A 288,358-nucleotide genomic window follows, 5' to 3' on the forward strand; every position below is an offset into this window, starting at 1 on the left:
GCTCTAAGTACTCTACAGTAGGCACCATGAGAGGATTATTGACATGTGCAACGTCGTGACAGCCCCCGAGTGTCTTGCAATAGATTTATTCCTGCCGTTTATGTATCATTTATCCACAGCAAAGGGAATGTGAGTGTGTGCCAAATTTAAAGGGACAAATGAGGCTGGGATAGGTGGAGTGGTGGTGCAACGCGGCGGGACGAGGATGTGTCAGTTGTCAAGTGGCCGTCGGGTTATGTAAATGCATGGACAAGGCGGCTAAAGCACCACACTCAGGCAACTGGAACCGAGGGGGGGGGGGGGGTGTCAAGGTTCCAAATCAGTCTGCATCGATCCACTGCAGCAATGCGATCTTCCGATCGCCATACAATGTCAAAGGTGGGGTATTTTCTATAGCCTGTGTCCTCACTGGGGTCGCTAAACAATCATTTGGAGTTTGAAATTTGATCGTATCAACAATGCTGAATGAAATCTTCAATGCGATCTTGATAAGCTAAAAAAGGAGAAAATCTCAACAAAATATGATGCTATTACTATGATAAAATAAGAATATGTTATATTGTGCATTTGTCATGTAATGTCTTCATCAAACATGGAGGTTTTTTTGTTTGTTTTAGAATACGGCTAGAAATTCGAAAAACACAAAAGAAACCAGAGAACACACAAAAATACAGGAGCCAAGATTCAAACCCAGAAGCTCAGTCATGCTAACCGCTGAATATCATTTCACAGAACACAGATGCAAAAAAAAAAAAGAGAGCCATACATATTTATTTTTTACAAGGGCACACCATCTATATATAGCTTTGTACAAACCGTATACTAAATACAGTAAGACGTTCGAGTATAATCTTTGACATCACTTTTATGAAAGGACACCAGAAACAGGTAAATAAATATATAAATAGTCAGCAACCGCCTGCATCTTGAGTACAAACAATGGAGAAGAAAAAGACAAACAACATTTGCTATACACGCAAGTTTTCTTTTCGGTTAAAAAGCACTTGTGCTTGTCACATAAAAGACATTTCTTAAACATTATCGTACAATAAATAATCCCCGTATAGCTCACATTTAAATACTGCCATTGAAGCTGTTAGGTTTCTTTTTTTTTTACACGGGCTGACGCAACACAATTCTTCTATTTTACCTTTGGCCCTTACACTGCAGGAGTGAGTATGATGCTGGGGAGCGGAAGTCAGCATTGTCGTTTTGCTTAAGTCGTCAAACGTCAGGTCTGATTGGGAGACGTTGTTCTGGCACTAACTCCTAACCGGAGGAGATGCGGGCCGATGAAAAAGACCGTTACTCGAGGGGGCCGCGGCCTGACGTCGGCCGTCTTCCAAATCGGGGCGGTGACGCGAGCGCCCGTGACTCACCATGTTAGCAAGGTGAGGCCTCCGGGGGGGCTTTAACATGGAGCCAAAATACAGCGGGGACACACTTGCACCTTTACATGCATTTATGGAAATGCAAACAAACAAATTTCAAGCGGTACAACTCACATGCGGCGTTACCCAAAAGCGTAAGATCTTGATTGGAAACGCGAGATGGAATCATACGCAAAGTCATAGTTATTAAAAAAATTAAAAAATCTTACATCCAAGAAACAAGGAAGTCAGAAATTTCTGGAAAAGTGTAAAGAGGTCGAGGTTAATTGACGTATCCTGACTTGAGTGAATTCAAGTAGTCAGGCATCATATAAAAATGGAACAAAAGCATGCCAAGAGACAATTACTGCATACCATAAAACTAGGATGTTGGTGGTTTTGGACCTCCAGAATAGAATGAATAGGAAAGAATGCCATTTGAGTTACATCACTGTGACGTTGTGTAACAATGGATTCAAACTAATTCAAAAAGTTTATGGACGCATTACTCACAATCATTTCTGATCTCCAAAGTATGATGACTGGAATTGAATGCCACCTGAAGCCAGAGTTCCTGTTTGATCGTAAAGCAAATAGATTTGGAATAGAATGGGACAAAACTATGCAAAAATCTCCTGACAGCTCCTCCTAACTTTCAGAATACATAGGTGTCAAACTCCAGTCCTCGAGGGCCGGTATCCTGGACGCTTTCCGGTTTTCTCTCCCCCGCACACTCGATTCAAACAATTAGCTTATTAGCAAGCTCTGCAGGAGCTTGAAAATGATCCTAACCATTTGAATCAGGTGTATTAGAGGGAGAGAAGGTTCGAAAACATGCGTGATACCGGCCCTCAAGGACTGGCATTGGACACCTGTAGAACATGAGGAAAAGAGTACAACTGGAATTCAGAGATTCAATTTGTGAAATTTGGAATGACGGGAGATTTTGAGGAATAAAAACAATTTTGTAAAGCCAATTTTAAAAGCCCGTATTCGGCCGCAGTGATTTAGAGCGTCAACAGTTCTATCGGAAATATCCACAAGCTCGGATTCAGCGACTCCAAGTACAGCAGGGAAACAGTAGGCCCTGTCTTGTTTAATATTAAATTGGATCGTGTTAACATCTGGAATGCTCATCAGGGCGACAGAGGCAGCCAAGAGAAAAGCGAGCGAATGAGTGCGAGTCGGAGGAGGAGGAGGGAATGTTCTCCGAGGCGCTTTCCCATGCATCCTTGTCCACGCTGACATACTAACTGCAGACATTTGTAGTTCCTGATCTGTTTTTGGGGGAAGCATCAGATCTTCTAAAAAAAAAAAAAAAAGCAGGGAAGATACATGAAGTAGTGGCACTTGAAAGATAATTAGGGCTGTTTGAAATTGAAATGAGCTGACAGCAAATGCCTGCTAATCCATGTTCAGCCAACAGAGCAGCGTGAGAGGAGGACAAGGCAGAGAGGACAATGAGCTGCTTGTGTGCCACATATTGAGCTGCAAGGTCCCCACGTTGCCCATATGGACAGCATTGGATTTTCCAGCACAGGAAAATCAAATGGCGCGTTCAAGAACAATTGCGTTCCATCGGCTCGTCTTTCTCTTCTCCTGATCCGCGCAACAGCTTCAATGTATTTGCACTTGACTGCATAAACTCTCGCCGTTCTATATAACTTAACTTTGGTTTACATAACGCACAGCTTTCTCCTTCTTTCTGCATTTGTTTGAACTCCTCTGATTTCCCCACAAAATATGCTATTTGGTCAAAAGCTGGTGCTCCCACAGGTTCTAGTGCACAGGTGTCAAACTCCAGTCCTCGAGGGCCGGTATCCCGCATGTTTTCACTTCTCAAATGCACCAGATTAAACGATTAGGTAAGCTCACTAATAAACTAATTTAAATCAGGCGAGAAAAACAGAAACCATGCAAGAAACCGACCCTTGAGGACTGGAATTCGACACCCATGCTCCAGTGAGTCACAAACTATGTATCATTTCAAGTGTGTTGGTGTCAACGTAAATAAAAGTCAACTGATAGAAGTGCATTTGAAAAATTGAAAGGCTGAACAGTGCGTGCCAAATTAACAGGTGGCACTGGAAACCCAAACTGGAAAGACATTTCAACCAATCAGAAACACTCGTGCAATAAGCCTACATAATATCGGCGAATGTGAGAACAGATTCGGGGACTAAAAACAATTAGCAATTTAGTAATAGTTATTCTAATAAAAATTAAAAAAACAAATTTGATAGATGGCCCCTAAAACCTGCTTTTCTCTCAGTTACACTTTAAAAATAAATGTTTTTTGTTCACTGTTAGTTTGGCAGCATAAATCAACCGTTAATACCATAAAAAAATGAATTTACAGGCTGTCTATCCAATGACAAATCAACAGGTGCCAACATTACATCAATTACAATTAAGGTTACTCCATATGACACTTGAACGTGACAAAAAAGGACATAAATTCATTTTGTGTCCTCCTTCATAAAGTGCGTGTTTGTTTTGTTGCTGGAATCAGAACAAATCCAGATGCTCAAAGTGACCAAAATAAAGCAAAGAGGAGAAGAAACGAAATCGGACATAGAGTCTTAAGATATTTTTACTAAAATGAGAGTACTGGAGAGGGAGGACGAGGCTTGTAGAAAACATGAGGACTGAACATACGTAAGTTGGGGCCTTGACGCTCGCTGGTCTACATGAAAAAGCAAGATGGTGGAACCCAGAAATACTTAGAAATCCCAACCCAAAACAGAGTACACACATGTTGAGATAAAAGGAGCGTATAGAATGTTTCCCTCAAGTTTATTAGCAAAATAAAAATGTAACTGCAATGCACGCAGGCACCGGATAAGCTAACAGTTAGCATAGCGTCTTCAAAGACTGCTGCTTGTGCATGGTATTTTTGAGTATTTTTTGCCGCTCACGGGAAAAATGTCGACATGTGTGCACCCGGTTTTAGAAAACTACCTTGAGACTTCTGCCTCGTCCACTTTGAACTGCAACTTTGATGACAAAAAATGGGTCTGGTTAAAGAGAGCCAAAGGTAAAAACGTTCGTAGAACTTTAATCTTTTGGCTGCCTGTAACGGGTGGCTCTCGGAAAAAAACCTCCTCCGGGTTTGTACTGCAATTTAAATGTAATCAGATATCAACTGCATTAAGCAACACATTTTGCTAATGATTCTACATCTTCCTCTGCGCTATAAACTGTTAAAATTCAGTCTGTACATAATGCTAACATACGCGATCGGGCGTCAGAATTTTGCAGTGTGTTTACCCAGGATAAAGTGCCTTGAACATAGAAACATTCAGAAGGTTGTTTTCCCTTGCGGATGAATGTCGACAGGCCAAACGTCCTGCAGGATGTAACACACTCACTACGTCGCTGTCAGGCAAGATGTCCGTCCGAGTCTTCAGCAGGACATGGCGTTGTGCTGTCCGTTCTGCGTTATGGGGTTGATCTTTTCCAGCGTGATCTCCGTGTCGCTGTCTAAATTCCCCGAGATGGCCGGGCACAGTTTGTCCAAGGCGTCGTTCACAACACCTACCTCCATCTCGTTCATGATGCCTCCATCCAGCTTGTGTAGCTCCTCCTCCTGACACAGGATGCTGTGGGGCATCACGCAGCCCGCCGAATGGTTTCCTTCCTTTGGGATGTGACTTTTAGGGTGGTACTGGCAACCGGCGTTTGGTAGGGGCGCCCCGGCGTTGTTGTTTATGCTGAGGATCTCGATGGTATTGCTCCCTGGGCAGAGGCGGTGGCAGCCCAGCAGAATGGAGAAGGCCTTGCGGAAGTCGGCGTTGAAGGCGTAGATGATGGGGTTGAGCGAGGAGTTGGCCCAGCCGAACCACACGAACACGTCGAAGGTGGTCGGGCTGATGCAGTGGAAGTCGTTGGCGTCGTTGGGCAGGGCGGCCTCGCAGAAGGGTACCATGCAGTTGAGGATGAAGAAGGGCAACCAGCAGCACACAAAGACCCCCATGATGACCGAGAGGGTCTTCAACACTTTGGTTTCTCGCTTGAAGGACATTTTGAATGAACTCTCGCTCTCCATGTTGGACGAGTTCCCCATGCTGCTGTGACGGTTTTTGGCACTCTCCGCTGCCCTCTCCAAGGCGGATATCCTTCGGATCTGTTTTTGGGCGATGCGGTAGATGCGAGTGTACGTGACGATCATGATCGCCACGGGGATGTAGAAACTGATGAGGGACGAGGAGATGGCATAAGACCGGTTAAGGCTGGAGTCACAGTTGTCGGGGGGCAACTCACCCTGGTACGTTCCGTTGAGCTCAGCGTAGCTGCCAGTCTGAGCTTTGTGCCAGTTCAGTTGAACGGGAATGAAAGAGATGAGAACGGATAGCGTCCATGCCACGCTGATCATCAGGCACGCCACTCTGGGGGTCATTTTGCGTTCGTAGCGGAAAGGACTGGAGATGGCCCAGTAGCGGTCCACGCTGATCACGCAAAGATTCAAGATCGAGGCGGTGGAGCACATGATGTCGAACGCCACCCAGACGTTGCAGAAGGCTCCGAAGGGCCAGAAACCGACAATCTCGGTGGCGGCCTTCCAAGGCATCACCAGGATAGCCACCAGCAGGTCGGAGATGGCCAGGGAGATGACGAAGAAGTTGGTGACCTTGGAGCGCAGGTGGCGGAACTTGGTGACGGCCACGCACACCAGCGTGTTGCCCAGCAGCGTGGTAAAGATGAGAAGGGAGAGGAAGCATCCCGTCAGGACCCGTTTGGACGAGTCACGCTCGGGCAGCGCCTGTCTGCCGTCGCGAACCATTGAGAAATTCTGATCCATTGTTTCAGCGAGACCGTATCCAGGGCGGGTGGGATTTTAGGGATCGGGGTAGGAGGGGGGCTTGAGCCGTCACCCCATCACATCCCCCGGCCCGCCGCAGCTGCGCCGCTCCACAGATGGGTCTCAGGACTGGAAGCTCAGCCGTCTCTGCGCTGCTTCTCCCGTCACCTGGGTCACCCGTAGGCGCCGGGTCAGAAGCGCCATCCTGGCCTCAGAATCTCATCAACTATCACAGCATCAGCACCCGCCACACATTCCGCACGTAATATTCGGTCCGATTATCAGTCTGCTCATAACGTGGTGCGTTCAAAGACTACAGAAAAAGGCTGATGTTACTCCAGCGTGGATCTTCTGGGAAAGTTTCCCACCCACGTTTGCTGCCGAGCTGCGTTGTGCGCTGGGTGTCAGGTCTAGTCATTAGCTTTATATAGCTGCTTGTCAATAACGACTATCGACGGCTTTCACAGTGCGTTTATCTGATTTGTTTAATGGTACTCCAGGCGTTTCCACTTGACTATATCGGCCACCTGAATCGAAACCAACCACTGCCGTCCGTTATACTTCTGCAATGTATTTTAATACAGATTGGTAAAAGCTTGCGAATGTTTCCACGTGGGTGGCTGGTTTAAAAAAAAAGTTATATACTTGTAATAAAAAAAGAGGAAAAAAAGAGGTTGAAAGCATCATTCTCAAAGTGTCAGAATCACATAATCCTCCATCAAGGTCACTCTCCAATATAACAGATTTGCCTTTTAAATTTTTCTTGTGCCATCCGTGGGTGTTTAGAAAATCCATTAAGAAAAAGTCCATTAAATAAATAAAATTGTTTAAAGCACTCGCGACGTCCTGTCTCGAATTCTTCAGCGTGCGCACAAGTCACTCCTTGCGATGCTTCCCTTTATTCCCTCGTCGATTTTTTTTTGTTTGCTTGTTTGCTTTTTTTTCAATTATTATTATTGTTTTTTGTATTCGGCGAGGAGGTCCTCTCCTGCCGTCTCGACCTTCGCGTGGAGCAGGAGGAGTGTAATGTAACTGTGGGGGCTCGCCGAGAGGTGCGCGCATCTCTCTCTCCACGCACTGCCGCGCCATTCCGCCGTCCACGAGGGGGGGGGCTTGCCACAAATACCCAATTTTGATGCCCAGTTTTGATTTTCTCCAATGCTTAGCCACCTCAAGTTTGCTCAATTAAAGAGAAAAAAACGGTCCCACAATTCTTTCATTCATGCCTTAAAGACTCTTCTAATAAAAGACATGCCCTTTATGAACCCCATGCGTTTTTTAATCATCCACACAGTGTGGCTATTTTATCGCTAAATACGTCTTACAGGGAGCGGAGATGCTGCGAAACACACCGTCTCGGTGGCCTGATATGAACTTGGAAAGCCCGTGGCTCAATGGCGCCATCGAGTGGACAAAATAAATAATATGAGCTCGATAAAACAAGATCTTTTTTGAGCCCTTTTTTCAGGTCACCTCGAATTGAAGGAAACGTGTATTGTTTTGACATTTAAACATACCCATTGTCAAAGGATCAACAATTAGTATAGTATAGTATAGTATAGTATAGTATAGTATAGTATAGTATAGTATAGTATAGTATAGTATAGTATACTGACAATGGCCATTCTAAAATGTCAAAAAAATACACGTACTATACGAAACTATTCTATACTATACTCTACTAGTACCATGCTATACTCGTAATGATTTTGTATAGTATAATATAGTATCGTAAACTGCCTGCTTACTGAAATCAGAAAATCACCAAAACATAATCAAAATCTGTTATATGAATGAAAACAGCGACATTAACCGGTACCGTGAATTGTAACTGCTGCCACCCAGTGGAAGAGTATTTAATAATTCTGCCTGTCACAATTTATCACTGGCATAGATACGGATACACAACCAACTGCCCCCCCCCCCCCCCCCCCCCCCCCCCCCAAACTCCCCAATCCCTACCAATAATGTGAGTTATGCTGCCAGCCATCCCCTGTGCAGCTCTGCTTACCTTGCACAAAGCTGCCACTGACGCTTTTTACAAATTAATGTGTGTGTGCGTGTGTTTGCAAGAGAGAGAGAAACATAAGAAGAAAGCAAGATAGGGACAATCAAGGCGTATCTTATTTTAAAACAGTCTCCCTTCCCAAGCCTTTGCTTGTGTGTTTCTATGACGTGTCATGACTAGGCACGTGTCGTGAGAAGCGTGTTTGTGTGTGTGCGTGTGTGCGTGGTTGTGTATGTGTTGTGAGAGTGTAATGCATGTAGACAAGCCAAGTGTAAGAGGCCTGGCAGACACAACGCCCACATTTCCCCGCAGCTCTGAGCCAGGCTATGCGTGCAGCCGCCCAAGTTCAAACCAAGACCACGTTAACACAAACACACGCACGCACACACACATCCCAGCTCACACACACACACACACACTCACAAGCAGCCATGCAGGGTAATTTATGTCTGCTCCAAAAAGCAAACAAAAAAGGAGTAAAAAAGAATAGCGATGCGGATATGTCTTTTTGGGGCGTTTCATTCACTGCATGTTGACCTTTTAACAATGAATTTGGCGTGACAATTAACTTCTGGCACTAATGAATCAAATTTGTTCGGCAAATTGTTGCTTTTCTAGTTGACCATTGAAGCACGTTCTCAGAGTGCACATTGATCACTGTGGGAGGAATGCCCCCTTTCATTTGGGCCCTTGCACATCATAGTCCAATTTCTTTCTACTTTTTTAAGCATGCAATATGCCGACATGTGAATGTCAACTTGTGTCATAGATGCAACTGTCAATCAAAGGCAAAAGATAAACTATATATTTGCTGCTATTTAAGTATTTACTTGGCACAATGAGGAGTTTGAGTTATTGTTTTCACAATACAAAAATGCCCCCTAAAATAACGTTCCCGGGAATGTTTAAGGCTGAAAGGGGCGGAGCTATGTGATGGCCAACCTTGGGGATTTTTTTGTGGATTATTTGATAAATAGCGCACAAATCACTGAGGTATTGTGTTGATCTGACCACCCCACCGAAAGATTTCTGCATATGCTCCATGCAGCTACGGGGATCAAACTTTTAAAGCCAAAGATCATTGGCATTCTTTTGTAGTTTCATTTTTTTATGCAGTTTGTCTTGTGGTGAGCGGTTTGCATACTAATATATCACGGGAAAAAAAAAAAAAGACAAACGATCCTGAAACGGGCAACCACTGACGCTTCTGTGATAATAATTTCTTTTCAAATCGTCTGTCTGAGCTAAGCTCACTTGGCGTCTTCACCTTTGGTAATTTCACGCGCCAGCTCATTGTTGTTGCCAAGGAATTGAGCTGTCGAGCTGGCAGTCTGAGATAAGGTTAAAAGAACCAACAATATACAAAAGGGTTCCCAAAATGAAACGTAAAGCCATCACAAAGCCTTCTTAAACTGTACTTTTTTCTGTGTTGTGTTTGAGGAATACACCTTCCGAGCATCAGCAGTCCTTTTTTGTGTGAGTTTTTAAACCCGATTACATAAAAGTGGCAGAATTTTACACGGTGGAAGGATGAATTTCCTCCGCTATGCATTGATCTATTTCTCGGCATGTTGCAAGACTTCATTCACTCATTCGAACAATTCGTGCAGAATCGCATGGATCTTGATCGAGGGTAGTATTATAATAACAATTCAATTAAATAATTTTGTCATCCAATTTTGAAAGAATCTTGTATTTCATTAAACGAATATGAGTGTATATTTGAAAAGTTTTACACCCGGAAGTTACGTCATGCGCAATGACGTACTAGCCCTGCGTAGCAGCGGGAACGCTTGGAGGGGAGTGAAAACTTCGTGAGAACACGTTTCCGTGTTAGGAAGTGTGTTTTCGTGCCACGGTGCGACTTTAGAAAAAAAATTGTGAATATAGACCATTTTCGTTATCCCGTTAAACGTGTTAACATTCAGATAGCTGGAAACTGGCATTTGTTTTTGTTAGTGGAGCTGTTCGTACGTTGTCCGCTAGCTTACAGCCTAGATAAGACTAGCTCCGTGAGAGTCAGGTTAGTATGTTATAAAAGTATTTCATACTCAAATAGACACGTATTTGGTGCCCAAAAGGTCTACTTAGCCGTCCAGAGTATCGAAGAAAATAATTCTGCAACGCTCCTTATACTATTCAGATGTATACACTATCAAGGCTTGATCAAATGCAAATGTGTGAACAAAAAATGTACCTATTCTCTGAGACTTTGAAAACAAGATTTTTTTTTTTGTGGTTTGCAGTGTACCAACATGTCCAAAATAGACAAGATGAGCATCCTTGGGGTGCGAAGCTTTGGGATTGAGCATGACGACCAACAAATCATCTCGTTTTTCACTCCTCTGACGGTTCTGGTTGGGCCAAACGGTGCTGGTAAAACGGTACGAAGATCTCCATCTGCTTCGTTCACCACAGAGACATAATGGAGCTGCATTATATATTTTTTTTGTTTTTCAGACCATTATTGAGTGTCTTAAGTATGCAACTGCAGGAGAACTTCCACCAGGTTCTAAAGGTGGTGCTTTTGTCCATGATCCAAAGGTGAATTGATATTTAACCTTCAGTCACTGTTTTAAAGTGTGTGGGTAAACGTTTGACCTGCGTAGGTTGAATGTTTGTACACCTTTAAGAGGGTTCCCCTCCGAGCGAACACAATATCTTGGCACAGGTGCATTGAACACATCACACCAAGACGTAAGATGCTGCGTTCAGGTTCCGCATTAGTATGGCATCCGCCAGTTATTTGTTAGTACTTGCCGATGCTACTTCCGATAGTACTATCAATATCGTAACACAACCATTAATTATCATGGAAAATGTACTCTAATCCCCCAAATATAAGATGCACTTTTTTTCCCAAAAATGAAAGCCAAACGTATGGGTGCGTCCTATACATGGTAACATTCAAATTTTGATTTTTTTTTTAGTGCCATTCCAAGAAGATTGATCTGTTAGCCGCATAAGCCAGGTTTTGACACACAGAGCTGTGTTCTAACCTCCAATAATTATCATAACTGGATGACCTAGAGGGCGTATGTGTGGTGGCTGCTAGCAGCAAGCACAGCTAACAGCAGCTAGTGTTATCTGAGGTTGTTACGGTATTATTTTAAAAAAAAAGTCCATGCTTGTTCACGCACAGGAATATTACTAAAACGGTTAGGATCATGTATAAGTTATGATGGCTCCACGCAAGAAAATATGAGTTTAGGAAGATTTATTCTGTTTGCCATCGTTTTTACATGTGAGCTCTCATCAACATGTACTGTAATTCCAGGATGCCAACGAGACAGAAGTGCGGGCGCAGATTCGGCTTCTGTTCTCTGATGTCAACGGAGAGAAAGTCTCCATCCAACGTTCCATGTCCTGCACGCAGACGGCGAAGAAGTACACCTTCAAAACCTTAGAGCAGGTTATTACTCGGATGAAGTAAGTCAGGAGTTTTTCAACCAAATCTCCGTACTCTTTTAGTTGTGCATTGAAGTACGAACCCTTTTTTTCTGTGACTGGTCGACGTTCAAGACAGAATTTCCCCTCAAAATCAGTGTAATTAGCATTAATTTGTTGTCAATCTTATTTTGTGGCATTTAGATTCATTTGGGTCACGTGTAAACTGCAGCCTACTCCAGCAATTGAGACACTGCGATAACCTGTCTTCATGTCTTCCCCCAGAGACAATGAAAAGGTGAGCTTGTCATCCAAGTGTGGCGAACTGGACCGCGAGATGATTTCGGCGCTTGGCGTCTCCAAGCCGGTGTTGAATCACGTCATATTTTGCCATCAAGAGGATTCCAACTGGCCACTTAGTGAGGGCAAGGCGCTCAAAGACAAATTTGATTCCATCTTTGCTACAACCAAGTAAAGTAAACTCATTCCCACTATTCTCTCCTTCCTCTCACTGCCACCAAATGCTTATCTGACATTCTTGTCTCCTTCAAGGTATATCAAAGCTCTGGACACGATTCGTCAGTTGCGTACCAAGCAGAGTAACACTGTGAAAGAGTGCCAGGTGGAGTTGCGCTTCTTGAAGCAGAACAAGGAGAAGGCCCAGCAGATAAGAGATCTTGTCGCGGACAAGGAGGCTGAGCTAATGGCCTCCAAGGAGAGCATCCAGCTGCTTGAAAGCCAAATTGATCCACTGGAAGTGTGTGCTGTCGCACAGTTTGATATCCAGATGATACAGTGTTGATAAACTAAATTACTTTTTTTTTAATTTTTTATTTTTTGGTTAGAATCTGCTGGCAGACATCGACTTGAAACTGAGCAGGGTGATGAAGCTGGATAATGATATTAAGGCTTTGGACAGCAGGAAGAAACAGATGGAGGAGGACAACAAGGAGCTGGAGGAAACAATGGAACAGGTGCTAGATACAAATTGTTCTGATAACCATTAATGCAGGGTTCTACATTAAGCCCTTTTGAGTGGGGGCCCAAATTTTGAAGGTGGAGACAAATTGTGGTGGCCCAAATTAATATTAAAAAAAAGTAATGATTCTAAGTTTTCCAGAGCCGCTTAGAGCATTTACTTTGTGTTGGCTTGCAGGTCTTCCAGGGTTCAAATGAACAGCTGCAGGAGGTTTACCATAACCACCGGAAAACTGTGAGAGAGAAAGAACGCCGGCTGATTGAGTGCCAGAAGGACGTGGAGCGAGCCGACAGGGAGTGTCAGAGACTCAACAGGGACAAGTCTGAGCTTCTGGTGGATCAAGGTACTCAGTCACATTGATACATACATATGTTTAATTTTAGTGCACAGAAATAAAACCACTATAATATGGTTTGCAAATAAAAGTGTGGATACCAATATATAATGTCATTACATTTGAAAATCCATGTCTTCTGATCTTCCCAGGACGTCTTCAACAAGAGTCTGACATCCACACACAAAACATCAAGAACCGTGACACTCAGGTGAGACCAAACCAGTCCTGCTAACCCCAGCTGAACCATAGTCAAACACATCGGACCTCAATGTTTGCTGGTAGCAACTTTGAAAGGAAAAGCACACACTAGTGGTTTCTCCAAGTACCTGCTAAAATGGCTTGTGGGGCTTTGGACACTGTAAGGCCTTTAACTATTGAGTTTTGAGAAAGGCTAACATTATTTTGCTGTCATAGGTCCGTTTATTGTCATCCCAGCTGGAAATAGAAGGCTATGACCGGCCACCCTTCTCCACTGTTCAGCTCAAGAGTTTTCATCGTCATGTTGCTCAGAGACTGGAGGAGGAAAAAGATATGGTGGCTCAGGTTCTGGTAAGTCACACCACTTAGTCTAGTTGATTGAAGAGTTTTGTTAAATTAAGTATCTCGCCACCATTTTGCCTTAAATCAGGCGGACCTACAGGAGAAGGAGCAGCAGAAACAACAGTCAATTGATGACATCCGGGATAAAAAGACAGGTCTGGAGAGAACAGTGGAGCTGAAAAAAGACCTGCAGGAAAAGAAGAACTCGGAGCTCCGGAATGTCCGCGCTAATCTGCAGAGGCTGGAAGGTTCGTCCGGCAGAATGCAGGAGCTGGAAAATGAGCTTGCCAAAGCGGTGAGTTATGTTCCACGGTTCGCATGGAAGGTATAATAAAAACCAAAACAAAAGTTGCATCAAGTATTCAAGCTACTTTCTTGTCTTTTCAGGAGCGTGAGCTGCAAAGCGCCCTCCAGATGTCCAACGTAGAGCAATTGAAGCACGAGCTCGTGGAGCTCCAGAGAGAAAAGGCCGAGCTTGACCATTCACAGAGGCAGCTGGACCAAGAGATGGGACTGCTTAACGTGCACAACACTGCTCGCACACAGATGGACATGTTGACGAAAGACAAGGTGCCATTTGTCATGTGTGTTTGTTATCTATTGTTTCCCCTGATACCAATCTTCTTTGTGTTTGTGTGGTGGCGGGGTTGCTGTAGAAAGAGAAAGAGGAGCAGGTACGCAAAATCAAGTCACGTCATAGTGATGATCTGGTGTCACTGCTGGGCCACTTCCCCAACAAAAGGGAGCTGGAGGACTGGCTTTACGCTAAGTCAAAGGATATAAACAGCACCAGAGACAAACTCGCCAAACTCAAGTATGTCATCTCATTATAGAAGCTTGCACGTGTATTGGAACCTTCAAATTTGAGGAGGATAACATCAAATTTGGGGACCATATTATACACAAGTATATCGAAAACTATAAGAGTGATTTTGCGTGATTTTGTGAATTTTAAAATTTGAAATGCTTGGAAGTCAGCCAGCAAGTAGTTCCACTTTGAAGGTTCCATCTTTATTGCTTGATTTTTGCCTTGGTATTAAACCTTAATTTCCGTAACGAGCCTGTTGGGATTTCACAACTCACAGTAAGGACCTGGCTTCGAGCGAGCAAAATAAGAGCCACATCGCTGCCGAGCTACGTAAAAAAGAGCAGCAGTTGACAAATGATGAAGAAAAGTTTTTCAACGTGTGCGGCAGTCAAGATCTTGAGCAGGACCTCAGCAAAGTGCAGGAGGACCTAGAAAAAATGTCCAAACAAAGAGGTTGGCATACTCACCAATTGCCATATTTATACAGAGAAATCGCATATCTTTTAGATTTAGGGATGTTCTTTACCAGTAGTGATATTTGGTATCTGTACTTGCCCATCGACTGGATTAGTTATATCATTTTTTGCTTTTTCCTTAGCCATGCTCGCTGGAGCCACAGCCGTTTACACCCAGTTCATCAGCCAGCTGACCGATGAAAAGGAGCCCTGCTGCCCCGTCTGCCAGCGGACGTTCCCATCGGAACCTGAGCTCCAGGAGGTCATCAGCGACATGCAGTCCAAACTGCGTCTGGTTCCAGACAAGTTGAAAAACACAGAGCAGGACCTGAAAAGGAAAGAGAAGAAGCGAGATGAAATGATGACCTTAAGACCAGTCAGGTATAAAATCTCAATTGTAATGGACATTCTTGAATTAAGTTCTTTTGCTACAGATGCAACCCAGATTCATTTGTGTTGTAGTTCATCACTAACCTTTGAATAACCTGAAAAGACATAAAAAACTGAACTTTCCCTAAAATCTAAACATTTAGACAGAGGATAAGAACATACACTATTTTGTGAATGTGATTACAAAACCCTGGCGGCTTGGTGGTAGAGTGGTTAGCACGTTTGCCTCTCAGTTAAATGTCCCAAACTCGAATCCACCTCGCTCCAGCGCCTTCCTGTGTGGAGTTTGCATGTTCTCTCCAAGCCTGCATGGGTTTTCTCTGGGCACGATGGCTTTCCTCCCACACTCCAAAAACATGCATGGCAGGTTTATGGAAAGCTCTAAATTGTTCTTAGGTGTGTTGGGTGCATGGTTTTTCATGCCTTTGTGTTCTGAGATTGTCTTGCAACCAGTTCATTGTCCCCTGCCTACTGCCCAGAAAGCTGGGATAAACACTAGCAAGCCAGCGACCCTCGTTGCTGTAGTAATATACAGTATACTAGATTGTATATCACTTGATGAAATGTTGAAGCCAGTGAGCAACCTCCATCTCCTACTTAACTGAAAATGAAGAATGATTTAGTCCACTAGATGGCATGAGATTATCATGAAACGACTTGTTAAAATAAATAATTTACAGTGGAAGCTCTGAATCCAGAAGCCTTTTTTTTTTTTAAATTAAAAAAAAAACCTTAGGAAATCCTGTCAAATGAATTCATTGTTTCCAGAGTCATGTTTAACTACATACACAATACTATAAGTAATATTTTGATATTAATGCGATGCAGTAATGCTAAAACCCAATAGTAAAATTAAGAATTCAATCCGATGTTTAATTGATATTTATTATGTAACAAAATCACACTGTAAAATGTTTTGCTCATTCCCACAGGCAGTCAATTGTGCAGTTACAGGAGAAGGAGTTACCTGATCTCAGAAATCGATTGCAGAATGTAAACAGAGACATTGAGAGGCTGAAAAGTGATGCAGAGGAGCAGGAGACTGTGCTTGCGATGCTGATGTCAGAAGAGTCAACCGCCAAGGCCTGTCAGCAGGACATCGCTCTCATGGACAGATTCCTGGTACTATTCTCCTATTTGCCTCCAGAATTATTTTAAATGACTTCACCGTGGTTATCCAGAATTCTTGTTTTCTGTAGATGGATCTTAAAGAAGTGGAGAGGAAAATTGCTCAGAATGCCGCCAAACTCCAGGGAATAGACTTGAGCAGAACGGTACAACAAGTCAGTCAGGAGAAGCAAGAGACTCAGCTCAAGATAGACACCAGTAAGATGATGTCAGGCCACATATATTAAAATCGCACGGCACACCAACAAACACAAAATTATACGTGAAAAAAATTACCTCATCTCAATTTACTTGCAAATAAACACCTGTTTGGAATTCTGAATTCAAAAAGACGCACAAAAACCACCAAAAATGTCAAGCCAATATAAAGAAACTGGAGGATTTCTTGCAGTGAACTCATGGCACACAAATGTGCTACAGCAAAGTGGTCAGGAATCACTTTGCTCCCTATTAAACGTATCCCTGAATTGATTCAGTCCATTGTACACATTGCAGCATGACCCGTTGGTTCGCAAGACAAATGGGCTGCACTATTAAATAGTTTCTTTAATCTCCTTGACATTTTTCTATGTGCAGCGTCCAGCAAGATGGAGCTGAAACGTAAACTGATCCAAGACCAGCAAGATCAGATTCAGGTGCTGAAGAGCTCTGTGAACGACACCAAAGCGGAGAAACTCCAGCTGAGCAGCGACATGCAGAAGCAGCAGCAGCTGGAGGAGCAGTGTGTGAATGCCACTGCTGAGATTCAGACTTTAACCAGGGACATCCAGGTTCTTTCATTATTATTCCACAAATGCTGTCTTTGGATTTAGAATTGAATGCCAGGCTTCGCAGAAAAACAACAAAATGCTATGTTGTCACCACAACCAGGAGGCAAGGGAGCAGCTGTCTCCGCTGTGCTCCACCTTGAACAAAATGCAGCTGGAGAAGCAGGAGCTGATGGAACGTAAACGGCAGAAGCAGGAGGAAGGACAGGAGAAGGTTGATGCATGGGGACTCAAAAGTCCAAACCAACAGGTTTTCTTTGTGCAGTTTTGTGTATTTACTTGATGCTTTGTCAAGGGCAGATCAACACTATCAAAGAGAAAGTAAAGACCATCACCATCTTGGAAGGGGATATCAGCAAGTATCTTGAAGAGGGAAAACATGCACAAAAGGAGGTAAAACACTCTGACACTTGGATATCTGACCCATCATTTGTTACATCTGGAATCCAGTTAAAAGTGACGCATGCTCAATAAACCTATAAGACACTTAGAGCTAGCGTATAAGGAAAAAATGAACCTAGAGTGTTTTTGCAGCAAAAAGAAAGTGAGCTACAAGAAACCAACACAATGCTCCATGAGGCTGAACGAAACAAAGACAAGATCAGCAAAGAGATAGGAAACATCCGTCAGGACATCGACACTCAGAAGGTAACGTAATCGCCGATGGTCATGGTTATACAAGAGTGCAGTGTTTTCCAACATTCATTGACCATGGACACATATTTACACTATCATTTATGACACACCAAGAAAAAATGGCACAAAATTAATAATTAATATTTATTTTACTTTAGGTATGGCCGTAACATTCAGCTGAAAGCACCAGTTAACAGATTTTTTAGAGGGATCTTAAAATAGTGTTAAGGTTTTTGACAACGGAGCATTTTGTATAATTATCATCCAAAAAACATAAACGAAATGACAGCGTGAATAACAAAGAACTCTTAAATCGTGTCACTTGGATTTCGAGGCACCACAATAGAATAAAGTATTGAGGGTCTTACACGTTCAATGTCAAATCTATGTCATTGTTCTGCCTGTTGCCATATGCTGCTTTCACAAATTCGTGATGTAATGAATAATTTCTTTTTGTCCTTCACTTCACAGGTGCAGGAGCGCTGGTTACAGGACAACCTGACCTTAAGAAAGCGTGTGGAAGAACTTAAAGAGGTTGTAGCTAAGCGGGAGGCCCTTTGCAAAGATATAGGCAACATGCAGGTTATGCAGCTACGCCAGTAAGATCCCTCACGTGTTCTTCACTGAAACCTTTGAATGAATTGCTACTAGGCGATTTTACGATTTTCGCTTTGTTTTGCGCCCACGCAGAGAACGTCGCGAAGCCGAACGTAAGCTAGAGGACCTGAAGAAAAACCGTAGCATTGCACTCGGTCGCCAGAAAGGCTTCGAGGATCAGTTGCTGCATCACAAGTGAGCTCCATTAGGTTACTGAGCTAGCGTAGCGTCGATCACCATCGCCTCTGCTGGTAGGCCCTTGCTTTTTGCTGTGCGAAACCTTGACCTATCCGGGTGGTTCCCTTTCAGAAAAGAGCTGAGAGAAGAACAATACGACAAAGCGGATGAGCTCTACAAAAGCAAGATGGTGATAAAGCGCACGACAGAGCTGGCCATCAAAGATCTGGATCTCTACTACAAAGCCCTCGATCAGTGAGTGTCGTATCCAGCAGTGTTGACGCCAGTCAGAGCTTTTAAATCAGTGGTCCCCAAGCTACGGCCTGCCTCTACATTTTGTCAGGCCCCCTGAACAATACTGGGGATGCGTTGTGATTTTTTTATTTTAATCTAGCAATGTGGTTAAGACATACACATGCAATAATGCATTTATCATGAATATATAATAGATATGCTTACGTTTCTGACTTGAATGGCTCGTAAACATCGGTGTCCAGAAGAATGTTTTTTTTTCATAGTCTTTTTTTTTTTTAAGGAAAAAACTGTTTGGCTTTCTGGAAAACAATGTCTATATTTAGACACTTCTGCAATGGTTCTTCTGCCCCCATCAAAGAAGGAAAATGTTATTTTGCCTTCACTAGGAATTGTTCTGGGGACCCATGTTTTAAATGATAATTTGAACAAACATAATCACACTATGTGCAAGTAAGTGGTCAATAAACAAATCAAAAATAACTGAGAAAGTGGATTATGGAAGCCTAATTGGGGCTTTATGTGGCAGTGTGTCACTGTCAGACAGTCATAGTGACACGGCGGGAGTTTGATTTCCTTCACGTCTGCATTAGTTGAGTCAGCCGTTTCGTCAGCGTTATCATGATCGAACGCAAGTAGGCCTCGGCCACCTTCCAGCGGATGAGGGGTGTGTGGCCCACTTATTTTCATACTGCTCAAAAAATGTACTCATCCTTCGACAACAAACGTCAAATTTACAATTACGTTATTCATATGGATTTTGCTCCAAAGCTTACTATTCAACATTAAAAATACTCCGAAAGTCCATTTTTTCGTTGGTCAGTTGTGTGCAAGTTTTCAAAAATATCTACCAAACCCTTTGGCACTTTGTTCTTTATTTGAATGAGTTATTTTCTTTGTATTCATTAAAAAAGTTAAAGAAAAAAATGGCTTTGAAAATGGCTATGAAATCAAATATCCTTACTTTGTGTATAGTAAGCAAATCAGACGGATTGATAAGAACGGCTTCCTATTTGGTGGCGACGCTCCTCTTCAGCTGCCATATATGGGCGTTGGAAGAAAGCGGTTGATTTCCACTTCGTATTTTGACGACATTAGACCCGTTCATCCGTTTATTGACCCAACGTTTCTAGTAAGACAGGAAGTGAACATCCACTTACCTACAATTTTATCGCCTTCATCAACTTACTTGTTTACCGTATGTTAATATGACACAGATTAAAATAGCTTACATTTTGGAATACTATGACCCACATTTAAACGGAGATCACGTTTCACTGTGTAGTAGCAGCTTTGTGTAATATTTGCTTATTTTAAATCCCACAGAAGATTTTTCATTTCCCCCTGTGAACAATCACTTCTTTTTTTGGGTCCTTTTAGAAGCATCATGAAGTTCCACTGTATGAAGATGGATGAAATCAACAAAATCATCAGGGACCTCTGGCGCACCACCTACCGAGGACAAGGTTCATTTGTCCCTCATTTAAGCTAAGATGTCCACAAAATGTCCACATCAGAAGACACGCAGCATTTGTCTGCCTCTGACTTTGAGTTCCAACCCAGCAAAGCAAAATATTGATGGAAAATAAAAAAAAAATTCAAATGTCCAGCACCGGATTGGGTTCAGTAATTGATGTATTTGTATGTGAAAAGGTTCCCTCTGAAGTATCTACATCTGGGTTGTCCTCCCTTCCTCTCTCCAGACATTGAATATGTGGAAATTCGCTCAGACGTGGATGAGAATGCATCCGCTGGAACGAAACGGCGGGTTTACAACTATCGAGTAGTTATGGTGAAGGGAGACACCGCTTTGGATATGAGAGGACGCTGTAGTGCTGGCCAGAAGGTACCCACTTGACTTGTTTTTCCTAAATGCCTTTGTGTTCCAAATGCAATCGTTTGCGTGCAGGTGCTGGCATCTCTCATTATTCGTCTCGCCTTGGCGGAGACCTTCTGTCTGAATTGTGGGATCCTGGCGCTGGATGAGCCCACCACCAACCTGGATAGAGAAAACATTGAGTCGTTGGCACACGCCCTTGTTGAGTGAGTACTCACCCGATTATTACGGGGGTTCCGTTTTTATAAAGCTTCACTACCAGATGACATACTTTTTGTGAACAACGCTTGACAATTTCATCATCGATGGAATATATAGCGCGAGCCGTCTTTTCCACAAACACGAGACACAGGTTCTTTGCACCGATGTTGACAGTGAGTAGTCTTGTAGTGAGTAGTCTTTTCTTCTCACGTTTTCTTTTCTTCTTCGAACTAACAAATAGAAAATTGGCATTAGCTACGGCTAACGTTGTACATAACATACATACCACTTTGGACTGTCAATTAATATATCACAAGCGGCTCTACTTAAAATAACGTTACGAAATGACTTCCGGAACGAATGAATTTCTTAAGTTGAGGTACCACTGTATTATATTTTTATGCTCAGCGCAAGTCTAAGTCTTAACTATTGACGTAGGTAGGGTTTTCTTTTTCGGTATTTTGATAGAAAAAGGTACGTTTTACTGACGCTAATCAAAGTGATTGCAATTAGCAGCGATCGGGTGTGAGTTTTCAGACTGCAACTCACTTCCCTTTTCCTCTTTTGTGACCGGTACAGAATTATCAAGAGTCGCTCCTGCCAACGTAACTTCCAGCTGCTGATCATCACACACGACGAGGACTTTGTGGAGCTTCTGGGCCGCTCCAGTTACATCCAACACTTCTATCGCATACGAAAGAACCAGGACCAGAATTCCGAGATCACAAAGTGCAGCATCCGCTCCCTTGCCTCCTATCTGCACTGAGAATGCCGCCACAGTTTACAGTAACGTCCCTTTGGTTTTGTCGTTGCACGGTTTGTGTTCGGTTTCTGTTTGTTTATAACAGAAGAACACCTGATTAGACACTAAAGTTTATTCAATGAATAAAAATTCAATGTTTCTGTGAATTTGGTTTGGTTCATATATATATATATATATATATATATATATATATATATATATATTTTTTTTTTTTTTATTCCTCAAAAACATCCTTAACAAGGTGCTTGCAGATCCTTAAGCATTTTGATTTTCCCCAATTAATATAATTTTACAGTTTTCTTTACAATGATTTTAAAAGCTGCATTGTTGTCAGAACCATCTGACAAAAATAGCTTATACATTTGTCATGTATTTGATTATAAATAAGGTTGATATTAATTTACTTCATTGACTTTTTGCAAGTTGTAATCTATGGAAATTATTTCAGAATATTCATACTGTTGAAAAAAAGTGAGCAAGATACTATTCTTTAACGTCAACTCTTATTATAATAACCTGATTGCAATTCTAATTGTAGGAGGAGCTGAAAAATTGCTCTGGTGCTCATTTACTAATATTCTGACCTAATGTGACACAAATTCAAAGAAACGTATCTCATTTTGTTGGAGGCATAATCAAACAGATCTCATTTCCTGCATGCTGCAGTAATTCTCAGTTTTTTTTAAGGGGGGGATAAGTATAAATTCCCGTGCCGAAGACTGAGCAGTCAGAACGAGCTTGTAGCTGAAAATCGAAGCAATTCCTCGACTCCAAATCACATCGTCGACCGATTTTAAGAAGGAAAAATGATGACCATGATGACAGCGGTGCTGCTGCTGATGTCCTCCGAGATCTTGCTGGGCCATCCTGCTGCCACCAAGCCAACCCACCAAGTACCTGAGCTTAAACTCATTCCTATTATCGACCTGCTGGATCGCAACACATCGTTACCTGCGGTAAGTAAAACCGACTTCAGTTCTCTCATTTTTAATTACTAAATACTGACATACTGTATATTGCTTGTGCATCAAAATTCAAATAGTGCTTTTTTTTTTCCACAGCAGGGATTCTTTGATAGTTTGAGAGATCTGGCAGAAGGCATCGGCAGATGTGAGGTGAGAATAGGAAGATTTCGGTGTATTTTCTTGGACGTTTACGCACGTGGAAACAACAAAAACGTCTTCAAGCGTGCTCAAAATGTTGTTTGTCCTCATAGGCCCGCTTCTTCTGCAAAGCTCACGAGCAGCTGGACAAGCACCATACCAGAGAGATTGCCAAACATTTAAAATTGTACAACGATCTGAAAGAAGTAAGGACAATTTTGCTTGTCAAGTTTGACTCGTCGTCATTTTTATGCCTCACTTATTGTTCTCTCATGTTGCAGTTTAAATGCCAAGACGTGAAACAACAAAATCAGTCAACAGGCGTCAAATACCAAATACACCTCCTTAAAAAGGATCTCATCAATTGCATCCGATACAAAATCTCTCACAGCTCAGCAAACACCACCGCAAGTTCCGCAAATGCAACCCAGCCATCAGAATAGGCATGAAGGTGGTTTACATCAATGTTTTCATCTGTATTATGTTAACGTGCCATCTCCAAACCGCTTCTGTACTGAATTAACTTGCAATGTGAATCAGTGGAATTCATCTATTTATTAGTGTGTACTTACTGTGTATTTAAGTGGCAGATAGAATGTATTCCCACCAAATTAAGAGAAAATAAAATGTTATTGGCCCCACCTGAAATGTGTTTGTAACTTTTTTCCGCCCCGCGGTAAAGCCAATACCAGAGAGTCACAAAATTTTGGTCATGGGTCACTGTTTTATTTTTATTTTTATCGTGTCAAGTCTTAGCCCACACACACGTTATTCCTTTATTACTACGCTCTTTTTTGACACGTTTCAACTCAATTCCAATTCATCCCATTCATGCCATTCCAATTTCAACACGTTCCAAATATTCATATGAAGGATGCTTGTATTTTTGGTGTTTCAAATTTATAACGTTTTCCCACAATTCCTCATTTTACACCCCAAAACGTGCCATTCAATCCCAATGGAAGATTTGACATTTCAGATTTAAAGCTTTCCCATTTCACATTCACAACATTTAGCTCATTCATTGCACCTTAGGGATCATTCACAACATCCAACATCATTCCACGTCTATACCATTCCAATTCATACGACGGATCTACTGTACATTCATCACTACGCCTTTTGCACGCAATTTCTTCAGGAATTGCATTCATCTAGTTTATTTCATAGCAGACAATATATGTTTGTATTGATGACCACTGTAGAAATGTGTACTTTAGTAGGATTTTACATGTAGTTTACATTACATACTGTTCTATGTATCCTCGGTACTGCATTATACAGGATGAATCATTTTGGCCTCAACACTGACCTCTGGAGGACACCACATGCAACGTCAAAACATTCAGCCTTGATATCTCCTGGCTTCGCAAACGTCCGCATTTTTGCTCATTACTCAGACGGATTAACTCAGTCGATCCCGAAGACGTAATTTTATGTTTTCTAAGAATTCAGACAATGCAATCCCAGGTACACACACACTTTCTCCCAAATGTCCCATGCAACACAAGACCATTATCATCAAATAAAGAAAACATTATTACCAGAAATCCCTTCAAAATTATTGAAAAGATGTTTTGTTTTTTTTTTGCTGGCAAAAGAGTCAATAATGGTGGAGGTATCAATGGAGACTTTATTTTTTTTATGACATGTTACATGTATGATTCACTTTAGCGATATTAAGCTTTCGCGTGAGTTTTGCTCAATTGGATGATTGGTATCTGAAAAATAAGTCTGACGGCGTATCCATTTTGACACACGACACATTTGTTGACCAAATCAGTTGCACCTTAAAAGTTACAAAGCACTGGGGATAGCTGGACTCTTATTTCTTTTAACAATTTGATCCCAGCAGAGGTTAAATTTGGACTGTATTTATCTTTTTTTTTTTTTTTTTTTTTTTAATCCTTTATAATAATCTCAACTGGAAATCTCCACCTTACAGGAACATAAACCACCAAAGTCCCACAGTCTAGATTGTATCTGAACACAGCGATCACCGATTAGGTGAGATAGACTGTGAACTGAAAACACATCTTGAGTATAATTATACTGTATTCTAATTAATTATTTTAAATAACTTATTTTCTTTTTAATTCAACAAGCAAAAGTAATGCATGAAAGAATCATGTATTTGAGCAGGGAAGTTTACCAGGATCATGGAAAATCTGAGATTAAAATGTATTTATTAATACTTAATAGTATTACAAAATAGAATACTGTACACTGAAAAAAAGTTAAGTTGAGCACAATTTTGAAATATTGATACACTAGTAACTAGAAGAATAACATCTTAATCACAACGCAAATATGAACAAAAATCACACTATAGTAGATCATAACAAATCATAGGGAAAAACGAACAGAACAAAATTAAATGTTTAAAAATAGATATACAAGTGAATGAAATAGAGATACTGGGAGTACGAGAGTGTGTTTAAATTTGTTCTAGAACACATTAAAACACAATTTTCTTCCAATAAATTTGCAGCAATGCATGAGACATTTTAACCTTAAGCTGATTGAATTTTTTGTTGCTTTCTATATTTTCAACAGAGCAAAATTATACATTCTTCGAATGGTTACACCCTTTTCAACGTTATTGTGAATCAAATCACATCCTTTCTGCCATAGTAACATTATAGAAGGACACAAATAAATGTTCTACATTTTCTGAGCACTTATCACAAAGCTACCGTTCACATCTACTGTATATCTTTTTCAAATCTTTTGCTTTTCTAACTTTGAGGCCAACCCCTCAAACGACATCACAGACGGTGGAATATTCTTTTTTATAGAGCAGCTCATCCGGTTATTAGCTGCTTGGCGCTAATCAAATATGAATAAGCTCCAGAAAGGAAGTCTTAAAGAAACGGTTGTGTTGCGCGGCTGCACTAAAGCACTCGGCTCGCATTCCCAGGAATACACGGGTGTGGATGCACCCACGTTGGAGACGAACACGTTTCAGCACTCTTCTCCTGCTTGCAGCCGTCACTTGCTGATGTGATGCAATGTGAGCGCAGGACACATATTCTGTGTGTGAGAGAGAGTGTGTGTGCGCCCTTGCTTTTGTGGGAACACAATCCAGGGTTGACTGTTTTCAGGGGACCATTTTGGTACGCGCCACAAGTTCTGACTTCTTTTTGAGTTTAGGGTAAGAGTTAGGGTAAGAGTTAGGTCATCTGTTCTGATGGTTAAGGTTAGGAACTAGGTTAATTTATTATGTCAATGGGATGTCCCCGCGATGATAGAACCTCCATGTCTGTGTGTGTGTGTATGACATAGTTTTACAAAAAGTCCAGCCACAGGTTCTCCTTTATTTATATTTTTTCAAATATTTGACAAACGGCTATAAAAATTACTGGTACTGAATGTATCAAGTATTCAAGTAATTAATTACCCAAGGTATTTAACTACTAAAGAAATTGTTTACATTAGGACTAAATTGGTCCATTACTTTAACAGTGAAGCTCCTAACAAGTAATTAAGTAATCGATACTTGGTCCATCGGTGCAAAATGAAACATCAAGTAATACTTTAGGTAGTAAAGTAATTTATTACTTTAGGTACAAAAGTACTTTAGTACTTTGTTTATTATTAAGTGTTTATTTTAGCGCCACCTTAAAGAATATAAGAAGAATATAATTAAGTACTTAGAGTTGATTGTCTGGACTAAAAAAATAAAACATGTCTTTTGAGATTGAATGAATAATTAGTTCAAAAGAAACTTTATTTTTTTGGGGGGCTACTTATCATTGCTTATTTTTTACAATCATTTCTGCCTATTCATTTTACATGTACATTTTTTCAACTGTCTAAACATGGTATCCTGATGAAGTTTGCATTTGTGGGAAATTAAATTAAAGCCTCTTGTTTTTGTCAATCTAGGGGGCAGCCATCTTGCCAAATGACATCACTGTTGCTCAGGTCTAAATTACAACCAATCACGGCTCACCTGCTTTCTGAGTTTGGTCACGTGACGTTTGTACGCCGACCCTTGAAAAAAGGTATGTCTGTCTTTTCCAGCAACTGTCTTCCTTGCTGCATCTGATTGGTTAAAATGGGCTGGCTTTTCAGTGACTTAGCGCCACCTGCTGCTGTGGCATGCACCTTACGGCTTCGGCATATTTGACCTTTTTTTTTTTTGAACATTTGAAATATATCTCACGCACATCAGTCGTTGCAAGACTTTTTTCTCTCTCTTGATGTTTTCTTGCCACCCTTCTTTCTCTCTTTTTGCGGGAAGTCAGCTGCTTTCGGTCCAGTAGCCTCAGGGCTAACTTGAGGGCCCGAGGCCTCTGGGATCAGACGGCGGGGCTGGCGGAGGGGCGGTGTTGCCGCAACCGCCAGGGGCCGTCCTCCAGGGGCCGCGGCTTTCCGTTTCATGTGAGTGTTCAAAGCCAGAGAGGAGGGAGGCGCTCGTCGCCATTGTTGTGTTGTCCGTTCGCCATCTCCCATCTTTTTTATTTCCGTCTTTGAGCTCAACTAAATGATCCTTCAAGAAGTATGGTTACTACAGTTATAGAAGGCGTTACTATACTCTGCTATATTGAGTGTTTTTCTCCTCATTATTATTATTGTTTTTTAATTTTATGGGAATGATCTTTTTTTTTCATGTCGTTCAAAAGACTGATATGCTTTAAGGTCACACTGGTTATGTTTTATTATCATTTTATGATGTATTATTAGTTATATTATTTATTGTAAGCTAATTTTCGTTTTTGAATATTTTTGCTTCCGATATAGCAGTACATGTTGCTGCTGTACATCGTTTTTTTATTGAGTTATTTTCTTGAAAATTATTATTTTTTAATTTCATTTAAATTTATTTGCTTTAAATTATTTTTTTCATTATCATTTTAGATTTTTAGACAGAAGAGATTCCCTAATAAAGGTAAACATGAACAAAACGGATGTATGGAATGCGCCCAAACTTTGACCTAAATTCCTAACTTTAAGCAAGATTTCAAGCAATGTTCCCCTCCTGAATCTTTTGAGTGTTTTTGACGATGTCAACCTGGCTCCCCCTTTGCATGCAAGGCACGGGGGCTTCCTTGTCTTGCGGCGGGGCGTCCCACTGGGACTCCCCGTTGTCACACCGATTCAGCGTCAGCTTTGTTTCAAACTGCGGAGACGTACGCTTACCTTCACGCCGTGATCGGTTTGGACAGTCCAGATGACGTCATGTCAGGCTTGTCCCGTTTGGTTTTCCTCTGTACACTTTCTTTCCATTTCCCCCTTCTGATTTACATCCCGATTTCCTCCATTTTCCTTGACAGGATCATTAACTGCATTGACTTCCTGTTCAGTTTATCACCCGATTGGAAAAAAAAAAAGAAAATCACACCACTGTGAATCCTTTCTGACTGGCTAATCGTATTCCTCAAGGCACTTTGATAATGGAGAACACTTTAAATTATGAATAGGGTGGATTGTGGTGTTCTGCAGTAGAATTAAGCAAGAGCGCCTAATACTATATCCTCCCCCCCCCCCCCCCCCCCTCCTTCGTTTGTCTGCAGCATTCCACAGTCTTCCTAGATTTTTTTTTTTCATGTACATTATGCTTATGAAACAAAATAGCATTCATAAAAAGAACATTTAGCTTCTGTGTGGGTATATATATATATATATATATATATATATATATATATATATATATATATATATATATATATATATATATATATATATATATATATATATATAATTTATTATAAGTATTATTTACATTTATATATCCTATTTAATCAAAGAGTATTATAAGAATATGTTCATTAGATTGGTAATGTTGTGCCCATCGTAAGAAATCATCATAAAATTAAGGAAAGCTTAAAAACATATAAAAATACATGTTAAATAAAAGCATAATTTAATATACTACATATAAGGCAATTTCCTTACTTTTTTTCATTCAAACAGTTTATTTATTACTGATCAAATTTTTGTCCCCTCAAAAAAAAAAAAAATGTAAACGTGGGGGAAAAAGTATTTTGAACTTTGGAACAGCGACAACATACATGCGCTGCAGATTAACTACCGGAATATTAGGAACACCTCTCTTGTTCTGCATTCACATGATGGAGCCAATCAAATACTTAGTTTTGTTTTGTAGACGCTGTTGATGCACAAGGGTCCCACTACAGAAAAGCACATCATCAGAAAAGGACATCATCTTCATCTCAAAGACATCAGTCATCCGATTCTCAGGTTCCCCCTGTGTGTGTGTGTGTGTGTGTGTGTGTGTGTATGTTGTCATGATGGTGATAGAAGATGACTAATAGAGTAGTGAGGATAGCTGTCTTCTTCATTTTCATTTGTTGCTACTGGCTATGAATGAATTATTGATTTCCGGGGGGGTGCCTCCCACACCCTCTCCTTTCCCCTCTTGCATTCCCTTAGCGTATTTTCCGCACTTTAAGGCGCACCTAAAAGCCTTAAATTTTCTCAAAAGCTGACAGTGCGCTTTATAATCTGATAATCTGAGTGTTTTGTTGACAATCCCTTTAGCGCAGCTCCACCTAGTGGCTGCATAATGCATAGCTTCTATTCTATGCGCCTTATAATGCACTGTGCCCTATGTACGAAAACACTTTTAAAACAGATCTTTCATTTAAATATAATTTGGGATCAGCCATTTTGTGTGGGGAGTGCAATTGCGCAGTACTGTATAAGATTATTCTATTTGAGGGCTATCGTACATGGGCAAAAATATCATTCAATGATCTGCCGAATATTTATTAGTATGCTTTGAGATCATCCGTGCGTTCAATATTTTGGGGGTTTGTGTCATTGTAACTTTATATCCCAATTCATTTGAGAAAAAAAAAAACCCAAACATTTTAATGCAAGCTTGTTGCATGACAATATGCCCTGTAAATAATTCACGTGTGCCTCCGTCGCCACATAATACACACACACACACACACACACACAGCTTCAGCTCCACTTACCAGCACAGTCTCTTCTCATATCAAGCAGCCCATCCATTATTTACACAACCCAGGCCCTGTTTAACCTCCTATTGAAAACCCCCCTCCCCGTAAATCTATTTGCGAATGGCTTTCCAACACACTCAACAAACATTTCATTACACTCACATCAACTGTAAATGAGATCCAATATAAATATGGTTTCCAAATGACCTGAGCCTAGCAAAAATGGAACTTTGCTGTCAATGGCAGTGAATGTTCATATTAAATGATGCTGGAATAATAAATGAAAAAAAAAAAAAAATATATATATATATATATATATATATATATATATATATATATATATATATATATATATATATATATATATATATATATATAATTCCGCTGTAAAAATAAGTCACACAAATGACTTTTAGAAAATAAGTCATTTATTCCATTTAAAAAGTGACATTTAAAAGTGCATCAACTCTTTCAATGCCGTGCCATCGTGCCAATGTATGAATCACGCTTTCAATATCCATCAACAATATTAAAACTACCCCCCCCCCTCACACACACACACACACAAATGAGAAAAATCAAAAAAATATTATTTGAATGAAATGGAGCATTGTTTTTGCATTGTGCACGTCATAAACAGTTGTCTAAATCTGCTGGCTTTTAGAAATGCATAAACTCCTGTTTGAATGCTCCAAAAAAGTTCATAAAATATAGAGCGTTATAAATAATTCGACATCAATAATCCATACTGCAATCATTCATGCTTGCGGGGGGCGGGACCACATTCAATATCATTTGCACATAGACGTGATGAAGTGACAATAAACAATTTGTTTTGAATGGTTTCTAAAGTGACATAATATCCCTGAATGTGACATAAAGTGTCTAGTGTATTTATAATATCGTACAGCAAGATGGTGTGTTCAACAAGTTCTGTTTTAATGCTTTAAAAACTGGGGTTCTAGGGGGTTTGGGAAATCATTTCCGATGAATTATAAAGTGGCATTATTTTTTAATTGCATGTCTGTGCTCGTGAGGAGCGGGCGGCGCGCCAGTGAAATTGATAAAATAAGCCAGTTAAAAGCCCCGATAAGGATTTTCATGATTAAATTTGATCAACTTTATCAAGTAGTAGTACGTGGCGAACCACAGGGGTCGTACTTAAGGTCACTTTACTTCTTGTGGCCCACTAAGTAAACTTGGATTTTTTTTCTCTTTTTTTACTTTTGTTTTCCTCACCGATTCGTTAAACAGAAACAGAAATCTTATATATGTTGTTGTCGCAATTAAAAATCGATCTAATATAAAGAACAGTTGCCTCCGAATTTCATTATATATTTGAACGAATCAGATGGTTTCGGTTGAAATTAGGTTACTTAATCTGTTAAATTGTTTTGTTTTTTGTTTTGTTTTTGTTTTTTGGATGAAGCAAATTGTAAAATTCCATTCCTTAATGCAAAAATATGAGATTATTGATAAATTGATCGTCTGTCAGTTACTGTTTGAAACGTATGTTAAAAAAATCAGCATTTTTTTTTTTTTAATCCAACACAAAGTCTATTACCAAATGACAGGATATTATTTCCTAATAGACTGAAATTTCAAAGATTTGGACAAGGTAAAGCTTTACACAATCCACTCCAAACGATGAATTGATTATCATAGAAGTAGTTGTTTATAGCACTGGTTCTAAATATGAACCCCTGGGGTTCGATGAGGCAGTCGACAGGACAAGCCACACGCAATGTGTGTGTGTGTGTGTGCGCGCGCATATTCGCAGAAGCTTTTCTTGACACCGCATTTAGCGTTGTGAAAAATTTCCCTAATCCAAAAGCTTCGGCGCTGAGAAATCTGCGGCGTTCACTGCATTTTACAAGGATAAGAAGCATTGAGCTTTAGCTGAAACGTTTTTAAAATGATTTCGATCGAATCGACGGTACGCATGCCGGATATGAATGATTGATAGGAATATTCTGTGGTGCTCCTCGGAAAAATTCCCCCGAAGTTTGGGAAACCTCAGGAAAGTGCAGTAAAACGAAGGAAATAATCCCAAATATCAGAGGCGTTCATTTGATCCCAGGGGATCATCGGCGCGGACCATCATCGTTTTACGGACGACGCGTTCAAAGTCAGTGCACGGCCGAGTACTTCATGCGCTTCTGCTTCTGCCTCTGGTTGCAGAACCACACGCGCACCACGTTCTTTTTCAGGTCCAGCTTCTCGGCGATGGCGGCGATCTTCTCCGAGGACGGCCTGGGCTGGATGGCGAAGTAGGCCTCCAGGGAGCGCTTCTCCGGGGCGGCGATGGACGTGCGCCTCCGCCGCCGGGCGTCGTCCGCCCCGCCGCCCCCGAGCGGCTCCTGCGCGCCGGCGCTCCTCTCCCGGCTCGCCGCCTCCGCCTCCTCCAACCAGGCGTGCAGCACGGGCTTGAGCGCGATCATGTTGTTGTGCGACAGGGTGAGCGACTCGAACCTGCAGATGGTGCTCTGGCTCAAGGAGCCCACGCCGGGGATCTTGAGGTCGGCCAGGGCCGAGCCCACGTCGGCCTGGGTCACGCCCAGTTTGATGCGCCGTTGCTTGAAGCGCTCGGCGAAGGCTTCCAGCTCGCGCGGGTCCGACTCCACCTCGCCGTGCGCCGGCGCGGCCGGGTGCGGCTGTCCCATGGCCGCCATGGCCTGGTGCAGCTGCCCCATGGTCTGGAGGTGATGGTGGTGATGATGGTGCTGGTGGTGGTGCGCGGCGCCCGCTTCCGCCACCCCCAGGCTGCTGGAGAGATGCTCCAGGAGGTCCCCGGCCTCCAGGAGCTGGTGGCTCTGGAAGTTGTGCTGGTGATGCGAGGCGACGACGGCGGCGGAGGAGGACGCGGAGGCCGCGCCGCTCATGGTATGGAAGCTGGCGTCTCGCCTCGCCTGGGAGACCAGGATGCTGTCAGCCGCCGCCTGCAGAGCCAGCAGGCTCTCCTCCACGCCGCCTCCCAATATATTGGCCTGGAGCTGCGAGCAGGAACGCGCATAGTCGGGGAGTCAGTGGGGAATCGTGTCAGAGAGGAGGCTCATAAAAATTCAAGAGGAGGGAGGAGTGGCTGGAACAAAGTCACGTCAAATCACATTTACACACTTTTCTCCCCGTGATTGCCCCCCGCCCCCCGATTCCACCCTACCTGGGGCCCCTGCGCGCACATCCTGCGCATGCCTTCGTGAAGGCCCAAGTGCTGCTTGCCGTCCACGGTCATCATCATCATCTCCGCTCTCGTCCTCGCGGCGTTCTCTCGGCAGGTTGTCCCGCTCTGGACTGAGCGTGTCTGTTTTGGCCCCCGCCCCGCGATACCGCCCTCATCCCTCCTCATCCCCCACTCTTATTTCACCAGCCTCCTCTTTAGTCAGCTACGGTTACAACAGGTGGAGCTCTGCGCATGCGTGAGGTTTCGCTTGGGTTGCAAAATAATGCAAACATCATAAAATAATGTACCGCTGTGTTAAGAAATCAGCACCACGGACAGCTCAGTGTCTTGGACAAATGCTGTGTATTGTGCTGATTTTTTTTCTGGTACGTTATTATTCTTGCGAAAAAGGATGAATTGTTTGGATGTAACGAAGGAAAAAAATATTCATAAATAACTTTGTTACGCCTTTCCAAGCATTTACAAAATTATGAAAAAAATGTAAATGTGTATCGTTTGTAAAGTATGTGCACAAGGGTTAATACATCCTGTAATTATTTTCTGCTTTTCCAGATCAAACCCAAATACATGGTCTTTCCTGGGCAATCTTCAAAGTGGCGCCCTCTTGTGGTACGTAGAAGAAACTGCTCTCTAACACCACCTACTGTCTTGAGGTGAAACACAAGTCGACGAAGATTTTTTTGTTTGCTGACATAGTTTGACCGCCGCTCAACGGAATGTTGCAAAAATCGCAGGACAATCAGTGTAATAAATCCGATTCAAATGCATCTAAAAAATTGGAATAATAATGGTTGTAGACGGTCTAAAATTTGGACAATGGTTATTTTTGTACACAAAATCTCCCACGTCCAAATGCAATCACATAGAAATGTCAGAATGCTCCCATGTTTAAATTTTACGTTTTAATCGTCTGCTGGAAATTTCAGCTTCCTAGTGTGTTTTTCCCATTGATTATTTTATATCATTAAAAAAAAAAATCAAAGGAATTTCCATTATTGTAACATAATGCCACAAGGAACTGTGCGAATCCCTGAAGTCAGAAGCGAGTGGCCTTTTTGTGCGCATCTGATCTCGCTGCTCGCATGTCTGCCTCTTCCAACTTGTCAATAATGCAACGAGCATCCATTACCATGCTAGGGCTAATATTCATTACACTGGTGGTGACAGGGGGCGGGGTTTCGGCTATTACGCTCGTCCTGGCTTTGTCAATGGTCTATGACTTGGAAGAATTTTCATTTGATGGGGTGGCCCCTGCATCCCCCTTTTGCACGCCACCGGGGCTTACTGAGGAAAAGTGGTGTAGAAAACGGATCAAAAAAAAAAATCTCAACGGCCATTTTTGCCTGAATAAAGCATGAAATCCCTTTTCTCACTCTCCCCTCTCTAATAGGCACCGGGGTCATTCATTATTGACAGGTGATTGTTTTGGGAGTGTCATTGTGTGTGTGACAATGATGCTGAAGATGCCGTTGTGTATATTTTTTTTATGTGGGGGGGGGGGGGGGGGGGGGCATGACTACTGCAACACCTGAATAAATACTGGTTCAAATATTTACAGGAAACAAAAAATATATCAAAGGCAGTATGGTGGTTGAGCGGTTAGCAGTTCTGCCTCACAGTTGTTTTGGTTTAAATCTTTTTAAAAAAAAATATACATATATGTGACTTAAAAATTTGAGTTGTTGCACCTGCATGTGTTGTATGTGTCTAAGATGCGAAATGACAAGGCAACACAAGTCTTAAGATGATATTTCCTGGAATGCTTTTGCTTTTTTTTTTTTCTCCACCACAAACTTTCCAATTTTCTTTTTTAAATTCATTTCTTTGCTTTTTTTTTCTTTTTTTGCCCAATATCAAATTGTATCTTTTTTTTTCCCCCTTTTGTTTTCCTTGAAGCAGCCCATTCCTTCGTCTTTATTGGCAAAAGCAAACATGCTCGTACATTAGAAAAACCATCTTTTTACAAACAAAATGACATTAACATACATCATCATCATCGACATTCTGCAAATATAAACAGTAACAAATCCAAAACTATTATCCGATAAACTTACTTTTTACACTACGGTGTATTATTAGCGCACGTACAGGTACAAAAAAAAAATGGGGGATAGATATTCAACTTCTCTGAATATACAAGAACCCGGTTCCTTTGTTCTTTTTAAAACCCAAGGAACTTATTACGGATGCGAGAGAGAATATTAATCAAGGTGCGAGGATGATTCCAAAGGACACAGTGATTGTATTTACATGCAGGAGTTCAATAAATATTCTTTTGGTTTTAGTTTTGAACTTCTGAAGAAAAATAAATGCGAGCATGTTCACCCACACCAAGGCGCATGGGAACATTTTTTATCTGGATTACAATTGAATTTGGATAAAGTAGGAAACTAGAAATTATATATTTTGTTTTTTTTTTTTGGGAGGGGGGTGCGAATGAAATGGACCAAATTGTTTTTCCCGTTTAAAATAGATAAACAAACCACCCTTGAAAACACAATTTTAAAGCAAATATACAAAATCTACACACACAAAGTAAATCACATTCTATTTAAAAAATTAAAAAAAATCCTCCGAGCGTTTGACAAGTGTAAGGCAAAGAAAGAATTTGGATTATTTCTGTATCTAATCTCTATATATACACACGTATGTATAGTACATACATTTACATAGTGTATACGTATGGAAACATACATACATGTATGTGTGTGTGTATGTATATATATATATATATATATATATATATATATATATATATATATATATATATATATGCACGCAAAAATGCAGTTTTTTGTTTACATTCAAACATGTGGGTTGCCTTGTTTGTTTGATAAGCAGAGGTTAGAAATCAAAGGTGATATTTACAGCAAAGGATTACAATGTGTGCAATTAGTTTTGAGAAAATCCTCCACGGGCCATACTAAAATGATAGAATAGAGAAAATATATCTTATGAGTATTTGTGGGTTTTATACACGTTTGTTGAATAGAAGGTCCGAATCCGATTTCTAGCACGCCATCTGCGCTATACACCTTGGAAGAACGCTCGAGCGAGGGTGTCAGAGCCGTTTAATTTACTGGTGTTCTTTGCCCGCCCTTCCCCGAGAAAAAAAGCAAATCTTAAATACAGTAACGTATAAAAATATCTTTTCACAGTAGACTCAAATGTTGTGCATTACAAACAGTTAAAGTAAGCACTCCTAAACTCCAAAAGCGAAGCTTTGGCCTTTCTCAGCAAAATGGAGAGCGTTTTGTTGAGTGGCGGGAACCCTTGAAAAGCAAACATCCTACTTCTGTTAGCCTTAAAATGACTTTGTTTAAAACACTGGCAAAAGGGCTCGGGGGTCCTTTCGAGTGATCCGCACTGGCGATGCTGTCGCCTTCATCGTCTCCACGATCTGCTTTCGTACTTGTCGTCTTCGTCGTCGTCCTCTTCCTCTTCCTCCTCCTCGCCGGGCAGATAAGAGCGACTTTCCTTTTGCTGAAAAGAAAAACGCACCGACGCACGTTTTGAATTGACTTCCGATTTCTATGCTTTTCCCGTCAAACTGTATATACTGTAAAAACTAACAAGTTATGGGTCCCAATAGAACTGTCTGGAGTCCCGAAAATTGCGCAGTAAAAAGGACAAATTATGCATTTACAAGAAGTGAGCAAAAAGCAACAAAAGATACAAATAAATGTCAGGGTAAAATTGAATGAACTTACATGTGGCATGAGTCATCATCTTCTTCATATTGCAACCGCTAGTATAACTTAGTCCATATTGGAGGAAAAGTCCGCTTTTTACTTTGAGTGTAGTGTTTGTTTGGTTTCAACGTGTCTGTTGTGTTCCTCTTCTCGATCTTCCCAAGCCTTTTGTTTTTGCTTTTGCATGTTTTACTTTCTGGCTCATTATTACCTGATTGCGTAATACTTGACTAATCGTAAAAATACTGATGAGTTGATGTTGTTTCCGGCCTAAAGATTGAGCTTTTGCACCCCCCCCTACCAAGTGGTCTCCTCCTGTTGGCTCACACCCAACTATTGGCAATTATATCACTTTGACTGTGTATGTACGTGGTGAAACTCGTAGAACAAAACAATGAGGTCGTAGGACATGCGGTACCGTGTTGTCGTCGTCTTTGGACTCCTCCTCCTCGGGCTCTGTGGTGACTGAGGGTGTCTTGGGCTTGTACCAGGAAATCTGCAACACGCGACCTTTGAACTTGGCGCCCTGGTTGGCTGCCTACACAGTGTGAGTGGAAAAATGGAGGTTTAGATCAGGGATTCTCAAACCGGCGTCCACAATAACTTAGGTCATAAAAATCAAAAATTGAGAAAAGGGCCTAACGCGACTTACGTTCTCGGCTTCACTCCGAGTCTTGAAGGTCATGACGACACTGGTGGCGTCCTGGTCACGGAGCTCCTCCAGATCACCGAATTTCTAACCGTCAAAAAAAAACCAAAAAACGTTTCAATGTAGTCTAACTATGACCATTTTAAGACAAGCCTTGCATTGCATTCTCACCACAAAGTGTGACGTGAGCTCCTCTTTCTCCTCCTGGGTGACCCCCACAATATACAGGGCCCTGGGTCGGTGGTCCACCACCATGCGGTTCACTGAAGCGCCGCGCCCCCTTGCGCGTACGGCGCCCGTTTCAGCCGGCGCCTTCAGCCGGCCGCGACCTCGACACGTTGGGGATCGGAGGATGCCCAGTTGCGTGGCCTGGAAGGAGGGCGGCATGACAAAAGAAAAGACTTGAAAAAGGATTCAAAGCGAAGACCTGGGACCACTTCGAAGCAATTCCAAATTCCCAAAAGGTGTGACGATGCTGCCTTCTTGTCAAATCCAAAGGTAAGCAGAGCTGCATTAAGCTTTGTTCATGTCTTGCAGTGGATGGGGTTCAAACTTTTCTGGCGTCTTTTCAAATGTGAAGTTTTGGGGGTTTTGTTAATCCTGCCTTGTCAAAGGCCATAAGACAAAGGAGTGCAATTCGAGCTAGCAAAAAAAGTCCAACAAGTGGGGTGTGTGAATTGTAAAACTAGGTCTACTAAAATTCCCTGTCTCGATGGCTTAGTTTTCAGGGTTCAAGTGTTCAAGAAGAAGAACAGGAAGTAATTGACCTCATAGTAGTTCACTCGTCGAATAATATAGAAGCATCATCTGTAAGTAATTTCAACCTTTTACTGGGCACACCGGCCGGTGGCCGATATCGAAACAGGCAAAATTGCAGAAAGCGTCCGTAACCGCCATTGCTTAAAATTCTCTAAAAATTATTGCCTGTTTAGGACTTGAAAATAGAAAAACGTGTGCCTAATAAAGGCCGTTTTGAATCGCGACAGTCCTAGTTCAACTGTATTATATTTTTCATAAATGCAGCCCTCGGAGAACCTTCCCCTCACTTTTCAATTAGACGCCCCGTCTCACGTCTCTCAAGTTTACTTCCTCACCTCTCAGGAACCTTTCCTTCCATTTGGTCCTGCACTCGTTTCCTTCTCTCATCGCTCCCGCCCGTGATTTTTGTACCCGCCGGCTTAAACTTTAATGAGGTGGCCTCCATCGGCGCGAGAGCGCGTTGAGTGTCGGATTGGGCTTCGTTAGCATTTAGCCCTTCCTCTGGGCTTGCTAAAGTGGCTGCGCTTTTAATGTGCACGGGGAGGATAGGCTCGGGCTAAAAGGAGGGGGCTATGCATTTTTTAACCACTAGCTAAATTAGAGCCCACAGGCAAGGAGGGGGGTCGGGGAGACATGTTGGAAAGGGTGTTGTACTATCAAAAGCTGTGTTCCTATTCGGGGGCTGTTGTAACATAGCAAGCCCCGTCTGTGTTGTGTTTCAGTGGGACGGCACAAGTGGGGCCAGTGTGAAGTTCAGATGACTTAGTGCTTCTTTAAGAAACCGGGGGCAGTTTTAGCTTGTTTAGGAGTGCTTAAATGTGGCTTATTACCAGCATTCAACAGTAAAACGGGACTTCAAACAATTAAAAACAATAAAACAGAACAACAGTTCCCGGGCCTGAAATGCAAGGATGGTAAAAAAAGAAAAGAAAAAAGATTTACCTCCTTCTGTAGCTGGCCCAGTTTTCTCTTGAGATCGGTCGTGTCTTCCCCAGAGCTCATTTTCTTGTGGAAGTCCAACTCAGCATCCAGCAGTTCCTTCTGGGCCTGTATGGAAGAAATGAACCAAAATACAGTTAGTGATGAAAAAGCTGAGTTAACTCGAACCTGTGCTATGTTTGCATTTTCCCGCTTGCTACGTGAGGAACACCTCGCAGGCATTTCAAACTTACGTCGGTCTTGGTCTTGGGCTGATTGTGATTGGCTTTAGACACTTGGGAGGCTAAATTCATTTCGTTTTGGAGCTGGGCAATCTTTTCAGTCAGCTCCTTCAGTGTCTTCATGACATTGGCTCGTTCCTCTGGTTTCATACCCCGGTTCTTCTCCAGACGATTAATCAGCGCCTGGTTTAAAAAAAAAAGAAAACATGTCAATGCGTCCCTCTATTTCTTATTGTGTAGTTATTCCAGCATATGTTGATCATATGTGATATATAAAATGTATGCATGAACTAAATGGTAATTGCTACCATGCTAAAGCTAATCGTGATTGCTAACCAGTTTTGTTGGTGTGTAAAATCTCATATGTATTGGAGGTAATAATGAGTAGTTATATTAACCTCTCACTTCAACTAGCGTTAAACTTTGCGAGAATATTTAAAAACAAAATTGCAGTTCTTAATTAGCGTATTTAATGGAATAATCGACAGGATAATCGACATGAAAAAGCTTTGAGTGACATCCCCACCATCAGTAGTTGATATAATTATTGGAAAGGTAAACAGACAAGCAACAGAACTGATAATTCCTACCTTCTGACACTCAATCTGCGTCTTTAGCATTTCTTGCTTCTTCTTGCGCAAGTCATGCTGTAGTTTTAACGCCTCCTGATGAAAAACATCACATCGTACAAGACATTAAACTGGTGAGGCGATGTACGGCAAAACTACGGGCAGATCCAAACTGCCTCTTTGCCATCACGTCACCATCATAATGCGTATTAAAAAATTAAGCAACATGCCTGTTTCTTCTTCAGGGCTTCCTGTGCTTCCAGTGCTTTCGCCGTTTTCCCAAGGCACTTGGAGGACGACTTGAGCGGGGTGGAAGTGTAGGGGCCCTTCTGGGTGTTTGCCGGCACCGGTGCCACCTAAGTGCCGTGCACAACGAAACGGGAAAGCAACACATTTAGGTCATCGCATGGAGTCGGGAGATGTCGGGCGAACAAGACTTCACTTTCAAACGCTACTTGCTGCAAACTTTTCCGAATGCATACACAAGATTATTATTGGCTTTCATGTTTTGTTTCGGTGCTTTTAATTAACGGTTCTGTATGAAACACAAGTTTAACCGAATTCTCCCGACAAAGGGGATTGAAAAACAAAAAGTACGCACATTGGCGGCTTCTGCATTGGGATTTAGGTTATCAGGTGTGCTTGTGGTGCCAACTGCCGACCGATGCTTGTTCAGCACATAAGCAGCGGGATTGTGCTGCTTGATCCCCTGCAAAACAAATATGTAAAACGCTCAAAAGACTGCAGGTCAAAGTGTTGACTAAATTTAGTAGAAGTGGGAAATGCATGGGAAGAAAAAATATCATTTTTCCGGGCTTTCCATACCTGCGATATGAGGCTGGGAACGGAGCCGGCCACTTGGCTGCCGGCGCCCTGCTCCAGCTGGTGAATCCCTGGCATGTTGGACTTGCGATGCCAGCGCATGTTGATGAAGCGGTTATTGAGAACCGCCTCCACGCAGTACATGGCCCGACGAGCTTCTTCGTTGGATGTGAACTGGATCAACGCCACCTCTGGGTCGCCACCGAACACCACCTGGATGGGTGAAATTTATTCCCAAAACGGGGTTTCACAGTCTTGTAGGACATCTGTTTTGTATTTTACTGTTTCCGTTTCTTTTAATTTCTTTTAATGCGCTTCCTTGTGTTAATGCTCCAATTTCTCCTTCTCCAGATGATACCTGAATGTTGACGATGGTCCCAAACTTGCTGAAGTGCTCATTGAGCTTGGTGATGGTGTTGAGCTCCGGCGGGATGTTGCGCACCTCCAGCTTGGTGTTCACGTGGAAGTTCCTCTTCGGGAAGCCGCCTTTGTTGTTGAAATTTGGCCTGAAACCAAGAGAGGTACGTGAGGACGCAATTGGTATGATGAGCATGTTCTTACTCACCTGTGTGAATTGTGGAAAAAAGTATGTTTGTGGTTTGTTGGAGTAAATTAGGTGACAATTTCACTTTGTGGTTTTGACATATCACAATCAATACAAGATTAACGTTCAAACCTCTAGCTAGACTACGCAATCAGGAATTTTGGGGCCGAACAGCGAGTTCAACAAAACTGGTCACCAATCTGGGGCAAACTCATTCATAGTGTACTATAGTAATAGTGGATGCGTTAAATAATCACATCTAGTATATATAGTGCGTCTGGGAATTCACTACAACAAAACTGGAACAGTTGGAGGTTAAAATACACTAAAGTCCCAAGTTCCAGGAACTTCAATACAATATATTACTTAACTATCATGACTAGAAATAAACATAACCAGTGGACAAAATACACAGCTATAGAGCTAAAAAAGCTGTGCCCAACTGCTGAAAAATATTCATTTGGTTCATTTGAATTGAGCCTCAAACACATGCACTTTGCGGAAAGCTTGGTCACCCAATGCAAAACGCTTCAATTCTTACTTCTGCATCCAGGGTTTTTTAGCCGTGGGTCCATCTGCCGTCATACATCCCATGGGTCTCTTCCTGTTGTGATGCTCTGAGTTGAAACAGGACATGTTACTTCCTGGTGTGCTAGCCGGAGCGGCGGGCTCCGTTTGGATCACTATATTAGCAGCTAAGGGTGCGACAAGAAATAGTATCTCATTATCAAATCTTTTCCGTCTGGCGCTTTCTATTGTGAAGGTTAATACTCGATACCTCTGGAGCCTTGTCCCTCCCCGGATGTGAGCCCGATAAGGTTGGGGCGCTGCGTCTGTACTCGGGGAATAAATTGGCGATACTGGTTCCGACCTGCTCCAGTCAGCCCTGGCGATTCTGGGTTGTAGCCCTCTGCATCGTAGTTATCTGAAAACACAAGGAGGTGATTTTTCAAAGGGGACCCAGGTGCGATTAAACAAATTCACCCAGAATGCCACACGAGACAGACGCAACAGCATTTCAAACCTCAAAACTATGAAGTGAACATGGGCATACATTTATAATTTGATCATTATCAGTGAAATTAAACTACATAATGAATAGGACACAGACAAACAATCATGTCATCGCTGTCCAATGAAAAGTACTCTACATTATGCGACAAAAAAATTCTGAAACTCAAATTGTTAAAGAAAATAAAAACTCAAATGGAGGCTTTTCATTGGACGGTAACAGTGTGTATGCATGATGAAAAATAAAATACATTCAACAAGATGAAAGTGAGTTTTACATCAGTTTTGTTTTTGAGCAGTCAAGTTGTATTATGGTTTTTGAGCTCTAAAAAAGTATCAATTCAAGCTCGAAACAAGGCACTGCATTAAAGTTATTTTACTTATTTATGAAAAGACACATGAGGGCGAACAAGTTGGCGGGACCAAAAACAATGTCAGAAAATAAAGTAGCACTGCCACATTCAGGTCAACGGGCGACATTGCAGCCCGCGGACAACGACAAACAAAAATCACGTGGGAATGAAAACAGGGTAGAATTATGAAATAAATCAAACTCAAATAGAGTAGGCAAAACGAGTGACGAATAGTGAATGAATACTGAACTCCCACGACAGCCTCCAATCAGCTTACATTCAGACTGGACATATCGGGGACGAAGCGACACCGACGTAGAGGAGGGAGGAGGCGGAGGCGGGAGTGGAAGAGGAGGCGGCAGCCTCACGCCGGGCGGCCCGATGGGAGGCGACGACGTGATCGCTGACTGATGGTTGGGGGTTTCCATTCCACTGGTTGGGATCAGTGGAGGTGGTCCTGATGGAGACACAAGCCCAAGCTAATGTCTCATGCCAGCCAGTCCTTCACTCGCGGAGGCTGAGTCCTTAGTTCACATACTTAATGCTTGTATTTAAGTGACAACGGACATGGCAATATCGAGAAAAGCTCCTTGTTCTGCTATTGTGAGCGGCATTAACACATTTATTGACACTGAAATGCTAGTCATTAAATAACAGCTTATAAAACAAAATCTTGAATTGCAAAATTGACCACCACACTAAGTGCCTCCAAACCAAACTTTACATAGGCGTATGGATACATTTTTCTCATTGGCATTTAAGATTGAAATGCACCATATAGCAAGAGCATTAAAGAGTTTTTTATAGAAATATTTATTTATTAAATACATATGTTATGCAACTGTATAACAAATAAACAAAGGGAGATCTTTAATGGTCTCATTTGCATAACATACCAGGTGACAAGTGAGGCAGGTTGCTCATTATATGGACAGCCATTTAGAGGAAATATGAAAGGTATCATTTGGACCAGGGGAGACCAGTGTGGTGGTCCCCGGGACCAAGTAGCCCTGCTAGGACCAGGTAGGCCTGTTCTAAAAGTAGCTCACCAGTGATGGGACCTAAAAGTGATCATTTTTTTCCCTAAAAAGTATTTCATATTTATATAGATCTGTTTCTGAATTATATGGAGATATCTTTATAGCATGATCAGTGTCTCTCCCACAAAAAATATCAGTAATTAAAGTGCTAACCATTTTCTTTTATCACAACACCTGAAAAACATATATCGAGCAAAAAAGTTGGTGCGCCTTGATATATAAGATAGATACTCACCAGTCAATGAGAAGACGCCAGGTGGCGGCGGCTGGCCGTAAGTCGGCATCGGCGGCGGTGGTATCCTGAGTGAGGGGGGCGGCTCTGTAATGGGCGGCGGCATGGGCAGGCCGCCGGGGGGTATTACGGGCGGTGGCGGGAAAGGGATGATGTTGGGGAGATTGACGTCATCCACGATGAGGGGGTCGTTGCCGTGGTCAAATGGGCACAGGTCGCCGCGGACGCAAAATCCCTTTTCTGCATTTGTGGCAGAGGGTGGAGGGAATAATGTCAGAGAGGGCTTGGATGACAAAATTCTACAAATAGTCAAATACTTTTGTGGACTGCTTGTGTGACCTGTTAAGGTCTATCTGGCGCCATCCTGGTGTTTGCTAACTACTGTACAATATGTTGAGGTAAGTTGGAGAGTGGCTTGATGATATTAATTTAAGAATAGTGCTTTGTTGTCATCTTGGTGTAAGGAACTAGGTGGAAGTGCAATGAGGGGTTTAAGATACGTAAAATTAATGCTTGGAAAACATCTTGTGGCATTTATAGACTAAATTAAACCTTTTTTGGGGGAGGTAATTAATTACTTTGAATTATTGGTGACAAGTCTCAATTCTCCGTTAAATCAGAGGTTCACCTGCACTCGGTATTAATTGTGAAACAAGCTTTGACCTCACTGCGGTCGGCTTGATCTAAATGTAACGCAAAGACTTAATGTCTCTGGGAGCCTAAGACAGACAGTATTTACTTCACGGCCTCATTAAGGGAACCAATCCCTTGTGACTGACTACTGTGATGGTGATAGAAGGCGCCGCCTTCAGGGGCAGTGGATATGTTAACTCTGCTTACCTCGGGAGATGTGTGTTTGAGCCTTTCCCCATTGGGGATGATGGCCTGAGTGATCAACATTAGTTGTCATTAACCATGAAAACAGCCATCAATAAGCCCTATGGGCAAACTACATTTGTTTTACTTGCGCGCATATTGAATACACAAAAAGTGCAAGTAAACCCAACCTTTTAACCGTTTTGTTTTTTACGCCCAAATTTTGTGTATTTACTTAGCAGCAGACTCTCAGTCACACACACACACACACATACAAAAATAAATAAACATTCTGATACTGTGTCACATGGTAGTATCAGTCATAGTACATCAGTACATTGCCAACTGTTATTTTAAGTGGAGAGAAAGTGAGCGCTATTTGATGTGTAGCAGTTGTCTGGATTGGGCATACCGATCTGGGATTAATTTAGCCGTCCATTCGAGCAGAGGTCACAATAAAAAACAATATTTGTATGCTTCAGTTTCACTGCATCCCTGATATTAACTATCAACTATAAGAGGAGTAAGTGTGTGCTTACCATCGTAATCCCTGCACCGCTGCTTGCGTGAAGGGTTCTTATTGCTGAACAGCTTTCCGTCTTGCCTCGCTTTGCCATAGTAGCCCGACCAGCTGTCTGTGGTGCCATCAGGCATGTGCGCGTGGGTCGCCAAGGGGACGCCGCCATGACCCGGGCCGCCGGCGGTGGATGAGAAGGGATGCAGAGGAGTGGGTAAGAGGGGCGATGCAAGCTGGGGAGGCTGCTGGGGCCTGCCCGGGTTAGAGGAATTGTAGCCATCTGCGTCCTTTCTCTCCACCTCGAACTTTGACTTGAAGTCTATATGAAAGACAAAAAAGGTATCACAAGAGCTCAGACAATCTTGCTGTCACGTTACACAAACCAACCATGATAGTAAGGCACATTCCAGCCTCCGTGGTTAAATCCCATATGAGGTAAATGCAAAGCGGTCCACATTTTAAACTGATTTGAACTTCCAACGACTGCAAACCAGCCCAGTCTTCTTCTCAGCTGTGAGTTGTTGATTCTCACCTCGTCCTCTGCTCTTTCCCCGGCTGCCACTCCTGCTTCGGCTGCGGCTGTTGCTCCTCCCGCGGGAGCTCCCCCTGCGCCGCTCGTGGCGCTCCCGCTCGCGATGCAAATCGCCGCCGCCGCTCTTGCCGTGACGATCAAAGTCCCGCCTCTTGCGCTCATCCCGCCTTCTGTCATCACGACTCCTGCGAGGTCAGGAAAAGAGACGACCACCTTTAAATTCAGCCATTACAAGTGTAGGTTCACATACATATGTCCCAGTTATAACTATGCACGTGATTCTCCACAATTTTAAATGTCGTGGAAAAGTTCACTTATTTAAATAGTTATGTACGTTATTAAATACAGCATCAAACATTCATTAAATGTATATATTAAACGCCTGAAGTAAATAATGCTCTACCAGCACAAGTTCTATCAGCGCTTAGATTTAACTGAAGCCAAAATAAAACCTGGACTCGTTGAAGTCAGAGCGGTTCCTCAGAGGACTCCTCCTGCGCCTGTTTTCTCTCTCCTCCTCTGGAGCTTCAATCTTTTAACGACGAAAAAAGTTATCACTTTTATATGTTCATAAATTAAAAATACAGAAAATCAATTCATTCTTACTTCCACTGCATCTGATTTGGGTGGAGGAAGGTTAACCACTTCTTTTTGAGTTTCTTTGGCAATGGAGTTCCCCTGGTAGTTCTTGCTTGTCAGACATTCAAAAAGTTTATCCACAAAGCCGACAGTCTCTGAAATGGCACAATTAATAAATAATGGTTAATCAATCATTCTCAAAGTAACAATTTTTCCATGTATAGTAGATAACTAATCATAAATAATAAATGCTTTCCAAATATTTCAGCCATGACAAAACAGCATTTGTAATATAGGAAGGCTGCTAGATGTCTGATAACAAATACAAGCACACAATTTGTTGAGGTAAAGAAGTGAGCATGAAAGCAAAACCTTTTTGCAGGAAGACATCGAGCTGATCGGCACACAGCGCTTTGAGCTCCTTCTCTGGTTTGTCCTTCTTCACCAGAGCCACAACGTAATTGGCTAACGCAGCGGGGTCTGCATCACATCTGCAAACAAAGAAAGAAATCAACAAAATCTCATATCAGATTTCATTTTTCTTTTATCTCTGCCAGTGTGGCAGGTCAAACAACGGAACAGACTTTCACTGAAAGGCGGAAGGTAACATTTAGTGCCATTACTACAGCAGAATCATCGCTGTGTTCAACTATCCCCCGCATATTAAGATGAGCTCATCTTTATTGCAATGTGCTGTAAACACGCTTTGTGACATTTACAATACATTTGGTGGTGTGTTGATATTTTAATAATGCAAATTGTTCAAGTACTATTTTTAGCCATTGTCTCTGACCGAATAAAGTTTTTGGAACCATTTTAATGTTACAGGCCGCTGGTTAAACGTTAAAAGCACGTTTTCTAGATTGTTGCAGGTGGGGTGATATCACAATAGAAGCCCATATTAAAACACCAGAAGCTTTCAGCAGTTTGTAGCAGCTACTCAACGTGTAAAATTGCAATAAACAGGGTAATCTATGTCATCAATTTCACGGGAGAGTAATGGTAACTATGGTAACAGTCGTGGAAAGCGTCCACTCTTAAACATGTTAACCCATTTTGGATTTATGAAATTCCAAGGAGCCTCTAGGATAGCAAACAGTAGGGCGCATGCTGTACTGCAGTTGAGAGGCGTGCTCCAAGAGTAAAAGTTGTTTTTTCATATGCTATATTAATAAATCGTCCAATCATTGTGGGGAACACAGTCAGCGTGTTAATTACCAGCAAACGGAAAGTCAAACAGTTTCTTAATTGCAGGCGATCGGCTACCGTGGCCAGTTTCTAGCAATCCCCCCTCATTGATGCTAGCACACTAGCTAACTACGTAGCATGCGAGCTAAACGACATTTCAACTATAACACTCACATCGGCTCCAGAAGTTTTGCCAGCCATGACTTCAGAGCGTCCACATTCTCTATAATCATCGTGAGGAAGACGATACAAATGTCTATACAATGAAACGGAACCCCAATATGTCTGCTTTCATCGTCTACAAATATATATATGCTTTAGGGGCCTTCACTCTCCACTGGCAGGTCGCACTAAAGCACTTTACGATACGTTCACTCACTTCGGTGTCGTAAAAGCACGATTGACACGCATGCGTTGTTTGTATTTAGATTTTTTTCTTTAGCCAACTATAAGTCATTGAAATATTTTCAGAGACCTAAAAATTGCGTATAACATCTTTTCTACCCCTTTTTGTTGATAAAATTAAGCTAGATATGAAACGTTGAGCTATGTGCGCAATGGACTTCATTTCCCAGAAGCCATTGTAAGTGGCTTGGTGTCATCAGCCGGGCAGTGGTGGCGTGGGTTTCCCTTGCCTTTGCTATACTCTAGCGCTTGAGTTTATTTTTCTCCAAGTGACGGACAACGTCGTACTTTGTTTTGTGCCAAAATGACGGTAAGTAAATGTTATGGCGAATACAACAAAAAAAAAAAATGACGGACGTGGGCGTTTTACACTACTGTACATTGACATACCGCAGCTGCTAGCCCCTTTAGCTAGCAAACAGCATGTCAGTCGAAGTGCTATAACTACAGAAATTTACACTAAAAAGACGCTAAATTTATTTATTCCGATTGACAAATTTAATTCGAACTGTTGACGTACCGAAACGCATTTTTTATTTTTTAACTGTCACTGCTTTTATGGACACTTTGCTTACCCTGCCTTTCCAGGAACGCAAGGGAACTGCAAAGTTGGACTTTTTGAGAAAAATTGAGCTCGAAATCCAGGCTAAATGGGAGAAAAACAAAACGTTTGAGAATGATGCGCCGACAACAATTGGGGAAAGTGCAAAGTAAGTAGCGCCTTAATCTTTAATGTCTCAAAAGTATGGACTAATGAAGTATTTATGCACGTTAAGTTACATAATTGCATTTGAGTTTGGAAATTTTCTTGGGGCGTGTTTAAACACAGTTGATGGAGAAAATGAACAGAAGATGCACATTGCCACTTTGAAATGTTACAGTAGCAATGCAATTCAATTGCTTAATACTGTTCCTTCACAGCAAAAACAAGTATTTTGTCACCTTCCCCTATCCTTACATGAATGGGAGGTTGCATCTTGGTCACACATTCAGCCTGTCAAAATGTGAGGTAAGCTAAACTTATAAAGTGAAAGGAGGAAAAACACAGAACTGCGTCTCACTTGTTTTTTATGGCGTCTTAGTTTGCGGTTGGCTACCAGTCTCTGAAAGGGAAGAAATGTCTTTTCCCATTTGGTCTTCACTGCACAGGCATGCCAATAAAAGTGAGTGTTTTGTGTATTTCTTAAAATTGCCTCATGCGTGCAGTTTTTTTCAAGATTGCAAAAATATTTATACTTGTCTTCACCAAGGCCTGCGCAGATAAGCTCAAGCGTGAGATGGAACTGTATGGAAACCCGCCACAGTTTCCAGATGAGGAGGAAGAGGAGAAGGAGAAGCCAAAGACGTGTGATGAAATCATCATCAAGGACAAAGCTAAAGGCAAGAAGGTCTGAATTTGAGATTGCTTTATTTGTAATTTGTCTTTGAGAGGAGGGTTCATCCAATTTAGATAACCAGATGCCTCGCATTTCCCTTTAGGGAAAAAAATGGTTGTAACAATCGTTGTTTCTGTTGGTAAAACAGACATGAAATAGCTAACTGCTGATCGTTTTTTACTAAGCAGAACAGTAGCACCTACTGCTTAACTGACTTTCTTTCCACACTACTGCAAATTACAGTACCACAGTGAACGTGCCACGAGATGGTGCCAAAGTAATTCATATTAATATTATTATTATTAAGTCTTTCTCCTTTATGCCATTTATGCCTCCTGTTAGAGTAAAGCTGTGGCCAAATCTGGTTCCGCCACCTTCCAATGGAACATCATGAGGTCTCTAGGCCTGACTGACATCGACATTTCCAAGTTCGCTAATGCTGATCACTGGCTGGAATATTTCCCCCCTCTGGCTGTTAAAGATCTTAAAATGATGGGTGTCAAGGTACAAATTTATCTTTATTAAACTAAACACACACACACACGCACACACAATTGAAAGATGAAATGTGCCCTGTGATCCCCCAGGTGGATTGGCGACGATCGTTTCTCACCACAGACGTCAACCCTTTCTATGACTCCTTTGTCCGCTGGCAGTTTGTCACCCTGAAGGAGAGAAAAAAGATTAATTTTGGGAAAAGGTGAGATGGAAAATATCTGCATTTGTTGGATGTTAGTGTATTGTGATTGTTTTTTTGTTTTGTTTTTCAGGTATACCATCTACTCCCCCAAGGATGGACAACCATGTATGGACCATGACAGGCAGACAGGAGAGGTATGCTTACTCAGCATGATTTAAAAAAAAAAAAAAAAAAAAAGGTACGATCCTGTTTAGTCGCTACTATTCAGGATTGAATTTAATTTGGGAAAAGGGATATGGAAACGTGGATTAAATGTTAAAATTTATTTGTTATATGCAGATATTTGGTATTTTCACCTCATTTGTAGGGTGTCGGACCTCAGGAGTACACACTCATCAAGATGAAGATTGTTGAGCCCTACACGGCCAAATTCAAGTCAAAGGTTTTTTATAGCAGGTAACAAACTTTACCGCTGCTCTTTTGGGTGAATTTAAGAGACATTAAGCTTTGTTAAAAGCAAAGTATACAACATTGACGCAATCCTTCCTGCAGCTCCATGAAAGGTAAGAACATCTACCTGGTGGCTGCAACCTTGAGGCCAGAGACCATGTTTGGTCAAACCAACTGCTGGGTGAGGCCCGACATGAACTACGTTGCCTTTGAGACCGCTGGTGGGGATGTTTTCATCTGTACCAGAAGGTCTGCCAGGAACATGTCCTTCCAGGGCTTCACCAAGGAAAATGGTGTAGTCCCCGTGGTCATGGAATTATCAGGACAGGTATGCATGAACTATATTTAATTATAGGTGCGTAAGACCAGGACACGGTCATTTTAAAACCATTGCCTTTTACGGCAGTTCTTCCAACAGTTCACAAAACATTTTTATTGGCAGGACATCCTTGGCTGTGCTCTGAGTGCTCCTCTGACATCATATAAGATTATCTATGCTCTGCCCATGCTCACCATCAAGGAAGACAAAGGTACGGGAAAATTAGTACCCAAAAAAATATTAATCACACTGGTGTTTTTCATCCTGGAAGAAAAGTTAAATGCCAGAATCAAAATTCTAATTATCCTCATGTCCACCTAAAGGTTAGGGAAGGCAATGAGATGTGTTAAACACGAGATAGATTTCCTGCCCTGGCATTTCATCAGCCTCCCAAGCAGCTTTACTTACCTTTTTCCTTTCAGGAAACATACATCCCAGTGCTCATCATGTACAGTTAGACACCAACTCACACCTTTCCCCTCTTGTCTTTTCTTTCAGGGACCGGGGTAGTTACCAGCGTGCCTTCTGACGCCCCCGATGACATTGCTGCTCTCAGGGACATCAAGAAAAAGCAAGTAAGTTGCAGATTTTTGTACAAGGCCTCAAACTAAATAACAAAAATTCTTGGGTTCATTGGACCAAATGACACATTTATTTTGACAATGATTGGTAAGCTAAAACTGGATATGTGTGTTTGGAAGGCCCTGAGGGAGAAGTACGGAATTGAGGACAAGATGGTACTGCCTTTTGAGCCGGTAAGCTCCTCTCTTCAGACCTGTCCCCTTAAAGCCATCAGTTGTGTGGTTTTAAAGCTAGTATGTGTATTCCTGTATTTCAGATTCCCATTATAGACATTCCAGGTTATGGGAACTTGTCTGCTCCGCTGATCTGCGATGAACTCAAGATTCAAAGCCAGAATGACAAGGAAAAACTGGCTGAGGCTAAGGAGAAAGTCTACCTGAAGGGATTCTATGATGGGGTTAGTCCACTTTGAATGACTCTACTACTTTTCTGTAATAGAGCATATATTAGGTACTGTATGTCTGACAAGGCACATATCCAAAGAAAATGTCTGTGGACTCAATGATGCAAATACAGCATGCACGTGAGATTCATTGTCATACATTGTGCAACCGAAACTATTTTACAATATTGTTTAACCACTTGTAGATCATTATTATCTGATATGTATTGAGCACCATATGTTCAAATAGGAACACAAATTTGCTGTATTTTACTGATGAATTATTCTCCTCAGATCATGTTGGTTGATGGCTACAAGGGGAAGAAGGTCCAGGATGTTAAGAAGCCTATCCAGAAAGTGATGGTAGAAAAGGTAGAACCGCCTTTGTCTCCAGTTTGTAATGGACATTATTTAAGTCAAGTCATTGATTTATTGATATCTAAAAATGTTGACGCCTCCTCACTGATTCTTTCCAGGGTGAGGCCTGCATTTACATGGAGCCAGAAAAACAGGTCATGTCGCGTTCGGCTGACGAGTGCGTGGTGGCGCTCTGTGATCAATGGTGAATGATGCAAAGTCGCAAACTGAGCACAATTATGGAACGGAACGTGAGTGTATTCAAATGAGCTCATTTGTATCTCAGGTATTTGGACTACGGCGACGCTGAATGGAAGCAGCAGGCCAATGAAGTTCTTAAGTCTTTGGAGACGTAAGATGACCATTTTCTTGTCATTTTGGAACATACATTTTATGCTTTTTGCAGTTGTTGAATAAGCAATGAAACAAATAGCAAATTGTTTGAATGTATGTATTTATTTTTTGCTATCTAAGCATTATTCCATTCTGCACAGATTTTGTGATGAGACCAGGAGAAACTTTGAGGCTACTTTGGCATGGCTGCAAGAGCATGCCTGCTCCCGTACTTACGGGCTTGGTAAGTGTTCATTTCAAATGTAATGCTTGTAAATTATTCTTAACATTTTTACTGGTCATAAAGAATTTGTCCATCTGGGGGGAAAGAAATGAATAATTTACTGTAGAGTTCCACCAAAATGAAACTGATTGGCCAAAACTGAGTTCCGAAAATGAAAAACGCTTGGCCAAAAAAAAAATACTGTACAGTCCATCCCTAGAATAAATCCAAATGCTTTTTTGTTCTTTGATTGTCATGACCTGTTCAACTACACAATTTTTAGCCATTGGTTTCTGTCTTTTTTTGATAGCTTTCGTCTATTTTTCAGTGACTGCCTACACATTTAAACAAGCAAAGCCATCTCAAGATGGTCTCTTTCTCACTGAAAGTGTCTTAAAGGCTGTCGACAAGCTTGACACTGCAGCTGGCATGTTTTTATACACCTGAAAGAGAGCAAATGCTTTCTTGTATTTTAACGCTCTACAAACTGACAGCAGCTTATCCTCCTTTGCCAGGAATACTTTTTTTTTTTTTTTTGCTTCTTTTTAAAATTATTTCGGTTCCCTGTTTTTACATAAGCCTGCTGTCTTTTTAATGCTTTTTTGTTGTGTGTGTGCATATAGGTGTCATGCGTGTTTGTGCTTTGTTGCCATAGGAACACGGCTGCCATGGGACGAGCAGTGGCTGATTGAGTCGCTCTCGGACTCCACAATCTACATGGCCTACTACACTGTGGCCCACCTCCTCCAGGGAGGCGTGCTCAATGGACAGGGGGCCTCACCGCTTGGCATCAAGTAAGGGTACAAATACCAAGGAGCCAAAACACCACATCATACACACAGAAATCATAATGTAACCGTTTTTTTTTGTTGTTGTTGTTTTTTTTAATTCTGTGTATGTGTCTCTCAGACCACATCAAATGACCAAGGAGGTGTGGGACTTTATCTTTTTCAAAACATCCCCATTCCCAAAGACTGACATCCCAAAAGAACATCTTCAGAGGCTCAGAAGGGAGTTTGAGTATTGGTACCCAGTGGACGTGCGTGTGTCTGGTAAAGACCTAGTGCCCAACCACTTGTCTTACTACCTCTACAACCACGTGGCCATGTGGCCCAATGACAGGTGAGCTTGTGATCATTATACATGTCTATGTGACTCTGTATACGCCATAGAGCTTTAAGTACAGTGTTATCCAACTCTAGACATCTCAAAATGACTTCAAAATGTGTTTTCAATGAAGTTTTGAGCAAGCATGTCGCAAGGGTTAGGGTTGGGTCAAATTGTGCCTCTGTTATCAAATCAATAATATGCATCCCACCGACACATTTGACCACCGTATAGAATACATGTGTAGAAAAAAGCTAATGTATTTTCAGAATCAGCAGCCCTAGGGAGCATTTGAAAGTCTTAAAATATTGCCAAAATCAACGAGGCATCTTCTGATGCACCGTGTCATGTGTCCACCTAATTCCAGAATCTGTAAATGTTGCTGTGACATTGATAAGTGCTTCGCTTGATTGACAGTTTTTTTGGAAGGATCGGCTGACTTCTTTACACATTGTCTTGTATGTCTGTAGCACATATAACCAAATAAACAGATGGCGTCTCAAAGACATAAAAGTCATAAACCATGTTCGTTCCACCACCAACGTCCCCTTCTGTTGTCCACAGTGGGAAGTGGCCGCAGGCTGTTCGAGCCAACGGACATCTGCTTCTCAACTCTGAGAAGGTGAGTAAAATTTGAAAGGTATTATTTGTCATATTGAATCAAACAAACTAGTCACAGATAAATGATGCCCCAGCCCCTCGCATTTGATGAAACTCTCTGTGGGCTTTTCTGTTACCATCTGCTTTTCTTGTCCATCCAGATGTCCAAATCAACTGGAAACTTCCTCACTTTAAGCCAAGCCATCAAAAAATTCTCTGCAGACGGTATGCTGATTCCATCTTGTGCTGTCATTTTTCCATTCTCCTAAATTAGACACTTGACAAATCACATTTGGGGATGATAATGAATGAACATTCAAAACTTGTTCATGAGGCAACTGTTTTTTTCTCGTGCGTTATCTGCGGTGAAACTCTTCAACGTAAAACCAGTATGAAAACATCTCAAAAGTTAGCAGATGTTTAACAAGGGCAACATCAAGCTCTCCCAGTCCTCTAAGGTATTTATTTAACTTGAGTGAAAAGTTACATTAAAGCTATATTCTTATTTTTATTTTACTGCTATTTTCATTGAATTCACATTGAAACTAAAGTGAAACATCTGCTGAGCGCATGAGTCATTACACATTATTATCCAATAAACATTTTGTTAGAAAATAAACAACATCATTTGTATTCCTGATGAGATGCAGGTCTGTGCCAGATATAATTTATTGCCCAATTAGAATTGACTTCCTGAATGATCATTCACTTGGTTTTAACTTGTTTTCATCACAATTTAGCTATTGAAATGACTCTCGCTATATAGGGAAGTACATCACAAAAGCAATATAGAGGAGAGTTAATTGCCAGTTTTAATGTTTCTATCAGTCCCGGCCTTTCTCGCTATAATTTTTTTCACCTTTGTGCCTGAAAGAGCATATTGCATCAATTTTCTCTCTTGCCGACACCCTGTTTTCTCCCACCTCCTCTTGGGTTGAGTGAGTTGAATAATAGATTCCATGAACAGGTCGGGTTGTCTGTTTGTAAGTCTCCGGTTGCCAGTAAAGAAGTTTACGTTCTGACATCAAGAGTCGCGAATCAGGTTCACGACCCCTTTTGAATCTCTCGCCGGTGCCTGTCGGGCGTTGACTGACGGCTTCTTGCCTGTTCTTGGAGACAGAGGGCCCGGAAGGCAGGTTTCTGTTCGCTGTTGCGTTGCAGTTCACTTGTTTGACAGCTGTGGGATCAGCAGTCTGTGTGAGCGAAAACTTATCCTGGTGGCATCGCTTATATCGCCGTGATGTCTAATTAAGGCATCTCTTGATGAAGTTGTCTCCTAGCTGGAGGTAATGTCTGCTGGGTATTTGCAGGAGTCTCAAGTTGACAGTCGTTTTGCTGATTAAGAGATAAAGTCATTTGTGCACGTGTTTGTCTATGCATGAATTAGTGCCTTTCCTCAAATAGTGGCCCCCGCTCTGATCGACGCTAGCCTTGTCTCGTTGCCGGGTTTGTCTGCCACATGAGCAATGTAGAACTGTGTTCTCAACCTTTCTTCTGTCTGTACTTTAGGTATGCGTCTGGCTCTGGCCGATGCAGGTGACACGGTGGAGGATGCCAACTTTGTGGAGACCATGGCGGATGCAGGCATCTTGCGCCTGTACACCTGGCTGGAATGGGTGAAAGAGATGATAGCCAACCAGAACAACTTGAGGACCGGACCTGCTGACACTTTCAATGACCGCGTTTTCGCCAGGTAGACATAGACTTTCATTTACAGTACATGTAATATGGGCACATGTATTGGGACATTTACAGTAATGGTTACTCAGAGTGTTTGAGTCTGATTTACTAAAAGTTTGCATATAGTGAACACCAAATTTTGCTCCCCTATCCCCAATATTAAAAAGCAGTACACTCTCACCGACCATATCGGTTTGACGCTTGTGCGTATCCATTTGAAATTTCATGCAAAAGCTGAAGTAAAATAAATGGTGAGGCACTCAATCCAGTAGCAAGCCTGCCTGGAAGCATTTCAGAGGGTGCATTCAAAGCAACTTGACACCTCAAGCCCGAATGTTTTGTTTCTTTGCAAGCGAGATGAATTCTGGAATTTTGAAAACGGAGCAACACTATGAGAGGATGATGTTCAAAGAGGCTTTGAAGTGCGGCTTTTTTGAGTTTCAGGTAAATAAAATTTTCATCTTCCCAAGCAATTGTTTTTTTTTTTTCCCTAAGAAGCTCCCGAGTCCATCCACAACCAATATTAATATAATGAATGGTGGTTCCTACAGGCTGCCAAAGATAAGTACAGGGAGTTGGCCATTGAAGGCATGCACAGAGAGCTGGTGTTTCAGTTCATAGAAAGACAAACACTGCTGCTGGCCCCCATCTGTCCACACCTGTGCGAGTACACCTGGGGCCTGCTGGGCAAGGTAAGAAATATGCAAATTTGCCCATTTTGTGATTAGCCATACTGGCCGGTAGTTCAAACTTAACTTTCATCCTTTCCACCCGCCTCGGTGTTCAATTCTTTTTGTACACTTGAAAGGAGGACGGGGCACCAAAGCGGCGTTTTAAAAGACCGGTGCTAATATATATTCATGAGTATACCCGCCTTCATCCCGGCTTATTTAATCCTCTTCTAACACTCTTCCTCACTGTGACCACCAGGAGCTTGTCTTCACACACAAACGCACTCACACACTTATACACCTTCTCTTGTAGCCATTTTTAAATTGAGGCACACACTTATTGTGCATGTCCCTAACAACTCAGAGGGCCAATTTTTTTTTCAACGCTCTAATGTACGAGTTCAAAAGAAAGCTGCTGCGCTTGTGATGTGTATTTTTGGTGGTCACCTAGCAACAACCGAAGCCTGACAAGTTTGATTCCTTGCACTGGCTCAAAAGCTAATAGGCGCCAACTTCTTCACCCTGCTGCGTTTTGTTATTATAATGATGCAGTTTTCTAAAGTCCCATTAAAGCTGACTTCCCTCTTCCATCTCTCTCTCTATCCCTTGACAGCCTCTTTCTGTGACAAAGGCGTCATGGCCCATCGCCGGTCCAGTAGATGAGATTCTCATCCGCTCCTCTCAGTACCTGATGGAGACGGCACACGACCTCCGACTGAGACTCAAAGCATACATGCTTCCCCCCAAAAATAAGGTACCATGCTGGCATACCATTGAGTTCAATTTATCTGATGGCTATCCAAATTTACAGGTGGGCCCTGATGTATGCTCCACACAGTGCCACCCCCGTTTTATAGTTCAATGTAGGCTGGATTTATTATAATATTTTCATATTAGATGGATGTTGGACTTCTTTTTTTTTCCTTGTATTTAATGAATTGATGGAATACAATTTTCACGATTTGCACATACACTCTGTAAATGTTTCTTTTTGGAACCAGTTGTAAGTGGAATTGCTATTGTTAGATCTTTTTTTTTTCCGCTTGAACAGAAAGATAACTCAAAACCCCCCGGCAAACCTTCCCACTGCACCATCTATGTGGCCAAGAGCTACCCTGCATGGCAACACAGTGCCTTATCCCTACTGGGCAAGCACTACAAGGTCAGCGACATGCACACGCATGGTATACATGTTTGCTTAGGTGGTTGCCGAATGTCGACATTTTGCCGGTGTTTATCCTCTGTGTAGAGCAACAATGGCGTTCTTCCTGACAACAAGGTGATTGCAACAGAGCTGGGAGCGCTGCCTGAGCTAAAGAAGTACATGAAAAGAGTCATGCCCTTTGTGGCCATGATCAAGGTACACCAGTAATGCTGTAGCAGTCCATTTGTTGTTATTGTTTTTCTTGTTAATATTCATGTTTTTGTTGTTTGTTTTTAATTCCTTTCAAAAACTGCTCTGCAACTTTTGCGGCTGTCCGTAGGAGAATCTAGAAAAAAACGGGCCCAGGGTTTTGGATCTTGAGCTGGAGTTTGACGAGAGGGCAGTTCTGATGGAGAACCTGGTGTACTTAACCAATTCCCTGGAGGTATGTTGACGCCTCGCAAGACTGATTGGACTCTCAAAGACGCCTGGCATACTGCCGCTCAGCAGTCAGCCAGCATGATGTACAATGTCCATTGTGTTAGTTTATTTTTCATGCTTAATGCAGCTGGAGCGGATCGACATCTTGTTTGCGTCCGAGGCAGACGACAAAGTGAAGGAAGATTGTTGCCCGGGGCAACCGTACTGCGTGTTCAGATCCGAGGTGACAGTTCACGTGAAGGATGACTTTGTGCTTCTCAATATTCCATGCGGTCAGCCTAAATTTGAAATGGACAATTTGTCTTTCGACAGCCGGCCGTTTGTGTGAACCTGGTCAACCCTCAGCCGTGCAACGGCCTCTTCTCGACCAAGCTTGACATCAGGCAGGGGGACACCAGGGATAACATCATCCGCAGACTCGCTAAGGTCAACAGACTCATCAAAGGTTGGTTATTCGCTATGTTGATTTTGGGGCTATTTAAACCGAAAGCATATTTGGACTCTGTTTTGCCACTCCCGGACAATTTGTCACAAACATTTTAATAATCCTTGCCCCTGACGTCCTAGTGCCGTGCTTCTCCCATCAGATCTCTCTAAAGTGAAGCTGATGAGGTACGAGGACCCACTGCTGGGTCCTCGTCGGGTGCCTGTGCTGGGACAGGAAGAGCTGGGAAAGGTCGTCATCTCCCCTCAGTCCACGTTCAGCATCAACCTGGACAAGAAGAAGGTCACGTTGGCTGACAACGGCCTCACTGTGGACATCGGTGACACTTTGGTCTACCTGGTTTAATGTAAAACACACACACACAGTCATCATGAAATATTGTGACACAAGAGGACATCATGATTTGACTTCTGGATTTTTTTTAATTAAAAAAAAAAAGTTTAAAAAAACTGGAGAAAACTTTATCATTAAAATAAGAGACAGCTCCTGTTGTTTTCATACTGATGCAATCATTTGCTGGCTTGTTCGGTTCTACTAAAGTGAAGTTTCATTATCCCTCCTGTTGTGTCTCTATAGATGCTGTTTGTACAACATGTTTTTTTTTTTTTGTTTCCCAAAGAAATAATAAACCCTGTGAAATGAAATGTTTAGCATCTTCAGATTTGTTTTCCTCCTTCACACACACCCTTCTTATATTTCATTTCTTTCCAGGACACATTTTGTACACTTTGGTAATAAATTGATATTTGCGTAGCGCAATAATCACCTCCTGTAGCAGTGGACATCCGGATATCGATTGGAACGAGGTACTAAATTAAGCTAACTTGATGGTCACATGCACACTTAATGTCTTTTAATAAACTGAGAATTCTTCAAAGTAACCCAAATACCAAGAATTATAGGACACTTTGCCCCTTATCTCTTTCCTTTCTGAATTCAGCTTTTGAGAGGGCGGCCCTCATCCTGCTGGGTCAATGGTGAGTATGTGTTTTGTTATCACAATTAGGGTGTTTGTTACTGGTTTGGTAAAATGAGCACAACATTACAAACAAAAAACTAAACTGAAAAAGCACATAAAGATTGCATGGAGGAATTATGTCATTATTTACTGTCAGTGTCGGCAATAAAGCATTAAATAAAAAATCAATAAATTGTTGACAAGATGATGGCACCAGAAGATGTTTAAAAGTGATATTACATTGTCTGGTATTTATTTCTATGCATTTCACTGTAAGTTTGTTTTTTTAGTACGAGGGTGTCAACAAAAAAGTTAACTTGTCACAGCTAACATAAGAAATAAATCCCCTTTTGCTTGTGAATTGTAGGTACTGTACTTTCTCCCAGAATCAATTTTCCCCTTGCCTGCACCTCATTTGTTGGAAACAGTTTTTGTTTTCATGCCCAAGGGCGAAATTTACCTGATTTGTGTTTATAAGGAACATGTACATCAGGGATGCGTCATCCTGCCATGATTCAAAGCTATGAGAACTGTTTTACTCCTACATACTGTTAATTTTCAAGCACACATATGTTTCCTGTCAGTTTTGGATAGCTATGGCAAATGATGAGCTACAGAGCTTTGCATTTGTAATTTAAGCCTGCTTGATAGTCACACGGACAGAACCCCGTGATTAATTAAACATTGGTTTGTATTTTGAAGAGAATAGCTGTAAACAGGATATTGCATCAGCAAGCATGCTTTAAAGTGACTTTGAACAAAAGGTCAAAACAACTTAAAAGTACTTTCAACTCATGATTTGACTCACGCTAGTACACTTTCCATGGCAGGTAGTACAACGATTATATAACTAAAACGTTATTTCATCTTCAAAATATTTTTTTTAATCATATTTAGTATGTTTTTCTCAAGTGTGTTTTCTTGTCTATACGTAACCCTGATATGTATCTTTTTGTAGAGTTAAGTGCAGAGGACAGCTAGCAGACTTATCTCTACCGGACGGGGCTTTAAAAAATAGAGAATTCTGCCAAGCCTTGCTTGGGACCGCTTTATCAGCCCCTGACACACTCCCGCACACTGGGTGCGTGTCACTTCTTGCCGAATCTCCCAGGCCTCACTGCCTCTCTGGATGCCAGCAGCTTCTAGTGATGGAGCAGACCACTGTCACACACCAGTAAGTGTTTGGCTTGTCGGACGCTTTTCCTCACTGCTGAGTGTTATGGCAAAGAGTGTTTGGCTAAGCTTCTGTGTGCTTTCCAGCTTTGTGTTAAATCACAGACCACAATATTAGGTACGCACACAAAAATGTAACCACTGCCTCATATACCTGGCAACAGTCGAGTAAGGGGGGTAGAGGAAATTATGTTTTCCTCCTCAAGGCACTGAAAAAGAGGACTGAAAATCAATAGTTTTGAGTTACCAGTGTGGTCACAGAATAAACATTTGATGGAGGTATACCTATGAATTATCTGTTTGATTTGTGACATCCAACTGTGCTAAATAATAAAATGAGCTGGTACGAGTGGCTGTTTGGTTCATGTTCATATCCATGCGATGATATCAATGTGCTTCATGCATGGATTATCTGCTGCATCTAGACCCTTGGCTACAAGGTCCACATTTCAGGAGAGAGGGGATGGAAGTTTTTCCACAACAAGTGACCCAAATTGGAGGTCGGACAAAGTGCCTTACGTGAGCGCAGTCCCGCTTACTCAGCCCGGCCTGGGGGTCACCACCACGACGTTTACCACCATCACGCAGACGGGCGGCGACTGGAGCAGCGGCCTGTTTGACATTTTCGGAGACAAGTCCACATGTAACTTTTTTTTTTTTTTTTTTTAATGATTCCAGAGCTTGAAACTATATTCTTCCCGCGCAGGTGTCGTCGGTGCCTTTGCGCCGTGCTGTTTGGACCTGATTCTTGCCACCATGTACAACGAGAGTCTTTGTTTGCCTCTTCTGCCTGGGTCCACCTTCGCCATGAGGGTCGCGCTCAGAGAGCGGTACAAGATACAAGTGAGCGTTATGTACTCGACCGATCTGATCGGGGAATATATGTAAACCACAAACATTGTCTCAGAGAACGCTTATCATCGATACTACAAAATTAACAGGATTTATGCATTCCTGCGTGTATTGTTTCATAGGGGAACATGTGCAATGACTGGAGCACCGTGTTTTGCTGTTACTCCCTGGCCGTGTGTCAGATGATGAGAGAGATGAAGCGACGCATGCTGAATCGAACGTACCACGTGTCCACCGCGCTGGAATCCTCTTGACTGGACCGCCAGACCCGAACCCCAAACAAACTCTGAGCGGCGCCGTTTCCGAGTGCCCCTGAAGGAAGCCTTCATTGGCCACTTCATTAGGTACACTTGCACAATCAAATTTAATGAAACAATTGTGTCAGCGTAAAATATATCAATGTGCACTTATTTACTTTGTAGTTTTATCACAATTAGCTGAAATATTACATTTATTGATCTCGTTTGCTTGTCATTTTTCTGGGTTACATTATTGTCCACACCTGAGGAAGAACTTCAAATTTCTGCAACCGCAATAACAAATACACTTTATCGTTAAATGAATGCAGTCAGCATCTATGACAACAGCCCGCAATGTGCATGTAAACAACAAAATATGTGAGCTGTCTGACGGGGAGGAAATGACAAAGTAGACATTTTGGGCTAATTTTAACATTTAGCAAGCAGTCTCTCTGATAGTCTTCTTGCTAAATGTAAAAAATTTAACTTTTAAGTCTAAAAAGATTAAAAATGTATTTCTTCCAAGACGTGATGTAGTTGGGTTGACACGTAAAATGCATCCTTTGCTGCCATAATCTGCTTTATCTGGTTCCTATCAAAGCACGTTTCAGTTTAAAAAAAAAAAAAAAAAGAAAGTCTTCTGTATTATTTTACTGCACGTCCGGAGATATGAGCCTCATAATCTTTGCAGCCGCTGCGTTGTAATACTTTATGGATTTGGCAGGTCTGAGCTTTTTGATTTTTGTCTTGCACACTAAAGGTCAGCTGACGCATTAAATGTAATCCCTCTCTGGTACATAACAGTGAGATAAAATATGGAAGCAATGCGGCCACAAAGTTGAGAACCTGTACCATGGATATAAAAAGTCATTGTTCAAATGGAGTCTGTGATATTTAAAAAACGAAATCATTTCAAAACTTTTTCGCACATTAGTGACCTAAAGCATGTTCATTAGGAAAAAAAAAAGTTGTAGGAAAAGTGTGCACACCCTTTTATAACAGAATTAAACCATCTGTGAAAAATAGTTCAGACGTCCCTTTTATATTGTGCTCGTCTTAATGAAGTGTCCAATGTTCCCCAAAAAGGCCTTGGGCGACCCCAGACATGTCACGTTTAGAGCCACAACAACATCAACTGTAGTTAAAAGCTGTATTGATAATAAATTGAACTTTCATACTTGCTGTTGTGCCTTAATGCATCCCCGCCTGCATTTCCACCCTGCAGGCATTCAATCAAGCCATTAATCTTGATTGCCGCTCTTCCCTCATTTTCAAATGCCAGCCAGCAAGCGTTCACCGCGAGAGTGCGAAAACATCATTATACACAAAGCAGATGGGTGCTCAAAGGGCAAACACGCCATTTATTCCCATCACAGGTTGGCTGATTACCTGGCTGCAAATTCATAGCAATTCAAGAAAAGCTACATTTTTTTATATTAAGGAGAAGAAAATCCTAAAACTCAACGAATCATGTTCCACTTTTGCAGTCTCGCTGTACCGCAGATTTTTGTCGTGCACGCGTAATTTTATATTGTGAATTGTTTTGCTATAAGAAAGTCCAAAGTTGTGTATCATCGCACGCTAAAAACGAAATGTATCTACAGCCTAACACAATTATTTTAAATGTTATCTACCATGCATTTACTCTCAATGGGGGCGGGGGAGCCTGCTCGACCACCAGGGGGCAGTCCTGCTGTAGGCGTGAGTTGAGTGCTGTTTTCTAATAATAATCACAAGGCGTGAAGCCGCCCAGAGGGAGAAGTAGTCAGTCCAGTTTGCTGATCTGAGGTCAGATTGGAATTCACCCAGCGGGAGTAGAGGTCAAGTTTTGAAGCCGTCTCGGGCGCATCTGAAGTCAGCAGGCGGGCCATAAAACGTGTGCGCTCATATTACTTCCTGCACTTTCAGCATCAAAACGCACAGATGCATGGGAGGTGGAGTACACGCGCTTATAGAAAACAACCCTTTGGGGAAATGTGTGGATGAGTAATTTAGACTATCTCTATGATGCGATTGCACTCTTTTGCCGCTTGCAAACAGATGAAATCAAAACACAGCTCAAGGGGGAGCACATCAGAGTCTCAAGTTGCTCACCCACTAACACTGGAAAGATGATGAGGCGACAAAGAAGTGTTATGTACACCGAGCTGCCACTCATTTTTTTCCCCCTCCCTGTTCACCTTCCATTGCTTTTTCTTGACAAGACACACATGCTTAAAACCGCACCACCTTCGACAAAATCCATGCCGTCAAGGAACCCGCAAATTGTATAATAGTGTTTTAAGAAGTTGTAGAAATGTGATGTACAGGCTAAGGAGCATATACATTTCCTGGGCATGTGCTTCTGAATATCTAACAGACACAGCCACATATTGATATTTGCATATGGATATTTGTGGAAAATGCATAATTCCTTAAACATTTTTTTTTTTTAACCGAGGTCGTCAGGCAATGTTAATTTGTACCAAATACTTGTACATGTGAAAACGTAGATGTCGAACTCCAGTCCTCGAGGGCCGGTATCCTGCAAGCTTTTGAACCCTCTCCCTCCAACACACTTGATTCAAATGATTATCTTATTAGCAGGCATTGAATCATCATTTGGGAGAGAGGGTTAAAGGAGAGAAGGTTAAAAGACATGCAAGATACCGGCCCTCAAGGACTGGAGTTGGACAACTGTGTGTTATATGTATGTAACTCCATGCAACCCTGTAGAATGGATAGTTTTGATTTTTTTTTTTTTTTTTTCAAAGTCAAGCCTACACAGAGAAAGTAGACCAGGAAAAATATGAAAAAGAGAAAAGTAGGGTGAAATCTGCAAAGCTGGAACACTTGCTCCCCTGGTGATACAACATGCAGCACCTGGGTTTTACACACACACGCACACACACCTCCACTCTGTTCGTATCACATCCTCCGTGACAGTCTGTAGTTGCAAACTGCCTTTCGTATGTCTCCTGCTTGCCATCTTGTCCTTCTCTGTGCACACACACTCATGCCCAAACACACATATATATATATATATATATATATATATATATATATATATATATATATATATATATATATATATATATATATATATATATATATATATATATATATATATATATATATATATATATATATGGTTAAGTTATGCGTCTCAGGAAAAAAAGAAACAGTAGTTTCAGAGGAAGTGTCAGAATATAGTAGAAAGAAATGGAGTCGGACAGCACAGAAATAACCAAGGCGAGGTGCACATTTATCACTTTGATCACTGGGGTGACACACTATTCAGTGGAGTATATAGACACTATGCACTCTCATACACACACACCTGTATTCACTTGTGCAGTGCAAATGAAAGTTTGAGACACCCAGCTGAAACTGAGAAGCGAGGCGTTCGGGTGGAGGAGGAAAAAGGCGTGATTAGATGGAATTTTCACAGCAAGGACAGTATCATTGATTTATCAATAAGCTACACACCATATATTATATTTTTTCGCTTGGGGGGGGTCTTGGAGTATTAATATCCAATTTTTAGCTTGCACTAATACACATTATGCCATTTCAGATGATCTCAATAGGGAACATTTATTTGGTTTGAATGAACTGAGTCGGCCGGTGACAGCTAAGCGCTAACAAACGTCTTTTCTCTCTGCAGGCTAGCTGGAGCTATATTGGCGGGTGAAGCAAACCAGAGAGGGTGATTGTCTCCTTTGAAGGTACCATCGCAGCTCCGTTCATGTGACAGCTTCAAAGTGAATGTTTAGGCACATTCCACAAGGGCTATTTGTTCTTCTTTGATGGCTTGAGGACCCTGTGATGCCGAGGGGGCCCTTGTTTCTCCGGATCCTGAAGCTCCGCAATTCCATAGTTGGGTGAGTCATCTTTTTATAACCAAGCCAGTTGCATGACTTTTCCGGTGTCATTGTATCTTCTGTATCTTAAGTATTACTGTAAATGAACACGAACACATGCAGTATGTACAGTTTCAATTTCGTCATCATCGGCAGCAACAAAGTTCCTTTCTTGCTTGGCACTAAACGTGATCAGATTTCTAATTGTAGTGATGAGATATTGGGAGCTCTTATCAAAGTTGTAGGCAGCGCAAGGAGCGTTCCAATTGCATCTCAGTGATGCGCAGTGTCCCTTACGACCTATGCAGGTCCAAATTGAATTGGAATTTTTTTTTTTTTTCCCGTGCAAACAAAGCTTCTTCCACCAGCAAGCCTTCAGGACACAAAGGCGAAAAAGCAAACGATCCCACATGCCCAAATGGAAAACATGGTGTTAAGTCAGTGACAGAGGGCCTCCGGGCAAAAGCAAACACAACCTTTTTTACATTTTCTTCCATTTCATTTCCTCTTCTGTCACTTTGCAAAAATACACTTTAAAGGAATATTTTGCCCCAGCAAAGAACTTTTTTTTTTTTTTAACTGAACTAATTCAAAGCAAGATGATGGAAGTATTGCTTAAATGTGACACTTGATCATTCTTTTGTGTGTGTGTGTGTGTGTGTGTGTGTGTGTGTGTATATACATAGCCTATATCTATCTATCTATATATATATATTTGCAGTTAACATAGCCGTTCCTATATTATGCTCTTATTTTGAAAAGTAACTATTTACCTCTTTCAATTAACTGAATAGATTGCTGCTGCATGATTGCACCAACCTTTCACCCTGTCATAATTGTTTAGTGTGAAAAATAACGCCCGCAGGCCATTTGCTGTATGTCACGCCGCATCAAATGTCCTTGTCACCAGTAGCATATGACCCATGTGTGTATGTTTCTTGGTATAGTAGATGTTGGTTAGTGTTGCGTAATGCTTTCATGTCCACTTCACACACGCGGAGTCGCCTAGACCTACCACTGATGAAGGTGCTCTTTCGTTGAAGTGCGTCAGCTGGGGAACCTGTTCGTGTGTGTGTGTGTATTATTACTATAGCGCATGTCAAAGGCTTCAGCGCATTGTATGTGTGTAAAACGTGTAGGTGGCTCACGGGGTGATGGCGTGAGAGCGCAAGAAGTGGTGATGAAAAATTCTCAGGAATGATTTTTCCAGCCCCCGCTGAGGCCTCCTCAAGCTGTCTTCACCTTGGTCTTCTGTCCGGTCCTTTTCGCGGTAGACTGGTTTTGCAGCTTAGGTGGTAGAATAACCCATATGGGCTGGATGAAACAAACTTGGCTATAGCTGATTGGCTGACAGAAGTCGAGCAGGGAGTTTTGCGAGACTGTTTCGTTGACACTACTTGCACATTACAGGATCTACTCTGCAACAAGTGAATAGAAACAGAAGAACTACAGCTACATCATACTTAATGAGGCAGAGCTGGGTAGGACACAAGGGGACGTAAGAGTCTGATTGTGGAGACACGAGAGGTTTGGCTAAGCCAATATGTTACTTAATCTGTCCATCCATATGTCGACCGCCCGATGCATCTGTCCACGTACTGTCTGTACGTCATTTTATCCATCTGTTTCCTTGTTCCTGTCCATCTTTCTGTCTCCTGATCGAGCCGTCCTTCCAATGGTTCCTAAATCAATCGATCCACCTTTCCGTCTTTCCATCTGCCCGTACCTCCATCCTTCCACTTAACCCATACGATGAGCGAGTTTAATACCTCAATACGTTCATTCAGACGTCCACATCTTTCAATGATCTATTCATACATACATGGATTTCAATGAGTCTGTTTGTCTATCATTCAATTGATCAGCACTTACAATACAAGAATCTTCAAATGAACTCTGTAGTGAACTGGAGACTAGAATTGGAGTTATATGCTCCCTCTTTTGAGCACCAGTTTGTAGTTGGGCAGCGACATTTTGACAGCGGCAAAAAAGTGCATTCCAGGAATCCAAAACCAGGTTTCTATCAGTGCTGTTGTGATTGAAGAGGCTTTCTACTTTCACCAACTGTCCTAGAAAAAAAACCTTTGCCTGTACGTCCATCATTCCATTGATCCATTAAGCAATTAATGTCAATCCATCTGTCTAATGATCTCTCCGACCTCCGTTTATAAATCCAAGTTATCAATCTGTCTGTCTATCTAATGGTCTGTGTGTCCTTTCATCCTTTTTGTTCCCTTGACCGTAAGGTAGCCTGATGAACAAATAAACAATACAAATTTTACTAGAGACGTCAAAACTTCGGCGTAACCTTTTCTACAAATCCCGAAGACCACGTGTAACCACAAAGGTCGTATCTCTTCAAACAATGCATGTGGGACGTTAGCAAGAATCGGAAATCTAAAAATACACAAAGAAGCGAGCGGCCTTTTCTTCCTTCAAAAACGAACACCGGCTGCGATCATGCAAGCGTGTCCAATCTAGCGAGCTTCTTCGGAGGATGGCGCGTCAGTCAGAAGCAGACACAAACAATGAAGCGCGATGAGGCGTTGCGCGAGCCGACGGGCGGAGGTGTCATTCAGCACATGGAGGACATGCATGATGTGGAAATTTGTGCTACGCCGACACGAGCGGCCTACGCCGTCGTCTGGGTGGAAAAGGTCATTTCATTCAAGTACGGGATTAAGACGGAGAACACTTGACTTGCGCGCCAACCGACGGGACAGAATCAAAGCAAGCGAATGCGACGAGGCGGCAAAGCGCTCTCCAAAATAGAGACTGACAGTTTGTTGTGTTCACCATTTGTGGGAAAATAGATCCAATTACAGAGTCTTGTCCACATTGCGAGCAAACATCGTTACGTCAAAATAGGATCGGAGCGGCGCCTGTATGTCTTTGCGCGAACGACAATTTCGAGTAAGATGGCAATTTAGTAGTCAATTGGGCAAAAATATCAGCTCTATGCCTATGTTACATGATCTGTTTATTCATCCATCCAGACATCCACATCTACCGATTCATTTCATTGTTCATCGTTCAGTCCGAACTGCCGATGAATTTATCTTTATCTCAATCCGTTCTGTCCGTGCATGCACCTTTAAGGCACTTTGCATTTTCGACACCGGCCAAAATCATCAAAAATGGCTCCTGGTCCAATAAAGGGCGGACATACATAAATGGCCTTGCGATTCCGGGCTGATCTGAGAATTTATGGTGCGATAAAAGTCTTAGACAGGGCCCTATTTTGTTAAAGGCCCGCTAAAAAAACCAAAACCAAAACGAAAGTGGGACAACGGGAAGCAGAGAGAAAATCCCTGGAAAGAATCTAGACAGAAGCGTGTCGAGACAGACGGGTATCTTTGAAAGAGACAAACGACAGAGCACAAAGACGGGTTAGACCACAAGTAAACAAATGGTCACGGGCGTACGGTGTTAAAAGCGAGAAGCCATCAAACTGGCGGACAAGGAGAGCGACAGAGTGAGGAATAGGAATCAAACCGACTGAAAAACGAGCAAGATCCAAAGAATCCGCCGCAGCTCATATCCCACATGACAGACGGGTAGGCGTGCGAGGCCAGTTATTTAAAGCTCTGACATCTTCTCATTGTTGCCAACAACAACAGCGGTGCTAAAAAGCTACAAAGAAAACATCATTTCCGGATATGAAAAGTGGTTTAAAACTCGATCAGATCTTTTTCCTAAAACCATCGTGTGCTATGAATGAATTTATAACTTCCAAGCTTTTTGTGTGTGCAAAAATTTAAAAAAAGCTCCCCGAAGATTTAGTTTAACAATAATTTGTTTGTGTGTGTGTGATTATTGTCTGCTCCATTCGCTCATTGAGATCGGCCAAAGTTAAAATTTCCCACAGTGGTCGTTTCCACGTTGACTGAACAATCATTGAAAAACAAAGCGTACTAGAGGGGAAAACTACATAATAATGATTGGAGTAGGCAAAGATATCAATTTTACACGTTTTGGCTCACGCAGAAGGATTTTTCTGGTTAATAGCTTCATCCATCAATTTTGTTCTTTTACTTATCTGGGGAATAATAGTGTGGTTGAAATGAGCACAGTGGTGGTTATTATGGCCAGTCACTTTTTTGAAAAATTACAGAAAAAATGACATGCTGGTTGACTTTTAATGTCAAATTGTTTCCAATAAGAAGTTGTCATATGCATTGAGTTATAAATTTAGTCCATTCCCCCGGCAAATTTAATTCATGTTAGTTAAATTTATTTATGTATTTAATAAATGTTGTTTATCTTTTTTGACACACACTCAAGTCGTATTAATCTCTTTTTTTCTGGTTGTCTTGTTATCATGACACATTTTCCTCAAATATTAAATAGTTTAAGAAAGAATACAATATCCAACCTTTTTCCGGAGGCTAATTCATGAAAAAATGATTATCTGTGCTGCTTTATGAGAAAACTACTCAAACCCCGTGAAGCAATTATATACATTTCTGATTAAGTACAAATTTAAGCACCGGAGGCCCTTTCTACTGTAACAAAATTGATTTCTAAGCTAATGTCATTTGAAAAATAAAAAGCTATAATAGAGCGCTAAAGTTGGGTGTCTCGGGGTTGCCATGGCAACGCCACAGGCACTCATTACAACTGCAATACATCTATTTAGGGGGGTCCTGAGATGAAACAGAAGTTGGAGTGGAGAAGATAGAAGAATACTCGGCAGAAGATTTTTATTTGCATGCATTGAAAGACATGAATAGCAGCCTTCAGATAATTGAGCCATCATCGCACCCCCCAGCAAAATCTTTTTGCGATCCTTGCTTTTGATTGACACGCTAATTAAAATAATGATGCTAAAATGCTCTAGTTAAAAAAAATTGCTGCCGTGGCGCACGTTTCACTTCAACAGTTGTCTAATTTTATCCATAGCTTCTGAATGGTCTTTTTCTTTTTTTTTTTTCTTTTGTTATCATACTGTTGGTGCAGAATGTACATTTACAACACAAAATGCAAGGGGTGGGAATCTTTGACTGTCTCACGATTCGATTCCGATTTTGGGGTCTCCGATTCGATTCAGAATCGATTTTCAATTCAAAACGATATGATTCAATTCAAAATGATTACACTTCAGCGTGCGTGTGAAATTGAGAGTTTCTGGAAGTATCAGCAAATTGAATTCAGTGCTACAACAAGAACAGCACAGTTTTCTTTTCAAACTGAGAGCAAATTAATCGGAACGTGAAACACCTTCATGCCAAATCATAAGATAGTGCATGGCTGTCCAGACACATTTGCACATGAGGGTCACATACAGAAAAATGTAAAAAATTCTTTGACTTTACATTTAAATCAAGTAAGCAAGCAATTATTGTTTACATTATCAGTTCTTTATGAAAACTGTTATATAACAGCTTTCTGTTCAAAATGATTTGTTTTAGGATGTTGAAGATTTTGCGGTGACCCTGGCTAGTGTAATTGTCCGCCACTGTAAATTAAATTTTCTCATACTGCACGTTGCGGGCCAATGAAAAATGGATAGCGGGCCACAAATGGCCCCTGAGCCGCAGTTTGGACACATGACGTGAAGCACTCCTTGAGATGTCATTTCCCTAGAATTCCATCTTAGAATGCTTGAAATCAGATATGCAAATGTGTGGTGTGTTTACAATATTTTCTTCCTCCTGTTTTGCCCAAGAATCTTGCCCACAATTTAGAGGTTACAATCTGAATTCCAGAGCCTTGTTTTTTTGGGTCGCAGTCTAGCCCCGCCTTCAACCTTCAGTGTCAGCGCCATGATTTGGGGCACATTTGGTCTTTCACGTCAATCTGCGCTCCATCATCACCTCCCCTGCCTCTCCTTGGTTGCCCTCCTAGTCTCATCTGTCTCTCCTTCCATGAGGCTTTTAAACTCCCCCTTCTTCCTCTCTCATATTCCTCCTCGCTGTCACAGAGCCGCCCGAAGGCACAGGCAGCATCGGAAAGAAATTTAGGTGCAGGGGGGGAGGCCACTTCATTAGTTACACCTGCAAAATCTAATGATATCCAATACAAATGTATTTGAGAGTGACGTAGGATGGGATTCTATTTATATTTAAGAAGATAAGACCAAGCGGCTCGGTGGAGCAGTGGTTAGCACATCCGCCTCATTGTTCAGGGACCCGAGTTCAAATCCACCTCACCTGGCTCCTGCCTTTCCGTGTGTTGTTGTTTGCATGTTGTCCCCGAGCCCGCCCGCGTGTGTTCTCCGGCTTCCTCCCACACTCCAAAAACATGCGTGGACATAATAAATTGTTCTTAGGTGTGATTGGGTGCATGAACTATGGTCAATCCCAGGTGCCTTGTGATTGGTTAAGGGTGTCCCCTGCCCACTGAAGACAACTGGGATAGGCACCAGCAAGCCTGTGACCCGCGTGAGGTTAAGTGGCTCTAGAAAATGAATGGATGAAGATAAGACCAGGGATTACAGTTATGTAACACATATTTAGATAAAAGAATTATTTGGTTACTTCACACTCGCTGGGTGAGCATCTCGTCAATTTTCTCATATCCACTTTTAAATCTCGCCTTTGTAAAGCGAACAGTGTCGGGTTCGTGTCAGAGATATTTTCTTTTCACAATCGCTTTCTTCGTAGTACGACCGCACTGCGGTTTCGCTTTCCTCTTGAGAATACATTCAAAATAGCACAGCGGGGGCTATTTTTTCCTTTTGCTTTTTTTTTTTTTATACAATGAAAAGTATACAGACCGAGCTCAGTCAAAACCAGTCATAAAAAAAAAAAAAAAAAGTGCAAGTTGTTATGGAAACGCCTGACAAAAATACTTACAAGATGAACGGTCACAAGTCAGTTTTTTGGCTGACACTTTATTACACTTCTTGAAAATATCCACCTTAATTCGACGCAACCCTCACCTGATATTTTCAGCTATTCCTGCCACGTTTCACTTGCGAGCTCCCCAGAAGGGCGTTTGACATTTTGCAAGCATCCCACACACATGCACAATATGCCCCAAAGAATGGGAAATAATGCTCCAGTGATGATGTAGAACGTGTGACGGCTTTTGTATTGAGGCATAAACAACATGATGCGAGACGCTGATGCAGACCGCAACTCGGCACGCGTGCACCTGCTGAACCTGTGATGCACACAACATGACGAATAGATGAAGCTCATGTCGAATAATGATATTGTTGATGGAACGGACGCATACTGTTAAACGTAAAAACAATTGTGTTTAAATCAAATTCATAGATTTGCTGGGAGGATATTTTAACTAGCCTGATGTTGAAAAGCATCTATGGTTGTGGTGTTATTATTTAAAGGTCAACGAGTGACGATTGAACATGTTCTTGGGACCTCCAGGACCCCTTTATGAAGTATGAACGTTAGTGATGGGACTTAGGGCTCCTCAAACAGAAATGTTTAGAGATGTTAGAAGACATTCGCTAAAAAGGGACATTCAAAAGACTGGCACTTCTATTTTATTTATTATTATTTTATTTGTTTCATTTTGACATATGGAAATGTTAAAAATGGATATTTAATACTTTTCTAGAACCACGCAAATGCAACGTCTCTCTATCTGTCTTCTATCATTGGATTATAATGCAAACCTTCAACCAATGGCCGATTTTAAAACTGTTCTCATATGTAAGGAGCACCGCATTATATGGGGCAAAGAATAGAAGCTACAGTAGTGGCTGGAGTCAATGCCAACAGAACAATCGGATAAGTCAATCAGAAATTAAGAATAAAGATACTTTGTCCCCATAAAAATTGCTTCAAAATTGAAGCCTACATAGCATATTAAAATTTCAAACAGGGTGGTATCAAAAATGTAACTGTATAAAAAATATATTTATAAATTAAATGCCAAGGTAAAAATGGAAGAATTTACATTTTTTAAGTTTGTTTTTTTGTCTTCCAAAAATGAAAACGTGTCTTATGCGCCGTATATGTGCACCGGATTATAAGGCGCACTGTTAGCTTTTGAGAAAATTGAAGGATTTTAGGTACGCTTTATAGTGCGGAAAATACGCTAATTATTTTTCCTAATATTGCACCTGCTGGCATATTTACAACGCCGACACCCTACCCCATTGACAAGCTGTCTTCTGTTGTGTAACGACTCCCACAATCACACATGCACACTTGCACGCAGGCTTCTATTCTTGCAGTCATAACTATTTGATGACATAGCTTCTGGTTTCTTTACTGCCCTTTGGTACACATGATCCAGGTGTGAATTATTAAACGTACTTACCAATAAAGTTGGGCCAATGGTGGCTTATTGTTTAGCGGCGTAGGCACGCCACACAAACACTCCCGCGCAGGAGAAAAATAAGGGTTCCGTCCACCCACCTTCATACTCACGGCTCTTGAGCAGGTCTCTCATCCCTGCTTGTCTATTACCGTCCATCACAGAAGGAAGCGCGGCGACCGTTTTGTGCTGACGTTCTCCCCTTATGGAGTGACCCGCCTGCTTCCCGCATCCCATCAGCCGTCATGGAGGAACACCAGAGAAAAAAGAGTCAGCGACATGAAGGCACCAAGCCCAGGAAGGTGAGATATCTGGGGAGAGCTTGCCAAAATGTTGCTTGTCGGGCGGTCAAAGGTGAAAAAAAAATCTCATATCTTGGAACTGTAACTTTTTGGAGCGTTTAATCCTTGTGTGGTATTTTGATCATTTTTGGGTTACTTCTTTCCCCGCATCATTCTCGCAGTATTTTACACAATGGATGACACACTCCTGGTAGTGTGCTAATTAAGTGGTTGTGCTCTCTCGAACTTGGCATGTTTTCACCATCCGGGTGAAATTTCAGCTCCCTAGTGTCTTCTTTTGATGTAGAATTTACAGGATTGGACAAAATACTACACAAGCCATTCACAGCTACAATACAGGTGACTTTACTGGGGATTTCTTTGTTTGTGCTCCCTTTCTGAGTCATGGTTTCATGAACCAAAAATAACCCTCCTATTTAATAAGAAATCAAATAGCCGATGTGACAAACCTAAGATTTCTTCATTCGTATGCATATATTTAGTGGTGGAAAGTTTAAAATACCATGATATATGTCCTTTAATGTTTTTACAGTTTTGCTCATTTTTATTTACTGCCGTTAAGTGCTTATTTCAACTTATTTTTTAATTGGTGAGAGTCACATGACCAAACTCAGAAAGGAGATGATTTGACTTTACCTGAGCCGTGAGCAACTCTGATCTCATTTTCGCTTGCCAGCAAGTGGCAAAAACCATAAAGAAAACCAGGGGGAGGTTTATCTGCTTAATTCATATTTTACCGCTTGGCACTTTGAAAACTCTGAATTTTGTTTACAGGGATCTTGGTGCAAAAAGATTGAGAAGCACTGTCTCACAGGATTGCCATTTCTCACATTTCCATCCCCACTGTCTTGTATGCACTTAAAAAGAATCAACATGAAAGGTTGCTTCGACTTTAACATGCCCTGATTATCCGTGCTCATCTCCCATAATAGATCAAACCGTTCCGCTTCCACTGATCGTCTTTTCGGCTACCAAGCAACCGCCTTAACGCATCTCCATGAATCCTTGCGCTGTATGTACCGTAAAAACGACCGCTTCCAAACCACCAGGTCAGGTTCAAACTGGCGTCGTCCTACAGCGGCCGGGTCCTGAAGCACGTGTACGAGGACGGGCAGGAGCTGGACAGCCCCGAGGAGCAATACCCTCACAGCTTCCTCCCGCACGGCAAGCTATCGCCCAGCCACCTTGGAATGGAGCAGCTGTGCGGCTTCGAGGAGCCTCCGTCAGAGCGTCAGGGTGGGTTGATATGATTAAGTCGACACGATTGCGCAGGCTGATGTAAAATGAAAAGCGGTGCTGTGGTTTGCTTGTGAGGGCCTCTGTCAAGGAAGGTGGAAGCGTCAGAGAACTGAAAGGTGGGCTTTTATCTAAGCTCCTGCAGGGTACCTGCTGGAGGTTTGCATGGATTAAACCGAGCGCGTCGTCTCAATCGTAATGGAAATCTGCATAGGCCGTGTATCTGCTTTGTGAGGAAGATGAAATGAGATTCCTAGTACACGCCTACTTTATTTATATAAGGGATTCAGTGGAAAAAAAAAGGGATCAGAACTTATTGAAGCGAGCGGAGTTTATCACGATGAGGTACCCTTGGCTCGAAGTAAGTGGTTTTGCCTCGCTGTTTGCGACGTAAACTCTGGACTTCGCATCTCTTGTAAACACATGAAAGCGTTAAAATGAGAATGAAACAAATATCAAACAGTTTTTGAACATCAGTTCATTTGGGTTGTTCCTTAACCGTTTTATCACCAGACAACGCTAGAGATTTTCATCGTGGACCAGGGGGTGGATTAAGCAACGATTGACAATAGTCATCAAGAATTTAGATCGTATTACTCTGCTCGGATTCTCTACCTCCGTTATAGAGTAGTGTTGTTTATATGCTGTACACTCCATTTACTGCCACCTATAGTATGGGAGAATATCGACTGACCGACAAGGGAAAACTGCACCGAGCATGTCTCCTTTACGCGTGGAGCTTTCACGGGCATATTTATGGGCATATCTAATACTTGAAGTGCATTTTACTTATTTTTCTTTATTTCACTTGATTTTGCTTTTGTAGAATGATGCTTCCTTGTCAAGTATAACATGACAACACTTTGTTATTGTGCATTCGTCCAGGTGCCAAGCCTCCAACGGGGCTCATTGCCCAGAGAATCAACGTATACAGAGGAATAGGAAGCTACAAGGCTGCTGCGGGCCGAACAAACCAAACAGATGGAGACTCTCAAGTAAGCGGAGGTTGCAGTACTGATGTGAATTGAAACTTAGTCATAGTTTTCTCATTTACCGCTGTTAACATTTTGAATTATTGTCAGGTATGGACATTTTGTTTTATCATGCATTTTCCAATTTTTGCATTTATCTTTTCAACAGCATCCCTCAAACAGCAGGCAATGGATTTTTCTTTTTTTTTTGTGTTGAGACCCCATAACCACCAAGAGGCGCTAGCGGACAACTTCAGACATTTGCAAGCTTTTCAATGACTTCATTGAGTGGCTTAGCCTAACCTCGCCGTCATGCAAAATTCTTGCTATGCAATTTGGGACTTGTAGTTGACGAATTGATTCGATCCAAGAACTAAACGTTGCAGGGAAACTTTTATTTTGCTGCAGGGAAGCATTTTACTTCATGCAGCGCAAAGCATTATATCTGCATATTCACATCTGAGAAGCATTGAATAGCTGTTAATGAAACATCTAGGGCTAATGCCACTGAGCAGTTGAGGTCTTGAAAGTAAATATATATTTATATTTGATGATGTTATGACCCTTTCAACGTCAGCCCAAATTGGGTGATGTTAAGGTCAGGTTAGTGAAAAATCCCCATACATCCAGGGGTTATGAATACCTAAATACATTGATTTCATTTTCTTTAATGTTTTTTAAAGGTCTCACAGTAGCTGTTGTGCACAATTTCATTGGCCTTACTGCATGTAAATGGCACAAAAGGTAATACAGTATAATAGGATTGTCACATTGCTGGAATTTATATTTTTGCATCCCACAAAGAATGACTTACACAACAATAAACGGCTGACATGTTTTATAAAGACGCTTAGCGAACAGGAAAAATAAACAAACCTTGAATAGAAAACAGGACAAATCCCTGTGCAATTAAAGTCACGTTCAGTGAGAAGGGAGTGTGGGGGGGGGACGTAAAACAATTAACAGGCGAACACCAAGGCGACACTTTAGCGACAATATCAGCAAAGCCTGCTGGCTTAGTGTCAGCTTCACCCGCCACACAAAAAGCCACACGCAGTCTCACGTGCCGTAATCTTATCACATTTATCAGCCCGGGACAGCAATGTGAATTTTATACAGAGACGGTATTTCTTTTTGGGGGGCATTTAGGGTGCACAGACTTGACGGCTCCCCTCTTTAAAACCCCCTCCCCTCCCTTCTTTTTTTTTTTTCTTCTTCCAAAAGACAGACTCTGCTGCTGGAGCACAATGCACCTTATCAGATTGTCATTTCCCCATGTTTGAAAAATGCAAATGCCTACAGATATCTGCGCCCCAAGAGATACAGTACAAAGGAAGGAAGTGTGAGTGATAAGTAATAGGAAGTAATATACGAGAATTTTCGGCATTGTTTTTAACCTCTGCTTGACTCATGCTAACACGCCATATGTACAAATATTAGTGCAACAATCATAATGTAAATTATATTATTAAACAAAACTTCACATAAAATTTCATGTTACTGTATATTATTATGTAACGTCAGCAATATTATGCCATGTAGCATTAGAATAGTAATAATAGCATTTAATATTAAGTCAAAACAACAACAAAAGTAATTCATGTAATTCATGTTATTCAAACTATTTTGATTTCAATTCACAAACGATATGAACTGGCGCTATCACATAATTTGCCTGACAACCTGTTGCTTGGTAGAGTTCACAGGTCTCAATCATATTTGCCAAATAATTGCTGTGCAATCGTATACCTCCAAGAAGACACCAACGAGTGATTTTCAAAAAAATATGAGGTAAAAATGATTCAGCGTGTTCATTACTCTGTATTATATACATACCATATGTACCAGTTAATAGTTTAAAAACAACCTTCAAATTCAAAAGACCTCAAACACATGAAGACATCATGAAATTTGAAAAGTCATTTCAGGTCATAAAGCATCATCCACATCATAAAGTTAACTGAAAAAAAATGCGCAAAGCTATTATCCGGTCAAAAGTTGCCTATTTTAAATAAACTGCTCCACCTGAAATTGACATCTTAAAGCTACAAAACCGCTGATTATTTCTGTTCCGTTTGCTCAGTCGTCCGTGCTGGACTTTGGGAAGATCATCATTTACACCAGCAACCTGCGTATCGTACGATCGCCCGCCAGGAAGGCCGACGCCTTTCGCCACGGTACGGCGCCCTCTGCGTCCCCGGAGGGATACCCGCAGGCCCGCGAGCGCGCTAACAGGAGACGAGCGAAGGGTCTCGGCGCACAGGAGGGCGAGCGCAAAGCCAGCGCACACGCGCAGGTAATGATCCTCGACCAAAGTATTCTGGCAGGTGTATTTATTACCTCCATTTGTGTTTCTCGCTATTCTCATCACTCCATATTTGCCACTTTGTCTCTCTGCGCTGCATGAGCTCGCTGTGGAGATTACGTGGGTGCTCATATGACTGTCATTCTCATCCCTTCCCATGTTGCGCCGCCAAAGCATTGTTCACGCACTGATGATCGTAAGAAAAGGCTAACTCCCAACACAGGATTGTCATTCATGATTATCGTTAAAGGACTTCTAGATCATGATATTATTACGCTATCCACAGATAAATATTTGCATAAAAATCAGTATTGCCACATTGGCGATTTGATTTCTTATTAAATATGAGTTTTATGGTACGGACATTGCTAACCAGGAAGTGAAACGTCTTGTTTACTGAAGCCGCGCCTGTCACATTGACATTGACTGTCATATTGACTGTGTATCCTCCCGAGCGAATGAAGGAGGGAAAAACAGGCGTTTTTCAGACATTAAAATGCAAAGCAGAGTCGATAAATGACATGCGTTCCTCCTATCATTTCGGTCCTCGTAGGAATACTGTATCTATAACAAAGGTTCTACCCAGAGGTTACACATTGAAAAACCTCAACAGTAAAACTTTGTAACTGTAACAAAGTCAACTTTGCTATTCACTTGGCCAACCCGGTGCAAAATCGTTCTTTCTCAAAAAACAAAAACAAAACTAAAACACGTGGCTCAGGTTCTCTTCCATGGACGGTGTAAGGGATGTTCATTCTTCTTTTGCCCTCATGAGTTAGTCATGTTCACCTGTTGGGTGGGGCCGGTGTGAGAGCACATAATAAGCAAGGAATCATGCATCAATGAAGGAAAATTAACACTTTGGTAGTGTTTAGGGTGAGAAATCCCAAAAGTTGACTTCATGATACGGTCCCTTAAAGAGCCATTTCTGAATATGATTGCAAGGGAAGGAAAATGCACATATTAGCCCTGCTTGTTGGTGTGTGTGTACCCCACTTTAGTTCTTTCCTACTCCTTGAAGGATTGCCCTCCTCTTTGCCTTTTTTCCCTTTTCTCCTCACCTTGTTACTTTCCCATTTTTCTCAGAAAAGTTGGTTTCGCTTGTTTTTTTTTTTCTTCAAGGTGCCAATTTTCTCTTCGTCCCAGCTGCACCAAGTCCAATAGTTAATCTTCTTTCGCGATTCCCCATTCCCTGCCTCGAGGTTCAATAGGTTTGTAGACATTTTGCATTTGTTAAACCGATCTGGAGATACATTTCTCGACAGTCACTACAGATCAGGTCTTCTTCTTAACGTGTATTTATAGTATATACAATTGTAATGGACTGCTTGGCTTGCACAATGTTGCTGGAAATTGGACCTGGTGCAAAAAGAGTGGTAAAACTACAGCGCTGTACCTGCAGGGTCAAAATATAATTACAAAGGCTAAGTTCACAATGCAGAGTTTAACGCTCAATTCCGGCTTTTTATGCAAAATCTGATTTTCAAGATTCGATATTCAAGAATCTTGAATCGGATTTTTTTCATGATGTCGTTTACATCTCCAAATAAACCTGTTTGTTACCTGTGTGTCAACGCCAAATGGCCGAAAACTGTCCCTCATGCGCTGAGGTCACTGACATCTCACTTTTTGCCGTGAAAAATGAGGTACGGTAAAAACAGTAATCCTTTTTATCTCGAGCTGAGATTTGACTGCAATCCCCCCGTCCATGAATTGAGACGGACATGGCGACCGGTAGGCCATGGTGCAACTTCTCATCCTGGTTTTCATCCCTCATCAATTTGCTTCTCGCTCCCGTCCCACACTTCTCCTTCCCCCCCTAACTCCACACACGTCCCCTCAACGTTGTCCAGGAGCCGGGCGTGTGCCAGCTCTGCGGCGGCTCGGGCTGCGCGCCGTGCTCGCTGTGTCACGGCAGCAAGCTGTCCATGCTGGCCAACCGCTTCAACGAGTCCATCAACGAGCTGCGCTGCCAGGCCTGCTACCCTCACGGCCTAGAGAGATGCCAGGCTTGCGCCGGCAGCTCGCCATTTTTGCCCGCTCCTCGTGCCCGGCGTGGTGGGGGTGGGGGGGCCAACAGCCAGTGAACGCAAGTGTGTTTGACGCTCAAGTGTGTGTCCAGCCGACACGTTGCCTAATCCCAAATGTTGATGGCGGGGTTTCAAGCCGAGGCTGAATAGGAGAATTACAACTGCGCAGCACTCCCGTAAAACACATTTTACTGTGTGCTGCGGTCATAATCCTCCCTCCCCACTCTTTTTTTTTTTTTTTCCCTTGCCCACCACATTATTTTGCATCTCTGGTCTCCTTAATTAAAATCACACAATTATGAATAAACCTGTTATGAATTTACCTGTTAGGAATTTACAGATGTATTGCATTAGGCACCAAATATTATTTACACATTAACAGTCTGTTTAAGGAGTTACATTGGTGCAGTTTTAAAATCATTTTGAAAATATATTCATGCAAAAGATGAAAATGTGTGTGCGTACTGGAACGGAGGGTCGTTTTGTGAACTTTTTGAAATGAAAAGAGTTCACATTGAATTCTCAGGATATTGCCAACTCAGATGGTTTGTTTCTCACATGTATTTATTTATTTATTTTTTTAGATGTGTTGCATTATGAATAAAGATTGTTGTAGATTGTTGTTCTTTGCCTCACTGATGATAGAGTATCTTCATAGAAAATGCATAAAAATTCCTCGGATGATGTCATTATTCTTTTGTAATTTGCCTCCCAAGGTGCAAAAACTTTGGAATAATTCCACCAACTGTGCATTGCATGACTATTGTTTTTGTCTAAAAAATAAATAAATAAAATATATAATCAAACCGAAGTACTTGATACATTAAAACACTGGTGTCAAAGTCAAGGCATATGCTCAATAAAATACCGTAATGTGTCTAAACTTGCTAGCAAAAAAAATAAAATAAATCACCTTGAATGATTGAGACAATTTGTTCAGATTTTATTCATTTTATAATGTAATGAGGTTCACCATTTGGCTCATTTTTTTTAATTGACTTGATTTGCTAATGTTTGTCATATTCACAAATCTGAAACGTTTTCCTTGTACATCTGTCACCAGCCATCTGCTCACCTTGCGAGAAAATCTGGCAGCGTTGACATGACAAATATTTAGTGAAACTGATTTGAAATGAGCACGATATTTGGATTCAGACACCATCGCAATTTAAACAGCTGCATTTCATGTCTTTAACCCTCGAGGAAACATATTTCGACTTAAAATTTGATCATATTGCAGTTTGGGCACAAACAACATAAGTTAACATAAGTTTTTTCATATTTACTCTTGCTGTGTTACAAAACATTTATTCAGCAATATGAACTTGCTCGAAACATAAAAACGCACCGGAAGGCACATGACACATGCAACTTCAGGAAAAGGGGGGGCATCGTGACCTAACTACAGAACAGAACACCCTTTTAAGTATCGCAAGTCTCGGGTACCCAACAGTTGAAACGCATTTTAAAATTTCAGAACCATTGGCCTAGTGTAAGTACGCCCTCAAACAAAACGCAACAAATATGAACGTCATATTTTGCTACCGCTTCTGAACAAATTGAAAAACAAGGTTAAAAAACGATTGCCTCAGGAAATGCACACCTTTATTGCCTGGCTCTAAGTGACGCCACTCGACATCAGCATCTTCCCGCAATCGGATAGCGTGCTTCCCCAGGTGTCGGGTCGGAGCGCTCGCCATTTTTCCTTTCTGAAAACAATTTAGCTCGCGCAATCTTCTATTATATGCCCATCTGCTCTCTAAGCAGATAGCAGACGCTGTGAGCCGTGGGATATTTTGCGGAGGCTGCTGAAATGGCGCTTTTAACGCCCGCGAGGAGAGACGATCGATCAAAGTCGGGAGTCTGCGCTGACCGTATCCCCAAATGTTGAGCTAGCCTAAAGTCATGGCTGAGAAATCTCCCCCCTAGATTATTACAGTCGCCCATCCGGAAGCCCGTTAATGGCTCGGTTCTTGTTTTTGTTGGACTTTCACACAAAATTACATAATGGTTAAAAAAGTGCCAAATCCTACACCCGGCATGCGCATTTTCTTTCTCGAGCACAGGTGTCAAACTCCAGTCCTTGAGGGCCGGTATCCATGTTTTCGAACCGTCTCTCTCATACACACCCGATTCAAATAATTAGGAGCATTTTCATCCTCCTGCAGAGCTTGTTGATAAGCTAATCATTTGAATCAGCTGTGCAAGGGGAGAGAAAACCGGAAAACAGGCAGTATACCGGCTCTTGAGGACTGGAGTTTGAAACCTATGATATAGAGGAAGAACATAGACAAAAGAATAATATTGAGGCATTGCTCATTCCGTTCAATGACATTCAATCAAATCGATTAAGGATCTCTTATGGCACAGGTGTGGAACTCCAGTCCTCGAGGGCCGGTATCCTTCATGTTTTCGAACCTTCTGTCAAACACACCTGATTCAAAAGATTAGGATCGTTTTGAAGCTCCTGCAGAGCTTGCTAATAAGCCAAATCCGGTGTGATGGGGAACGGAAAACCGGAAAACATGCAGGATACCGGCCCTTCAGGATTGAATTTCCACACCTATGACATAAAAGCAAGAATGACATCAACAGTGTAAAAAGTGCAGTTGCCATAGGGACGCTGTCAATGGTGATGACTGTGCAAGGCTGTAGCGTATGTCAACAAATTAAGAAGTGAAGGTGCTTAATTAAGGAGCACCTCAAGTGAAAGATCCTCGGCGAGAGCTCATTTGTACACCATTGTCGACCATCTACTGTGTCAACAGGAAACTAATTGCTGTTTGCTTTCTCTTCTCTATCGGTGGCAATGCAAACGCTTCTCGCCAGCAGGGTGTCGCTGATGGCGGCGGCGGTGATGATGATGATGATGATGAGGGGGCGCTGGGTTGGGGAGGGGTCCCCAAACCGACAGAGAGGGATAAAAGAAAGATTGCAAGCAAGATGGCGTAATCGGCATTGTGTACACTAATGAGAAATTAATTGCGCCACATCTGGCTGGGATGATTGTAGTACTGGAGGGCGATCACAGGGGGCGACGTGCACCAGAACTAAAGCCTGCTGGGGGTTGGAAAGAATTTCAACTGTAAAAACACTTTTGAAGCATCATTTTAATTAGTGTGAAAATGTTGGGCATATTAAGACACTCCTGTAAACGTCATGTTTTTTTTTTTTTTGCTGTTCATTTTTTTATCCATTATATAGTGCATGTATCTGTTTTTTTTTTTTTTGCCATTATAAAGCTATATATTTAGATCTATCTGTACATGCACACACTACGTTGTCATGTCACGTGATTGCGTCCACCTGTGCTCGTCAATCTGCTCCCATGTGCTAACCAATCAGCTCCTCCCTTTGCGTCTTGTCCAGGTGTTTCTCATCACGTCACTTGTTTGTTTTTCAGGCATTGTCTGCGTGTAGCCGAACCTGCAGAATTCCTTTAACACCTACGTGTTTAAAAAAAAAAAAAAATCCCTCCAGACAGCTTTGTTTATTGAAACAAATTGCCCGTGCTCACAAATGTATAATTGCGTCTTAATTCATTTGCAAGCTTATCAGGCCACTAGGTGGCTATATTTGTTTTACAGCTTTATTTGAACGTGAGCTATCTTCACATCCTGCAAAAACAAGCACGGCATAAAAAAAAAACCAAGAAGCCTGGCAGTGGATAAAGGAAACGGGAGCCGCATTTTTTTTTTTTTTTACTACGACCACAATCTCGTCCAATGTGGAGCTGCGTGATTTTTGCATCATTTTGAGGTAAGCGTGAGTCACGGACCTCGGCAGAACCATGACGTAAAATTCGCTTCTGATTCTCGTGCGAAGAATTTGGCAACTCTTCACTTTGGGTGGACTTTTTAGACACCTCCGTTTTTATTGAGAAAAAAAAAACCGGGCAGAACATGGCCGTTTTTCATTAAGTTGACCCAGACTTATTTTCAGTCTTTTTTTTCTGTTTGTTTCGTACTGTAAACATATGCATTTTTGTACTTCTCCCAATTATGTCAATCTGTGTTATTGATTTTAAAAATGTATCATTTTATTAAAAAACAAAATTCTAAACGATGTTCATCCTAAAAATAGCCACGAATCATACACTTTACTGATCTAACTAACTAACTAACTAACTAACTAACTAACTAACTACACACACACACAACTCATTTACTGCCGGCTCAGTAATAATGGAACTTTGACGTCTCTGGCCGTCTTTGGCATGTAATGAGTTAAATGTTCTTTTATGAACTTATTCGGTCAATTACTGTAAATAATGTTTTAAGGTCCTAAATATATGCCAGCAACTTATGGCGACAAGTATAAAAATGAAGTAATTTACTGCCAGCCCAGTAAAAACGGAGCTTTGACTTCTATTTAAAGAACTTGAGGGTGATCTTTGACACCGGTGAAGACTGTCTGGTCCGCCTTGTCCCAGATTCCAGCTGGGCTAAAGGGCAGCAGAGCATGGAGATTAAATATGTATGCACATTCTGCATGCTAGTAGAAATACTTCAACATGCCCCATTGTGACCTTTCAAGTGATATTTTTTTTTGTTTGTTTCTCCGTCAGCTTTCGCCCGTTGAGCAATCGAACGAAACCGTCCGAAGAACATTTTGTACCCTCGAGCGTCGTCTCACCTCAAATTAATCGTGTTGTTTTTGCTGTCACTTCATTAGCGGCGTCGTGAGCGGCGTAGCGAGAATGACCCGCCTCTTTTGGCGTCAGAGTGTGTGAAGCCCCCGAGGCCGCGCAGCGGACCTCCCACCCTCCAAAATGGCCGTCGCCGCGTGTGCGCGTGGGGTCAGCTCGGGGATGTTTAATTATAATGGAGTATTTTGCTCGATGAGGGTGTGAGAAGTGTTGCGCTCTGAAGGCTCGTGTCATGCTTAATTTGTGTTTCACACTAAGATGGCGCAGGGAGGGGCGCCATTTAGGAACGAGAGAAGCAATGTGATCATGTGATGAGGAGGAACAACCATTTTTAAGGCTTTTTGTTTCGGAGCTAAAAATCTTGTTTTCTTTGCAAACCTACGAGATGAGGTCGAAATTTGTTTTAAAAAAAAAAAGAATGATCTTGCCAGCAGAAGTTAACATGAAAGCCAGGCTAATTTATCAGCTGAAGTTGAGATATTTGTAATTAGATGTATCAATTTAAAAATAGATGCAGTTCATGTATATATTGAATCGTTTTAAAAATAGACGCAGTTCATGTTAGTTTCAATGTGTGACATATTTTTTGCAGTCTAGTCAAAGGCTAATTTATGCTAGGCGCTGCGTCAATCGCTAACAATGGGCGTATTACAATAAAATGCCAGCATAATAATGAATTTTTTTGCACTCTAAATTGATTATTGAATGTGATTTCAGATTATCGTTCTGATGGAAAAACAAGTCAGCCACACTGCCAGGCACAACTTCAAAGTAAAAGCATAGCAAGTCATTTCAAATGATGTATTTGGTAGAATAAGGCTTATTTTTCAGTTGGCATGACATCACAATGTTTGGAACAATAACAAGCAATATGAATTTTGAAAAGCTTGGTGAAAAAGGTGATGGGAGGGGGGAAGTTCGCAACTTAAAACTGCATTTTGAGGTGCTCCACACACAATTCTTTGAACTGTTTAGTTTTTTTTTTACTGAATTACAAAAACATGGTGCCATTGTCATTGATGACACAGATTGCCCAAAATAGAGTTAAAAAGCAAGGAGCTTCAGTCAGAGACTCTCCCTACTTTGCTTTCTACCCAAGCGGCTCAAGTGCGAAATTACCCAGCGATTTGAATGCGCAGGAAGTTGGCCACTCCATCCATCATGGTGGCTTAGCCAGGTGTGTGAAATCAATTAGCCTAATTACATAGCTTGTTTACCAAACTCATGTTGTGCACTGGCTCACTGCAAGTTTTTTTTTTTTTTTTGTAGGGTACAGCACTCAGATGGGAGCTATGCAGGACTGCATCATTTTTCTTTCTAAATGTTGAACACAGCCAGAAAGGGAGCAGAAATTCCACCAATTACACTCACAGTAATTAGGCCAAAAAATCCTTTACGAGAAGTAATGTAGAAGTCACGTACAGTTACAGGCATAAATTTTAAATGATGCATTTAACGTGTATTACAGAAGAATAAAGGCTTTGTGTATAAGTAAGCAGGCACATTTTTTAATAGAGTGATTGCGTTTGTGAGTACATTGATTGAGATGACTAAATATACAAATATACACAACAATGTGAAGTATATACAACATGAATAGCTTGGGGCCTAAAACAGACCCTTGAGGTACACCATAAGAGAGCTTCAATAAATTTGTGCAGTGTAGAGTCATGACATCAAACAAAAGGATACAACACTGTTAAGTAATTTTGAGATGTGTAGTTTAGGGCCCAGCACAGACCCTTGAGGAATCCCTTAAGACACAGGTGTCAAACTTCAGCCCTCGAGGGCCGGTATCCTGCATTCTTTCAAACCTGCTCTCTCAAACACTCCCGATTCAAATGATTTGGATCATTTTCAAGCTTCTACAGAGCTTGCTAATAAGCTCATCAAAGACATCAGGTGTATTGGGGAGAGAAAATCGTAAAACATGCAGGATACCAAATGGCCCTTGAGGACTGGAGTTTCACACTTACGCCGCAAGAGATCGTCAAAATATTTGATTGCATGTCATTGAACAAAATGAGCCTCTATTTTATTCTCTGCTATTCCTCTATTTTATACGTATCACATGCCAGTCTTCGAAGGCCGGTATCCAGCATGGTTTCTCACACCAAGCTCACCTGATTCAAATGATTAGCTTATTAGCAAGTTCTGCAGGAGCTCGAAAATGATCCTAATCGTTTGAATCCGGTGTGTTTGAGAGACTGTTCGCAAACGTGCAGGATACCGGCCCTCGTTGACTGGAATTTGACACCTGTGCTCTATTTTATTCATTAGGATGCAATGATTAGGTGTATCAAATGTTTTTTTTTTTTTTTTTTTCTAGTGGTGGTAAATGGTAGTCGCTGTAGCTTTTACTTTGAGATGGTCCATTTTACTCACGTGTAAACAGTTCGTCTAATGAAAATAAAAAAGGACAAACAACGTGAACTTGCCAAAGTCTCATTGGGTGCCTCAGAGAAAAAAAAAAAAAAAAGACCAGAAAGCCTTGGTCTTCATGTTTAAGCATGGCTATGCTTTGTGGACCTTCTCCCCCATTACCGGTTAAGCATGGTAGACAATCGTCTGATTAAATCAGAAAGGTTGGCGGGTCTGTTAATTCCCTTGGCCGTGAACAAAGGTTTCCATCATGGGGAAATTGGAAGCAACACAGGTGATGTCTAATGTATAGTGCTGGGTGTGTGTGTGAAAGAGTCAGGAGATGAACGTTCCGCTCGACCAGGCAGACATTGCGTAGGTCGAGTTGGAGAGCACATTTAGTTTCATTCTTGCCGTCTCTCTCCATTTCTTGGATCGTCGTACATCAACCCACCACTCCGTTGCTTTCATCTAAAACTGTTACTAAGAAAAAAAAAGCAAAGGGGCCAAAATGATTAAAAAAAAAAAAAAAAATCATTGTATTCTTATTTTTTGGTCGATATTGAGCCTCACAGCAAAGTCCTTTCATACTGGCTCCTATCACCCTCAGAAATATGTCCAAAGATTCATAGCCTTTCTTTTTATGACCATACCACTCGTATATCAAAGAGATTTAGTTCTTCAGTTCCTGATCCTTCAACCATTCAGCGGTCCTGACGCAGCCATGACATATTATTCGTTCATCAGGTACCTCATTCCATCAGGCGGTTCCTCTGCTGAACTTTGAAAGTAATACCCAAGTAGGAGCATGTAAATGAAATCCATTTAACAACTTTATGTATGTGTGGGGCTTGTTGTAGACGCCATGAAGAAAGCGGTTCATCTGAAGAGAACCCTAATGAATGAGCTGTCGCGTCGGCGGCTCGTTTGAGCCAGGTAACGGATCGTATGATTGCTACTGAGATTAATCTTTGGACTCCGCGCAGGCCTGGGAACCTCACGAGCGGGAACACTCAACGCTGGATGGAGGACTACTACGTGCATTAAGTGGCCGTGGATTCCATGCGCTCATCAATTGGCCACAAATTCCAAGTAAGTAATTAGCATTCGTTGGAAATTGAAAATTCCAAACCGTAATGACATTTTTCTAATGTCTGAATAACATAGTTAGCCTCAACGATTTGTACTTGATAAAAGCTATTCCCCCCCCCCCAAAGAAAAAAAAAACCTGTCGCTTAATGGAGTTTCAAAAACATGATTTCCTTAAGTCCCTCATCCCTAGCTGTTGATCGTCACTCTTCCACAGCTTAGTGTTTTAATTAACTTTCTGTGTTTAATTAATTCCTTCGAAGCATTGTCACGAAACATTAGGTGGTTTAATTGTATAATAGATGTTGAAAAAAAAAAATTGCAAATGTAAACACTGAGACATTGTTGAGCGTAGACTTCCTAGAAGCGGTATTTACCAAGAAAGTCAGTGCTATGAAAAAAAGTGTTTGAAATTTGCTTGTTCTTCCAAATTTAATGTACCTTAATGCCGTACATAAAAGATGCACTTTGGACGAGTCCTATAAAAAAATTTGATTTTTTTTTTTCCCCCCTTCATCACCATTAGTGGCATTTAAATTGGCATGAAGACTTTTTAAATACAGAAGTTTGTCGGGACAAAACAGGGTTCAAACACACAAATCTTGCAGTACAAAACTCCCCTAGCTTAATGCTATCGCAGAATGTAAAATATCATATGTAGGCTAACGAAACTAGCATCGCACACAAACAGCGCAACAACACAGGTGACACCAAGCTAAAACACAAAATGAAGACCCTGGATCGTTCACAGCTTTGCCTTCGCTGATTATGTGGTGAAAACTGTAATAAAAAAAAAACGTAAAGTGCATCCATATTGTTACAAGAACAATTAGATGAAAATATGCCTCAACCTTAATACCGCACTCATGTTCAGTGAGCGCGGACATCGCAAATCCGGAAATGGAAATACTTTTAACGGTAAATACGCAAATAAACAAATAATCATCCATTCCAAACAACGAGTAATTGTTCCTTAATTTAGAAAACATTTTCACGGGCATGTATTCTTCAATCTCTGTGGGAAATTTGACATAGTTACGATAATCTTCCTTGTGTATGTCTGGTGGCCAATTTGCACACAACGGCGTTTAAAATGAGTTTAATAGGAAAGCTGATGGGTCATTTTCCGACGCCCATCAGATCATACAGCAAAATTTGTTGTGCCCTTCAAATCGCTCCCATTCATCTCTCTCTTGGATATAATTGTGCATGAAAGTGTTTTTTGAGTGCGTTCACACGCACCTGAAAGCTATACCTGCGTACGCGTTCTTGGCGTCTTTGCGCTCCGATGGTGACGGGCCGCGCACTTAAAACGAATTGTTCGACTCGGGTTTTGCATACATCCCGGGATCATTTACATATCTGTCACGCGTATTTATACAGCAAATTAGAGCGCGGGCGGGACGGAGCCTCCGCCAAACACATGCATGCATAATCGCATCTTTTTCTCTCGTTCTCTCCGTTTGATGCGTTCGCTGTCTTTTCATCCCGGCCGCTCGCCGTTTGTTAATACAGCTGCTCGGCTCTCGCCTGATTTAAGAAGTCCGACCCGGAGTAAGCAACGGCGAAGAGCATGTGCAAGGCGTTTGTCATTCTGGCGTAAAGGGCAGCATCGGGAGTAATTATATTTGGTGACAGGCCATGACATGTTGCTTTGCAGGCAAAATCATTTGGGGAGCTAATGCAGTATTTGGGGCTGCGAGTTTTACAAGCGTTGAAAAGATTGGCATGTTGTTGGATGAGGATCAGTGCTCAACTGCAGATGGAGGAGGCATCTACTGGACTTAGGCCTTCATTTGTACAAATGCCTTTTGTAAAAATCTCCTTCGATTTTCATGAAATCATGTGCAGCGTAGGTGTGGAACTCCGGTCCTTGAGGGCCGGTATCCTGCATGTTTTTCAGTTTTCTTTCCCCGACACGGTTGATTCAAATGATTAGCATAGTAGCAAGCGCTGCAGGATCTTGAAAATGATCCTGATCATTTGAATCGGGTGTGTTTGAGAGAAGGTTAAAAACATGCAGGATACCGGGCCTCTAGGACTGGAGTTTCACAACTGTGACGTACAGCATTTGAATGCAGCAATTGTTATGAAGTGGTATTCGAAAAAAGTTACGTTGAGAGGAGTATGCATTAGGTTGTATAAACTGTTTACCTTTTAAAAGTATGCTTTTCTCTTTATAAAGACATTTTTAACAGACTCAAGGTTTTTCCTGTTTGCTTAGCTTCGCCGATTTGCCCTGTGTAAAATATAATGATATATGAAAACTTTGACCCTTGTTCCAGATTTCTGCGTCAACCTTGTCAGTGCCACTCTGACCTAGCATGTCGCTAAATTAGCTGTCTAACATTACGTCATCTCAAACATCCAGAGAAATACGCATTCAATTCTCAAAAACGACAGCTGCATGAGCACACTGCAAGGGGGGAAATATTCAGTCATATTTCCGGGTTCCCCAAGCTCTTATCACCACAGGCCGCTCAATGATAGAGATTTATATTGTGTGTGTGTGTGTGTGTGTGTGGGAGGGGGGTTGTTTGAAAGAAACAAAACATCAACATAAGCCATGCTTTCACAGGCAAAAACAGAAAGCCATACAGAATATGACAAAAGAAAGGCATTGAACGGATTGCAAAGGATGACACGACATAGCAGTAACGTCATGTTCCAATTACTTTGCTCTTAATTTGAAAGTAAACTTATACTCATCCACCTTTAATTTTGGGATCGGTTTATCTTTCATTTTTGCTTTGCTATACTGAGAACTTATTTTGCATACAGGCCCAATTTAGTTTGTGAGATTCACTCCACATGATGATGCTGACGTATATTTCAGATTAATATGACTTACAGAGTTATTGGCTAGACGCTTATTGCAATGAAAAGATAAAACAAGGTTTAAAGCATACCCCATCATTAAAAATCCCGACATGGCCGGAGGAGTCTGCCAGACGGATGCGTGTTGACAGGCAAATCAACAAACCAGTAGATATGTGGAGAGTGTCAGAAGTATCCAATGCAATTAGGTCATTCCCAATAATTGGCTGCCAGACGTTCTCATTAAAACCATCTCAAGTTTGAGGCCTTTGATGAGCCCGCAGACCGAATGGAAAGGGCTCAGTGAGTCAGCACGTACACACACACAAGTGATGGTAGTCATAGTTTTCATCTTGTGGGCATGAGCTGTATCACTTTTGACTAAATGATCTGTCTTACAGCAAGTTTCCAAAAAAAATGGAAAGAATGCAGCACTAGTAGGTCTTGCGTCACTCTTACCATGGAATATTTTGACAGTCTGATGATAAACATGCTGCCGGCTGTCAAACTGACCCCAGTGCTTGTGTAATGCTTTTTATTTATTTATTTTTTAGCTATATATATATATATATATATATATATATATATATATTAGTGTATGTGTGTGTGTTTGGTTCATTGTTTTGATTTTGGTGTTTGTTCGGCACAAAAGCGCAGGAAAATATTTCTGTACAGTTATATTTGAATAGAACCAAGCTAACAAGAGTTCACTGGAGGCAATTATCAGCTTGCCCTCTCAAGTTAATAGCCTGCCTGTGCCCCAGTGAGGCGATAGGCCGTTTTCTTTCATTTAGTTATCTTTCTACTTAATTGCAGAACTTTGCTTACATTGCTTTCCCTCCCCAAAACAAACGCTGGACACATAAAATGACCCCATTGATTCTTTAAGAATCGACCGTACGCCATCAGTGAATTCAAAGCGTCAGAAAAACAACGCGGAAAAGATCGTTTCCAATTAGCTTGTAAACCAACAAAGACGCTAAATGTTTGCATTGTTGTGTAATGGCCGCGCAATTAACGGCGAGTAAAATAAGCATATTTAAGGCCGACGCTTATGGTACAGCGAGAGTAATGCTATCTCGCTAATGGATGGCATGATGATTTTGAAGGTGCAATACGCACATAAAAGCCTTGCCATTAAAGGCTGACAAGCAGCGGCAGTTTTAACAGCCGCTTTAACGGCTCGTAGAAACACGATTACGCCTTTTAATGCTGTGAAAAATCTCACTATTTCAAGTGATTCTTCTCATTTTGTCTTCATAATGGTGAAGACACCGACTATTTACTATGTAGTTGGGGAAGCTAAAGTTAAAAAACATAAGAGTCCCAAAGCCTGATGGGGTATGGTGTGCGATATGGGTGGGCAAGTTCAGGGGCAAAAAGAAGGCGTCAAAATCGAAGATCGTGTGAGAGTTGTCTGTCCAATAAATGGTAAATTTACCTTTAAAAATAAGCCAACTGCGTGTTTTGATAAATTGATCATGGAAATTGTAAGAAGAAGCTTGCGTAGCACAGAAGCAGGTGACGTTTAGCTTACCACATAAATGTAAAGCATCAAACAGTGACTGCAGCCACAGCTAACAATAGCAATAAAGACGTTGCCACTGCAAAGCAAACTGAAATCGAAAACCCTTACATTATTAGTAAACAACAGCATTTCTCATGATGGTTGAAATTAAAGGTTGCAGCCAGTTCACTTGTAGTCTCATATACGGCAGGAACTGCTTCCGTTAAAGAAAATAAATCACTGAAGCCACTTTTTCAAGGTTTTTCTCTGAATATTTTAGGCGTGATTAATCTCTATTCATTGCAAATATAATATTGTCTTAAATATAGGAAAATGTTCTATGGCGGTGTTAAATTAATGATAGCTTTAATTCCAGCACTGAATAAAATGCCCCAGGCAGGGAAACCCCATTAAAAGAAAATACTACTTTAGCCTACGCATAAAGTATGGAAAGTGCGTAGCATGATTTATTTTATTTAAAAAAAAAAAAAAGTCCCTAAGAGAAGAGATTAGCCCTTGGGATGTTGTAACAGCGTTGGACTGCTAACAAGACAAAGAAGGATCAATCTGCTCCTTTGTCAATAAATCCGCCGTGTATAAATAAACACCTGCACTGTGGAGTCTCCTTTGGGAGTCAATCCAACAACAATCGATAGTTCCCAAGGAGACGCAGTTTGCTCCAGCGCAAATACAAACAAGGTTCATCTTGGAGTGGCTTTAGAGACCCCAGAAGTTAATGAGATTGAGACTTGTCTCTCACTGTATGGTCATGTTCCATTCATTTGCGAAACAGTAAGAGAAATAGGAACAGGATTAAGGACGTTTAACACACACAAACAACACAAAAACACTGATTGATCAGCGACTAGTTTAGGGCGGATTGCATTTTCTGCAATATAAGGCAAACCTTCAATGAATGGTCTTTTTTTAAAACTGTTTTCATATAAAGCAGGCACCGCATCATAAGGCGCATAGAATAGAAGCTGCAGTAGTGACTGGGTTTGGGTTCTGCATCCACTACATGGACCGCGCTAAAGAGAATGGCAACAAAACAATCAGATAATTTTGATTTTAAATCAAATTGCAACATTAAACCATATTGTTTTGTTGATTTAACAGTTTTTGGATTCATTTTTTTAAATTGCGCTTTCTTTAAAACAAAATATATACAACTCTCGTTTCTGTGTGTGTATTCCTTGCCCCTATATAAATAGTTTCAAAATTAAAGCATATATAGGATATCAAAATTTATATCAGGGCGTGATAAAAATCTGAACTGTAGGAAATACATTTATAGCAGGCAAAAGATGATTTTATTTTTAGTTACCCAGAAATAAAAACGTCGGCCTGTCTGCTGGGATTGCCTGAATCTCCTCGCAACCTTGTACGGAAAATCGATAAATGGATGTACTCAAATATTAATACATGCTGTCCCAAAAGTCATTCCACACTAGCTTTGTTTCATCTTAGGCCTCATTTGGAGCTGTCAAATGTAATAGTGAGTTTTGGCAGATTTTTTTTTTCTCTGAAAACTCCGGAAAAAATAATCAAGTAGATATGGTACAGTGTGTATGGTGCTTATGGTCGGGCCGCACCAATGAGCTCAACCATTTTCGTAAGACCTCATCTCACGTTTGAGTGGCACTTCTTTCACTCGCTGGTCCGTCGCGTTCCACCTGATACCGTAGGAAGATTACGCCGGCGTGATCCTGACATATTTCAACCTGAGAGCGCTCATCTCCTTCAATCCATCCGCATTTTTGGGCTTTTTATTTGTTGAAAATAGCCAGCTGACACGATCTTATGCTAAGTAATTGGCATGTCCCACTCTTAACTGCATAATGTAAAACGTGGGTGTCAAACATACGACCGCGGAGGTTAAATCTGTCCCTCGAGATGTTTCCGTGAAACATTGAAAAAAAAAATGAATCGAACTGAACCCATTAGTCCGCTTTCTATAATACTGTAATTTCCGTTAGATTCACTCAGTCGCGGATCTGTCCCATCTCGTAGCGCCATTGTATTTGACATGACATCATGACTTCTTCTTTTTGCCTTTTTTAAATCTGTATGACTATGAGGGCAACACCCAGTGTCCAGAATGAGATGCTACAACACCATTTTGTAGTGTTTATAAAAAAAGAAAACCCCAAAACATACCACACAGGCACGGGGAGATCATGCAAACACCACACAGGAAGGCCGGAACCAGAATCAAACCCTCAACCTTCACGCAGGTAGAATTGTTAACTAGTCTGCTACCGAATCTAGAGATTATACACACAAAACTTCTAATTAAGTCTAATTTGACTATCCTTCAACATGCTCATTATCATTAGGGACTTGCCATTTTTTCCAAATGTGTCTGAGCCAAAGATGCCAAACGCCATCGAAAAAAAAACAAAACAGCAATTTGCAGAGAATCACGATGACACAATTAGTGTCATTGATCTGCGCGGCGGCAGGTGTCGTTTTCATACAGAAGCAATTTCAAGAGGAACCCGTTGATGCCCCCAGCACGCCTGCTCGACCATTAGCGTGACATCAATCTCAATTTCATTGGCCCATCAGGAATACGCTTCCATAATAACTCTGGAAATTGCTATTTTTCACTGCATGTGCACGCTAGACGACTAATACACAACAGTGCACTTAATTCCAATTAAAACAAATCTTTGGCGAGTCTGAGGAAGTTAAATCACCAAAAAAGTCAGGTCAAGGTGCCAGAACAGAATAGACGGGAAGATGAATAAACTTGATAAATATACGATTTAGAAAAAAAAGCTAACTGATTGAGTCCAATCAGTGGAAAAATTCCATTGTACAATCAAATTAAAAAGACTTCTCATAAGCGCTCGGATATCCAAATGAATTTGAAAGCAAAGTCAATAGCGTATACCTTGCTCAAGCAAGAAATGTGTCCAATTGGTTTACTTTTGGCTAAAATGTAACACGGACTGAAGACGTCTTGTGGAACAATCCTGTTATGAACATTCTCATTTGGAAATTATGCAAATTAAAATCTGCGTGTCGCTGATAGCATTTGTGTGGAGTTTCAAAAGAAGGATTTTGTTACTGGTCTTTCCGTGTTACATGCATTCTTTGAGGCCGTATAATGCGCACGGTGCGAGCGTATTTTATGGAAGACGAGCTCTGACTGGACATTTCTCGCGAGCCTCCGTTTATTTCACCACTTTGCTTTTGTTCCCACCTCACGCGGAGTCAGGTGTTGATGGCGCGCATACAAAACGGGACCTCTGTCTCTAGTCTACCGATGAAGTAAAAATACTTGAAGGTTTTTAAACCAAAATCAACATTATGGACTTTCTGTCTCCATTAGTTTTCTGACTTGCAGTGACCTTGAGAAGGGGGCCCCCACCCCAGCTGAGAAAACTAGAAAGAAGCCTAGTTTGTTACATCACTATAACTTTGTGGGGACATTAAACATTTATGTTTACCACAGTCATCGTTCTCCATAAACCGCTATGAAAACCATGCTTTTCACTTCAAAACTGAGTATTAGGAACTCCCCGCCTGAATATAATTATGAATTATACCATATTTTCCGCACTATAAGGCGCACCCTCAATTAATGACATATTTTAAAACGTTTTCCATTTATAAGGCGCACCGGATTATAAGGCGCACCTTCAATAAATGACATTTTAAAACTTTTTCAATCACAATATAGTAATACTCAAAGTAATAACTCAAATAAATTCTCAATAGCATAACTCAATGTCTATATGGGCAACCTTGTTCAACTATAAACGCACAAAATAAACAGGTAAAGCTTACCTTATCAGTTCATTCCCAATCTTCGAATCCCAATCTCAATATTGATCCATATATAAGGCGCGCCTGATTATAAGGCGCACCATCAGCATTTAAAAAAAAAATAAGGCTTTTAGTTGTGCCTTATAGTGCGGAAAAAATGTTATCTATATATACAAATGAATGATAATAAATTCAGACAGGAAGCCAAATGCCGATTATCTCAAACATGAAGTTCCTCTTGGGATTTCAATTGGCAGTCCAGTAGTCTATGGGTCAAACTGCCCTATTGTTCAATACCTTCAGAGTGACTTTGAAGACTCCAAACGATGCAAGAGGACATTTGATCCCGGGTCACAAACCGGATCCAAAAGCGCTCACCCGCTCGGAGACAAGCTGGGGAATCAGAGGACACATGAAAGCCCTGCTTGCCTTTGAACCCGAGTCATTAACGGGAGCCACCTCGGGGATTCCGTCACTACAATCCAATAGGACTGAAATCAACACGCACACAGTGTGACTTTTCAGTGTTCAATCCGCAACTCGATTTAGTTGGTTTGCAGCCGTCACCAGCTTCTTGTTTGCCTCCAAAGCTCTTCAATTTCTTTTGCTATTTGGACAGTAGTGCCCTTTGAGACGGATGCAAAAAAAAAAAAAAAAAAGTCTGCTTTGTTTGGCAAATTGCTTGTCATGATGACATCACACTATTTACAACAGACAAAATGAAAAATGTCCTTCGTGGGGACTGTAATTAAAGAGCCCCTATCGTGGAAATTCAACTTTTTGGAGCTTTTACCCGTGTTACTTTTCATTTCTCATAGTCTTGAAGGGGGCGCGGCAGCCACGCAGTCAATGAGACGTTTACCAAAAAACTTCATGTTTTATAAGCAATGAAATGTCCAATCTTCCAAAGGTAAGATTTCATCTCCTATTTGCAAATTTTAAACGTCAAAAGTTTGACATGTCACGTTAGGGGGTCCTTGAGTGACTTCTCCACAAACTTATGTAGTTGTTTGGCCCAAGAATAACACTGACAAAGAAAGTAAACTATTTCCAGGGCGTTTTTCCAGCCAACACACACAAACAAAAGCATTACCGCCCCGGCAAAGTAATAAAGATTGAGGGATAGAGATAGACACCAAGTAGCCAAAAGAGAGAGAACAAAGCTGGGCGTTCTAATGGATTTTTCCGTCTTAACGGAACACGTCACATGTGTTGCCTCTCCATGGGCAAAAATCTATCAGCTCAATAATCCATCATCAGCTGTGGACATTCCAATCGATGCTCCGGCGGCCGGCGGCTGGTGGCCCAATTACAGGTGGACTTTAGCAATTTGTGCCTTTATGTGAGCGAGACCAAGTACTTGAGGCTGAAAAGACCACTTGTACCTGAGGAACTGATTGTGAGCAATTTGTCGTCTTTAAACGAAGAAAAAAAAATGCTAATACTAAAAAATACTTGAATGTGTCACTTGGTTTAAAAAAAACAAACAAAAAAACCGTTGACGCATCCCATATCGATCCATGCATGAGTTCCGTTCATTTAATTGTCTTTAAATCGGAAACTGTGTAAGAATAAAATCGAAATGTCTGTCATGTCCAAATTTCATATTTGGCGCACAGCTGGAGCTTTTTTTTTTTTTTTTTCACGTGTTAGTGCTTGGCTGGAGACTCTGTTATTTGTGTCTGGGAGGGAAGCCGACTGGCCAAGCGAGCTTCTAAAAGCGGCTAATTAGCGCTAAAATGAATGCCCAGTGGGAAGTGCGCTGAGGTTGGGTCCCATCTGGCCCCTGCCTGGCACAGATAACAACCGCAAGAAGCCCTCGGCCTCTATACGAAAATATGCATGACCTATGCATACGAGCAAGTCGGGCCCACTTTTTTTGCCGGGGCGCCTACTTTAATATTTCTCAGAGTGCGGCGAGCAAAACGGAGTATTATCATCTTCGAAAAGGCCAAATTTGTGGGAGTGAATCACTGAGCCGGCGCATCAAGTCGCCGTGACGACTGCACAGTCTCTGAAGCAAGAAATGCTCGAGCTTTTCACGGTGGGCGTTTGAACGTGCGAAAGCGATTGCATTCCTGCCAGTCGACACTTGAATATTTACTCCAACAGATGGCCGCTGCTGTCTTAATCCGCCGATCTGGAGTCGCAAAAATAGATAATTGCGCCTCACCTTGTTGCCAAACATTGACTGCTCCGCAGCACTTTTAAGTGAGTCACTGGGACTTGGCGGCCAACTCTATGGCTCATTATTAAACCGAAATGTCAGCGACCGCAAACAGAAGTTCAGCTTCTACGGCAGTATCGTCCAAATTCACTTTCTGGGGCATATTTAAACCCGCCCTATTTGATAAGACTTTTAGTTGAGGCTTGTTTTGGATGATTTCGTTCCATACCGTATTATCCGCATTTTAAGGTGCACCTGCAATGAATGGCCTATTTTTAAAGCTGTTTTCATATATAAAACGCATTGCATTATAAGGCGCATGGAATAGAAGCAACAGTTGGCTGGTAATGTACGCTAGTATGCGGATGAGATGGTGCTTCACTAAAGGGAATGTCAACATATGCAGTTAAATTAAACTTGCACATGCTTTATACAGAGATTCTTTGTAAACCAGACCAGGCAGTTTTTGTTCAGACCAGAGTATTCTAAGATCGCCCAAAACTTTATGCAGTAGTGAAGCTAGTTTGGGTTTGACATATAAATATAAGGATCTGACCTTAATTTCCACCTGCACCAGTTGAAGATCTCGAAGATAGCATTCTTTGTACAGAATCATACATTTTTCTGGAAAGTCCCTGTTTTGGGGCGTAATCACTTTGGTTGAAAATTGCATTCTCTATAGGGTTTAAGTCCGGAGATTGATTGACAAGTCAAAAACCCTCCATTTTTGGTTTACGAGTGTGACGGTTAATGATACAATTGAGATGCGAGATTGGAACAGGAAGCTCCGCTGTCCCATGCCGAACCTGATCAGGATAACTAATATCCAAATTATAACGCGCAGTAGCCGTCCAAATTGAACTGGTCCGCTTTAAGGAAAGGGAGTGACATACAACATTAATGGAGTCTTGACATGACTTCAATTTATGTAGGAATATGGCCATCGCTATATATAAAACATCCCGACCTCTGAGCAGTGTGATGACGCCTTGACACAAAGTGCCGTAATGCGTAATGGACCTTTTGACGAAATGAGAAATAACGACATTAGGGTAAAATACAGGTAAAAAAATCCCCCTCATCTATTTGGCATGCAGACCAAAGAAGAAAGCAGGTCAGTAAGGCCTCTCCAAATCTTTCTGTCCTGACAGAGTAAGCAGTCAAATTAATTGGCATCAAGCAGAGCCCGCCATCTTCATTAGGACTCGTCCGGGGTTGCTTTTTAGAGGCAAAATGCGCAGAATCGGGTCAGGAGGTGTCTGCTTCTTTCGCCCGGGGAGTAGTTTTCTTTCATTTCTTCCACTTTTATGCTTGTAAATGTTCCACTGCATATCATTTGCTGTGTTTGCCAGCGGTGATTCATGGAACAAACAGAAAGTAGAAAAAAACTATCAACTTAGGAGGAAAAGCCCCCGGAAAATGTTTTTCTTTTCGTGTGTGTGTGCATCAACAGTATGTTAAAGAATTTTGCCCCAAAACACAATTTACTTTAGAGTGTCCAATTCACCTGTTATGCATGTTCTGGAGTGTGGGAGGAAGCTGGAGAGAACTCACGCAGGCACGGGGAGACATGCAAACTCCACAGAGGTAGGCCGGAGAAAGGTGGAATTGAATTGGGGACTCTTAACTGTGAGGCAGACATACAAACCATTTTTCACCGTGCCGCCCATATTTTTATATTGTTTCCATTAAATAAATAATTGCATTGCATCCATCCAAGATCAATAATTTCCCCAAATAACCTGGAACGTCCCCAAAAATGCACTTAAATTATAATTACTGACATATAAATGTAATATTTGGCGCCTTTTTAGTGTGAATTTTGCATAACATACCATAATATGAATTAGCATGCAATATGCCAATGTGCAGACATTCAAATTGACAAAACAAGTATCAAGCTGAAAAGATAATGGAAAAAAAAACCACAAACATCTGTTAATTATAATTGCGTGGCCTTGGCGGAGGTCTTCAGCGTGGCGATATCATCTGTTTGTGTTTTGACTTGAAGGCATGTTCAGATGAGCTGCGTTGGGCTGTGATGACAAACCTCCAAATGTCATTTTCGACACCCCGCCCCCCCATGACCACCCCCCCCCCCCCCCATCTCGACATCTGCCTCGCCAGGTGTGGCTCGTATAACCCCTTCACACTTGTCCTGCAGGAAAATAACAAAGCTAATTGATATGGCCCCAGAGTTCAAACCCCTCAGCGCGTTCTGTTGATTTCCTTTCTAGAATCTGTTGAAAGAAAACACTGCTTTGCTATGTTCATCCTGAAACCACTGGCTGACATTTGTTTTTGCAAAACAAGCTAACATCAACTTTGTGAAAATGCAAAATTAATTAGGAAGTGAGAAACTCAACCCTGAATAAAAAGATCTGAACAGCGGCAAAAATCGCAGAATTCGACGTTGCATAAACACTATCGACGTATCGATAACTAAAAACGATATTTGATCATTTTCCACATGGTTAGCCAGTTGTCTTTGTGACGACTGACAGGAGTGCGCAGTCCATCATTGGACCTCATCTCCCTCAAGGTAAACATTTATTTTGTCGCGAGAATGAGCCGTGCCTCTTTTTCCGTATTGGTGATGTTTCTAATTCATGTACCTGACTGCGCTCTCCCCGAGGACATCTCGCCTTCCCTCTTTTATTGATATTTATAGCGCGACGCCGGCCGGGGTGCGGGCTTCTGTGACAGCTCACTCTCCCGAGCAAGTTTGCTAGCGCACCAAGCAATAATGTATTTGTCACCCGCTGCCAAATGTCATACGTGGCGTCGTTCGTCTTTTCCTCCTCCGTTTTTTTTTTTTTTTTTCCCGGGCGACGCGGCAAACGCGCGGCCTACTTTCGGAAATACATTGAAGTGCGTCGCGGGTACGTTATCGCGGAAATAATTGGCGCCGTGTTTTCGTTCATTAGTATTCAGGCGAGAAGGTGTCGGAATGTTTGGAACGGTGTAGCGAAAAATAAGGTGCACCCATGCGGAAAGGTCTCCATTCAATATGAAACGCGGTGATGAGGACAACAAAATCCAAATTCATTTTATTCCACCTTAAGCCCTGTTTTTAATCTTTTGATATTGCTTGGCATTTGGTCTTAGTGGGCAGCCTAATGAGATCAATTTCTTAAGATTTATCCAAAACCTGCCCTTTACAAACTCTGTTTTAGTTGCAATACATACAGATTTAGAATCAAACCCCTTCCTTTTGAGAGGTCTATTTTTGTTATATAATCAACTGCCTCACAGTTCTGGGCTTCAGTATTTTGAACCTTGGCTATAATTTTCCGGTGCGGAACGTTTTAAAGCCTGATTGGACAGATGGTGTACATGGCTTCTTTTCAAGCAAATCCTGTACACTATATCAACAAAAATCCCACTTGGAGGTCCAGAGTCTTGCGGGGTTTCCACCCTGCAGAAAGACCTCCCTGAGAGTAATTTTACCAACGGGTCGAAAACAATTGAGTCTTTCACCGGTGACCCAGATGGGCATCAATTAGTGATCAGTTCTTCAAGCGAGCTGGCTGACTGCCGGCGTCACTCTAATCGCCGCTTTTGGCGTCACTGGGGTAATCGGAATCGCTATCCATCTCAACTAAATCTGTGACATCTTGAATAGATTAAGAGGGAGACTATTTATAGGGAGTTGGATGAGAGCAGGCCATTCTCGGGGTGCCACGGTGCATTAGTCTCTAACAATAGTTGAAAAGAGTGGATTTGCCGGGGCAGATCCATGAGGGACTTCCTCCGTAATGACTCCCAATGGAGGCGGAACCGTGACAATGATGGCACATCGGTCGCCCAAGCATTGACATGGAGATCGTGGGGTTGGCTCTCAGAGTATTTCAGAGGCAAAATAGAAAAAAAAAGTCAAATGCGAGGCATCCTTTCGGTTATGCGTAAGTCCCTGAATATAAGACGCACCTTTGTATAAGACACATCCTTAATTTTGGGGTCAAATTCTGTCGCACTCCGTATAAGACGCACCAACAGTTTGGCAACAAAATCAAAACTTAGAGTAAAACAGAACAAATCTCACCTTCCTAAACTCTTTGTATTTTCTTTAGTTCAACTTAAGTGTTTCAGATTTTGGGTTTATAGGGTTAGGTTAGTTTTAGGGGGTTAGGGTTAACCCTCATAATCTGTTGTGGTTTATGCAGAAACCGGAAGGGGAAAAGGGGTTAACTCCATTAACCTGCCAAAATGTTGCATAAATACTCTTATCCTTGCCAAGAAGGCATTTAGAGGAACCAGTTGAACATGTTAAACAAATAGTGCCAATAATAAGCAACACAACTCTCACACAATCACATCTCAAAGAGTTTACCTTGCCTAATATTTGTGTAATATTGCTCCCAACATCTTACAGTAAGAGTGATGCCATGCATGGGTCTGAGATGTATCTACAGCAATTAAGGCCTATGGCAATCATTATAAACACCATCCAATATAATCACATAATAGCTTTTTGGAGCCCCCCACGCTAGAATAATCATGCAAGAATAATGATGTGATACAAGGTCACTGAAAAGCATTAATAGCATGAGTTGAGTTGATTATTGTTGTTTATCCGCCTGCAGTGAAAGAGACACTATGCTGCCAACTAAATGTCTACAACTAAGGCGAGGCAAAAATAGATGGCCCACTTTTATGAACAGCGAGCGCATCACACTTCCAAGCACCACTTAGAAAGGTGTATTAACTAAAATGACAGACGTATAGTTGCTATAATCGGCCGTCAATTTGCAAATAAACATACAAATTAATACAGAAACAGCCATTACTTAAAAGTTAATGTTTGCATTATCTTTTAAAAAGAAGCAATGTTTTTGGTTGTTTGGCTAGTTTAATGTTGTCTGTACTGATTTCTAGGCTATGAAATTAATTTGCATGAAGGTATTAGGTATTAGATGAAGGTATCTTAAACTTATGTTTTCATTGTATGATATGGCACAAGTCTCCAGCGTTAGCACTAGCCACAGACTAGATGGTCAAGAAAACAATCAGATATGTGGCCCACGATAAAAATGAGTTTGACTCCCCTGACCTGATTAAATAACTAGACTTCAGTCTTCCGTTCTAGCCACGGGTGTGAATTAAAAATAAAGAGTAGAATAGTAATTCAACAGTTCTAAATATAATGAATAAAAACCAAAAGAAAATTGTAGAGAAAATATGACATTTAAAAAACTGACATAGGAGTTTTCAGTCCAACCCTAGCACTATATTATTTGACCTTGAATTTTTCTGCTGCTTTCAGGACAAAAATGGAACAATATTTGCCTCCGATTACCTTTTTAGCACGCTGATTGTTGGATATTATAACGACATTCTCTCGCTTTATCTGAGGCTTTCACTGTGACAGTGGATTATTTCTTTCTCAAAGAACGCGATGATACATCCTAAAAATAAAACCAGTGTCACTTTGCATAAAGGAATTCATTGTTCAATTTTTTTTTTTTTTTTTTTACACTTTTCACATCAAATTCAGCATAAATCCATCCAATAGCCTTCTTCCCCATAATTGCTGGGAGCCCTTGTGTGACTTGCCCACACAGTAAGTTGGCACGCCGGCTGCGTGTCTATTGTGCGACTGCCATGGCGCAGCAAGTACCGTTTGGCTGGTTTCACTTCGCAGCGAGATAGAGCATTAAATGTTCTTCTAATCGTGTGAATGCAACGGTGGCTCCTGGACAACTGCAGAGGCTTTTGGATCATCCTCCTATTGTGTTGCCGGCTGTTTGTTCCGCACAATGCCTGGCATTCAGCGTCATTCGCCATCGCTTCCTCCAGCCAGCCAGTGGCGACAATGGCCGTGCGAGTGGTGTGCGCGATTGCTGCGCAGGGGCGCACTCCTTCATGTTTGTGATGCTAGCAAATATAGCGCTTATCTCTTATTTGGAGACGAATGCGCCTGACGCAGGTGACACAAGCTACTGTATTTTCCGGCGTAAAAGTAGCACCAGCCATAAAATGTATCAAAAAGAAAACAATACATATATAAGTCACACTGGAGTATAAGTCGCATTTTTTTTAGATTTATTTGATAACTACGAACAGCCAGAAAGGCAATTTAAAAGAAAAATAGAGGCAACAACGGGCTGAATAGCGTAATTTTGCAGTATGCTAACGTTTAATGACGTGAACAACTTAGAACGTGCCTGTCATGTTGACACACCGTTTTAAGAGTTATTCAGATAGCATACTCTTTACGATATAGCTAACAAGATTAGCAAATCATCCGTGTCACTCCAAATCACTAGATCCAATGAAATCTTCATCCTCTGTCTCAATTCTAAACAACTCCGCTAACTCTGGAGGTAGAAGATGCGGCGCTTCCTTTTCAACGTCGCTTACGTCAGACTCATCGTAGGTTGCAGTTCCAATCATTCCAGCCTTTCGTTTCCTTTCGTCAAAATTGTTTTTTTCACCTGCACTGATTGAATCCAACCTGCGCTGGGTGAAGCAAAGCAGCCCCAGAACATTTTCCCTCAAATGCTTTCGGGGAAAATTGTGATTTTTGTTTCCTAAACAGCAGAGTACCGACAAATTTCATCAAATTTCATGCAAATTTCAATCAAAATACTTTACCGTGTAAAGGTATTGAACATAAATGAACGTTAAACACACATTTTCTAATTTTGAATGGTGCGTTTCAGTCCGTCTCTGCATTCTCGTCATTCATGACTTTGTCTTCTCTTCAAACATTCCTTCACTTGTTTCATCCTTCTTTTCACACCTCCCACCCTCATTTAATACCTACTTCCTTCGCACCTCTCCTTCTCACTCCCGTCCACACGCCCCCTCCCCGCCATTACTCGTTTTTATCCGTGTTTTCATCACCGTCTGCAGCGCGAAGCGGTCGGCGTCGCCTCACGTTGATGACGGCTAATCCCTCTGAAGCTATTTTTATGTCGCTTCTTTTTCTTTCTTTCCTGCCCAGTGAGTGAGCCACCCGCCCACACAGTGACATGAAACATTTACTCTGCCTTCACGTTCACTCATTGCGACTTTGAAATGGGGGTAATTGACTGGATCGTCCGACCGAGCCGGCGGAACAGAAACGCCGGCTTTCCTTCCATATGTTTGCCGCTAACTAGAGGAATCGGTTGCCTTTGTGGAGGGGGAAGCATCGTTATTTTTGCCTCAATCGGTTTGGTCTTAAATCACAATCTTCTCCCAAAAGGTGTCATTCGGGACACGCACAAATGTCTTGTCGCGTCTTTTGCATTGCAGTCATGAACCATGACGCCACGTCCCCTGGTGGACGCTTTTCCTTTCAATCAAGCGTAAATGTGTCCTTATCAAAAAGCGTTCGATTTGTGACATTCATAGCATTAGCTTTCATTAGCTATTTCATTATTTATTACCATATTTCTCCCGAGTATGAGCAAATGTTGAAACTAATCTTGCGACTATAAAATGATTTGAAGTTTGAACGCTTTATTTTTTGACAATTTGTCAAAGTCATCATCACTAGCTGCCACGCCAAATAGCACCTCCCATTTAGGTCCTAGACGTTCTCTCTGATTTTATCGTCAAATGTTCAAAAATACTCGTTAGCCTCCCACGGTTGGTCATCTTCCGACCCGTCCAATTTGCTTGAAATGGTGGTTTTCGGAATTGATTTGCTGATCATCTTACTTGGGATATTATGACAAGCTTCCTTGTCTTATCTAGAGGCAAATAGGAGGGGGATTTTTGAATCCTTTTTTTTTTTCCCCTGATGAAATCCACCTACATAAATGACAATGGGGAATATCTTCAAGTGTTCCAGTAATCAAATAGATAATAAATACAACTTGGTCACTGTACAGGCTGTGTGTTTATTAGAATTAATTCGATGTGACTAATATATTCTCTGTAGTGTCTTTAAATGGGGGGATGGGGGGATATCACCAACATTCACGTTCAAAACTTGAGGTACATTTAGGGATCACAACAAAAATAACTCATGAAAAAAAAAACATATTCAGTGTAGTTCAATGTTGTTTTAGCGTGTGATAAAAGAATATAGCAATCAATCCATTCCAGAATTGGAATTTTATTGGATAATTGAATACATCTGTAGAGGAACATTAGACACAATCAACATATTTGTGCTTTTTTTTTTTTTTTTTGTAATGTTAATAGCAGTTTGGACAAAAATATTTTTTCACAACAACAGACTAATCTGTCAGAGTTTTGAATACCAACATGCTCACGACAATTCAGAACCATTTTTTTTCTGTGTTTGTGTGTATCAGAACAAACATATGACCCCAAATCACGCCCTTTTAGTTTCAAACAGTATGTGCCGCATGTGATTTTACTCATACTTTACAGGAGAGTCAAAGGCAGGAGATAACCGGAACCGAGGCCCTTGTGTCCAAACTTGTGTACAGAGAATCCACAAAAACGTTTTCATACTTCACATTTGACTTCATACGAGACGTTACGGGTTCTAGTCGAGAAAATCCTTCCGTCTGCGGACCAATGTTGCCAGAGAGTGTGACCCATGTCACAAGGAAGACGTATCACTCGTGGCCCAATGCAAAAATGATTATGCCCTGTTTGTGAAATACCATGTTCGTTTTAGGACACCATACATTGTGCAAAAGATCTGTAGTTGTGTCTACAAGGCCTCCGGGTGTCACACTGTGAGGTTTCAGACTTTAACAATGCATTTCAGACTTGTCAAATGAGTCCAAGGAACATTTGAACCCAAAGCAGCTCAAAAAAAACAAATGTCAGAAAAGCTACCCGACCATCTTTGAACTGGACTATAACTACAGAACATACGATTTGGAATGTAATGATGATATTCATGACAAATTGGTGTCTTTCTTAGCTAATTTGTGGTACAAATTCTGAAGAAAGAAAAATATAATTGTGCTTTCTCTCTATTTAAAATAGTCTATGGCTTCAAAACCCGATGGGAGGTGTTTCTATCAATACACTGTATCGAATTGCTAATAATGCCAGATTGATTGATACAGAAATGTTGATACTCAGATACCACCTGAGACATAATATCTATTTGCGAACTCATTTTAAACAGTCATTTAAACTAATGATTCACATCTTAATTTAAAGTCTGTTGACTCAACTTTCTGATGTATACATTACAAACCTGAAAGGGGAGGTCTATTGTTAATCTTTCATATGCATATGTTATGTATATTTCTGTATGTATGTGTGTCAAATATATATGTATATGTATGTGTGTGTGTATATATATATATATATATATATAATTATGTATGTGTATATATATATATATATATATATATATATATATATATATATATATATATATATATATATATATATATGTATAATTATGTATATATATAATTATGTATATATATATATATGTATAATTATGTACTGTATTTACTTTGTATATATAAATGTATGTGTGTATATGTATATATTTTATATTTATGTAGTTATGTTATTTAGCTATGTATATAGATATAAAGAAACAAATGTGTGTGTATAATATATTATATATATATATATATATATATATATATATATATATATATATAATGCACATACACAATTTATACTTAGGTATACACACATATAGATGTGCATATGTGTAATATATAATATAAAATAACATTAAAGTTGGCAGGTGGGATCTATTACGCTTTCCTAAATTTCTTACTGACTCACAGTTTCAAGGTGTGGAATTGGGATTCTTCAGTCAGCTTTAAACTCAATTAAATTGCACTAAAAGGCCCGCAGTCAATAAGATGAGTCGCACCCAGCGATTTGTTGTTTACGCCCACACTGGATGGTTCCTTAGTGTTATTGGAAGCCATTCGTCATAGATTGTGCAGCTTCCCCCCGGAGCCACAAATGGCCTTTCTTTAACCTCTATCACTACACCGGCTAATACCTGTAAAACGACTATTTGTGCTTACTTCCATAGAATAAGTCTGTATATCATTATTCACGAATATATGCTACAAATTACATAAAATCTGAATGAAATGAGGGCTGAATTTGTTTAACGTACTGCACTGCAAACAACATATGCAAGTAAAGCATTGGCCTTGGCCAAACAAACACTTGAATATGTAGTTTTAACATTTACGGCGCAAATATAATTCAGGAGTGGAATTTGAGGCTTTCTTGTTACTACTCTAGGCATGTTTTCTTAAAGATTAGGTGCAGCATTTTTCTCTCACTTTTTCTTCCTCTTTTGACGCCGTTTGATATCCTTTTGGGACTTGAAGGCCTCTGGGCATGGGAATATGTCATTTGGGGACACTTTTATGAATAATTGATCAGTTTTTGTTGCAGGATTCCCATAAATGGCAGGAAAAAAAGGATGTGATACTTCCCTCTCACTAGACAGTATGCACGGCAATCCGGTCAAATGCTTTTTAATGAATCCCATGACAAGAACGCTAATTTTATCAATTCAGCATTCACGTCAATTTGGATGGAAATAAAGTATTTATGCGTTGGGTTATAGGATTCGGTGTTTTCCAGCATCACTTGATGGCTACACAGAAATCTAATAGATTTGGATGTACAGTACAAGGAGCATAATACTTAGTGTGTAGATTTATGGTATTTATTTACATATGATACATTCCTTTTTCAAATGAAGATATATTAAAAAAAAAATATATGCCTGAATTTGTGTTTGATATGACACATCAAATCACAAAACAAACAAAAAAACAATGTGATAGGTCTTTAAAAATATTCAGAACATTTTAAAATTTACTATTTAGCTATTTACTGTGGTCCCCCACTATAACACGGTTCACTTTTCGCTGCCTCGCTGTTTCGTGTTTTTTTTTTTTTTTTTTTTATTCCGTATGTGTATTCCCAGATAGCAAAATTTGTGAATTCAATGTTGAATTATGGTCAAAACGGTTGATATTTGGTTAAGGTTGATGATCTGTGAAGTACATGTAAGTTACTACAATTTATTAACTATTACTGTTATTAATTTTTGATGTGTCCAATTTATGACGGTTTTAACTTCGGGAGTGTTTAAATGAGACAAACATAGGAAAAATGTTCATTGTTGCCTGACAAAAGTAAAGTGTATTGTGAGGGTTTTTATAGCCTTAAAACATGTATAATAATTGTAAAAAAATAAAGATGGCTGCTTATTTTTAGGGCGTAACCCCTGCGATAAACAAGGGACCACTCTCGCCCTATTTATGTGGTTTAAAACGCATTCTGTTTTATATATAAACAATTTACAACAAGATTTGATTGTACAGATTTCTTTTTTATTGTTTGTATGGAACTCCAAAAATATCGTCTGCTACGAATAAATTCTCAAAAGTGCTTATCTCGGGCTTTGTTGGATAAATTACTTCAGCTAAATGTTTAGATTACCATCCTAGCAAATAAATGATAATAATCTTTATGTGGGTTCTTAACGACGGTGCTCGGAAACATTTGGCCTCTCAGCTCCAAGATCAAACTAAAGCCTTCATTTTCTTTAAATTTCTTTCAACTTCGTCTGCTGGGGGCATCAAGGAAATAAAATATTTTATTTGGCCAACTTATTGGAAAACACGTGGAATACTTGTTCTGTCAATAGTGTTTTCGTCAGGCTTCATTCATAACTGTAAACAAGAACCACAAATCAGCGCTGTCACCAGAGCCCTTCATCAATAACTATTGACTAGCTTGTCAACAGTCGGGAAAGACGCGAAAAAACCATCAGGGGAAATTAGCAAATGTCCTATTCTTGCTATGTGCTTGTTGAATGATTTCTCCTGCATGTGCTTTGAGAATTCCATAAATATTCATTTTGACATTTTTTTTTTTGAATAGAATGTAACTTGTGATAAACAGAAGGAAACATTTGTGCGGGCGGATGCGCGCTCCATCAGGACTTTTATCGCGCCCGTGTATTTCTCTATGATTTGACCATCAAAAGCTTCGCTTTATTGCCCATCTCGGAAATTGCTCTGCAGGAGCCAAAGCAATTCACGCGGCTGCGATTCACTCGGGGGTGCGCCTTTGCAATACAACTCATATTAGAACAGGAAAATTAATTTGGGCCGCTGATGAAATCGTAACGTTTCCCGCCTCTGAAGTGCACCAAAAATAATAATAATATAAAAAAAAAATGGAGTTTGTGTTCAACAGAGCGCCGCTACTAGACCGAAAGGACTATCTGGAGAGTTTATCAGTCACTGATGTAGATAGCAGTGGCCTCGGGGTCTCGCTAAATGTGATCACACGCGGGTTCCTCGGTTTATAACGGAACAAAGATTCAAAGGTAAGAACATCATCCGCTGAACTTGTCAGCATAACTAAATGGATGGAAGGCTTCTTGTGCCATAGACCTCCGCTTTTTCTGTGATCGGGTCGTGGGGGCAGGGATGCCCAGACCTTCTTCTCCCGTGGGGGGGGGGGTGATTGCGTTGCATCCTAACCAGATGCCCCAACCACCTCCACTGGCTCCTCGACTCGGAGGAGCGGCGGCTAAACTCTGAGCTCCTCCCGGATGACCTCACTTCTCACCCTGTCTCTAAGGGAGAATCTGGACACCCCGTGGAGGAAACTCATTTCGTCAGCTTGTACCAGGGATCTCGTTGTTTTGGTCACAGGTGATAGGTGAGACCTAGCTTGACTGTTAAAAAGCTCTCTCTTCACTCCAGCGTCTGTCGATTTCCCGTTTCACTCCGCCCTGACTTTTGAACAAGAACCCAAGATACTTCAACTCCACTTGGGGCAGGGTCTCATCCCACCTCACCTTTTTCCAGAAAAGGGGCACAAGAACGCATTTGCCATTGTTGGTTCTGTGCCATTGCCCTTTTTTGATTCATTGAAAAAATCGTATTGATGTTCCATTAAATATAGGATGACCGGATACCCTGGTTTAATCGCACATTCCCGATTTTAGGCCAGCGCCGCTTTTGCGTTGGTCGGAGGCAAAGTCCTTTTGTTGTTGTCAATTTCACATTCGCGGCAGACTGGAGCAAGCTTCATGCTTTCATTTTATGTGTAATGTAGTCAAACGATGCAATCTCGGGGTTTCCGGTGTGGGACTGCAAGGAATGTTGCGTCAATTAATTTTCAGGTTTATAAGCAAGGTTTTGCAAGTTGATCAATAGTTGTGTGGGTTAGGCATTTAGCATTAGCAAAAGTAATATCACAATCCCTGGTTGCCAGATTGACTAGCGATTTAAATCTGTTATAGAATTGCTTCTGTTGAGAATTTTTTGTTTTTTTTTTTGCATGTTTGAGTTTCATTGTGGTATCTTAAAAATCTGTTTACCATAATTAATCGTATCTTGTATATATGGCCAACAATTTTGTTTAAATTTTTCTCCTTTTCAGGTTTGTTGCGTTACAAAATTTACAGCCAGTTATGTTAAAAGGGCTCCCTTCCTCCGAATTTTTTTTTTTTTTTTTTACCCCACTTGTGGACATTTTCAGTTTCATGGTAAAACAGAGTTTATGTGATGTTTAGTTTACACCTCCCAGTACCCACCATCCCCCGTTTGTCACCTCTTGGTTTGTCTGTCTTCCAGCTCGCTTTGGTCCTCTCTTAAATTATTCAAAGTTGTGAATGATTGAGCAAGATAACAGCACATACTTGGAGTGGGCAGGGAACTAAACACACACACACACACACACACACACACACATACATACTACATACGTTACGTCAAGAAGAGAACAGTCTGGTTTTGTAAGCTCCTTTTGAGCTTCGGCGTTTGGCCGTTCAAACCAACTGGCATAACGGTGAATGATTGAGTTTCATTATCTTTGTCGCAAAAGTTTCACTGGACAAAACGTGTAAACAGATCCTTGGCCTCAGAAGTGTGTTCGCCGCGTGCTCAGAGGCGGTATTTTCTCAACAAGTCCGCCTGCCACATGTACTTCCGCTCAGGAAACCTCTCGGGGATCTTGATCTTGCGAAAGTCCTGAATGCACCTATCCAACTCTTCCTCTACCGTTAGCTTCTCTTTGGGCGGCCTCTTTTTGCACGCGTTGTCACGGGAGCCCGAGGTGAGCGTACGCAGAAGGTCGCTTTTCCGTCGTTGTTCCGACTGCTGGAGCCTGGCGACCGGGCCCTTTTTCAGAGGCCTGTCCAAAGTTTGGACGTTCACGTGCGGCTGGCGGCTGACCGGGCCGCAGATGACCGTCCCCTGCGGGGAGCCGGCCTCGGACTGGCTCTCCGAGCTGGAGGTGGAGAGCTCGTTGAAGGAGGTGCCGCTCTCGCCCTCGCCGTCGCCCTTGTGGTTCTTGCAGCAGCAGTCGCAAGGGGCTGACGACCAACGGGACGCGCCGCCTGCCAAAGACAACAAAAGGAGACCTTAAAATACCTTCCCGACAAGTCCGTTTTAGTTACGCGTTCGCCAAGGTTGTCGTAGTTACCAAAAAACAATGTCAAACCCGAATTAGAAATAAGGTTGGGCAATGTGTTTCAAGCATAACTAACACAGCATCTATTAGCTCCCGTTGTGTGCGGTTATGAAGTAAGGAAACGACAGCAGTCAGCAGGAGAAAACCAAAGTCGGTCCTAAAAACCCTCACAATGAAAAGTCAGTCTGCGAATGCTCTCTAACAAAGCGAGCCAACGCTGAAGACAACTGGCTTTCTTCCAGTTTAATCATAGAGCGGAGCTGGCTGACTAGCTTGCATTGTGGAGAAAATTGCAATCATGCATCCACGCCGTCGATGGGAATGGACGTCAAACACAGAATGGACGGGCTGTAAATGTATTAGAAGACACCAGAGGCTATTGTGCACCAGTGTTTGTATAGTACAAGTGGCAGCAATTTTAACGCTCCGGTCTGTCATTATTCACCTTAAAATACCAGCTTTGACATCACGGCTTGTGTCACGGCTATTAGAGCACCAGATTGCCGACTTTAACATATCGGCGAGCCAGCCAGGGCGTTTTGTCAATGCGGTACTTTTGCAAACTTTGCCCCATCCAAATGAATCTGTCTTCAATTCAACACAATGCAACACAAGGATTTGTTAGTGTTTTTCATGTTTATTCATTAGCTTGGAACCTTCAGTGCGGAAACAGTTTTGCCGATTGATCGTTGCACCTCCGATGGTGACTGTTTGAGAAAACACGGTTCGTTACACTGATTGAATTTGGAAGCCCCGGAGTTGTTAAAAGTATATAAGATGCTTGGTTGTGTGAAATGTCACACAAATCCGCGCTTTGTGAGATAAAACCAGTTGAAGAGCTCAGCGCAATCTCTTTGTGTGTCAAACAAGAAATAAAGCACACCGAACTCCCGGAAACAGCCATTTATTTTTCATACCGACCTCCTGCATAATTAAAGGGGTATCTGTTGCCGATGGACTTCTGCGTTTAGCGAGGAAGCGGATTAAACTCAAGAGCCCAACCCCACCCCACACACACACTACAATACCATCTGTACAAGCTTTTAAAGCATCCCGCAATTCATAAATGTTCAATGCTTTTTTTTCATGTACTGACAAGCATTTACTTCAGTCAGAGTGACGTTATAAATAAAACTGCCTAAAATAAACACATCACACACACCTGACCACCAGCACCCTGTTTGTAGCGCTGGAGATATGTCATAGCCAAGACAATACGGAGTAGAGGCATTAAATGGAGAAAAGGGATGAGATCATAATCGAGTTCGATTTATGGCCGACTTCTGTTGCTACGGGGCGACAGTCTTACATAAATCTGTACTGTTTATTTTGCAATGTGATAAAGTAAAAAATGAAACTAAATATTTAACCGAACTGTAATTATATTTTTAAAATCTTGATTGGTCTTGGCATTGATTTCAACACTTTTAATGTAATCAGGAGGTATTTTTTCCCCATTCTTTGTCTTGTACTATACACAAGTTATTTTTATTCATAATTTCTGATTAAAAAACCTGACAGACCTAACAGACGTTCACTTTAGCACAGCTCCATCAAGTAGATGCGTAACGCAACCCCAACCACTACTGTAGCTTCTATTCTATGCGCCTTCTAATGCGGTGTGCTCTATATATGCTACCAGTTTGATAACAAATTGAAAACGGTGCTCCTTATAGTGCCGAAATTCCGGTATATCTACCATATTTATATGTTACCAATCAAATCTTTTCGATTGACATCAGGCTCAAATTGCCTATAATATCAGAACCGTCCGAGCGTAAGACATCGGATTCATATCGGAAACTTCAGATCCGAGGGTATCCATTTCCATTTTTCCGCTTTTCCCCTGCCTTGAGCCATCTATGAATTGTCACTTGAACCAAGTCAAGTGGATCCATTTGGACAATTGTGCACTTCCAACTCTGCGGGCACAGTTTAGGGGAGGCCCTTTTGTGTTCCGGCATGACTGCCCCGATGCGCATGGTCCATGAAAGGCATGCCTGAATGGTTTGGAAGGGCCTTCTTCTGAATGGATGGACACAATTTCCCCTGCGCAATCCAAATTCTTTTGGAAAATCTCCCCAGAAGTCTCAAAGCTGCGTCTTTTTTTTCCCTATTGATGAGATAGTTTGCCATCCTTGTGTACAAACATCACTTTCCATGTTAATGAAGCAACACCAATCAGCGCGAGTTAAACCAACGCCACTGACAGACTCGCTTTAATTACCGCCGACACGTACAAACCACCGGGAAGCACGTCTGTGTATATTCTGCTGTTGGAACCCACACAATTAAAAACACATCAGTTCCTAGGTAAACATCGCATTCATCATACATATTGCAAGGCAAAGTATCATTAGTTAGCCGAAGCTAACATGAGTTCATTATGTCAGCGTCGGTTGAAAAAGAGGCCCTCTGCTCCCTGTGCCGCAGCCTCGTAATTGGGCTTTTGAAAAATGGCCGCCGCCTCCTGTGAATTGTTAAAACCGCCGGCGGCCAATTTGCTCGTCCGGACCAAATTAATAGGACGAGATCTGCCAAAGTCGGCTAACAAACTTGACGAACGCGGGTCCGATTAATCCTTAGCGTCACCTGATCACGCTGGCTTTAACGTTTCGCATCGCGAGTCAAGAACGCGCGACGCCGTTTGGATCGAAAAGGGACGTACGGCTTGTGGGGATCCGCTCATTTACCTTCTGGATTTTCCATCAAAGCTGTAGCGGAGTCCTGACAAATTGACTGGAAATAAATTCAATCAAAGACATTTGCGGCTGTATTAAATCCAATCAGTACTAACTTGGATAGGATTAAAAAAAAAAAAAAAGGGTGCACTTGCTGCTGGGGTGTAATTAGGCTGTGGAAAAGGACGCATGATCAGTATGCAGCGTTGATGCATCATCATAGCACATCACGTCAGCGGGAAAAACAATTTACACTACTAATTGAAGTGAATGTGTGCAGGCTTCTCATTGCTATTTACACTGTACATTCATAATGCCGAGCTAATTGAAGTGCAAATTAGGTTACAGCGTTCGCTTTCATTATTGAACGTTTGCTTTCGTACTTTTCCTTTGCTCTCAACCTATCAGCCGCACTTGATACCTTGTGAAATGACTTTGGCCAATTTTGCGTCCGTCTACGTATTTGCTCGGCTTTCGCTCCATTTGTTCAGCCCCCGGGGGAAATGAAGTCTTGTAGAAAAAGAGGTTTACGGGTTGAGAAAGTTGCAAGCTTATTTACAAGAAATCAAATAAAGAGGTCCGTAACATTTACAAAGTGATTGATGGTTACAGCCAATGAAAAGCTTCCTTGATCGTCTGCCGAAATGCAAAAAAAAAAAACCAAAGACATGTTTTATATTCTTATGTTACTTCAAAATTATTATACATTTGGTATTACTAGTTAAATGGGATACAAAGGAAATTAGTCCTAAAAAACATTTGTACAAAATACCATTTTTGTAATGTGATTTTTGATGAACTGGGGGAAAAAAATACAAAAACAACTAGATTAAGTTTCAAAATCGTTTCAGGCCTGAGAGTGGGAGTTTCCTCAGTGTGTGTTTGTGTTTGTGTGCGCACGTGCCCACGGCCGCCCCTCCGTGTGCATGTGACATTATGCGTCCCACCTACGGGCGCAGGTGCGGGCCTGCCCGATGCCGCCATCTTTCTTAGCACGTGCGTGTGCGGGCACGTCACCGTATGTGCGGCAGTGATTGGTGATCCACACAGTGTGTTGGGCAAGGGGCCCGATTGAAGCCTAATGACTGTCAAATGTTATCTCACACCCACACCCATACACACACTTTGGAAAAAAAAAAAAAAAAAAAAAAACACCACCACTGAGGCTTCCTGACAGATTCTGTGATGTATTGATCCCAGCTGTAAAATCTGCTATGTGCACTCCATCTTTTCCGCGCTGAAAAGCAATCTGTGCATCATCAAGCATTTTTGTTTTTTTATGGGTGAAGAAATCACTCATCCATTTATCAGTTTTATTCACACAAGTCAAGAGCTTGTAAACGGGCTCAAATAAGAAGTAAAACGTCTCCCGTGACGTTAATGTTGTTCGTATATGAGAGTCATGCAAATACACCAGCGCGCACGTTTCCCTGTTCTAGCTTTCTTCTCTCGGGCTAGTATCGATCGCTCGGGTGCATCGGTAGAAGCATATGGCCGATTGGCTTCCTGATTGATTTCTGTCATGCAGTCTGGCTCTGTTCAGCGGAGATAAATGACGCCGCAACAGCGAAAGCAAATAAATCCTCAGCCCATCCATCAGCGCTTTGAGCATCCATTTTCTTCAGCGTCTTCCTCGCCCCTCATCGCTCTCCTCGTCACTCTTCGCATCATCTTCCCGCATCTTTTGTCGGCGGCCCCTTTCGGATCGAGTTAGCTCGTTTGCCTCGTTTTGAGATGGATGCACAGAAGTGAAGCGCAGCAAAGTTGGTGTTGGCTTGTTTATGTTTTCAGTTTATTTTAAAACATCCATGTTGTCAACCGTATCATAATTTAGGAGTTTGAGTGATGAAATATGTCATATTGAGGCCTTTTCAGAATTGTATTTTATTTCTCAAAGTACATTTTGAGATGATTTGTTTGTCCTTTCCAAACTATTTATCTTCAACGTGTTTTAGTTAACCCTCTCTATTTTTAATCATCTATAAAGTCTCATTTTCAATCCGCGTGTCTTTACGCAGGTGATGGGACAGCCTGGTTTTGTCGACGCCTCTCCAATCAGGGGCTGTAACTTACAAACTTAAGCCCTCAATGGATAAAAAATGTAAGCCCCAAGCTGTCTGCATAAGCCTCATTGTCAACACCGCATAAGCCCGGGATCATTCACACTATGTCAACTGTGTGTTGCAATCAGACGAGTGGAAAATTTTCACTGGGGAGCCTAGAAAAGGTGAAAATTGAGTCTCATGATGGCCGAAGTGTTGGTGTGACTTTGGATGGCAAGGCTTCCCATTGCGGATTTTTAATACATATATCTGTTGGAATAATTGTGCGTAGGTTATCCCATATTTTTTTCAAAATACATATATTGATAGATTATTAGACATGAATATTTTCTGTTGGAGTTGTTTGTGAAGAAAAATGTGAGGCGATGACACCTCTCCTGCAGCTGTAAGAAGAAAGCACGCGCCGCGACCTAACCACATAGCGAGACGGTATGGGGTCGGTCGTCAAGGTCCTGGAAAAGAAGGATGCGGAGATTGCATCGACAATGTAAGGACTCGCACTTGAATCCCCTACTACCTCAAGTTGATTGTTACATTGCTGCCTTATGTCTCCTCTAACTCTTCAGAGCAGCAAATGGCTTTGGAACTAGGACCGATCCTAAGGAATAAAAAGGGGCTTGAACAGGATGTGTAGCAGACTTCTAGGAGATCTGTGCACATTTCTGTCTATTCTCCTCACGTGTCAAAAGAGTCCAATTCTCTTGCCTTCCTTCCTTATGTTTTGTTTATTAAGTGCTCTGGGTTGACCAAACCTGGCAATATCCTCATGTTGTGTGGACTTTTTGGAGCTAGTCTGATTGTTGTTCAAGGTTCAGGAGCAAAAACCGGATGCCATGAGAGGTTCAATGCATTGACAAAGCGCTAATGTGTTTATCCTTACAAGGGCACAGCCCACTCGTTCATCGGAGGTTAACGGAACCAAAATGGAAGTCGGCAGTGATATGAGTTGCTGGCCAAGGGCACCGAAGCGCAACAATCATCGCCTTTGTCTTGTCTCCCAGCTGTCAATGGTCAGAAATCGATTTGGCACTCCCTGGCCCAGGAAATGAGTTCTGGACAAAGATGTCAGCTGTCCGATAAAAAATTCCAAATGCGGTCCGCGTGATTGATGGTTTGGAGATATCATGCAAGGGTGGCGTAATTGATATTAAGAAGGAGGCATTTAGCGCAGCCCTCCCAGCTCTTATTCCTCTAGCGACCGCATAATTACACCGTTGCGAGATAGCGTGAAATGATGTGTTTAACAGTTGAGAGACTAAAAGCTGACACGTTTAATACGGCGGCCAAGAACTGCAGGATCCTTTGCCGTATAAGTACCGGTATTTGCTCTGCTACCTCCTCAAACATTTTTAGTTTTGCACATGTGTAAAGTAAAATCTACTTTTTAATTAACCTTCTACTTCAGGATGTATTGGGTGAGATTGATCAATGGTTCGCTGTCAATGAAAGGCAAGCATTTTATGAAACCGCCAAATAAAATAAAAAAACGTTTTGTGTTGACTTCAGTGTACCATTTTGGTAAATTCAACTTTAGATATATAGTGTACTGTATTGTTGTGACAGTTATGTTTTTTGTGACATTTAAGATGAGGACTCTATCATTCCTTTACACTAAGACTAGTCCCAATGTTACGATCTCTTTTTAAATCAGAACAACCAGCGTCATGGATGGACCTTCCACTTTATGGAGACAAAAAATGTTAGCGACCGTTTAAAGAAGACAACATAAACAATCTCAATTGCATCCTCACGAGAGTGATACCAACTGCCATTCCGAGTCGCATAAGTAAACAGATATCCTCAGAATAAGAAGACATGGGACATGCATGCGGCGGGGAGGAAACTATGCATGTGGATTCAACATAGTACGTTGCGTTTCCGCTGCGCACGGCGGATGAATGAGAGTGGTTCTACGTCCTGCATATTGGCTGTGCTGCGCCGCGTCGTGGCTGCACCGTTGCGCCGCGATCTGCCGGCTTTATGCAGGACTTAAAAGATCTGCTCTGCTGCAGTGCGACATGGTCAATTCCACAGTTCAGAAAGCACCAAACAGGAAAAGGAACGTGAGCTACATCCGAATTTACAGGAAAAAAAAAAAAGACTCCACGTGGACAAGATCGTCTTCTCCTTTGCTGATTGATTGGATGAACCCAAAAGTGACTTGTTGTCCTTCTCTGTCTTCATGTTAATTGGCACTGTAACATGCGTGCATTAATATATATATAAATATATATATTACTCTTTGAGTCACAATTCTCACAATTCAACTCTGTTCTCACCAATCGTAAATTTAGCGCGCAAACTTTTCATTTCCATTTTCCCTGCCCATTTGATTGATTTCGTTTCTCCTCACGAGCGTACGTTTGCAATGCAAGTTTTGTTTTGTTTGAAGCAGCAGGGACCTAACCATTGTCAGTGTATATATAGGACGACGCTGCCAGGGCTTATCCGCTGAGACTGGGGTACAAGCTAAATGCAAATGTAGAACTACTGTTATTCCCTTTCACGTTTGTAAGATAGTATAAGAAAAAGAGAGCAGTCAATGAGGAGTTTGTGGGAGTGGTAAAACTAAGACGCATGACGATGGGATAAATAACTATGAAAAAGCTCATTTGAAAGAGTCTCTCACGTATGCAGAAATTGAGAATAGATTGGAGTGAACCCAACGTGCCCATTGAAAAAACTCTTAAATCTCTGCGGGTATCGGAGGCACTTAAAAGCATTTCATGTTAAATTCCGCTGATTGTTAATCAAGCTTCTTTGTATAAGTGTTTTTTTTTATTTGCTTTGATTTTCTTTAACTAGAAAATCAAAGAAAATTAAAATCAGAACTTTAACTAGTTCTAATTCATCATCTTTGTGGCTGACAGCTCATCTGTTTCCATTCTGTTTTTTATTACAAAAAATAACTTGGATCTCATTCATCAGTCAGTCCAATATCATTAGTAAAATGTCACTCAGCGGAGGCCGAATCTCCACCGAGCGAAACTATTTTGACCGAAAATGGCAGAGACATTTTGTGAAGTCAATTATTCAAGGGAATTATATTGAGAAAATAATAACAGAAATCATACAAATAATAAAGTCTGCTTGGGGCGGCACAGTGTTGGAGTAGCACATTCAGAGGTCATGGGTTTGTTTCTGGCTCTGGCCTTACTGAGTGGTTTGCATGTTCTCCCCGTGCCTGTGTAGGTTTTCTACAGGCCCTCTGGTTTACAAAAACAGGCATGTTAGGTACAGCGGAAACTCTAAATTGTCCATAGGTGTGTTTTTGAGTCTGAATGATTCTTCGTTTTTGCGGGCCCTGTGATTGGCCGGCAACCAGTTGAGGGTGCACCCTACTGCTCTAAGACAGCTGGGTTAGGCTCCAGTGCACCCGTAATCCTCATAATGGATGGATGGAAGTCTACGTAAACAAAAGTTTTAAAGAATTCACTTCTTGATCTGTACCAGCCTTTAAATGCACTTTTTCCCATATTCCTACGGACTGTCACAACTTTACCGATTTGAATAGAAAGTAATTCGATCAAAAAGTTACTACAGTCTATAGTACAAACTGATTCATCCCCATCTGATGGCGGCTGCCTTGTGCTTGCTGATTCATCAGCACGCGCTGCATACTCACGGACAAGCACAAAGGCGATTGGCTGCGCAGCGGCGACGGATGACTTATCTGCAGTGAGCGCAAATAAACGCCGAGTAATGGGCAAACAACCACATGGCCATTATCACTCACCAGCAGAGTGCTCGCCAACCGCTATCTCGCCGCTTTCTGTCACACTCGTCCGCTGGTTATTCGCTTCTCGCTCGCAGCATCACTTCCAGATTGGAATTAAGCTAAAAGGATAGCGAAGTTGTCCCAATGCCTGCTGTGACTGCAATGGTCTGCTGACGATGGGATTTTTTCAGCGAGTCAATTCTTTAGTACCCCCCCCTCGCAAAAAAAAAAAGCTCTTAGCTTTTGCTTTGAATTGCTCATCAAAATTCCAAGGCTTCGCCTAAGATTTAAGTGTAATGAGTTTTTTTTTTTCAGCTCAATGATTCTCACAAAGCATCTTTTCTCTATTTCATTGATGACTCAATCAATAAAGCAACTTGATTTACATCAGCCACCTTGAAGAAGCGTTGCGGTTTTGAAGTGGCGGCGGAAGTACCTTCTTCAGTTAATTAAGATGCTCATCTTGCGGCAATATGCGTCATTTAAATGAGTCTCTCAGAAGCGTGTTCGTCGAGCATTTCTTGACGAAGCTGACGGCCGTGACGAATAGGAACGATGTGGCCGCTTGCAGTTGATCGAAGCTCAAAAAATGATTTCAAACTGTTGCCATCTGCTCGGCAGTACAGGGCTCAAAAAAGCTGGACAAACAGACTGAGACAGATTTTTCCCCCGCAGCTATTAATGCTCTGAATAACAACAGAACAAGAACACACTGAAAATAACAATTGCACTCCTGCGGAATTATGATTTCTATTCTATTTGGCTCATTGCAGAATTCGAGGACATTTTACGTCCCAACCATCAAATTTTAATGAATCTACATCTGTAACTCTAAAACATTCAGTTTCTGACTACATTTACTTGTCCTGATACCAAATCTAAAAAACTAAGAAATAAAATAGTTAATGTACCAAAAAGGTCCGAAGTACCCAGTTTTCCAAAAGAATAGCTAGAGAAACGCTTTGTCTTCTATCTGTCTAATTTTTTAAAATAAAATACTTACTTGAATGTCTCACTCTACGTCACGCAACCCTGTTATGCAAATACTCAGAATGAGAGGGATTTTTTTTCTTATTTACATCAGTAAATTTGTCGCATTGGTCAGCAGTAATAGCTGGATAAACAGCGCTAACATTAGCGCACGTTTGCAACCCTCTTTTCAACAATTTTGAAACAAAAATGTCCTCCAGTTGTGGATTGACGTAGATATAGTTTATTTCTTTATATGTTATTCTATTTATTCTTCATAATATAATTGGCTCTATTCGGAGCAGCGCTTTTTTGTATACCTGTATAAAATGACAATAAAGACATTTTACTCTATTCTATTCTATTCTGAGTAACCCCCATGCTTGCGATTTGTTTTGGTAGCCGAACCCTCGCTAATCAATACGGTATAACCACACAGGGAGTGGATTTAAAAATAAAAAAGATATTTATGTTGATTATGTCACGCATCATGATGGCCGATGCATCGCACCCAGAAATCACGAACGGATATTACAGTTCAGGGTACTGCTCCTGATTTCCCCAGTGGGATGTACCTGATTCATGGTATCAGCCTCTCAGAAAGTGGATGCAGCTCTGCCAGTGGAAGGACTGCCTTGTCTAATCATTTTCGACGCTATCAGACGCTCTTTGGAAAACAAACATGAACGGGGGCGGGGATGCCGGGTGGGCTGATGAAATGATTTCATGACAAGCGGAGGAATCGGATGATGCCGGTGTTGAAGCGTCTGATCAATGGCGCCTTATATCGCCGTTAAATTTACTCCTGACGTGGCCTCTTTATCACTCGCTCAATCTTGCTGTCTTTTTAGTCAATATCTGTGTAGTCTCTGTGGGTGGCTCACTTTTTATTTCATTACAGCGTGGGGGGGGGGCAGCGGGTTCATTGGGAGGTTTGAGCAATGCTCATGCTAGTGGTTTACGGTATACAACGAACATTGCTTAATATGATTCCCAAAATGCATATCACCCTTCTCCCTATCGCCTTTTGTTGATGTTTCCGGGAGAAAAAGTTAGCGTCTTTAGTAGATGCTCCAATATTGTCAATTTTACGGTTTTTAATCAGTACCAATCACCGGGGGAACAGAGCCAGTGGGAGGACGAGGCAAAAACCACAAAGTAGACAGAGAAAGAACCAAAAACACTAGGAGACATTAGGAGAAGCCAAGGTAATGAGGGACGTGGAATGACAGAAAAATAATAATTGTCCACCTGCTTCGGAGACTCCGCCCCCCCGTATTTGCCGACAGGACAGAACATTAGGATCACAGAAGGTGATAATGTGCAAACTTGCCAAAACGAAGAAGAGCGCAAGGAAAAGTCTCAGGAATGGCGAACGACTCCGAGGAGTCATCGTCACGTCAAACAGGACGGCGAGGAGAGCGGACATCTGGCGGTTCAAAGGTGGCGCAGCCTTGACGGCAACAGCTTTGGTTGCCTGAGCAGTGGAAGATGTGGAGAAGCACTGGGAGGCCTCCCTTGGGCCTCATTAAGGACTTTGCATGATGGGCTGGATAAAGGAAGTGGGCCACAGCTACATGCAACACAATCACTCAAACACTTTCACACACACATGCACATTTGTCTACAGTGCATAGTGGATGCTCTCCTCTGTACATGTTCGCATGCATGATATCAAAATTTCTAAGATCATTTAGGCCTAATGAATTTGCGATGGGAAATTTTTTGTCACACAGCAGATTCTGTCAGTAATGTTAACAAGTCAAACGTGATTCTGGCAGTTTGATATTTTAGTCGTTTTATTATGTGTGCATTTTCAACTTGATCCGTGTTTTTGTTGTTAGATTTTTGTTTTATGTTTTCCTTGTCTACTCATTACATTTTTTATATATCCCCCATATTCGTCAGCACTTTTCCTTCTCGACCAATTGGTATGCAGCTCCCTTCAGCCATTCATGTTTTGTCCAGGAGTACCTCGTTGCCTCGTCAGTTTACTTACATTTGGTTTAGGTCTGGGTGGCGCAGTGTTTAGCACGTCCGCCTCACAGTTGAGTGACCCGAAATCAAATCCACCTCACTCCCACCTTCCTTTGTGGAGTTTGCATGTTCTCCCCGGGCCTGCTTGAGTTCTCTCCGGGCACTCCGGCTCCCTCACACATTCCAAAAACATGCATGGCAAGTGTATTGGACACACTAAATTGTCCTTAGGTGTGATTGGCTGCGTGAATGGTCGTGCGTCTTTGTGTGCCCTGCAACCAATTGTGCCCTAAGTCAGCTGGGATAGGCACCAGCAAGCCTGTGACCCTTATGAAGGTAAGCGGCTATAGACGATGAAAGGATGGATCGACGGGTTTGATTCTGTTCTGTCTTGGTCAGTTTGTTCCTGCTGCCATGTGGTGTTTTGGGTTTGAGTTCATTCCTTTGGTTTCTTTGCAGATTTCACTGTAGTTTGAATGGACATGGAAAAATACAGGGCTAATGTGTTGTAGGTGTTTGACGCTGCTATCACGTCAGTTTAGTTAATGACTACTTTCCCGTTTTCTTCTTTGCCTCGGGTCGTTTGTCGTAACAAATTCTGTTCGCCGTGACTTTTCGAGGATCTCGTGACTTGCAAGCTGTGTCATCTAGTCTTTTCGTACAGCTTGTGGGGAAAACCAACTTATGTGAGTGGAGATGGAGGCTGATGCTGTGACACCATTAATCATCTTTTCTTTTGTTGTTTTTTCCCCCCTAACTCACTGACAGAGCGCCATATGGCATCTCTCATTTCCCTACCTCAAACACCCATCCCATAATGTGATGGATGCCTATTTGATTACAGGCTACCTCTCATCCGTCCACATTGTTATCATCCAGGAGCAGGCACTTATGAATGATGCAGTGAGAGAACTAAATGTTGCCATTTTCCCGTAACGTGTGGGTGCCTTAACAAAACATCATATAAATGCATATGGCCACGCCAGCGGCGGAAAAGTCATTGTAATGCCACGAAAGCGACGCGGAAAGGGGATTATGTTACAGGCCTCAAGTAGCTCCAATCAACGTCAAATCAGACCCCAAAAAAGCCCATGCATGTCAATGTGTTGGTAAGCCCCAACAAGCAGTTATTTCTCGAGACTCCCTGCAACGTCCGCTAATCAGCCACAAGATGATAAGCATGTTTGCAGACTACACCTGGCAGCTGGAACACAGACCGAGTCTGCATTTTTAAGTCCGAAAAGAGATTGCATAGACAGCAGCAACCTTGTGTTGACCCTTTTCTACGATTTTCTATTTCTAAGTTACAGAGTAAAATAATGGTTTGCGGTTGTGTTTGCATGACCGCTTGAAGGATTTCACATGCCAGATGCCAGCTTCCTTAAGGACGCGCGACTCAAAACGTTTGCTCGATCCTCCCTTGTCGCTTTTTTTTAATTATTAACCATATGTTGTTGTCACTGTTGGATTCCTAATGTTTCAGACTTGTATGGGGATTAATCCCAAACACAATTCTGCTCCACGCTCAATGCGTACAGCTGCCTGAGTGAGATAGACCTGGTCGCTAATCTTCTATTGGCTAGCTAGTGTACGCCGTTACCTCTGCGACCATTGGCGGGAATCAATAATAAGCACAATGATAAACTGCGCGCCCCACAGTTTCTGTCTCTATTATCTGTTTTAAATCCAGCGTATCCAAGGTAACAGCGGTGCAGTTAAACCGCCGCGGTGAAATAAACAATCTTTTCATTTGTCTTGAATATTTCCCAGGTGCTCTTTCTACATAGGTGAAGTGTCGCAAACGATCCGTCAGATTAGAGGTAATCAATAATAACTTGTTTTCCGATTAATATCGCTCATTTTCCCCGTTCTACGTGTAACATGTAAGACCTCTTTGAGATGTGACATGAACCTTTCTGCCTTTTGAGTAAAATGCTCCATGTATATGGAGAATAAATTACCCCCCTTTGGGCCACCTCTGGAAAATTTGCATGTGACACAAAAGCAGAAAATGACTAGACTGGCTGTGGAGAATTAAGTGCCTGCTTTGAAAATCCCATTTGATGCCCACAGTGAGTGGTCTCGGCAGATTATTTTCCTTAAGCGGAGTCACAAAACGGTAACAATCAGTGATTTGGAGCAAGGGTACTTTATAAAGAGTCGTCGCGCCCCGCAGCAGCAAAATAAGACGACGGATGCCCTTTTGCGCGGCATTGAAATAAAACGCGTACATGTGAGACGAACATTGTACTCTTTTTGCTGTATGTCTTTGGATCTGTCAGTTTAAAACGAGATATTAACAGATTGTCGGAAGGGTCATTTTCATCCGTCATTGTAATCGTCGGGTGACGTCAGCTGTCTGTCAGATGTCCATCAGTCTGCCATGCCCCTCGTGCTGTCTGAAAAGTAAGCAAACTGGAATGTAAATTTGTTTGCTGTATTGCGTAAAAACTGCAATCACTTTTAGGTCAATGTGATGACGGTCCCTTTTTTTTGGCACCAAGCAGGGGAGAAATCTGCTCAGTTGAGCGAATGAAGTGGGTTAGTTCAATTCACGACTTGTCATTCACAGTTTTAATACAGCTGACTTTGTTTGCGCTGACTTTCTGAGTCATGGTTTTCATGAGCGAATATGCGTACCGTACACAATCCCTTTCGGGTGGTTTATCTTGCCTACCAAAGTTTAAAAGTTAAACAAAGGAACGTTTATACAACATGAGATACTCTACGAAACAGGCATGTCGCATGAAAGAAAATTAAAAAAAACTCACACGGACACAAAGGGCAAAACACAGTAACTAAAGTGTTGATTAGTTGACGTCGTCACTGCCCCATGAGCCGGAGGTATTGTGATTAACACAGCCTATGTAAGAAAGCTTGGTAGAAACTGAAATTACATCGACTACTCAAAAACACCTGAAGAGGGAGGCAAACCAACACAAACACCAGCCATCTCTTGCAGACCATGACAAGTTCACTATTTCAGTGAGGCCCATGCTCGCCGGGACCAGTTAATCCACGGACCGGTACTAGGCCGCGGACCGGCGGTTGAGGACCTCTGCTCTATAGCATGAACATAGGAGAGCTTTTATCAGCAGAAAGTACAATATAAAAATGAGAATTTTCAGTATCACGACGGTATCAGTAAACAGGTGAGGATTGGAAAGCTCATAGAGGCAAGCTTTTTTCCCAGGCTGATGGATAAAACGGTCTGCAGAGGACACGAGTCCTGTGACATTGATGGACACTCTGATATTGCCTCACTAATCTTTTCTCACCCCCACACAAACACATGCATACATACGCACACACACACGCCTCCATTTTACTCTCTCAGCTCTGACTCATCCTTTTTGTCTCGGCTCGATTTCCTTTGCCTTGCGTGGTCATATCCCGCTCCTTTTCCATTCCAACTCTCTTCTTGGTGACCGTGCTTTTTTTTTTTTCTTATTTTTTTAGCCCTCTTTCCCTTCAACGCCGCTGATGCTGCACTCTGTGTCCTTGTTTGCACACTGAACATATCCCCAGCACACACAGACCCTTCTGGTCATTCCAAAGATAAACAGATAACCAAGACGTGTTAAATAAACCCCATTCACAAATTGTATTTGAACTTTATAACTTTACGCAAAATGAAAAAGAGAGACGAGCTGTCACAGTGATTGATAGATGCATGTTGCGCAAGATGCTCTTGAAAAAAATCAAATAAACGTCTTTGGTAGCGATAAATATGAACAACAAGGGTATGCTACAACGCAGTTGAAAATGATGGCGTTTGATTGCAGGTCTACTCTCACATATCTTTTCATGTTCCTCTTTTCCAGTAAGTTGTTGTGGATTCTGGAGCTGAGTAGTGATTGCAGTACCTGCTGTATAATTGCGTGAAAGGGTCCTGCTTGAAATTATCTGAAGCCGGTAGGGCTTTCCAAAAAAAAAAACAACATGAAAGCCTCATTTATAATTATGTTATTATAGTAATTTACCAACTACAGAGCCAAGGCTTATTAATACAGCAGCCGGAGTGACTCATCCAACGATATAACTCCGTACTTGATATTGTTTGTCTATTTCGACTCCCTGTTGAAATACACGACCTAGTCCAAGCATCTTTTGAGTCCAAAACGGCTCAAATGCAGCATCCAAAAATCTGCATTAACACTATTGTCTGCCTTCACTATTCTGCCTAATTATCAATCTCTGCTTTTATGTGTTTTTTTTTTTTTTTTTCCCAACCACAACTCTCTTGGCAGACAGGGATGTCCATATTTATAATTCATGAGTGCCATGAATAATGAATGCACACTCTCGTTTCTCCTCTCACATGGCCAAAATGAGCTCACCAAAATATTAGGAACGTATCTCTGTACATTGCACTACATAACATCAGAAATCATGTTAAAAACCGCAATAATAATTTTGATAGTGATACGCAACATGAAAATCGAATGTCTACTATACCACCAAAATGGCGTTGCTATTCGTTTGAACTATATTTTATGCAGGGGGGTCTCAAACTTTCTGGAGTCAAGGACTCCTTTCAGAAAAGACATTTTTCAAGGACCCCATTTGCAAATGTTTGCGGAAACGAAACGAAAATAATTTAAAGTGAACATGTGCCCTTTTTATTTACCGACAAATTCAATTTGACAAGTTCAGTACATTGGTTACTTTTCAGCCATATTATCGTTTACAAAATAAAAATTGCAAAATTGAAGAGGCGTGATTACTTTGAGAATTCGAAATGACAAATATGAAATTTTTACGGATGTGTAACTTTTCTGACACACCTGTGATAATGGAAAGTGATGAGCTTCTTTCTCACAGAACCATTTTGGAAAACATGCAGATAAAAGATTTACTTGGCTGTTTAATTTCACACATGATTGGTGGGCAGACACCCCAGTGAACCAACGATGTGTTTACAAGCTATTAAAAAGCCAATTTTCCAAATATGTACCCTATAAAGGATTGTGCGTGTACTCTATATCAGCATATTTACAGATGATTAGTTGGGATGGGCTATATAAATCAACAGATGTACCACAATCTATTAGATACGTTAGATGACTAGGGGTCGTGCATTTCATTCATATGCCGAATTTCTCCCAGTACAAGTCGACACCCACTTTTTTTTTTACGCTTGCGATGTTCTGTGCAAACACTCTAAAACGGATGCATGCTGTGTCGAATTAGCTGTATATATAATCATTTTAAATCTTGTAAATGACATATTTTACATTCAAATGAACATTATTCAAAATATGGTGAAAAAATGGTTCTGTTTTGAGTTACGCGGTTATGACTCGACCCGCCCTGATACGGGGATTGAAAATGAAGATAAAACTCGACTTGTAGTCTGAAAATTTCGGTTCCTCGTTTAAAAGTTTCTTAGCGATGACATTTTTGCAGCGAGAACTGTTAGGCAAGCAGTGTGGAGCCCCGACGCAACATCAGCGCGGCGTGTGTGTGACCTGTGCTTGAATGGAGTTTTGTCACCGCCGTGAAGCATGGCCTGCTCTCTGACTTCCTGCGGCCTGACCTGCGGCTCTTTGACAAGCCATTAACCTGCCACCGCTCCCTTTTCCTCTCTCTCGCTTGTTCTTTTCAAAACGCTCCGGCTCGATAGGAAAAATCAACTCCGCGCGCTTTAATTTCAGCATCGCGTACGGATACGGAGTTGATGTATTCGCGTGTGGCTCTTTCAAAGCTAAACAATCACAAGGACCCTCCAACACACTCTCCACTCCACTCGTGTGCTTTGCTGAAGATCTCGTGGGAAGAGAATTCGAATCCCACCGAGGACATTTGATTTAGTGCAAACATAGCCTGGTCCTTTCATCAGAATACATTTTGATATATAGTCTAGTAGAACAGTGGGTCTCAAAGTAGGGTCCGAGGATCTGGCTGCAAGGGGTCGGTGAAATAATTTGGCTTCTTAATAAAAAATATATATATATATATATATATTTATATGTTGTGTTGCTTTCATCTTATTTTATATTGTGAAAGTATTCACGACCCTTCAATGAAGCAACCAATTCAACCAGTTTAATATATATTTTAAAAATGTAATAATTTTGAAGCTTGTCGATATATTTCGTGTTTACGAAGCCAGCAAAGTGCCATTTTATTTTACATTGCTGTTTTTGACTATATCTTTGGCAGCAACCTGTTTGGGGGAAATCGTTACGCGAAGGCATATGCAATTTGCGCTCTTTACTTTCTAAACGTCACGATAGCTGAAAAGTAACAAAATATACTTGTCATGTCAATGGGGTTCCTTGGAAAACTCACTTTCTAAAAGGGGTCCCTGACTCCAGAAAGTTTGAGAACCCCTGGTCTAGATTAGAACAGTGGCTCACAACCATTTTTCAATGACGTACCATTCGTGATGTATTTTCGTGCCCTCTTCTAACCATCGCAAAGCATTTTTAGATGGAAAATCCACGTCCGATTGATTAAACATTGGAACTACATTTGCGGTGGTGTCTCATTCTTAGATCGTGTAACATCACTTGTTGTATTTCTGGCTCCTTTGCCAAAGAATGGCATGGCGACCGAACACATTTCCACAGTCTCATAATACCGCGGATCAAGAAATACGTGCTACCTTTGAACCCGCTAAATGCTCACAGGCGTCCTCATTTGCATAAATGCTTTGCAAAAACACTCGTAAACTAAATAATTGATGCCCGAACCGCTGCGGCTTTCAATGGAAGCAATTTGTTATATATTAATATGAATAATATATGCGCGTGACTGCGACGAGACGGCCGTACGTGCGGCGCTTAAGATATTTTTGTGCACCGAGGCGAGACCAAAAATGGAAAATTCAACTTGTGTGCTGACTTTGCATTTAGAAAGTGAACAAACAAGTGCATAACCTTCACGCTTACTTCCCGCTTCCTCCTCCGCCTATATTATTTGCAATTACTACCATCTACCTTTCCGTACTAAACTTAATAAATCACAACAAACTGGCCTGCTTATGTTAGCTGCCGAAGGATTGGAAATAATTTACGCTTGCGCTCCCTCGGGAACGCGGTGCCAAGTGGACTTTTTACACCCAACGTCCCCCCTCTTAGCGGGAGAGAACTTACATGTGTGGAAGGCCAAACATGAAAGTTTGATGGCCCAGCATCGGGATGAGAAAAAGTACAAGTGGCTTTACAGTGCACATGTATTATTAAAAGAAGGCAATAAATGAACAGATCTGGTGGGATGTTGAACAGCGTAAAATGTTGCATTTTTAAATGTGCTTTTTCTTTAAAGACGAGCAGATGGATTTACAAGTTTTTTCTGGGGTGGCTTTTGAGGGTTGCATCAGTAATGTTCGTGAATATACTGAAAAATTAAAGAGGTGGTAGAATTTCTCCTTGAAACACTACTTTTTTTTATCTTTGTTGATTGCGAAAACAACTAACAGAATGAAAAACAGAATAAAATGTCGAATTTGCTAAGGCAGGAGCAGTCAGGATTTGCTGAATGAGAAGTCAACATTTCTTTCATCAGTCAATTTTGAACTGAAGACTGTAATTAAAAGTGTGACGTAAATTGCATTTAAAAGGAACCTCACACTGATTATCAGTCCAGATAAAAATCTAATTGCTGACTGCTCATAAATCAAGTCATCTGTTGAGATTTTGAACAGCATAAACAGTTTTTTTTTTCGTTTTTGTTTTGAAGGTATTGCTACTTTTAATCACGGATTAGGCTTGAATTGAACAACAACAACAAAAAGGTTTAGTTGCTAGATGCTGGCTGAAATGGAAAAAGAAATCCTGAATTTTCTTCAATCCTCCTCAGGTTTATGCATATCATTAAAAAAAGAAAAAAAAGTTGCTGGCTCAGTCAAAACTTTACAGAAACTTGACAATGAGGAAATGTTCATGCCTGAGGAGAAAATTTGGAAATTACCATAGCAAAGATGTCAATCAGCAATCCTTGTGACGGACGGCACAGCTCCATCTGAGTGTTGTCATGCTTGCTGTGATTTTTTTTTTTTTTTTTTTTAGTCATAGCGACAGAAGCGTCTCCGTGACAACCGATAGCCTGTAGGGAGAGCTGGAGCTTTGAGGGCTGTATGCCGACACACACACCGAAACGGATGTTGAAAATATGGATGGAGGTTTGGGATGATGAGCAAAGAGGAGGAGATTTAAAGGAGGGGGACAGACAGGGATATATATATATATATATATATATATATATATATATCTATATATATATATATATATATATCTTGTATCTAATCCGTTTGTCTTATGCTTCTGCCAGCCTTCACAAAATCCCCAAAATAGCCTCCTGCTTAATTATGCACAAGATAGGAATAGATGGCATTGGGACAATTCTTCCTCTAGAGCTGAATCATGGAAGTTTTTTTTTTTTCTTCAGTATCAATTAAAAATAAAAATGTGTCATGCTTACATAAAATATATCTCCCACAGATCTTAGATAAGGTTAAAGCTTGATTAATGAAGGGCCTTGGGGAAAATAACAATGGATTAATTTGGTCCTGTATTTATATATTTATTAATTTACCGTATTTTCCGCACTATAAGGCGCACCGGATTGTAAGGCGCACCCTCAATTAATGACATATTTTAAAACTTTTTCAATCACAATCTAGTAATAATCAAAGTAATAACAATAATAACTCAAATAATAACTCTAAACACTCAATAACATTACTCAATGTTAATATGACTAACCCTGTTCAACTGTAAACACACAAAAGAAAGAGGTAAAGCTTACTTTATCACTTCATTCCTATCTATGAATCCCAATCTCAATATTGATCCATATACTGTATAAGGCGCACCTGATTATAAGACGCACCATCAGCTTTTAAAAAAAAAAATAAGGCTTTTACGTGTGCCTTATAGTGAGGAAAATACGGTACTTATTTATTTTGAACATGCGCCTTATAGTGCGGAAAATACGGTACTTATTTATTTTGAACAATGTAGCACCTAAACATCTCCTGAATGTTGGATTCTGGGCTAAATCTGGTCTGTCTAGACCACATTCAGTCCTGAAAAGGGTTGTTTTTAGTATGGGATCTAATTTAGGTCCAAAAATAGTCATTCATAATTGGGTTGGGTCTAGTTTAGGGGTGTCTAGCCAGTGGTTTAATACCGACCGCAAAATGATTCCGTGAAGCATTGAAAAACCAAAATTCTGAAGCCATTAGTCCTCCTTCTATAATACTGCAAAGCCCTTGCTTGTGTCAAAGGATTCTCTGTTGTGGTTCTGTCTGATCACTTCTTTTTTAAAGCAAAAACATTGAACAATTACATCACCCCAAGCTGCTGTCAGCCACAACTTACCTTGTGCTTGATAACAACTAACTCAGTACTCATCCACGGGCTTCCTCGTGCTTAGCAACGAATGTAACAATCTGCAAAAAAATCTTATTTTCACAAGCGAAAAAGATATCTTAAGAGCTTAAAGATAATTCATTTTTTTGTCACCCCCAAAAATGAAAACTCTCTGTCTATGCACTGTATAAGGCACGTCGGACTATAAGCCGCACTGTCAGCATATCTGATAAGGATGACAAATATTCTCGGCAATTAGACGGAAGTCTTCTCACATTCGTCTTCCTGCCCTTGAAAGAGCAAGAGTTGCGACCTTGTGCGGCTGACGCTGCTATGAATACATGTCACTGAGAGTCTTTAAGCGCAGCTAGCAAACTGGCGCTGGCACAGAAAAGCTGCCGAGATGCTGAGCGGGATCATGCTACCAAAACTGTAAAGGATCGACCTTGGATGATAGTTTCCTCACTTATCTCTCTCTCTTTCCTTCTTTTGATAATCAGTATTCACCGCAGCTGAAAACAAACCCCCTGACGGCTGTGTGTCATAGAGTGTACCAAGTGTGTGTGTGTGTGAGTGAGTGAGTCGTTCTTGACTAATATACACAAAAATAAGTATTAATTTCACTTATTTGACTAAAAACTGTCTTTTTTTTTTGTATTACTGTATTTTGGGGGAAAGGGGCGTGGTTTGGATAAGGCAAATAAATCTCAAAGTTTTAAATGAATAAATAGATGGTATGTTTTTGGTGAAGAGGAAGAAGGTTTTATTCTTCATACAGTTCAAAGTTGACACATTTTGCCAACATTGTTATTTTCTCAGTCAGCTTTATGATGTGGATAATGACTTGGGAATTAGCGTGAACGCCTTGTGATTTTGAAGGTGTTTCCAAACTTTTGATCTTCCAATAAGAAATAGGCTGAATATGAAGTGATATTTTGAACATTGAGAGATGATCTAATTAATCCCCTTTTAATTTCACTTAAGGTTTTAAGCAAAAACCCATCAACCAATTATTTTTTAAATACGATACCAAAAGATTGATATGTATCACCAAAAACGTAGCTTCAGTTATTTATTTTCGCTGCGGACTTGCTCAAACATGGGGTGTTCTCAAGTTTTATTTTGACAAAAAGCTTTGTTAGGACCGTGGCTGGAGCCACAGTTTGGTGCTTTGCATTTATGCGGTAGGCTAAACAAGCTCTTTTTGTAATAATCAAGATCTTTCTTCAAAAAAATAAATAAATAAATGAATAAACACTCTACATTTATCCAAAAATTCCATTAGGGCATTTTTTGGAAAGTTTAATGGACCATTCATTGGACAGACAGCTCTTACATATGCTCTTCCATTTTCATGTCTTTCTTCTGCCCCTGAACTTGTCCCCAACCCACAACAGGATACTATGGGGTTATGTCAAACACAATGACAGCATATCAGTGTCCACTTGAAGGGGTAATTGATCTTTGTTTTCCAACACCACAAGCATCTAATGATCATACAAAGCAGACATTACATAATCGTTTTGACAATTTTGACACCACTAGTGATTTTATTATGATTTGTTTATTTTAATCAAGAGAGATAGTGAAAATGTTTGATCTTTGACAGTTTGACTTGAACATGTGAGGGCATATTAGCAACATAATGTAGTTGCAGGACATGGAAAAACTCTCCTGAGTTTTGAAATTTGATGGGTGAATCAAAGAGGAATGTCTCAAATTGATTTTGGACTTTGTATAAACCTTCCTTTTATGACCTTAAATCAAGAGTGACAATCAATCTTAAGCCTTGACCTGGGAAAATACAGAATGGTGATTTAGTGTGGATTTGAGTTTTTCATCGAAGGTTTGTAACAGTGTCAGAAAAAAGCGAGAGTTTTCGGGGAGCTATTCAATTATTAGATGAGAACATATTGGCAGAAATCATTATGTGAAAATCCCTCACAAAAGGTCTTTCATAGAAGGTATTACTTGATTGGACTTGCCACCAAAACATTTTTCATTTCATTTTTACTCAATTGAACTTTTATCCCTTTAATCTCCATTAATTCAACCATAATTAAAAGTTGGTGACAACCTGATTAGAAGTGCAAAGCAATTTGAGTTTTGTGTGTGTTCAAAATCTTGTTTTTACCTTGATGTTTGACCTTAAAGGGGCTGTAACATAATTTGTAAATACTTTCCACAGAGTAATATGTGCATGTAAATTATGTTCGGCACTCTCACTAACACACGTTCCTTTTGTCAAATCAGTCCCTGTGGGAACCCAATATTTATACGAAATTTAAACGTTTTAAACGTTAAACGTTGTAGCTAATAAATGAAACGTGTGCAAAATCTCTCCTCAGCCCCGGAACGGAAACCAAACTAAAAGACATGGATAAAGTGGGCTGTCGGTGCGGGGAGTTGCCACCTGCTCCTGTCTCGCTCCTGTCATAATATGCAAACTTCAAGCCATTTTTATCTGCACGGGTAGGGCCGGTGCGAGAGCGCAGGGTAAGCAAGGAATGCTTAGAAATGCATCAATGAAGGAAAATAATACTTTGGAGTTATTTAGGGTGAGACATCAACATTGGAACATAGTGAAAAGCTCCAAAAAGTTGACTTCCTATGTCACAGCCCCTTTAAGTGTAAAAGCCTTTTAAAGTTCTGCTCCCAATCTGTTTCTGTGCTCGTTTGTAACCAGGAGAGGGTGAAAAGCAAAGATTGCCCACAGACAAACAGCCTGCGGACAGACAAAGTCTGTGGGCAAACCAAGAAAGCAACATTAACAGTAGCTAACACGGCTAAGCTTTTTGTCTGAATGCAGAATCAAGACTAATTATGAGGACAATTGAGAAGTCGTTTCTTCATCAGTCATTGATTCTTGTGAAGCGCTCGAAGTGTGCCGGTTTGTGTGTGTGTGTGTGTGTGTGTGTGTGTGTGTGTCAGTCATCGTGACAGATGACTTGGTGAGGGCCAATCGACCGGCTTCATAAAAGTGAATAAACCTGCCGCTGTGATCTTGTCTCCTCTGAATCATTTCTTCCCCTTCTCTCTTCACAGTCCTGGCCTGAATTCTCCAAAGTCGGATACGGCACACCTGCGCTCCAACAGCTGGCACCGCATCCTCGTTGGAGCACAGAGGGTAACATCCTGTATATACTGTAGCCAGAAAAGTCTCGAAAAAGTCTCTGATTCAATTATATTCAAGACTATTTATAGTAAAAATACTGAAGGCTTGAATGACAAAGATACTTTGAAGGCTGCAGAGGGTATTTGTAGAAACACAATAAAGGCGTTCGTATGACAGACTAGCGAATTCAAAGTGCCAACAACAACATTAAAAGTGTTATGGTACAAGTCAAAGCGAAGCAAAAACATCAAGCTTTGCTAGATGTTAAAACACTCAGAATACGTAAATAAAACCTCAATTTCAATCAAACTGCAGTTGAGACATGTAAGTAATACAAAACATCCTGAAAATATGACTGTTAACAAACTCAAAATCGAAATCCAGGTTAGAAAGTAAACCCTGCCACAGTTCCATTTTATCCACAGGCCTTTCTATTCAACCGTCGAGAGAAAGTTGGTATGAAAGAAAATTCAACAGCGCTTGTGGACAAACACATTGAAACGCATACAAACACAAACGTAGTCTCAGAGGCACCTTTCACATTTAATGCTGCGTAAGCACTTCAGGGAACAAATATTCAATCTGGATCAAATCTGTCCAAGGTGTACCCCCTTGGGTCTAGACCCTAAGTTTACATCTAGTCGCTTTAGGTAAACTCCATTTGCAAATATTACATACTGTGCTCCGCTACCTCCATAAGAAGACAAAAAAAAAAAATCATGACGTGTTCCTCCAGAGACCAGTTTTCCACTGCTCCAGAGTTGAGTGGCAGAATAATTTACACAAGCCTTTTTGCTCACGGCATTTGAAGCGCATGCAAATAAGCTTATTCAACCAAGTTCCTCAAAGGTTTCTGGCTTCCATTAAAAGCCAACGTACAACATCATTACCTGGAGGCATTTGTGATGCATCATGCTCGCCGCCCTTATTAATGCTGTTGTCTTAGTATTATTATTATTCAAACAATGTGCTAACTGATGAATAGCCACAGCGTGAAATCGCCCAGGCCGTTGATCTCATATTTTTTCAATTTCAACCCACCCCCGTTTTTCCTTGTTTAGTGTTGCCTCAGCAGTTAAATAATCTTCTGGAGTCTGAGAGTTGAAAGGTCATCTACGAACTTTGGAGAAATATGCTTCATGTTGCGAGGGAGGTGGGTTAAATGCGGGTTGCTAAATGCCATGCGTTAGCTGGATGGTGTTCCAACGCATAGCCAGAGGTGAGGTCACTAGACGCCATGAAAAAAAATCCATCGCTTCTACCGAACTGGTAAAAGGCCAGAAAGCCGAACGGGATGAGGGACAAGGATGGACGGGAATGAAAGGGGACGGGGTATGCGATGGTGTTTTTATACTGGGGGAGTGATGGTGAAACATGTCGGAGATGATTGGGAGAGGCAGCGCGGTGAGGGATGTTGGTGATCACAGCCTCTAATGTCTGCTATCAGAGCTCTCTATCAACCTGAGCAGGAAGAATGCATTTTCAGGAAGCTTGCACACAATGCTGCCAAAGAAAGATGATTTTCTTTGAGAAGCCTCTGATTATCTCGCAATCACAAACACTAAACCAGTGTAAATATTAGGAATGCACCTGAATGAAAATGTTTGGCCAACAAAGATGAACAACCAATCACGGTCACAATCACACCCAAGGGCAACTTGGAATGTCTAATATAGCTACCAAGCATGTTTATACAATATGGGAGGAGTACCTGGATAAAACTCACACAGGCATGGGGAGACGATGAAAACTCCACATAGGAAAGCCAGAGCCGTAAACAAGTCATTTTTATTCAAAAATTCAGTGCGTCCCTAGTAAATACCTCATTTGAATATTTGTGACACATTCTAATACATTTTCAAGTGCTGGACCGGAATACCCGAATAGTGGCTGCGTTCTTTTGGCTAATTTGAGAGCTAAGGTCAACTCTGCAGCTCCATTTCATCACAAAAAGTCGCCTAGGTTGCTTAATGACCATTTACTCCATAGGTGTAGACTCCAGTCCTCGAGAGCCGGTATACTGCATATTTTCCGGTTTTAAATGATGTTTGAAAATGATCCTAATTATTAGTCAATCAATTGACTGTTTTTTAATAAATAATCTTCATTTACAGCCCTAATTGATACCATATTCCTTTTTTTTTTTTAATCTTGCCATCGCATTTAATCTCCGGTTAGGGTTCTGATTGATCAGCTACAGTACTTACCGTGACACTTTTATCACTGACGTCCAATTCACACATTCAGACTACTCCTATTTCAAGCCATTTACAAGGTTTCCCGGATTGCCCTGCAAATGACATGGAAGGGCCATCAGGGACCACTCAGGCTTCTGCAACCCGCACGTACACGCGTGTGACATCATGATGAGATGTCATTACTCTCCCTCAACAAGGCGTATGTATGCCCATTATAGTGTTCTCCTTTGCTCCATCCATTTACGATGTCCATAATAATCCACATTTCATTGTGTTGCATCATCGCGAGACGGCAGCGGCGTGGTAAAGAGCTCAACTCGAGTAAAATGGAATGGAGACAAGGGTGGAAAGAGTTGAAAATAGAATTTTAAAGAGGAAAAACAAAAGTGAATTGTCATATATTGTTGTAGTAGTATGAGGAATGAGGAAGAAAAATCGGAGCGACAGATAGCCAGGGCGTAATTATAATTCTGGAAAAGCCAGCGAGGCAGATAGAGAGCGTGGCGATGAAAGGAGCGAAGATAGGCTGTCGCGGGACCAGAGCAACCGCCAAAGCGCTAAGAGGCTGAGCAGAAAAAGCAATTTGGAGCTCTGATCAGATTGCTATTGAATGTGCACGAATTAGACCTTGGCCCTCGAGTCGTCCGAGCTACATACTCAGCATCTGACACCCGGGCGCAGATCGGTTTTGGTCAGCCCACACGGGAGGACGGCCAAAACCCAGAATGCGTGGGAATTTGTGCACCGTAGTTTTTGGACTGTAAACTGTACCCGCATCAAAATTTAACAGAACATGGATTTTCCAATGTTTGCCGGACTGCGGTTTGTAACATCAGATATTTACGCCGAAAGATGGTACATGGATGTTTTTAGAGTGTTTGTTTCTATTCCAAACTTTTTTTGCCTGGTTACCTGCCTGCATGTTGACAAATAAGAGCAGCGCCGACATATTTTCAACCTAACAGCTACACACTCGGATCATTAGAATACTGCACCAACGCAACTGTCACGTGACTGATTGTGTTTACAATTGGGGAATGCCTCCCGACAGATAAAGTAGCAATTCAAACTCAAAATCAATACTTTGTCTTCTTCTGTTTCACTTTGTTTACCGAGTAATTGCTCTCCGGTGGTTATTAAAACAACTGCAATAGGTCTCTTTGGACCATAAGCCGCTGGGTTCAAAACGTGATAAAAAAGGGCCATGTTTCCATACTATAAGACGCACCTGATTATAAGCCGCACCTTCAATGAATGCCTTATTTTAAAACTGATTTCAAATTTGACCCAAAAACCTTAAAATATATTGTTTTGTTAATGTGATTAAAAAAAAACACAAGAAGTTTCTGGATTAATTTATAGCTTATATATATCAAAATTCCTACCAGGGTGTCATGCAGACGTCAAAATTGAAGAATTTACATGGCGATTATTTTATTTTTTTGCCCCCTCAAACACTCATGGTTTATGCACTGTATAAGGCGCGCTGTTGGCTTTTTTGAAAATTGAAGGCTTTTAGGTGCGCCTTATAGTGTGGAAAATACGCAGTTCATACGCTAAAGTTTACCACATTATTGTCATTTGTGTGCATGTCAGTATTTTACAAAGCCTGATTCCATTCATTAATTCCCATTACAACGATGAAGTCAATTTCAGCCCCCCTTTTTTTTTTCTTGGATCAGCACCATTTATTCGAATTGTGCAGTTACTCATCTGGAAATAGTAAGAAATGAGCGTGCTTCTATGTGCGCCTGCTGGGGGAGATTATTGCGGATTATATTAATGAGGTTCGCCTATTTGTAATGCTGGTGTATAAGAGCAGATAAGACGCTTGTTGTGGAGTACCGCGTCTATTGTTAGCAATATTACAAAAGGATCCGAGTACAATGTGCTAGTCAGAGAAAACAAATGTACATCATCGTAGCTAGTTATCAAAAAGCGTATTGTACATGACTGACACTGAACCGGCGCTCTGGAGCTGAACCGGAGCATCATGGGAAATGGCGGAGGGAAGACACAGCGGGGGTAAACAAACCAATACAAAGAAAAATCCCTCACTCCCCCACGCCCGTCGGGGACGGATGAAACATGGGAAGTGTGCCGTATAGTGGGCTACATGCCAGAATAGCGAGTTTGAAGACAACACCTGTATATTTCGGGAAGGAGGTGCCTGTGAATCTCTCCGGGGCGGGAGCTTCATTAAATTCAAGAGGTTCGGTCAAGATCGCGCCTCGCGGAGCCGAGTTGGTATAATTAGGCGTTTTACGACAAGTCATCAAATTTCACTGCAACGCTCTGCCCACGCACAATGAAGACAAACACTTTTTTTTTTCTAATTTATTGTCACCCATCTGCCATTTTCTGGAGCGCGTATCCGGAGCGTTACCCCAGGTGACCCCAGGCGAAAGGCAGATCGCACCCTGGACTGGCCAGTCAATCACAAGGCACGTATAAAGACTGACAACTTTTCACACCCAACTTCACAGCTTCGCTAATTGGGAATCGAACCCAAGCTTGCTGCATACAAGTCAGGCGAGTGATCTATGATCGCCATTAACTCACTCTTGGGAAACAATAAATTCTAGGAGTAGTTAATTTCTGGATAAAGTGCATTGGGCCGATCGCTGATATAGATTGGTTGAAAATGCTACCATCAAACAGGGTGTTGTAAACATTTTAACTGTAAAAAAATACATTTATATCTGAAATGCAGAGGTAAAAATTGCAGAATTTAAACGGCCAAAACTCGTCGTTTATTGGTTTGCTGTCACATTCAAAAAACATGGAAGACAGGTAAAATAAGCAGTCTACATGGCTACAATACAGTCCGGTGATTTTCTTTTGGGGGAGGGGATAATTTTGATGAATATTTTGGTCAAAATGACATTTGTATTGATCGGCCCTTCGTCACTGCTGTAGATTGGTTGAAAATTGCCATCACCGATTCGCTCTAACAGCACACTATTCATTTAAAAACAATTTGGACCACTTTACGTCATAGAAAATAAATTATGAAACAAAGTAAGCACTTTGTTTCATAATTTATATTGATGTTTGAGACGTAAATTATGCAGGTTTAATGTTGACCAAATTTCCAAATTTGACCTTAAAAATTTGAATTGGATGGTGCATTTGCTTCGATATCAGCTTGTAAATTCAATCGGATTCTTAATATATTCCCAACAACATCTGCTTGTGATAAACCCAAAATGATTTTACAGGTAGGGGAGGCGCCTCAAGATTTCAAATGCAGTTGACAGCTTGCAAATGTGTTTTCATGTGGATAAGTGAATCGAAAAACAATTTGGACTCGCGTGTGGGAAAAACTGTTTTGAAAGCAAAGCGTACCAGTCTAGCTTTCTTAAAAGAGACGCTTTAATATTTCAGCTCCAGCGAAGCAGGGATGTGCGAGTGCTTGGGGAAGCTTGTAAACTGCGGTGGTGGTTGTCATAACTGTCACACAAAAGCCAGTGGTGGTAACTTTCCGGTTTAATGCCAAAGCGCTCATGTCAAAGTGCATTACACCTGAGTTTGGAGCTAAAGGTGCTTGTCCTTTAAGGGGAATTACACCAAGTCACCTTGCATCTGTTGGGGACAGCTTTGCTATATGCCACTGTCCTGTCCCGCTTGATTTAGTGCACATCCTGACAACGGCAAGAAGGGCTGTCAGCGCATAATGTGCATCCCTGTCAATCCTCGTGAGGCTTCGGGCGCTCGGGAATCACGAGTCAGCTTGCCGACTCGGCGCCAACTTTGCGGTTCGTAAAGCTCAGAGGCCAACTTCAAATGTATATATATCTACCGTAATTCCCTGAATATAAGACGCACCTGTTTATAGGACGCACCTGTAGTTTTGGGGTCAAATTCTGGTATTTTCTTCAGTTTGTTACCGTGTATAAGATGCATACAAGTAAACTTGACTTGATTTGATCTTAACTTTTACATGATCCTCTACGTTTTATATTTATTTGCGTGAACAAGGATGGACTCGGACGTTGGTTCAGTTGGCTCGCTTCTTTTATCGGAATGAACAACGTCGGCGAACACACCCTCTAGCTCGTAGCATTAGGGTAATTATTGTAAATAAGAATACGGCCGATATTTAATGCACAAAATGTGACTTATGTGGCCTACAGAGCAATCTTAATTTTACATTAAAAGACGACAAATTCAACGCACCATTCCAAACGAAACCATGTTTTTCAGCAGGCCACGAGCAAGAATGTGAACAGTGAGTAGATAACAAACGTAGGAATAACACGTAAAAGCTGCTTTTCAAACTTGGCAGGCAAAAAATGTTCCGAAACGCCTTTTTAATAGCCAAATAATTATGAATAATCATGATGTGATGAAGCAGATTAAAGAAAATCAATAAACGGTTTGACAGCTCCGAAGTGAAACATTTTGTTGAATTCTCTGAGTTTTAGGGTAATTCTATTCCAGATTCAGCACACCTAACTTATCACCAGCCAATAGCAGTCTACAAATTTTTTTCAGCTATGTCAAGACTCGCAAAAAAGGCAATTAATGATAAACAGTGAAGTTAAGATGGCCTTGTGATCGTCGACTTTAATAATCCTAATCCCTAACATGGAAAATTAAAAGCAGGCGTAAAGGTTGAACATCCGTCTTACTGATTGGTTCAACGGTGTAATTACCCCTTCACCTCCAGAAATGTTATCGAACTTTGTTTGAGAAAGTCTGTTAACTATCCTGTGCCCATAACAGTTGCTGTATATGCAAAAGGCAATGCTGTAAATATTGGACATTGTCAAAAGAACATCTGTCTGTATACATCTTAAAAAACAGCAACATATTAGGACTACAGATTGATTAATAATTCCGTGACCATGTATTTTTGCAAAAGAGACCCACAATGAACGGTACCTGACAGTCAGTCAAAAAATTTGGATGGATATATGTTACGATTGGAGGAGTGCAGGTGGTCATAAAATAGAGCACGGGGTGGTAAATATTTCCATTTTTACCGAATGCACCGGGGAGACACTTTTAAAGCCTCACGTCTAAATGAAGTCGACATTTTTAATAATGGCCGGCCCATTTGGCTTCCTCTGGCAAATTACGATCCATTCCGTCGGCGAGGTTACCATAATGAAGTCAAATTGCACAAATATAGGAAAACAACACACAAGGCGGAAAAGAAAAGAATAAGTGAACAAAGTTCCTAATGGGATTGGCAGCGGTTGTGTGCGGCGCCTTGCTATTTTGTGTTAGCATTCATGGCGAGTAAGCCGGCGGCGCAGCCCGAAGGTGAGCGGTGGGGCTGCGTGCGCACTCCACGTGCCCTTGAGCAAACAACAGCCTATAATTACGCCGATGAAGCGGCTGGCTTGATGCGACGGTACCCAAGAAGTCCCCCGAGGTGACTAGAGGACTCCAAACAGGAGCAACATTAGAATTAATTTCCTGGATAAATGACGGGATAACAGCCTCACTGCTCCTTAGAGACGATTCGCCCCAACCAAGAACAACAAGATATAATTAAAATACATAAACAAGTCTCTCTAGCAGCGATTTGACGCGTCTGCTTATCTTCCGCTGCATTTGAAATCGGGTCCCTGTGCTCGAGATGAAGCCCATACATCGCCGTTCGCCTTTTATACGGTGCGCTATAAAGTTTGCGGACGCGCGCTCACAAATTGAATTCAATGAAGAATTCTGTCTGGACGCAGACAGTTCCTGCCAGTCCCTGATTTTCATTTGTGACTATATGTTTTCAATTGTGAGTTTACGTCACTGTTGGTTTGCTTGATTTTTTTTCCTTTTTAAATTAAACTGGTCAAGAAATAGCAATGTTGTTAATTAAAACATAAATTCAACCTCTACTGCATGGATTTCCATCCATAACTTTCTAGAGTCGCTTATCCTCACTAGAGATGGGGGCCAGCTGACTATGGGCAGTAGGCGGGAGACACTCTGAACTGGTTGCCAGCCAATCGCAAGGCACAGAGTCACAAACAACCACTCACGCACCCAATCACACCTAAGGACAATTTAGTATGTCCGATACACCGGCCATGCATGTATTGGGAGTGTGTGAGGAAGCCGGAGTACGCAGAGAGAACCCGTTCGGGCTCGGGGAGAACATGCAAACTACACATAGGAAGGCCAGGGTGAACATTGGTGCGGACATGCTAACCACTGCAGACTGCAGAGACTGAGAACTGTATTCTATTTTTTTAATGTGTTTGGCTGTACTTGCCCAAAGTACAGAATGGATCGTAAACTAAACAAATCTTATCTTGAGTAAGTTTTCAAAATATTTCTCCCAACTCCACACGAAAGGTTTCTCATTTCTCAACAAATGGCCACATTTGCATGTGTGTTTCTCTCCCAGCAAGATAAAGTTCTTCAGCTCAACCCTTGGTGTACATAAATTGAAATCGTTGAGCATATTCGAAATGACCCAGCACTCAAATTCAATAAATCCACCAAATAAAAATACATTTCCTGAAAAAGATTAAAACAGCACCACATTCTCAGCAGTAAAAGAACAGAATGAAGTAAAGTACAACTTGTGAAAATGTTGCAGTGACAGGATGATAAACACTTGATGTCCGCTTTGTCTTTGGAAAAAAAAAAAAAAAAGGCACTTTGAGAGGTGAAAAACATCCACTGAGCTTGTACACTCTCAGTGCTTAATGGACCTCGCAGTAGAGCTCAGTCAGGTCAAGGCGATTGTCCACTTTATGGCCCGTGCGCCGCATCCTTGCTCTTTGCTGAGCCGGCGCTTCTATCAGCTAGTTTGCCGCTAGAAAAAAAAAAAAAAGAAAAAAGCCAAACTTTCGATTTAACAGGCAAATGAACAGTCAAGGTCGCTGATGTTTTAGGGATTGAAGAAATGCGACGTGAAGTCGCTGCTGCGCAATCTGCAGAAATGCTTTCAAGTTGAAAGATGCTGACGCGACAAGATTTCTCAGCACAACCAACAGTTACCAATCTTTTAACTTTTTTCTTTTTTTTTTTTTTTTTTTTTACATCCACCTGGAAATGTTACCTTTAGGAACGGCAGTAAAACTTGATGACATGATGATTTTGTCGATTGTGGAGAACAGGGGTCCCTAACCTTTTTGTTGTGAACCGGGGGGTTAATCAAGGCAATTTGATAGTCGATGGAAGATGGGGGTCGTGTATGAAGTACTCATTAAATATGAGCTAAATATGAAACGGAAATAGTTCATTATTTCAGATGCGTCCTAGTACGAGTTGAACCCTGTATCACTGATTAATCGTCTTGAAACCATCGAGGCCAAATCCAGCTAGAGCTTAGTTGCTGTAAAAAAAAAAAATAAAAAAATGATGTCAGCTAGGGGAATGTAAGGCATTGTGCATCCACGTAGTGTCATGTTCCCCCCGAGAAGCATTATTTTGGTCGATATGATGCTGTCCTTGAAAACGGAGTTCAGATATTTCTGAGATTAAGCTATAAATCAATAGTAGGGCTGATCTTATTGCATCACAATCTTAACTCAAAAAGATGGGTCAAATCCTCAACTCAATTTGCTGATAACTAGATCAATTTGTTCATTGTTTTGTTGATTAATGAATGAATCATTATGATCAAAGTTCAACCCTTTCTTCAGGCAGGACTTTCAAATGGAAAATGTTAAAAGTTGTTCAATAAACATATGGTCCAACACAATTATTTTACACCAATATTTTTCCCTTTTACGGCAAAAGAACTTCAAATATCGATTATCGTCTTCCTTGACTAATAATAATTGGTGTTACCCTGGGGGAAAAAAAAAAATGTTGCCAAACAAAAACATTTGGGAATGTAAACTTAAAAACTATCTAGAAAAAAAGAAGAGACTAGGGAGCTGAAATTTCACCCAGATAGTGACAACATGTCATAGTTCAATATGACTCCTAAATTAGCATATTACCAGGAGTGTCGTCTAAATACTACAAGAACAATGTGGAGGAACATGACCCAAAAATGGTCAAAATACCGCAAAAGGGGTGTTAAAGCACAGAGCAGATGATGGGGCTGCCAGTTGGACGTCCGCTCTGAAGATATTCTGGGCACATCCAACTGATTTCAAACCCCAGGGCCCACCCAGAAGCATCCAGAAGGGATTACAAATCCCATCCTGAAAAATGTTTCATGATCACCCCCCGGGAAGCTTCTGGGGCCGGAGGACAGGAGAAGGATGTCAGGATGCATAATTTGTTTCGGCTCATTTTACACAAGGAGAATGATGCATGTGTGTGCGTGAGAGACGTTTCTCCCGGCATGCGCTGTTTATGTCAAAGGAGAACTGACCATGTCAAGTTCAGGGGTCGCACGCACTTGGAGGTGTTAGGATGAACTGGACAATGCAGTCTGATTTGTGTCTACCGGAACAATAGCTACTCAGAAAGGATTTGATGCTTTTGCTGAGTAATTTGCCCTCAGGGGGCAACAAGGCTACTTTGAGACAATGAAGAACAAGACAGGCCATTAGATTGAGACAGGCAAGGAGATAAAGATGGGAATGATTAGCACAATGCAAAGAGACAAACAATAATTTCATTGTATAGCTCTTTATTGCCGCGGGGTAACAGGAGGATGAGCGCTAATGATAATGGGTAGGTGGATGGAAAGTATCTTTGCAGAACTGTGATTGGCTGGAAACCGGTCCAGAGCGTATGGCGTCAAACTACGACCCAGTTAAGCTTTTTAATCCGGCCTGCCGAACTTGAAGAAGCAATCATCGGGAGGCGGATGTGTTTTATTTTTTTTAATTCATGAGATTTCATATTAAGTTTGAATCATGGTATATTTTTTTCTGATTTTTTTTTTTTTTTTTTTTTTGCCACACATTTCGTTTGCATTCTCTTGGGTGTGGTGTTGCATTAGCATATAAAATAAAATGACTATGCTGTGCTGACGTTAAAGGTGTTAATCTGTGGAATAATTATGCAATAGACCTAAAAAAATGTGCATCATATACTGTTTTGAAAGAAAGGTTTAAAAACGTGTTACTGATACTTACATATATGAATCGTGTATAAAACTTGATATTTTGTAGAAAATAGTGAATTAAAAGGTGTATACTTCTGTTTTTTTTATTTGAAATATTACATTATTTCACAAAGTATAGTTTGCCTATATATATATATATATATATATATATATATATATATATATATATATATATGGGTAGGACTACTGAACTGCTCTATATAATGTATCTTTTCTCTTTTCTCTTCTTTAATTTTATTTTTTAAATTTTTGTTTTGTTTCCATATGTATTGTTTTTATATTTTCAGCACATTAAAAAAAAAAAAAAACATTTATGGCAGATTATTTCCCTTCCACAGCTAAATAATGAGATTTTTTTTTTTTTTTTTTTCCAATGCTTAACCAACCTGATTTTTCTCCGGTTTGTCTCCTGGGCAATGGCGCCTAACCAGGCAGCCAATCTCCCTCAAACATGGCTCACATCCTTCCCGTGCGCCCCATTTTCCAGTCTTTTGGGTGAGCTGTATCTACACTCGCTATGGCTGCATATTTATCTTATGCATGTTTAATAGAGCAGCAGAACAGCTGAGAGGATTTTCCCTGTGCAAAATGGAAATACAGCAAATGTGACGACAACGTACAGGAAGAAAAGGACATTGTTTTCAGCCAGTTGTCAGAAAAAAAAGAAGACAAAGACGGAACATTGAAAGGAAACAATAATACGAGAGGGCAACGACGAAGCAGCTTTTGCCGCAGGAGGGGAAAAAAAGGCAAATGGGAAGATAGAAAAAGTATGGACTGAAATAGACGGAGGCCTGGAGCGGTGGAAATAGCATGGTCCACTCTAGCTGTTGTTGAAAGGGAGACAAAAGCGAGTCATGGATGAGAGTTCATAAAAGACATGGCCGAAGGGTATATGACAAACTGTATGTAGTAAGAACAGGAGGATGGAAAGCAACTTTATTCGCTGGCGACCTTGGAACTGTTTTCACTTCCTCCCGTTGGTAGTTGAGGCGCACAAACGTCTCCAGGAAAACATGGACCCAACGAGTGTCCAACGTATCACGGTTGAGACAGGATGACCCTGAAAAAGTCCCTCGAAAACACTCTTTTTTTTTTTTCCGACCACACATAAAATTCTTCAATTTTCTCTAAAATTGACAGTGTGTCTTATAATCAAGTGTCGCTGGCCGGTATTTGTAATGATGTTTTCACCTTTAGAGAAGGCCTTGACGGCAGATCACGTCAAAGGTCCAAATGGAAGGTTAAAGTAGAAGAAAGTTTGACTCATTTGCTGCACTGATTTGCTTTCCTTAAGTGTTTTAATTTTTACCTTTGAGGACCCATAAAAAGACAGCTTTTTTCCCGACTCAAAAAAATCTGATTTCTTGAAATATACTTTTATGATAGTGAAAAGACCATGTGTCTTTCTTGGCTTTAGATTGTGCCTCTTCTCCAAGGCCAATCATGTGCAAGCACTTGAAATGAATTGCACAAAAGCAATAGCGGATTGTATCACTAAAGCTACAATGATGTACTACTACTTTTCCCCCCTGAGAGCATTTGATGGAGGAAGGAAACTTTATGATATATTCCACTTCACGTGCGTGGAGATGGGCTTGACTTGGAAGCTCTGATTTACGACTGATTCGAATTTAAAGTGGTCATAAATCAGCAACTATCTATCTGACAGCAGTTCCCCCACACCCGGGCAAATGAGATGTTCAACCTGTGATCCATTCTTTATGGGAGAGACAGGAAGCTCTCAGAAGAACACCTCCATGCTTCAAACGCTCCGCAAGAAACATAAAAGACAGACGGAGGGAAAAAAATTCCAACGCTCTGGCAGAAGCAAATATGGAACAGGAAGGTGAGACCTACAAAGCAAAGCAAGAAATGACGTTCTCGTGGAAGAACTCCCACTCATAGGTTGTTATCCAAAACACATTATCATGGTGTCACACAACCCAAATTATGTGTGTGTGTGTGTTTTCATCCATCGCTGCTCCACTTCCATGCGCATCATCTTTCCGGCTCATCTTTTAATGTTAACGCCTATCAGAGATCACAGTATGCCATTTTAATTTGTTACGTCAAGTGTGGCGCATACTTAATGAAAATATGCCAGCCTGGCTCATATGCGGTGAAAAGACATTAACGTCATTGGACTGCCATTAAACGCAACGCTCCGTATTTGAGTCGTATTCTGGGTGAGCAGAAAATTGATGTTCCATAATATATTATGAAGGTGAATGTTTGAATCTTTGACAGTATTAAATACCGTATTTTCCGCACTATAAGGCGCACCTAAAAGCCTTAATTTGTTTTAAAAAGCTGATGGTGCGCCTTATAATCAGGTGCGCCTTATATATGGATCAATATTGAGATTGGGATCCGTAGATGGGGAATTAACTGATAAAGTAAGCTTTACCGTTTTTTTTTTGTGTGTTTACAGTTCAACAAGGTTGGTCATATTGAAATTGAGTTATTGTGCTATTGAGAGTTTAGAGTTATTATTTGAGTTATTATTGTTATTACTTTGAGTATTACTATATTGTGATTGAAAAAGTTTTAAAATATGTCATTAATTGAGAGTGCGCCTTATAATCCGGTGCGTCTTATATAAGGAAAACGTTTTAAAATATGTCAATCGAGGGTGCGCCCTATAATCTGGTGCGCCTTATAGTGCGGAAATTACAGTATTTAAAAAGGAGTTATTTGGAAAATATAACTTGGATATGTCATAAATCAAAAGGTTGAACAGACTAGAGCAGTTCTTCTTCAATGTCTGGGGTGGGTGGGGGGTGAGACACCCTGAACCCGTTGCCAACCAATTGCAGGGCACGCAATCATTCACGCAACCAATCGCACCTAGGGACAATTTTAGTACGTTCAATACACCTGCTGTGCATGTTTCTTCGGCGCGTGAGAGGAAGCCAGAGTGCCTGGAGAGAACATACGCAGGCTCAGGGAGAACATGTAAAATTGGAATTGAACTCGGGTCCCTGAACAGGGAGGCGTATGCACTTAAACACTGCCCCACCGAGCCACACAACCCCTAATATACACCATCATTTTTATGATATTATAACAGTGACAAGCTTTCATGAACTGCAACAAAAGTTACGCGGAGGGCCGGCTATGGCCTTGAGGTTGACATTTGTGCTCTACGGCAACAATAAAAGCATCACTAAATCGATAAGTCTCTGACAGGTTCAAGCAAAGCTAAGCATTATAATCTTACAATACAGCTCTCGTATTGAATTGTGGAGGTCTGCCTTGTGTTTTGTACCGCACGTGTTTGTCAGGGGAAATGGAAGTGCAGAAGCGAGGGGGAGGAGGGGGGAAAGGTGACAGACGGTTGCCGTTATTGAGTGGAATGACAACGTGTGACCCGGACGGGGCTTGTATCCTTTCTCTGCGACACACTCACATGTACAGTCCACACTTACGCGCTGTGCTCTAATCAAAACGAATGGCAAGTGCTATTCAATGTCATTATATTGTGAGACGACTCCATTATTCCACTGATCCCGGCGTGATGCGCCAAAGAGAAAACCTCGGTAATTAAGAGGGGCGCATGCGTTCGAATGCCAGCTTGGATGCCTTTTAATTGGCTAAATGGCTTCCTGAGTTGATGGATGCTGATAATGGTCCATTTGCCTCCCGCCTCACAACAAGCCGCCACGTGCATGCAAAAATGTATCTGCAAGACATGAAGTTCGGAGCATTGGCAGGGTTGAGGCAATATGCAACTGTCCGATTTGAATTTATTTAAGTGCGCGTTTACGCCATAGGTGTCAAATTCCAGTCCTTGAGGGTATCCTTCCTGTATGTTTTTGAAACTTCTCACTCAAAACACACCTGATTCAAATGATTAGCTTCATTTTAATCCTCCTGCAGAGCTTGCTCATCATTTGAATCAGGTTTGCTGAGAAGAGAAAATCAGAAAGCATACAGGATACCGGCCTTCGAGGACTGGATTTTTACACCCGTGAATTTTCCGCCATTGTCATTGTCTGGTACATTTCACAAAAGCCACCCCACATTAGTGTGGCTGCAAGTGTTGCCTTTCAGGCTATTTAATCATCCTCCACTTGCTTTATACAGCAAGCATGTGTGCATGTTAGCAGCCCATTACCTTTGAAAACAAGCAGCAACGCCCTCCCGAGTCAAGTTAGCCGTCCTCACCAAGCTGCACTCAATAATTCATTAAGCGGCGAATAACAAACAGCCGCCAAGATGGGACGGGACGATAGCGGACGCTCGGCGGTGCCCACGAGAAATGATCGTCTTGAGGCGGCAGAAAAGATTTGCCACGTCGCAATCTTCTCCAAATTGAAATGATTAAACAACAAAAGGATGTCAGTTCATTTAAAAAAAAAAAACAAAAAAAACAGTACTTATTTATATGCTTTCTACTCATATATTGCTCCATAAAGATCTGCTGGCTTTGGCTCTTAACCGAATAAGTATTAGTGGTGGGTCTCTAGAGCATAGCGTACCTGGCGTGCAACCTGCTGGCCGAGGGTGCAGCTGGATAGCCAACTCTCTCTGATTCTTTCATCCCTTTAAATCTACTTCGATCGCTAAAGGCTGCTAAGTCAGAATTAAACAGATAAAGATGGACTGGCTTCTAGGTTTGAGTTGCAGCTCCATGTGCTTTGCTGTGTATATCACTGCTATCAGTTGAGGCTGAATCCATATCGACTCCATCCAAATCATATTTTGCTTGTCGTTTTTTATCAGCAAGATGCCAATTTGAGTTAGGCTTCGTGGAGCATGTGTGTGATAGTAGTTGACATCATGCTTACGTTCCCTGCGTACAGTGTGCAACACAGAGTAGATCAAGTGTCAGATTTACATCCATTTTTCAGTGAACGTAAAAAAACATTTTTTACCCAGTCGTAATATTTGTAGGATGTTTTGGTCTCCACATGTGGTCCGAGTGTGTTCGTACACAGAAGCCAAAAAAGGCAGGTAAAATCCCAGCTTTTACAGGCAGAGTAAACAGTGGCGAGCCTGAAATTCTACGCTGCTATTCCATCACTATGTTCTGTTTTTTACTATCAGTGCAAAAGACGTTATAGGGACTGAAACAGGAGTTCAAATAATATCAGCTCATTATTTCAATGTGTGATATGCGGAGTGAGGTAGTGTTTAGCTAATCTGGACTGTGGGGTTTAAAAGTCGAAAAACGTGTATACTGGGTTCACTAAACTGTCTATAGGTATGAATATGAAACTGAAAGAGTTGTCTATTATGCGCAGGGCCTGAAAAAAAAATCACCACAAAAATAGGTCGACTAAAATATTGCCCTGAGGCTTTGCAGCACTGGGCTGAAAAAATGGATGGGTGGGCAATAATTACCTTTGCACACAGTCACTTTTGAAAATGAACTCAAATTCACATTCCTATGGAGAACCATCTGTAATGTAAAGTGGGTGGTCAAAACGTCACTATTAAACAGCAGAAACAGGATTTCTCTAATCTATCATATTTTCCGCACTATAAGGCGCAACCAAAAGCTTTAAATTTTCTCTAAAGCTGACGGTGCTTCTTATACAGCGCATTAACCGTGAGTTTTCATTTTTGGGGGACGAAAAAAATAACTTAATTGCCATGTAAATTCTTTAATTTTTACCTCTGTAAAAAAAAAAAAAAAAAATCCAGAAACTGTTTTTTAATCAACAAAAAAATAAGGTTTTTGATTGCAATTTGATAAAAGAAGAGTAATATTTATTTGGATCATAATTATATTCTTTTAAACTCTTGAGGGGTCATCTTGCCATTAATCTACACAGTCTTTTAATGTAGTCAGGTATTTTTTGAAAACAGATGTTTATTCATTTTGGGAGTAAACACTGGTTTCTACTCTGACTCATCTGATTGTTGACGTTCTCTTAAACGCAGCTCCACCTAGTGGATGCATTATACAATCCCAGCCACTACTGTAGCTTCTATTCTCTGCGCCTTATAATGCGATGCGCCCTATGTACAAAAACAGTTTTAAAGTAGTCCATTCGAGGAAGGTGCGCCTTATAATCCAGCGTTCTTTATAGGGTGGAAAATAAGTGCCCAAAAGTCAGTAAAGTAGTCAGGGATTTAAACTTTAAAATTCTGAAGGCATGTCGATATGCATCTATAAAGGATGTCCATGAAGAAAACAAATACATTAAAAGCGATTGCTGGCACTCCTAATAGGAAAAAAAAAAAAGCCATTATATATTTCCATGAGCCATCAAGATGACTGGTTCCAGCCATTTCCTTCGGAGATAATTTCCCCTGGAGTTAATTTCCTCTGGAGTTGCCACATTAGTGCCCCTCGGTTTGTTAAGGGACATAAAGGCTTGCAAATGAAACGCTGCTGATATGCTCATGCACCGCGAAGCTATAACCCACTGTGGGATGAACACGCGGCCATATGCCGGTTCAAGCTGTGGGAGACTGCTGTGTGAGTGACAATGCGGGATTCTAATGAGGAAACGGGAGCGATTTGAGACGGGATCGAACCGGGTGGCGGGAGGGGGGGGGGGGTTCATCTTGAAGTCGGAGTACTAATGGTCTGAAGACTGACCAGCTGTTTCATCAGGCAAAAAGTTTGGCAATTCGAAAGTTTGGAGCGACGCTAAAATCACCCGTGGGACCGGATTCTATACGATGGCTTGATACTTAGCAGACAAGCTAAGTAGGATTTTGATGGTTATGTTCGAGAGCCAAATGTTTCTTCCTGCTCCTCCGCACTTGCTCATTTGTGTCTCTTTAATGCAGCGGTGGCCCACGAGAGCGTTTGAGCCGAACCGCCGTGCGATTCTCAAAACAAATAAAAACTCAGAAGGACTGTGGAAAATTCCGCTATAAACAGTCAACCCATGTATACTCATATCATAACATTTATTCAATTGCCATTCGGATATTTTGAATGACCCCCAAAAGGCCGATACTTGAAAAAGTATATTTTAATGGACTGTCAAGCCTGGTAAACATATGACAACTTTTTTGAATGGAAGACTCAGAGACAAAAAAAAGACAAAAACGTTCTTAATATTCTCATCATGTGTGGTATTCTGGAGACTTCTATCACACATAATATATCCCGAGAAATGATGTGGTACTAAGATTGACCTATGGCAGGTAAAAATAGCCACCAAATTAAAAAAAAAAATCCACTGCAATACCTAGCAAATGAACACTAAGCAAACCATGCACCATACATAATGTCGTGCTTCAATCCGGACCAGAAAATCAAATTAAATAAAGCAATTATAATGCAGTCTTTGGTTGGTAAAAGCTTGGTGCCACTAGCCCTGTCCTCACATTGCGGTCACCTGGAGCAAACTTGAATCATAATATCGATTTTAAAATTATGTAAATTTCCAGTCTTTATTACACACACATTGGTAAGCTCCAAAAAATAAAGTTGCATTGGAATATCCTCCTTTGGGATTCTACACGTAAAAATCCTCATTTTCTGCAACATCGACTGTGCCTTATGTATGGATGTTGAACTTTTTTTGCATAAAATTTGACTCATTTGCTGTTCCTTTTCGTTTCTCTTAATATGCCTTATAACTTGATGCGCCTTAACACCCAGTGCACCCTATGTGTGAAAATATCTCAAAACAGACCTGCTCATTGAGACTGTGCATTATAATCCGAAAAATACAGTACTTTTTTTCTATGAAAAGAGTAAACTTTTCCAGCCTTTGAGAAATTATAATGATCAAATAATCATAACTATGATTAATTATAATTACAAAACTACTACTACTACAAAACTACTTCCTGTTCATTACAGCAGCGTTCCACATCTGGATACCCCGCATGTGAAAACCTCACTTTGGGCGCGGCGACCGCCTCAGAGAGAATAGTGTCAAGAGTCAAAAGATTAGAAGAAAGCGGGCTGATGGCTGACGGGCACAGGAGCGAGTCAGTCACCCAGGATTTAGGTAGAAGCTTGTTGTTGACTCTCCCTCCCCTCCAGATCTCTGCGGCTGCACATATCCTCCAGGGTGCGGGGATTATGGGAATCTACACTACCTAGCTACACTAAGCTTCCAGGGGAGAAGGTCAAGAGGAGCCAAGACAAAAACAATCTTCTCTCCTTATGACCTACTTGGCTCGTACCATTTTTTTCTCATCACTGGAGGCCTGGGCTGACTTTCCTGTAGCTGCACCTTCGTATGCTACCGCAGTGACCTTGCATGCAGAAATCAATGAAAAACATCAATAGGAAACGCAAGCTAATATTAGATGATGTGTAATACGAGCTAATTGCAGCAGCCGAGAAACCATAAAAGTCACTTCTTGGACTCCTTTCTTTTCGTCAGTCTCGTCGCATTTATAGCCTTGCATTTAATTGTCTAACCTTTTCCTTTTATTCATTTATAACCTACCGGAAAATCCTCGCTGAAATTTTGGGACTTTACAACCCAAGACAATTATCAGAGAACATTACAAGACATTCTTCTGTTATTGAAGCTGGAACATGCAGCACAAAATCTCTCCAGGAATAGCTTTTCTTCTTGGTCTTTATTTGTGCTAGGCCAAAGAAAATTACACCATTAAATCCATTTGAGAGTTTTTTTTTTTTTTCCCCTTCGGTCCTTCTGGTGTCTTAGCAGTCCTCGAGGGCCCACTAGGCCAGACTAGGAGGAGGATCTTACCCCATCGCCTGCCGTTAAGGCATCTTTGCACTGAACACTTACTGCTTAATATGACACAACGTCTTATAATTAGTGATACTTATTGAACCTGGGAAGGAGCTCCTCCCACTCCGGTCCCTTTTGAAGGTTTCTCATTTTCCCCAGATGGGGTTTTTGAGTTTTTCCTTCGGGGGAAGCTGTTATCTATTTCTAATGTTCTGTATGAATTATTTTTCACCTGTGAAGCCCTTTGAGACTGAGGCGATTCATGGCTATGCAAATAAACTTGACATGCATACATATATACATACAGTACATATACATATAAAGAACATACAGTCACATGGATGGATGTCCAATGGTCCAACTGTGATCTTTTACCGTCATCCATGAAAGTTAGCTATCACTTAAACAATGTCCAGGGCCTACACAATCGAGTCAACATGTTGCACTGCATTTCTAATTGGATAGTATAAATCGCACGGTACTAGCGTTTCATCTATTTCGAACCCTTGCAAAGGTTAGCAAATTTAGTTCCTTGCCCTATAAAGCATCACGGTCTTATGCCGGTAATGCTTCTGCAGCAGTAAAACTGAGATTAATGACACAAGTAGGTGCAGTCCTGTGAGGATAATTGGTTGCTCTTGTTGTAGCATCACCGCAGAACCTGTAGCCACCGCAACAGTAGCATTAGCGAGAAGAGCGATGAACCGCGGCTGTGCCTGCTAGCCTGAATAATGCAGACTTGCGGTGCGAAGCGTTAAACTCCCCCGCTGAGATGAGGCCAGGGTAGCAGCTGTACCTATCAAGACTCTCCTCAGAGCTGTCACGGCCTGTCTGTTCCTCGGCTAATCACTTGCTACAGGCCTGCAGCGTGGGACCGCCGCAGCTAATGTCGTCAGGCTCTTGGGCCAGGGAGAGATCACACGATTTCGAGTTTAGTCGCGTACCGGCATGAGATGATTAGGACATTTCTTGATCAACCTAGGGAGGAATGAACAATTAATGATTCAATTAAAGCCTTCTCTGTTGTATCGTCGGTATTTTTAGGCGCTATCGAGCAATCGTGTTAAGTATTTTCACAAGATACAAACAACTCAAATTTGGATCGTACAAAATGATTGTCGGGGTCGAAAAACTGTGAGCCAACCAATAAATGGTTAATTTAACTTTGAAAAATGCCCCTATGGCACTTTGATAACGGAAGACCTTGATGCATATTGCGTTCCTTTGAAAGAAAGATTAACACAGAAGCAGCTTGACTTTAGCCTACCACATAAACATAAAGTACCAAGCTGCGCCTGAAACCACAGCAAAAAATGTCAGCAAATATGCTAATGTAGCTAGCCATAACAAAGCTCTTTGCCAAAGCATGTTTGAGCTGGTCAGAAATGGATAAGATGGTTAGAGCTATTTTCTAATATTTTTGCCGTTGATGGAAGAAAAGCTCTTGCCGTCCCCACTTGGGACTAGTCTCTAATGCAACAAAGGTTAAATTACATCTTCTAATGTCTGGTAAAAAATACATGACAGCCATCTTTTGATATCTTCTGATCTGCCAAATAATACATTGTATCAAAAAAAAAAGAAGCCAGGGTTTTCCTCAGAACATTTTAGGTGAGAGTTAAAAAAAAAGAATTAGATCAATCCACTCCAATTTTTTATTCATCCATCTTTCCAATTTTAATCTCCTGACAGCACTAATTAGTTAGCAAACTCTTGTCGCATAAAAATGCTGCAAATTACATGATTAATTATTTTGGATTTTAAATATGGCACAGTGGCTTTATGAACATACAGAATGACTCTGCATTCTTTATCAACTACAAAATACATATAGACAGAAACTACCAACTGCTTTAGTTTATCGCCATCCCTAAAATAAAATTACCTATTTATGACTATCAGAACTTTGTTGGATTTCGGACAAAAATTGCACCGTACTTAGTAGAGCGCTAACAATATGTATTTTGCGTAAACCCTACATTGCTCTCGCATATCAACTTGCAGACTAAAAAAATGGTTGGGGTGGCTGAAACAATGTTTTGTTGTTGGTATCCACCGGTTCAGCCCTGTCAGGCCCCGCGGTGAACACGGCTGAACCGACTGTCAACTGAGATGATGAATTATAAGTCAGATCGGGCGCGCGGCACATTGATGAATACGCCTGTCTGCCCTCTAGGGGTTGAGCGGCATTTCCAACAGTCACACACATTGTGAGAGCGGAAGAAGATAACTAACGCAAGGGATTGACAAAGATAATGGAGGTCTAGAATAAAGCTCGAAGGTATAAAACCGGAATGATTAAGGATCAACTGTGACTGTCTCTAAAATGCCGTCCCTGACGTTTCTTTAAGCGTATCTACTTCAGATGCAAAGAAAAGAATGGATGCGCTTGGGCAACAGACTATTTGTCTTCAAAAGTTAGAGCTTTTGTGTATCGTCACTATTCCTTGACAGATTGAAACAGTCCAACTCGCTTGCTCATTCAAAATAGGTTTTATACATTTCTTACATAGCAGCGAGGTGGATTGTCGTTTGAAACTTACTACCAAAAGGCAGTGCTGTCAAGGGATTAAAAAATAGCCCAATCAATTAGGATCTGTAATTGACCTAATTCATCGGTGTCGAACTCCAGTCCTGGAGGGCCGGTACCCCTGCATGTTTAACGGTTTTCTCTCAACACACCTGATTCGAAGGATTATTTTAGCAAGCTCTGCAGGATCTTGAAAATAATCCTAATTGTTTGAATCTGGTATTTCTGACAGAGGAGGATCGAAAGCATGCAAAATACCGGCCCTCGTGGTCTGGATTCTGACACCGGTGACCTAAATAATATCGCTCAAATGTAGTTTTTTTTTTTTGTGTGTGTTTTTTGTTTTATGCATTGTGTTGTCGTGGCAGATAAAAATATCCGTCCTTCTTTTCCTTATCAGATGCAGTTACAAGTATTTACCTTCTCCTGTATTTGAGACTAGTCCCAAATACTGGCTGAAAAACGGAAGGATTGATCCTTGTATCTTTTGTCAATAATAATAAAATAAATAACAGAAATCAACATCGCAGCTTGTTGCTTTGCATTTATGTGATAGGCTAAACTAGAGCTGCTTTTGTGATAAGCAAACGCCTTACAAAGAGTGCATATTGCTCCACCTTTATGAAAGGTTAGTGTCACTTTATGCTTGCCCTCTCACTATTCCAAACACAATGACAGCCAGTCAATGTCCACTTCAGGGTGAGGTCGACCTTTATTTTCCAACAACAAACAGCTGAAGCACAACAAATCAGATGCATAAAAATGGATGCAATCAGCATACAGAAAGCATAAAATTAAGATATGAATAATCAGATTCATGCATTTTTTTAAATTAACACTTAAACTACCACTAACTCAGCATTTCTCCATTTTGTATGGAGAAAGAAAATCAGTGAGGTCACGGCATTGCCAGGAAATCAACTCATTTAGCTTCCAGTCAGATTGCACTGATGTCATCCCTACAGGCTATGGGGGCAAAATTGTGTGGTACTCAATTAATGTTTTACTTCCTTTGGCATTTTCGAATGCAATTTGAATTTATGACTTGACAAAACCAATTCACTCAATGTCCTTTGTCTGGGATAAGGGTTTTTCCTCTTTTTATTGGGTCATGAATTGTCAGAGTAAAATGGCTGTAATCAATTCTATTGACCAACAAGGAGGCGCACCATTTCTCAGCAAAGGTTTCTTGTGGTTTCTGTAAAAGATTCACATCCGCTGTAGTCTTTTGTTTTTCTACATTGTATGCTAAATACTGTGATTCCCCAAAAATAAGATGCACTTTTTTTTTTTTTTTTTACCAAAAATGAAGGCCAAAAGTATGAGTGCATCCAATAAACAGTAACTTAAGAATTAAGTTTTTTTCCGCCATCATTTGAGGAAGATTGATTTTTTTTTAGCCACATAAGCCCAGTTTTGACATGTGCATTTTTATAGAGTTAAGAGTTAAGAAGACTCGACAAAAAGGAGATTTATTGTCTTGCAATAGTTTTTATACTGTCGCCATAGTCTTGGTTGGTCTTATAAACATAGAAATGTTAAATGCTGTGCCCCAAGGCCGCATTCTCACCCACACCCACTCCTTGTTCCCATCACGCCATTCCAAAGCCAACTGCTAGTCAAAGTAGCTCAAATGTGACTGATGTAGAAATGAAGGTGAACAAAGATTAATGAAGATGTACAAAGCGTGCGAGCGAAAACATGAATGCGAAGCAGGCGGGTTGCAAAAGAGAGCAGTGAAGCGTCTCAAAGCAGCCAGCGCTATCTCGCTGAATACTGAGATGTGGCTCGGGGAAGCAGGGAGGTGGATTTTTTGAGGGATGACTGACAGAAACCAAACAAGAACACGTTGGAAAAAAGATGAAAAGAGCACAACATGTGATATGGTAAAAGCTAGAGGACTTCTCCGGGGATTCTAACCTACAACCGTTGTCCGACATTCCCCAGCCTCAAAAAACGTACGGTATTCAAATGTGGCTTTTTATGTTAGACCATAAACTAGCCTTTTTAGCGTGTTTGTATCTTTGTAACTTTTTGACTTGCCAAACATCTGAAGAACCAGTCACCAAAATAACATCCTCTCTTTTTGATCTGGAAAACGTTTTTTTTTTTCCCCATGAATATGAAAAAGGCGCACCACTTAACATTTGCTAAAAGTAGCAGAGACATCCCCTCGCCGCGCAATCCGAAATGACTTGCGGAGCCAGCACGGAATAAGAATTGGAAATTTGCATAGCTGCTTGAGAAACCTGCCGAGTGTTTTTAGCTTGTCCTTGTCGCATTTGGTGCTAATGGGTATTCAATCTTCAAGAATAGTTCTAGAGATGCTAACTTTATTTTGACCATTGTCAGCCGTAAAATGTTGATATTTGCCTGATTAATTTAATAGCTGAAATATTTTTCACAAACAAATAATACCTTTAAAAATACGTTTCGCCAACCACTGCTCACCGGTTTTCTGGATTTTGTGGTGTTGTGCACAAGCTGAGCCGATGATTAGTTGTTACCCGGGGCTTGCGCATGTGATGTCATTTTCACTCGACAGCAAAGAGGTAACATCTGCTTTAAAAATAACAATTTTCACTCATTCAAAGTCATTCTCAGATTACAATTTTAATATCAAAAGGAATCAATTACGTTCAAATGAAAATAATCAATTATTTAGTACTTGATTCATTTGGTACAAACCATTTTTAGACCCTATTTTAGCCAAACTTAAGAAAATGTATTTGCTATTTCGTCCTTCCCTTTCCCTCGCAAATAGTGACTGTTTTATCGATACTAATTTGACTAATTCCAAACTGTAATTTGTGTAATACTTGCTAATAACTTCAGGGCTTTGTTCCCAAGATCAAGTTCCATTCAGCTACTAATTGACATGATGCGAAGAAGTTGAGTACAAATGCATCAGCCCCCAATGTATTCATGATAGCTGGTAATAAAGTGCATCATAAATTACCCCTCGTGGGGGTGGGGGTTGCTAGATGTGGATTGTTGTGTCGCGCCGTTAAGTCTTATGGAGCGGTTAAGGTTGCGGCGCTCTCTTCACGGTCAGTTTTCTCAGTCCTCTGCCAAAAAGTGGAAGGGTGCCAACAGAAGACGCAGAGCCAGAAGAAGTTGCTAGAAAGCCAAAAGGAGCACATTCAAAGCATGCAGTGGCTGCTTGAAAATGGAACCAAATTTTATGTCTTGAACCCAAAACCCGTTCCCGACCTGGTCCAACATAAATATGTCAAACACAAAAAGAACCAGTTGAGAACTAAAATAGTAGCAGATAAAGAGTAGAACATGTGCGGGCACAAATTTGGCTAAAGAATCAAGTTCATTTCATAAAAGCAAGTCAAAATATTCAGAATTGGGCCAACCCAAATGGACCCTGCCTGTGATGTCCAGAACCAATAAAAGGATAAAAGTTCTTCAGTGCTTTTGATTGAGACTATTTTGAAAAATAAATGCGCAAAAGTCTGCTATCCATTTCAGTTTTTTTAATGCTAAAAACTTTTCATACTCCCTTCATGCTTGGGTCATACCAAAAACAGCCTTAGATAAATCTGGTAGGATATACCAGGTGCAAGCTAAGATCCAAAACTAATCTAAAAAGGGGTCATATTAGAGTAAACTTTTGTTATACAGATCCAGGTGACCAATCAGGCCAAAGAACCATGTCCAACATACAGTGTTCTGGACCATAATTGGGTTTGGCTATGCAGTTCCAACTCCAAATGACCGGATAGTCGAACCTAAAAGAAGATTAAACGGAGCTTTACGAAATCAGGACCACACTTGTGTTTGTTTACAAAACCAGGTAAGACTACACTTTCTGAGCTCTACAGACCCGAACTTTTGTAAGACTGTGCACACCACATCCTAATCCAAATGACCAGTTTGCAGAACCAGGTCCTACCCAAAATGACCAAACCCGAGCTACGATATACAGACCCAATCTCAACTATAGAAGCAACTAAAAGGGCAGACCCGTGTAACAAAGATGCAGAATGACTTACGATAGAAGACGTATTCTGTGTAGCTGGTCCAGGACTTGTCCTCTGTGGGCTGGCTGACAAACGAGGCCGCGACGGACGAGTTGCACGCCACCATGTGGAAGCCGCACTCGGACAGCATGTCGAAGGCCCTTTCCAGGTGCCTGAACTTGAGATAGAATCGTGACGTGTAGCGATCCGGGGTCCGGTTGGGGTCGCGGCTCTCGTTTAGGGTCTCCCCGAAGACCTCTTTGGCCAGGGCCACTCGGCCGCAGATGAGGATGCGGGGCACCCTGCGGAACTTGGCGTCGCTCTGCGCCTCGCGCGCCGCGCTGCACGACCCCCGGTAGCCCACCGTGACGAAGCCGCTCTTCCTGTCGGCGGGGACGAGCGAGGGCGGCGGGCAGTGGTGCGGCTCGCTCCCCTGGGACCCGTCCTCGTAGTCGCTGTGGAACAAGTCGTCCGGGCTTTGCTTCACCTCCTCCGGGCTGAGAAGCTTCACCAAGTCGGGCAGCTGGAAGTACTCCGCTTCCTTCCGGAGGCGACCTTTCTCCGGGAAGTGGTCCGGGAGGACCACCTGCTTGTCCCGCAGGTAGTCCAACACGTAGCGGAAGAGGAAGCCGTCGCGGTCGATGAAGTAGCGACCTTTGGGGTCTCGGGCGAGGTCGTTGGAGACGTCCTTTTTGGAGAACAACTTGGCCAGGAGAGAGCTCGGACTACTCACCAGCGTGCAATAACGCGTGTAGTACACTTGGCCGCCCACGTTGAGCTCCAAGACGTCGGGTAGGCTGTTCTGGACCGACGCCTGCTCTTTGGGGTTAGTCCTGCAGTTGCCACTCAGCGCCATTGTGCTAGAGAACGCTACTCACTTTATATTACGCTCACAATATTAGAAAGAAAATGACACCAATGAGTAGCAAAAGTTCCATGAAATGTTCCTTTCATCGATCCATAGTTGAATTTAAAGCCGCAAAGCGCTTATTTATGCCTTACACCGAGCATATTAAATGGTTCTGGAGACGCCATCCCAAACAGAACATATAAGAAGAAAGATCCAGTTGCAATTAAAAAAAATGCAAACAAAACTGCAAAAACAGTCCCGGAAAACTCCTCGTGAAAACTTAAGGTCCAAACCGGAGCCCAAAAGGTTCTGCATGCTCACTCGTTCCGGATGAGGACGAGGCAAAAGTCGTTACTCTCTCAAATGACATCACTGGACCGCCTCCTTGAAGAAAAGGGGTTTCTTTTTTGTTTTTGCACAAAAATAATCTCGGTTTCGTTTTGGAGAGGAAAGCAAGCCAGCGTGCTGCTACAACGGAGCTATCCGCGGTTCTGAACCAGTCACCCGTCCCACCTCCATCGTCACTCCCACCGCCCCTCTTGCGGAGCAGGTTGATGGCTTCTCTCCTTTCTAGCTTCTGTGTTCATCTCACTGTAGGACAAGTCACTTTGCGAAAAAATAAACATGTATATATTTTTTCACTACTCTTCCCATAATAGTCAAACAAGGATATAAAATCCAGAAAGCAGCACATTATTTTGATGCATGGAAAAAAAGGCGCTGTAGAGTTTCTGTTTTTTTACAGTGAGCAGCAGCGCCTCCCTCTGTGCGTAAATAAAACGTTTTTTTTCCCATCGAGTGGCGTTCAGAGCTGTTAAGATGCATTAAGTTTAACGTTTAATTGCAGCTGTTTGTCAGTGCACGCAATTAAGTGATCGTTGAAGTCAATTGCACACGGCAGGTCAAACCATTAGATACTCCTGCATAGTAGAGTCAGATGCAAAGGGAGTTTGTAATGCATCGCGCATCCGTCCGGAAATTAATGAATAGAATATTCATGTGTTTTTTTTTTTATTTTTTTTTATTATTAGTTCGAGTCCAAAGTTGCGGTCATTCAGAGTTAACTTAAGATAACTATGATGTGATTCTTTTGCAAGTTTTCGTGGTTGAATTTGGCTAACAACATCCACATTTATCATCAACAAAGGCATAAATACATTTAATGATTACATAAGAAACTACGAAAAAAATATCTAATACAAATTAGGGATTGGCCACCTGGAATCAAACTGGTGTGCATATAGTATGATTTTTTTTTTTTTTAAGATATTCTAATTTACAATAACTATGATGTGATTCTTTTGCAAGTTTTCATGATTAGCTTTTAGCTTATAGCTCACCACATTCAAACTTATCACCGACAAATAAATAAATACGTTTGAATATTACACAAGAAATTATGAAAAATTACTTTAAAATTAGGGATTGGCTACCTCGAAAAAAACTGATAATATGCATATGATATATTTTTTGGTGATACTCTAATTTGTCAAGATTTTTATACTATATAAAATAGTTTGTTCACTGCTGTCCACTAAATGACAAGCGCAGTGCAAATCAAAAGTTTGCAAACACCAAAGAAGTCAACACTTTTTTTATTTATGTATGTAGACGGTCAAATTTTCTGAAAATGGGCTGGGAGGTTCGGCGGAAGAGTGTTTAGCACATACGGCTCACAGTTCAGAGACCCAAGTTCCAATCCAGGTGGCTTTGGCCTTCCTGTTTGGGGGTTGCATGTTCTCCCGGAGCCCACGCGGGTTTTCTCCGAGCACTCTGGCGCACGCTCCAAAAACATGCATGACAGATGAATTGGACACTCTAAATTGTCCTTAGCTTGGACTGGGTGCATGAAGGATTGTTCATCTGTGTGCCGTGCTATTGGCTGGCAACAAGTTCAGGGTTTACCCCGCCTACTCGCCTCAAGTCAGCCGGGATAGGCACCAGCAAGCCTGCAGCAAGCGCTGAAGTGCAAAAGTGAACAATAGGCAGAGGAGGAGGTGCTTTAGCTGGCCGAGACCTGAGCAGTCACCCAGAAGTAGGCCACGTCAGTAGCTTCATCATAAATACATGGAGCCTCGGCACTGCACTTGCTGCTATTTAAAGAGCACACCAGAACCAGCATTCCGACCTGTCCGGGTCGACATCATTCCTGCCAACTCGAATCGCCTTCCCTTAAACAGCATCTGCTTTTGCAGCAGAAGCGTGCCTGCCTGCAAATTATTTAGCGATATGTTTGATTGCGTCATACGGAGAGTGCTTTTGAAAAATGTTGCGCCTCTCATGTAGCTAGCTAAATGAGGTCGCATAATCTACTTCAGGATGCCGTTCCAACTTCAATTTGTCTGGTTTTCGAAAGTGGGATAATGTTTTCCAAACAAACTTTCAGCCCTGACTAGAAAGAATGTTTTATTTTCGGACAAAAAAAAGTCACAGTTCAAAATGTATCCTAAATCTGCTATTGAAGGCTGAAAGAGTCATTTTTCTTTTTCAATTTTTACTGGACTGGCATTCAAAAATTGTGTCCTCTATAACCTTAATGTTAAGTGATTTTTTTTTATCTTGAGAGGAAGTAAAAATGTATAACTAAGATAATATGGGTGTAACTCATAGACATTTTGAATGGTGGCGGTTGTGTATTGACTCTCGTTTAACAAATTTAATGCCGAGCCAGTAATAAAAGATCTTTGCCGTCAATGTCACCGAATGATGCAAATTGTCCTCCATAAAATGGCACATTAAGTCACTGTAGGTATTATTATTCGCTGCAAGTAATACATTTTTTTTTTTTGCTATTTGCAAGTGACATCCAGCGACACATAGAATAATGAATTCATTCACTATAAGCGCTGTAAAAAAAATGATCTTGGACATCTATCTGGTCAGTGGCAGTGAATGAGTTAAAGGCAAAGGCCAACAACTTTTCAATATGTAATATCCAGCTCCAGTCATTTTAACAAGGTATTCTTACTAAAAATTCATTTGTAGAATCTGAATTAAGCAGTAAAATCCATCCAGGGGGCAGCCATTTTTCCACTTGTTGCCACCTGAAATTGTCATCATTGTTACTCAGGGGTTCGTCGAGCAAGTCCACAAGGAACAGGATGGATGATGACTCATTTTAATGATAATTTCAAATGATTTTGTTATTGATGAAAGATAACAGCATTATTTCTCCTGACGGTTGAAACGAGAGACGGAAAAAGATGCATGCTTATAAGAGCATCTTTTATAGAAAAATAAATGGCTGGTGCCAGTTTTTTGCTGCTGTATATCAATCTTTTGATTATCAACAACATAACATATGCAAATGAAAAAAAATCAGGTTGAGGGTTTTTCTCTTACATCATTACAGATGTTAACAATTAATCTCTCTTTTTTTAATTTTTTGACAGCATTACTAGAAATACCTCTCAAAATCCAGTTTCACCCCAAGTTTTATATTTACTCCGTGAAGCACCGCATGCATTATTCAGACTTTTTTTTTTTTTTTTTTTGAGCTAGATGCAAATCAGATCATTTATTATTTGACTCTCCACTAGAAAACTACTTTGTGCATTTCGGGGCGAAGCGCGACGTCGACATTTCTCAAGTAGCTGTGCCATCATTCTCTGCATTGCAAATAAAAGCATCAGTCTTTTTTTTTTTTTTCCTCTTTTGTCACCGTTGATTGAAATGAAGAGCACATTTCCTCAAGCTTCGTCTCTCCAGACAGTCAGACTGAGTGATGTCGGGGAGGGGAAATGGATCAAATTGAGCGAAGATCGGTATTTACAAAACAACTTTGTGAATACGCCTCAGAAATCAACTTTTAATGCTGACATCCATCATAAGATCACAGCAAAATGTTAAATGTGAACCGTGAAACAGTTTGGGATATTTACTTTCCTGAATTTGATTGTGTGCCTGACACACGTTACCACGTTTTATTTATGCCTTGCAGTTCTGAGGTTCTGGGTTCAAAAGTTTCATTTCGTCTTGGTATTAGATTTATTTGTTTTTCATACGGCAAATTTGTGGAGTGCAAAATTAAAAGAAGGAAATGACAAAGCGTGGTGTAAAAAAGTAAAGAGAGCTTCCATTCCCATTTCTGGTTTTATTTTTGTCAAAAATGCTTTATTTTAGTTTAGATTCTTTATACCGCATATTATATATATATATATATATATATATATATATATATATATATATATATATATATATATATATATATATATTATATAAAAAGTAGGTTACTATGCATTGTGTACGAAAAGTAAATTTCACAACTGACTGACATTCTTTCTTTTGTCAGGATGAAGGGTAACACAGAAATAAAAACATTAAAAATTACATTTTAAGAGCATGTTTATGAAATTCCGAAGGCCTTTATTCGATTTATAAAATCGTTGACCGTGTATTATCATTGCTCCAATCATATTTCGAAATTTGGGAAAAAAGAGAAAAACTAAAAACTGGTATTTTTTTTATGTTGTACCAAAACTTAATCAGATGCATGAACAGTTAACCAAAGAAAAAATAAAGAGCCAATAAAATATCAAACCTGAAAGTTTTTTTTATTTTAGTCTTGCTTTCCCAAAACATTTAAATATGAGTAAGATAATTGTGTTTTGTGCATGACAAAATGCATGTGTGTGTGTGTGTGTGTGTGTGTGTGTGTGTGTGTGTGTGTGTGTGTGTGTGTGTGTGTGGAGTTAAATTATTTATCACTTTGTATAGTATTCAGTTCATAGCTGTTTTTATTTTTTTTTTATTTTATTTCATTACAGGAACAGAATAGCTCAAAGTAAAGTTTGTGCATTAAAAAAAAATAAATCCACAAAATCTTTTTTTTTGTTGTCAGGTCCATCTTAGAAGGAAGGAAAATAGCAATAAAAATAGTGAGGTTTTAAAATTTTTAAAAGCTATAGTCTGGAAGGAAAATCCATGAAGTCGAGGTGAAGTAAAATGGATTTTAAAAGAGCAAAAAATTGGAAAAAAAAATAGCAATGTACACCTGCAATAGAAAAAGTTACGTTCATAATTGAAAATTCGTCATAGCGTAAAGCCGCAATAATTGAACCGTGATGTAGCGAGGGAAAAGCCAACTCACCTTTGACCCCGATTAGCAAAACCGCTCCATTCAATTGGCCTAATTAAATGGATAGGCGACCAAAACTTAGAATCTCGCGGTAATAATCTTGTGAACGACACTGTCAGAGCTATTAACAATTCCTTGTGTGCAGCATCGCCGTACAAATATACTGTCGCAAACGTCATCAAAAGTCAAATGCTCGCACACCATCAATCTTTTTTTTCTAACGTGGTTGAAAATTGATGATTATACTCTTCATACTTTCTCATATCCTGCCACTTATTCCATTTGCACACTTGTCACTCAGTCAGTGGGTAGCTGTGGGCCCATTCAATTTGCAGCATGTGGGCCTCAGGAAGCAGTTGGCCAGGATGAAGTCGTGGGTGTCGCGCAATGATTGGAATGGAGGAGGCGGTGGCGCTGGTGCAGAATTTAACAGATTCACAGTGAGGAGGAACAAGTCTCAAGTATTCCTTTGATGAAGAAACAAAAAAATGTAGATGAGGCATTACTTTTCTGGCTTGTGCATGTCAAATCATCACGCATAAAATAGTGTACAACCCCCAATAAAACGGTCATGGCATAAGCGTTGGATTTAATGGCGGATGTTTTTACAAAGATGCGCATTAAGGAAGAAGGCGGTGCTGCGTGAGCTGCATTTGAAGCCGATTTTACGGCTTTAATTACATTGTGTTTGCACGTTTGTGTTGTATAAAAAGAAAAGGATTTTGAGTGGCATCGCAGTCATAATTTTGTGTGTCCTCCACGCCGGCCGCTTTCACACTTTGCTGCAATGAGTCACCGATGCTTAGAATGTTTTCTTGTCCTCGTGGCTGCTGTTGTGCTAACAACAACAATAAAAAGTGACTCAGTAACTTCCTACTCGCTCGCAAATGCCGAACGTCACAAATTGTTATAAGTAAAGATAATCTGACGTCTGCATTCATCATTGGGAATAAATCACTGCTAGTTTTTTTTTTTTCAACGACAAATGCAATAATTAACTCGTTCACTGCCAGCCCAATTGATGTCTATAGCCGTCAATGGCAGTGAATGGTTGAAAAAACACAAGTCACCCGCAATCATTTATTTCATCTTTATTTTTCTAGGTAAGGCAATTTAGAATCGACTGTCATATGCAACGGTGACCGCAAAGTAAAATTAACACAAAAAAAAGAAAAACTGATAAAAGAATACCACCACATCAATGACAGTATCGGGTAGTGTTTTCCTGTTCATGGTCATTGGTAAACAAAAATGATTGAAAATCAATCAGCGGCATCACTCAAATCTTTTATTGACTTTTATTTTAGCTCAGAAAAATAAATAAATGAATAAAACCCGAGTTCAAATTCACATGACCTTCCTGTGTGGAGTTTGCAAGTTGTCCCCAAGCCCGCGTGGGTTCTCTCCGAGTTCTCTCTTCCTCCCACTCACCAAAACCATGCATGGCAGCTGTATTGGCCATACTTAATTGTTGTAGGTGTGATTGGGTGCGTGAATGGTTGTTTGTCTCTGTGTGCCCTGTGATTGGCTGGCAACCAATTCAGGGGGTCCTCCGCCTACTGGAGGGATAGGCACCAACGATCCAGCGACCCTCGTGAGGATAACCTGCTCTAGAAAATGGATGGGTGGATGGATGGATGGATGGATGGATGTTGCTCTTTATTTCACAAAAAAAAATGCGCTGTTCCGTTCCCGTTATCCCCTGGAGTGCCGTCACGTCCCCTTATTTGAGAAGCACCCGCGTAATGATTCAATTGCCTGACTTCCGAGCAGCCAGTGTGGGTCCTATTCCCACTTAGTGATTGTGTGATTATGCTTGCCTTCCCGATGTGCCCTCTTATTTGCACCCACTCCAGGGGAAATCACAGGCAATACGTTCTAATATGAAAAGAATTATAGAATGTGGATGAATGGATTCATGGAAAAAAGCTAACTTTGGGAGCTTCCTATATGTAAAAACATCCCTTTTAAAGCCGAGAGACGCTCAGCCTCATTTTTATTCTCACCAAAATAAAGTGCGTTAAATACTGCCCCCGCTTGTGATCCGTTTCAGTAGGAGTTGTGATCACCGACAAGATGAACAAACAGGTGAATTTATTCACTTGACCCCCACGGTCTTTCTTACATTTGGCAATACCAGCTTGGCAGAGTAAACATAAAGTGATGTTGACCTTGTTGATTTGGCAAAGCGAGCAGATGGGAGGTTGCTAAGCAGCCGTTCTCTATTGTACCGGAGGGGAAAGGCCACGTGGGAACGCTGTGGAAAGCCAACTAGCCATGTTGCTCAGCATTGCGCCGTATATGTGCGTGTGTGTTTGTCATCGCGTGAGTGTGTACTTGTGTGTAGTGTGCCAGAAAATACTTACTGTACTGTACACGAGCGCCCTATTAGGAAGTCAGGCGGAATGATAAGAACCGACACAAGAGCGGTATCACAAATTCAGTATTTACAAATATGATCTAGATTTGTGTGAAAGGGGATCAAAGCCAAGTTTGTATCACGTTCCGTGAACTTTTCGATTGGGATTCAGATGGTAGTCTTGACATTCACTTTTATTGTACGTCATACTTTTAAAACTTTAACTTGGCAATAGTCAGGTTTTCAACTTCCTCGTCAAACACTTTTGTTGTTCTTGTGGCTTTTTTTCTTCTTCTCTCTCTCTCTCTCTCTCTCTCTCTATATATATATATATATATATATATATATATATATATATATATATATATATATATATATATATATATATATATATATATAGACAGAGTGTGAGAGTCAAGTCTCTTTTATATTTTTTCTTGCATTATTGTTTCCTTTGCTTTCATAATGAAACGTGAGTCTTCTCAGTAATTTCAGATTTTTTGTATCCTGATACAAATTCTCTGGATTATCAGATAACGGTATTAACATAAATCTGCGATACTCCAAATATTTTATTAGACTGTTTTCTCTGAAAAAAAATCTAAATCTTTTTTTCCAGATTGTCCTTTTTAGACCATAATATGTTCTCATAAAGTCCTTCTAATACAGCAATGATTTTATTCTTCATCATTTTGCGATTATTAACTTTTTTCTTCTATTGTGTTAATGACAGTAAGACCAACATTTTTCCAGTCTCATTAATTTTTCATGCAATTACTCGTCCTCATTCAATTGTCATGTTTTTAACGCTTGTTTTTCTTGTACAATTACTTTATTCTGCAATATGCCTTGTGTGTTTAAGCTTTTGTTTCTGTAATGTTCAAAATGAATGATTCATTTCCAAGGATGAAGTAATCAATGTGTGTTTCCTTCAACGTGTATAAATCGAGTGAGCGAATGTGACACGTTGCATTTTGAAGCGACGTAATCAAATGTGCTATGTGTCTGCGTTTACCTCTGTCATTCGCCATCACATTGCACATTGTCGGCTTTACATGCACGCTGTCCAAGGTTGTTTGAATGTCTTCATTCGTCCTGTCGATTATATATATTTTTCCTTTGTTATTCCAAGAACAGCTCATGTCGATTAAAACACTGTGTAGACCCATGTTGTGCAAGCTATTCCCTGGAGGAAAGATCCTTTTGTGCGTACTCTTGTACAGCTTTCACCATGAAGTTAAATCATCCAATGTTGCTCCTGTGCCTCAAGACACTCAAGCATGGGGTGAAAGAAAGATGCGCTCGTGCCTTTCTTTTTTTTTGTTGCTGCTTCCTTGTGAAAGGAAGGTAACGAGGTCAAAGCTGTTCTCAAAGGACTTGTCATGATTCATTTCTGTAAAGTCGCTATGAGCCGGGAATAAATAGTGCAAACCGACAAGGCCTGCAACGTAAACGGGAGACAAGGCGACATCTTCTCACACGGCACACACTTGGCAACGACATTAGGTACACATGTGAAATTGATTGACAAAAAATCCTGCCGTTTTTTTAGTTTGAAGACACTGTCAGGTATAAATGAAATGAAATATTTATTTTACAGTATGTACATACAGTAGGTCTGTTTGCATAGTATCGTGATGGTACAGTAAATATTGCATATAAGCCTTTATTTTATCCAAGCTAATTGGCCATGGAATGGCTGTTGAGACAGAAATCAATCCCAATTGATCAGCAGGATTTTAATTTAAAGATGTTGATCCGACACTATAGAAAAGCTATCCACGCCAATTCTCCAGGTACCTACAAATGAAACCATCATCGACTTTCCTTTCAACCTCATGTCCAATGACAAACGAGTGCTTTGTTTACTGTGAATTCATATTCATGTTTTTTTGCACATCGGTTTACCTGGAGTCATTGATTTTATCACGTCATATGTTAATGACTGCCTCAAGCATGTATAAATCATTCAGTCAGATTGCCTCGCTTGAAGGCATTGACCAATGGTGTCAAACATGTGGCCCACGGGACGGTTCTGGCCCATGAACTGGTTAGTACAATAAAAGTACATTACTGAGCTGAATTTTTTTCAATAAATGAAAAGCTTGTTTTATGGTTAATAATTATAATGTTTTATGATTAATAGTGATGTTGTTATTGTATGGTATTGAAAAAGATAAATGATTATAATAAATAAATCTGAAGCTGTTGCTTTGAAGTTATATAAATACATACGCCATGAATTAATATCTCGGCCCACTTGGGCATAGATTTTCCTCTATGCGGCTGGCACGCTAAAACAAGTTTGACACTCCTAGAATAAAGTATCATATCATACCCAGATGCTTCAAATACTGTCTGTCATGTCTATGTCGTTTTAGCTTATCTTATGGATGGATGGATGGACGGACAGATTAAAAAAAAAAGAATGCGCTTCCATTCTGACATTTATCAAAAAGCTTTTTAAGATCTCGGGTGGGTGGTTGGGTGATTATTTTTAGCACTGGTTCAGCTTGGGTGCACAGTGAGCAGAACCTAGCCGGTACCAGATGATGCCTACTAATTTATGAGCTGTGTAGCAGCACTTTGAAAGGGTGACAGGGAATGTAATTAGTTGAGTGTAAATGTTCTCAAAGAAAATATCAGGAGACATGCCTGCTGGCTCTTGAAGCTTTGCCTTTTCTCTCCTGAATGTTCTTGTACTGTAGTTCATAGGCAAACTGCAGAAAAAAGCTCTACATTTACACATGAAACAGTTGGATTCGTCACTACTTGATCTGGGGTGGGCAGAGTGAGAGTATAAGATGGATAGAAAAGAGGGGCTTGCTGCAATAAAAGAAATTCAATATTTAAATCCATTCATGCAGTCTGGCAGTGGTGGTAGGATTACAGCAGCGATGCCACAAAAGAAGGCAATTATGAGCATGTGCGCTGCTCTAAATTCAATTACCCTCTGCAGCTCTTTTCAATTTTGTTTTCATTAAGTGTATTAAGAAGATGTAAGGCGCGCTCCTCAAGTGGAGAGATGATTAAAAGTGTGAGGAAAGATGAAGGGTGCACAATTATGCTAAGGGAACTATTGCCTTCTTTTCCTACTTTTTGTCCAGAAGAAACCGTTAATTTAGAGCTGAAGTATGATAATTAGAGCGCGAGTAAAATGCAAATAATGCTGAAAAATAACCATTTCTTTTTTTATCATGGCACTCTAATGTTGTTTAATTAAATCCAGTCCATCTGTTCTATAGCCATTAACATGGCTTGAAATGAACTATTTGCACAGCATAACTCCCACATATACATACAATAGTAAACATACACATGCACACAGATATAAGTCGACCCCCCAGTTCTTTTTTCCCCAGTTCCCCAGTTTTTTTTTGTTGGGTGAACATGCTCACCATAGACACAATTTGCATGAAAACACAGACAATATAAGCCCCCCAACATACTTTTTCCCCTTGCTATTCTTTTTTTAATGAAAAAATCCTATATTATTATTTCTGCCGGGACAGTATAAATATGGCGTAAATTTACGTCACGTCACATTTTTTTCACGTTTCTGAGCTGTATGCTACTCCATGTCATCCATTCCTTCTCATTCTTTCACGCTGAGCATGCACACATCATTACATGCCACAATCAAAACAGTTGAGACTCGCCTGCAGTCTTTTATAGCAGTGCTTCTTTGTGCAAGACGTTGATTGATCATTTCCTTCGATTCACGGTAAAAAAAAAAAAAAAAAAAAAAAACTTTCGTTCAGCATGTGTCCGTTAACTGTGGGCTTTATTTGTCTAGTGTGAACAACAAACAAGATCGAGTGCTCAGCAATTGTAGTAGGTCTAGAAAAGGCTTGTTGACGGTAAAAATTCAAGCTTGCTACAGAAGGAAGCTTATTTATTTATTTGTTTAGGTATGTATGTTTCTATTGCGGTGTGTAATGCTTAATTTCGCCTCAGTGTGTCGCTACTTTTTCAGCAATGTACTTAACTGTTTCCGGTTTATGACGTTAAACCAGTAACCGGAAGTTATCCCTTCCCTCCTGACACGTAGCAGCCGCTACCGAATTGGCAGCTCCACTGGGTGGATTGTCAAACTCTTAGGGTAGGAGTCTATTCTTGGGCTTTGTGTTTTATACTTTTTGTGTGAATTAGTAGCACTGAATTATAAAGTCACGGTCGTTATTTTGCACCGAAAAAGCCTGCTCGTACGACAGGAACAACGCGCATAAACACAAAACAACTGCGAGCTAAGTTAACGGTGTAAAGACAACATAAACATGTCCGTTTTAATGTTTTGGTTACTACGGGCTGCGATTGAGTAGTCGTGACTAAAGTGCAAAATACATTCATAGGAAATAGAGACTGTTAATGAACACTGTGTATGAAAACTGCAACTTAACTGTTAGCTTATGTGGAAGGCTGCTGTACGTGTTAATAAGAGTTGTATGTAAATACACATTTTGTACGACAGATAATCCTTTTTTTCGCCTTACATCACGACATTATGTGGAACTTTTGTTTGAATTATCATTTAACGGCTTTTAAAAGTATGCTGTAATTGATTAGGCGGACTTGTATGTCCTTTGAAACAGCAAACCCGTGCAAGAAAATTGATTTTGTTGCGTGTTAACTGAGAGAAATAGAAATGACTATTAGTAATTAAAGAGTTGCTCTGTTTCTTTTGACAGTGAGAGATGTCTGGGTTTGACAACTTCAACACAGACTTCTACCAGTCCAGCTACAGCGTAGATGACCAGAATCAGGCTGGCTATGGCTATAACAACGAAAATCAATACAACAAGTATGAGATTAATGCTGCAGAAGGAAATTGTTCCAATGTTGCCTAAGTCAATGACAATATGACATCACTTAAGTTTAGCTAAATCTTTGCATGCCAAAACTAAGTCGGCAAAAAAAAGCAATTTTTCCTATTCCATTAACATTGTTGATTGTTCTGATCATCTGTTCCAAAGGCAATATGGTCAATATGACTATTCTCAGCAAATGGGGTACCCCGCCCCGGGAATGATGCAGTCCCAGCAGCCATACACAGGGCAAATCTTCCAGCCCACACAGACGTACACCCCGTCCTCATCACAATCCATGTACAGCAGCAGTTTCGATGATGAGCCGCCACTACTAGAAGGTAGCTCCAAGGAAGCTATTACCCTCCATTGGAGCATTCTTACATCTTTATTTTGTTCTTTTTTTTATCGCTGATGTAGAATTAGGCATCAACTTTGACCACATCTGGCAGAAGACTCTGACTGTCCTACACCCTCTGAAGGTTGCAGATGGCAGTATCATGAACGAAACAGATCTAGCTGGCCCCATGGTCTTCTGTTTGGCATTTGGTGCAACACTTCTCTTGGTAAACTGACATTTAGGTTAGGTCATTACTTGAGCCTTAAGCACATGTGAGTCAAATTTTATTTGACAGGAAGTGCAAAAATGTGTTAAAAATGTGTTTTTAAAGTATTGCTTGTATTGTGGTAGTTCTACTTGCGAAATCATTCTTTCCGATAGTAATTTCGTAATGTGAATCTTTCATTAGTAGAGCCATTTTTTACATGTAAATAGCCTAACCTGTTACAAGACATATAAATTATTTTTTATAAATTATAAAAATGCACCAAAAACGGTAACAAATTTATATTAGAATTACATTAGTGCATAACATTCAAAATATATAATATAAAGAATGATTAAAAAAAATGCTCTAAACCATTTAAATTATTCATTTAATTTTAGCGGTTGACATGAATGCAGATCACTTGTTTGCCTTGAGAAAGTACTTGTGTGTTGGTGATAAGTGCAGAGAGAGACACCTTTTTAGGATGTTAAATTTGTACATTTTTACAATAATTCTACATATAGTTGTGCATGAGGTGTGGGAATTGTGCTGATTCTCATAGGTATTTCTTTCTTATTTTTCTCCATCTGCAGGCTGGTAAAATCCAATTCGGCTACGTGTATGGCATCAGTGCAATCGGCTGCCTTGGCATGTACTGCCTGCTCAACCTCATGAGCATGACAGGCGTGTCATTCGGCTGCGTGGCCAGCGTGTTGGGATACTGCCTCCTTCCCATGATTGTCCTGTCCAGCTTTGGTGTCCTCTTCTCACTACAGTGAGCTTGCACGTTTATATCTTCTGTCAACAGATATTTGTCTATTGAGCACCATCTCCTTCCGGTCTTTCTCACCAGGGGCCTGATGGGCATCATCTTGACGGCAGCCATCATAGGTTGGTGTAGCTTGTCAGCGTCCAAGATCTTCATCTCTGCGTTGGCCATGGATGGGCAGCAGCTGCTGGTCGCCTACCCGTGCGCGCTCCTCTACGGGGTCTTTGCACTCATCTCCGTCTTCTAGTTTCATCCAGGTTTGATTAAGTGTTATTATTACCTATTTGCACCAATCGCGGTCTTGGGAGTTGGTTGACAAGGAAGAAAGTTATATATTTTTTTTTTACCTTTTTTTAACCAAATGTCGTCGCATTCTATCCGGATGATCTGCAGGCTGGACTGTTTTTTTTTTTTCACTGCGACTTTTCCCCTCCACTCATTTCTTCTTCCTCAGTGGGAAGGAACCATGAGTACACACAAGGACGAGAAACCATTTGGACCTGCCTTTAACATATTTAGACGGAACTGATATCAGCAGAAACAGAAGGCTAACATTGGAGTCAGCAGATGGCGCCACATATTGTATTTGTCACGTACATCCACAGACGTTTTGCCTGTAAGCAGGGCATCACGCTATTGCCCTGCTTCACACAGAGTGAAAGAGGCTCTCTTGGGATTTTTTCCATTGGGATGCTTTTTGCACAGACGAAAATCCACTTTGCTCAAACAACCATTTTAAGTGACGGAAATAGTTCACTTCATTACAGCTCAATTGATATTCACATGCCTCTCAAAGATCTAATTGCATCCTTTGGTTCTTCAATGTTTATGTTAGACTACAGTTTTGTATGCTTTGACGTGTCAGGTGTCATTCATGTCAAAGCACTCCCTAAAGGTGTACATTCATGCACTAGTGGTATGCAGTTATGTCAATAAACGAAAGATTGATAAAAGTGTTATAGCTGGTTTGCTATGTGATGTGCCTAGTAAGTGTTTTGAGTTTATGGGGTTAATACATCAGACTGGTTGATTCTTATATCCACAATGAGATCTTAATGTACACTGTTTGACACTTGTTTCCACAGACATTGACATATGAAAGGGGTTAGTTACAATGGCCTCACCATGCTTTTTTTTATTTTTTAGGTTAAAACATGTAACATTACATAGAAGGTAGTATAATAAAGCACACATTGTTTTCCGTTGCTTTATTTTTGACATACTAGATGAGTTTTTCCACACAACTGTACTTATGACTTGATTTACTGACTGCGTTTGTATTACAACTGTAGGAATGGAACTCCATTGTACTACCAACTAGACCATTTTGGGGTATTACAATTATTGTGGAACAACTCAAGCAATGTTTAAAATAACATTTTAGCATTTTGTCATACAAGTATACACATGTGTTTATGACTACATGTACTGTAAATTAATCCTGTGATTGTTTCACAACAAGTCCATCTTATGCTTTACCTCTTGCAAGCTTGGAATGGTTTTCCAAATGGGGCCCAGCACAATACAAAATGGATGGCTGTTTATATTGCAATAAGCTGCCAGACGCTTGACTTTATTGCAGTCATTTCCATCTCTGGTTATCATCAAATTTTACTCCTCGCAATCTTGGCTACCACTCTGTGGTGGCATCACCCACCTAAAGACAAAACCAAACATTTAAAAGAAAAAAAAAAAGTTGAGTACCCGCTTAAATTACCACATGGTTTCTTGACGAAAAAAAGATACTGCTTTTGCGCATACCTCACGAATGCGTCATAGCCCACTTTGGAGTTGTGAATAATTCCAAAATAAACAGAGTGCTCTGCCATTCCCACAAGTACATACATGGTGGGGATATTTTGCATAAAGAGAAGAACCAACAAAACCAACTACAGCACAAATCTCTTTGTACATAATACAGAAAATGCTTGGGATACTCCTTTTTCGGTCAAATTAATCTAACCGGGTACCTTGTCAGGGCATTGAATGATTCTAAGAAGACGTTTCATCTCTTGTTTGAGCCGGTGTCATCGATTCTTGTGACAAGACGGCCGCGACTAAGATTTGGCGGGTCCAGAACCTAATACTCGAGCCATGTTCAGAAACATTACACCGAAACACCACAAGATGGCAGAGTTGCCCTACAAAGGGACTCGGTAAGTGTTTTATCCTCCCTTTGACATACTAATGCATGTCGCCACAGGGTAGCCTTATCTTTGAAAAGTGCTCAGTCATTATCTTGGCAATGTTACATAAGCTATGCTTCAAATTGCCCCCGAGCGCACTGAATGCAAACACTGGATGACACTACTTTGTGCATCACTCCCTGCAGTCATTTCCAAAGCCATGGCTGAGTGTGTTTATCTAGAACACAGGTGTCGAACTCCAGTCCTCGAGGGCCGGTATCCTACATGTTTTCAAACCCTTTCCCTCAAAAACACCTGATTCAAATGATTGGGATCATTTTGAAGCTCCCGCAGAGCTTGCTAATGAGCTACTTGTTTGAATCAGGTGTGTTGGGGAAAGAAAACCGAAAAACACGCAGGATGCCGGCCCTCGAGGACTGGAGTTCGACACCTATGATCTAGAAAATGAAAGGTGTAATGCGGTCTGGAGATAAATCCCACCTCCATGTGACAGAGCCGAGCCAGGCCAGTGTATCCAGCCGCCAGTCAAGATGGCTGAGGTCGACACCGAGACTAACATACAATGTTTGCTTTGAAGTGGACGATTTCCAAAAGGAGAAGAAAAATAAACTTTTGAAATGAAGTAATGCCTTGATAGTTGCAGGTGAGACCACACAGTTCATTTTTACGTGATGTAAATTGCACTACGACCATTTAAATTGTGCTTCGATTATGTTGAAGTCACGAGCTTCTAATTGTTGCTTTATTGAGGGAGACATTGATATAATATCCTTTTGCGTCATGTGTATCTTAAATACGGGTTGCATCACAAATACAGTTCGAAATTAATTATTCAGTATACTGTAGTTTACTTCAACAGAGGAGAATCCAAAGAAATTAGGGGTCAGAATAAAAGATTATTTGCAATCAATTAAATAGTCGTGTGCAATAGCATTTTGTTTTTATCGCATTAATCAGTTTTTTACAATCTAACTGTTTATACTAACTGGATCTCTTTTCATCCATCAGGCAGTTTGAGTTGTTGGGCATTGGGGAAAAAAGGCCAATTGCACCCCGAAGTGGACACCAATTGGCTGTCATTGTGTTTGACGTCACCTGATACACTCCTTTTGCGGATGGGAAGGGAGCAGGAAGGCATAAAAATGGAAAAACTGTGAGTGTCAGTCCCATGAATTGTGATTTGAAAAAAAAATGCCCGATGGCCCCGTTGCTAAAGATAGAGTGATATGGGTTATATTTGTAAGAAGGGGCTTACTTAGCACAAAGATAGTGCCTGTTTAATCTACCACATAAATGCAAAGCACCCACCTGCGACTCCATACATGTGTAGCGATAGAAACAAAGATGTTAATGCAGCAAGGCTCTTTTCCGAAGTTCAAGTTTGAACAAGTCTGCGTCAGACAAGGTGGACAATGAGGGTTTTTCTCAGAAATCTTTAAGTGAGATCATAGGGTCAAATATTTTTTGAGATAACATTGTGGCCATTTCAAAATGTAATTTCAGTATATGCCGTGGGCTACAAACGGGCTTTGACTCCTGAAATGTATGCATTTCTGAAGTAGCTTTTTTTTATACAGTGACTACTTTGTTCAATCGGGCAACAGTAGACTTAGACCGTCATTGGCGTCACTCGCCGTAGTAGCTGGACCAGGATGGAAGGGAACAGATGTGTCCTGTGCAAAAAAAAAAAAAAAAGCCACACAGATTAGCGCGTTATCGCGTCGGAGGCAGCAGACGATCTGACAAGTGCAAATGTGACGATTGATATTCAGCACAAGGCAGCGCCGCCTTTTTAATGCAGCCACAAAGCCAACAGCACATGAATATTCACGGCGGCGCTAGCGCAGCACTGAGTGTGATTTGGCGCTGCACTTCATTAGGCTAATTGTTACCATCACCACACTACACTACACGGCAGACTCTGCTAACATTTGATCCAGGACTCAATGAACAAAGGCAAACAGGCCGAGGGACAATCAGCAGGCTGTGCGCATGCATGTGTGGATAAACATTGTGAGAGCCGTGTGCACTACAAGCATTCACGATATTTGCTTTGCTTCCTGCATCTCGGACAAATTAGGAGCACTTTTGTAATCTAATGGCAATCAAGAAGTGTGTGTGTGTCTGTGTGTACAAGATGTGTATGAAAAATGTTGCTTTGGACATAAATAAAAATGACCATCTTTTGGAGCAGACCGGTAGGACTAAATTGGGTGTTCATTATTCATGCAACAATCCTCAAAAGGATTTATTAGGAATAAAGTATAAAGTTATAAAAATAAGGAATAAAATTAAAGTTTGACTGACTTCTAATTGTTGTTGCCATTCCCTTTAGCACAGCTTCATCTAGTGGATGCATAACGCAACCCCAGCCACTACTCTAGCTTCTATTCTCTGCGCTTGATAATGCAGTGTACTTATTGTTTGGATAAGACAAATTGCCAAGTCACGTTAATAAAGCAGGGATGTTCTGAGACTGGGCAAGATCATATTTACACTTGCTGGTACCATAACGGTACCATCATAACGCACAAAGTAAAAAGTGCTGTAGGGATGAGCTCTGTAAGATTACAAGATAAAGTTACATCAAATATACAGAACACACTGCTGCATCTTTGTCGAAAGATCACCTTTATTGTGTTGTACTGTATCGCAGTACAACAGTGTACTGTTTACTGCGAGATACAGTTATTATATGCTTGGACATTGTTGAGCAAATGGAACAATGAACAATGGCTTCATAGTCATTTGGTGCCTTTTCAGCATCTCGCTCGTGGTTGAAATGCTGACTGTAGCTGTTTTCCGTACATTACTTCATAATTGCAATCCTTATCTCCTTTAGTCTACGGCATTTATGACACCCGTGGTGCAAAATGGCTCCACCGGTTCAGGAGTGAAAGGGGTCCCAACTGTGTGGTCTCGCAGACCTATGTGTAAAAAATGAAACATTACACTGAGTAGAACTAAATGGCACTGGAAAAAAATCTGACTATAACAATATTTGGATTATAGTCAGTGTGAACACTTGGTTGGGTAAATTATGTGCCACATCTTTCATCATAACGTTGTCCAGCTTGGAGTAGGCAATGGAACATCGTTGCTGGCCGCATCCTAATGGCACATTTAAACCACCACTCCTTTAATCAGCGCAAATTGACACATCTAATTGGTCTTCCTAGATAAACAAACTCCTGATTAGTGCATCAATTAGCTTCTTAATGAAGCCCTTGATTTTGGATGTCTGCCCAATGCCATAGCTGATAAAGAAAAAAGACAGATTAAGACTTTATAGTAACGAAACATCTCTACAAAGTTCGTGCACTGAATCGCCCATTTCTATTATTATTTGTATTATATAATTGATTATAACGGCTATACCTTATTTACTATGTGAGACATGAAATACATATAAAACAAACTATAAACATACATACATCTGTAAAAAAAAGACAAAACGAATTATAATCCATTCAAAATATAGAGACCAACTAATCTCTTATTCATTAAATTTAACCCACACGTTACTGTTGTATTTAATGCCCTTATATTTCCCTTGCTTCTCAGGCAGACACAACATGTTTGTGGAAAATGTTAAAAACAAGTCCAGGCACAACAAATTGAATTTGAAGGAATTCATTTGTGGTCTTTTAATAGAATCCACAGCCTCGCATGAAAATATTTTTTTTTCTTTGAACTAGTATAAAATCTCTCTAAAAGACTTTTGTGAAGCTTTGTGACACATCAATATCAGCATCCTTCCCGAAGTTCATTTTTTCCTTTTGGGCGTGAGCTTTGCTGTCGCTGCCACAATCCCTTCCCTATTCGTGCAAGGGTTCACACGCATTCCTTGATGACTAATGAGATATATGAGAGGTGCATGTTTACGATGCAACATCACAACTTGACATCAAGCTGCTCCTCTGTTAAACTGTGTTGAAAACAGACAACCTTTTCATCAGCTACCGATTATTTATGATGCTTTAAAGATTGAATGGGATTGAAAATGATAGTTATCTTGCACAATGTGAAATAAAATGTCTTTGCTGCAGAAACATTACAATAAAAGCATTCTATTAGGAGGCTCACCTTTCAAATGTAAGTTTCTGATGACTATATAAAATACGCGCACATGCCAACTTGGATTAGATGTTAAATAGTGAGTTTTTTCATTTGAATTGTGAAAATAATTGCCTTCTCAAAACTGCAAATGGGGAGCAAGAACCAAAAACATGCAAAAGGAGGACAATGACAATCCCCCTCCGTTCATCAAACAGGATGTGTCCCAACTTTCCGAGATGAAGGCTGACAAATACCGAATGAATCACAGTTAATTGTTGTTGAGAAAAGTTTATTTTTTTATTTTTTTTTAAGAGAAGTGCACTGCATGCAAAGTCACTCCCACATCATTGTCCTCATTGGCTTCTCCGGTTGCACTTTGCTCTTTGAAAGGCCTCCGCTGACGCAGAATGGAGTCATCATTGGAATAAAGAAATCCACGAAAAATCCACACACACACACGCACACACACGCAAAATGGATCTCTCATGGCAATGCCTCAATGATTATTGCAGGGCTTTTGAGTAATGATTTTTCTTTTTTTTTTTTGGGGGGGGGGGGTGCTTCACCCTAATTATGACTTTATCCTGTATTAAGGTAGGTTAACTATAGACGTAACGTGTCCGAATTTGGTTGACATTACAGCTGCAGAGAAGGAATGTAATCATAGTAATCATAAACCAAAGATCCGCTACTTACGCGCTCATAAATTTGCTTATTCTCACGCAGGTCGCAGGCTTGCTGGTGCCTATCCCAGCTGACTTTAGGTTTCTGTCCCCCCAAAATGAAAACTTGTGGTTTATGTGCTGTATTAGGCGCACAGGATTATAAAACGCACTGTCAGGTTTTGAGAAAATTGAAGGTTTTTAGGAGTGCCTTATAGTCTGCAAAATACAGCAATTATGAATGACCAACTTTTACACACTTTTGATGATCTTTACTCATTTAATCTGTGCTTATAATACTTTTCTTAAAGGCATTCCCTTTCCCTCCATACATTTTGTGTGTTAGATAAATTTGCTGGTTGTAAAAGACACATTTGAGTTAGCATGGTTTATTTAAATTAGAAATGGAAATTGTCAGGCTGTCATTTACTCTTCTCACGCCAGCCTATGTGGAGCACTAGGGCGTTGCTAGCCAAGGGGTAATTTTTATGTTTCTTTTCTTGGTTTTGGCCCGACATTTTTTGCAGTGTACTTGATTACCGGAGGTCTACATAACTCAAATTCTTCTATGGACCACCAGCTGTAGGCCTCTTAGCCTCAATTACCATATTAGTCAAGTAAATGCTCCGACCGCGTCATCATTTGAATTTGTTAGCTCTGCTGAAATATAACAAAAGTTAATGCCATGTTTTTGTGTGCGTGTGTGTGTGTGTGACAAAGCTACAAAGCAGTGTCCCCAGCAACCACTTTGCACAATACGAGTCGACCCTGAAAGGTCGCACCAACGCAGAATGTAGCCATGGCGACCGCCTCCAGCTGCCTTCTCAGCTTCAAGGTAGTCACCGTTCATTTCTATTAGCGTTTCGTAATAAATATACACCCGCAGCGGGTCAGGTGAGTCCGGAATTGATCAAATGAGCGACAGGGCATTTGAATGGGGACCGCTGAGACCCCCCTTTGCTCAGTCGTTAATTTTATCCTCCGAGAAGTGCTTCGTGGCCATGTTGGCTTCCCAATGGTGATTCAAAGTCTCATGTTCCTACGACTGTATCAAACGACAGCACTTCATACACGTGTGCACATCTCTTCATGTGGCCCATGCAGCCGATACCATCAAACACAAATACCCCCAACTGTATGTCCATATCTACATTTGTCGGCACGTATGCTATTTTCCCTGCTTTTCCAATTACTGTATACTAAGGAATAAATAAATACCTTACCGTACGTCGTCGATTGGTTAGGTTATCCTGTGCCTTGCATAAACGCAGTAGGATCGTGCTGTCTTTTTCATATGAATGAGTGATTCACCTTGTTAAATAGAACATCTGCACAAACAACAGCTGGCCTAAATAGAAAAGAGACCTGATGAGTGCTGTATGAGTGGCTCATTTAGGTACAAAAAAAAGACCGAGCAAACTAAATGTTTTTTTGCCCACCTTTCTACTATCAGTCCTTTAATGTTGGGGCAGGTCCTCCTAGAGTGATGTGGGTGACCCCAGAGACAAGGCTTTTTTTTCTGCCATGTGAAGGGTAATTGCAATAAATTCAATACATCAGGCTCTTTGAGCTAATTAGATATTTTTTCTGCTTTAGACTAACCTGTAACCTATATAAATGCTGTAGAAAAATGAAGGTAACAGTTTATTTATAATACTTTTTTCTTTTTTATTGTTATAAAGGATACGTATAAGATTTTTATCGATATTATTATCATTTTTATTTATAGTTGGTGCGGGGGGTGGGGGGCGCCAAAGATTTTCTCTTTACTAGGGGTGGTGTTGCAAAATATAATTGACAAGCACAGGGGGCATCGCAAAATTTAATAGAGAAGCACATATATAAAGTTAAGTTTTATTCGTAAATGACATTTCTCATCCCTCTCAGAGATGAACTGCTCCTTGCTGTGACTTTGCTTAGTGTGGTGTGTTTACGCAGTAAAATTCATTGGCTAGGTTTCTCACAGATTTCAGCTAACACGCTATGTTAACAGAGTGAGTAGTTTCAACGTTGGTTGAGTTTACTTTTACTGTGTTTATGGCAGTGAAGAATGTTAAAATGTTCACATTTTGCTGTCCGCGGATTCACTCACATTCATAACAAACTGTAAATGGGTTTAAAACTTATTTGCTCTATTGCAATTGTTATAGTACTTCAATTACACTTTATTGAAATACAATCTATTATATAAATCCCCAAGTATATATACAAGTATGCCTGGATCTTCATGTAATGCCATGCTGTCATAGACCATGATTTTTCTTTTGATCTTCAAGAAAAACACGTTATTGGGTGTTTGGATTTGCATTCCGAACAAGCAGCTTATTTTCTTAGTTGGCCGTCTCACCATTTGGACGGCAATCTTTTCCATGATGACAGTGTGCGCTTCAAATAACTTTTACTGGTGTATAAATGGACTTTTCTTGTTATGCCCAGTGGGTCACAGTTGACTTGGGAATTCCCAGCGGCCGCCACACACATTGGCGAACAAACGCGTAATTTGGACAGTCAGCTGTTAAAATGGCAAAACGAAGCCGTTATTTCGTTTTCATTTTTATATGCCTTGTAGACTGCACAATTGGTCCTTAAAGGGGTCATAACATGAAAAGTTGAATTCTTTGGAGTTTTTAACCATGTTCCAATGTTGATTTCCCACCCTAAACACTCCCAAAGTCATATTTTCCTTCATCGATGCATTTCTAATCATTGCTTGCTTATCCTGCCCTCTTACACTGGCCCCACCCATGCAGATGAAAACAGCTTGAAGTTCGCTTATGATGACAGGAGGAGAGATTTCTCGGGGGGGCGGCATCTACACGGTAAGAGCAAACAAGCTGTTTTACTTCCTGGTTCGACAGATCTGTACCATGAAACTCATATTTAAAAGAAATTAAATCGCCAATATGCCAGTCGTAACTTACATGCACATTACATTGAGGAAAGTCCCTAAATATCACACTATGGACCCTTTAAAGGAAATGTATGGTTGCCAACCTTAAATTTTTAATCCTTCACTATGTTAATGTACTGTATCAAAGTTACAGCGGCACTGAAGCACAAAATACACAAACAAGTAACCTAATAATGTTTTCATTGCCTACTTTATTATTTGCTCTATTGTGTGGAATGTAAGTCTGCCCGGGGAGGTGAACAGAATAAGAATTTCATTGTGTAGTGTTATTCTGCATATAACAATAAAACTCTTGACTCTAGAATCTTGAATCTTAACAAAATCAAAAAAGTAATTGCAAACAGAAGAAAAAAATCCAAAAAAAATTTACCCGCTTTGGAAAACGAATGAAAGCATTTCAGTTTGGTGTTTTTTGTTGCACTTTTCATGCATTAAGGGCATGAATTATGTTGAACATGAAGTGAGGAGAAATCATAACAAGAAAACAATTTGTGTCTCATCGTGAGCCGGTCTTTACAATGCCTGTGAGTGTTATCAAGGCAATAAATGTGTTACATTACGTAAAGCCCATAGTGATCACAATCTCAAACATCCCAGAATAGACTGGATTGATTTTAGAGCACAGAAACACAAACAGCTTTCTCTAATCTTACATGTATAAAACCAATCAGCGTTTATTTATTAAAACCTTCAAAAAAAAGTCCTGTTGGCACTTCAAAAATGAAATTTCAAGCTCTGCCGTGATCTTTTGAGTAAACTGTCCAGGGGAGAAGAAAAAAAAAATAAAAAACCATCAATAAATACACAGCATACAAGGCGGTATTGGAAATATTTCACATCTGGATCTGTAAAGTGCTCTTAAATGATTTTTGCACAGGCATGGGATTGAAATTTCATGCGCAGGTGGGCCAGACCTCATCAAAATGATGCATCTTAATCATCATAAAGGTGGATGAAACCATGCGTAAAACGAGTAAAATGCAGCTTTTGCCAAATTGAGCAATCTAGCAGGTAGGACAACTGCTTTTATTTATGAATGTCTGTCAGGCTAATGTCCTGCAAAACCCTTGGATGGATCATATATCTCTGACAGCCATTGAATCCAAAGGTCAGCGTGGTCACCTGATTTTTAAAGGTTAGGGATGTGTTTTTGCTCTTTGAGTGATGCAGTAGATAGACAACACTAATTGCAGAGATTTATGACATAAATTGCGTAATCTGGCTTGGTGATAAAATGATGCTGGTTAGGGGGTACTGAAATTGAAAATAAGGTTGAGAACCACAAGAAACACAAGCATCTCTTGCATTAATTTCTGCAGCTGATGTGTTATAAAGGGGCAGCTAACAATGCTCTTGTGAGCGTGTAAACAGAGAAAACAGTGGGAAGCTCATGTGAGGTAGCATGTGACGTTACGCAAGCACACTTGAACCTACGCTCGGCTGTACGTGCGCGGCGTCCCGTCTTATTGGTAAATAGGCTCGTCCGCCATCGCCCGAAAAGCGGAAAAACTCACCGTGTTCCCGGCAATGTTTTGAGAACAGTGTGGTTTTCTCTGGCCCTGGGGAGCTCCGGCTCGTCTACGGCCACGCTTACCTTTTTAATGAGACATCTGCATGCGAGGCACAAACTCGCTGCTCCTTCTAATCAAATCACTCGCATGGAGGGCCACACCGAACAAGCCAACCCAATCCGCGAACACCCCTGTAACCCCCTCGGCCCCTCTCAAGCTGGCGCTCCTCTTCTCCTTCTGACTATCCTCGGTTCTCTCCTCTGGCAGATAGAACTTGAGCTGCTCGTGCCTGAAGCTCCGCTTCCACCGTGTGACTTGAGTTTTTTCTTGCGCCGTTTGGCTCAAGTGCATGTACATTTCAAGGCACTCTGGTCAAGGCACTGACTTTATTAAAAGTGTACCTCCAGACATCATAAATTGAGGTCTTGATGGGTAAAGTGAGCAATATTGATACATTTCTGGTTTTGAAATCTTCTTGTATTTGCCAAAACAGTTTGCCTGAAATCACCCTTACTCATACTGTAAGTGTGGAACTCCGGTTCTCGAGGGTCGGTATCCTGCATGTTTTCCCGTTTTCTTTCCCTAACAACCCTGATTCAAATGATTAGCGCATTAGCTAGCGCATGGACATAATGGCGTGATAAAGGAACTTACATTGGTTGTTAATCCATAACAGCGATCTTGCAAAATGACTAACCTTACAAGTTTTCAACGTTTTCTCAAAATATGATTATGAATGATTTTTTTTTTAGAACTGTGGTGGAAGCAGTTGCACATACAGTATATTTTCAACACACAAAATGAAGCGAAACTGTTAATTTTTTTGTTAGCGTTGCTATGAGTGGAAGAGTGGTTAGCATGTCCGCCTCACAGTTCAGGGACATCTCACCCCAGCCTTTTCGTCTGGAGTTTTCATGTTCTTGCCCAGCCCATGCGGGCATGCCATCATCCTCCCACATTCCAAAAACATGCATGCTAAGCGAATTGGATACTCCCAATTGTTCTTAGGCGTGATTGGGTGCATGAAAAGTTGTTTGTCTCCGTGTGTCCTGGCTGGCAAGCAGTTTGGAGTGTCCCCCACCTACTGCCCAAACTCAGCTGGGATAGGCACCAGCAAGCCCGCGACCCTGAATCTGGATGGATGAATGGATGGGACCGACAACACCCGCAGCTTTTCCATTTTCATATCTTCCTTCGTCCTCCCACCAACAAAATCTCACAAGGGTTTGTGAGGATACGCGGCTACAGAAAATGGATGGATGGATGCCATTACAGCTAGCATTTCAAGTCCTTAGATCACTGCAAAGTAGTTATATTCCCTACTCCGGGATATACGTGCTTTACATAAGTGAAAAAGCAACCATTCCCTCACAGTTTCAAGCTATGTTGAGTGTTTACTGTAAGGATTATATGGAGGCTTCAAGTCTCCAGAGTCTGACTGCACTTTGACCACAGGCCTCATTACAGCTGCATGGAGGTTAAGTCTTTTCTATACACCAATACAAGTGATATATGTCCTGTGGGAACTTTAATTACACCCCATCCACAAGGTGGTGTTTTACCACACGTGTCAGGTTTTGTTTGGGCACTTGTCCTAGGCATACAGTATTATGTGGGCGTTGGTGGAGGTATGCATTTTAAATGTTTTTTAAAAGACGAGCCCCGGGGTGACAAGGAGCCAGGGGCTTTCAGCCGACTTAGAGCTGGAGCAGGAGGCTTTGGCTAATGTGAAGCTGGGGTCTTAACCTGATTTGAGGCCAGAGTTAGGAGCTTCAGCTGTCACACAAGGGTTCAAGCGGGGACTTAGGACCTTTATCTGGAGTAGAGTTATCTGCGGCTTTCGGTTGTTGCAAAGTCGGAATTGGGGACTTCGGCAGCTGCATGTGGAGCTGTAGCCACAATTGCAGCCTTCACCTGACACTGAGCCAGGTTTGTGGACATTATATGGGATTTGAAGTTGACGGTCCCTGAGGTGACCGTTCAGAGCTGGAGTTGAAACGGGGACTTTCGACTGACGTAGAGGCGGGGCTTGAAGCTCGGGCCTTCAGAAACGTATAGCTGCCGCTTTGCTGATGTGGAGTCTGGAGCCATATATTTTGATGCTGATGAATAATTTTTGCATTTGCTAGCTACAGTCTCCTCTCATTGGGGCATTAATCATTGTCACAAAGTAAACAATGTATCACAACAATAGTCAATTGTGGCCTGCGGTCTTTTTTTAGGCGTCCCGCCCAAATATACCGAAAAGGAGTGGTAATCTTACTATAGATTGCTCTTGTTTTGCTTCTCATTATAGACCTGGAATTCAGTGCAGGTATTTTATGGCGGGTTACAACATCTGACCCCCCCCATTTCTTTTGTAAAATCCTAAACTATTTGCCTTATAAAAAGCTTTTCAGGTAGGAGTAAAGGAAAATACTATCAAATATAAACAATGTGCAATTGCTCGACAGGTTTTGTTATTCTCAATACATTAAAAGGAGGAAAAATTCAAAGTAGCCCTTGCATATTTTGGTTTTTCTGTATGTAGCTCTATTGAGGAAAAACTTTGCTATTATCTGTTAGCTGTCTTATTGGTATGCCTTTATTTTGAAGTCTATTGAAAGTCACTGAGGTTCTAAACTTTTCAATATCAGACCGAAGCTGCATACACTGAAAAAAGCAAGAACTAAAGCAGTTAAATCAAACTACACCACTTCAGTTAAATCAAACTACACCACTTAGTATTCATGCGTTTCTCTTTCCGTTTTCGAGGAGACGAGGACAGACGATTCTAATCAGGCCATTTCATGCTTCTTGCCATGGACAAAACTGGTTCCGTAATCTTTTTCCGAGTGCGCACAACCCCACTGACCCCTCCCCGCAGAAAATGCGAATATTTGACGTTAAGGATCGTTGAAGGTTTGACTAAGTCATTACATGGAGAAAGTCTCGCGCCGAGCGCGTGTTTCGGAGTGAGTGACGAGGAACGAGGACACGTTTTGACAGATTCCTCAGCACTTTGCAGCTTGAGGGGGGGAAGGGGCGTTCACCGGTAAGTGTCAAACGAGTTGCTCGTGTCAAGTCGCCGCAGCGTCATCGAGCTTACAGGAAGCTCCAGATCATAAATTAAAAAGGCTTTTTCAGGGCGTTCTGGTAGATTGACGCAAACTTGCCTTTTCATAGGGCCAATTGCGGTTTTGCATTTATACAGCTTACGAACTGATTTACACGCAGTTTTAAAAACAGTGTCGGCTCTACCGAGACTGGATACGACAAACGCTTCCGGTATTGCTTTGACTCTGATACAGCCGTGAACGGAAGTGCTTTTTTTGGCAGTTGAAGGTTTTGACGTTTCTCGACTAACTGCTCGCCCTGCCTACCAGGAGTTCGCGGCAGAATGCGGCCGCTCTCCACTCGCTCGCTCTTATATAACTTTACCGTGAGCGTCGAGCTTGGCGGCCACTTCTCACGGGCCGACACTTTTATACTTTTTAAGGATCTGACGCACTCGCTTGTGGATTGTTTTTCTTCCCCTCTGGGGTCTGCTTCTTAAATAGAGAAAAGTGGAGCGAGGGGTTCGATCTCCGCCTCGACCTTGTTTACTTTAGTTGACAAATAGTTGCTGTAAAGCGGGGGATATTTACCCGAGACTTGAGGACGGCTTTTTTTTCCTCTTTTTTTTTTTTGTCGTGTCATCTGCACGGGATGTCTTTTATTCCACGGCTACCCCGCACCGACTTTTCGTCGCTCTTGGTTGTTTCTCACTGAGTTTTGACAGGACATGACCTAAAACGGGGGCTGCATCCCTCTCCAAACAGCAGGTAGGCTCACTGGAACGTAACGCCGCATTTTACATCTTTTAAAAAAAAAAATGGTGCCACTTTGTCACGTTGACTGCTTTGCTTTGAGCCCCTAGGGTAAAACGCAAGAGTGTGCTTTGCAAAAGGGCTCAAAGGCGTGCATGTGATCGGTGCAGTGAGCCAGGCGGCCAACAGGTTGCACTAATGTTGCGTTGGGTTGCAATGCAATGTAAGCGTGGAAAACCCAACATTTCAAATTCAAACATTCCAATTTGACTTACTTCTGCAAAATGCATTGCACCATTGCCGGTATGATTCCATAAAGTACTGCGAATTATCCTTGCAATATTAAATACAACTAATCACAACCATTCCATCAGTTTTATGTTCCATTTGTCCTCATTAGGTTCCGAACTTCCGGTGGGAGGTGAGGTACACCCTGGGCCTCTCCATTAATACCCAAATGCAGTGTGTGTGTGTGTGTGTGTGTGTGTGTGTATATATATATATATATATATATATATATATATATATATATATATATATATATATATATATATATATATAAATTAGGTTTTTATTAGATTCTTAAAAGTATGCACCTTGACAAAGAATAATTTCTTGGCCTCAATCATTTTGTGAATTCGAAGATGTTTTCAAACTTTTTGGTACGAGATAATAATCATTATTTCAGAGAAGCAACAAAAATGGGGAAAAAAACATCATTTGGCAATATTATTTGCTATACGGTCGCAATACATGATTGCACATTGCATTTCCAAGTCACTGCATAGCAGAATAATTTGTATAATTTGATGTTATAGCCACAGTGGAAAAACAGAAGGGGCTTTGCAAACAAAAACTTAAGGAGTAGAGAATACTGCATGAGAAAAACCCATCAGAAAAGTATCTACTCAATATTTGTACTTCATTACCTTCCCAATTCCCACTATGTTTTTATTTTTTTGTGAGAAAAGACTTACTCATCTCCTTATACATTTGAACGTCACAACAATAAGTGTCAGTGTAAACCGTTCATCATATCACTACTCTTAACATGTAGCACAACTCCAAGGCACAACTAAGTTGATCCGACGCTTTGAGCGTATTCAAATATTTGCCGTCACACAGACAAGTGGTCTCCAGCTGCCACTGTTGGCTGTGAGAATAGTGTGTTACAGCATAATCGAGTAATAATATTCTTCGCCATGAGGCGGCAGCACTTTGAGAAAAGATCTTAAGGGGTGTTAAACAGTGTTGATTTGATTCCTGTTGATAAAACTTTGATTGGAATAACTTTGACAAAAATATAATTTAAAGGGTTTCAAATTTTAAAAAATCGGCTGGTTGGTGTGCCTCGACATTTTGGCAAAAAAAAAAAAAAAAAGTTTGCTTTGGCTCCAAAAATGTTGAAAATCACTAAACTTAACGTGTCTGCAATTGGTAGAATCTTAAGTACTGCAGACTCACACTACAGATGCAGTTCACCTGCTAGCTAACATCAGCTAGTTTCTGCTGTGATTTATTTAATTTGATTCCACGTTTTTTTCATTTAGAAAATGTTTTATGTATTTGTGCTGTGTACTAATGTAATAACAATAACAAGAATACTTTTTCTAGCTGTAATTGAAATACTGTGGAGATTGTGAAACCGCATTAATTTTCATCAGCATTATCATATGATCAGAATGTGACGCTGGCCCATACCTAATGCCACCCAAGTATTTATCCTAGTGTCCTATCAAGTTTATCCTGATATGTTCTCTTACTGTAAGAGGAGACAGCCACAGAGGCCCTCGCGTGTGTGGTTTAGTGCGTTGAATTCCAGACACGTGGCTGCCAGCGGTACCAAAACATAAATTAACGTATAGGGGTGGACCTGTGAGGGAGGGAGGTTCCTTTCAAAGCAGACGGTTGCAGTTACTTATGTCGCACTAGTTGAAGTCGTCCGTCATTCTTCTTCTTTTTCAATCAGATCAGATTGGCGCGTGGCATCTGCGAAGCTGTCATGTTGTTCCGTCGTGGGCGTAAGGGCAGGAAATGGCCTCTTTGATGTTATTGACATTTCTTCAATACGAGGCGCATGCGAAGTCAGGTCCTCGCATGCACAGGAGCAGCTAAAATGCATTTTTAATTCGATTTTATTATAAGTCTTGTCAGGGCGGCACCGTGCCTCAGAGTTCGAATCATGACTTGGGCCTACCGCTGTATAGTTTACATCTTCCCTTGGGCTTCCTTCCACATATTGAAAACGTCCTTGTCTGGTTACTTGAAGACTATGTTGTCTACAGATACAGTATGCTCTAAACCGGTGACCGGTACAAATGAAGAAAAGTGCTATAGCTAATGTGTTGGATGGACATTTTAATGCATGTTATCAGAACCACTTTACAGAAGGAATACTCATGAAAAGCTTGTAAAAGGTTTATAAATTGATTTCTATTTTCTTTTTCATTACAACAGTAATTATAAAAATCAGCAAGCAATTCTGCACAGTCGATAGAAGTGAATCAAATGAATGGTGATGAATTGTAACCATCCCTACTAACATGATCTCTTCTCCTTCTGTTTTTTTTTTTCACTCTGATGCCCATTGCCATGTCAAGATAACAACATGGATCAGGGCAATTTGAAGTGCAACGCCAGTCGAGACGACTGCCTGACGTTCTTGGAGTTGGGAACCGGAGGATGCAGAGAAGCGGCCGATGCCAGCGGTTCCCTGCTTGGCATCCTCCACACAACCGCCCCCAACGGGGGTGGAACCAAAGACCAGCTGGAGCCTGGAATCCTCCTCGACGCCCACCAGCAACGGCAGGCCCTCTTCGACGGGTCGGGCACAAACGCTCAGAAAATGATCAGACTGGAGAAACAGCAGCAGGACGTCGGCGTGTTTAACATGGAAGACGATTTGGCGCTGCTGAGCCAGAATATTGCCGACCTGGAGAACGTGTCCATGTCTGTGATCAACACCTCCGTCCTGCCAAACCTTCCACTGCCTAACCTTTTCCCGCAGAACATCAAACAGGAAGGAGACTTCTCCCCAACTTCCTACGATTTGACAGGCGGCGGCAGTCGCCTGATCGAAGACAGCGAGCTTTGGAAAGACCTGGACCTTCCGGAATCCCTGCCGGATATCAATGACTTTGAGTTGGGTTCCGAAGTTGCTCACCTGAATACCATCCTGCACGAAGGCGGCGCGCCTGTCGAATGCTTGCCAAAAGTGTCGCAAGTGCCCAACGGCGGGAACTGTCACAACGCCAACGGCGGCTGCCAGCAGCATCACGCCATGCTCCTTCACCCTCACCAGCAGCATCACACTCTGCAGCACCAGGTTCACCACCAGCATCAGCAGCCCTCCTCTCTTCTGTCAAGTGTCATCATCAAGGAAGAGAAAGACCCCGACCGCGCCTTCGGCCACGTCGGTACTCCCGGTGTGGTCAAACAGGAGAAGAGGGAGCCTGTGTTCTGCCAGTCGCAGTGTCTCCAGGGAGACACGGCTTCGGTTCACTTAGGGGCCCCGATGTCCTCGTCCGTGAGCGTGGACGCTGCGGGCTACCGCTGCAGAACCAACGTGGCCTCCAACATTACTCAACAGGACCGGAAGCCCTTTGGCATGCACTCAAATCCGCCCTCTTTGGGCAGCAGCTGGATGCAAGGGGACGGGTACGGAGAGGTGGCCGTGATTCCAAGGGCTAATGACGGGCTCCCCAACCATAGCTTGTTGACGTCATACCCGCTCAGCTTCTCCGGGTAGGGAACATTTTGCTGTTTTCTCTACTTTGTTCCATTTGCGCTTGTCTGTGAAGGATTTGCATGGCAATTTCTTTCCTCGTTGGGCTGGAATAACGAGGTGTAGAATTGCACCGAGGTGATATAAGAGCCCATTCAATCACGTTGAAATTATTCTCAAATACGGAATAAGATCAAGATAAGGTGCTGACCCTGCATACAAATCAGATAGGATTTCACGGATACGATATCACGGATTATGGTAAATGTGGCCTTCCGGGTGACGTTTCAAGAATTGGTTGGTTTGGCATCTTCTAAAGAAGCTTAGATTAAATTCAGCATGAACATTTGGAATTGTTAACACATTTTAATTGGAAAAAATATAGAATCTTGATTCAGTCTCCAATATGATGTGAAAAAAATACATGTGGGTGTTTGGTCATGATGAAATCTAATTTTTGCTTTCTGCCAAGATCCAAAACAACTTGGTTTTAGTCCCTGAATAGAAATTGGCTTAAATTTGAAGTAAAAACATCACATGGGGATGTTTATGATAAAACCTCTATTCTGTCATGTGAAACTCACCTAGATTCATTTTGCGACATCTGTGCATATTACTTGGAAATGTAATTCGCGAAGGTAACAAACATAAGAATTCTTTTTGATTTGACAGTGGTGTTCCATAAAATTGCATTATAATACCGCCCTCACAGGATCAACGTTTATTTGTTAAATCAGTCAATTTGATACAACATGGATCTCATTGCATTGTGCAGCTGTATTGTAGACTTTGTTTATCCCATACAAACTAAAAACAAATGCAGTGTTTCCTCTATAAATTTTGGAACTCTGAAATAGTGTGGAAAAAAATATTTTTTATTTCAGTTGAATTGCTTCATACAGAGACTGAGGGCTTAATGAAATGGCCTCAAAAGTCATGTTGGTCTTGAAAAAGAAAACAAAAACACTCCCTGAGCAAAGCTAAATCGATTAATTCAGGATTTTGGGACTAATCTTTGTGTAAATATCAAAGGTCTTCACTCTGTGAGGCAAAATAGTACAAATAACATTTACTAATATTTGACTTTTGACTGAGTTCTTCATCATGGGTACAACATCATGTTGGCTCTTTGTGCCTTTGCTAAATTGCTAATGTCTTTTTTGTATGACTAGATACGTATTTATTGCTACAATCTTACTTTTCAAATCTCTTGACTCTCTGCCTGAATGTGGTTTTAGTCAGACTTCTGTGGAAAAGTCTACTGTACACCAAAGCACTCATTTTGGTTATTTCCTGACTGCATTTCACTTAAACGATTAGCATGCTTAGCAACCCCTCTTCTACCTTTGGTGAAAAATTGGATTATTTTGTAGGGTTGTGTATTTGTTACCACGAAGAAGAGGATTTCCATGACACAAATTGTCTGCTGCTCACACATTTACTTCTAACTTCTGTACTGCCATGGAGCACGTCAGTTTAGCGCCAAGCAGCGAAGATTTTACTTGTGCGCGGATTTGGCGATTTGAAATGATGTCGATCTTGGCCCCAAAACAATACATCATTAAGCCTTCGCAGTAGCGTCTCATATTTAGGAGGTGCGGGACACTGCTCCTAAATATATGTAGAGGAAACACTGAATTAGATTTAGGCACGAGGTTCAGTGGTTAGAAAGTAGATATACGTACTTTTTTGAAACCTCAAACAAATCAGCGCCGTGCTGCTGAAGTCAATTTGCTCGTGGTCTATCTCAGCACTTGACTTCCCCACAGGAAAGCGTGAGTGTACATTTGGAAAAGCGAAAGCGCTTTGCGCCTTTGGCCGCTTTGAAGCCTTGGCCTCTTCCGCTTTGACTCAGCACTGTGATTCTCTGGTTCACGCCGCTCAGCTTGTGGTGCAATTTTTGTTGTTGTTGTTTTTACCTTTGAATGTGTTGACAGAGCGCAGCACGCATTCCATCAATTAATTCCACCTTTTGGGGACTTCATATAGCATTTATCAGAACGGATTTGTACGTATGTGCACGTGTGTTTGAAATGATGTTCGAGAGTCAGTTGGACTACCAGACTGATACATATGGTTTAAGGTCAAATGCCCCCGTACATCAGTTTAAATTGACATATTGCCCCAACTTGTGATTGTATCGATGATATATTATCAGCTATAAGCGATCAGCCCTCTGAATCCTGATTGTGTAAAGTCTTATATGAACACTTTTTAAATTTATCATTTTAAAGGTTTAACATAAAAGACATTCCAGCTCTCTTAGGCTCTATGTAGAGTTTTGCAGGTTTGGCTTTGACGCGCATACCTCAATAAATCACCGCTTTTGCAGTGTATAAACATACGCATTGCCTTCGGCAATGTTCAGCAATTTTTTCCCCTTTTTTTATGCATAACAGTATGTGTATGACCAAGGGTGCACATATTATTTTCGTTCATATTTGGTAAGCATTCTTTCTTTCATTAAAAACAGTCTTAATATAGTTCTCAGCTTCGCTCACATTAGCATGTGCACACAGTCAGCCTGCATCCTCAAATGGTTCCTTAAGTACATAAATTATGATTTACACGGTTAATTTGGGATCCAATGACAACGTGAATGATCTCCTTCACACCTTCATGAGAACGATACGCAGCCGGTTTTGTCTGCTAGCTGAGCACATGAGCAGTAAATCTTTCATTACGTTTAAATGTGTGTCAAGCCATGGGACATGTTGGAGCCACTTTTCAGGGAAAAAAAATGGAACTCCGGCTCAGTTGTCATGGGTAAAAAATAGGTAGGGCAAAGGCGCAAAATGAAGTACATGATGTTATGCTTCAGGGATTTCTGTCACGCATGCGCATCTGCGTACCTGTTAGTTATATCCTTCTTTATGACGTCTCATCGTTCTGAACAAAAGTTACATTTTTGAAATATAGTCGTCATCCTTGGGTCGAAAATGTCTCAGAAAAGTGACTTATTATCGCTGAATTGGCAACACGCACTAGCTTCTTTTTGTTGCTCATGTAGAGTTCATAACGAAGCAGAATTGTTTGCATACTTTTGTATTGGAAGAACCGTTCGTAACAGTTTCTATATTTTGAAAGTCACGGGAGACTGTGGTTTTCAACCGCCCCGTAGTCATTCTAAAGTGTCATCAGTTTCGTTCTCCATCACGCCATGTGTCACCACACAGGAAGTGCCTTGGTTGGGGCATTTTGAGCGCCCTATGGAAAAGAGGCTCCAATGGCAATAGCTCTGCCCATCGGTGCGATCTGATAACTGTGTGCGAGGCGAAAGAGTCTAATGTCTAAAAGGCAGGCAGGCGCTTGGCGGTCCAATAAGGGCCAAGGTGAGGTGTCTGGGCCTTTTTGTGAGTTTCAGCGTAATCAAGTGAGGAGATGAGCAGAGTGCTTTTATCTCCGCCTGCTTCTCGCGCTATTGTTCAGTGCCTCCTCTCAACACTATTATGCGCCTGTCTCCCAACATGCGACTCATTGTTATGCCTATGACTTATGAACACGGGGTCAGCAAGTTTCTTAGCTTGAAATCAGTGAGATTTACAGCCTCAATACTGTATATAGGATATGATAGAATGCTGTGTGTATGCTTATGTATCGTGACGGACACGTGTAATGATCCGCCGCGGTCTGTTTTCTACAACGCTTGTTAGCGATGAGCTTGTAAGTTTTAAAATCATGCTTTGAATGACTCAGCCTTTTGTCAGAAATTGACAAAAAATATTTCTTAAATGATATAGAGCTGCAACGATTAATCCACATTTAATCGGTTATCAAAGTCATTGATATCCATCCTTTATGAACGTTTGCTCATTTCCAGACCTAGTTTGACTTAAAATTATCCCAACGCTTGGAATTTCAGCCTCCAAACAGTAATTGTCTGAAATTGTTATAAAACATTCATTTTTTTTGTGTGTGTTGAACGTGCCTTTTTCAAAACCTGTTTCACCATTTTTAAAAAGAAAGTTACTCATTATATTCAGATACAACGTCGCTGTTAAATGATTTTGGTTATTACTGCAAACATTTCTGTCAATGAATGCATCACTCTTCGTACAATATTATGCACATGCAAGAAGGCGGGTAATCCAATTGGCATTTATCCCAACTAGAGTTGTTTGACCTTTCCACTGAGTGTTAGTAGATGATTACTTGTTGCTCTTTGTTTAATTTTTTTTTACTGCTGGTGTGAATGTTAACAGAGCGAAAGTGGCCGTGTTGGTTATATTAACCAGGAAAGGCATGTGTAGACCTCATCCCTTTGACATAATTTGTTTGCATAAACTTAAGTTGTTGTGTATCCACATCCGCACATGCATGCGCAAAGAGGAAGCCGTGTGAGAGCCGAGGCTTTTGTGCAGCGGCCCGGTCAATAATTAAACCCGGCCAAGGCTGCGGTCTGTGTGCAGGCAGACGTTTATCCCCTCAGAGGCTGCTCAGTCTTGCACCTTATGTAACTGCGACGGGCTCTGACAGCTGGTTTAACGCAAGGGGGGTGGGACCGGGGGCACACAACAACTTGATAATGGCCTCATATCCTCTTGGTCAAGACAGGGCTAATGAGATTCAGTGCAGGCCGAAGCTTTGCTAAGTTTCCAGGTGACCTACTTCTCCTTCTGCGTCGACTGTATGGCGCGTCAGTCTGAAACTGACAACTCAAACGATGAATGCTTAGATTAGTTGCAAACCAATATGGACTATGCAAGGTAATGTATTGCGTAATCATCAAACATTTTCAGGAATTTTTAGGAATCCTTTTAGCTCAGTTAGCTCAATACAAAAACAAAGGAAAAAGTAGCCTTTTATTTTCAAATGTTTTGCTGCCAAATGGCTCGGTGGAGCCGTGGTTTGCAAGTCCGCCTCACGCTTCGGGGACCCGAGTTCAATTCCAGCTGGCTCCGGCCCTCCTGCGTGGGGTTCTCTCCGGGCACTCCGGCTTCCTCCCATACTCCAAAAGGTGTTTTGGACATGCTAAATTGTCCTTAGCTGTGATTGGGTGCATGAATGGTTGTTCATCTCTGTGTGCCCTGTGATTGGCTGGCAACCAGTTCAGGGTGTCCCCCGCCCATTGCTCCAAAGTCTGCTGTGATAAGCACCAGCAAGCCTGCGACCCACTAATACTGCCTAAAAATGGACAACCTGACAACATTACTCTGGAAACAGGAGTTCGAAACATTCCCAAGAAAGTACTGAGATGATTTGATCTGATTTGTGGATGAAACGTTTGTGAATTTCAGATAAAAACTATCAGTGCCCTTTCCGAAACGTTCTTTAAATGGAAACATGATATTTAATACGGTGCGACATTGAGTATTTTCTTTCCATGACTGACCTTGCTTTGACTGAAGTCATTTAATCTGCCACTTTGCTGACCCATTTGTCAGCCCGTCATGCGATCATTCTTTTTAAATAGCAGGCCCCCATGTCTGCATCTTGTCTATTCTCATCGTGGCTACCGCTAAGGCTTGGCTACTATTTTTAAACTCCCTCCAGCTTGCCATGAAAATACTTGAGGGTGCTGAATAGATGCCGCTGACATGACTTTGTAATACTTTTCATTTATTTTCATAGTAGTTTCGTCTTCAGGTGTCATTCCGGATTCGGAGGACATTCTTCATCCCACCCATTACATTTTAAATCGTCTACATTCACAATACTAAAACATGCAGTTTTTGACCACATTTACTTGTCCTGAGACCAAATCTGAAAAACAGTAAGAGAAAAGAATTCTTGAAAATAGTTTTAAATGTACTCAATAAGTCCGGAGTAAATAAAAATAGCCACTTTTGCGCTTTGTGCCGCTTTGTGTTAAACATGCTGAACAGGTTCGCCCATTTCCAATGATAAATAACCTGTCCGGCAATAAAGTTCCCCCACGTGTTTTTCAGTTATTCCTGCGTCACTTAACATGATGAGGATGATAAAGCAAAACAAGGTCGATGTGACAAGCATTGAGTCTGCAAAGGCGCAGGCAAGCGTTTCGACTCGGAAAGGAAATAGGCTCATAGAAACACATTGCATTGTTTGTATTGTGCTCATTTGAAAGAAAGGCTTGTGTCCTCTCCCAATAAATGTTGTATTTGAAGACAAGCCCTTTTCCTTATCAGCTTTAAAATGGTGTCACAAGGAAGAAACAAGTTATCTTTTAGATTGTCATTCCACAGGGTTGACTCAAAATAAAAAAATCTCCCAGAGTGGATCAAAACAGTGTGTACAAGTCTTTTCAAGAGGAATATTAATTAAAGAAATATGTATACCTTTTCATACTTTTGGATTTTATTTGTTTTTGTTTTTTGCACACAAGAATTACATCAACTGAAAAAAAAAAACAAACCCTCTCTCAAAGCTAATTAGAACAAGCTGAGATTAAAAAAAAAGTCATCTATGCACCCTTCCATTGACACAGTTTTGCAGGAATCAGTTTTGTGTTCCTGCTAACTAGAAAACAGCTGAGCTAAAAAAAGAGGAAAAACTACGCATTTTTTCACTTAAAAAAAAAAAAAAAGGATCAATCGCTGCTTGGGTCAAATTGCACCCGTATTGAGGTCAACTTGTATCTCAAAGCACCACTGTATAGCAAGACGACTGCTTGGAAAAAGTTGTTAAAATAACAATGCTAGCATTTCTTCCCTACTCAGGTGTCAACACAGTCAAGATTTACCGTTTGAAAGTGTACTGCGATGACCCGAACTGGGCCGCATTGTGGAGTGGAAACTTGGCTTCCGACGCCCCTTCTGTATCAGTTTCAATTACCACACGGAAGCCGTGTCCACTTCCTTTCCGCTTCCTTTAACCTCTTTGGGTTAGAAGAACAGTGTCTCGATCTGGCCGGCAGCCCGGCACCGCTTTGTGTTGTTTAGCTTGAGTCCAACTTGTGAGATTAGCTCTAGTTATCCGACACCCCTTCAGGGTGTGGGTGACCCCCGTACCCCCCAAGGCCCCTCATTCCCCGCCCTCCGCCTCTTGTGATGAGTGTCCTTAAACTCTTATTTTGGCAAATGTGATGTCATTTGAGCAATCGGGATTTCGGACATTGTTTCCATTTTCGAGCGAATGATGTGTGTGCTTTGGTTTATACGGTATATGAATATATTTTCTGCAGCCACGTAACATGCTCAACATACTGCAGAGAATTTGTCTGCTCTGTTTTTTCTTGTCCTTTGCTTCAGGCTTGTCTCACACAAATTGAAATTACCGTATTTTCTGCACTATGAGGCACACCTAAAAGCCTTCAATCTTCTCAAAAGCTTTTAGTTTTTGCAAAAACTTAATCGCCATGTAAATTTTTCAATTATTACTTCTGGCTTTCAGTTATGAATGTCTTTTTTATCATTAAAAATGTTATGACACTGTTTGAAAAATTGATATGCCATATATGCTACAATTGTGAAGCAATCTATATGGGGACACGGCGCCAGTTTTTGTAAAAGAAAGCACAATTTTATCACAAATTCAGAAATTAAATTTAGATTTAATTTTAATTTGAATTTCAGTAAATTGAATTGACTGCAACATAGGGATATAGTCTGTCTGCTCTGTGTATCACTTTCACTTAAACTATATCTAGAAACATTAAAGTAATTAAAAAAAAGTGACACTCATATTGCACGTAGATGTTTGTAGATGAATATTTCTAGATTTTCTCTAGCGCTCAGAAAATGAGAACTCAAAACTCCCCTTGTGCAAATCTGAATCTTATTTGGAATGATTTAACATAAACACAATGTATTTCTCTTAATCCAATTGAGAATAATGCATAATTAATATAGCGTGCATAAAGTGCATTTTGTTGGATACATAGTAATAAGCCATCCAATTTTTTCAATATTTTGTACGCAATCTCTTAGATTGTGACACTTTGTTTATTGAGGTGACTAAAAATGGATCACTGACAAATATAAAAATAAATAAATAAATAAAATGTGGAAAATACCATGAAAGATAAGAGTTAAAAGGGCAAGAAAAGTATAATTGACCCACATTCCGGCCAGGGCCAAAGTCTGTGTGTGCATGATTGTCCCACCTTCGCCCCCATTTTATGTTTACTGCAATAAAACACTCTCTCTGAACCTACTGTACTTTTCCATCAACCCCCCCTCCCTCCGCCTTCTCTCTCTCTCTTTTTTTTTTTTTTATTAACCATTGTTTCCTCTGTGGAAACTGTTGTCTTTTCATGCCATCTTGTGCAAGAGTCACCTTTGTTTGTGTTCTTTTTTTTTTCTGTCCCTCGTCCTATTGTTTTACCACAGTGGACTCAAGAAAATAATATAACACTACTTGCTTGCAAGCTGGCTTTTGTGACGCATTTTTTTTTTTCGTCATTGACCTGAATGTCTGTACAGTATGACATTTCTGATGTTGTCTTAAGCTTACTCATTCATCACACCAGTACTGACACATGAATGCCCTTTGGGTTGTTTGAGGATTGCCGATGTGAAAGTTTGCTTGAACACGTCTTTCAAATTTGGCCTTCGTTGTACGCCTGCGGTGAAGTAGGACATCCAGGTTTTATTCTCTTTGATCCTAACATTAATTTTACTGTCAATTTCTAGCGGGAGTGGCAAAGAACGAGCTTGTAGCAGACACAGTTTGCTTGTTGTTAGGAAATGGGTTCCCTATTTTGTATAATTCTCTTTGTGAGGAATATTTTGTGGTATCGTTTTAGCCCCGGGAAATTCACTTTTACTGGAAATTCAGCACAAAGGAAATTTACAGTGCGAGTTGAACAGCTCCGTATTGACCAATGATACACTGCATGAAGTTAGCACACTTGCTTGACAATGCCTAAAATGAGATTTAAAAAAAAAAAAAAAAAGTTGATGTCACTTTTACAAGCATGGACTTTGCCGCGTTGCCTCACATGACTAAGGTCACGACGGTTCACCTGCCGCACACTCCTGGCAACAAGAAGTGAACTAACTCGCGCCGTATCGTTCCGACTCGTTGCTTCTGATGTTTGATCTTCCTCTTGACCGCCGCTTGCTTGAATTAATGAATTACAATGACCGCTCGACCGTTTCTCGGCCGAACTCTCGCCTCTTTTGGAGCTTTCGCCGATGTCTTCCTTGTTCCTTGGCCTTGCATTGAGATTGCGTCTTTAGTCATGCGAGTATTTTTAGCATCTAATATGTTATTACGTGGGAAATATGTTTTTGTTTCATTTGGAAAGAATTGGAAGCAATTTGCACAGAAAATGAAGTGTTAGGTGTTTTGTTGTGTAGCGGTTGTGCCTGTCATGATGTTGTCAATCCGCACTGAAGATAATTGTGATTCATCTTCATAAGTTGCCATGCAAATGTGGAAGAGATGCAAATTAATCTAATTTTGTACCCATTCTGTTCTGGGCCCCACTGTGGGTAAGTGGTTATCACATCTTGCCTCATTTTTTAAAGTTCAAGATTTGAGTCATGGCTCAGGCAAGTGATTGGATTTGGACAGCTCTTTGTATCCAAGAAAACAATGATAATGTGTTATTTCGAATAAAATTGACATTTCGGAGAGCCTTGCTTTTAATTGTTTTGAATTATTTTCCCTCCAAAATCTAAACGAATTCTTCAACCTTTTCCTATTTGTTGAGTTTGTTTACGAATTGAAAACTTGCGCAAGGTATTTTGTATGCAACTCCCGTTTGCATTATGACCTCGCGAGACACGACTTCACGTCTTTGCATGAAGCTCTCCTTTGGATTCGTGGATCTGATCCTTTGAATATGCCAATCTGATCCTTTCAATTTTAGATGAATATGTAAATTAAAATGACTATATACCAAGCTACCAGGCAAAGCAAGTCAATCTGTGAGTCATCCGTGCTGGATTTAGTCAAGCAGCGAATTGTGCTTTTATGAGCTCTCATAGTGTATCTGGCTTCATTGTTAAGGCAAGATTTTAGTGATGTACAAATGAAGGTTTTTTGGGACAGTTGTGGACATTTGGGGCCAATTGCTTGGATTTTTTTTTTTTTGCTATATATATATATATATATATACACATATATATACACATATATATATACATATATAAAAGCTCATGATAATTTCAATTTTTTTCATCCCTTTTGAATGAAACCAAAGTCCCTGTCCATCCCTAATTTAGTCTGGGTCATATTGCTTTTCAAGAACTATCACATACACTCTTACTTATACTGGGTATCTGCAAAATGACGCTGCTGCAAAGCATAAATAACAGCGCGAGTGCGACAACCTCGCTTAGTCACGCACTTCGCTCAGCGCCGTTGCTATGGCGCTGAACTCCAGGGTCAGTTATATTCACCATTTCCAGTGTGTCTGATGCAATCTAGGATGAAGTGAGCATCGGACCATCTGAGATGGAAGAGTGACAGATAGCATCTGCAACCTGAAAGTTAAGACAGCTGTGCGCCTGTGATGGTATTTTTATTCGAAGAAACGCGAGAACATATCTTAAGACTTTGTCAGTATGTAGAAAATTGACGTCCAGCATTCCTATTACCAGTAGCTCCTCAAATGCACAAAAGTACTAGCTGAATGAAGACTAATATCGCTAGATTATCAGGACTAAACTTGTGGAGCTGCAGATCATTTTCTGTCCCTGCTCATTGTTAGTTGAAATCAGGGGTGTCAAACTCGTTTAAGCGTGCGGGCCGCATAGAAGAAAATATATTCCCGAGTGGGCCCGACCAATAAAATCGTATTTATATAAGTTAAAAAAATTCTAATTTATTATGCTTTTTTAATGTTGTCCAAAATAAAGTACATCACTATTAATCTTACAATACGATCTTAGCATCGCTATTAATCATAAAACAAGTTTTTCATTTATTAAAATAAAAAAAAAAAATCAGCTCATTTTTATGCTTTACAAAATCCTCAATCGGGATTAAACTAATTTGCGGACCAAATCTGGCCCTCGGGCGGTACATTTGACGACCCTGATGTAAATGGACAGGGTATTAAAAGTAATACCCTGTATTAATATTAATGTAATAAGTAAAAAGATAACAAATGAATGTTCATTTTTTTTCTCATGGTTTTCCCAGTAAAATCGGTCACATGAATGCATCATTACTGGCGTTCCTCTGTTTCCTTTCCTCACAAGATCATGGCCGTTGACTGTAAATAGACCCAAATATGAACTTGGTTGAATCACATCAACACAAAGTAAAGTCAGAAAGCTGGCGTGTCTCTTATGTCCGCACAATGTCTCTCTGACTCACATGGCCTTGTTGCATTACGGTGAAATAATTGTTGAACTTTGGGAGGATAAGGAGAGATGCTACTAATTGTTTTGTTTACATCCACTCCATCTCCGCTGTAGATGCTGCTTTTTTTCTGACTGCTGAAAGGATAATTTACCCCCTACATGCTAGTTGTTTTTCTTCTAAAAATAAGAATGAAATTGGCACACCGGATCACCTTTCGTCAGACATGTTTTGAACATTTGCTTCCTCTCCTATGGTTATTTCTGTCTTTGAACAGGCTACTTCATTTCTCTTCAAGAAAGTTAGTGAGACGTGCTTCAAGCCTCTGGAATAGATAAGAGACGAAAAAGATACTGTATGTAGTCACTGAGCGTTAATGATTGGCTTATTTCCTTCGTATCAAGCGTGTGTGTGTGTGTGTGCGTGTGTGCGTGTGTGTGTGTAGGCCAGCCTCATGATTAAATAAAAATAGGATTTGGCTCAATATGGACTCTGGGCTAAAGTCTGTTTTTCTTGTTTGCAACGTCCACAAAATGAGGTTTTTTTTTCTTTATAAGGACAAAAGCCACTTATGAACTAAGAGCCTAATAAGATAATTGTAAACAGTACTAAACAAAAACAGGTTTATTTGACTAAAAAACAACAAATCCTGGCCAAAACTTAACTATAAACAAAAGTAATAACAATCTTGAGCTCTGAAGTTGTATGTCGATTTTTTGGTTTTGACCTGAAAATACCGTCCATGGATTTTCTACATTTTTTGTCTGTAAGCATGAAGCTACACCATAGATACATTTCTGTTTAGCATTCTTTGGCGTAGCTTCGTTACCTCGTGACCATCTTATTTGTTGCCGCCGTTTCTAAGTGAGCTTAATGTTGGACCTTCTGAACAAATTAAGACTTAATTTGAAGCGGATTTGCAGTCATTGGTGCGATACGATATGTTTCATTTCGCATAGTTGACAAGTGCCAATTTGCTTTTATGTACACTACTTGAAAGCTGTTTACAATTAAATCCAACTAAATTAATTTTATTTCGGGCGGGGAAGGAATGGTGCTTAAAAAGAATTAAGAATATAATGTCTTTATTGTCATGGTATAGCTTATCGTTTGATCTCATAGACTCACTTGATGTTTTAAATCAAAAAACTAATTTGTGCGAAAATTACACAGTCGCCTTGTTCCATTTAAAATCTCACATTAGTGAACCACGTGAAGGCCTGTATGAGACCAAAATTAGAAAGCAGCGCTTCATTGTTCAACACTTGTCTGTTCTTTTCCAGCATGACTGCATGTTCAATGGAGCCATATCGTATCTCTGATTGTTCATTAGAAACATGCCTGTGCGCACATTTTCTTCTTGATCCCGTTGCAAGTCTACTGAATAAATTAAGAGTCTCGTAACTGTTTAATTTGTTTTCATGCGCTAGGACTTCGACTAGCAAGCAAAAAATGAACCCACGGCTTCCAGCCTGTGTTGACATGAACGACCTCGGTTTTGCTTCACGTTTTTTCGGTCCAGGCCATCACATGACCCTCTTCTGAATCATCTGATATGACAATGCTCCTTGATTTTAGTTAACTTTTCATTGAGTGGAATATTGAATTAACTTTGGCTAAAAATGTGCGGTAATAGTCCATTTGTTTTACCCCCAGACACTTCCTAGAATACAAATCTCCCACCCACCCGTAACAGGCGAGTTAAAAGGGCTCTAATCCAATATTCTAAAAGTATTCTTATCTCAGCCAAGGTCATTTTTGTAGCATAGTTTGTTTGTTTGTTTGACAGGAGGATTACGCAAACAATATGTAATTTAGCTACAGATTTAATGAGAAAAATGGTTATATAAAGTAGTGTACATAATGGTCTTCAAGTTGTTGTTAAAGATGTTTTCTCTTGGGAAAAACGACACTGAAAAAGTCTGCCATTTTATTTCAAAATTCTGGGTTAATATGACCATTCCTTGTAGTTATTCTAAGACATCCTATCCACTGTACTGTGTATGCCTAGCTAGCGATTTAGCGTGTAGCTTGCTACAATTTTCTTTAAATATACTTTACAGTGTCGAACAAAAATGAGCACGATCATTTAATTTTGTCTCGTCTGAAATGTTGTTGGATTAGTGTCCTTATGCAGTGTGCTGTGAGTGCACTTGTGTTAATTTATGTACAGACAGTAATGGTGGGAGGATGTAAATGCGCCTGTCCATTAGTCAGCGTTAGCCAGCGCTGTTCTACTGCTGACGCTTGTTTCGATACTCCCACTCGCTCGCATGCAGGTTTTGTTTTCCACCCTCACATTCAGATATAAAAGTTTAGCAGAGGCTTACGTATACTTGTCCGTCTCACTTCAATATAAACGTGCGTAGTGGCTGCACGTAACTATTGTCACATCACACGCTCCTTACTGGCATCCTACGCTTCATCGACCCCTTTCCTCCTTCGCCGCTATTCCATCATAAATGTTGCTGCTGTTTGGTTTGTGTGCATCACATGACAGTTATGCATGATTGACATTAATTTTCTTCATGTGATTGTAGGCGCACGGACCGCTTTACAATGAATAGCTTTTCACAATTTATTCCGTCTGGATTGCACTTGTGATGATCGGAGGCCGTTTGGGCTCTCAGCTACAGATATGGCGAGTACTAATGCAATTCTTTAAAACTAAGACAGTAAATATACATTCACGGTAGAATCATGCATGAAGGGTCATTCCAGAAATTTAGATTATTTTTCTTCCAGAATTCTTGAAAAGTCAGAGCAAGTATATTTACTCAGCATCTTTCATTATTTTGTATGTAGATTATTTGGAATTTGATCGGTAGGGCGTAAAAGTAGGCATTCAAATGTTGCCGTTTCGTGAAACACTCGAAAATTGGTAAATACTATTTGTAGAATGTACTGTATTTATTCCCTGCAACAGGACTCCTCATTTTGTTTCGCTGCGCTGTTTTTTGTTTAAAAAAAAACAAAACATGTTTTCAATAGGCTCAGCTGTTATCATTTGAATGTTTTTGTGAGAACAATAGTACCTCTGTCATGAGAGCTATATAAGTATTTGCTCAAGGTCATCATCTGATATGGGCCCATACATCAGATGAATTAGTCACAGCTTTTTTTTGTTTTACATACCTAATGCCCGAACAAGATTCCTGACATTCATCGTACCAAAAAATGGAATTGACAGTGTGTATATTAGGTAATGTGTGAGTGTTTGCAAGGAGGTTGCTAAGTGAAAACTAAATGAAAGCTAATAAGGACACTAGGGGAAATGGATGCTGTGAGCCTCAGGCCTGAGCCATCCATCTGATTTAAAAGACACAATGTGTCAGCAGCAAATTGGATCTGCAGGGAGCAAGGGAAGGTTCCCTGCTACACACATATAAACACGCACACACGCACAATTTCAAGAGTCAGAAAAAAAAACAAAAAGCTATGTTTATATATGCAGTGGCCCATTGCTCTTATAACTTATAAATAATTGATTTCATTGAGTTAAACATTGCTAAAATAAAGTATTGTGCAGTTTTTAGTAGTCCTACTCCATCATGTGCTCGGTCACTATATTTCAAAATCTTGCAGGAGTTCAATTTGGCATGTTGCCTCATGAAGTGGTGGCAATTTAATCAACTCCGTCATTTTCACGTTTAAACAACTCCGGCATCTTTTTGCCACAACCTCAACAGCTGGATGTCCCAATCACTTGTCGCAGACCACACAATTGTTCTCACGCCTGCCCTGATAATTGTCGGAGTGCTTGAGAAGTCTCATTGTTAGAAACATGCTGTGTGCTGCCTACATTCAATGATTTTTGATGGCTTGTTAAAATCTGATTTTTAAATAAAAGACCCTGGCTGTGATGGTTCTTTGAGCATTCATGTTGGATAAATAAAAAAATGATCATAGCTCAAATCATAGAGAAACATTTAGCTGACTGAATGAGGGAAAAACTGAATCATAGCAAGTACGTAGCAAATCAAGGTCCTTTTCTCCCTATCGCTTGTAGGCGCACCACATATCTGAGCAAGACATAGTTAAAAAAAAAAAAAAAGAAAATCGCTCAAATTTCAACAAATCGTCAGTCATGCAAATGTATTATAGACAAGTACAGTAAATAACTCCATAATATCTTGTATGCCAAGACTTTTATGCTATAAATTAAGTTAATATGTAGCTAATTACACCCGTTTTCTAAAACGTAATGCTTGCAGACTGGACTTTCAATAGATGCGAAACCTTACGTGTTGCCATTGTTCCCCGAAAAGAACTCTGGGGTTGTCATGGCAGCTCGCCATTGGTAAATCTACACCTTACCGTATTACCAAGCCGCTGAGGTTAGTTTGATACCATTAATGATACGGCATATCTGCAGAACCTGTTATAAGGGGACACGCTGCGCTGGGTGAGTGCCTCCGAATAATTCCAAAGGTGTCACGTCACGGGAGTACAAAAGGCGATGGAGCTGAATGACGCGGAATGATGATTGGAATGACAGCGTTGGTTACTCAGACGAGAGAAATGGATGGGCCTGGAGGGACGGGGTCATTTAGTCTTGGGGGGGTGTAACAAGACAAGAGGGAACCATTATCCGATCACAAGAGGGCCCTCTGAAACAAGGGAAGCTTTATCTCAGTGCTACGCCACTCTGAACTCAGCATTGCATCCACACACACGCACACACATATACAAACATACACACAAAGCAAACAAGCAAGCCGAGTGTGCTTGTCTCTGGGTAGGTGAGTTGGATAATCCCATGAATCGCCTGACCTCCTCCATGCACCCCACCGCTGATTGGCTGAGAGCCTATACACTAAAAGAAGGGAGTGGGAGGAGGAAGCGGTAATATTATTATGTAACCCTGGCAGATGGGGACAGGGAAGCGAGTTGGTGGGAGAGCACAGACTGTCGTGATGCACAAAAGAGGAAGTGAGAGGAGGGAAAGGAAGGATGATCTTAAAAAAGGGAAAAACTACAGTAAAACAGTGAATTTGTTTTCTTCTTTCTTCTAGTCCAGGGGTCTCAAACTCATTTTAGCTCAGGGGCCGCGTGAATAAAAACAAACACAATAAAACCAGGTGAAAGAAACTGCCCTTAATGGGTACCTGTCATACTAGTTCCCGATGGAAAAAAAAAACTGTCACAAAAGAGCCGATTCCAGTATTGACCTCGACCACCTTTAAATTAGGTCCAATACAATACAGATACAGGTATCACTAATCTCCCATTCCTTTTTAATACATTTAAAGCTATTTTCAAAACGAATGAGGATGGGCAAGTCACTGTTTCTTGCACCGTGTGTTTACTTGAGCTTCCTTGGCTCTCCGACTTAAGCTAACATATACTGGAGCTTTCATTCCAAAGGCCAAGTGCCAAACGTCATCTTTGCACAGCCTCTCCACTGACGCAGAAAGAGAGTAAACAAGGTCCAATCTGCCAGCATGTACAGTATGTTATGTTTGTCATGTGCTGTCAAATCTATATCGTGCTTCACATGCACACAAGGCAAATCCCAGTTGGGGTTGCACCTTCACTTTGCTTGATTTACTGTTGTTTTACTTATTTTGTAGGATTTTCATTTGTTTCCAACAGCTAGCTAGCTAGGTAGGGAGCTAGGTAGCTTTTTCTTTCCTGTGTTGAGAAATTTACTGATGGGCAGCTCCTAATGAGGCGTGGACCTTCCATGGATGACTAAAACTGCTTTTGTTTACAACAGTCCATGTGGATGGACCATAGCTGCGCAATCCAACACCAACTTCTGGTCATTTTACGGCATCAAAGTTCACCGAGCATGTGTGAATTTGCAAATAATTTGCAATGAAGTGATGACTCCTAAATAAAAATGAATACAAATGTGTTTACTGTTTCATAAGAAAGTAAGATGATGTTGAATCGGCAAAACTAAACTCATAATTGACTGAATACTATTATTTTGAACGTCCCTATTATTGATCAATGTCATCTGTGTATACAATTATGTTTTTACTCTGTTGTCTTGAAAAGTGGCACCTTTCAACAACTATTTCATAAGGCAGACAATCGTGTGTATACTTACTAACAGTTGGGACAATATCGTTCCCTCATTAGGGTCTTTGGGAAGGAGGCCTTCAACCGTGTCATCACACATCTAATTATCCGATTGTACACAGCCCCAACGGCCGTGTGGACAATGTCTCAATTGAATGAGTTCTATCTGAAAGGCAAATAAATATTCTACCGTCGTGTCACAAATGCAACAGCCTGGAAAGAGTGAAATGGGAAGCTTAGTGGATACATTTCTCGCAGTCGTGCAGGTCTGGCTTCCAATTGGTCTAATCGTCAAAGTTAGAAAGATGAAATGCATCTTGTCTGCCTGCAGGCCGCCTTTAAAAATTAACATCTCTCCGACTGTCCATTTACTTGAATTGCATCTCTGTCAGTGGTCACCAAAATCATGATGGGGTACGGTAAATGAGTAATGGTCAGTCATTGAGTGAGTACATTTTTGGACACCCTGTATTTTGTGTTCTCTTTTCACAGTCATGTTCGACCACATTCAATCCCAGCCGACCTCTGGCAGAGTACACTTTGGACAGGTCACAGTCACTTTGAGGGCAGTATTGTGTGGCGAAGTTTAAAAAAAACAAAACAAAAAAAAACACCACGTCTATTAATACCATACCGCTGAATGGACCAAAGCCAGAACTCCACAATGTAAAACCGTGTTCCCACTTGCACCCAAAGTGTTTATTCTATAATGAAATAAATGGAAGATCGTTTCACATCGGGGTTAACTTGACATGCTTTTGCATCGCTGTTATGCAAGGGTCACACTCATCATTCCAGAAGCCAGGAATGAATTTCCTGCTCACCAAGGCCCACCCCCATCATCTGTTTACGATATCTTCACAGCGGTTGTATATTGTCAGATTCCTGGCAAGGGACACGTCCTTCCCCTTTGGCGACTGGCTGCGTGCGCATCGAGAGATCTGAGCAAGTTGGCTGCTAAGTAAGACACGGTTAACCTTCTTAACTGGGCCTCGTCCAAGGTGCAACACTGAGGCTCCCTCTTTAGCCGCACTCCGTTTTATATAAGGTAGCGCCGGCCTTTCGAGTGGCTGTCAGGTGCTGGCCAGTTTCATTTGAAATTGGGCGAGTGCGTAGGAGAGTAACCGAGTAGTTATGCATGCTAGCACTATGTACATGAATAATGAAAGGAGAGAGTCAGTGGGGACAACCCGAAGCCTGTGAGAGAATGAGCTGTATCCAAATCAGCGCATGCATGTAAAATCATTATCAAGTTCCGCATCATTACCCAGCATCACAACGTACAGAACATTCCCATTAGCGTTAAGAAATTGCTTACATAGCGATCAAAGTTTGACACCGACATAATGCATACCTTGAACCTAGAATACTTTGAGCGTATGCTGGCACTGTGCCCGTCTGCTGAACTCCCTTTGCTAAATATAGCCAAAGTTGGGATAGCGGTAAAGGTTTGTCGGCTAGTTTGACAGGGTTGCAGATAGACTGATATTTTATTTTCATTTTTTTTTTTATTACTAGTCCTCACCAATATTTGGAGCCGATATTTATTTTCGGTAGAATGACATAGTGTATTGGGTTAAAAAAAAAAAGCCTAGTCTGATACTGTTTAATACTTTTATACATGTTTTGTACATTGTCTTGTTTGCTTGCACTTAAAAATGTACAGTTTTTAACCAAACTACATACATGTTTGTTTTCCAGGTTGGACTTGTTTTTGCAATAAAAGTTGTTTGTACAGAATACTCTTAACTTTAACAGATTTCCATATTGACGATAAACCATAACACAGTTTTAAAATATGAACACACCCTGCCTTAAATGGATAACAGACACCAGCACTTTAGTAAATGCACAATGAAAATAACTAATCAAAACAAAAACTTGCAAAAAAAGGTAAAGGCAACAATTTCTTAAATTTATTCATGAACTTGTTTTCTTGGACATCAAAGATGAAAGTTTGATCTGTAGCGAATTGTTTCACTTTAGTGTGTTCTTTTTTGGCACGAAAGCGGTCTGTGATGCTCTATTAGGAAATAAAGCACCAGGCAAGAGACTGTTTTCCTGTCATTTGTTCCGTTTTAGTTTCCATTTGTTTTATTTATTGTTTGTATTCATTTACGCACCAATCAGAGCAGCGCTCCAAATTCCGCAGTGTACCTACTGTACAAAGACAATGAATGCATTCTGTTGGATTCTATTCAATTCTATTCGTTGGTCCAAACCTTAACTGTAAGTATAAACAGAACATCTTATTTGGGCTAAAACTACAAATTGTGTTTCATTCTCATCTCTAGTATGATTTCACTTATGATGTTCCTGCAGAAAACGTGTGTTTCTTGGAAGTGTGTTTCTTGGAAGTAGTTCAATCCTGGAGGGGAGGGAGATATATATATATATATATATATATATATATATATATATATATATATATATATATATATATATATATATATATATATATATATATATATATATAGACACACACACCTACATACATACATATATATAAGAAACACACTTCCAAGAAACACACATCTTCTGCAGGAACATCAACGTGTATATATATATATATATATATATATATATATATATATATGTGTGTGTGCATGTGTGTGTAAAAATAATGCACACATGGTTGTTCAATAGTCCACTGAATACTGAATAACAAGAGGTGACAGTTCATTTGGATGCTATTTAAATGGTCCCGTTTGTTTTTTTTACCTTTGGCATACAGAAGATGAACCTTGTCTGAACTATCGTCTCTAAAGACAAAAACAATATGAGCAACTGCAGCACAGTCGAGATGTTTTATTGTTGTTCTGTTCACGTTTAGCTAATATGCCTTGTCTCTTAGCAACAATGCCATAACATCTCCACAACCCTGCCTTGAATTGGTCACACACATCACATATCCATATTTTCATGCGACATAAATATAAATTCTTCTCTTGCCCTCTCTGCTTTCTAGCTCAACACCCAGAATGGGAGCAGAAGCCAACGGTCCCGTAGCGCCGGCTCAAACCAAACCCAACGGGCAGACTCACAAAGTGTGTTTGGTGTGTTCGGACGAAGCCTCCGGATGTCACTACGGGGTGGTAACGTGCGGCAGCTGCAAGGTTTTCTTCAAGAGGGCCGTGGAAGGTTGGTCTCGCGCTCACATTGCACACTCGTGCCTCGGTTCCACAAAGCGCCACGGTTCATTTGTTTCTGTTTAATTTGCGTCGCTGACACAGCATTCGGTAACACGGTTGAATTATTGATCGAGGAAATTGAGTCAAAAGCTAATCATGAACAAAGGCAAGTCTCTTCTCTATTTACCATCCTAGAAACTGAACAGGTACCGCCTGTTGCAAACGTGGCTTTAGCCCTACCGTTGACTCTTAAGGCGATGGGGTGCAGCCTTTCTCACAGGTTGGCGGTCCCTGGCCCCTGCTGGTTGTGACCTCTGTGGGGCCCTAAGCCTCCATGATCCAGCACCCCCTCCTCCCCCGACTGCATAAATACCGCATACTTTTTGCAGAGCTTGTGGCTTCCAACTGTAGTCTTGACCTTTTTGCACGACTGCACATTTTTTCTATGCTCTCCCGTCCGAGCAATGACGCCACCAGTGTTTGAGACTCACAAAAACATGCTAATAAGCAAGACTTAAACTCGGTATACGTATAATTCTAAGCATTTTTTTAACCTGGGATTTCACACCTATGTACAAAAAAAAAGGAAGCAAACAGGTGTAAGAAAGATACCATGTTTTTCAGTGCTCTGGGTTATAAGGTGCAGTTTCAAAAAAACAGGTACATTTTGGAACATTTCCAAATATAGGGCACTTTGGGTTATAAGGTACCGCGTATTAGAAGAAAATAAAAAACAGTACAGCCAATGATCAAACTTTAAATTGATATAAGAATTAAGCAGGTGGCGTACGCGGTCATTTTCATTCAGGATGAGCACCTAAGATATTGTATTTTGCAATGCTGACATTGTGTCAACTGTCGTTCTTCCGTCTAGACCAGATGTCCCCAAATGCCGGTCCGCGGCCCGGTACCGGTCCGTGGATCAACCGGTACCGGGCCGCATGAGCCGCACCCGAAATAATGACCTTGTTAGGCCTGTAAGAGTTGGCGATTGTTTGCGTTGTTTTGCCTCCTTCCTCAGGTCTTTCTGAGTAATTGATCTAATTTCAGTTAATTCAAAGATGTATTAGGAGCGTCTGGGAAAGACCCAGTAAAGAGACGGGTGACGAGCCCCACTAATGTTGAGTTCATATTTTAAACAATCCCCCCCGAGGTTAATAAAACCTCTAGCATTGACCGATCCGTGGTGAAAAAAAAAGTCGGGGACCCCTGGTCTAGACAGACATACACTGACATACACTGAAATGCGTAGGGTGACGATGTGCACAATGAGCAAATTTGTCAAGGCTTTCCACTGCTTACCCTTTACTCTCCACTTCCTGTTCTCGCCACGTGCTTTGATTTGCCAGCTAGCAGCCAATCTGTGATCAAATGTCACGACGGTCCAATGCCTATTCAATGTGTTGAAAAAACCCCATCTGACACCCCGCTAAAGCTCCGATGCTAGAGTGGTGTTTTCTAAACTAATCAAAACGGCATATACCGACGCCCGTACTCTTGCTGACATTTGGCGTCGGTTTAGTGTATCAGGGCGATTAGAGACCTTGGATAATCAGAGTTTTGATTGAAAGGAAGAAAGCATTTTCAAATTTAAACTGATGTTCCTCGCTTTATGCACCGTACGATGAGCTGGGCCTTCACCTGAGTATGTTGCACAATTGTGTTTGATGTTTTGAATTTAAAGTTAAAGGGTTGGGCATTTTTATTTTTCAGAAAAGTGTTACATCTGTTTTTGTTTTGTTTTGTTTTCCCCCCTCACCCCACTCCACAAACAACCACCTGCCCTCTCCATTTTCCGGTCGTTTTCTCAATGACGAAGGATGGAGAGCACGACAAAAGAGTGATGGTAAATAAATGCAACTTTTAATAATAATAACGCTAATGGTTCCGGTGATAATCATGAATCCTTGATGTATCCTTACTTTTTCTGGCATTGCATGATGACGGTGATTCAACACTTTTGCCTATGGAGCATTTCATTGGTGTTTCTGGGCTGAACAAGGGGTGCCTTAGCATAAGAACACAGTGTACCGTTTGGTAATTGTACTGTAGGTTCAACGTGTATCTGCTTGGTTTCTAATTGAGATTTAATTAATTGTATAGTACATTCATGCCATGAATGTATGTATTATTCCGCTGATTGTCTTTATGCCATATACTGGCTGCTGATCTTTGGATCCCCATCAATCATATTCATCATGAATACCCTTAAGTCATAAAGACTGTTTAACCAATATGAAAAATTGCAAATCTTCTCTTCAATCAAAAAATCAGTTACAATGCCAATCAATCATCCGCATAATCTGCTGAGTTTTGTCACTTTGTTGGTGCATCTTACCATCATATTCTACAAGCACGGAGCACACAGTCCATACTGCTGAGTTTTCTCGCAGGCTCTGAGATAAATCTGCCGAGAAATCGAAATCTTTACGTGGCTGCTTATGCTTTAGCCTTCTCATTTTGCCCCGGGGTTAAATGTTGCAGGCTCCCATCGAGCAAGGAGCAAATCCGACTTGGCGTCAGCAGTCACTTGTGACACCACAGATGGCCGTTTAACGCCGTTGTTTTACGAAATGGGTGCCGACTGAAACCGGCGACCGAGTTGGGCTGCCGTCTCGTTGTCACACGCCGACCCCGCAAATCAATTTGCGGGTTATGGAGATGAAATTCTGGCAGTTGTTTGTGGTTTTATTCAGCCTGTTATTCAGCCTGTGTTTGAGACTGACTGTAAAGATGTTTCCGAACTTTTGAATGCTACTCTATAGTAAATAAATGAAGCAAACATGCATGTTTTTGTAACATGATTGGAAAAGGGGAGGACACCGAGTCACAAGACCACGGGACACGCACGCTAATCACGAGTCCACTGTGACATTATTGTTTGTTGAATTATTGAATCCTATGGGAAATATTTAATATCGTTCCGTCGTGAAAATTATGGACCGTTCAAGATAAAATTGATCATTTTGTAATACATTATGCACACCAGAGGATGTTTACTTGACAGGAGGTTGCTCATTTGCAAGCTTTTCAGATATAACATTTTAATGAATAATGTATGACGCTATAATAAGATGAGACTATATGTAAGAAAAGCAGCAAAGATGTTTTTGACATTTCATTCTTTCTATTATAAAAATTATTGACTATAATCTTTGCAAAAAAAAAAAGGGATTTGATTTTCTTGTCACGTCCTGATGCCAACATGCAAAATCGAGCCATTTGCTGGGCTTGTGACTCATCCAACAAATGTGCCGCTACTCCTGTTTATGAGCGGTGCTTTTAAAACATGCCGCTGTTGCGCCTGGTAACATTCTCGGGTGCACTGAATTGCTAATTTTATCACTAATGCCACTCCTGTATTGTCTGTCTGATGCTAAAGCTAGACTTGCCTCAAGCTAGGGCAAGGCTGAGATGTGCGTACATAAAAGTGACATTTGAAAAACAATTTGTAAATTGCACTCTCAATAACCAATTTCATTGAATTGATCAAATTCTGACCAATCTATTGGTTCACGTAACCCATAGGTGTCGAGCTCGAGAGCCGGTATTCTGCTCTTGAAACTCTTGAAATTAACAACTTTAAAATGAGGAATGCGACTGATTGTTAGGTTGTATGAGTCTTATCAAGAATCATGTTCAGACTTGAATTTGTCAACACTGAATGGTAGCCATCTGATGTTGCTCCCTCACACACTTTAGCTGTTGCTTTGTTAGATTGTCTAATAACTTTGGCTTTATTTTTTGGTCTTGTTCTTTTTTTTCTGTTTTTTTTTTTCTCCCCGCACAGGCCAGCACAACTACTTGTGCGCAGGGAGGAATGATTGCATCATTGATAAGATTCGCAGGAAAAACTGCCCGGCGTGCCGCTTCCGCAAATGCCTTCAGGCTGGAATGAATTTGGAAGGTAAGGATTTTTATCTATTTATTTTTTTCACCATATTTTTCCTTCTTTGAATGCAATTTATTGAATTCACAATGAATGGTAATTATACACAAAGCAAAAATAATAACAACCCTAATTGAAATCTTTAAAGGGGTTATCATGGAAAAACAACTTTAACTGCTTGAATAAAAATAGGTCTCATAAATGCCTGCGCAACCAAGGGGACTGCCTATTTCTGAAAATGTGTCTTTTAACAAGTCGTTCAAACTTCGGGCCTACTTTTAGGTTGCAGTCGCCCTAATTGAATTAATACCACCTCCAGCAAATTTCTCCAACAACGATAAGAGGAGTGTGACTCGTTCTGTCTTTGTGATGTGAAACAATATCGTATATCAACATCAGAGTAAAAAGTACACAAGGAGTAAGACTAGATAGGCTTTGCACTCCCTACTTCCTATTGGACCTCACTAAACTGAATATTTACTGACGATTTCTTTTATTTGCTTCTTTCTTGTGTTTTTTTTGTTCTCAAATTCTGAAATGTGTTTGATTAATTTTATTGAATATATAATAATCAGAAACTGAGTTGGCCTTCTTTTGATGTGCAACCCATTCTTAAGCTAATCTAGCAAGCTAGGAGGTAAACCTTTTGCCAATGAGAGCAAAGTAAGGACAAATGCACTGATAGCTTGTTGAGAAACGACTGAAAAGTTGATTTGATGTTTATTAGATGGCTAACTTTTATTATAATCACACATATAATTTGAGCGCCTCATTCAGGCGACAAGACACAATAATGTACGAAAGGTCAAAAAAAATAGGCCCACTGGAATTCAAATCACCACTGATTCGTGCTACGTCGTAGCATTCTTGTAATAATTTGGATTATGTTCAAACTTGCAAAGCAAACTTGCAAAGTGACGTCAAGTTCATCCTGCAACCAACAACATGGCTGTTGAAGGTGTTATAAAAGTCTTTTAATTGCTGTTTCTTGGGTTGTTTTGACCAAGACATGTTATTAGGACACCTGGGAATGGTTTTACTTTGTGGAAATACGTATAGTCTAATATCTCCAGGGAGGCAGCTGTTTTGAATTGTGCGACCGCAAAGACTATTGTACAAACAGATTTTTTCATTTTGGTAAGACGATCCGGCGCACCTCAACCTACATTCATAGTGTTAACGAACCTCCTCCCGCAAAGCGGAGGTCATAAGACCCGACTGAATCTAAAATAAAAGTGAGAGATAACACGACTCCTGTAAGAACACAATCCAGATGACTGTTGAACTTTCAATTTGATTGATTTTGAAGGTATTAAAATAACACTTAGGAAATAGATTCAGCTGTTATTTGCCGCTATTTGAAAACAGCTAGCAAGATTTGAACGTACAGGTAGACTCACTTTATTAATGCTATCGCATGGTCTGTAAAAGAATCACTGCTACATACAGTTTTGACTGTATAAAAAGGCATACGAGCAATTTCCACACGTCTGTCTAGTCGTTCACCCGGCGTTCCATCGGGACTTGAAAAATATGACATGTAATCAATGCGGGGTTTGTATGAAGGGAGGAAGGAAGTCTGAGAGGGGTTTGATGGACAACGCTGTTAAAGTATGACTCTTAGTTGCTATAGAAACCATGAAAGAGAAAAGGGAATAAAATAGGGAGAGAATGAATGAGCACAAGGGGACTAAATACATCTTCAGTGTGCTGTGTATCTGCCCAAGTCCCCATTAAGCCTACCCGTGTAACACTTCGCGCTGCAACGTGGGGTTTGATACGTGCATGGCTTTCATCTCCATTAGGTCTTCTCCTGGACGTTGGGGAAAAAAAAGAAACAATAATATATATATCAAGAATAATATCAGTAAGATCAATTTCAACCAAAATCTCAACTCTTGTGGTCTGAAATGGCTTAATTGGACCCATGTTCTTATGTGCCTCCAGCGAGGAAGAACAAGAAGCTGAAGAGGAGAGAGCTGCAGACCATCAGACCACCGGAGCCCACCCCCGCCATGTCGGTGGCGGTCATCCCCGCCTGCATGCCCCAGCTGGTGCCCGCCATGCTATCCGTGCTCAAGGCCATCGAGCCCGAGATCATCTACTCGGGCTACGACGGCACGCTGCCCGACACGTCGTCGCGCCTCATGAGCACGCTCAACAAGCTGGGTGGCCAGCAGGTCATCTCCGCAGTCAAGTGGGCCAAGTCGTTGCCAGGTAATGAGAGGCCGTTCTGGCCCAGCCTCGCTCGCCTTCTCATTTGCCGTCTGGCTTGTAATTAACACCGGCGGATGGAAACGTGAGCCAAGTCTGGGCAGAAAACAAAGACAAAGCTCTTGGGCCAGTTGTTTGCATGTGGCTCGGGTGCCGTTCTTTTATCTGGCCCACTGAGCATTTACGTCATCGAATGTCCGGTGGAATTTGATGTACTGTATTCATTTAGCACTGAACTTAAATGTACAGTATTTAACTAAAAAGGCAATAGGAGCACTTCCATATGCATAATTTGAATAAAAGTCATTTCAAATACATGTTTTTTAATAACATTATAAATACTTACCTTAATCCTAACCCGTCAAACTGATTCAATGTGAAAAAATAAATAATATTAGACAAATAATACAATGAACCGGCATAGCAGATGGGTGGTTTGCACATCCGCTTCCCAGTCCGGATGTCCCAGATTCAATACCAGCTCCGGCCTTCCTGTGTGGAGTTTGCATGTTCTCCCTGTGCCCATGTCCATTTTCTCCAGGCACTCAACTGTCCTCCCACAACCCCCAAAACATGCATAGTGGGTGAATTGGACACTCCAAATGGTTGGATGGGTAACATAAGCACATTTCCAGTGTGCATGTATTTTGAATTTCTTTTATCATGCAATTCGCCTTGACGGGATTCCGCTACCGTCAAAAAACAGGATGAATGTCAAGGAGTAAAATGTAAACAAAGCAAACATCAACCGTCGCCGTGGGTCGTCACAGGAGACTACACTTAATGATTGACGTTTAGGATCCACTTCACATTTGAAGCGAGACTTAGCTCATCATGAGAAACGCTGAAGGGACAATAATGAGGCCAAGATAAGGTCGCTTTTGTCTCCTTGCATTCATCATCCAGCAGAATGACTCATCCAAGGAAAAAGTTAGGTTTTACATGGCATCCGCAAGAAATGCGAAAGAGTTAAAGCCAGCAGCCAAACGATGACAACAAGGCGCGGAGAATTGCAAATGGTGCTTTGCTGTGCGTTGATCATGAGAAAGCGGCCACATGACCTGCTAATCGCTGCAAGTATTCTCTTGAGGATTTGCGCCCTTTGATTGCTAATACTCCTCCACAATAAGCACAGTTCATGTTTCTCTCACATTAAAAAAAAAAAAAAAGTTCAGATGAAAACGTAACATGAGCTGTCCATCTTTTATTGTGAGCACATTTTGACTGGTCCACACAAGATGAGCTCGTTCACCTTATTCCACTGTTTGTGTCTGTGCGTGTGCGCGCGCATGCATTGTCCCAGCTGGCAGTTTGCCAGTGATCGTGAAGACCGCCCCCTCTTACATAACTCCATTTTGAAACAAATGCATTGTGAACAAATTTCTTTTGACAGTGACATGCATAAATTCTTTCTGTTTTTAATTCATTTTCCCAACGGCTTTTATTTAGTTCTTTTTAATTATTTCTCTGAAAGGCTGCTGTCTTTCAACATTAATTGCCCTTTTTATCGTCACGTTACCTTTCGCAAGCCACTTTTAACTGCTCGGGCGGGGCCGGCGCTGAAGGACTGCATAATTGAAGGAAAATAACACTTGTTTAGGGTTTGAAATTACTTTTGTAACAATGTCAAACGCTCCCAAAAGGTAGAATTTCCACGATACGGGCCCTTAAATAATGATTTTGTACCTTCATCGATTTTTTAAATTTATGTGTAAAAATAAGGGCAAAACTGATGATTTTTATCCTATTCCTCAGGCTTCCGTAACTTGCACCTGGATGACCAGATGACGTTGCTGCAGTGCTCATGGCTCTTCCTCATGTCCTTCAGTCTGGGCTGGAGGTCGTACCAGCAGTGCAACGGGAGCATGCTCTGCTTTGCCCCCGACCTCGTCATCAACCAGTGAGTATTGTCGGCAACTAGCGCCCCCCTCTCTCTTTTACCTGGGTCACGTTTACCTTCTGTAAAATTTTGGGAGATGATAATCTCAATAATACCTTATGGCCCCTCTTCCGGTCTTGCTCTTCCTCAGAGATCGCATGAAGCTTCCCTTCATGACGGAGCAGTGTGAGCAGATGCTGAAGATCTGCACGGAGTTTGTCCGTCTGGAGGTGTCTTACGACGAGTACTTGTGCATGAAAGTGCTGCTGCTGCTCAGCACAGGTAATTATCAAGCAACTCGACACGAGACGCCGAACTAAAGGTGCCCAAATAATAAGATGAATAAACGGGAAGAAAACACAAATGTGTCGCTTGTACCTCGCTGGGAATGACTGGCAGGCTACTAAATGCACTCAGAAAAGAGAATGACATTTCCATGCTGAATCCAAAGCTATTTTCATCTATTCCCCGGTGGCAGGCTGACACTATCAGGTCATGACAACTTTGACTCATTTCTCATTCACTCCCAGGTTAATTCAGTTGGATTCATGACGATCAGCGCCCTTTGTCGCTTGATTTTTAAGTAAGGCAGGGAACTACCCTTAGATGAACGTTGAAAATAAAACACGCTGGAACACAGGTATTAAAAAGCTTTAGCTAGCTACATACTGTATTTTATAGCACAGTGGTTTGTAAATTAAGGGCAAATGTATCCCCGGGGTTACTGTACATCATAGGTGTCGAATTCCAGTCCTCGAGGGCCGGTATCCTGCATGTTTTCCAGTTTTCTCCCCCAACACACCGGATTCAAATGATTAGGATTATTTTCAAGCTCCTGCGGTGATTGCTGATAAGATAATCATTTGAATCAGCTGTGTTGGGAGGGGAGAAAGTAGAAAACATGATTTTAAAATATCTTTAAAAAGCAGTACACAAAATGTAAACATCAATTTCAAACAATGATTTGGTCAAATGATGATTTTGATTGAACATCGAATTACCTTTTTATATTTTTTCTTTGCGACGTGCGTTCAGTGCCGAAAGATGGGCTGAAGAGTCAGGCCGTGTTTGACGAGATCCGCATGACGTACATCAAGGAGCTGGGAAAAGCCATCGTCAAGCGCGAGGAGAACACCAGCCAGAACTGGCAACGTTTCTACCAGCTCACTAAGCTACTGGATTCCATGCAGGGGGTGAGCATGCACACACACATGCGCAAAAAAAACACATCTATACCTTTGGGGAGTTCAGAATCTTTCGTAAACTTAACTTTTTCTAGAATGTGGTCAGAAGCAGATGGACCGCATAGCTAAACAATCAGATGCTACTATGTGTGGGACAGTCCTGGAGCAAGGCTCATTACAGTCAGAGAAGCGCATGATCAGAAGTGCGATGGAGTACGGCGGAAATGGCGGAGTTTATCGGCTCGAAGATTGATTGCAATAAAAAAAAAAAGGCGGTCTATCACACAGGTGTTGAACGCCAGTCCTCTTGGGCCGGTATCCTGCATGTTTCCTGCTTTTTTTCTCCTCAACACACTAGTTTCAAATGATTAGCTCATCACTTGAAAATGATCCTAATCATTTGAATTAGGTGTGTTTGAGAGTCGAAACTAAGAAGACACGCAGGATACCGGCTCTCGAGGACTGGACTTCGTCACCTTTGGCCTGCCCCTAGTAATTCGGACCCCGACTAGAATATTTGTCTTCTTGTAGATGGTGGAGGATCTGCTTCAGATTTGCTTCTACACGTTCATGAACAAGACGCTGAGCGTGGAGTTCCCCGAAATGCTGGCCGAAATCATCACCAACCAGATACCAAAAGTCAAAGATGGCAGCGTCAAACAGCTGCTGTTTCATCAGAAGTGAGCGCCCGCCGCCGGGCATCCAGCCAAGCCTTAAAATGCTCCCACCGATTCCCCCGCCATCCTACACTTGACTGCCGCATCCTCGCTCAGGTTTGACAACCGCCTGTCTTTTTGGATCTTCAGAAGAAATATTTTTGCCCCCTTATCCGACTTAGACTGAATGGCGTTCAAATTGATGGCCACCCGCTTTCATCGCAGGCAGCAAAAAACAAACATGAAAAAAAAAAAAACATCCACGTCCTGATCACGCTCTCCCATCGCCCGCCGCCCAGCCTCAGAATGTATCGTGTCATATGTGTATATAATATATCATGAACTGCTTTCAGCTTGTAACAAGCAACAAAACACAGCAACTAAAAAAAAAAATCTCACGACTGGAGAAAAAAAAAAAAAAATCAATATATATGTATTGCACGCCCTTTCGCTTTTGAGTCCATTCAGCAAGCGCACCTACAAGTGAGAAGGGAGACCAGTGCCTTTTAGCTCTTCATTGCATTTTTTTAAACACACAAAAGTGTGACCTCAACTTTAGGCTGTGTGGGGGGGAAAAAAAAAGCTCGGCCGAGTAGCGCCTCAGAAAATAATTAAATAAATAGAAAAAAAATATATGAACATCACATTGTACATACAATGAATATGGTGTCATATTATAAAAGGGGAAAATTGTGTGTGTATATATATATATATATATATATATATATATATATATATATATATATATATATATATATATAAATAAAGTGTACTTCCGGAGATCCCAAATTGCGGTCTTGATGGGTAAAGGAGGCAATATTGTAGTTTGATAAATAGCTGGCGTTGGCGTTTCCATTTTTTTGTGTCATCCAGTTTGCCCCAAATCACCCTAGTTAGTGTAAAGCAATGAAAAAAAAAAAAAAATCAGGCAAAAAAAAAAAAGAACATCAATTGATAAATAAATAAATAAAACACTGTTGTTTACCTCGTAGCTGATTATGATCAAGTAGCCCGTTGTCAGGAGGAAAAATCTACGGGAAGAACTTCAAAATAAAAGCTTCCCAAGGCCGTTTGACACTACTAGTTAAAATGCAGTTTATTTTGAAGACTTGACTGGTCTTCTCTCAACGTTTGGCTGACGTTTGGGTGCTTCACCATAATGGAGTAGATAACAGGCAGTACATTCTCATTGCACTTCTGGGCCAAAAAGCTTAAAAAAAAAAACTCATCCCATCCCTATTAGACACTGCCCGGTAAATATGTCTACCCTGCCTGGGTCATTTTACTATCAGTAAGTTTTAATGGCGTGTCCGATACGTATACTATGCAGCCACCTTTTCTGTGATGAATTTACATTTTGAATGAATAGGTTTAGGCACACAAAAGTAGTGCTTTTCCTTGTTTTTCCTCCTCATATAAGATCTCTCTAATAAAGACAGTGTGAACTAATGACAATTGGATGCCATTTTTCCTGATGAACCGTAAATATTATCGAGCTCCGGACGTACACTTTAAGTCTAAGAATAATAATTTTTGTTTTGTTGGAAAGATATCTTGATAAAGCTGTCATTTTAACAAAAACCTCACCAATCAAGATGGGATATTGGAATATAAAAGATGGAATATTCAGACGGAGAAGTCATAATATTACAAGAAGGATGTTAGAAAAACAACACAATATTAAACCCGGTTGAAGGAAAAAGCTGATGAGGGGAAATAATAAAGTTTAGGGCTACAATAAAGTTTGCAAGAAATCCAAAATGATTCATTTTTTTAGAAATTTAATTCAAGTAGTTTGGATATCGCAAGAATCAAATCATAAACTCGTGGGAAAAAGTTGCGTAATTCCAAGAATGACATTGTAAATCTTGAGGAAATGGTTTTAATATGCATTCTGACATGCATTTGTTTGTTATGTTTTCATTACAAAAGTATCGTATCCATCACTTTAATGGCATTTTCACATATTGTTCACAATATTGCAACTTTATGACTTCTTTTCTCACTGTTGCTAAAGCTCTTTCACACATTTGAATGCTTGTGAATACCTATCAGAGGGTTTTATGAATGTGGATTTTTTTTCTTATGTCTGAGGAAATGGTCCTTTCATTGATTGCCATAATTACAAATGCATCAATCTTTATCTCCATTCAATAGTGCCACATCAAACTGATGAACCCTTTAATCACATATGAGGCATAGTGACGCAAAAGACCATGAAAAGGAAAAAAATAGATATATAGAGATATAGTAGGAAAAATATTTTTTTTTCTTTTTTTAAGATGTTAAAAAATGTCATAAAGATCTATTCTCATTTCCAGTGTTTTCAAATGAGATGATTTTTTTTTTTTTTTTTTTTGGGTGGGGGGGGGGACAGCTCAGGCTTGGTCACTGGTGCCAAAAGCCACAGATTTCACACAGATAGCTTCTATTGCTTTGTTTTGTTTTGTTTTTTCAATTGACGTGTGTGAATGTGTAAGGTGTGGGTGACGCTCCAATAGTGAATATTTGCTTCAGGGTGCTCATTTATGAGATTCTTATGTACACCAGCTTCAACGTAGATTATTTACTGTTAGTATCATTCAGGCAATATTAAATATGGTAGCTCATAGGGATGCTTTTCAAAATTGTCTTTTTACTGCTCCTGTACCATAATACCATATATATATATATATATATATATATATATATATATATATATATAACCTGGATCCCATTGATTGTCATTGATGGGTTATGAAGGAGTTAACAGAGCAGTAAGGGCGATTGCCATGGCGACTGGTCATTTGTGTTACTTCGGACTAACAGCACAGCGGGCCTTAGGCGCCCACTTTCACACACACACACACACACACACAAATACGTGTTTTTCCGTGCTCACAAAAAGCCAGCCTGCACATGATGTAACATCCAATGTACATAGAGAGTGCCAACTTACACAGTGCAGTGCAAACAACTTTGCATTTTTTTTTTTGTAAGTATTTGTAAGTTACCGAAGATAGGGCCCCATTGAGTACTTTTTTAGAAAAAAAAAAAAAAAAAAACTGATCTCAAAGAGTCATCATTATATGATGCTCCAGCACATTTATTAAATAACAGTGTTGACATTTTTGGTTGATAATTTTTTGAGCGACATGATTTTGTTAGTAAGTACAAATGCACTCTGAATTGCTAAAATGATTTCATATCAGTTGATATTTGACTATGACAGCGTGCATGTAGAACTTGTAGGGCTGTCAAAATTCAAGTGTTCACTTTGGAGATTAATTTACATTTTCCCAAGCCTTAAAACAAAATGAACAGTTAACACAGTGCAATTTACTTCCTGTAGCAGCTGAACTCTGACAGCCCAAATGATATGATGAATTACAAAACATACATGTAAATACAGTATTTACTCTCCAACTATCTACTGTCTCAAGAGAAATTGCTGGTGGTAATGCGCTGAAAGCCTCAGAGGATTCCTTCAAAAAGCAGTTACCTCATAATGACAGGGTAGACAGAAATTTCAGGGACGCGCGCGGAATATTTTTTACGATCTTCAAAATAGAATATATATATGAGGAAAGTAACTCATTGTGCTAAATGACCTATGGATATGAAACCGTGTACAATTTAGTATCTTTTAAGCACTGCAGTAATTACACACGCTGTAATTTGCTGAGCAGTGTGAGGGATCCCTAAATCATTTCTTTCCAAACGTGTTTAAAAATGAAGGAATTATATTTTAAGAAACGTTGAGATGGTTTGACCACTTATAATAAGAGTCTTATTTTTCAGGTGAGGACTCCAAAAGCACTTTGTAGTGATATTTCATTGTCAATAATATTCCTCAGTCCATTGATGCTATTCCTTACGTTTAGGCTAGCAGGTCTGCCCTTTGACTTTAAATGTTGCTAACCAAAACATCAACACATAAAGAGCCAGTTAGGCATTTGACTGGTTACTTTCACTCTGCCTTTGTTATTTTGTGTAACTCTTGACGTGATTTACTGTTTCTCTCCGAGTACAAATCGACCCCGCTTAGAAGTCGCCCCCCCCCCCCCCTTTTTTTTTTTTACTTAAATTTGGGTAAATTTTCCAAAAACGCGATAAGAAGTCTACTCCTGACTTTAGTGGTTACATAGATCTTGACTGTCCAATTATTACACGTGGTGTATGTCATTAAATTGATGAAATTACAGTACTTTTAGATGCATTTTTTCATAATATATCGAATAACATACTGTTGCGGTTATCATCTGTTTTTTGCAAAGAAAATGAAGTTGAAAATGAGGGGGGAAAAAACTCAAATTGTACTCGGAGATATACAGTATCTTAAAAGTCACTTTCAGACAGAATTAACACCAGTTCAGAATTTAGAAAGCCATTGTAGATTATAGCGCATGGAGATATGAAACATGACAAGTGCTTTCAAAGGGCAATCAGACCGGGAAACTGAATGGCGAGATTAACGTATTCGATCCATAAATGGACCAATACATAAATATCCTCAAGGCAACTTCATTTACATTTAAAGATGAAACCCTTTTCAACATGCTGCTGACATTTTAACATCTGGAAGGCACAGAGTGTCACCAGCAGGTCTCTGAAAGGATCAAACGCGTGAATTTTGCCATCCAGCACCGGGGGACTTTCGTCAGCGTCGCCGCTCATTTAATTATCTGCTAATCGGCAACACCTGTACAGAATATCGTGTATTTTATTTTCATCCTAACCCCCCCCGCCGTCCTCTATTTACCGAAAGGCTTTAAGATGTACGCATATCATTTTTGTGGGAAAAAAAAAGCCAGAGAGCCATATAAAAATCTGAATCAGGAAATTTAAGAATATTTTTCAAGATCTACTCAGTGGTAATCATATGCCGAGTTCCATGTTGTTGACTCGTTGTTGTTGGATTTGTGCTAAAAGATAAAACGTCAGGTGTTGAACGTGTTCGTCTCGTGAAGTCGATGTTAACGCTATGGGTCATTCGATTGGGAGCGTGGGAATCGATGAGCTGAGATGTGCGACCAAAGCAGCAACTGGGGAAAAAAAAAAAAAAAATATATATATATATATATATATATATATATATATATATATATATATATATATATATATATATATATATATATATATATATATATATACTGGAAAAAATATCTATTCAGTTACATTTGAAGTAGCACTTATAAAGACATCTTATTTTGAAAGGCATCTTTTATTTTACCGTCCTGGCTTTGGATCTTGTTGTTGTTGAGGATATACTGGTCACTTTAAAACACAAAAACCAAAAAAAAATAAATAAATACACGAATTAAAAAATATGGAATGTAAATCACATGTAAATCGACCGGAGCCGGACGAAACTGCACTATGCTCATGCCGGTTGATAAGAGTCTATTTTGTATAAAGTATAATCTTTAAAAATTTCAAAGGCCGGTCATGTTTTCGCTGCTGTGCATAGCGTAGTTTTGTTCGTATTTCAGTTCAATGTATAATGTTTGTTTGAGTGGGGCGGGAGTTATAAAACAAACAAAAAAAAAACACACGCAACTTGTTTCTGATATGACTTGTGTATTATTTACACCTGCTCTGTAGTCAAGTGTCGATATTTTCACCTCTTTGATTCAATGTTGAATTCTCTGTGTTGTTATTTGGTTGACCGGCGGGAAGTGATTTGACTTGAGAACGATTACTCAATAAAGTCAACTGTCTTTTCCAAGCCTTTTAGCGTTCCATCACTGATTCAGACGCGGTGAAAAAAAAAAAGCAACGCGCCGGACTTTTTTTCCTCAAAAACACTTTGAGAAGTGTCATTCAACAAATACGGTCAGTATATGTATTTGAACTGGTAAACCTTAGTTAAAAATATAAATAAAACAAATATTTACTGGATATCCCACACATTTCAATAAGAAAATATGTATTTCCACACACAATCAATTATATATTTGAAATCTTTTATTAGATTTTTTCCAGTTCTCCAAAATCTTTAGAAATATCACTGCCACATTACAAACTAAAATTAGGCATTCAAAAAAAAAAATCCAATACTCTTGCAACATTGGTATTTCATTCTGCAATGTCCCCACTTTTTAAGGCTGTTGAATAACTGAATAAAATAAAACAAAATAAAATGTGAATCGAACATCAAAGCTGTAAGAGGAATTAAGTTAGTATGCCAAGATGCAAATACAAATAGGAAAACATCATAAAAAAAATCATATCAAATGTATATGTAAGTATATATGTACAAAGTCGATAGAACATCTCCATTCAGATTACAAGAAAGTCTCATAAATAAAAGTAGTCTCATTTCACATTGACACTGTTTTCAAACTCCTGCTTGTTAGCGCAAAACTTGGAGGGCAAATTTGTACGCAGGAGCATTTTGGAGGCCCATGGCAGAGCAGCTTACAAAATAAGTGCAGTACTTTGGGAGGAACGAATCCTATCTCCATACAATTCAAGACTATCCATATTTTCAACAGTGTTTACCTTTAGGAAGGTTTTCTGTGTCAAATATAATTTCAATGTGAATAATCCTCGTAGGATGTAATCTGCTTCACTGGGTATAATACATTTATGATGTTTTGTCATGTCTAGCTTATTATTTCTGGTCAAGTCCATTAAACGATGGTGGTCATAAGTTTGGAAACAGCTTTATTTTGCTATACTGTGCTATAAATATTAAAAGACTTGGAACAAAACCACCACTTGATCCTTTTTATTTTATATTTTTGAGTGTTTGTCATTTCATTTTGTCACAGAAAACATTTCTGATTTTTAACAGTTATTGGGCGGGAAATTAATTGGCAAATTTGGTTCCTTCCGGTGAGCCACAATCAGGACTTCCCTAAATATAATGCACTTTTTTCTTTTTTCAAAAAACAAAGGCCAAAAGTATGGGTGCAACCTATAAATGGTAACTTTTAAACATTATAGCACATTAAACATTCAACGTTGCACTGGCGCTGCGTTCACTGACCGCTCACAATGTGGGAAATCTGAAACACTCTCAATGTAACACAACAAATACATAACCTGCAGATACGAACACAAGAAAATATAATTTAGGAAGATGTGTTCTATTTTGCTATAGTTTTGACATCGTTGCCACAGTGTTGGTGCGTCTTATACACGGTAATCTAAAAAAATGTAAGAATTGGACCCCGGGGAATTAAAGTATTCATCGGCAGTTTGATGTGCTTGATAAGAATCCCCTGAGTGACTAACCAGTAATTAAGCGTGTTGTTGGGTCAAGCATCAAAAAAGTGCCTTTATTACAAACAGCTGGGCACTTGTTTGAAATTGTTAAAAAAAAAAATGAACCCGCGGCCTCCTAGTGTTGACAAATGGAATGTTGATTGACCTTTGGATGAACTCTCTCAGGGGCCACCTCACACTGATCTGCCCGCGGGCCTCCGACTGCGTCGCACATTATCCAGGTTGAGGCTAGTGGAAGGAATAATAATTTTCCCCTTGACCTCGGTGGGATGAGAGGTGTGATCGGTGTAAAATCCAATATCGATTGGATTTTTTCACGAGCTTCTTGCGGGAAGATCTCGATAAGCGGTCAGTGCAGTTCAAAAGAAGACGGAAGGGGGGAAAATACAAATTGACACAGATCGCTTCATTTATTCTCACACACACCCACACGCTCACAAATTCCAGGCTCATTAGCACATCGTCTTGGCAAGGACTTGGGAAGTTATCCAAACTAATCCAATAACAGCTGGAACCGCGGCGGCTCCTTCCAGTGCAACTCTGAGATCTCGCCTTAAAAACAAAAAAAATCAAATGTGGTCCCCCACTCCCACACTTGCAGTCCATTTTTGTCTCGTCCAAGTCCAGTGCGGTCCTCCCATTCCGTCGCTGCGCTATAGAAATTCCACGTAGTTCTGAGGGATCAGTCCTATTCGGCCATCTAACGTTCCTTCCAGCCAGCCCGGCTCTCTGGATGCATGAACTACACGGGACGGTACACAGAGAAAACAAAACTACATCCACAACTGTCTCGTTGTTCAGCGAAAGCGACCAAACTCCTCAAAAAAACCTTTTAGAATTCTCCTGTGAATACACTGGTAAGTCCTCACTTTTCTGCCAAGTTCCTTTCACAGAATGTGTTCACTGAGTGAGCAGGTTTTTTTTTTTTTTTTTTGCCCTCCGAGTGAGAAGTGCAAAGGTGTGACTCACCGTTGTCGAAGATAGTGCCGGCGATGAAGGACAGCTCGGAGTCGTGCTCTGCCTTGCAGGCGTAAAGTGCCCGAGCTCGCTTACCAGAAATGCTGCAAACACAGAAAGAGCCAACGACTGCAATTAAAAAAAAAAAAAAAAAAAAAAGAAGGTAAGATTGCCAAGAAATGACCAGGATCATATTTTATAAGTCGATTCGGTTAGGGCAGAGGTCCCCGGCCGAGTACCGATCCGCGGATCAACTGGTACCAGGTCGCATGGGCCCCGCTCGAAATAATTTTTCGCAACTGATTTAGCCTGTCCTTTAACTGATCGTTCATTTGTGCTTCGTTTGTTTGGCCTCTGGCCACTGCTGATGTGACATTTTTGTAGTGAGGAAGGACGATGTGGCTTGAGAGCTGGTGACACGCGTTATTCTGTCTCTGTGAAATCTAGCCCACCGATATCTGTTAGTTGTACTTTCTTTGGAAGATTGCTGTCATTTATCATAATATGCCCAAAATTAGTTTGTGTGTTGATCCAACAAATTGTGACTATGGATAACATGCTAGCTAATCTTATCTTCAGCATGTTATATAGCGCTTCTTAGCATTTTCGTTTGTGCTAGGTATTTTCCCTTGGTATACCCCCCCTGGGGGGCGCGGATGATCCCAGGAAAAAGGCTTTGTTTTTGTCATGTGGAATGTAATTGCAATCAAGTAATTTTCATCATTTTCTTTTAATTTCCGGCACTTTGGTGCACTTGCTTCTTTTTTTCCATTTTAGACTAAGCTATAACCCCTATAAACATGGTAAAAACAATTAACAGTTGTTGCGTTTTTCTGTTGTTAATTTTAAAAAGGATACATGTGTAGGTATACTTAAACAATTTTCATCAATAATAATCTTATTTATATTCAGTGCATCGAATGGGGGGGGGGGGGGGGGGCGGAAAGTTTTCGCTTTTCTAGGGGGGGGCCTGGAAAATATAGTTGAGAAACTGTATGTTGGCATATGCAAAGTTTTTGCATTTATAACTCCCTAAAGGATTTTACACAAGAAAGAACTGAGGTTTTAAAGGGAATGCGTGCTGTTTCCCGGGCAACCGCGGCGACGGCAGACAAGAGATGTCATGCGCGTGGACAGTGCGATGATGACCCACCTGATCGGAGAGGAGTCGCTGGAGGCCGAGGAAACTGGCTGAGGGCTGGACGGCGCAGAGAACATGGGCCAGGACGGAGATCGTGGTGAGTTTGGACTGGACGACGATGTGCTGAAGGATGACGGAAAATGGAGATGCTTCAGTCATCATGGTCTGTTTTTAATAATGATAAAGTACAGTGATAGTCATACGTATTTATTTGCTGCAATATGTAAATTTAAGAACTGAAAAGAGTAGATTATATGAAACAAAACCCTTGAGAAAAAAAATTGAGCCTTGTGTAGTATGTATAATATGTAAAGTGGAATAGGATTGTACTGTATTTGTATTAAAAAAAAAACATGGATTTCAATAGGGTACTTGATAGGAATAATTGAACGTTCTAATTTTATCCTTACCAGACTGGTATGCTGCCACGGGTTTTGGGGTTCAACCTAAAGAGACAAAATGACAATTAATCTAAAACCATCTGCTTGGATTGGTGGTGAATTCTCTTGGCGGTTGTGTTCACGCCCACTGTAGCGCAAGCACCCTTTATTACAAAGGCGTTTGCATGTCTGTGAAGTTACCAACGCCTGGTCTATGCTAATTCAGGCACGGGTTGCCCCGTATTTGCGCGGTCAAGAAAACAGTCAACAAACAAGCACACTCACTTCAAGTCTCATTTGGAATGCTAGCTAAAATATGAGCAAAAGTTGGGAGAAAAAGGGGGAAACAATTAGAAGAAAATCCGAGAAATGGTCATTTTTCTCATTTCTTGTTCTTGACCATAAAATGGCTGGACAAGATCAACCCCCAAACCTTCCTGGTGTAAGTACCCGCCCATCCTTACCAATAAGTAAATTAAATATGTGCTTGGGCACCAAAAATATTTTCCAAAGTGGGCCGGGCTAGTAAAATCACGGTTATATATTTAGATAACTTTAAAACAGATTCAAATGTATTATTCTTTTTTTTAATTCTGTTCAAAAGAACACAACTACGAGGTCACGATTTACCCTCAAATATTAACATTACTTAAGTAATAAGTTTTCATTTATTAGTATAATCCAGATAATTTCGATACTTTACACAATCTTCTTGCGGGCCGGATTAAACTCATTTTTGGGCCAGAAACGGCCCGCGGGCCCTATGTTTGACTCCCTGTCTTAAGTCAAGTATCTCTACTAAAAGTCAGGGAGTGAACTTCTTAACTTAACCTTCCAACCAACCTTTTGACATTTTTAAACGAGACAACTTAATGACTTTGTACTTTTGCGTGAAAGCGCCGAGAGCGCATTTAGGCTGTCGTCGTGTTAACTGCGCTACGGCTGCTAATGGTTCTGAAGTATTCTCAGATGGCTATGTTAGGAAGTACATTAAATATAATATACAAAGTGTCAAAGGAAGAGAAGAAGTCTGGAAGAAGACGTTTTGTAGTCAATGTCACTTTTAAAATCAATTCCTCTTCTCAGATTTACTACAGATTTACTGTAGCATTACTTTTTGGCAGCTCAAAATATTTGATCTGGCTTTATGTTACAATGAATTGTGTTTTATATTCTGTCCATTAGGGAACTACTGGAATAACCATAAACATGACAACAGATGGATATTTCATTTCACGGCTAACGTTTTTGGACGAGTATGACTCCATCAAAAGAGCTTGTCTAATCTCGTCTCACCATCTGTTGACAGACTATCAGCGAACGGAAGGAACAACAACGCTTCTTCATACCGCAAACACAAGTGCATGGTAACCACCGACATTTACTTTTAGACGTTTCCTTTAATCGTACATGTCAGGGTAAATTTAACGCGATGTTTCTGGTTTTGTCTGTGAGGCTTGGGTCTCAAGACTCCCAACAAATTGGACTTCATTTCAGCAATCAAACGGAGCCGGGCATTTCGTTTCGATGAGCGTCTAAATATTTTTGTCATCACAAAGCGGTCAACGCCAAACCAAAGAACGCTCTCAGCTCGTTTCTTTCTTCACGCAGATGGAATGTTGTGAGACTCGAAAATACTTTTGAGGCCGACGCCATTTGCGAGCGCATCCGGTTCGGCAACAAAAAGGTGGAGAATCCACGTCCATCCATCCAAGTAGGACTCCTTTAATTGCCTGTTAAAACCTAGCTTTTTCTTCAGTTGTACGCTCGTCACCTGTCTCTTGACAGGACGTCTGTTTATTACATATGTAACATATTTGGGAGTGAAATGTTGGTGTTTTTAAAATAAAAGGTGTTTCAAAATAAATAGCTTGGACCTGCGCTTGGGCCTTTTGACCATGCGTGCGTCCTTTTTGAAAATGACTGCAAGGTAAGGTCACTTATTTCATGTACAAAACATATGGGATTTTTTTTCTAAAAAAAAAAAAAAGACCATTGTAAAGGCTTTTTTTTCATGGTCATGTATATTAAGATGATCTCCCATCACTACCACAAAAAAGGCACTATTGCAAGGCTATAAAAATGAAGGCTATAATAAGGTTGTTAATCTAACCATGTTTTTCTTGTTTGCAAAAAAAGATGATAGTCAGGCTTTTTTTTTTTTAAACAACCATGTATAGTATGGCTATCCCCCCTAAAAAACTGACTTTTTTTTACCTTGTATCATGACGTATTTTAAAACAAACAACAACTGTGTAGTTATTTTTTTTGGACAACACAAGACAATGTATAGGAAGGTCTTAATTTTGGTAAAAAAAATATTTAAATCTTACTGTGAAGCCTTTTAAAACGACAACTATGTAAGCATCTTTTTAAAGGAAAAAAAAACGACTATGTTTTTTTTTGTTTTTTTCTGGTTAAGGATGTTAAGATATTCAGTCTTTTTTTCTTTTTTCCCACCAATCCACATAAGAGACTCTGAAGCTGGTCAATGGGTGCATTGGTGCTGGTTCGAACATAAAGTCACACTCGTGACAGCACATCGTGCTCGCTTAGATCAAGTCATTCCAACTAAATTAAATTCAGAGTGCTTCAGACCGAGTGGGCAAGCCGCAGTGGGCCCGCTACCTTTTTTCATCTCGCAGCCTCGGGAAGAAACATCTTTTCATCTTTGCTGTCATGGCCTGGGCTTCAAAGAATGTTAAGAAATGACGACCGATACAGTATATATCTCGGGAATGTTTACAACACTACGACTCTAAGTCATAATGACATCCAATGGGAACAGCACGCAGAATGCATTTTTTGAGTTCACTGAAATCTTCCAATCGGCATGATGATTTAAATTCTACACTATTTTCTTTGACCATCACCGTGGGTCTATTTATTCTTTAATGGTTCCTTTGTTCTTCCCAAATGTCAGTTATTAGTCATATCCATCCATCATCCGTAGCCGCTTATCCTCAGTAGTGTCCGCGGGCTCGCTGGTGCCTATCCCAGCGGTCTCCGAGCGGTAGGGGGACTTGACTGGTGTCCAAACTACGGCCCGGGGGCCGTTTGCGGCCCTCCATTCACAATTTAGCGGCCCGCGGCATACAAGTACATTGCTAATAAAATTTATAGTAAAGCCACCCGCAAACCTTTTACTGGTTTTGAAATGGCTTGTAATATCCAACCCTGCTCGCTAGGTATTCGTCTTAATGTATAATATGCAATTTAGCCGTCACTCACAGCGAGCTGGGACGGGCGTGCCTGGTGTCGCGCTCGCCATCGTTGCTGTTCAGGCTGTGTCTGGGCGTTCGACCTTGGCTTCCGCCGCTACTGCTGCTGCTGCTGCTACTGCTGCTGCTGTTGCAGTTGGCGGACGATGACACGGCCTGCTGATGCTCGCCCACCGCGGCCTGGATGACGCTGTTCCTCTTCTCACCTTCAATGATCAATGGTGATTTACTGGCTTGGTGGTGTCACATGAGACATAGGCTTGAGACTCAGCGCTTTTTTGTGCAGCTAGGAGATGGTGCGGGATTTAACATGAAATTGACTTGGTAGCGGGCACATGGATGATTAAGTAAGCGCATTGAGGAACGACAATAATCTAATGTCGAATTTGCAGCAGTCGTTTGTTGTCCGGCTCACCTTTGAGGGAATGCGTTGGTGTTTGGAAGAGTGTGAGAGGTCTTTCAATACAGGACGGAGCTTTGTTCTCAGTGCTTCTCCTCCTGGACTGGTTGAGCTGAGTCGCGGTTAAACCTCCGGCAGAGCTTGGTGCGTCTTTGAAAATCTGCATCAATAAATACATATTTTTCGGATTATGAACCGCAACTTTTTTCTCATGATTTGAGACCCGCGTCTTATAGCCTGTCTGTCTGTCGTATATATGTGCGTGCACACACGTTATTACACAGTATAAATAGTATACACTAATACATTATGTACACACACACATACACACAGCGTGCATGTTTCGTTTGCTTCTGTAGACAACATGCACGCGCGCTGCTTCATCTAATGCCGGCCTTATTATTTGTGCTGTTGCCGAGGCGACACCTGTACGCAACCCATCTGAGGAAAAGCGTGACGGCAAGGTGTGCGTGCCATTGCATTCGGTACACTTAAATACATTTGGCAATGTGCATAAGCCTAACCACACCTATTTTGCGATGACATGTTTGCGTGCCTTATTAGGAAGGATTTTCACTCACTACAACCAAAATAAGAAAAAGACCATACAGTAATTGAATAAATAAATCAAAACTTCATAGTGTAGTTTGTGGAATTACTGTGAACGTACCCTCTCGTGATGCTCAATGAGGATCTCCACTACAATGTTCTGGAACTTGATGTCCATAATGGCTGCCACCGTCTCTTCCTGTGGGCGGAGTAGAGTCGGTCCAAAAACCACGCCCAGGTTGGCTACAGTCATCAGATTCTGCTGGTGGTGATTGGCCACACTGTAAACGAGAGTAAAATGATTAATGGTGCTAACGACTGTTAAAATTTGATGAAGTCAAAAATCTGCTATCCGGAAAGACTGATTTGACAATGCAGGAGTTTTTACGAATCTTTGGTGATGCTGTTTACGCATGCATAATTCAAGGCCGTGAGACTTTTGCTGGTGCACACATTGGCAAATACAAGACTTGACAATTTAGCCTTTAGCGGTTTACATAATGCCCAATTTTCCATTTGTTGCACGGCACTTGTACGTGTCTCTACTGCTGAAGTAAGAGCCATAAACTAGAGGGATTAGGCGGGCATTCGGGTGTCACCGCAAGTTCGCTTGGCAATACGAGACTTATAACTCAAGCTAAATTGTTATGCTGTATGCTGTCACAGTCGGACGTTTTTATTGTTTAACCTCCAAACTTGACTGACAGGCGATTCACGTCTTTGTCAATTTGAACTGCCTCCAAATTGCAAGGCACACACTCACTATTAGTAAAAGAATTATTTTATAACACTTTTCAAATTTATGCTCCATCAGCGCCTATTACAGAATTTGACCTTGAACCTAGTCGTTTTCATTGATAGCAAAAGTATTAGAACGCCCTATGACAAATAGGCAGGCCAAGGAAAAACAACAGACAGAATTGGAAAACTTCAAAACGACAGAAACTGTTCCAAAAATGAAATCGGCTCATTAGCAAGAAGAATAAGAAGGCCAGTCAGGAATTTGCCAAAAAGTACTTCGCCAAGTCTCTAAAATCCAAGGGGGACATTTTGTGGCATGATGAGACTAGGGAGGAACCTTGACCAAAGTGATGGAAAGCGTTCAAGGAAGAAAGGATTTGCTCCTGATCCCCAACATGCAAGCGTATCTCTGAAGCTTGCAAAACTTCTTCTGGAATGGGCTCATTAATCTTTAACAATGATCTCACATATGACGTTGGCAACGAAAGGAAAAAAGAAGACTCCAACATTTTGTTTGCCAATTTAAAGAAACGCCAACGGATCAGGAGATCCTTCAAGGTTCTGCAAGATAATGACTTCAACCGCAAATGTCCAATAAACAGTGAGGTGATTCATGCCCGTTTGCTTTCGAAAATAAGATCTTTGCCTAAATTCGGCCGCTGAACTCTTCGCAATCCACAAAAAGGACGTAGAGGGCTGGTAGCATCCTAAATGAACAATCATTTCTTGATTTGCTGGCCAAAAGACATCAAATGCCCGCATTAGATTTTGGACCTCATGTTGGGAAACGCTCATTTGAAACGGAATGTGCCACTAGTTATGAAATTGCTTCCTGAAAGAAAGTCAGCCATTCCATTCGTTATGACTTTTTTTTCTTTTTTTTTTTTTACAAAGGTCGGGTCTGTCTATTGACATGAAATTGTAGCTTCCTTGACTAATAGCAGTCTGGCTCGCACGCTACCAGGCCAAAGAAGGTAATAGAACCGTTCCACTGAATGCTGGCAAACATTCATTTGGAAAAGAGATTACAACTTGACACCATTTGTCAAGTTTCAGTTTCAATTCCCAGTGTTGATACACACACAGACACACACACACAAATATTCTCCTCATATATACTGTATTTTCCGCACTATAAGGCTCACCGGATTATAAGGCGCACCCTCAATTAATGACACATTTTAAAACCTTTTCAATCACAATATAGTAATACTCAAAGTAATAATAACTCAAATAATAAATCTAAACTCTCAATAGCATAATAACTCAATATGAGCAACCTTGTTCAACTGTAAACATACAAAAGAAACAGGTAAAGTTTACTTTATCATTTCGTTCCCCATCTACGAATCCCAATCGCAATATTTATCCATATATAAGGCGCACCTGATTATAAGGCGCACCGTCAGCTTTTAAAAAAAATAAGGTTTTTAGGTGCGCCTTATCGTGCGGAAAATACGGTATATATATTTTGTTGTTGTTTTGTAAAGTTCCACCTACTTTGAGAGATGTTTAATGAGTAGCTCCAACATCTGCCGGTTCTTCTCAGGCAGTCGGTGCACCAGCTCGTGGATTTCTTTCACCCTAGCTTCAGGGTTGTCCAACTCTGGAACGCAGGGGGCATAAAGCGTGATTAAGTAGCCAATAACCGTCTCTCGAGCAATCCGGTTTTGAACCTGCAACCTACTTTTCACGAGCTCTTATGGATTGATGTTGTAAAACCGATATCGTTTTTTTCCGTACATTATTCTTCGAAAAAGCACGCAAAAAGATTTCAGAACTAAAATGACCGTGGCTCAAAATACAGTAAAATAACAGCAAAAGTAAATCTCGTCATCAAGAAACGTTTGCGTTGTACAATTTGTTGTTCGCTGCTGCGTTTCCATTTTTTACCACATGACCTATTTATTTTCTAACCAGTTTTCCAGGGCTTAGCTCAATAACAGCAAAGTGCCAAAGGCATATTAAGGAAGTCGTAAAAGCACTCAGAGGCGGAGTGGTCCGCCCTTGGTTTGGAACTTTGTCAGTTCGGTTGGATCAAGGTAGAAAGAAAAAAAATACACCCAGGGTAGATGTTTTTAACATCTCCCAAGGACGACAGGGAGATACAGAAAACAGACTGCGGGTTTTGAAGGGTCGAATAAAAACGAGGTGATTTAACAAAGCCTGCGAAGAAGTGAATTGAAAAGACGAATCACAAATAATTAAGAATGAGCAATCAATCAAAACCAATGAAAAAAGTTCCATCAAAATGACAGCAGGCGTTCGTTCGTATGTCAGCCCAATACAATATGCACTTAACCAGACTTAACTTTGAAAGAACCTCCGCAAAGTACTCAGACTCGCACATACTTTCTTTAAATAGATGAACACATCAAAGGTTAGTCTCCAGTTTTGCTTGTCAGAAAATTAACAAGCATTTTTCACTTGGCTGGCGTATAAAAAGAAAAACAAAACAATGTTGCTTTTGTTCTTCCCATCATCACCGCAGTGAGTTAAAACAATTACAAACAAGTCCAGACAATTTCCTGACTGTGTTAGGCGTGTTGCCCATGCAAATTCTACTGTTCAAACTATCATATTTTTTGCACTGCGGCAGTAAAAATTGAGCGCAAAAAAAAATAAAACAAAAACGTTTTTGTCACGGACAAACCGTACCGTAGAAAGATGGTAAATGGATTTTTTTTTTTTTTTGTTTTCATGTCGTTCAAACTCAAAATCAATACTTTGATAGTGTCTTCTTCTGTCTTCTTTTGTCAAATTGATCATTTTTTTCAGTGAGAATATGAACATATTGCACATAATTACATACACAGTAAAACCATACATTCAATCATATGTATCAAATTTACACATCACAAACTTTTATACAAGATCTTATTCTATTTATACAAATGTTTTCTATTTTTAAAACGACATTTTAAAACTATTTTAGAGCACAGCTCACATCTTTTCTGTTATATTTCATATTTGTTCCATAAATTGACACCTTGAACAAATACACAAATTTGTTTTAACAGTGGATCGTCCCCCATGTGGCTAGCAAAAGAAAAAAACAAACTGGGCTGGACTATAAGACACAGAGCTCAAATCAAGAAAAAAAAGACAGTTCATAGTTTGAAAAATACGGTATAATTACTTGATTGTCTCCTGGATTTCCTCATATTTGAACTAGGTTGCAAATGAAAACGGTGCCACCTCCTGCTCCATTTTATTTTTCACATGACCTATTTGATTAAAGGGTGCGGTCTTACTGCAAGCAAGAACCCTAAGCATGATCTTACCACAATTCGTTTTTCAATCTAAAGACATATAACGTTCAATACTGTGTGTTGCGAATCAAAGAAGTGAAATTTACAAGATATATATCGGTAAATACAATTTTAATCGTAACTTTTATTTCTTTTCAATTTTTTTTCTCTCTTTTGTAAACCCCGTTCAATACATGTACAGTATGTTACTTTGAGGGCAATATTCATTAAAATTTAATCTTCATGTATTTTATGCAGAAAAGGACTTCAAAGGTGTCAGTCGAACATATGTTTCTACTATATACAACATCGGAACAGATCAAGCATTTTCTCGATTTTTTTTTTTATTTATTTGCTTTCTAAATGAATCATTAATGTTCAAGGTCAGCCCATAGTGGATTATTAATTATCTGTCTTCTGTGGACTTCAAACTGGAGTTGAATGAAATAAAATAGCAACACAAGTTAAAGATAATTGACCTCAAGAGAAATCAAAACATATTACGATGTTGTTCATGTCAAACAGGAATTGCTATTACTGTCATCAGCTAAGTATATAAAAGTATTTTCCATTTCCAACAGCAGTTTTATTTTTTTATTTCCATTTAATACGTTATCACAACCGGTGATCTCTACCATATTTGGTACGTTTTGTGATGCATTTTCATCATATATTAATATGCAAGCTTGGCCACAAACGAGACAATTGTTTTTTGCGTTGTTTACTGTGGCCTTCCACTTTTCATCAGAGCTAAAAACTTTTCAGAGCTAAAAAACATAAAATTGACATTAGCTACGGCTAACACTGTACATATTCACATAAAAACCCAAATGTAACAAACCACTTTGGGTTGGCGTGTCTGACATTCGAGTTGTTAGCAAGCCGTTAGCACGTCGCTAGCACTTAAGCAATTTTATCACACAGGAAGCACTACGCATGACCCCAAACTACATTTACATGCTGAAAATGATCCAAAAATAAATATTATTGCTCCTGTGGACTTATTAATGATTCTTGGGTCAATGGAAAGTAAGTAAACGTACAAATAAAAAGTCCTAAAAAGTCTCTGCACTCATCACCAACATACCAGCACCATCTCAAGGCAAACAAATGAACTGCATCCATATTGTCAACTGTGACAATTAATATCATTTATTTAAAGGGTTTAGGAGCGTTTTTTTTTATTTCTCACATGGTATATTTGGATTATTATGCACTAATAGCTTATAGTATGTATGTGTTACTGTTTTTGATGCATTTTTATAATTTAATATATTCATTTAAAGGGGTTAGGAGCATTTGGGGGGGGGGGGGGGGGGCTTGGAACGGATTAACTTATTTACATGTAAAAAGCGTCTCTACTTATGAAAGTCACGTTATGAAATTACGTCCGGAACGAATTCTTTTGGAAGTAGAAGTACCACCGAAGTGACGTATTGCATTATTGACACGAAACAATAGTCCTTGAACGCCAGACCAGTTTAATTCAGATGTTCGTTGGGTACAATCCAACAGTGAGCCAGGAACAGTAAAAAATACACAAATTATATAGAAAAGAAAGCGTTTGGATGTTTAAGCAAAAATCCACGGAAAATGATACATACATCCATTTTCTATCACTGCTTAAACTAATCACGGTCACAGGGATCTGGAATCTCTCCCGGCTGAATTTGAGACAAATGCGGTTCCAGGTCCTTAAAGATGAGCAAGTCAAATCCCAGTAACTGCTTCGAGACGTCAACAAAATTTGTCTCAAGATTTTATAACGTACATATGGAGCGCTTTTGAGCTGGCACTCATTTCTCATCCTTCCACTATATCATAACGGCCTGTTTCTGCTTGCGGATTTCAAACCAGATGAAGAGTGAGAAGCCAGATGAGGGCCTGTGGGCTGGGTAGGAGAAAACGCAAAACAGAGGAGGAGCGTGACGGAGAGTTCAAGTCGGGACGCTGTACTTAAATCACCTTGCAGCTTGGCTGACGTTAAGAAAGAAAAAAGAAAAACACGTACGTAAAAACCTTTGGCGTGAAAACGCCGTCGTAAACGCCGTGGATTTGCACATACGAATTCACACAAGTCAAGCAAATTCGAGGCGTACACATAAACGAAACCAGATGCTTCAAACGGCAAATTTTAGCTTTATAGGTATAAACTGCTACGTTCTAAAATTTTTTGGATCGGTAAAAAAAAAAAAAAAAAATCCGAAAAGTAAGACTGCTGGCATCGAAGGACGGCGAACGCACGTCAGCGCTCTTTTCTCTGGATTTTCTCGCCGCTGGGCCGTTTCCTGGTGGCCCAGCCAGACACTCTGTCATTTCCTGGACTTCCTTTGTGTGATAGCTCAGATTTGGAGAGGCTTCGCCGCACACAAACAGGGAAAACAAGCCAGCCACATATTCTGCAAAGTAATATGCAAGTGTGAACCCGCATATACACCTGAGCTTTTTTTTTTTCCGCCAAAAACACATTTTACAATTAGGAGATGAAGCCTTGACATGTAGGACAACTTTCTAATGACATATTTATGCAATTGCATTTTGCTAAGCATGAAAGTGGCGATAGTAGAATCCGTGCCAATTAAAATTGAGTCGTTGACACATGAGCCAGCGGCTGTCCGCCAAGCTCAGTGGGCGGCGCTGTAAATTAGCTCCCGAGTTCATGTCAAGAGCGCTTTTACGTATATAGTTAACATTCTTCACACCAGACCCTAAATTCAAAACACACACGCACATACACATCTTCACATTTAGTGTTTCCTTATTTTTCGCAGATAATGGGCAGCAAAAACCCCCTGCGAAAAGTGAAATCCACCAAGTAGGACCCCCACCCCCCAGGAATGTTCATGTATATGTGGGTACCAGAATTTTTTTTTAGATGTGAAAAGTGTTTATGCTTCACATATTTGAGACAAAGATGACTACAGTCCACATATTTACTTAAATCTTATAACAGTAACTGTACTGTTATCCCTTCCCATCTCTATATACCATAAAATGTATTGTATTTGTTTGTTTTTTATGTTTGTTTTTCAATTTCCATTCCCCAAGATAAGCCCGATCCCCCGTCGTTCATGTGTTCTATTGTGATCTCCATTTGACTCTGAGGAATACTCACTTGCAGCCTTGATGAAACTCCTCTGATACTGATATGTCATGAGAGGCGCAGGGAGCACCCTAAAAGAAAAAAAAAAACGCGAAAATGTCAGCTCAAAAGATTAAGGTTGTCAAATATGTGCAAAACACACGAGGATGTTAGTGTGTGTACAGAGGTTCCATTCAGTTACAGATTACACAAAGCTTGAACACATCGCGTTATTTTCATTCAGAAATTATGGCCGATGTTGCTCTTTGCATACTGTAGCTGCGTGTGTGTTATTTATTCGTTATTTTTGCTGCCTTCCTTTCAAATGTGTCTTCAGGCATCGTATGTATAGTCATCAATTTATTTAGTTCTATTGCCCGATGCTGTAAATATATCAAATATTGTTTGTTAATTATTACTTTTTTGTGTTGCTATAGTAAATTTTGCTGTCGTAAAAATGGAATTTCTGACTTAAATATAAGGGAGAGGCTTCATGTAGCTTTTATAGTTTTAAACAAACATTGGTGTGCCAACAAAAATGTATTCGCAAAAAATGCAATCTTGACTATGATTCAGAATCAATATAAAAGGTTTTTGATTGAAAAACATTAAAAAAAACATACACATCTTCCTGTCAGTTTTAGTCGGAGAAGAAAAAAAAAACACAATGAAACATGCATTGATCATAATACACACTGATGCTGTCGTTTTACGTCACCGGTGTCAAACTCAAGGCCCGGGGGCCAGATCTGGGCCCGCCATATCATTAAATGTGGTCCGCGAAATGCTGATTTGACTTCAGGTTTCTGGCTAAAATAACACATTTGCAAATTGTCTTCAACTTTTAAGCATTTGGGGGAAAGGAAAACATTTTTTTTTAACTCCCAGTTCCTCTTTTCAACCCATCTCTGTTTTCAAAAGTGGGTATGACGAACACACTTAAAATGTATTTGGCCCTCCGACAGAAACTGAGTACAACGTGGCCCACAGTAAAAAATAAGGCAGCGCACAAGGTTGATATTTTTGTACTCATACCTGAGATAGTTCTTGATGGCGCTGGTGATGGTCTTAATTTCCCACTCAGGGTTTTCCAGCTCCACATCAGCACATGTTTTCGGATCTGGCAGACAACAATTATCACACTGTTGCAAAGCACTCCAAATAACAAGAATGCATCAAGGGAAATTCAGATGATTGCTATTCTTTCCGATTGAGCGTGTGTGTATTCTTGTCTACCTATCTTTGTGGGGACTCGTAGCGGTTTGAAAGGAGACTGCTGTGGAGCTCCCCCAGCCAAAAAAAAAAAAACTAAAAAAAAATGTGTGCGTGAGTGTGAACGTGGGTGTTTTGACTGTATATTTTTGCACTCACCCATTGCGAGGCTCAATAGTTTCTGCACCCGAGAGCTGACGCCGACGATTCTGTACAAGCCTTGCTCATCAATACCTGAAAACGAGCCCAAAACCTTTCATCCGTCACTCTTTCCAAAGCATAACATACTGAGATTTATATAGCGTTTTATAATAACAGATAATCTCCGTCCAAAAATCCAAATTCAAAACATGTTTGCTACTGCGTTGTGATTGGCTATTCTTGTGTAGCTGTGCAAAGGTTCCATTATGACACTTGTAGAATACATTACGCAGTCCATCAAAAGTACACTGTAGCTTATCAGTGGACTCAATCTGTTGATAAATTTTAGGAACAAGCGGCAACAGTGTGTGTGCGTGTGTGTGTGTGTGTGTGTGTGCAGGGAATCTATTGTGGTCTTTACGCCACTCTACCTCGTGTCTCCACTGCATAAATGAATTTTTTCATCACATTGAACCCAGTCACATCAAGCTGAGCCACTGATAAAGAGAGGGAAAGAGAGAAAACAATCAGATTAGTGAAAAACAAACAATAAAATATAAAAGCAATTACGCAACCTAAATGAAAATCGGACCAGTAATTTATTGTCTTTTATCTCGTTTCCGGCTACAAGCAATTACAAAATTCACTCAAACTCCAACGCTGCAAAAAAGTGAAGCACCCAATACAAGAATGTGATTTTATAAATTAGTAATGTTTTTCTTAATTATTAATCTATATAAAAAAAAGAGCCCATTTGACCAGAATTCTCGTCATTGGCACACAACAACTATTTTCAAAGACGAGATTTCTCGTCTGTGGCACTGAAAGAGTTCATTTCTTTAATTTGAGTTCAAAACCCTGTCAAAAATTGTTAAATTAAGCAAGTTGTGTATATATTTGGTCAAACCTAAAACAGCCATTTTTGTTTGAAATGAACTTGAATTTACATAACACTTTCCTAATTTGGGTATCAAAGCAATTTACACAGACTATTTATTCATCTACTGTTAAAAAAAATGGCCTTGGTTTTAAGTTGAAGATCATTCAAAATTATCTTTTTATTTTCTAATGAGAAAAAATCGGAAAGTTTTGGCTATATTTAAAATCATGAAATAAACATTTTTCTTAAGCTTTTTTTTTGCTACACAAGATATTTTCTCTTTTTAGATAATAATATAGAATGTAGTTATTATAAGCCTTCTTTACTTTCTCAAAATGGACTTTTTGCAATGTGAATAACTGTAGTCTTAATTGTATTGTAAAAGCACTGAATTATACACGGAAAAGAAATGTATTGATAATATCAATCAATAATTAACTTGAGGAAAAGTCACTCAAAAGTCACTCAAGTAACTTACTGCCTTCCGTATGGTTGTCCTTGTTGAGATTGTACACCTAAAAATAAACAAAAAAAAAAAAAAAGATGTGGTTTGTTGTATGCAGGATGCACCAATGTCGTCCATTTGTTCTTTTTTTTTTTTAATTGCACTCAGCAAATCAAACTGTTTTTGTCAACCAAAGTTAATGAACTACCTGCGTTTCATGCGGTACTGACAGAGAAGAAAATAATAAATGTCACATATGTAGCTTGCCGGCTTATTGATTTCAGTTGCTGTGGAAACGGAAAGCTCAATATCCCACAAGCGCGCCTCAGAGCTTGACGCACGAATCAAAAGTTTGAAAACACCTTCACATGGTTTCCCGTCGAGAAATTCGAGCTAATAAACTGACTGAGAAAATAGCAAGATGTGCAAAGCTTTTATCTGTTTGTTTCTTTTTTCTTTCGTTTAATAAATAATTCCACCAATATTCACAATTAAGTAAATCATCTTTCTTTCCGGCCACTCGGGAGTTTCATCCACATTCTGTCCGTCTCCATCTTGCAGTGGCGTAACGGTAACCGTGACAACGTACCGGCTCTCTCCCATCCATAGCCTCCATCCACAACCTGCGGTCTTCTTCTGACAAAGCCTGCATAGTGATCATTCCTGGCCTGAAATCAAAGAATTCAACAAATAATCGAACATTTGATGAGTACAGTTCAAATTAAAAATGTACGGTATCATACGAGTCCCAAAAATCGGCATAATAGCACCCTCTTGTGGGCAGAATGTTTACTGCAATTCCATTCGTCAAAAGGCGAATTGTCTGTCACCTGTCCGCAGCTTCCACGTCGAAGCAAAATCTTTTTTCAATCGAGTCCGTTTTCCTCCTGGTGCAGGACTTAAGGATGAAGCTCTCCTCTTCACCCTGATGGACACAAGACAAGGTGCTTTCGGGAAAATACATTTGCATGAATATTGTTCAATTTTGTATTCTATGTTTGGAACACAGCATAAAGTCACTAACAAGATGGCTTGAAAAATAAACAGGATTAGTTTTTCTCAGCCTAGATTGCCCCCCCCCCCCCCAAAATAAAAAAACAACATGAATGGGGAATATGATGTAACGCTGCCAAGGGTCAACGTCTTTTGATCCACCAAACGCGAGGAGGGTGTGCCTGCATGTGGAAATTCCCTGACCCTTTTTATTTTTCCTGTTTTATGTGATTGACGTCGGACAGCAGATGATAGAACATGTTTTTCTCACTTTTGCTCTATTTAGAGCAGTCGTTGAAATACACGGAAAAGTACTATTTTAACGCAATATGAATATAGCAGGAGTCTCATGACTGCACTGCATCGCATAGAATATGAACTGATGGAATTATATTTATTTGATTTTTTTTCTTGACCGCACTATTTTATTTTTACATTTTTGATGTTCGAGTTGGCTATATTTTCTGGCTTTATTTAATCTATTTTAAATGAATAATTAGGAAAACGCGACCTCCTAATTTAATGGTAAGTTAGATAGTATTGAAAGAAAAAAAATAAGAACTTCAGACCTGTAAGTGACATTTGCTTGTGTTTTCTTCCTATGTTATGCTAGTACGCGTATATCGTTTGTATGTTGAGAATGAGAAACATGCAAGCAACATGTTTTTTGCCATCAATTTGACAAAATGAGCGTGTTTCCTCAAAGACCAGGCCCGGACTTGTGTGAGCCGTGGCTCATCCGGTGCGTAGGCGAAAAGCGCACTTGGGAGTCATGCTGCTTACGCACGTACACCATTCTGTGGTTGCGCCAAGATAACACTTTTTTTTTTTTTTATTAAATGAGCCCCTACAGGTATGAGTGAGCGCTACCAAAAGACCATGCCGGATGAGTCACAACCTGCCATTGCTGCAGTGTCACAACAGATAGAAAAAGTGCACATACAGGTATCCCTGCGATTAAGAAGTGGCACTCACGGTTTTGCCCCCCGATTTGGGGTCAAAAAGAACCATGGTGACCAGTTTTGGCTCCCTGTGGTACGTGCAGTAGTATTTCACCCAGCTAGACACAAAGGAGCCTGGGGGCGGAAAAAAAGGCTTTTAACCATCAAGTCAATACTTCAATATGTGTGTGGAAAAAAAAAACAAGAAAACAAAACAGTTCCATTCCCTTTCTGCACCACTTATGCAAACTAGGCTGATTCCAGCTGACTATGGACGTCGACTGGATTAATGACTGGATGTGGGATATGGCTAATATCTGGATGCGATATGGCTAATAACTGGATTATGTATACGACTAATAACTGTTATTAGCCATATGCATACTCCAGATATTAGCCATATCCCACATCCAGTTATGGCTAGATGGACTGGATTAGATGTTAAATCTTGATTTGACTAATAGTTCCCCAGTGTGCGTGGATACATACGCTTCTCCTGCACATACAGGTATCCCTCCATCGTGTGCTGACTGATGCTCTTGTGCTCATGCGGGTTCTCCTTCATCTTCTTCATCAGGCTCTCTACCTCGGACCTCGTGCTCTCGAAACGATTTCGCGTCTGTGCAAAGAAAACTTAAATCAATCGAGCACGTCAAGCACATGTGTAAAGTGACTCCAGTATAGTCAATACTTTACTGGACTATTTGAGATCTTTTTATTCACCCTAACCCTGGCATATTTCCCGATTTCATGTTTATCAACTATATGGGTTTGTTTTCAAATCAAGAGCAAATTAATTGAAACATGAAGCAAGCTTTTGCTAAATTGTTCTATGGTGACTGCTTGCAACAGGTTGAATGCCTTTCAATACTAATATGACATCATATATTACAGACTACCAAAACTGCAATGAACATGACAGTTAAAAAAATGATTTCATCTACTACACACAGCATCCAAAAATTTAAGAAAAACATATAAAAAAAGAACGTAAAAGAAAATAAACATTGTCTGAAAATAAGTTTAGATTGTCTCGACATAGACAAGAATGGACTCATTTTTTTAATTTTTTTTAGCTGCCTACACAAGCGACAAGCTTACATTTTGTATGCTGATTGTAAGATCCGTCTTGAAGTGATTGAAGTCCTTAGCCAGCTCGTAGCCGTGGTGATAGTAGGTGAAGAGGCCTTGGAGGAAGGCCAGCAGCTGAGGGAGCAAACAACGCCATTGAATGGACCCAATCAACAGTTGCGTCCGACTATTGGACTCAACGTGGACATGAAAAATTCCAAGAGCAGTCTTACAGGCTCCACAAAATCAAACATCTTCCTCTCTTGGACCTCCTGCACTTTGAAGACGTACTCCAAAGAAACCTCGTAGAAATGCTGCCGCACGTTATCCACCTGGTTGTCCGCCTGCAGAGACCAGAAAGACGCTTAGCGCGTTTGCCTTACGAGACGTACGGTAGAAATTACCTCATGCAGATGCGACTCTTTTTTCTTTGCCGAGAGACTCAGGTGCTTCTCTAGTACTGCGCAATACTTCTCCGTCTCTTTATCGTACTTTTTCTTGGCTTCCTGCGGGAACAAAAAAAGCCTGTCTTTGATTAAAAAATAGATTTATTTTGTAACACTTGTAGGGGACGAGAATTATTTTCTTTGAAAATACTAATAACAGTAATAAATAATCAAATTCTGGTCAGATATTTTTTTATGGAGAAGAGCTGGCACCCTTGACTAATGCTTAGCTAATATAAGCCAATTGAGCACTGTAGTGCTAACTGTGACCATTGGATGGCAGTGTTTCCACACTTACAACACAGCTATTACATACATTAATTCTAACTGAAGAATGGAAGACAGTTTTTCATGTGACAGCACCCATATATACATAGATATCGCACACAATAGGCTGTTGGCCTTGAAAAGTTGGTGAAAATGTGAAATATTCCAAATTTTCCAGTCACGCTCGGCACTGAAAGAGTTAAATATCACGCGTGCACATGAATTAAACACAAATACTGTCTATACAAAATAATGTTACAATAATGACTCACATTGCTCCCAATATACTCGCAGTTGCACGTTTCATACTTTGCCCACAATTTAGCTGCTCATTTTCATGTCGTTTGTCATAAATGCACTGAGAAATACTCTTTATTTTTTTTCATTTCCACACAATATTTTGGAAATGCAATGTCCTATGAAATGATCATTTATCTCGTTCTACCTGTTTGAGATTCAAGATTCAAGTTTTATTGTCATATGCAGAATAACACGTCACTGAAATTCATATTCTGTTCACTGCAGACTAACATTCTACACAGTCGACATAATTCATATTAAATTCATTCATTTTTAATCTAATCGTTTTGATTCGAAAGCCACAGATTCCCACCTCTATTAATCTGCATGTGCATGTGTCCTTTTTTTTTTTCTTTTACACTGGCGAAAAAAAGCATAATGTGAATTTGGACCAGCTGTGCTGTGATTTACTACAGTTGAGCTCCTCAGAGGAACACAGCTGTCTGTTAAATAATCATCTGTTTCATGGATCCATCTGTCATTAAGTGGCAGATGGATGATAAAGTGCACAAAGAAACACTGAGCAGCACACAAACACGCTGTGCATGTGTCTGTTGTCTGTCGAGCGCTTCATTCATTCTTATGAGAAGTGAAGGATGAAGCCTTTTCATATAGCGTCCATCTAATTGAAGGTCATGGGAGCTTGGAGCCAGTCGCAGCTGACGTTCATTCACGCAACGGGAGAATTTGGAGTTTTCAATGAAGTTAACGTAGGCGTTTTCTGAATGTGGAGTCCTCAAACTCATTCCAAAACACATCTTGTTTCCAACTTCTTGTAAATTCCAAAAGATGAGAACGCAAAGTAAAAGCAATAAAAGCAACAGATTCCTTTCTCATGGCACAGGTATTTATCCGACCAGATTTAACAACAAGCGTCCTAGAATGAAAGGGGATTAGTCAACAGCTGGATGACGCATCAGGGATGAGGAATGCTCATCTCAAACAACAATCTGGAAGCAAGGGGCAACAAAAAAGGACAAATTATTATCAGTGGCTCAGCGTGGTGCACGGGCTCCCTCTAGTGGCGTGCTTGAAACTAAATCAAGTCAAACTACGTTTTTGTGGAACGCATATATTTCGACTATGTTCGGTTTGCACAGTTTAGTTGTATTTAATTTTAATCTTTTACCAGCGACACACACAATTTATATGCATTCGTTTTGATTGAATTAGGATCGCAAATTTATAGTGTATACACAGTAATATTTTTAGGACTAAAACATTTGCGTGTGAGTGTTTCAAGAAACACAATTAACTACTAACTAAGTACTAACTAACAACTAACACAAGTACTACGACCGTATTTTAATGTTGGTCAGTACAGTGGTTCTTAGAACGTCAAGACTGAGGAGTTAGGCGCCACAACTCAAAATAAAAAAAATCAACTAGTACTTCTTAAAATTAGCCAGCAGAGGGCAATATTTTCCCAGATTACCACCTTGAATACACACATGGCTGACAAAAGTCAAGGGCTGGTGTGAAAAATATGAATGTTGATAAGAAGACGAGCAGATATAAATCTTAACAGTAGGCCTAGCCTGTAATCCTGTGATTAAAAAAAGAAAAATAATCTTAATCAGAATCATGCAATAACGAAATAACCCCCGCGTTTCAAATGTAGTCTTTATCAACTCGTGTTTTCCGCAGAAGCTTTGCCAAGTGGGCAAGGTGAGAGGCGTGTACCGGGCAAAGATGTCACTCCTTTCGGGGCTAAACTGGGATTAGTGCTCACCATGGCCTCACCGCCCAGATTATGTGCAATGGCGCCTTAATCTGCTCGCCGCGTTGCAATCAAAGCATGACCTGCTGCCAAAGGGGGGAGATGTGTTCAGCCATATTTGAGGAACCCCCGTGGTGACTCTTCTGGGTCACATGGCTAATGAGCACACAAGCGTGTGTGTGCTTTACACATAATGTGAAAAAAAATGGTCTCGCAAACATAAATAGCATTGATATTGCAGTACAAATATAAACCTTTAAAGAATGGATTTGCACACCGACGGCGCAGCAGCACATGTAAACAGACAATGCAAAACAAACTCATGTCTCTCCATCTTACCGAGCAGCACTGATTAGATTGCTTTCACTTCTGAGTATGTTCGTGGAATATCTGCAACTCGTTAAATCGAGGCATTCGAATGTATGCCGCTGTAAATCACGTCGAACGTTTGCAAAGGGGGACACCGAGATTTATATTCACTGTGACAAGATGCCACTAGGCACACGCAGCACACTTCTCTCTTCGTGGGATTATTATATGATGTCAAGGAAATGTCGCGCGACCACTCGTGCTTGTTTGTGTTCTAAATGTGTATCACAAGCATGATAAAAACAAGGAATGTTGTATATGTAGCTGTATGTCAAATAAATGAATGATTGCACAGCTGGAGAAAGAATCGGGAAAGAATGAACTTCTGCCATTATGTCATCAAAGCAGATGTCAGGCTAGCATTCTCACGGCGCTAAAAGGTTCTTCATCGATCAGTGGGTAAATGTGATGGATGCTGATGTGCTGTACAAATGTGAGTGTGGTTGTGGGTGAGAAAGCTCTTGCTGGTTTACCTTAGCTGCGCTGATCTGCTCTTTCCTGAACCTCTCCAGAGGCATAATGAGCACATCATTGGCGTTTTCAATCTGTGGAGAAACAGTGGAAAAAGATTCCACATATTGTAGACTAAACTTTATTGATAATGTTTACAGCTGACGATTTACCATCCGTGTCCTCTCATCCTCCAGGTTTTGTAAAACAGCTGCAAATTCCTGGAGAGACTTGGCTGGGGAGGAAAATTGCGGAAAATTAGAGAGCGTCCAGGAGGTAACAGGGATAAAGGTGTTGCATTTCTCTCACTGGAGCGTGAAAAGATTTCATGAAAAGTCATGAGGCAGCAGAGAAAGTCGACGATTTGTTACCGCATTTGCCTTTCAACTTTCGTCCAAGCTTTGGAATGCATTAAAATGAACACAAGCTTGAAAAAAAAATATTTTCTACTTCTGCTTAGCTCCGTCACTCAATAAATCACAAAGTCAAGGGAAATATGTTTGGTTGGCGGTGCGGATTTTCAAATTGTTTTTTGATGCGGGTTTTAACTTGGAAGACTTTATTTTCCACGTGTTTCCTTATTTGAGACTTTCACTTGAGTGAAATGGTCAAAAGTATTTTCCTTATCCCATCTGTAAAAAGTCATCGCACCTCTCCACAAATGCAAGGATTTCGTGGTACATAACTGGCTGATTTTTGGAACTGTTTTTAAAGTGAGTGTGTTGTTTTCTGGTGGTGAAATGAGCCTTTTGTATATAGGTTGTAAAATTGAATCTAATATTTTGGAAGATGTTTTGTGGTGTTTTTAATGTTCAATATAAAAAGCGAAATCGAGTATTCAAATTGGAAGCCTTACAAAAATCATTTGGTAACAAGTAGCCGAGTGGTTTTGTGTGTGTGCATGGATCACCCCGCCATTTTTCATTTTTGGTCATTTAACCATATAAGTACAATTGGAACAGGTTTGTTTATTTACTGTACGTGTGATAATATTCTAAAAAAAAAAAAAAAAAGTGCAGCCCTGCAAGCTGTTGAGTCAAGATAGCTGAAGATGGTCAAACAACAGCAGTGGGTGGGTGTGTGTTTGTGCGCACACGTTCACAAACGCACACACAAAGGGTGTGGTGACTGTTGCTTACATGTTTCCACTGACACCAAAAGAGGCCTTGGTGAGTTCATGGAACCAGTAATGATGCAATTCTCAATACAAAACAATAGCAGCGACTTTCGTGTCAGGGTTGGGTCCACCTCAGCGTGTTTTATTATCGGGAACACCACACAAAGTGTTTGCGTTGATATACGTGTGTGTATGTATACGTGTATATATATTTTATCTTGGGCCACATTGTACTTATAGTGTCTGTTAGAGGGTCGGAATAAATCTAAAAAGAGTCTAAAAAAGCTTCAATTTTAACGTACCCCTTTAATTTCTCTAAAATCCTGAAAATTTAGGACTTAAAAATAAAAAAAAAACATGTGTCTAATAAACGCCGTTTTTGCTGGTTTACAGCTTTACCTAGTTTTGAAAACAGAGGCCGATAAATATGTTCAAAAGATAGATCGTGAACAGAAAATGGGTATTTTTGAAGGCAATCTGCGAGTTTAGCTCGAAACTTGAAATCAAATCAGCATTTGGCGGGCCACATAAAATGATGTGGCGGGCCGGTTCTGGCCCCCGGGCCTTGAGTTTGACACCTGTGGTAAGGACCCTTATACACCCTTATAATATCAAGAAAATAGTATCAAGTGACTGATAGAGTACTGTTAGCCTACTGTAAGTCACATGACCAACAGGCTTCACATATACTGAGCTGATGACGCTATGAGTTGTGCGCATACTTTGCATTAGGTGTACATTCCACCTTAAAGTTCATGTTTTTGCGACAACAATATTGGAAATTTCGATACTTCCGACCGCCGAGGGGAAAAAGGGAGGTTTTTATCAACTATCAGCTCACCTATGCATATCTCATCGTCCGTCTCGGCGTCCCCGATGCATTGGAATTTGAAGTCGTTGAGAGAGTCGGCAAATTTCCTCTTGGCCGTAGACAAACCTATCATGACAAATGTGAGAAGACACGAGAGGAAGTTAGAATAACAAGCCCTCGTACAATTTTTCCTTGAACAACCGTGATTGCTTTGCTCATACTTCCAAATATGTCAAACAGAAGACACCATCAAAATTTGCAAGAACTGTGATCAGATTTTAAGATTCTACATTTCAACTCAATACATGTATGAATGTGGCCGACAGCACTGTGATATATTCGGAATCTTATCCGTCTCACAATGGGAGGTTTGATGTAGAGTAATCCCTCATTTTTCACTGGTCGTGCTAACTGTATATAAAGTGTGTGAAATATGTTTGGTAAAACCCTCCGTAACTTTCTTTCCCATGTCCAGTGATCTCATAACTGTAATATGGAGGTCTAACAGTCTCTTTTGGGCACAAAGTATATTTTTATTTTTCAACATAACGGTGATTTCAGTGAGGCTCCAAATGGCCAACCCCTCGACCCTGCCCTTGCCTATTTCTGCATGTCAGGTCACTCTGTATTCTGCAACACGTACGTTACTTATAATTTTTGTTTAAAGGCTCTGATAAAATCACAGTAGGAGTATGGGTGAGATTTTACGGCCAATGTTAGTCAAAGTCAAAAAGAAGGGGCAGATCATTCTGGGTGTTATCCATCACTAACTCTCCTGCTAAGTGTGTCAGCCCCTAAAACCTCAAATTTCATTCAAGTGGTTTGAGGCAACAGAGTGAGAGATTTTGACTTGCGCCTCCCCTACACGAAACTCAGGACGGGGTCACTTTCCTGCATGACAGGAAACAACATGAATTATTATAAAATCCCAGCAAGACAGGATGCCTCTCTGCATCACATGACACGCGATTCCTGGAATTAAAAAAAAATCCCCCTCACCCTCCAACCTGTCATATAGAAACTGTGTAATACAACCTGCTTGAAATCAAATTTGTGCAAGTCATCCATTTGTTACTAATGAGTAACTATGAGTTATTCATTATCAACCCGGTAGACGCACAACTGAAAATTTGGGGTTGCCAAACAACAGCAAAAATCTCACTTGTTAATAATTCATGGAAAATGAGTTTGCTTTCGGGAAATCTAAATTCATCACCAGCTGCTGTTATGGTCAAAATCCATTTTTTCTCTGACATGCAACACACCTAGCTGATACTACACAATACACAGTACCGGTCAAAAGTTTTGAAACCTTTTCATATTCAAGCTATTCAAGTTTAAAAATGCACAGGTGGGAGCTATTTCCCAGTCTTAAAGCATCATCCACATCATAAAGTTGACAGGAAAAAAAAATAGGATGTGCAATAGTGTCATCTTGGAAAAAGGTGCCTACTTTGAATAATCTAAAATCATATTTTTTATGACATTTTTAACTTTGGTAAATGATTCCTTAAGGGCTGTAATAAAAGGCATAAAATCTAGTAGTTTTATCCAGTTTAAAGACATTTCCAAACTTTTCAGCAGGTGACAACTAAGCACTGCACTCATGTTTCAATTAATTTGCTCTTAATTTGAAAAGAAACCGACGTATATGAAATCAATAAAACAGATTTGCTAATACGTGCAAAAAACGTACTAAGATGCCCTCAGAAATGCCTTCACAAATCCACAGGTTTACTCGTAACCCCAGGTGAGTACCTGCTCCATAATTCCATAATGTAAGGTCCACAAGAACAATAATTTGATGAGATCAAGTAAAAGGTCGAATTTGGCCAGGATTGGGATCAGCACCAATTTCCTTCATTTTGCCTGATCCCCTTTAAGTGAAGCAGCAAGCACAATACCATGAGAGGAAGCACGGACAGTGTGACCTATACAGTAGCTTCTTTGTACTGTAATCCAACTGGACACCATATTACAGGTAAAATCGTTTTGGGTGGCCTAATGCAGGGATCTGCTTGGACTCCAATGATGTAATGCACTTCTAAACACACAATCCATCTTCTCTCTCTCCGCTCCCCCAGCTTACTGCTGGCTTTCTTATTTTTGGCCAGTATCTCAAACTGCTTCATCTTCTGCTTCCTGTCAATGACAGCTCCTCTCAAATCCATGAGAGCAGAGCCAGCCTTCTTTTTCTTATTCTGCCGAGCCCCGCGTCCCCGTGTTCAAAATGAGCAGAAGGGTTTACTTTTAATGCGACACTATGAGCGGTTTGTGACGCCAAATAAGGTCAACAAAATGGCAGGAACACAGTCGTGATATTTTTCGCATAAATGTCAATCTGATATCGCCAATGAAAACCGAGAATTATTATGATGATAAAGGCAAGCTTTTGGATACAGCTCCTGTATTGGATCTCCTTGTTCCCACAGTGTTGTTGTTGAACCATATTCCAGAACATCAGCAAGTCCATCTGCATTTGTTACCACTCAAGGCTCGGCTGCGAATTATGACTTTGTTGCGCTCGGCGCTCAAATTGCATCACTCAACGGCCATGGAAAAACAGTGTGCACTTGTTGTCTTGGCTACTGACGCTTGACATGCCGTATCATGAGGCACTAATCCAATCACTGGTGTGTGTAAATGCAAATAAATCTTGTTTGTCAAATCAGTCACGACGAAAAGAAAAAGATGGTATAGAAGGGCCAAAGCAGAATTGACTCTCACATCTCCATCCAACTTGAAAAAACCACAATGTTGGCTGCGGTTGTTGTTTGACACTGGAAATTGAAAAAGTAAAATAACAAAGATGAATATATTGCTTGTCTACAATTTTTTTTTTGTCTTGGGGCAATGACAGTGTGAAATTTGATGCAGCTCAGAAGCCTACTCTGACACTGTGATTGACGGAAAAGTCATAACATGACAGAGAAAAAACAACAAGAGAAAAGAGTAAGGACGAAGCGAGATCTCGAATGAGATCTCGTGAGATCAGAATGCCGCAAGATTTCTCGTCCCTGCACGGCAAGAGTTTTTTGGAGTGGGGCAGGACAGAAGAAAGCACTGCTTGCTAATGTTCTGCACGACAGTAAAACACTCCACCAAACATGGAAAGAAGGTCAGAGGACTTCAAAATAAATCTCACCATCAAAACGGACAAGAACACGTTGCTCCGCTTTTATTTTGAAAGTGTTTCTGGCAGCCTGTTGCAACACCAGTCGACTTGACTGACCCATCTTCCGAACGCACAAACCGCTACACAATGTTATTCCGAAACCACGTTCAATTCATGGCGCTAACACTCCGCTTAATTGCACCGACATTTATTTGATTGTGTTTGTTGCCAGCATGTAGCACAGCGCCTATCATAAATTAGCTCTTAGAGAGCGGCATTCAATTGCCCCTCGAGAGCAGTCAAATTACTTTACAAAGGCAGTTTAATAGACGTAAATGACTGCACACTTTGATATTATGAAATAGTTGCCATTACTACTGATCACTCTTGAACAAACCAAGCTGACTCAAATATCTAAAGTCTCTATTTATATGGAAGAATATGTTGAAAAAAAATGTAAAATTTATAAAAGTTGGTCTTTCACAGTTAAATGGAAATGGTATTTGGTCTTCTGTTTTTAACATTGGTTTTCTACAAGCAAAAAAGAACTGTGATTACTTTCAAATCACCTGTGAGTCCATAATTTGTTTTTTAAGGTAAAGTTAAGGATAATTTTACCTTATGCAACAGTTAACACGAGTTGCATGCATTTTGTTAAACTATTCAGTAAAAAGATCGATTTCAGCTGCAGCTTAAATATGAGCCTGACTCTCTCCTTTTACATTTGCATATGAGGATTGTTCACTTTCTTGCAGTCTGCTCAATAAAAAGAAAACATTTTGAAAAATTGATCGCTAATATTAGGCCTTGTTTATGAAAACTTTTGTAAAAATCTTCCCTCCTCTCATTCTCGTAGAGTCAATCTCGTGCAACATCTCGTCTCGAAAGATTTGTGTGTTGCTCCAACCCTAGAAAAGAAACAAAGTCTCTGGGTTTTATTTCCAGACTAATTTTATGGCTGAGGGCGAAACAAAAAGGGCTCAGTGTAGCCACCAAGAGAAAGTGAAATACAATATTGCAGCATGTTGACATGCTGACTCTTAATGAATACAGTAGTCAAAATGTCCATCTTTATATTCAGTCATACAACCAGAACCTTGACATGAATCACGTTACCTATTCAGCCAAACAACACATATTCCGCTTGATTTTTTTTCATGTCATATGTAGTACAAATACAGTTAATCAGAACCCGAAGAATGTCAGCCCATTTGGCAGAAAAGAGACATTTAAGTGCCTGGAGCCCACACAGAAAGCGACAATGACACAAAAGCAACTGTGTAAGTCCAACTGTGCAGAAACTGTACAGTGAGCATTAACACACACACAAAAGTCAAAAGAATGGGCTTGTGTGATATCAACAGGATGTGGAGCTGTGGCTGGAACTCTGCAGCATCTTTGTCCGACAAGAATGTGAATGAATAGATAGCTTTTTTTTTTTTTACATTGAGTGGCACAGACTCACACTCATAGAGTTGACAGTAGACGAACATATAAGGGAAACTTACAGTGATACTTTACACCACAGGTGCAAGAGTTTACCACTCTTGTTTTAGATTTTAGAACGGTCGCTTGAAATTTTATTTCAAAGCTTCGAGGCGGTGACCGAGATCGGATCGACGTCATGGACCCTTGTATATTTCCTGTGAAAGTAGTGAAAATGCCCATTGCGTCCATAATTTGATGGCTTCTTCCTCCAACCTTTCAACAAGATTCATGACAATCCTCTGGCAAACAGGAAACAACTGATGGAAAGCGTCCTTGGATGACGTGATCGTTTTGAGCTATCTAGTGGCAATGTGTGTCCGTTTGACCTTTGACTAAAAGGTTCAAACTCGTTTGGGTGGTGCGTCGCAAGTGAGCACAAGTCACCAAGTTTTAACATTGCTGGGCAACTCAGGATACCGCTTGTGTTTTGTTAGGGCGAGTTTTTATTCTTCAGAGAATTAAAAAAAAGGAAAAAAAAGAAAAAGAAAAAAAAGAAAGAAAGAAGAAAAAAAAGAAAAAGTGCGCAGTAAAACAAATTTCAAATAATTGACAGTACTTAACACAACAGCAACAAAACCAACACTTAATCCTTGGTTACTTCAATTTAAAAAATACAAAAAATGTCATCTTTTTGAACATTCCCAGATGCGACAGACTTTTCTATTCCTCAAAGCATTCAACTTGAAGACCATAAATTGTCAAGGAAGTGCTTCTTGTTGCCACGGTGAAAGCAAGTTGGGGGGGGGGGGACGAAATGCTCAACAAAAGGTCACCCTTTGGTCTGGCTTTTCTGCTGCGTCAGCTTCATGGAAAACAGACAAACAACAAGCAAGATCAGGACCCAAACATCCCAAGCTTGAACATTAAAAGTGCATTTCAACTTTATTCAATTGGAAACTTTACCTTGGTTTACAAAACGCCCAGGTTAACACACTCCAAATCTGTCCAACTTTGCCTTGTCACTTAGTGGGGTCATTTCTGTCACGCCAATGCATTTCTCATTACGGAAAAACATCTCAGGGGCATGGCTTGTGCCGTGCGATCCAGAAACACAGCTGGACAACGGCAGCGTCAGTCGGAAATATTTACTTTCTTTCCTTTCAAATATCATCACGGCATCCAGTTGGTGAATGTTTAAAGGTTAGAGGTGCACCCCCGAGCGCATGAAATCAGAACGTCTTTTCCGTCCGTGACAAGCAGGTGTTACACATGTGGTCAACATGATGTAAGAGAGAGTGAGTCCAAACAAAAAAAAAAAAGTCCACTTAGATGAATGAATGTGTCTTGAGAGTAACCCTATCCAAGCGCCTATCCACACCTTGTAAGTATGACTTGCTATGAAAACACTTAAGGAGTGCAAAAAGCAAAAGAAAAGATTTTTTTTCATCACTTTCCAAAGCCTAAACTGGCAACTCGGACAGTAAATATGTCATCAGGACGAGCCGCCGCCAAGCCTTGACACACACACACACATATATGCAGACTTATGCATGCACAGCAAGAAAACAGCTGAGACGTAATTCGTCAAAAGAGCAGTCAAAGAAACACGCTAATGTTGTTTACGGCAACATCTGGATCGCTGGCTTGTAGCGCAACCACATTTGGCGAATATGACGACTAAGATGACCGGGGGTATACATCAACAGATTATTCGTTATGATGTGTAAGCACAAGGGGAAAAAAAAGTCATTTCTTTTAAATTATAATTGAGTGTTTAATTGCTCTTACATTTGACCATTTAGGGGTATTTTTATTCTTACACAGCAGAAACACGAGTTCAATGTCTTCATTTCCACAAAGGTGTTTGGAAAAATATGTTTAACTCGGCTTATATCACTAAAAAAATACAACCTCAATATTTTTCAGTCATTCTGCATGATTATGATTTTTATTGATTTTCAACACAGCAATAAACCCAATAAACATTTAAAGAAACTTTTTGTATTTAAAAAAAAAAAGCAAAATGTTCAGACAACAATGTGTATTCATTTTAAATCAGTTTTAACAAACTTAACAATCATACAATAGCTTATGCATAACTTGTAGGGCTGGGGAAAAAGTTGACCAAGCCAGGTGTCGCCTTTAAAAATAGGTCGACTAAATGTATGACATGAAATATTAGTAGAACAATTTAGTGAAAACATGTTTTCTAATGGTGAGTGTGTGGGGCAATCCTTCCATGGGGGCATATTGAAAGTGAACACACACGCACACAATTGGAAAGGAGCAGGAACAGCAGCATAAAAATAGCCCGCATTTGGATTCACTTAAAATGCAAACAGAGGCCAACGCATGACACAGCATGCTGTTTGACAAAGCAACTCTAGCGTGCACACACTGGAAAAGATCCCTTTGTCCGCCTGAGCAGATGGCTTTCATCACATCTTGACGAGTCAGAGTGGTAACTGGGACCAAGTGCTGTTCATTCCATGAAAAGTGTTGTATTTGCTGAAAACCAATGCTGGAAAAGACATCCCTGTGTTGAATGGATTTTTCTTCCAATTCACCCATCCATCCATCTTATCCTCACGTGGGGCGCAGGCTTGCTGGCGCTTATCCCAACTGATTTGGGGCAGTAGACAGGGAACACCCCGCACCGGTTGCCAGCCAATCAAAGGCCGCACAGAGACAAACGACCATTCATGCACCCAATCACACCTAAGGAAAATTTAGCACATCCAATACACCTGCCACGGATGTTTCTGGAGTGCGGGTGGAAGCCGGAGTATCCGAAGAGAACCCACGAAGGCTCGGGGAGAACATGCAAACTCCGAACAGGGAGTCCGGATTGAGCTGGATTTGAACTCGGGTCCCTGAACTGTGAGGCCAAAGCGCTAAACCGTATTTTACTACGTCAAAATTCAAGTTTAGTCCGTTTAGCAGACGAGTAAAGTTAAAAGTTAGCGTAGCTTTTTCGAATGGATGCACTTCTACTGTGGCGCCTTGAAATACGTTGAGAACTATGGTGTACGGAAATGTACACACACCCCAGAGAAGAATGTCCTACCAATAAATTGTGTGTAGTATTTTTCTTGAATTCTTTGCTGGCCCTAAACTGAATGAATGGCAGTGAGGGCCCAACACACATCAACAGAACAATGAACGCATAAAGCGAAGGAACAATAGTCTACCATAAAGTCCCCCCGATAGAATGAACTGTGACTGTAATGGTCAATAGTGGGCAGCAATTGTTTAGGGGGGGAAAAAGAAAAAAACAGGCAGAAACAAGAGAACGGGAGTCACGCTAGAGAAACAACCCTGAGAGGCACCACAAATGTCACCTGTGGATTTATAGTTCTTGCTCCCTTGAAGGTTTTACGGTTTCTCCAAATCAAAAAGCAACGTGGGCCATTTTGAAGTCAAGCGGCATTGGCTGTTTCCTGGAAATGATCGCGAAATGTAAATGTTGACCTTTGTTCCAAGACACATTTTTTTCCAAAGGAAGTAATGAAAATGTCGAAATTGAGCGAATACTTTCAAATCCACATGCGTCCATCAAGTTTTTTGACATCAAAATATACCCGTAAACGATCTTTAAGTGTTTGAAATTTCAATACAATTGAAGGATAACAAACAAGGCAAACGTCCCGAACGGCAAATGATCTTTTAATTCACCCAGGTTGAGACAACACTATTAACCATTTAACTGAGTTTAATAAATGATTTGATACAATCGGAGTAAAAGAAGAAGAAACAAAGAAGAAGAAGAAAAACTGTACATCAGTGAGGCTTTTATATTCTCCATCCTCTTGTCCCAGGACCAAATAACTTTGGTATCCTAGCAATGGGCACAAAGAGAACATGACAGTCCAAGAACAAAGTTCTGTTTTATGTTTTTTTTTCTTACAGTACCTCATATGCCTTCGGTCTTTGTCTTTAATGTAAATTTCCATCTTCTCCGATATTTGGATTTCACATTGGAACCTAGTAGTTTGTTTGTTTGTTTTTTCCGCGCACTAATAAGTGCGCCACCCCCCACCGCCAACTCCCTACCCTCATTTATTCTCTGCAGCGCTCTTTGACCTCGGCCTCCCGCCCTCATTTTGGAATTTTCTGCCACGCCTGCTGCTGACACAGCCAACACAGACAACAAGGGATGGTTTTCCTTTTTTTCTTTTTTCCCCCTCATCTTTTTTAGAGAGCGCCTGTGGGGGGAAATCGGCCTAAGTACCGTCAGCCGCCTCTGGAAAAATACACAGGAGGAACGCGTGATGAGCTCACTTGGCCTACAAGCGGACAGCCTTGTAATTTAGAGGAAATCACTGAGATTTCGACAGGATTTTTGTTTGTCGGTTAGTTTGCCATTGAGAATGTTTGTACCTGTAACAGTCATAAAAAATAAACAGCGTTCATCAAGATACTGCACGCTTCACCAAAGATTAGATCCAAAATGCACAAAAACCGACCAAACAAAAGCTATTGTTTCATCAGACTACTTCACGTGTCACTCCGTGTATCGTATGACGAAAACATTTTAAAAACCGAAACGATCAAGCATCGGCGCAAGGCGAAAACACCCATGAATCACGCGCACGTTACAAATCAGGCCAGCCCGAGCGGAGTAGTGACAGCGAGAGAAGTCAGCGAGAGGATGGAAACCACAATAACCAGATTAGAGCCAGTTTCCAAAATAGCCTGCGTCCGCTTCCTCCCCGTCGCCCAACTTAAGCCTGAACTCCGTCGCAGACAGCGCGCGCAAAAAAATACAGCAAAACGCCTCAAATGGCTGCTGCTGACCAGATGAAAGGCGAGCCATGCGTTCGTAAGCTCGCGTTTGACGACTCGGAGCTGAAAGTGGCTTGGGAAATGCGCGATTCACTATTGTACAGATGAAGGTCATGCTATATAACTTAAAAACAAATTGCGAGTGGGATCTGAGTATCCCCCTTTTTTTTTGGTAATAACTTCTTTGTGCAATTGTACGACAGATAACGCACAAAATGGCTTTTATTAGGCACACGTCTTTCTATTTTTAAGTCATATACAGGCAAGAATTTTCAGGATTTTAGAGAAATTTAGGGGCACGTAGGGATTTAAGCAATGGCTGTCACGGACGCTTTCGGACGTTTTGCCTGTTATGGACCATAAGCGGACACTGTGCCCAGTAAGGGGTTGAAATGTTAATGGAATATTTGACTAATCTAGACATTTTCAGCAGTAAATTGACTGAACATGACGTCGCACACAGTTTTACACGGTTGGTCGTGACGATTGTGCTGTGAAATTTGAGTCAACAGCAAGTGGTAAAATGTACTTTTAAAGGTCTCAATTGTATTGGAAATATAATGACCTTATTAACTATAGACATAATATTAACATTTTACTGCTTTTACGGATCAGTAAATTTTGATTTAGTTAAATTATGAGTGGTAAATCTATTAAATGTTTTATGTTGGTAATAGTTTCAGACAATCTCTGTTTAATTTTTGTACTATTTTTTAAAATATTTTTATCTTGAAATTCAAACTATTGAGGCGCGCACCTGGCCGATATTGTTGCATAAAATGACCTTTAATGTTCTGATGTTTCAACTTGTCATTTGGATTATGCCTGAGATGCCAAGTATGCAACAATTGCTCTTTGGCAAGCTTGAACTTCTACAAAACGGCAGCCAGCGATAAGTGAAGCTGAAGACGGTGACCGTTTCAACATTCTCGGCCTGAGTCCTCCCTGACCTTTTTTTATTGCTTCTCCCTCCCTCTTTGACTCCTGTCAACACGGCGGAAGACCAAACGAGAGATTTTCGCAGCTTGGCCGACTTAACTGCTGCGGTAGTAAGGAATGTGACATCCTGCTCTCATTTGTCTTTAAATAGCTCGATATAACGGCATGTAAAGTGATAAACGCTGTCGGCGAAGAAAAAAAAAAAACCCAAAGGAATTAAACGTGACGACGTCTTTCTTGGCTTAAGTTAGCGGCGCTTGTTTCGAATTACGGTCCCTTTGGAAAAGCGATGACGGTCTTGACGTTTCCATGGCAACCTGCACAACTCCACATACATGTCCTGTATATGCAGAACATGAATTCCAGCCGGTGCAAATTTGTTGTATTCTCCGCTTACTTTCTTTGTCCTTGGGAAGTACGAAGCGGAAAGTCCTAAAACTAGAACAGGATGAGGAAGCAAATCCCACATCCAGACGTCCACGCTCCCGACATGAAGACTGAATGGGAAGGTGGTTGAAACAATGCACTGCGAATAAACAGTTCAAGGCCTGTAGACAATTTATTGCCCAACATTAGCTGGTCTGTGTACTGGATTCAAAATCCATTCGAATGCAGCGGTATGTTGATTTTATCAAATGAATTGGAACGCCACTTATATTCCTTCTCCTAAAAATAAATAAATCAATCAAAACATAACTTCAAACACCACCGACTCATGTTTGCAGGCCTTGTATCGTATTTCCCTATGCAATCGTCTTCTGACTTATTCTGTCAACAGTTAAGAACATTAGCAGGTTAAAACCGTTCTATTCCACACCTCCGGCGACGATTCCCTCGAGTGCTAACTTGCATAGGCAATTGAGTGACAACAAACACTTTGCGCACTGAAAACACAAGCGCGCGGCTGTGTGCGTTTCAGCATGCGTGCGTTCACGCTCGTGTGAACGCTCGTGCATGCAGGAGCTGTCTCTCACACCTGCCGCTGCTCTCAATCAAGTATAAAACCGTCAACGAGAGGATGATAGAATTGTGTTCTTTTTTTTCAGCTGATTATTCAATAATGAATGAGTGAAACGCCATCGGCATTGTACCTGAATCAACTGAGACGGGCTTCAGTTACTCGCAAGCCCGGTGAGGACAAGTGCTCCGCTAAATGGAAGGAGAGATGAATGGGTGAAAGCACAAAGGGCAATAAAAGACGCTTCTAATTAGCTGTCAAATCAATCAAATTTATGAGGGAAAGACAGCATTGCTTTGGCATGCAAACCCTAAAGCCTACTTTGCACATTTTAACAAAATTGCAGCATCACAGATTTAATAAAAGCATCTGGCATTTATTCATTAGCAGTCTAAAAGGGACCTCAGAGTAATTCTTGATCCCAATGGGAAACTCAAAGCTGCCCTGAAGACGCAAGCAAGTTTCGGACTCAAATGCATTTTATCTGTTTGCTAACTAATTGTTAGCGTCATTAGCTCCCATGTGCGACTGTAGCTATCTCTCTAGCTACCGTATATTTTTAACACAAAAAATGTGTTTACAAAAGTAATTAACTATTTAATTGAGGCATCCAAGAAAACATTGTACAAGAATAACTATTTTTTGTTAAATCCGATTTTTAATCGGTATACATTATTATTGTGTGAACATGGCGACCATGATATATTGTTGAATAAATCAAACTTCATTTAAAACAAATATTGGTCAATTATAGTCGTAATTGCCCCAGAATGACTGAAATCATTTAATTTTTCGATCATTTTTTGATCAGTCATATTTTTAATGCTTTTTTAATGACCTGCGGAAATCCTGTTGCGGCAAAGCAAAAGATTCCAGTTTGTGTTACCTCAATAGACTGATCTGACGCCAAAGTCACAAGTGGTATGCAGTGTTGCTATGTTATGATGTTGTTGTGTTAAAAAAAAAAAATATCAAATGAAAAATGACCTTGCGTGATGGTCCGTTGAGCAGCAGCCCAGCCAGACAAATGAACCTTACATCACCGCTGTATTTTTCATCACCATTCCAAAACGCATTTTCTGCACTTTTTTGGTCATGACCGAATTTGCGCAAATGTTTTTAGATCTTTTGTTGTATTTTATCTGTTTGTTTCTCCACGTTTAAAGCACAGAAGTTGTCTAAGTTAAAAGCAAGAATATGCAAATGCTATTTTGGACCCCCTCTATTGTGCCATCCAAATCCATCATAATTAGGTTAAGAAATTTACATCTATCTAAATTTTATAGCATCTAGCTTTACCCGTGGCAATAAACCGCTAATCACATTTGAGGATTATGCAGCTTTTATGCACAAATGTAAATTAGAATGAAAAAATAATGAACATCCCCAACGCCAGAAACTAGCCCAGAGTAATGCCACTTTGCACCCCCATCCAAAGCACCACACCACACTGCTACCAGATTACACCATTAAAGTTGAGCTATTCCCGAGACCAGAACCCCTCAAATGAACCCATACTGCATTTGCGTATACAGGATGCCCACCAAATGTGCGGGGGTGTGATAAGGTACAGCGTGGTAAAATGGGGATCAAATATTCTTAGTGGGTGTTATTTTAAGAGCGAGCGCGAGCAGTGGGTACACACACACACACACAATGTGGGTCTCCATGCCAGTGGGTTATGGTTTGTTTGGGTCGGCCTATGGCAGCGGAGGCAGGTCTTTGCATGGAGCCCACCACGCAAGGCACGTGCTCTGTCTTGTTACTTCGATACATCCTATTCTCAGTGATTAATACAAACATTAGCTCAAGATTTATTTTCAGGAGTATGAATCATATTATTTAATATTAAAGAACTTACTGTATTTGCGTCAATGAGGAAATGTAAAACCCGTTGAATAAAAGTGTTTTAATGATATTGTGTTATAAAATTCATATAAATGATAAAATAGTGAGTAAATCATAAGTGGATTGGATTAATTGCTTAAGCATTAGCACAGCTAAAAGAAATAAACCTGAAAAGAGGGATGAGGATTGGGGTTGAGTCTTTTCAAGGCCACTCAGCGCAAACACAAAGAAAAAAGCTTACTCGGCATTCTTTCTTGACATGTTTTAAGTATCCTAGCAGACGGAGCTTTGATGGAGAGTTCAGAAGGATGTTGCCAATGTGAACTTTGCTTTCTTTGGTCAAACGATTTGTAATCTTTTTCCTAACCAGGCTGTCTACTTCACAACCTTTTGATATATGTGTATAACAACAATCAGTAGTAAAAACACTGTAGTAATTGATGAGCATTAAAGACTTGACGGTAAGTTATTCCATATTTCCTCTAACATGTGGTACACCCATCAGTGGTGTCCGACTTTAGGTAACATCGTCAAGTCCTGCAAATGATGCAGCTTTGTAAACTAAATAAATGATTTTGTCGCTAATGACAATGTGCATCCATTCAAAACTTAACATTTATTTCATTATTCAACAAGATAAAGGCATAAAACAAAAAAAAAAACAGAGATTGTCATCTAGTTATTTTCCGAGGCAGCTTGTTGAATCGACTCTACAAGCACTAGTGATACTGTATCCCCAAACTGCAGTGGGCTTCCATTGTGATGTGATATATTTTCAAAATAGCTTTAAATGTTATCATCTGTAACCCTTAAAACAATTTAGAATGAAGCATTTGACTAGCGAGAGCATGAACTTGTATTTGCGAAATTGAGCACTTACGTTTGCCTTTTTGAATTGTATTTTGAGAGTCATCTTTTAAGATCCTAAAAAGGACACGTAATTATAATAATAATAATAAGAAGAAGAAGATGAAGAATAATAATAATAATAATAATAAGAAGAAGAAGAAGAAGAAGAATGATCTAAGCATTTTGATTGATACAGTTTCATCCAACAATGATGAAACAGCATGATAAATGGTCAACCCGGCGATTGGTCCATGCCAACCGCAAACACTGTTAAAATCTCGCATATCTTCTCAGTGGTATTCAAACTTTCATTTGAGAACTTCTGTGAGGTAATGTATTCCATCTCTGTTACCGAACGCGCGGATGTGTGAAACCTCCCAGGTTCCCACATGGACGTAAGGTGTAAAGCTTGCGAAACCGGCTTGTCTCCATTCACTTTCAAAGCTTTGATGTGGCAGGACGGTGATTTTTTTTAACGTCAACGTGCGTCTACAAGCACGTCTGGGAATATGCATGCAATTGTTGTATTTCTGTCCCATTCAAAGTGCACCTGTGGGAACATCGCGACCGCCTCGTACTCCTGCAAGTCCGGGCAGTCACTTCTCAATAAGCCTGAGGTTTTCTTTCCTTCACTTTTTTTTTAGACTCTTGCAAATTAGAGCCACACCTTTTCTTCACTGCAGACTAAACGTTTCTAGTTCATTATCACATACTGGTCTTGAATCTGCGCCCGCAAGGCTGAGAGGCAAATGGAGACCTCAAGCCACAGATTCCCTTTTAAGAGGTTCAGAGGATGAAATAAATCATCCCGGGCTTCCTCTGCTGTGTTTTTTTTTTTTTTTTCCTGAATGCTGCCGTGCGATCACGTTGGTATAGTCTGGAAGACTTTTCTCACGATAATTTAGGACGATTTTACAAGTAAAGTAATGCACTATAATTAGTTGGAGATGGAGGCTTTGGTACTTGGGGCCAAGGGTTAAGATTAGGGTTGACTTTTGGGTTACGGTTAGGATAAGACATTTTCATAACATGTAGCAACACGCAAACGTAACATTCCCATGATAAAAAGCTCACGCAAATTGAAGACATAAATAGAATAGACGTGTACATATAATCTTTTTCCCAGGTTAACCAGACCTTCTCTGTTGTCTCACTTGTGGTCAACACATATGTTGAAACAGCTGAAAAAGTCAGCATGCCATCGCGCGGCGGTAATTTGCCAAGTGTCAATTCAACAATAAAGCTCGACAAGCACCTGCAGTATTTTTTTTTTTTTTTTTTAAGCGAAAGCGCAGCTGCATATTTTCATGATCAAACAGCAGCACTGACACCCAATAAAGTGAGTGGCAATCAGCTTCGAATTAAAGGACACAATTACACTTTTTTTCACTTTTCTGGAAACATTTCTTTCACCCAATTAGATGCTGGCGGTGTGCCCAGACATTAGCGAGTCATTTCGAAGCGGTTGCTGCGGTAACGAGGTCGGCGTGAGTAATACCACGATGCGACAAGAGGCTGAGTCACTGTCATTGAGTCGGGGAGTGTAACTTAATCAGTCCACATGATGAAATATTCAAAAGTCAACTCCGACATGAGAAACCTGCATGCACAGTTTTGGGGTTCAGGTACAGTTAGTACAGTAGTTTCTTTTTCAAACTGCTGATCGGGTCTTTAAAGAGCCGGTTCAAATACGCTGCAAGTATTATGCAATAGAATGAGCTACAATGTCGTCACTGTGAATTAAAAAAAAAAGTTCAATTGGTGTTTTCTTTTAATCTGTTCAAATGTAAAGGCAAATATTCAAAAGGATCTCCCAGTGATTCCCTAAAATACAAGATTAACTTGCTTTGAAACTCAAATCAACTTCACCCAGGGAAATGGCTGAAAAGGCCATTAATCTGCTCTGGTCATCACTATAAAAAAAAAAAAAAAACAACCAAAAAAAAAAAAAACAGATGAAACCAATAAGACATTTATTAATTACACAATTAAAAGAAGCAGATTCATTGACTGGCGATTTTTGTACTGCTCTTTCTGGTTAGACAGACGGGCGATATTAAAATCGATAGTGCTATTTTTCAAATGATAAAATCATTCCTGTTAATATTGTGACTTCACACACCACAGAAACACCTGCAGCAAAAACGACAGAGCATCACAGGAACTCAACATTATATATTCATATGCAAAAAATAGCTAGTTAGACACACTTACAAGCATAAATTTTACTTTAAATTTGACTCCAGAGTTCCAAAGGTCCACAATTATGTAGACATCTGTCAACCTTGTGCCAATTATGCAAAACCTCAATTTCCTGACTTAGGTTCTTTTTTTTTTTTTTTTTTAGTTGGTCATTCTGCCACTCTTGCCATTCTGATCCAATTTTGTGAAGGGGGGTGTGCAATTGCAAGGCAACAATAGTACTAGGCCAGCTCTCAATCCTGCCCTATTTTTCTTCACAAGCAGAGTACAGCACAGCTTGAGGAAGACCCCCAACCCCCACTGTGCTTTGCTGCATTGACACACACACACACACACACACACACACACACACATATAGACATGCACATACCTATTATAATAGATGCGTTTCCATTGGGAGGCAAACTATTTGAAGATCTCGCTTCAAATACAGAATATTCCTTTTCAAATCCACACTGGCAGCGCTCCTTCTCAACACTCCCATTATCTCCTCCACAAACTCCACTTCGTAGTCAAAAGGAACAAAAATAATAATAAGGCCACGGTGTACTTTTTTCTCTTTTTCCATTTGCCCCTTGGCAACATGCCCCTCAGGAGGACCTTTGAAAAGAAGCTCCGACTCCCTCGGCTCGCCATAATTGACAATTAGTTATGGTGCGGTGTGCATGCGTGTGTGCGAGGCCTTCATCCATCAGCACAATTGACAGCCGGGGCTACGCAACCGCTGCTGTTAGCCGCCTTAAAACTGGCCAACAACACGGTGGGTGGCGGCGGAAAAACTAAGGCGTAAAGTAAAGACGGCAGATGACAGGAGGGCAACAGGGCACGGTAGTAAAGAATTCCCATCCTGCACTGAGTCACCGACACAAAAGTGCTAATGTTGAAGGTCCGGTTTGAAGTGGAGTAATGGGCAAAAAGGCAAGGCCATTATCAAGACAGCGTTAATGGTCGGATGCGGGACTGTTTTGAAGCCGCCATAGGCTTCAGTCATGTGCTGCAAAAATATATGTGTGAGTACTGTAATTGAGGCTGTGAGGAACAATTGCTGTCATTACAGGCGCTACTGTTTGCGCATTTCAGTTTTTCGCATTTCAAAACACTGTTTAGCGGATACAATAGTTTTTTTCAACACGTCAAATTTATACTGCCTTTGTTACACAAAATGAAGAAAAAAAAAACACACACAAAAGCCAGAATCAACCAATCACAGCAGACGTAGAGCATAACATCAGCACCATTAGTGTAGTGCGAGGTTGTCCAAACTACTTCCCAGGGGCCATTTGCGCACCGCCATCCACAATTTTTTGGTCTGCAGGTGGTGCATAATTTCCTGTGTTAAATCTGAGTTGATGAAGTGAATAAAAGCAATGCACGATGCATTCTCTTGTATTAGCAAATTCAATCCATCTGAAGGCGTTGTCCTATCACCTCATCGCTCCCACGGCGCACGCACGCACACGAACGCACAGTTGTAAGGCTCATGAGGAATGCACTATTTTCATATTTACAACATGTGTGCACAGAATTACAAAGACACGTGCATTCCAAACTAAAGACCGAGGCTCCATTCTCTCAGACTTTCCAAAATCTCCATTTCAAGAGAAAGGATCATTTTGATGTCAGGCTTGTCCTCAAAACAACCATTGTGCAATCCGCCTCATTTGATGTCTGTTCTTGGAAACAATGATATAAAGAGAATAACATCAGCAATAGCTAAGGCTACTATGTCATCCGACGGAGGGAAACGGTACATGAAATGTTTCCCGATGAGCAGCGGCGCTCGGCTGGAACAGCAAAGAAAAGCCACAATGGCCATTCATTTTGGATTTTCCAGATCGCACCGATGAACAAAAATAGATCTGCTGAATGGGATGACACAGTTTCAAAAAAAAACTGCTGCTGCTGACACATAGTGGAAACTTCAAGTTCGTATTTGCGAATAGAGCGAGGTTCCCTTTGCAAGCAAAGGCAGCGCGTCGATATGAGTGGATGTTTTCAGTCGACTCCCCTTGCCAACTGACAAGTACGCGTGGGAATCCACTCGCGCCAACCATTAGCATCATATTTACAACATCAACTTGGTTGTAGCTCAATCCATTATCGCCATCCAGACAGCATGGGAGCCTCTTTGCACCCTCCCGCACATACCAGCACTCACCAGTCTCTGATAGACACGGCGCAGCGCTCCCAAACAGAAGCTGATGAGAATAGAGGCGCTGACAACTCTCACATTCTTACACCTTGACCACTAACAAGGAGCACTTGATGTACCACTCCCAAGCTCATATTTGCAAAACTTTCGATACGTCTGCAGGATCAAATGAGATCCAGTCAAAGGCCAAAAAAATGGGTAGCGGTTATAAGGTAGCAGTAGAGATGGAAATGTTATGGGCTGTGGCAAAAAGTCAAATGTGGTCCAATTTAACTTAAATTTGATGCTGAATATTGCAACAACTCGTGGTGTCAAACTCCAGTACCCGAGAGCATGTTTTCCGGTTTTCTCTTCCCGACACGCCTGATTCTAATGATTAGCCTGTTAGCAAGCTCTGAAAATGGTCCCACTCATTTGAATCAGGTGTGTTTGAGAGAGAGGGTTCAAAAACATGCGGGAAAACGGCCCTCGAGGACTGAAGTTTGACACCTGCGATGTCGGATGACGTTCCTCTGGCTGCCAATGTTAGAGGTGGAGCTTTCACGAGTTGTTTGAGTCCTAAATAAAGCAAAAATCGAAAGGGAACGTAAACAGGATTTTTTCACTTACGCTTGTTGTTAGATATAACATGACTGGAAACAACTACAACATTGACTGGTGTAAATTGAATGGAATAAAGTTCCCCTGGAAGGAAAGTAATGATTTTTTTGCTAGTGTTGATTTGCTGTTGACACTCAATGAGAAACGGGGGGTTTATGTTATTTGACTGTTACAGTTGTGTTTAGCCTTTGAATGTGAACATGTTTAGCGCTGAGCATCAGTCTTGCCTTGAGTGTGTGTTTTTTTTTTTTTTTTAATAATGTATTGATGCACTTCTTTTCATTGTTTTATTGCATTATCCATTAGGGGTTAGCTAGAAGCTTCGTTGTGTTGCCTTTTGATTAAGGAGTTTAGCTCAGATCTGCAGGTTTCTTGAATAAAGTAAAGCAAATGTGCTGCCTGTGTCATTTTAGAATTAAATTCAAAACAATACCTATATTAAGTTGTCTTCAGTTGTTAGATCCACTGTCAAAACATTGTTTTATGACTGTCTCTGAGCCGTGTCCTCTTTGTTTTTTTCCCCCCAATTCAACCGGTCTTTATTTTTGTTGTGAAAAAAATATTGCAATGCATTTTTTTTCATCCCAACAATGACAATATATGTTGAATTAGAGATGTCCAAATTGCAGCGTAGTGGCCAATAACTCATGTGGTTTACACTGTACAACTTTTCTAAATATGCAAAAAGACAAATTCGTATTATTATGCAATTATTTAGGAATAATTACATAGAAAAATTTAGGTCCGATTCATGAATAGTTCCCATTATTGATCAAGCAACTTTTAAAAATGAATATCTGATTGCAGATTGTGTTTGCTAAGATTCTGAACGTGGAGATATGATTGATATGATTGATATGATGATACCATCGGCTCCCCCAAAATCTCGCGAAATCCCAAACTATTTGCTTTATAACCTTTGACAAAGCCATTATGCATGTTGACTCATGAAGTTTAGTCTTTTTAATAAATGAAAGCAGAAGAACTTTCAAGTGTCCCTTGCATACTGCCATTTTTCTTCATGTGGTCCTCCAACAAAAAGGTTTGGACCCCCTGTGTTATTTGATCACACCATTCCCATTTTGGTGGATGTTGCAGTCTTAAAGTGATGCTGGTGTACCTAACATGACCTTTACTTCTGAGTAACCTACCATATTCGTGTGCAGTCATCAAACTTACTTTTGAGCGCCTGGATGAGCGCCTTGCCATCTTTGATGAGCTCCTTGATGAACTTGCTGGTCTTGTCCAGCTCTAGCTCGTGGGACTTGAGTCTTTCCCTGAAGTGCGGACTATCCAAGTAGCAATCGCTGAACTCCAGGGCGGGCAGTCCCATCTTCGCCCCCTGCCTGCGCGCAAGCTGCTGGGACCAGCCGGCAACAACAAAAGCCCCGAGGAGGAACCAAGAGGAGCGATCCCTAACGTGGGCTGCTATAGCGACTAGGGGGGAGAGGAAAAAATCCGATTACATAGAAACAGCGTGAGAAATGTTACCCAAGAGGAACGAGGCTTACCTGCATTACCTTGCGTTAATATCTTATTAGATTCAAGCTCTTCTGTGAGAACGGCACCAGTGCACGATCCAGCAGGAGCAAATGTTTGAAGTTTGCAGAATAAATCCAAGATGGCAATATAGCGTCCAGATGCTCATGTAAACCGGCGCTGCATTCCACTCGAACGAGTCATCCTCGGGTGTGCAGATGAGGGCGAGTGGGAGGCTGCCAGCACAATACGCGAGTGAGAGCTGTAAAAATTGTGGACTCCTCGCTCACGGGCTTCGCTTGGACAGCTCGCGGTCAACCTACCGAAACACGGCTTATCATTTAACTGACGTCTCTCTTGTCCAATCGGATGCCTTTGGTGGAGAAGGGGATGGGCTTTGCGCCTAAAGCATATGCGCCCAGAGATATCGCAGTAAGGGTACTAACACTCCGGGAGCGTGGAAAAAACTTGACAGCTAGTAATACTTTTATCCCTATTTAAACCAAATGCATATTTTTTTACAGCAAGGAAAAAATAAGCAAACACAAATACTTCCCCCGTCATAAATTTGCGGCGACATACTGTACATTATTGTTGTCGCTACTTCAATGTTTATCCACTGCAAAGGGATTCGCTTGCTGTAGTGGGGTCGTAGTGATGAGGACGTCACAAAGGCCATGGAAAACGCCTTAAACAGCTTTTTGGCGTCACCTGCTGGCAATAAGGAAGCATTACATCTAATTTATTTGATTTAAATGTTGTAGTCCTACGTGGAAAAACACACAAAAGTGTGTGTTTCACAAAATATTTTTTAAATTATACTATGAGAAAAATACTTGATGACAACAGATCTAGAAAAAATATACTTTACAAAAAAATAAACACAAAATCTAAATGATGTAAGATAATAAAAAATATATAATAATTATTAGCTCTTCTATATTGCTATGAAGACCAGCTATTTGGATTTTGGTTTTCTAAATCAATCAAGAACTACCAGCAAAATCGCCTGAATTAGTTCTCAAGAGTTTTGGGATATGAAGTAAATCTTCTTACATGTTATGACAAATGTATCCATTGTGTATCCATTCTCACCTGTGGTCCAAAGAATGGCAACACCGAGTCAGATAGGGTACTGGAGTCACACACCATTTGAGAGTGCCCCTTTTTTTTTTTTCAAAGATAATTTTAGTCTTGGCGCAGGCCTGTTAAAATGAGCCCTGCGAGCTAAGACGGGGAGTCGGCAGCTAAAGTGCCTGCTTGGGAAAAGAAATACCTAGATTTCCAAAAAGGCAGGATTGTTGTGTCTCTTGCTCACAGGTAAGGAGATTTTCATATAGGAAGCAGGTTGTTTTGATCTTGTTTGTTTAGAAATTTGAATTGAATAGGCCTCACTGCACTGCCACATCCCGATTGTTAGCTAAAAATCTGCATTGCACACTATTACAGCATCATTTACTTCACGTGTATGGTTCCCTTTTACTGATTTCAACTCAAAAGTGACATCACTGCCATCTGGAACTATTTTTATTTACTTAAATGAGTGGTTGTGAAATCAAGTTTAATCATGTGTAAACTCAGTGAAGCATTTCCTGTGCTCCTATCTCAAAAATGAGTTGTTTGGAGTCAACTTCCTCTCTCTCTCTGCACTCTCCAGGTAACATGAGCGGAGAAGGCAGCGCGTCTGCTTCACATCACGAGCTTCTAAGCCTGGGGAGGATGTCCGAAGAAGACGTGACGACGCTTCCCAGCAACTCGCTTGGCGACTTGTCCCGGCATGAGCCTCGCACTCTCACCCGGCTGCACTGCTACAATGGAGGCTACCAGCTGCGGATTCTTCCTGATGGGACCGTCAATGGTGGCCTGCTGGACAATGATCCCAATGGTAAACATTTTTTTTTTTTTTTAAATTCAATACTTATCCTATTTTGCAAAGACCCTGGCGATAAGTTATTATTCAATGTAAGAAACGTGGATACTTTATCTGCAGGTGTTTACTATGATAACATTCCGAGGAAAATCATAGCTGGGCTATTTTTACAAAGGACCTGGAGGCTTGGTGTATCATTAAAGAAATATCTATCAAATATAATATATGTATAATATAATGAAACATATGACCATATGAATAAATATATAAAATATAAAAAAAATATATAAAATATATATATATAAATATATATATAAAATATATATATATATATATATATATATATATATATATATATAAATAAATATATATAAAGTATATACAAATATATAAACTTATAAAAATACAGACAATAAAGACATACTAACAGGAATATATTCTTTGTTTGCGGAACACAACTAACATTGCGGAAGCCACACTTTTATTAGTTACAAAAAATAGTATCGCTTTTGGTATTAAAAAGATGTTACAATTGTTTTGGGGGGTTGGGACGGATGAATGATGAAACATGGTTTCTAACATAGTTTTACTCATTTTTGACTTATGCTAATAAGTCATTTTCCACTCTATGTCATTATATGTTAAAATCTGATTTTTGAATTTCATTTAATACTGTATGCAACATGTCATATGTGCTGCAGACATCCTGAGGCTGAGGGCTACAAGTGCTGGCAAGGTCGTGGTGATTGGCGAGCACACCAAAAGGTACCTGGCCATGAACAAGAAGGGATGCCTCTACGGATCCGTAAGTACAAATGTAATTCATTAAAAATAACACTATTCATAAATACAATTGTGGATATTGTATAGTTAAAATGAAGTACCTTACATCTTTCTCATTATTTTCAAAAATAAAATAACACATTATTGAATATTCCATGAAAATTTAATGTACTTTAATGTTTATTTTACTGTTTTTTTTAATGTTTTTACGATTAATAAACCAACCTACTATTTTATAAGATAAATGTTTGCTGGTCACGCTTATATTAAGTGGCCTCTTCAATCATTTTAAATTGAATGAATTAATGAAAAAAAAAGAATAAATAAATGAAATGAAATGAAATTAAGCAAATAAACCCTCCCAACTATCAGGTGATGGTTATTGCCCAATAGGAGGCTATTTTGAGAGACTTATCACAAAATTCTTAAGTATCATGACACACTTGTAACACGAAACAAGTGGAAGAATTTGAAGTGAAGCGTCACGATGGATAAACCGTATTTGCTCCCTTTGTAATGCAGCTGACGCTCACCGATGAGTGTTACTTCCTGGAGAAATGTGAGGAGAACAACTACAACACGTATCGGTCACAAAAGTACCAGTGGTACGTGGCCATCAAGAAGAACGGGAAAGCCAAACTGGGCCCCAAGGCGGATCTGAGCCAAAAGGCCGTCTTCTTCCTGCCGAGGTTGGTGGACGGGCATTACGGCGCCGCTGGACCTCAACAGCAAGATCAGCCTGATGTTTGTTTTTATCATTACAACACCGACTAATACACACGTACACAAGTGGGGCACGCAAACTGATTGACCTTTAGCCTCGTTGACGTGAATGTTGGCAAGTGTCGGTTAAGGTAAGGGCTTTTTTTTTTTTTTTTTTTTTTTTAAATCTCCTCAGGGTTTTCCTCCAAAGTTGCAAACGTTCGCCAGACAGTTGGAAAATTTGAAGTTTCAGCTGGTGGTGAACGTTTGCGAACATACGCGAACTCGGATGAACCCTGACGACATCATTATCATTGTAGTCGTATATGCCATGGCGTCATATGAAAGTACCATTACACATGTAATAATTCTGTTTGCTATAGCTTACATTTTTTTCATGACAACACTGAATTTCTATAACCGCATGGCCAATCTAGATATAAAATGAAGCAACTGCACTACCCCCCCAAACAAGTGACGTTTACTGTGACACTATAATAAAGATTTTTTTTTTTTAAAATGAGCCATTGTGGTGTTATTTTATTTATGACATTTTTTTTTATCGTTTTATTGTAACTGAGCATTGTTTAAGTCATTCAAACTCAAACCGTATTAATGAAATCCATTTTCAGATTGTATTTTGAGGTAATGTTTACTCAAATAAATGCTTTACATTCTAATGTATTACCGTATATTGTAATTGTCCACTTTCTAGCTGGTGACCCTCGCGAAAAATTCCTCGACATGTCAGGACAAGTTTCTTATTGTTGCAATTTTCATAAGGCCACAAGAGAGCGGCATAAGTTTCTTATGTTGCAATTTTCATAAGGCCACAAGAGAGCGGCATTGTTCTAAATTTCAAACGAGTATATTTCGTCCCTGGCTCGAGTTCTGATTTGGAAAGTAGTAGTTTGTAGGAGTAAACAAATCTTTTAATTCGTGTAAAAATGAATACACAGAATCACAGAACCAAAATGAAATTCAAATATCTTTTGCGTATATTTAATGCAGCTAAAATTAGTTCCTCTCGGGACAAAAACAAGTCTGCTTCTGATGATATAATGAGGACTAATGGAAAGTCTGTGCAGATGTCAACAGCTCAGACAAAGACAATGACTTTGGTTCACCCCTGATCGAGAAGAATTGATCCTTTTTCAAATAATGTGCACTTAATCTGGAACAGCTGAGCTCAAACAAGGCAGGCAGGGAAATATATATATATATATATATATATATATATATATATATATATATATATTTATATATATGAACACAGATTGTTGGTTGGCTACGGGCCTGTGGGTCTGCACGGGGCAGGAAGGGAATCATACACTGTAAACTGAACAAGGGCCGGCTTCCTCTGGGAGTCCCGAAGCTTGACAGCAGCCAAGATCTTCTGCGCACACACACACGCACAAACCTAAACGCATGCGCACACACGCACGCACACACACAAGCACAGAGACATTCCCTCATCTGTTACTCCTCTCTTTTTCCTCATTTCCATCTTTCTTTATTTGCCCTTCCTGCCTGCCTCTCAGCCTCCTCCAACGTCCGTCTCTGTCTTTTTGCTTTGCTCCTTATAACTTATGCATTTTATCTGCCTCTTTTCCCATAACTCTCTGTTAGGTTTTAGAAAAATAGACCATATCTTTTTGGTGCACCTTTAAGTGTCTATATCTCACATTACATAAACACAACATTCTCACTGTAAGACAAAATTGTTGAGCTCCGTTTGGCACATTAATGATAACCGTGACCTTTTACACTTCTGGGCCATTGCAGCTATAAGTATGATAGAAAAAAAAGAGTTTGAATTTTGAATTTTCTTACATCAGTACCAGTTTATCATTCAAACAAAACAAAATAAACATAAATAAAGAACAACATTCAAACCAAATGGCTCGAATATTTTCATATAAGATACCCAAATAACATGTTCTATGAGGTTTATTATAGCCTGACTTTTCTGATAGGCACAACAATCACAAATTATCTTCATGTGCCCTTCTGCATTGTATTATAAAGACCAGTGTCACCAAATAAAATAAAGTTACCAACATTTGCAGTCGCAACGTTACTAAGAAACCGCGAAATTATGCAAATGATATTGTTTTTATGCAACCAGTCCAGGGTGAAAATGGGCTGATATTAAAAATATAATGATCAACTTCCTTGGCATAGTTAACGCAGGTCCATCATAGTTCATATCAAACACACGCATTAGACAAATAAACGCTGTGTTCAAGTAAATCAGAAAATTGGCCACTGAATCACATTGTAGACGCAGAATGACCTGATTTGCGACGGGGATTAAAAAGGTCACTCTGTTCTCGACAGGCAAGCATACGCACGTGCGAGCGGAAGCAGGCGGCACGTTTCCGACAACTGATCCCCCCCCCCAAAAAATAAAAAATGCTGTATCAGAGCTCCTGATTGCTGAGCTATGAGCTATGATTCAGAATCAATAGGGCTCTTGATTTCAGAGCAGATTAGTAGCACAATCAACAAGTGTTGCGGGCGTTGCACTGTGGGACTTTGTAAGTCCAATTAGGCTTTTTTTTTTTGGTCAGCTTTCCACTCCGGCCGTCACTGTAATGCCAGAGTCATGGGCGCACAACGCATGTGAGCTGAGACTTGGAGCCACAAAGCAAAATAAAGCAAAAGGGGCCAAAAACAACGACAGGCAGATTTTAACCTCCATTGTGTTCCTTTAACGATCAGGAACCGCTCTGGCCGCTGAAAATAGCAACACCATTTGGTCAAACCGCAAAATCAATTACATAACCCACAGGTGTCAAACTCGAGGCCCGGGGGCCAGATCCGGCTCGCTACATCATTTTATGCTGATTTAACTTAGTTTACTAAGTAACTAAGATTTAACTTAACTTACTAAATTCATTTGATTTCACAGTCATACCGGCAGAAAACTATACCTATAATGTGGTCCATGATAAAAGATTTTTTAACACCCCAGACATAACCAACCAGGTTAGTTTTGTAAGATCAATGACCTTGCAATCCATCTCGGTGGGACCAAAAAGATATTAGCACGCAAGCTAACATAGATGTTAATCCAATGGAACGTAAAAAAAAAAAAAAAAAAAAATCTGCCGTTTGTGGAAAGAACAATTCATTTGCTGAATTTAGAAGCACCTCTATTCAGAAAACTCTGGATGACTATTTTAGTTACCATGAAAAAATCCTGGTCAGAGATCTCTTTGGTATTATTTCTGGTCCTGGAGAGTTTACATGTGCTATGTAGAATCTACAGTATATATGCCTTGTGGTATTATTTTCAAAGATAGGAAAGAATACATGTAAGGATCCCCAGTGGTGCCAAGGTAGCCCAAAAAAAAAATCCCATTACGCTGTAATCTCCATATATATATATATATATATATATATATATATATATATATATATATAAATAATGAGTGTGTGGTATATGAAAGCACTTCTGTTTGTGTGCACAACATCATGTACAAAAGGACAGAACATTTATTCTTGTAAAACACAATGGAGCCTGTGACGAGCCCACTTTTCAAGAGGATATGATGCAAAAAGGCCAAATTCTCTTTCCATGGAACAAGTCCTATTTTGGCTAGTGAGTGCGTAAGCAAAGCCACGACGCCCCCCTCTTTTTTTCCCGCGTCTCCTTTCTGGGAAAGAGACATCGTCCGAATTGAACCTCTTATCTCTTCCTCTTCCCTTTCCCCTTTCCTGTCATTGACAAGAAGAAAAGCAAAAGGAAACGTAGATGACTAAAGAGAGTTATTTCAGGCAAATAGCTCTCATTCCACTCGTCCCAGTTCGCCCGCAACTGTTTGACTGTGGCCCTGACCATGTCACTGCTCCCACCTTTTTTTATAGCTTGTCCCTGCTTTACTTCCTGGCTCATTTTAGGCCACATCCTTGCCTGTGTTGACTAGCGAAATAGCTATAATTGTCAAGAAGAATGTCTAATGCGAACCCTTTGAAGTGCTCCATTGTCCGGAGGTGACAGAGGAAGTGATCCAGGCGCCACATACAGTACATTTCCCCAAATAGTGGCCCCTCAATACTAATAAATGTCTCTCCCCAAATGGACCGTGCCCTTTTTTCACAGTTCACCCATGGACAATAAAGAGTTAATGACTGAACCCATGATAAAAATCTGTTGCTTAAAAAAACAGCTGCGCTTACGGAGGCACGAAAGCAAAAAAAAAATGCCAAAGTCTTTCTTACAGGTGAGTGGATATATATATATATATATATATATATATATATATATATATATATATATATATATATATATATATATATGTGTGTGTGTGTGTATATCGATATACACATTTCACACATATCAGTCAAACAACCTGGTAATACTTGGACAGGTGTATAAGGGATGACATGGGACAAGAGGACGGACCCAAGAGCATGGGAAGACTTTTTATAGTCCAAACCTAGACGCAAATTTGCCCTCTTTTGACAAAGGTGCAATAAATGCCAAGGTAAGACATGAAAACACTGAGTTATATCATCCGTCTGGTTGTTTTGAATTTCCACGCAGCGAGTCGGGCCGAGCAGACGAGTTTAAAACAACTGCTGCTCGGTCCTTTCAAGTGGAGCATCCATGCTGAACGCCACTCTATTCTTGTCAGAGGGGGACAGCGCCGCACGGCCATGGTGCTTCAAAGCGCTGCTGCAGCGCCAGCATGCTTTTCTGTCTCATTTCCAAAGGAAGCGCTCGGGGCACACTCTCAATGTTATTTTACGGCTTGGTGCTGCCCCCGGGGGTCTCATGCCGCCGGCGGGACCAGGAAATCTGCCCTTCCCCACTTCTTTTTTTTTTTTTGGCATGGGTTTTGTTTTATTTTTTATTTTTTTGCAGGTCCAGCCCATTCTCCCCTCCCACAAAATCAGCGTGTGTAATTTGACAAAAAAAAAAAAGAGTGCCCGCTCAAATAAAATAGCACGCCTGTACTCTTGCATGGCTCCCTTACTTGTTCGGTCAAAAGGAAAGACTGGGATGAAAAATGTGGTCACCATTGTGGATTAGTGGTTAGTATTTGAACTCTGTTGCTGAGAAAAACAGCAGCGGAAGGCTTGAACGTGTTTGCCTGTATGCCCTGCAATGGATTGGTGAACGACCAGTCCAGAATTATTCTACCTTGCGCCCAAAGAGAGGTTTGCATGTTTAAAAAATGTTTTTTGAGAATTCATTGTTCTATGAGAAAAAAATCTCACTTTACAATGTTATAGCCATTATACAACAAATTTGTATTTCATTAAAAAAAAAAAATGTTTTGCCCAGAAATGTCTTTAAAGTAAGCTGCTTTTAGTCTGCTTTTCATGCATGGCTTGTAAATCGTGTCGCTATTGAAGCTTCAGTCCACATTTCAAGGAAACCTGGAATTAAAAAAAAAAAAAAGTGTGCCTCGCAGTCCGGTGAAAATGTGTGCGCTTTATTTTGGAGCGCGAGTGATATTCCTGCCAAGGCCTAAGAAAAGAGTGGCAGTGTGGTTGCAGATGGTGGTGCGGAGGAGCCCACATGACAAGTGTGTGTGCTCCTCGCTTCTGGGAAAACGGACGCAAGTGGACAAATGGCCGACGCTCGCTTGTTTGTGTGCTTAGGAGCAACTGGCTGCATTTCTCACCTACTATCTATTTACAGTCGTTAATGCGTTTCGAAAAAGTGTAAACTTGAAACGACTCTGCTTTTTAATCGTCGGAAAACTTGCAACACATACACATGCGTGCAAACTCGCACGTATGCGCGGTTTGCCATGACCGAGATGGTCGAGACCCACAGTGTACAGTTAGTTACTCATATACCCGGGAAGCGGAGGTATGACATCACCTTATCATCTCCTGTGGGCCTGAGGATGGGGGGGGGGAACAGATGACAGACT

General features: G+C 40.7%; 12 protein-coding genes and 4 long non-coding RNA genes across 27 annotated transcripts; 10 read left to right on the forward strand and 6 right to left on the reverse strand.

Annotated features, from left to right (window-relative positions):
• Positions 1 to 747: 747 nt before the first annotated feature.
• On the reverse strand, positions 748 to 7,149 carry drd1b (dopamine receptor D1b). Its single transcript, XM_088441295.1, has one exon. The coding sequence runs from the start codon at positions 6,169 to 6,171 to the stop codon at positions 4,777 to 4,779; it is 1,395 nt and encodes a 464-aa protein (XP_088297421.1). The 5' UTR covers positions 6,172 to 7,149; the 3' UTR covers positions 748 to 4,776.
• Positions 7,150 to 9,948: 2,799 nt separating this feature from the next.
• rad50 (RAD50 homolog, double strand break repair protein) lies at positions 9,949 to 23,177 on the forward strand. 3 transcript variants are annotated; one of them, XM_088441689.1, is made up of 31 exons: positions 9,949 to 10,037; positions 10,426 to 10,563; positions 10,640 to 10,723; positions 11,457 to 11,608; positions 11,852 to 12,037; positions 12,119 to 12,323; positions 12,412 to 12,540; positions 12,723 to 12,888; positions 13,032 to 13,090; positions 13,297 to 13,431; positions 13,511 to 13,717; positions 13,810 to 13,992; positions 14,079 to 14,236; positions 14,508 to 14,683; positions 14,829 to 15,066; positions 16,008 to 16,197; positions 16,275 to 16,401; positions 16,780 to 16,973; positions 17,074 to 17,184; positions 17,271 to 17,363; positions 17,505 to 17,618; positions 18,078 to 18,205; positions 18,297 to 18,398; positions 18,513 to 18,635; positions 20,013 to 20,098; positions 20,336 to 20,478; positions 20,542 to 20,675; positions 21,250 to 22,389; positions 22,495 to 22,548; positions 22,650 to 22,742; positions 22,818 to 23,177. In XM_088441689.1, exons 2-28 carry the CDS (start codon positions 10,435 to 10,437, stop codon positions 21,434 to 21,436), a joined length of 3,939 nt encoding a protein of 1,312 aa, XP_088297815.1. In that variant the 5' UTR covers positions 9,949 to 10,037; positions 10,426 to 10,434; the 3' UTR covers positions 21,437 to 22,389; positions 22,495 to 22,548; positions 22,650 to 22,742; positions 22,818 to 23,177. The 3 variants fall into 3 exon arrangements, with proteins under 3 accessions (XP_088297815.1, XP_088297814.1, XP_088297816.1); XM_088441688.1 differs by having other exon boundaries at positions 9,966 to 10,202; XM_088441690.1 differs by having other exon boundaries at positions 9,966 to 10,202; positions 22,498 to 22,548.
• A 6,700-nt stretch (positions 23,178 to 29,877) lies between these two features.
• On the reverse strand, positions 29,878 to 32,767 carry pou4f3 (POU class 4 homeobox 3). Its single transcript, XM_088441241.1, has 2 exons — positions 32,632 to 32,767; positions 29,878 to 32,464 (listed from the first exon to the last, which is right to left on the reverse strand). Exons 1-2 carry the CDS (start codon positions 32,710 to 32,712, stop codon positions 31,601 to 31,603), a joined length of 945 nt encoding a protein of 314 aa, XP_088297367.1. The 5' UTR covers positions 32,713 to 32,767; the 3' UTR covers positions 29,878 to 31,600.
• Positions 32,768 to 34,391: 1,624 nt separating this feature from the next.
• rbm27 (RNA binding motif protein 27) lies at positions 34,392 to 47,458 on the reverse strand. 3 transcript variants are annotated; one of them, XM_088441238.1, is made up of 21 exons: positions 47,290 to 47,458; positions 46,300 to 46,418; positions 45,955 to 46,082; positions 45,801 to 45,880; positions 45,349 to 45,533; positions 44,839 to 45,135; positions 43,487 to 43,723; positions 42,489 to 42,668; positions 41,626 to 41,772; positions 41,389 to 41,464; positions 40,662 to 40,809; positions 40,307 to 40,516; positions 40,083 to 40,190; positions 39,712 to 39,837; positions 39,503 to 39,577; positions 38,925 to 39,095; positions 38,695 to 38,799; positions 37,165 to 37,362; positions 36,997 to 37,080; positions 36,763 to 36,882; positions 34,392 to 36,135 (listed from the first exon to the last, which is right to left on the reverse strand). In XM_088441238.1, exons 1-21 carry the CDS (start codon positions 47,346 to 47,348, stop codon positions 36,037 to 36,039), a joined length of 2,952 nt encoding a protein of 983 aa, XP_088297364.1. In that variant the 5' UTR covers positions 47,349 to 47,458; the 3' UTR covers positions 34,392 to 36,036. The 3 variants fall into 3 exon arrangements, with proteins under 3 accessions (XP_088297364.1, XP_088297363.1, XP_088297365.1); XM_088441237.1 differs by having other exon boundaries at positions 41,389 to 41,542; XM_088441239.1 differs by lacking the exon at positions 42,489 to 42,668 and having other exon boundaries at positions 41,389 to 41,542.
• Positions 39,547 to 46,685, forward strand: LOC148408594 (uncharacterized). The gene is made up of 4 exons (XR_015868607.1): positions 39,547 to 40,524; positions 40,655 to 40,824; positions 44,919 to 45,584; positions 46,310 to 46,685. It is a non-coding gene; the product is annotated as an uncharacterized LOC148408594 (long non-coding RNA).
• Positions 47,459 to 47,686: 228 nt separating the features above from the next.
• On the forward strand, positions 47,687 to 58,914 carry lars1b (leucyl-tRNA synthetase 1b). The gene is made up of 32 exons (XM_088441236.1): positions 47,687 to 47,830; positions 48,109 to 48,230; positions 48,442 to 48,529; positions 48,603 to 48,683; positions 48,771 to 48,908; positions 49,239 to 49,400; positions 49,484 to 49,596; positions 49,667 to 49,730; positions 49,904 to 49,992; positions 50,089 to 50,314; positions 50,429 to 50,516; positions 50,804 to 50,880; positions 51,007 to 51,060; positions 51,144 to 51,284; positions 51,564 to 51,641; positions 51,746 to 51,831; positions 51,913 to 51,978; positions 52,121 to 52,203; positions 52,838 to 52,976; positions 53,092 to 53,304; positions 53,854 to 53,911; positions 54,051 to 54,114; positions 55,399 to 55,582; positions 55,923 to 56,013; positions 56,121 to 56,261; positions 56,854 to 56,994; positions 57,292 to 57,402; positions 57,490 to 57,600; positions 57,725 to 57,829; positions 57,953 to 58,048; positions 58,138 to 58,270; positions 58,413 to 58,914. Exons 1-32 carry the CDS (start codon positions 47,825 to 47,827, stop codon positions 58,613 to 58,615), a joined length of 3,552 nt encoding a protein of 1,183 aa, XP_088297362.1. The 5' UTR covers positions 47,687 to 47,824; the 3' UTR covers positions 58,616 to 58,914.
• A 1,125-nt stretch (positions 58,915 to 60,039) lies between these two features.
• On the forward strand, positions 60,040 to 65,202 carry plac8l1 (PLAC8 like 1). Of its 2 annotated transcripts, XR_015868606.1 has the most exons (5): positions 60,040 to 60,402; positions 60,827 to 61,044; positions 61,108 to 61,244; positions 61,376 to 61,597; positions 65,139 to 65,202. XR_015868606.1 is itself a non-coding variant. In XM_088441245.1 (4 exons), exons 1-4 carry the CDS (start codon positions 60,377 to 60,379, stop codon positions 61,505 to 61,507), a joined length of 513 nt encoding a protein of 170 aa, XP_088297371.1. In that variant the 5' UTR covers positions 60,040 to 60,376; the 3' UTR covers positions 61,508 to 62,673. The 2 variants fall into 2 exon arrangements, 1 of the variants encoding a protein (XP_088297371.1); XM_088441245.1 differs by lacking the exon at positions 65,139 to 65,202 and having other exon boundaries at positions 61,376 to 62,673.
• Positions 65,203 to 65,294: 92 nt separating this feature from the next.
• On the forward strand, positions 65,295 to 81,304 carry grxcr2 (glutaredoxin and cysteine rich domain containing 2). Of its 3 annotated transcripts, XM_088441242.1 has the most exons (7): positions 65,295 to 65,355; positions 73,731 to 73,868; positions 74,918 to 75,104; positions 75,990 to 76,099; positions 77,304 to 77,417; positions 78,159 to 78,371; positions 80,234 to 81,304. In XM_088441242.1, exons 2-7 carry the CDS (start codon positions 73,812 to 73,814, stop codon positions 80,465 to 80,467), a joined length of 915 nt encoding a protein of 304 aa, XP_088297368.1. In that variant the 5' UTR covers positions 65,295 to 65,355; positions 73,731 to 73,811; the 3' UTR covers positions 80,468 to 81,304. The 3 variants fall into 3 exon arrangements, with proteins under 3 accessions (XP_088297368.1, XP_088297370.1, XP_088297369.1); XM_088441244.1 differs by lacking the exon at positions 77,304 to 77,417 and having other exon boundaries at positions 80,234 to 81,300; XM_088441243.1 differs by lacking the exon at positions 65,295 to 65,355 and having other exon boundaries at positions 73,601 to 73,868; positions 74,947 to 75,104.
• Positions 81,305 to 83,089: 1,785 nt separating this feature from the next.
• Positions 83,090 to 136,923, forward strand: LOC148408598 (uncharacterized). The gene is made up of 3 exons (XR_015868608.1): positions 83,090 to 84,169; positions 88,406 to 88,511; positions 136,902 to 136,923. It is a non-coding gene; the product is annotated as an uncharacterized LOC148408598 (long non-coding RNA).
• Positions 108,158 to 164,733, reverse strand: kctd16b (potassium channel tetramerization domain containing 16b). The gene is made up of 2 exons (XM_088441240.1): positions 163,323 to 164,733; positions 108,158 to 113,054 (listed from the first exon to the last, which is right to left on the reverse strand). The coding sequence occupies exons 1-2, from the start codon at positions 164,143 to 164,145 to the stop codon at positions 112,600 to 112,602; spliced, it is 1,278 nt and encodes a 425-aa protein (XP_088297366.1). The 5' UTR covers positions 164,146 to 164,733; the 3' UTR covers positions 108,158 to 112,599.
• Positions 164,734 to 175,593: 10,860 nt separating this feature from the next.
• yipf5 (Yip1 domain family, member 5) lies at positions 175,594 to 178,656 on the forward strand. Of its 2 annotated transcripts, XM_088441765.1 has the most exons (7): positions 175,594 to 175,677; positions 176,264 to 176,376; positions 176,549 to 176,721; positions 176,801 to 176,946; positions 177,522 to 177,703; positions 177,782 to 177,954; positions 178,152 to 178,656. In XM_088441765.1, exons 2-6 carry the CDS (start codon positions 176,270 to 176,272, stop codon positions 177,942 to 177,944), a joined length of 771 nt encoding a protein of 256 aa, XP_088297891.1. In that variant the 5' UTR covers positions 175,594 to 175,677; positions 176,264 to 176,269; the 3' UTR covers positions 177,945 to 177,954; positions 178,152 to 178,656. The 2 variants fall into 2 exon arrangements, with proteins under 2 accessions (XP_088297891.1, XP_088297890.1); XM_088441764.1 differs by having other exon boundaries at positions 177,782 to 178,656.
• A 13,704-nt stretch (positions 178,657 to 192,360) lies between these two features.
• Positions 192,361 to 229,268, forward strand: LOC148408601 (glucocorticoid receptor-like). 2 transcript variants are annotated; one of them, XM_088440692.1, is made up of 10 exons: positions 192,361 to 192,790; positions 195,376 to 196,519; positions 216,673 to 216,845; positions 218,655 to 218,681; positions 220,626 to 220,742; positions 222,672 to 222,941; positions 224,694 to 224,838; positions 224,969 to 225,099; positions 225,853 to 226,010; positions 226,533 to 229,268. In XM_088440692.1, the coding sequence occupies exons 2-10, from the start codon at positions 195,384 to 195,386 to the stop codon at positions 226,683 to 226,685; spliced, it is 2,310 nt and encodes a 769-aa protein (XP_088296818.1). In that variant the 5' UTR covers positions 192,361 to 192,790; positions 195,376 to 195,383; the 3' UTR covers positions 226,686 to 229,268. The 2 variants fall into 2 exon arrangements, with proteins under 2 accessions (XP_088296818.1, XP_088296819.1); XM_088440693.1 differs by lacking the exon at positions 218,655 to 218,681.
• Positions 195,321 to 198,371, reverse strand: LOC148408602 (uncharacterized). Its single transcript, XR_015868562.1, has 4 exons — positions 198,185 to 198,371; positions 195,985 to 198,110; positions 195,708 to 195,893; positions 195,321 to 195,629 (listed from the first exon to the last, which is right to left on the reverse strand). It is a non-coding gene; the product is annotated as an uncharacterized LOC148408602 (long non-coding RNA).
• A 3,313-nt stretch (positions 229,269 to 232,581) lies between the features above and the next one.
• LOC148408603 (rho GTPase-activating protein 26-like) lies at positions 232,582 to 279,418 on the reverse strand. Of its 3 annotated transcripts, none has more exons than XR_015868561.1 (25): positions 279,142 to 279,418; positions 278,810 to 279,067; positions 258,785 to 258,880; positions 257,000 to 257,061; positions 256,850 to 256,921; positions 253,679 to 253,780; positions 253,508 to 253,618; positions 253,305 to 253,409; positions 252,693 to 252,822; positions 252,238 to 252,338; positions 251,100 to 251,194; positions 250,859 to 250,937; positions 250,303 to 250,339; positions 249,376 to 249,441; positions 248,963 to 249,037; positions 248,627 to 248,711; positions 247,625 to 247,683; positions 242,759 to 242,864; positions 240,639 to 240,798; positions 239,984 to 240,128; positions 239,579 to 239,774; positions 236,378 to 236,413; positions 235,980 to 236,090; positions 234,839 to 234,955; positions 232,582 to 234,611 (listed from the first exon to the last, which is right to left on the reverse strand). XR_015868561.1 is itself a non-coding variant. In XM_088440691.1 (25 exons), exons 2-25 carry the CDS (start codon positions 278,961 to 278,963, stop codon positions 234,523 to 234,525), a joined length of 2,364 nt encoding a protein of 787 aa, XP_088296817.1. In that variant the 5' UTR covers positions 278,964 to 279,067; positions 279,151 to 279,418; the 3' UTR covers positions 232,582 to 234,522. The 3 variants fall into 3 exon arrangements, 2 of the variants coding, with proteins under 2 accessions (XP_088296817.1, XP_088296816.1); XM_088440691.1 differs by having other exon boundaries at positions 234,839 to 234,930; positions 279,151 to 279,418; XM_088440690.1 differs by having other exon boundaries at positions 234,839 to 234,930.
• On the forward strand, positions 235,826 to 238,270 carry LOC148408604 (uncharacterized). Its single transcript, XR_015868563.1, has 3 exons — positions 235,826 to 236,064; positions 237,657 to 237,714; positions 237,959 to 238,270. It is a non-coding gene; the product is annotated as an uncharacterized LOC148408604 (long non-coding RNA).
• Positions 279,419 to 280,278: 860 nt separating the features above from the next.
• LOC148408605 (putative fibroblast growth factor 1) lies at positions 280,279 to 282,987 on the forward strand. Its single transcript, XM_088440998.1, has 4 exons — positions 280,279 to 280,429; positions 280,767 to 280,994; positions 281,681 to 281,784; positions 282,285 to 282,987. The coding sequence occupies exons 2-4, from the start codon at positions 280,772 to 280,774 to the stop codon at positions 282,534 to 282,536; spliced, it is 579 nt and encodes a 192-aa protein (XP_088297124.1). The 5' UTR covers positions 280,279 to 280,429; positions 280,767 to 280,771; the 3' UTR covers positions 282,537 to 282,987.
• Positions 282,988 to 288,358: the final 5,371 nt, after the last annotated feature.

This window comes from Hippichthys cyanospilos, chromosome 18, assembly GCF_059441005.1.
Source record: "Hippichthys cyanospilos isolate Australia breed blue-spotted pipefish chromosome 18, RoL_Hcya_1.0, whole genome shotgun sequence".
In the NCBI taxonomy this organism is placed as follows: domain Eukaryota; kingdom Metazoa; phylum Chordata; class Actinopteri; order Syngnathiformes; family Syngnathidae; genus Hippichthys; species Hippichthys cyanospilos.

Excerpts from the sequence above, each read along its gene's own strand:
- drd1b (XM_088441295.1), bottom strand. The coding sequence starts at position 6,171 with ATGGATCAGAATTTCTCAATGGTTCGCGACGGCAGACAGGCGCTGCCC.
- rad50 (XM_088441689.1), top strand. The coding sequence starts at position 10,435 with ATGTCCAAAATAGACAAGATGAGCATCCTTGGGGTGCGAAGCTTTGGG. Across the intron at positions 11,609-11,851 it reads CAGGTTATTACTCGGATGAA|AGACAATGAAAAGGTGAGCT; the intron begins GTAAGTCAGGAG and ends GTCTTCCCCCAG. Across the intron at positions 20,099-20,335 it reads CACCACCTACCGAGGACAAG|ACATTGAATATGTGGAAATT; the intron begins GTTCATTTGTCC and ends TCCTCTCTCCAG.
- pou4f3 (XM_088441241.1), bottom strand. The coding sequence starts at position 32,712 with ATGATGATGATGACCGTGGACGGCAAGCAGCACTTGGGCCTTCACGAA. Across the intron at positions 32,465-32,631 it reads TGTGCGCGCAGGGGCCCCAG|CTCCAGGCCAATATATTGGG; the intron begins GTAGGGTGGAAT and ends TCCTGCTCGCAG.
- rbm27 (XM_088441237.1), bottom strand. The coding sequence starts at position 47,348 with ATGATTATAGAGAATGTGGACGCTCTGAAGTCATGGCTGGCAAAACTT. Across the intron at positions 45,881-45,954 it reads CCAAATCAGATGCAGTGGAA|ATTGAAGCTCCAGAGGAGGA; the intron begins GTAAGAATGAAT and ends CGTCGTTAAAAG. Across the intron at positions 40,810-41,388 it reads AAAAAACCCTGGATGCAGAA|GCCAAATTTCAACAACAAAG; the intron begins GTAAGAATTGAA and ends TCTTGGTTTCAG.
- lars1b (XM_088441236.1), top strand. Across the intron at positions 53,912-54,050 it reads TGCTTCTCAACTCTGAGAAG|ATGTCCAAATCAACTGGAAA; the intron begins GTGAGTAAAATT and ends TTGTCCATCCAG. Across the intron at positions 57,830-57,952 it reads ACTTAACCAATTCCCTGGAG|CTGGAGCGGATCGACATCTT; the intron begins GTATGTTGACGC and ends TGCTTAATGCAG.
- plac8l1 (XM_088441245.1), top strand. The coding sequence starts at position 60,377 with ATGGAGCAGACCACTGTCACACACCA. Across the intron at positions 60,403-60,826 it reads CAGACCACTGTCACACACCA|ACCCTTGGCTACAAGGTCCA; the intron begins GTAAGTGTTTGG and ends TGCTGCATCTAG. Across the intron at positions 61,245-61,375 it reads GAGAGCGGTACAAGATACAA|GGGAACATGTGCAATGACTG; the intron begins GTGAGCGTTATG and ends ATTGTTTCATAG.
- grxcr2 (XM_088441242.1), top strand. The coding sequence starts at position 73,812 with ATGGAGGAACACCAGAGAAAAAAGAGTCAGCGACATGAAGGCACCAAG. Across the intron at positions 73,869-74,917 it reads AAGGCACCAAGCCCAGGAAG|GTCAGGTTCAAACTGGCGTC; the intron begins GTGAGATATCTG and ends CCAAACCACCAG. Across the intron at positions 76,100-77,303 it reads AAACAGATGGAGACTCTCAA|ACTCTGCTGCTGGAGCACAA; the intron begins GTAAGCGGAGGT and ends TCCAAAAGACAG.
- kctd16b (XM_088441240.1), bottom strand. The coding sequence starts at position 164,145 with ATGGCGCTGAGTGGCAACTGCAGGACTAACCCCAAAGAGCAGGCGTCG. Across the intron at positions 113,055-163,322 it reads CACAGAATACGTCTTCTATC|GCGGCGCGTCCCGTTGGTCG; the intron begins GTAAGTCATTCT and ends TGTCTTTGGCAG.
- yipf5 (XM_088441764.1), top strand. The coding sequence starts at position 176,270 with ATGTCTGGGTTTGACAACTTCAACACAGACTTCTACCAGTCCAGCTAC. Across the intron at positions 176,377-176,548 it reads AACGAAAATCAATACAACAA|GCAATATGGTCAATATGACT; the intron begins GTATGAGATTAA and ends TCTGTTCCAAAG. Across the intron at positions 176,722-176,800 it reads TGAGCCGCCACTACTAGAAG|AATTAGGCATCAACTTTGAC; the intron begins GTAGCTCCAAGG and ends TCGCTGATGTAG.
- LOC148408601 (XM_088440692.1), top strand. The coding sequence starts at position 195,384 with ATGGATCAGGGCAATTTGAAGTGCAACGCCAGTCGAGACGACTGCCTG. Across the intron at positions 196,520-216,672 it reads TACCCGCTCAGCTTCTCCGG|CTCAACACCCAGAATGGGAG; the intron begins GTAGGGAACATT and ends TCTGCTTTCTAG. Across the intron at positions 218,682-220,625 it reads AGCACGACAAAAGAGTGATG|GCCAGCACAACTACTTGTGC; the intron begins GTAAATAAATGC and ends CTCCCCGCACAG.
- LOC148408603 (XM_088440691.1), bottom strand. The coding sequence starts at position 278,963 with ATGGGACTGCCCGCCCTGGAGTTCAGCGATTGCTACTTGGATAGTCCG. Across the intron at positions 253,781-256,849 it reads AGCAGATCAGCGCAGCTAAG|GAAGCCAAGAAAAAGTACGA; the intron begins GTAAACCAGCAA and ends TTGTTCCCGCAG. Across the intron at positions 239,775-239,983 it reads ACCAACGCATTCCCTCAAAG|GTGAGAAGAGGAACAGCGTC; the intron begins GTGAGCCGGACA and ends TGATCATTGAAG.
- LOC148408605 (XM_088440998.1), top strand. The coding sequence starts at position 280,772 with ATGAGCGGAGAAGGCAGCGCGTCTGCTTCACATCACGAGCTTCTAAGC. Across the intron at positions 280,995-281,680 it reads GCTGGACAATGATCCCAATG|ACATCCTGAGGCTGAGGGCT; the intron begins GTAAACATTTTT and ends TATGTGCTGCAG. Across the intron at positions 281,785-282,284 it reads AGGGATGCCTCTACGGATCC|CTGACGCTCACCGATGAGTG; the intron begins GTAAGTACAAAT and ends TTTGTAATGCAG.